The following is a 281,250-nucleotide window of genomic DNA, read 5'->3' on the forward strand; positions in this document are numbered from 1 at the left end:
GCCTTGGCCTCCCAAAAAAGTGATAGGACTACAGGCGTGAGCTACTGCACCTGGCCTATTTTTTCTATTTTTAAGTTTTTTGTAGAGTTGGGGGTCTTGCTATGTTGCCCAGGCTGGTCCCAAACTCTTGGCTTCATGTGATCCTCCTGCCTTGGCCTCCCAAAATGTCGGGATTACAGGCATGGGTCTGGCCTATTTCCCTATTTTGTCTCAAAGTGACAAAATTATAACAGTAAAAACAACTAGAAATAAACAAAACCGATTCTTGGTAAGCATACAACCAGTAGAGCAGAGGTATGCAGGTGTCCAAGAATATTCTAGCTGTGAACATTCAGTGCACCATGGACATCAATCAGTAAGGTATGGGAGGGGGATAAATAGCATGAGATGGACAAGTATTTGTAATATTCATCATCTTCATCTTTTCTGGACTTTTACCATCCTGTTATTGTTCCAAAATAGAAGCATGATGTATGAGTTTCCTAGGGGATTAGAACAAAGTACCGTAAACTGGGTGACTTAAAACAACAGAAATTTCCTCTCTCACAATCCTGGAGTCTGGAAAGTCCAAAATCCAGGTGTCGGCAGGGTTGGTTCCTTCTGGAGGTTCTGAGGGAGAATCTGTTCCATGCCTCCCTCCTAGCTTCTAATGGTTGCTGGCACTCCTTGGCTGGTAGACACATCACGTCACCTTCTGCCCCCATATTCCAATGGAGTTCTCTCCTCTCCTCGGACTATTTTTAAGATCGAAATCATGGCCTTTTTAATCAGATGGAGGTAAGGTTTGAATCCAGGCTCTGGTTCTTTATAATTTTGGGCAAATCTACCTTATCTTTCTGAGTTTCAGTTTCAAGGAAAATGACAGCAATAATATTTTTCTTACGACAGTCGTGATTAAAGGCATAAATATAAACGGTGGGCACTGGCATTAAGTGTAGGGTCAATGCAACAGCCTCCTTTTCTTGCAAGTTTGTATATTTTAGTAAAGTGCAAGTCCTATACCATAGAAATTTAGGGACAAAAGGAGTATGATCATATTCATACTGTTACCAGCGGCAAATCTGTACAGGTCTGCGGCAACCTCAATTCTTGCCTCCTCAGAAGAAAGAATTTGATCGAGGAACATAAGGCAGAAGGAGAGACAGAAGCGACTTTTAGAGCAGGAGTGAAAGTTTATTAAAAAGCTTCATAGCAGGAACAAAAGGAAGGAAATACACTGGGAAGAGGGCCAAGTGGGCGACTTGAAAGTCAAGTACCCCATTTGACCTTTGACTTAGGGTTTTATACGTTGGCATACTTCTGGGGTCTATGTCCCTTCTCCCCTGATTTTTCCCTTGGGGTGGGCTGTCTGCATGCACAGTGGCTTGCCAGGACTTGGGAGGGGAGCATGCATAGTGTGTTTATTGGAGTCGTATACATGCTTACTTGAGGCATTCTTCCATTAGCAGTTGCACGTCCCTAGAAGATCAAATACCAGTTAAATTCTGCCATTTTGCTTCTTAAGGTGCACGCTTGCGCACACTCACCCAGCTCCTGAGATCTTACTGGAAAGTTGCTGATCACTAGTTTCAGGTTTTTTGTATCTATTGGGAGAATGCTATTCCCTGGTGCTGGCTGCAACCAATTATTGTTTTAGAAAGACAGTTAATAACCACCTGACCGTCACCTGATGGTCGCCTGAAATTCCTGGGGTATGCGTGTGTGTGTGTGGAGGGGGCTGTGTGTATAAGGGGAGCCCTCTCCTGCCCTGCTCATTCATGACTAGCTACCTACTCTAACAATATTTCTTAATTTCTGAGCAAGATATTAAAGACGTAGGTCCCCAGTCTACCTTGCTATGCGTTCTATCTTTTGTTGTACTCTCCCCCTAAGACTAAAGTGGATAGATGACCAGAGCTAGAGGAGCCAGAAAAATACTTATTGTTTTCCCTGGCATCAAGTACAGTAAGTTTCATTCTATAGTAAAAGTTAAAAATTCATTCATAATGCTATTAATGCTATCAACAAGCAAAAATATCTGTCTTGTGCAGTGTAAAGAGTAAAGCATGTACTATCTTGCACATAGGGGTTACTAAGATTACATAATTTTTCACTTGGCAGTGATCTTAGAGGTGCAATCATTCACTCACGATAAAAATATTTTCTTTGCTGGGTGCAGTGGCTCACTCCTGTACTCTCAACATTTTGGGAGGCTGAGATAGGGGAATCACTTGAGCTCAGGAGTTTAAGACCAGCCTGGGCAACGTAGCAAGAGCCTGTCTCTACAAAAAATACAAAAATTAGCCAGGCATGGTGATGTGTGCCTGTAGTCCCAGCTACTGGGGAGGCTGAGGTGGGAGGATCACTTGAGCCCAGGAGGCAGAGGTTGCAGAAAGCCGAGATAGTGCCACTGCACTCCAGCCTGGGCGACAGAGTGAGACCTGTCTCAAACAAACAAAAAAAATATTTTCTTCAAACTTTATGACCATGTAATCTAACACATCATAGAAGCTAGGCTGGCTTCATAGACATACAATGTGCCTGCGCTTGGCCTAATGCTTTGCTGTTGCTGTCTTAAAATTCTTAATACTTTTTTTAACAAGGAGTCCTGCATCTTCAGTTTGCACTGGAACCTACAAATTATGTAGCTGGTCCTGTGTAGAACAATTTTAAATATTAAGCTGTCTTACAATTGGTTTTTATTATATTTAAACCTGAATTAATTCAATAAAAGCTACTTTTTAATTTTTTATCTTTATGGATACATAGTAAGTATATATATTTATGGGGTATATGATATATATTGATACAGACATAAAATGTATCATAATCACATCAGGGTAAATGGGGTATCCATCACCTCAAGCGTTTATCCTTTGTATTAAAAAGCTACTTTTAATCAAAACTAACTTCTTCTTTTTTTTTCTCTCTTTTTTGAGAAGGAGTCTTGCTCTGTCACCCAGGCTGGAGTGCAGTTGCACAATCTCAGCTCACTGCAACCTCCACCTCCGGGGTCCAAGTCGTTCTCCTGCCTCAGCCTCCCAAGTAGCTGAGATTACAGGCATGTGCCACCATGCCCAACTAATTTTTGTGTTTTTGGTAGAGACAGGGTTTCACCATGTTGGCCAGGCTGGTCTTGAACTCCTGACCTCAAGTGATCCGCCCGCCTCGGCCTCCCAAAGTGCTAGGATTATAGGCGGGAACCACCACACCCGGCCTTCAAAACTAACTTGTTTTATAGTAGGTGAACAAAGTATGTCTATTCACAAGTATGGTAGACAATATGCAAATATAAGGAATAGGTACAGAGACCTTGCAACCTAAATGTTCATCAAAACAGTATGGGTTAAATCTATTATGGTGTATTCATACAATGCAGAGTACTACTAATAGAGGCAGGTGGCAGAGAAATCCTAGGCAGACAGGGGTGGGTCTCCGGTGAAACCCGACCTTCAAGCCAAAAACAGTCTGAAGCCCATGGACCAGAGTGAGAACTTCTATTCCTGTTTGCCCACTCTCTCCCTATTGGTTCTTTCTGAATAATGTATTTTAACCAATCAAATGTTGCCTTTTCCAGTATTACCTACAGTCCACCCCACCGCCATCCTGTGCCTGTAAAGACCCCAGACTCAGTTGGTAGAGGTGGGAGATGGCCTGACTTCAGGGAAGAGACCTCCTGACCTCAGGGGAAGATGAACAGCCCTTCCCATCCCATCTCCAGCTCCCCTCTCGGCTGAGAGCTTTTTCATCGCTCAATAAAATTCTCTGCCCTCACTATCGTTCAATTATCAAGGGTGACCTAATTTTTCTTGGATGCTGGACAAGAGCTTGAGATCCAAGTGTGGGTACCCAGAAAGACTGTCACACTGACCCTTTGCCCTGGTCAGCAGAGGACAGCCACCCCATGTGAGGGGGCCAGGGGCCAACCGAGCTGCTAACATGCTGCCGTCCATCGGGCTGTGGATGGCAGAACTAAAAAAGCTCATCAGCACACTACCACCCCCTCTGGGGCTTTGGGGTCTCAGGCATCCTTGCCTGGGTGCCACTGCATTCCCCTCAAGGCGACACCACTGGTCTGGCTGCGGGCTCTGCACAAAGCTTTCTCCTGCGGTGGCGAAGTGGCAGGCTGGACCCTGGACTCACTCACTCATGTGCTGCCTCCCACAAGGGGCTGAGTGTGGTGGGCCTAGTAGACAGAGCGCCCCTGCTGGGAGTCCAGCAAAGGAGCCGAGAAAAATCCTGCATCACTACTTAAGATACCTGGGCCCCAATCCTGGTTAAACATTAGAATAACCTCAGAAGATTTTTTAAAAAAATTATCTGGACTCCCTCTGAGATGCTGATTAATTGGTCTAGATGTGTTTGGAGCACTAGAGTTTTGTTTTGTTTTTTGTTTAAGTTCTTCAAGTGAATCTAATATTGAGGCAAGATGGAAAACCACTGGTGTCAGCCTTAACAAGGATGAAGTGGATATAAATCTATTAGCATAGAAAATTGTCCACAATATATTGTTAAGTTTTTTTAAAATGCAGGTTATAAGGCATTTATGGATTATGTAATCTCATTTGTGTATTATATTTTTATTTTTATTTTTTTGCAATGCAAATTCTGGAAGGGTCAACAGCAAATTTGAGGCAGTGGATATGAGGATAGAGGAGACACCTGAAGACTTCACTTTCTCCATTTCTGTACTTGAATTTTTACACCAAGCATACAGCTTGAAAAAATTAAATGAGTATGCAGTATTTTAAAAATCAACAAAAGCTTCACATTTTAATTTTCACTTGAAAAAAAAAACATGGTGAGTCTGATTTATGGCTTTCAGCTGTTTATAACATGAATACTTACAATTTATACTAGGTTCTCTGAAATTTTGGTAAGCTTACACTTCAGTATATAAAATATTTTCACAAGCTTTGTCTTCTTTGAATTACGGTCATGTGCCACATAAAGACGTTTCAGTCAACCACTGTGCATATATGATGGTGGTCCCATAAGACCATAATGGAGCTGAAACACTCCTATTCCCTAGTGACATTGTGGCTATTGTGACATCATAGCACAATTACTTCATTGTTTTATAAATGTATCACAGCCTAAGTGAACAGTGTTTGTGAAGTCTACAGTAGCATACAGTAATGTCCTAGGCCTTCACATTCACTCACCACTCACTGATTCACCCAGAGCAACTTCCAGTCCTGCAAGCCCCATTTGTTGTAAGTGCCCCATATAAGTGTACTATGTTTTACCTTTTATACCTTATTTTTACTGTACCTTTTTTTTGTGTTTAGATATGTTTAAATACACAAATATTTACCATTGTGTTCCAGTTGCCTACAGTATTGGTAAAGTAACATGCTGTACAGGCTTGTAGCCTAGGAGCTATGCCACATGGCCTAGGTGTGTAGTTGGCTGTACTGTCTAGGTCTGTGTAAGTATACTTTCTTATGTTCACAAAACAATGAAATTGCCTAACAATGCATTTCTCAGAACATATCCCCATTAAGCAATGCATGATTGTAGTTGAAGTCATTCCCATTTTACAAATAAGGAAGCAAAAAGTTAAGCCACTTGACTCTGCTCTTATGAGCATTGAAATTCAAATCCACATCTGATTCCAAGTTGCATGTTCTTTACATCACCTCCTTCTTGAGAGTGTACTCCACACAGCATTCCTGCAGACAGGGGTCGCTATACACCAAGGAAACATTAATTGACTGAGTACTGTAACCTCCCAGAAGCATTGAACATGGGAACCGTTATTACTTAACACTTTAAAAGATGCCACCTGGGCTTATTCATGCCCAGTTTACTGAAGGCAAAGGGCTAAAATGCTTTTTTAATTTAAAAAATTGTATTTGCTTAGAAGTATTCAGAATGTCAACAAAACAGCTGCAACTTCTTTTTTTTCAATTACAGAGTGGTACTCAGCAGAACAACAACTATATCGTATAAGCTGCATCAGAGACAAATGAAGATGAAAAAACTATCCTCCTATATAACTAATCTGTGCTGTGCCCCAAGGCCTGCTTTAAATTTCCATGCCAATTACAACCCCCATTCTGTATCAGGCAAGGTTAGTGTCTATTAAAAATATCACCAGGACAGGGCTATCTTAAGAGACATTTTGTAATCTGTTAATTGTACAAAAAGACACTGTAATGTTTTTTGTTTGTTTCTGTTTTTGTTCTGTTTTGTTGTTGTTGTTGTTGTTGTTGTTTTGAGACGGAGTCTCGCTCTGTCGCCCAGGCTGGAGTGCGGTGGCGCAATCTTGGCTCACTGCAAGCTCTGCCTCCCGGGTTCATGCCATTCTCCTGCCTCAGCCTCCCAAGTAGCTGGGACTACAGGCACCCGCCACCATGCCTGGCTAATTTTTTTGTATTTTTAGTAGAGATGGGGTTTCACCGTGTTAGCCAGGATGGTCTCGATCTCTTGACCTCATGATCCGCCCACCTTGGCCTCCCAAAGTGCTGGGATTACAGGTGTGAGCCACCGCGCCCAGCTGACACTCTAATGCTTAAAAACAAATCTTACACAGCCTTACATTTCCATTTTTTTTTCTTTAAAAGGAGTGAGTTGTATACAGGGGTTGTTAAATTCTTTATAGACAAGAGAAAGACTGCTACAACCAACTCGTTTATCATCATCATCTTCTTCTTCTCCTTCCTCCTCATCCTCCTCTTCTTTTTCTTTTCTTTTTTTTTTTTCAGCCTTGGCAATTCCCTTTGTTGCTGCATGAGGCTTTCCTTTAGCTCAGTCTGCTACAATATCCTTTTCATATTTTTCCTTCAGCTTCGCAGGCTTCTTTTCATACGGCTGCTTGTCATCTGCAACAGTGTCATTCCACCTCTCTCCCAGTTTCTTTGCAAAATCATCAATGTATAGGCCGGGATATTTTCCTTTGATTCAGGGGCAATACTCAGAACACAAGAAAAAAGCCAAAGGAGGCCTCTTGGGCTTTTTGTTTTGCCTCTCTTTCTGGAGGGATATAGGTTTTCATTTCTCTTTCCTAATGGGTCTTTTGCCCGAGTTTGCCAAGTCTTCAAATTTTCCTTTATAGCAGACCCGGTCCTTTACCTCTCTGGCACTTTTTGGAACACTCTGAGAAGAGGACAGAAGCATCTGGGTGCTGTTTCTTGTGCTCCTTCTGACAAGTATGCATAAAGAGTGCGTATAATGACATTTTTGCCTCTTGGGATCTCCTTTGCCCATGTTGAGTTACTTTTTCCTCAGTGAGGCACCCAGTCATGCAGTGCCCACCTGGCAATCACATACCCTGGCACTGTTTCTCTAAAATGCTTTTCTCCATCTTCTGATTTCTTTGGATAAAGGAAAGTCAAAGACAAATTTATTTCTGTCCTTGCATATATTCTTATTCAAGACATTTGGAAATACAGCATCTAATTGTTACATGTTTCAAACCTCACATCCAATCATCAGCAAATGCTGTACACTTTACTTTCAACTACATTCTAAATCTGACCTCTTCATACCTCCTCTTGTACGAGTGTGGTCCAGGCCACCTTTTTCTCTCATCTGGGTGACTACAGCTTCCTAGCTGCTTACCTGGGTTCTGCTTCTCTTCTTTTTCTTCTACCATCAAGTCTCCCCCCAGTAATCAAGTGAGGGTTTGTTTGTTTATTTGAGACAGAGTCTTGCTCTGTCACCCAGGCTGGAGTGCAGAGGCACGATCTCGGCTCACTGCAACCTCCGCCTCCTGGGTTTAAGCGATTCTCCTGCCTCAGTCTCCTGAGTAGCTGAAATTACAAGCATGTGCCACCATGCCAGGCTAATTTTTATGTTTTTAGTAGAGACGGGGTTTCACCATGTTGGCCAGGCTGGTCTTGAATTCCTGGCCTCAAGTGATTCACCCACCTTGGCCTCCCAAAGTGCTGGGATTACAGGTGTGAGCCACCATGCCTGGCTTCAAGTGAGGCTTTTAACGTACAGGTCAGTCAAGACATTTCTCTCCCCCATCACTCAGAATAGTTGAGTCCTTACTTCAGCTTACAAGTTTGACCAGCTTGATCAGTTTGCTGGCTACTTCTGCAAACTCATCTCCCACCTCTCGCCTCCAGCTCACTCTGCTCCGTCCACGTCAGCCTCCTTTGCTATCCACATTCACATCTACTCCCATTCCAGGTCCTTTGCATTTGCAGTTCTTTGTGCCTAGAACACCCTTTCCCAAATGTCTGCACTGCTGCTCAGTGTCTTCCTTCAGATTTCTAGCTAATTGCCCCCTCCTCACTGAGGCCTTCCTTCACCACCCAATATAAAATAGCACCTCCTAACATTCTTTATTCCCTGATCATGCTTTTTCTTTACATTACTCATGATGTAATTTAAAATTGATTATTATTTGAGACAGGGTCTCACTGTTGCCCAGGCTGGAGTGCAGTGGCTGGTTCTGGGCTCACTGTAACCTCCTCCTCCTGGGCTCAAGCGATCTTCCCACCTCAGCCTCCCAAGTAGCTGGGACTACAGGCACACACCACCACACCAGGCTAATTTTTGTATTTTTAGTAGAGACAGGGTTTCATCATGTTGCCCAGGCTGGTTCCAAATTCCTGAACTCAAGTGATCCGCCGGCCTCAGCCTCCCAAAGTGCTGGGATTACTACAGGCGTGAGATGTTTTGAAAATATGCATTTAAACATCTGCACGTGTTTGTCTGTCTTCCACCATTAAGATAGAAACTCCCTGAGACTAGGAACTTTGTTCTTTGTACTGCTAGATTGGCAGGGCACAGAACAAGCCCAACATGTAATAGGCACTCAGCAATTATGTTTGAATGAATCTATCTTCCATTTACACTTTTAAGCCTTTTTTTTTTTGGCAACATATTAACCCAAATTGCAAAAGCTGAGCTTGACTCTATGCTATTGGAGACTTCACTACCAAAAAGAAGAAACAGACGTCTCTGCCAATACTCACCTTCTTTTAAAAAAGTCCTTTTTAATTGACAAGTAATTGTGTTTATCAATACTCCATTTTATTAAACACTCTTTCATGCCAGTTTCTAATGAAGGACAACTACAAGGCCACAGATATGTTCTTCCTATTCCAGGTTCCTCAAGGAGAGGGCTATGGGGGTGAATAAACATTGATAAGAGGGAAAACAAAGCCATTTCTTGAGGCTGAAGAGAATATACATCACTTTCTTCTTTCCTGAAGCTGCAGGCATCATGGGGATTATGAATGCTCCCTTCCTCACTTTCCCCCAGGACTTCTTTGGGAGATAAAGTTGAAGAGAAGGGATTTGGGGGTTAGTGTTCCCCAATGTTGCAAGGTGTATTTTAGTTTGAAGGACACCAGGCTCAATGGAAAGAAAACAGGGCATGCACTTAAGCCTAAATCTAGATTGAAGTTAGTGACACGCCTTTAGATTCACTGTGGATCCTGTTTACTGGGCTGGATAAAGAATCAAAGAGTGGATTTGGATTATTGTACCAAGTACTTTTAATTTTTTTTTTTTTTTTTTTTTTGAGACGGAGTCTCTCTTTGTCACCCAGGCTGGAGTGCTGTGGCGCCATCTTAGCTCACTCCAACCTCCACTTCCCAGGTTCAAGTGATTCTCCTGCCTCAGCCTCCTGAGTAGCTGGGATTACAGGCATGTGCCACGGCTAATTTTTGTATTTTTAGTAGAGATGGGGTTTCACCATGTTGGTCAGGTTGGTCTTGAACTCCTGACCTCGTGATCTGCCTGCCTCAGCCTCCCAAAGTGCCGGGATTACAGGTGTGAGCCACCGTGCTTGGCTGACTATTCTTAATTCTATAACGAATAGCAGTTCTATGAGGTGGGTATTGTCATCTCCGGTTTTTAGATAGGAAAATCAGGAGGCATTAGGGCTGCAGAAGAAATCAAATGGCACCCTCAAGTCTACCTAAGGAAAAAGTACATCTACAGGGTGGGGGCAGGGTGCAAGGAACTAACAAAGAATGATGAAGCACCCTGGAAGGGACAATGGCCTGAGAGGGGAAGGGGAGGGAGCTGGAGTCTCAGAGAAGGGCCAGCTGGACAGGAGCTGTCTGGAACCAAGCGTCATAGTGAGGCAGGGAAAGTTGGGCTAATACATTCCAGACCTGTCCCCTTTCTGATCTCGTGCTCTCCACTGGATGGAAGCCAGAGTGATGCAGTTAGAGCCCAGAAGAAAGCAGACAAGGTGGGGAGTAGATGTGGAGGTTGAAGTGAGAATAACCAGCACAGAGGTTTGGTTGGATAAGTGTAAATAAAAGAGCTGGGATTTTAAGCAGGTTTGTCCTCAACTAAACTCGAAAGCTCTCACTCCTACCATGATAAAGTTTTTACGACTCTGCATTGTGGCCTATTGCTGGTCATGATATCAATTTGGTGGCTTGCAGTCAGCATTTTACAAACCGATGTAGGACAAACTATCAGAGTGCACTGCAACATGCTTCAGTTATACAGATCACAGCAACAAATGTATTTCTTACTATGGAATACCTGCATGACGCCACATTGCACTCATATGTCTTAATTCAGCCTCACAGGAACATGCCCTAAATTCCAAAACACAGAAAAGGCCAAGGCCATAAGAAGACTGTCAGAAACAGAAATGATTTTAAGAGGTTGGATGCAGTTGAAAGGATTCAGCCCATGTTTCTAATGGCTGCGTATCAGTGAACAGGTGGTTCAACAACAGGAAAAGTAGCCACAGATTAAGGCCAGGAAATGGAGGAAAAATGAGCAACAGTAACCAGCTAGCATTTTTGCAGGTGAACACCTTTGTTGTCTCAGCAATTCCAGTAGTTTAAAATCAGAGAATTTTCTTTTTATGTATTTATTGAGATGGGGTCTTGCTCTGTTGCCTAGGCTGGAGTGCAGTGGCACGATCACGACTCACTGCAACCTTGACCTCCTGGACCCAAGCAATCCCCCTACCTCAGCCTCCCAAGTAGCTGGGACTACAGGCACACATCACCATGACTTTTTGTATTTTTTGTAGAGATGGGGTTTCACCACGTTGCCCAGGCTGGTCTTGAATTCCTGGGCTCAAGCAATCCTCCTGCCTCAGACTCCCAAAGTGTTGGGATCACAGCTACTCTTCCTGGCCAAAGAATTTTCTTTTCTTCTTCTTTTTTTTAAATTGATTTTTACTTAACCTAATTTATAGGCTTACAGGGAATTTTCTTTACACAACTGTAGAATATGGGCTTTGTAACTGGGCAGACTTTACTTTTTTGTTACAAGCCACTTAATAGATTTATGAGTTATCTAGCCTCTTTGATTTGGCAAATAGAAACCTCTTAGAGTCATGGAAGACACATGCAAATCACGCTAATATATGTAAAGCATCTGACTTGACTTACAAGTGCAATAAATAATGGTGATTCCTCTTTGTACTGTTATAATTCCACACTGGCTTTTAAGTAAAAATGGTTATTATATGTGAATACACCTTCCTTACTGCAAAGGCTAAACAAGTATTATTAAAAGGAATAGTTTTATAGGTCACTGTTTTTAAATCATAGGCAGAGCTAACACTAAAGTGAATCTCAAAGTAAATCCCATCAAAGTCCTCTCAGTGCAGAGACAGCAGCTAGGGAGAAGACAAAATAAGGTAAGTGTTAGAGGAAAAGAACGCTGTGAGTTTTGTGCAGGAGTCCTGAACCCAAACTATTTTTTTTTTTTTTTAAAGATGAGGATTCACTCTGTTGCCCAGGCTAGAGCACAGTGGTGCAATCACAGCTCACTGTAGCCTTAAACTCCTGGGCTCAAGCGATCCTCCCACCTCAGCCTCCTGAGTAGCTGAGACCATAGGCGTAAGCCACTGTGCCTGGCTTGCAACTGGCATTACAAATGTAATTAAACCTGCTCTGTAGCCTTACCCAGTACTTTATCCTACCCATCTCCCACCAACAGATGCAAAAACACATTTTATACTTTTGAGTGCTAGACTTATTATTTCAAACAGACACTTTTTTTCCAAATCAAACTTTAAATGTAACTTTATTATCTCTCTTCCATTTTTATTATTGAATAAGTGAATGAAATATTAAACTAAATTATAACTTTTCCTGTTTTTAAATCATAGGCAGAGCCAGGGTTTTCTTTTTCTCTCTCTCTCTCTCTGTAATTGCAACATGAATGTACTTTGATCCCAGTAATCATTTTCAATCAATGGGAAAACAAATGAAAAAAAATCCCATGCTGGAATGATGCAAATAGGTGAGCTTGCTTATTAGAATCTTTTTTTCTTTTCCTCTTACAGGCCAGTCACATAATACATATCCAAGTCAGAGAATGCTGATATAAACCTTGCCCACCTCTCTCAGCCCGTCTTTCTTACTCAGACAATTTCTGAGCAGCTCTTTGATGAACACACAATCTTCAGTTTCCAGGACAAACTGAGCCACAGCCTTCCCTCCTGGCAGATGGCTCCTCACCATCTGACTTTTGACACTGTCCAGGACAACTCCCCTGATGTCTTTAGGCTTTCCTGGCATACCAAAGATGATAAACAGACCCAGGCAATCCTCTCCTATTAAGTTACAGAATTCTTCCAGCTTATCAAATCTACTTTTCTTCCAGGAAGATTCCTCTACCCTTGATTCTGGATTGGAAAGGTCACAAGGCTTAGATTCCACAGGAGGAGGTGAAGACATCTGCAGAGTCTGTACTGCGAGCTGAAGCTTTATTTGCTTGTCGGATCCCCAAAAGGTCCAAATCCAGTCTGCACCAAACAGGAAGGCTTGGTGCTTGGTCATCTTGGTGGTGGTCAGCCACTCATCAACTCCCTTTTCTTGGCAGAAAGTGATGAAATGGATTAAGAAGATCTCATTCAGAGTATTTGCAGCTGGGCAGAGTTTACTTGGAGGATATTCAAATCCAAGGTACTCCTTCAGTTTCTGAGCTGCATGGACTATAGCTTCACCGACCACCTCACAGACGACGGGCACCTCTTTGCTGTCCTTCAGAGCCAACTGTTGCGATGCTTTCTGCCCCATTTTCTCTGCATCCAAATATCAAACATGTGAATCTGGTTCAGACGTACTTCTTTTTCAAAGTAAAAGTTCTGCAAGGAGGCCACATCTGTTAATGGTTGCTATTTTTCTAACTCTACAGCTTCCTCGGGTGTAGTTAAGCATATATACATACAGCTAAATAAACATGTTAGTTCTCTCTGTTTATCAGTTGGGTGTGTTGTGTTCATACAGTTCCTGCTGGTTTATTAAGTTAAAGATACTAAATTTCACACAAAACATCTGTTCTATCTAGGTTATATTCACTCTACTTTTAATCTTTGGTAATCTCTTCCAGCATGTTTCCTCTTTCCAAGTTTTAGTTGAAGTAAAAATAGCACGTTAGTTCTTTTTGTTTTTGTTTTCTGAGACAGGGTCTCACTCTGCTACCCAGGCTGGAGTGCAGTGGCGCAATCATGGCTCACTGCAGCTTCAACCTCCCTGGGCTCAGGTGATCTTCTCACCTCAGCCTCTTGAGTAGCTGGGGCTACAAGTGTATACCACCACACCTGGCTAATTTTTGTGTATTTTTTGTAGAGGTGGGGTTTCACCATGTTGTCCAGGCTGGTCTCAATCTCCTAGGCTCAAGCAATCCTCCTGCCTCGGCCTCCCAAAGTGCTGGGATTATAGGCATGAGCCACTGCACCCAGCCCTATGTTAGTTTTTTAAATATCCATGCACCTCTTTCTACAACTAACTTCTTCCAGTCTGTAGGTGAGTCATTTCCATTTGCTTTTCCTATTTTCTTTTTTTGTTTGTTTTTGTTTCTTTTACCTTCTGCCATGATTCTTCATTCCCCAGCTCAGTTGCTTCTTTTCCTACAGAAGCTTCTCAAACAAAGGCCTCAAATTCCTATCTGTTGATACACGTTATAAACTCCATTCGAACAAATTTATGGCAGTTTATAAAGAGATTGTGTTATTTTCTATATCAGAAACAAAGCCTGTTACTATGAACAACGGAAAATGAAATAAGGGCAATAAAAATGAGGCAATTATCAATTGACTTTATTTCCTTTCACATGGTAACACCAGCAGTGTATGATATTTGTAAATAAAATACGTCATAAAAAAATTTAACCTTATTACATATTATCAGTTAGGTTATACCATCCTGAATAAAAAATATTTGGGCCGGGCATGGTGGCTCACGCCTGTAATCCCAGCAGTTTGGGAGACCGAGGCGGGCGATTCACGAGGTCAGGAGATTGAGACCTTCCTGGCTAACACGGTGAAACCCCGTTTCTACTAAAAATACAAAAACAAAATTAGCCAGGCGTGGTGGCAGGTACCTGTAGTCCCAGCTCCTTGGGAAGCTGAGGTGGGAGAATGGCGTGAACCCAGGAGGTGGAGCTTGCAGTGAGCTGAGATTGTGCCACTGCACTCCAGCCTGGGCAACAAAGCAAGACTCCGTCCCAAAAAAAAAAAAAAAATTTGGCATCTGTAACAGTTTCCTGGTATTTTCAACCAGGTTCTAAGAACAAATTGATTTTCTGAAGTGGTGACATCTAGTCACATTAAAATAAAATCCAAATAAAGTAAGTTCAATACAGTTACCACATAATGAATGGTAGAGTTTAAAGAAAATTATTATTAGCATCAAATCAATTGTTATGAATAAATAGTAATTTGATATTACAAGTTCTTTAATGAATACCTTGGTAACTTGCTGACAACTTAAAAGATAATACCACTGATATTCAAATATGGTTTATAATCAAGTCCAGTGGCAGATACTGAACCGCCCACCTCCACCTCAATTTGTGAAAACTTGTCTTTTGTAGGGTTGGCTACCATGGGTAATTACGTAGCACTGAATAAAAAATAGAATATTTTTCTAACACTTCTACAAATATAATAAACACAGTAACAGTTTTTGCTGCAGCGATTTTCTTTACAAAGAATATTTGGGCCCAGTGCTACAGAAAAACATGAACTACATCTTATCGTCACAAAATAGCCATTATAAAGCGAATTTTGCAGCCTCTGTTTTTTTGAACTTTGAAATAAAATGTTCAGACAAATATTCAACTTTTGAAAAACCTCCATTCATTGATAGCCTGAGAAATGTACAATGAACATGTTTAGGCAGACTGCTAGTATTTTGCTGTAATGACATAGTTAACGAAGAGAAAAGAAACAATACTGTAAAGGTTTCTGCTTTGCTTTTGGCTTCCTCAAAAACTATTTCTACAAATTTTGGGGAGAGGAGGTGATTCTGAATGTATTCAAGTTAGTGGTAGGCCAGGCAGAGTGGCTCACACCTGTAATCCCAGCACTTTGAAAGGCTGAGGCGGGAGGATCACTTGAGGACAGGAGTTTGAGACCAGGCTGGACAACATGGTGAGACCCTGTTTCTACAAAAAAACTTTTTGAAAAATCAGCCAGGTGTGAAGGGTGGGGTGGGGTGGGAGGCCACACACCTGTAATCCTAGCTATTAGGGAAGCTGAGGTGAGAGGATCACTGGAGCCTAGGAATTCAAGGCTGCAGTGAGCTATGATCACGCCACTGCACTCCAGCATGGGCAACAGAATGAGACTCTGTCACTAAAAAATAATAATAAAAAAAAAAATAACAGGCTGGGCATGGTGGCTCATGCCTGTAATCCCAGTACTTTGGGAGGCTGAGGCGGGCAGATCACAAGGTCAGGAGTTCGAGTCCCAGCCTGGCCAATATGGTGAAACCCCATCTCTACTAAAAATGCAAAAATTAGCCAGGCATGGTGGTGCATGCCTGGAGTCCCACATACTTGGGTCTGAAGCAGAAGAATGGCTTGAACCCAGGAGGTGGAGGTTGCAGTGAGCCAAGATCATGCCATGGCACTCCAACCTGGGCGACAGAGCGAGACTCCATCTTAAAAAAAAGTATACTAATGTCCCTCAAGTTCTTCCATATGAGGTAAAGGGATCCAAGATTAAGGTTGAAATTCTTAAACTGTTCAACAATTTTGTGGTGTCATCAAAAAGGAATATTTCATATATATTAATTTAGCCTCAATGATCAACATTGTTAAAAGTCAGTATGGAGAAAGATCATTCTGACCTCTTCAGAAACCAGCTGGTATATGAACATTCTGATCACCAGATTGTTTTGAAAACGTGATCTTTTCACCATCGTCCTTAGGTCACAAAATAAAAGTTCTATTTTCTATGTACTGTATATATACATATATTTAGAAAAATATATAAAAATAAGACAATAAGAGGCAAGTGGAGGTGTGGCTGGCATTTAGTGGGCACACTGAATGCTTAAAGGAGTTCCACATATTGATTCTGAAATCATATAATGTCCTACTTAGGTAGCTACAGTGAACACCGATGTAACAAAATCATTCACATCCTGGTTACTGTTCCTCAAATCCTCCATACCGCGGATATGAATGGAAACACTCTGGTAAAATACTCATCTTAAATGCAACACTTTAAATATAATATATCACAGATTTTTACATTAAATAGAAGAAAAACAATTATACTCTCATTCACCAGTGTCTTATTTTTTGTGGCAACTTCAGAATCGGCACATTACTCCTGCTTTCTGTTTAAACTTCTCGACAGCAGAAGTTGGAACAACAAACAATAGACAATCCGCTGCCTGTTGTATATACTGTGAGTGTTTGGAAAAGCAAGTAGAAAAAAGACTAAGCACTCCTAATGTTCATCCAGGTGCTACGGTCAAACGTTTGAGTCTTCATCTGTAATGCTGGCACTGGGGGAACGGGCAGCAAAATCTTTAAACATGTCATCTTCTTTTAACATGTGCTGGAAAACAAGGAGACAGGGAGTCACACTGAGAGCCAAGAGCTCAGAACTACACATTCTCCAAGAGACATGTGGTCCTTTGGGGTTGTTGTAAAAGACATTTATAGAATAACATTTTCAATTCATTTCACAAACTCACCGTCAGATTGTTGATGCCTTCAGAGAATGCACCTATCTGTCTCACTGTCCCTTCTGAATCTTCCATCTGCAAAGAACAAACCATAACATGACATAAGTGTTTTCACAATTTCAGGGAAAGTGCAGCAGGAGGAACAAAAGTCTAAGAAGAAATAATGCAAATAGCACTGAATGGGGTAGGAGCAACAGAACACTTCTGGTGATAATCTCCTTTCACCACTGCAACCGGAAGTGAAAAATTAGAAGAGACACTTTACTGACACAGCTAGTCTAATGCCTTTGCTAATAGTAGCAAAGCATTGTTGATTAGAGGGGAAATATGCGGTCCTACGACTTTAATCTGAAAAGGCTAGGTAGAATAACCTGTCCATTCCTAACATGTTTTAATACAGAGATGGCAAAATACTGGTAAATATCACAGGCTTTGGAGCCAAAGAGACAGGTTGGGGACCTTGGGCAAGTTACTTAGCTCTCTGTGACTCCGTTTCCTTATCTCCAAAATGAGAATAACAATGCTCTCCATGTCTTAAGGTTACCATAAACATAGTATGCATTAAGTGCTTAGGATGGTACCTGGAAGATATAAGTGATCTCTAAGTGTTCACTATTATAATCTGTATTTTTAGTTATTTGAAGAAAATGTCCTCGATCAGACACAGTATACAAAGTTCCCATTTAGTGTCTGAATGATGGAAGAACTTGCAAAAAGTTATATAGTGTTGGATTTACCTGCTCTAACCGGTCCAAATCATCTTCCTCATACAGGCGCATATCCAAACCAGGTTTAAATCCTTTCTTAGATGCACTTCCTGATGCCTGTCCCAATTCCATTGGACAAACATATTCTTCACCATCTTCCTGTTTCTTCTTTCTCAAATTCCCAAAATTGCTAAAGGCAAGTTTCTTTGGCTTTAAAAGAAAAGCAAACAAAAACATCCAAAGGATTTGATAAAATTCATATAATCAAGGCCTGATAACATGTAATTTTTTTTTGCGTTGCCCCCTCCCTCCTATATGTATAATTTAATTATTTACCCCATGGTAGAGAGAAAAGTAGCTGGATGTTTAAATTTGGATAAAAATGAAAGGGCATCCTAGGCATATAAATGATGCAATGATAAATGACCCTTGTTATGAATCTCAGGAAATTAATCTTATTCTTCTTATTCATGCCAAATAGCTGAATAGTCACCGTGATAAACAAAATATGGCAAGAATAATTTGATTACATCATTACTATTATTTTTAGGGACAGAATCTTGCTATGTTGCCCAGGCTGGCCTCAGACTCCTGGGCTCAAGGGATCCTCCTGCCTCAGCCTCCGGAGTAGCTGAAACTACAGGCACAAGCCGCTGCACCTGGCTTCATAGTTTTGATTAGACAGGACTTAATGCAATGAGATTTCTCACAGCTGAATCCAATTTTGTAAGGTTTTTCAATCTAAGAGTAGCAAAATAGAATAGACTTCACTATATTTTTTCTTTGGGTGAGGCTATAATTATCTTGTATGCCTATTCTGCTTCCATAACAGGACTGGTGACTGCTAAAAGAATTTTTTGGAGAGGAAACATCAGTGATATTTAGAAGAGAAACTCCATGATGGTCACTGGGTTGGTCACTGGATACTCAGGCAGATAGAGTGGGTAAAAAAAAATTAAAAAGAACTTTGGCACAAATTTCTGGAGGACCCAGTAACCCATCAAGTTGGTTGAGATAACATATTTAGAAGAGTTAATCTAGGATTAATTTTAAAGAAGAAAAAGTAATCTGAATTTGGTATGATCCATAAATCCAGGTAAATTAGGAAATACCCATTCTCTTCTGGCCCACCTTCAGTCATTTTTAAAGTGTATTTTCCTATTTACGAGGCTGGTCAATCATAAGCCAGAGAAGCTAAATCTGTACAAGAGAAATCTCTCTTCTGTACTTGATTTACAAAAACAGAACAACTGCAATCAATATTTGGACCCAAGTTATGGGCTGTCTGCATTGCCAATATATGGATTATGGAAGCCAATATTATGCTGTTCATTATTATTTTTTTAGAGGCAGAATCTTGCTCTGTTGTCCAGGCTGGAGTGCAGTGGCATGCTCATAGCTCAACCAGAGCTCATTGCAGCCTTGAACTACTGGACTCAGGTGATCCTCCTGCCTTGGCCTCCCAATGCACTGGGACTACAGGCATGAGCCACCATGCCCACCTAAGAGGGAACACCCAAAAAGGGACATGAACCTTGGACCCTCAGATTAAAAGTCTGATGCTCTACTGACTGAGCTATCTGGGTGCATTCTCTTAATTATTATACTTTTAAAAGATATATACTCAGTTGTCCCTCAGTATACACAGAGCATTAGTTCCAAGACCCCCATGTATACCAAAATCCGTACATACTCAAGTCCAGCAGTACCCGTGTACCTAAAAAGTTGGGCCTCCCTATATGTGGGGTTTGCATCCCTCCACATTTGCTTGAAAAAAAAAAAATCCGAGTAGGAGTGGACCTGTGTAATTCAAACTCATGTTCTTCAGGGGTCAACTGTTCCTTCAACTTGTTAGAGTGGGCAGATAGCTAGACATGAGGGGAAGCCCCTGCGAAAAGAGAGGTCTGGAAAATCTCGCACCCCAGAAACCACCCAAAACATGCATGCTCCATTTGAGCAGAGAGGGGAAATACCTATGCAGAAAGGAACGCCCCTTAAGACGCCCAGTAATCACTCACTCTGCAGATCACCTGCCAGAATGTAGCTAGCTGCATGCTGATAAAGAGGGGAAGAGGGTAAAGGAGAATTCCTAAGAGAAACGCAGGTACAGTACGTATAGATTTGACTGGTATACAACCCTCCTGGGGCGGCGGGAATGAGCAATGCAGCCTTTAGGTAGAAGTGCAGCCAACACCCGGCCCACGCATGCGCACCAACTATAGTTAAGGGAGGGTCCCACAAGCCTGGGTTGGGAACTAGGCAGGGAGAAGGCAAGGACTTAAGGCAGGAGCGGGAAAACGAGATAAAAAAGGCAGAGACTTAACACAGTGGTGAGAGCTTCAAGAAAAAACTGGACATCATAAAAACCCAACGCAGAACTCTTGGGCTCATTCTCTTTCAGCAGCCCGCTGTGCCTCGGTTTTTGGAGTGTACTGTCCCTTTAAATAAACATTGTTACTGCGACCCTGCTGTTTTCCCTGCAGGATCAGCCCCTGTACTTCTTCTTCTTCTTTTTTTTTATTCTTACAATAAGCTCTTTGCTCCCTATTTCCCTTCAATAAAGCTCTCTATCTGTCAACTGTCTATTGGCCAACATCTTTCTCCCAAGACAACTAAGCGCTGAGGATTCCTGCATCTGCTGCTAAGGAACCCACCCACAAAATTTAGTAAACCCCAGAAAACAGAATAACCAGGTAACCGACAAAACGTTGCCTTTGCGCCAAGCAATTATTAAACCGTATGAGCCTGAACCAACCTTCACTTTGGCAGTAGCTGTTAGAAGTACATAATCTGGCAGCTCCATGGCATCTCGCTTCTGGTGCTGTGCCTCAGCCCCAATCAGAAGGTTGAAATGAGTGGCCAAATGTCTTCGCAGCAAAGTCTTATTGGGTGGGATGTTCAATAACTGAGCCATTGTTTCTACATTAAAACGAGGCTCTAGAACCTGTTTAAAGAAAAAAAAAAAGCTTGTCAAAAGTCACCACAAATCATACATGTTTGTATTGTGCTTTATAATTTGCAAAGCTTTCTCTTAGGTTATCTCCAATGATCCTCTCAACAGCCCGGTGAGGTAGACACAATATGGACTTTGATCTTTAATTTACATATCTTTTCTCCATTTCTCCCAAGTTAGTGAGTGATAGAGCTGGTCCTGAAATCCAGGCTTCAGGCATCCCAATATCAGTGCTCTGCCTCTCTAGGGTGCTGTCTGTGGGAGCCACCTCCTTAAGCAACATCAACATGCAGAAATACAATCTGCATCCTTGCAGGGATTTTCAAACATGATGATATGAGAGAAAGCAGCTACATGTTATTCAACATGAAAGAGGACAATAAAAGAGAACTGGCTTTAAATTCAATCTAGAGTTATAAGATATCAATACAAATACTCTGAAAGTAAAGGTTTACTAGAAATAGGGCAGGAGGGTTGAGTCAGATGACTTTAGCATTATGATAAGCAAAAATTGATAATATCCTACTGACTAGACTAAAGGAAGCAAAGTAAGTCAATTTTAAATTAAATCAGAGCTTTACCATGAGCCCACCATGGACACCACTGCCTCTGAGATTGGGCGCATATTCTGCCAAGTCCACGGAGCGCAGCCACTCCATCACTCGATGGTTAGTCCACTTCTGAACTTCTGATGGGGCAATGGTATTCTATGGGAACACACAACCAGGATCCTAAATATTAAATTGCATTTTCTGTCTAAAAAGTCTGCTCCATGGAGTACAGTTACTCAACATCCCACTAAATGCAAAAAGAAAGGGAAAAATTCTCTTTTAAAGAATTTCTGTCATAGTTTGAGTTTCAAGCTTTCTTATATACTAATAAAGCATTGCTTTAGGAAAGGAAGTCTTTTTTTTTTTTTTAAGACAGGGTCTAATTCTCTTACCCAGGCTGGCGTTGCAGTGGTATAATCAGGGCTCACTGCAGCCTCCATCTCCCAGGCTCAGACGGATTCTCCTACCTCAGCCTCCTGAGTAGCTGGGACCACCAGCGTGCACCCACCATGCCTGGCTAATTTATTATTATTTTTGTAGAGACAGGGTCTTCCTATGTTGCCCAGGCTGGTCTTGATCTCCTGGGCTCAAGTGATTCTTCTGCCTTGGCCTCCCAAAGTGCTGGGATTATAGGCATTGGCCACTATACTTGGCCAGAAAAGGAAGTCTTCATAGTGATATTTATCTCTGTTGATTAGAGAGTCAGGAAAAAAAAATACACCCAAGAAAAGGAAGAAGCATAACTGAAAAAGAACCCTTGGCTTTAGTTACACAAGGGGAACCATCATGGAGAGAAAAGGAAGGAATACAGAAAAAGCCTAAGAAGTAAATGAGGCTGGATTTTAAGGCTTTTCCTGCAGGCTCCAAGAAAAATGGCTCTTAGTTTCGACACATGGACAGTCCCATGCCTGGGAAGTGCATGCTTATAAACCTCAATCTTAAAACACTACCTCATCAGATGGCCGCCTCCGTAGACAGTTTGGTTCAAAGTTATTGATCCTCAGGACCTGGATGGCCCTTTTGATACTGAGATGGTGTAGCACACTTACAACCTTCAGAGACAGTAAGTCATCCTGCAAAAAAGAACAAAAGGAGGAGCTCACTGTGCTGGCCTGTAGCAGGAGGACTTTCTTAGGGAATCTCAGAAAACTGGAGTAAAAGGAGAAGAGCCCCTCAAACCAATATGCCCCAAGGTCTTGTCAGAACACACTTTCCCATTTGGAACAAAATCTTCCCCCAAACCCCAGATTAGTATTTTTTGCCAATGAAGCTGACTTCCACCTGTTTCTCTCTCTTCCAGATGCTCTGAGATCTGTAGAACCCCAGGGCTCTGAAAAACACAGTTAGAAAAGCACTTGCTGGGTCACTACAAAAGGTGATCTGCTTTGACTTGATCTGCACATACTACAAACAGGGAATTTATTTGTTTCCTCTTTAGTTTTGAGAACTTTATCGGTGGATAAAGTACTTAGGCTTTGGATAAACTGCCCTCTCTGTTTCCTTTCAGCAGATAGTGAAGAGCAAATGATGCTCATTGGTGAACATGATCAAGAGTTGGCTTTCTTTTTTCATCTTTTTTTTTTGGAGAGATAGGGTCTCACTATACTGCCCAGGCTATCTCAAACTCCTAGGCTCAAGCAGTCCCCCGGCCTCAGCCTCCCAAAAGGCTGGGATTACAGGCGTGAGGCACCGCTCCTAGCAAGGCTGGGTTTTCTGAACTAAGGCACATCATAGTTTTGGGGAAAATCAGAACAGTGCTCTTATTATACTATTCCCTGACCTTAATAATTCTCTAGTTCTAAATTATTTTTTAGTAAGGACCTGTCTGCTATTGAATAGCTCTAGATTATTATGGTTTATCTAGCAGACATTGTGAACAATTTTGGCAAAACTATATCAATCAGTGCAAAGGTTTTGGTCAGAGTCAAGGAGAGAAGAAAAATGAAGTTATAAGTATCACATATATATATTACCAATCAACCCCTTCAAGGAAGAATTTTCACCAGTCTGTGGCTCTTGGGAATATTTTCAAATATACCAAACACACCAAAACAAATTATTTCAGAAGGTGATATTGGGGGCAGTATGAAGATAAGCACCAGTCTACTTCCAAACACACCCAGAAAATAAACAAGGAAAGCATCCATTTTAGACACACCTTTCTGATAAAACACTTCTCATGAAAGAAATTTAAAAATGTAATCTACTACAGAAATATTTAATAAAAATACTAATCAGTTTAAATCCTTGAGGCTACTAACCAGGCAAAAATTATTTCCTGAAGTTTTTCTGGAGTAATTCCTTAAAAGTAGTGTCTTAAGACATGTTAGAAAGAGTTCTTATTTTAATCTAGGATTGAGACACCCATTCCAAACATTTCAGTCTGGACTCTTTTCATCTAACTAGTCTGTCAGCTTAAAAAAATATCTGAATGCACAATGTTTACAGTGTGATTAAAATGTTAATTATTTTTGAAATTCTTTATACTTCGAAGGATTTTAAAAAGAAAGTTTTATTTTATATCAAAACAGACTTTCTGAGTGATTTTCTTCCCAATTTTTAAAAAACTTTTTATTTTAAAATAATTTTAAATTTGTGGAGGAGTTGCCAAAGATAGAATAGAATTTTGTATACCTTTCACTCAGCTTCCTCTAATGTTAACATCTGACATAATCGTGATTACATTCGTCAAAACTAAGAAATTAATGTACAATTGACTAAATTGCAGACTTTATTCACATTTCACCAGTTTGTCCAGTAAGGTCCTTCTTCTGTTCCAGGATCTAATCCACATTAAAACACATATTTTGTGACTTAGGATTTCTGGGGTCAAATTTTCCAGGGTCATTTACTCTTTTATAGCCATTTCACAGATGCTTCTTGTGATTTTAAGCTTGAATTTGTTCACATTCTCAGGGGGAACATACTCACACTTAGAGAGGGAGGCAAATATTTACTGAATGTGTTCTAGTCATAATCGTGAGCTATTAAAAGCAGGGATCTTGAAACAGCCTGAGTTCAAACTCTCTATGACTTTCTATTGCTAACTGTGGAAACTTGGTTACCAAGTTACCCAACCTCTCGATTCCTTCCTTTATACATGTAAAAAAGTAGGGATAATAATAGTATTATAATACTATAGATACACAGAGTGTGTGTGTGTGTGTATATATGGATACACACACACATATATACAAACATGCATATATGTGTATGTGTGTATATATATATATACATACTCTATGTATCTACAGTATTACATATGTGTGTATAATACTATGTATATACAGTATTACATAATTATATAGTATATATGTGAATAAATTCAAGCTTAAAATCACAAGCAGCGTATGTGAAATGGCTATAAAAGAGTAAATGACCCTGGAAAATTTGACCCCAGAAGTCGTAAGTCACAAAATGTGTGTTTTAATGTAGTGTCCTAGATTAGATCCTGGAACAGAAGGAGGACCTTACTGGAAAAACTGGTGAAATGTGAATAGTCTTCAGTTTAGTTGATTGTATTAACATCTACGTTAATTTCTTAATTTTGATGAATGTAATCATGATTACGTAAGATGTAAACGTTAGAGGAAGCTGAGTGAAAGGTATACAGAATTCTAGCTTTGGCAACTCCTCTGTAAATCTAAAATTATTTTAAAATAAAAAGTTTTAAAAACTTTTTAATATATATTATACACACTATAATAACATTAGTAATATTAACTAAAAGGGTTATTGAGAATTCAGTATTAATATGAGCAAAATGCTTAAAAGGATGTTTGACACATAGCAAATGTGCAACATACTACACATATTAGTATTATTTCACGCAGGTTTACGTGATGTGCTCATCAAGGTAAGGGGCTTGGGTTCAATGATAGAGAAGAAAAATCCATGAACTGAACTCCAAATTTTTTTGATATTGAGAAATGCCTACTTAAGTTGGCTGTTTAAAACTTGCTACTTACTTGAAAAAGATTACACTTAGGGTAGTTAGGTCTATAGCCTACTTCACAAAAAGCTGTTTAAATAAAAGAATTTTAGGCCGGGCACAGTGAGTGGCTCACGCCTGTAATCCCAGCACTTTGGGAGGCCAAGGCAGGTGGATCTCCTGAGGTCAGAAGTTCCAGACCAGCCTGGCCAACATGGCGAAACTCCATCTCCGCCAAAAATACAAAAATTAGCCAGGAGCAGTGGTGTGCACCTGTAATCCCAGCTACTCGGGTGGCTGAGGCAGGAGAATCACTTGAACCTGGGAGGTGGAGGTTGCCGTGAGCCGAGATTGTGCCACTGCGCTCCAGCCTGGGCAGCAGAGTGAGACTCTGTCTCCAAAATAAATAAATAAATAAAAGAATTTTAAGTAGAACACGGCCGGGCTCGGTGGCTCACGCCTGTAATCCCAGCACTTTGGGAGGCCGAGGTGGGTGGATAACGAGGTCAGGAGATCGAGACCATCCTGGCTAACATGGTGAAACCCCGTCTCTATTAAAAATACAAAAAATTAGCCAGGCATGGTGGCAGGTGCCTGTAGTCCCAGCTACTCGGGAGGCTGAGGCGGGAGAATGGCGTGAACCCAGGAGAGGGAGGTTGCAGTGAGCCGAGATCGCACCACTGCACTCCAGCCTGGGCGACAGAGCGAGACTCCGTCTCAAAATAAAATAAAATAAAATAAAAATAAAAATAAAAATAAATAAATAAAGAGAATTTTAAGTAGAACATTAACAGTGGTATCGAACCTAAAACATAGCTCTCCTGGAATCCATCTTTCCCACTGCTGTAAAGCAGGGAATAGTCCTACACATTGGCTGGAGGGCTAGAAATGTACGATAATGAAGGAACCAGAGTGGAAGTCTAGCCTTCCTCCCTCCTCCTTTAACCCCAGTAACTCCTGCTGTAGCAGAACTAGGCTGAAGTGAGACAGGTGATAGGGTTTCAGGTAACAGTTGTCCAGAGTGGAAAGGAGAAGACAAGTCCTTGAAGATGTCAGGTCAAAAGGGTGGCCTCTTCCAAATGGTCATTGCACATAGAAACCCATAACTTAGAGATAGCTTGGGCTTAAAAATTCTACATTCTATTTAAAAAATATCTTTAGGCTGGGCATGTTGACTCATGCCTATAATTCCAGCACTTTGGGAGGCCGAGGCAGGCAGGTCGCTTGAGGTCAGGAGTTTGAGACCAGCTGGCCAACATGGCGAAACTCCGTCTCTACTAAAAATACAAAAAAATTAGCTGGGTATGGTGGCGTGAGCCTGTAATCCCAGCTACTCGGGAGGCTGAGGCAGGAGAATGGCTTGAACCTGGGAGGTAGAGGTTACAGTGAGCTGAGATCGCGTCATTGCACTCCAGCCTGGGTGACAGAGCGAGACTCCATCTCAAAAGAAATAATACAAAAAAAATCTTTATGAGATATAATTTGCATACCATAAAATGTACCCATTCCAAAGTGTACACTTCAGTGTTTACATTGTTGAATGTATTACATATAAAATCAACCTTCTGGAGAGCTTAGTTTAAATTAGGCTTCACTTAGCTTACATTGGGGTTTCAAATTATCCCAAGCCTGTTCAATCACAATCACCAAATGCTACAACTTCAGCCTCATGGGAAATATGCCTGCCACTCTCCTCAAGTTCAAGCAACAGCTTCAAACTCTGGTGGAATCACTGAAAACACTGTGTTTGGCTTACTCAATTCCTGTGTTTTTCAGAGAAAAAAAGTTTTCCTCCCCCAAACCCCAGGAGTGAGTCACTTACAACAGTCATGTAATGTAGCATTCGACCATCAACCCGTCCTTCATCAAACTGGGTCTTATATTGAGGGAGGCCAATGTCATCCAACCATCCTAAAAGAGAGAGGCCAGTGTTGCTACCATGCCACAAAACATCTGTTCTTGTGATTAAAAAGAAAAAGCAACTATGTATATAATTATTTCATTTTGTTAGAATAAAAACTTCTTACTAGTGACCCAGTTGAAATCCAGCTTCCCATGATTGGTTTCTTCTTCAGATCCCAGGGCTTGGAGTGCTAGCTGGAGTTTCTTTCGATGAAGTGAATGCTTGATTCCAAGTTCCTGAAACAATAAACATTGACTTTATAATTCTATCTGTATAGGCTGGGTGCCACTGGCAAAGGATGCAAATTTCTCCAAAATGAAGGTAGCATTAAAGACCCAATTCAATACTGAATTACAATCCCAACTTGGGCTAGTAAAGTGTTGTTGAACAAAAGGTCCCTGAAAAGCCAAGACCACCACAATTATCTTAGGGGTGTGTTAGGCATTCCCTAGTGACTCATTTTCTTTGTAAGCTAGGAACTGTAGCATGCATAAAAAGAATTTGACTATTATTTTGTACAAAATATTAAATAATTTGGAAGAAATGTTAAATAATTAGACATAAATTGTAGGGTGCTTTTTTTTTTCCTTTTGCAAAGTGAAGTTAATTGCATATCTTACACTGAGAAAACAGGCCAATGATAAAGCCAAACAATGATTTCGAGAAATATGAACCGAATTATGCTTATGTAATTCTTTTTCATTAAAATGCCCAATGGCTTTAAGTGTTCCATAAGGAATCATCAAGACCAGGTCCTCCCAAGACCACCAGGAAAAATAAGCATGAAGCAATTGAAAACCCAAACTTTTGTTTACAGAGTTTTTACTGGCTTCACTCATGGCCCTTTCTGGACTATAAAACAATCCTACATTCATATTGTTTTCTTCTCAGTATCCATTGTGTGAACAAAATAGAGAAGCAGTCACCTTCTCTAGATCTTGTTGAGACGCCTGCAAAAGCGTTTGGCCAGATGCAATCCAGTGCTTGCCAGAATTCAGGTACGAGCCCAAGCCCTGTTCCATCAGCCAATTGCAAACCTGCTCCTTGGTCCACTTGGCAAATGGCATATCCAAGTCACTACAGGAAAATGAGTAATTGCATGAAAAATAATCCAAAGCCAATCCTGTGGCTTATCATTAGTTTTAAACAACTATACATTCAATAGACATGGAAATTCCCTGGTGATACACATTTGACCATGAAAAGCTTAATTTTTAGTATACATTGGAGGAACAACTGGTTGAAAGTTATCTTCTAAGACAACTGTCTTCATTTCAAATGAAACCACAAAAGATTTAATGTGATAGAGCAAGAACAAGTGCTACAGAAAAAGACTAAATTGGACAAACACAAGTCACTGTATCAGTTTCAACCAATGTTGTTTGAAGATTGGATTCCCAAACAGGAAACTCAGTTGGACTGAAAGAAACTTAAGTCTAATTTGAACTAACTTTAGCAGAATTATGGTTTCTTTCCATATGGTAACCAATGAGAAGAGGGCAATATGTTGTCACTGAGTGTAGGAAACAATCAAAGCAAAATTCCTGTTTTCTTTTACTTAGATACACAAATAGTGTTCTTGTTCCGGGGTGGGGGCAGGGTGTGGAGGAGAAGATGAATGGTTTTTTTTAAATAGTACAAGGAGCTCTACTGTGTTCAAAGACAACATATGGCAAATGAAACTGTTTGGTATTTGAAGAAGGCCAAAGAGAGTTTCCTCCTTGATGTAACCTATGTCCAGTGTTCCACCTGTATGGGAGGGGCTATATGTAAAGGGTTTCTAGTCAGTCTATTATACTGTTAAAAGATTTGGTATCAATGCCTTGTACTTTATGTTTGCCAACCCCACCCTCTTATGCACAGTGAGTCAATGTAGTAGTTCTAAGCCAGCCCTAAACTTTGGTTAAGAGTGTCAGAGCAGTTCTTAGAATCTTAATGGATAAAATATTATATAGTCCTGATAAATACAAGGATTCTGATAGCATTTTTGTCTTTAAGTGCTTTCATAGATTCTGTTACATACTAATGTTTCTTGAGTAGTTATTATCTGCCAAATATTTAACACATATTAACTTATTTAACCTTCATGGTCAGCTTTTGGGGTAGGTACTAATTATGATGATGAGAAGACTGAGGCACAGGGTGTGGAAGTTGTTGCTCAAGGTCACCCAGCTGGTAGAAAGTGGTAAGGCCAGAAAGCAAATCCAAGTGGTCTGATTCTAGAACATACTCTTAACCACTATGCTATCCCATCTTTCCAAAGTTATGCTTTAGAGTACTTGTAATTACCATCTACGTAAAATTTAAGTCTGAGAGCCATTCTAACACAGATGCTGCTGACACTTTAGCTCTGGCCTCTCCCCTAGTTCGCACAGCCCTCACCTTCTGTATGTTCATCAACCATTGACAAATTGCACGGCTCTAAAGATGATGGCCCCTTTCATTAGGCACAGCATTAAGCAATGACTTTGTTTAACCCAATGACAGTACTAATACTGCAGGACTCATGAGGCTATGATGCTTGGTAGAGATGCAAAAGTCTATCAGTTGGCTCTTCTTACCTGTTAGACTGTCCCAAGTCTCGAGACCAACCTAATCGGGGCCCCGCAGTTGCCCTTGTCCCTCCTCTTTTGAATTCAGGCTCAGACATGTCATCTGGGTTGAATGTAGTTGATTGACTTCTCCTAAGTCTGAAGAAGACAACACACATGGCCAGTATTAGACCTGAGGAGGCCTTAGACTTGTTAATCAGAACATTTTTAACTAGTGCACCTACTGGAACTAATCCTCTTTGTGTTGTTAACATAGACATTTAAATTTAAACTTTAACTAAGACCCAATGAGTTAATAAATCCCACATCACAATCCAAACTTCCTTCCATAAGAGGAATACAAAGGCCTTACAAAGTCCATACCCATGTCCAGCCACTTTTAAGCAACATGTAAGACAGGGCCCATTCCACTTGTTTACTGCTTTACTTACTTTCCAAAGAGTTTCATGATACCTCTGGATTTCTTTTTGGAATCTGGAGATGGAGGCGGTATCTGGAAGGGACTGTTCCTCTGTGAATCTTTTGGCCGAGAAGCACCAGCCAGATCTAGGTGCTCTGCTGTCTCTTTTTCTGTTTCAGCTACTCCAAGAGCAGAATGCAGACAATGAATTTTAAAATATGGAATAAACATGATGTTAATCTTCTTGGTTCTAGAACTGTTAAGAATTCTTCTGTTGGTCTATAATCAGTGATTTACAAAGAGCACCTTGTAAATATTAGAAATGGAACACACATATACATTCTGCTCCATAGTTTACTGTGTGTAAACTTAATAAAATTACAAGCCCTTTGGAGATTAAAAGAGTGTGATAGGATTGCCACATTCTTTCCTTGAGTGATTTCAATTCATAATGGCATTATTCCCAATCTTTCCATAGCACGTGGTACTGTTGATTACCTGCTACATCCTTCAAAATCATCTCCTTTCGCTTCTTGACATGACCACTCTCCTACATCTGTCATCTGATAGTGTCTTTGCTGTAGCACCCCTGCTTTTTTTTCTTCCCCCATGCCACTTTAAGATTATATTCTAAATGCCCTCTAGAGGATCAGAATCTCTGGGCCTAATCTCTCTCTCTAGGCTCTGTATCTAAACGCCTGTGATATTCCCAATTCAGTGTGTCGGGACATCTGGGACTTCACAAACTCATCCAATTTCCCCGAGAGTCTTTTTCTCTCTTAAATGTTTTTTTTTTTTTTTTTTTTTTTTTGAGACAGAGTCTCACTCTGTTTCCCAGGCTGGAGTGCAGTGGCATGATCTCGGCTTACTGCAACCTCCGCCTACTGGGTTCAAGCAATTCTCTGCCTCAGTGTCCCAGGTAGCTGGGATTACAGGCACCCGCCACCACACCTGGCTAATTTTTGTATTTTTAGTAGAGACAGGGTTTCACCATCTTGGCCAGGCTGGTCTTGAACTCCTGAACTCGTGATCCACCCACCTCGGCCTCCCAAAGTGCTGAGATTACAGGCGTGAGCCACCGCGCCTGGCCTCGTCTCTTAAATGTTCTTATTTGATATTTGGTTAATATTAATTAATACTGTCCCTGTTACTCTAGCTCAGACTCTATGTCATTTTCCTTTTACTCCTTCTCCTTTGGCATTTACATCAAATCAGTTACCCAGTTCAAGCAATTCTTTATTTTTGAAATGTATTCCAATCTATTAAATCCTAGGCACTGAGAGAAGAATGAACTGGATATGCCTAATTTTTCTTTTGACATAAAGTAAGTGCCTGTTGATTTTACCTTAAAAGAATCACATCCACAGTTGCCACTCTCAGATCTCCAAGCATTAACTATTTCAGTTCTTTTAGCTGTCCCTTAGTGGACAATCCCATACTAGCAAACACAAGGGCTACTGTTGTCTTCAGTGTGAGATTTTATACTTTATAAAAGAAAGTAAAAGTTGTACTAAAATCACAAGAACAGTGTTTCAGCAAGATCTATGAGTTGCAGAAAGTTGATTTTTCTACAAAGCAGAGCTGTGATTATAGGTTATAATAAGCAGCATTTACCTCTTAGCATTAACAAAACAGTTCTTCTAAGAAAGATGCAAAAAAAAACTAATTGAAAATAGTTGTCTGAACAGATCAGTTTATTTTATGCATCCAGTGTTCATTCTAGACATTTATATCGATAGAGAGAGAAGTCCCGTTTGCTGGTCCATGTGAATAGATAGGTGGATATCTATACAAGGTAACAACACCTTTTGGAAAAACCCAAAGGAACTTTCCCAATTCAAATCCTTCAACCATGATGGGTACAGGTGCCCCTGAAAATGCTGCCTAGCTTATCCTCGTCTTAAAACTACCATATTTCTCTTTTTTATTTTGAGAACTCTTTTCCCCATTTGTCCCCTGCCTTACAAAGAGGAAAACTGAGCTGCCCCTCTTCTAAAATCACTTTGGGGGGTAACGCCTCAGATATCAAGTAAAGTTGCTTCTGTCATCACTAAATATTATCTCCATCTTCAAAGTAATAAAACGTCAGAAGAATGTTCCCCTAAGAGAAGTAAGCCTAAAACTATAATATTCAATGTCTTCTATAAACCTCCCTATATGGCCAAAAAAATTTCTTTTTGGAGGCTGGGGGAAATGTAAGCATGGAGAACGGACTGCAAGGACCTGGGAGTTAGTGTGTGGTAATATGCACTTCAAGGCTGAAAGAGCTGCAATGTACAATGCCAGGACATTCCTGCCCTGCACTCTGAGGGATGCTGCACACATCTAGGTCCTCTCAAAGCTATTCACACAGTGAGTGTTACTAGTATTGGTTAAAATAGCATTTAGGCTCGGAAGCGAAGCCTCTACAGAGTCCTTTTTAGCAGAAGGTGGAAAGAACACTCCGGAATAGAGAGCTACATTTTCTGATTGCTGTCAGATCGCTTTCTAGAGATCACAGATGCCAAGAGCAGGGATTAGATTGGTTTGGAGCACAGTGCTGGTGAAGGCTGGCATGCAGGGGTACAATACCTAGGGTGGGTGCACTGGCACTTCGTTTACGATCTTCAGATATCCCAACAACGCACACAATCACACGCAGCCCAATGGAGAGAACACAGAGATGACAAAATGAAACACAGATCAGACTCCTCCTCGCCAAATACACACCGTGGAGGAGAGGCATGCAGCACACAGTGCTTCTGATGGTACACACAGGCTCAACGTCAATGTTAATTTATCCACTATCACAACAGATGGGAAACTCCATGATGAAGTCAAAGGGAATCATGATTTTAGGTCTTTCCGCTAAGTTTACACCACAGGAGAGAGCAGGGTGAGAGTCTATATATCTTCACAACACTAAATTAAATCCACGGAGGCATTTTTTGCTAAATTCCCCTAAGTCATTCACCTTCGTTTCTGAGAAAGAGAAATGAATCAATGAATGAAAGAGTAAGGGAAGGGAAGACACTGCTCTTTTCCTCCTTGTGGAAGAATTAGGGCAAAGGCATTTTGGCCATACGTACCCAAGTTTGGTGCACTTGCTGTTCTCTTGTTACTTTTGATTTTAAAAAAGCCCCGGCCAAAGGAAGATCTGACTTTTCGAGTGCCGAAGGGGTTGTCATCCATGGAGGTGTCCTGCCCTGGGGGTCTGGGAGGAAGGGTCCCAAATGGCCTGCTTTCTGCCGGAGCTCTGTCCTGAGAGGCAAATAAGAATAGTGAAACAGCTTTCAGGTGCAGCATCCTTAGCACATGCCAGGCTAACAGCAAATACTCACTCACGCCACATCCATGAGTTTATTCAAAAGAATAACTGAACTAATACATTGATCACCAATGTCAAATGCCTTATCAGAAGTTGAAAAAAAATCAATTCTGAAAGCTGCTTAAGAAACAACAACAAAAGCAACAAGGAAAACATGTTAATCACTAATCTAGAATCGATATGTCTAGGGCTTTAAATATTTAGGATACAAAAATTCTTAAATTTTGTTTGCCTCATTCCTCAAAAGACATGGAGACATTACATAACCAGAATAATAGCAGCAGATTTCTGACTTTTCTAACAATTATGTCACGGATTTAGCTATAATACAGTTCATATTCTTATATTATAACTTTGTCAATAGAAGCCTAATATAATATTAATTATTCTACAAAGCAGGCATTAGTTCAAACTTCTATACCAGCAGTATAAGGAGATTCTATTCCAGTTATTTTAAATATTCTCCTCAAAGAATAAGAAAATGAAGGCACAGTGAGCAACTTTATTTTGAGCTTTTTGGTTCTTTGAATGGGCAATTAGAGCTGGCTGTAACACAGTATATTATTTTAGTATTTATACAAAGATGCTTTGCCTAGATCAATGTCATGAAGTGTTTCCCCTATGTTTTCATCTAGCAGTTTTATAGTTTCTGGTCTTATATGTAAGTTCTTAATCCATCTTGAGTTGATTTTTGTTGATTTGGTGACAGGTGGAGTCCAATTTCGTTCTTCTACATATGGATATCTAATTTTCCCAGCACCATTTATTGAAGTGGGTGTCCTTTCCCCACCGTATATTCTTGGCACTTTATACAAAGATACTTTTGTCTTCTTGTTTTCATTTCTCTATTCTTTCCCTCTGCTTCTTTTTTTTGCAGAAGTAGAAATAATTCTTGCCCTCTGCTTCTTTTTTTTACAGAAGCAGAGAAAAGGGTGAGGGGATATAGGTATTTTAGGTGGTTATTTTACTCTATATATCTACAGCTCATAGAAACCAAAAGTTTACAGATGGCACAATTTAGTGATATTATCATCCATGGCTCAACAATGACGTCAAAATCATTTAACCATTTATTGAACTGAAAAGACAACAAGGATTTTAATTATAGCTGTCACCACTGGCTGCTTTGTCAATTCTATCCACATACGACTCAGGCACTAAGAGCCAACAGTCAAGAGACTGGATCTGGAAGTAGCCTATCAGGCTGTAATCTTCACAAGGTTAATGACAGAAAACCAGAGGACAGAACAGGCACAGTGGCTCATGCCTGTAATCCCAGTACTTTGAAAGGCAGAGGTGGGAGGATTACTTGAGCTCAGGAGTTCAAGATCAGCCTGGGCAACATGACAAGATCTCATCTGTACTTAAAAAAAAATTTAAAAAAAAAAAAAAAAAACGAAAAAAAAAACAGCCGAGTATGGTGGTGCACGCCTGTAATCCTAGCTACTTGAAAGGCTGAGGCGGGAAAATCACCTGAGCCCAGGAAATCGAGGCTACAGTGAGTTATAATTGCACCACTGCACTCCAGCCTGGACGACAAAGTGATACCATTTCAAAAAAAAAAAAAAAAAAAATCAGGGGAAAGAAGAATTGAGCACATGTTGACGACATCTTTGAACATAGCAAAATGTTTGCTTTAGATGGGCACCGGGTGTATAATCTAATGGTAATCTAAGAAGGGCTTTTGGGGAGGTCTAAGGAAGCTCAGTTATGGTCATTAGGAACATTACGTAGCATGATTGAGAGACTATGGTTTTGTTTTTTAATAACTTATTGAAGTGAAATTCATAACAAAATTAACAATTTTAAAGTGCACAATTCAGTGGCATTTAGTATGTTACGATGTTGTGCAACCACCACCTCTACCTGCTTCCAAAACATCTCCATCATTTGAAAGCAAAACCCCTTACCCTTAAACAGCTTCTCCCCATTTTTCCCACCTCTTACCACTGGTAACCACTGATCTGCATTCTATTTCTATAGATTTATCTGTTCTGGATGTTTCACATAAATGGAATCATATAATATGTGAACTTTGTGTCTGGCTTCATTTAGCATAATGTTTTAGAGGTTCTGAAAGTTTTTATCTACTGGAGACATTTAAGCAATTTACGTGTAATGGAAGTAGAAATATTTTTGCATTGTAATTTGGACAAAAAGTTACCTCTGAAGTCTTCTGAATAGTTTCCTTTTCCTGTTCAAAGCAATAACAATATTTAAGGTTGTTAGGGAAATCCTTTGTATAATTCTGAATTTGTCACATACAACTCCATAAGTTAAAATAATTTTATATCTACTTCTAAGCTACAAAATCTTAGTATTGTTTATTTTCCAAAATGTTTTATTAAAGTCTCCATTTTTGGTTTTACATACTATTTTCAATCCTTCATATTCATACTTCTTAATATTTACTGTTAAACCTAACATCTAATAATTTTCCACTAAAACCCACAAGCTCTTCATAAGAGTTTTATTTGCAAAAAGGGAAAAGATGAAGATCCCTAAATAGTTTTTTCTCAGGATAACAGACAAAAAAAACCAAAAAACACGGAACCCACCCCATCAGATGTCTCTTTCTTCAGATTGCCCAGGCTGCTGGACTTTTGCAGACTTGAAGTTCTAAAAATAACAGTAATAACAATTAATAATAAGTGGCTCCGGTGCCACTGTTTCTAAGTAAAACATCTTGGAAAGAAACTAAAATTGCGTGTGGGTTGAATCCTGGTAATAAAAGAAAATCTGGAATCAGGCAGTCACTTATGTGCTTCACTAAATGAAAACATTTAGTTCTTTTAGAAGCAGGGGTGATTAACTGTCCTGCCAATAATTCTAACCGTCCTGCACATGTTAGAAGAGCTGGGAAAGCACTTAGGACTAGCCTTGTGATGTCAATATTCGAAAATAAAGCAGTGCTTTCCATGGACTAGTGCTGCATCCTCTGCATGTACTAGGAACTTTAAAAATACTCATGTACTATTTATATCTAATCCTTCTAATTAAAATAAAGAATGGAAGTTTGACTTTTCAATTCATAAGGGAATCACGTTTCTGAGTCTGGCAAAGCAATTCATTTTATAGTTCTAATTAAAGCATAGTAGAGGAATCCCTAATGCTGCCCATAATAATTCATTTGCTATCCTAGTGAAGGCAAAGAGACACTATAAACACCCAGAGACTTTCTCTTTCACATAATTAATATTCAATTATATAGAGCTGGTGTTACTAAAAACTTGAAGGTAGAGATATGTGACCAGTTTAGAGAGAGTGACAGAGAAGTAATGTATTTGCCTCTACGAAACAGAATAATATAAATATGCACATTTACAAACTTTCAAAAGGCATTTCTTCTGTATTTAGGTGTATTGCCAGAAGCATCAACTACCAAATAAAGTAAAAGATAATGGTGAGAAAAGAAAAGATCTCATTTTTGAGTACTGCTCTGAAAATAGACTTTCCTAATTTAATCCAGACTTTAACTTGGATAAACACAGATATTAGGTCAGTTCATAAAACTGAAAGTGCAAAAAAACCCATCTCAGCTTTCCAAGCATCACATCATTCCCTGTGATGCCTTCCCACTGGACTCAAAATATGTCAGTGCAAAAATGAATTAAAAGCATTGAACTTCAAATGAAAACTGATGAAGCAAGGCTAGAGACCTGCAAAACCCCAGCATGAGATCTGCAAAACCCTGGCATGAGATAATAGCAAATGAGAAATTATTTCTTTGTAAACTTACAGCTCCCCACCTTCACCCCCACCCAATTATTATAGCTACATTAATTTATTCAGTAATTTAACAGCCTCGGTCATTTGCTGTTAATATTAGTAATTGTTAGTATAACAGAACTCTCTTTCTCTAGCCTCAATCACATTTTTCACATTCAATAAAATGTAACTTACAAAAGTTTATCACACAGTTGGGTATCAACAGTGGCACCAAGGATTATGTTTCCATCACTAAAATGTAAAGAACAAAAGGTATTTATTAACTTCACGAATAAAAGACCATACATGTTCTAAGTGAACAGATAAGTCAAAAACAAAAAATTGTGCAAAGGAAGCTATTTCTATTTTTTTTAATGTCCTATTTTATTTGGCCTAAAATAAGACTAGACAATTTGGGAATACGTTGGCAAAACATTCTATTTGCTTAGAGACAAACTACTGTATCCTTTTCCTGTCCCCTTCAGAACCATCCTTCAAACGCACTCACAGCACGTGACTGTGACTATTTAGTTTACAATCCTTTGACAGTTACCTATGACCTCGGATATAAAAATCCAAGTTCCCTAAACTTTTTTTTTTCTTTTTGAGACAGAGTCTCGCTCTGTCACCCAGGCTGGAGTAGAGTGATGTGATCTCGGCTCACTTCAGACTCCGCTTCCTGGGCTTATGTGATTCCTGTGCCTCAGCCTCCGAGTAGCTGGGATTACAGGCGTGTGCCACCACACTCAGCTAATTTTTGTATTTTCAGTAGAGACGGGATTTCGCCATGTTGGCCAGGCTGGTCTCAAACTCCTGGCCTCAAGTGATCTGCCCACCTTGGCCTCCCAAAGTGCTGAGATTACAGGCGTGAGCCACCACACCTGGCCAAGTTCCTTAAAATCTCTTTCTAACCGGACAACCCTACCTCACCAGCCTGATCTCTTATTATTTCCTGCTTCACACCTTTTATTTCCATAATACAGAACTGATTACAGATCCCCCAGTGGACGTCTTGCAGTTTCTTGCTTCTCTAGGTAAAAATTGTGTCTGTAAATAAATACAATACATCCTTGTCTTTGGCTGATCTACTTTTTTGAACATTTATATTGCACTGTTAAGAAATGACATACTTTTCTTCAAATGAAGTCTCTGGCTTAGGAGTCAACTTTGATTTTTCAGAAGTTTCCATGCTTATAGTTGCTGGCAATAATGAAGGGATGGAAACTTGCAAGATGGTGGTATGGAACTGTAATGTAATTACAAAAAATCAGTCAATCAATCAAAACAAAACACAAGCCACAGAGTAATTTAAATAAACGTAAGAAAATTAAACGGTCTATTGACAAAATCTCATAATCAGTGTTCAGAACTGTATAAAATGATTTCAGAATATAAACATCTATATAGAAGAAGTACTAACCAAGGAAATCATTCTGGAGGAAGGAAACTTTTTAACTTGGTTCTGAATAAGACACTGAATATTGTGAATAGGACGGTATACCATTAAGTAAGTTAATAGTAATTTTTTTTTCTTTTTTTTGAGACGGCGTCTTGCTATGTTGCCCAGAATGGTCTTGAACTCCTCGGCTCAAGCAGTCTCCTGCCGTAGCCTCCTGAGTAGCTAAGGTTATAGATGTGTGCCACTGTACCCAGCTAGTAATAATAAATCCTAACAACCTTAAGCCCTGGCTGAAATGTTGGTTCTGACACACATGCCTAAGTGATCAGTGATCTTAGCAAATCACTTCGCTAGGCATCCATCAGTTTCACCCTCTGTAAAATAAGAATGACAATGCCTACCCTGCAGGTTGCAATGATTTAATGTAAGATTTGGGTAACACGTTTTGCTTTCAACACTCTATTATTATTATTATTATTTTTTGAGACAGGGTCTCACTTTGTCATCCACACTAAAGTACAGTGCTGCGATCACGGCTCACTGCAGCCTTGAACTTCTGGGCTAAACTGATCCTCCCAACTTAGCCCTATCGAGTAGTTGGGACTACAGGCGTGCGCCACCACAGCTGGCTAATGTTTAAAATTTTTTTGTAGAAACAGGGTTTCCCTATGTTGCCCAGGCTAATCTGGAACTCTGTGCTCGAGCAGTCCTCCTGCCTCAGCCTCCCAAAGTGGGATTACAGGCATGAGCCACTGTGCCCAGCGAAAAGCTCCATTTTTACTTTAATTTCTACTACTAATCTTATATGGAACATTGGTCAAGCCAGTTAATTATTATTCTATGTGTGTACTAGTTGACTAATTTCAATTAACATAATTGATTAAAAGTGTAATTAAAACCAATTACAATGGACTTTGTGGCTACCACTTAAAACACTTTGCTTAATGATAATAATAATATTACAGCAACAAATAAAATGCATAACACATTTTCTCAAACAAATGCTTTGTGCATCCTAAGGAAGGAGTCTGTGAAATAATTTTAATACTTCGGTTTTCAATAATTTTTTACAACTGTAGAGCAGTTAGATTGCGGGCCACATCATAAATGAATAAATGAAAAATATTTCAGTTAAAAAAAAAAATGAACAAAGTTTGCCACAATGAACTCCTGCCAGTCAACCAGTGACAGTTCTTCACCGCTGAAAGCTGCCTGATAAGGACTCACACCAGTGAACACCCTTCTACACGCCAACCAGTCAGCAACAGTCTCACCTTAGTAACCACACATCTACAGTGGATGTCGACTCTCACTTGCCTCAGAAAGTCCACCAATCCTTGAGCTCCAACCGTCCCAAAAACCCTACATATGATCAGCTAGAAGAGAATGTACTGGACCGGGAACACTCACTTACTTAAGTAAGCAACACATTCAGCTTTGTGATTTTTGTTTATGTTATTCAGTGGTGGTCTCATCCTTTAACACAATAAAAGGTTATAAAATGTGAAGTCGAATTATTATAAAGTAGGAGATTATTTAACCATCAATCTTTTCAGTTTGAATCTTTATGATGAATCCTGGGCAACTTATTTAGCCATCATCGCTGTTTCCTGAAGTTCATTTGTCTCTTGAGATTCCTAATCATGGGGAAAATATAACTATACTAACAGATCAATTTTCTTGATCTTTTTCAAACTTTAAGACTTTAACTCCAAACTCAGATCTCCCTCCTGGCTTTTCTTTAAAAATGTCGCCGAACTCCCTCAATCCTCATCAAACCATTCTTGTTACAAACTTAAAACCTGTAATTAAACTACAATTCACATAGCAAAGACTTTTTCTAAAAGGATATGGGATTATTTGGGTATACCCTACATGTAACACTAGTTCTGTAACTGCAGCATACTCGTTGACTGTCAAATATTATTTTTGCTTTTGATATAAATATATATCTAACAATTAAGGGATATTTTCCACCAAAGTATTTCTTATTCCTTAACTAATTCCTTGATTAATGAAATATTTCAGCCCTCTCCTACATTTAACTGAGAAATTTTCAATGTTTTCTCCTTGAATTCATTTTCATTCCATTCAAATTTCATCTTCTTATTGTGTAATTATCAGCAACAGATATAAAAGTAAAAATGCCACTTGGTTTCTTCTCACTACCTATAGTAAAATGTGAGAAGAGAAATGACCAAAAAACGAACTGCTAAAATAAGGAAGCCAAGATTGTTTCAACAATGAAACTATTTCCCATTCCCGGTCTTTCTAGACAAAAAAAAAATTACACTAAAATTAAGAAATGGTTTCACGGCAAAGATCAAGCACAAGGGCTATCAGGAAAACATGGTCTTCAGGTGAGCCAAGGATGTGGCTGTAAAACCCTTTGCTAAGACCTCAGGATGGACTAGACTAGAATCAAATAAAAATAGAAAAAAAATACCTTAGGAAGATTACAGTAGTGTGGTCTCATTGAACCTCTGAAAAATCATCAAAGGCTCTAAAAATAATGGGATGTCCCACTGCAGCCTTACAGGGAACCTTAGCTAGAGATAGGCTTATGGTGAAGATAGCTATGGATGTGTTCTTCTGTAATGCAGTGAATTATAACATGATTCGTATGAAATTCTAAATGTTTAAAGTATTACACTAAATTAGACTCAAAGGAACAGAGATAATGGAAAATGAAGAGATGAATTTGGATATCTTTGGGCACTTCTGCAGGCACAAAACTGAGAAAACTACTCATCTGCAAATATAGGCAAAGGAAGCATGACTTAGAGGGAAGAGCCAATAGCCCAGAGGATTGGCAACACGTGCCTGGCTGGATTTTGGAATTGCTATGGACTGGTGACACCTGTGAGCCTTCCAGCTCCCCCTTTTTAATGGGAGTGGCTACTGCAGTTACATTATGCCTATCCAACCATCGTATGGGTGTGTGGAGGGCAGATAACTGTCCTTGAAATCCACAGCTCTTTAATTCAATGAAAGAGTCCTCAAGAAGCTATGCGCAAGGAACTGTACCTGAGGAGCTTCACCCACATCTCGACCTGGTCTGGGTGACAAGATCCTGGGATGCTGACGCCTCACTGGAATGGGACTTAGGGGTCTTCGGAAAGGGGGCGAGTGTATTTTGCATGGGAGAGGGATGTAAAGCGGTGTAGCCAGAGGGTAGATTATATTTTCCAAATATGGTTGCACCAATAGTTCCCATCCCACGTGTCCTAACAATGTAATGTTGTCAGTTGCTCATCAAGAGGTAGGGTCTATGTTTCCTCTCCTTGTATCTGGGTAGGCTGTAGGCCTGTGGCTACAGCAGAAGAGATGCCATGTGATTTCTGAGATAAATCATAACAGGCAATGCAAAGTTGCCCGGGCCTCTTGGAATGCTCACCCTTAGGATTGTGAGGAAGCCAAGCGGTCACATGTAGTTGTTCTAAATGGGGCCTCAGCTGAGGTCCCTGCCAACGGCCAGCCTCAACCACCAGACATATGAGTGAGTTAGCCTTCAGATGACTCAGGCCCAGGCCTTCACGCCACTCCAGCTGATGCCAAGTAGAGAAGAGACGAGATGCTCATGCTGAACCCTGCTAAAGTGCAGAGTCATCAGCAAAAGAAATGCTGTCATTGAAGCCACAAAGTTTCGGTGTGGTGTACAATAGAGAGCAAACAGATTTTCCTGCCAGTTTGATGCAAAGTAAGGAGTGTATAACTGTTTACTCCTCTCCAGTTGCTTCTTCCAAGTCTAAAGAAGTCAGAAGAAAATTTTATTCAATTATCTTTCAGAGTCACCATCAGAAGTGGCCAAAGTCAATTTATTTATATAACCTCACTTGAGTTGGTGATGGAACTGAGAAAGGAACCCATGTTTTTCATGTTATGAGCAGTGTTTTAACTTTTCAATAACACAGTCTCTTCAACATAAAGGAAATACTGAAAGTCTATTAATACCTCTTCGGGAACACTTGTGTTAAATGGGTCACAACTGGGAGATCCCATTACTGGAGTGGGTGATGGACTTTTCTCCAGATCACTGAAACCCTGTGCATCCAGCAAAGAGGAGATGGAACTGGAATTGAGCAGCTCTTCATATTCTCCATCTTTGCCTAGGAAAAGACAAAACAAAGAGAAGACAACAGCAGCTTTTGATTTATATTTCACTTTTACAAGAAGATAAGAATCCCAATTATAATGAATATAAAATTTTTTCTGATCCTCAAAAATCAGAGTCAGCTTCTCCTGGCAGCCCTTGAAAAACAACAACATAGGACCTAGGAAACAGCATTTGAAACTAAGGCCAAGGGCTCTTGGGCCACAATGGGTACCTGTGATATTAACAGACAAAGTCATACTTGATACATTGACTCATCAGATTGAAAGAAAATTAAAAGTTAACTTTTTCCAACAACTCTCTTGTAACTTTGTTTTAAAATCAGGGGCTTACAAATTTTAGTGTAGAAATATTCAAACTGAAGAATACCTGGTACAAAAAACGAATTGTGAATAGCAACAAAGTCCCATTTAAACAACTTAGTTTTCATCACTGCTGTGCTCTTGAAAAAACATAGGAGAACAGAAAAAACAAAAAGACAGATGATCTTTGATCTCTCAAGAGGATCCTTTTATGCCATTTTAAAGCAAAAAACGTCTGATGGAAAAAACCAACCACATATTCACCAAAGCTGCAAACTTGAGAATTTTTTTTTACATCTCTAGAAATCAAAAGGATTAAATGGTGAACAGCGCAGTGCCAGATACTCTTTTTTAAAAACAGGAAAAAATGATACTTAACACTCTAATCTACAAATAATATGACATGGTAAATCATACACTTGTTTAAAGATCTTAATCAGACCACAGCTTCTTAATTTAGGTTTCACTAGAATGTTATTCTAATTTTATTAGAATTTAGTGTTATTAGAATTGTATAAGGATTAACTAAATATAACTCCTAGTGAGAAATCACTGTTTATACAACTCTTTATTGGAACAGAACATAGTTTTCAAGGGTTTAAGAAAATCTGTGCTGCTGTACATTGTTAAAAACTACCTCTTTTATTTACATGTTTGTATGCACAGGAAAAAAAGCTAGAAATAAACAATACACAAAAATGCCAATAGTGATCATGCCAGTGCAATTACGAGTGATTTTTATCTCTTTTCTTTATTTTCCAAATGTTTTACAATATAGTCTAATTAAAGGAATTAATTTTTTCTGCCTTGGTTTTAAACGTAAGAATTGGACAGTTGAAATTCTATAAAATCAAACAACATTTTAAATGCCAGGCATATGTAAAAATTAATCACTTACAAATTTGCAATATTCCATAGGATAGAGACTCTTCTTCTGAAGGCATGGAAAATGCTGAGTGATGAGAATTGCTAGTCAACACTGATTATTAGAGGTTCATTTGCTCACTCAGATATTTATAAAATCGATTATGCCAGACCTTGTGTACAAAATTTTTTTTTTCAAAAATCCTGATCCAAAGCAGGATTTTCCTTCTCTGTGAACTCATCAAAATTAAAATTTCAAAATCTGAGTGTTTCATGAGGACCTTCCAAAAGAATTGTTTATATCCAGTGCTTACGTTGCAAGCAAATAAATCTATTTATGCATTGCTAAAAAACAAGAGCACTTTCAAATTTCCTCCACATTTGAGGATGGCCAATTGGCCCATCTGCAGATAAAATAATAATAAACACAACAAAATGCACAACTCTCTTTATGTACCTGTCTTACAGGGTTTTTCTGAACTCACCATGTTCAAAGCTGAACTCAATCCCCCTTACCCAGCCCAATGTTCCTTCTCTAGGCTTCCCCATATCAGTCAATGGAACCATCATCTACCCAGTTGCTTTAGTTGGAAATGTCTTTCTTGATTTCCTCCCCCTTCTTCACTCTCCTCCTCTATCTCATTACACCACTGTGTCAATCCAACCATAACATATTCCCAATCAGCAACTACTAGATTTTTTCACTTGGAATACTGCAAATCTCTGAATTGGTTTCTGCGGCTCTCAATACTGCTCACTTCCCTCCATGGCCCACGTGTTACAAAGGTCATGCTGCTGACTTTTTTTTTGAGACTGAGTCTCACTCTGCCGCCTAGGCTGGAGTGCAACGGCGCAATCTCGGCTCCCTGCAACCTCCGCTTCCCGGGTTCAGGCGATTCTCCTGCCTCAGCCTCCTGAGTAGCTGGGACTACAGGTGCCTGCCCCCATGCCCAGCTAATTTTTTTGTATTTAGTAGAGACGTGGTATCACCATGTTGGTCAGGCTGGTCTCTAACTCCTGACCTTGGGTGATCCACCCACCTTGGCCTCCCAAAGTGCTGGGATTACAGCCGTAGGCCACCACGCCTGACCACTGCTGACTTTTAAAACCCTTCAGTGAGTCCCTCTGCAGTTGAGCAAGAGCTTAACTCCACCCCTTGCACTACCAGTGGTTGCTCATCATTATGGTCTCATCTCATCCCCTCTCCCCACTGCCCACCACCTTGCAGTTGCACTGGTGTTCTTCTTCTTCAGCATGCCATATTCTTTTCCCCCTAGGCTCTCTGCATATACTGTCGTTTTTCTCTCTCTGGAATGCTATCTCATCAACTCCTTAGAGAGGCACTCCCCGACCAATGACTCTACAGTACACTCACTCCTCAGGCTGGACACTTTCTGGCAGAGTACAGTTGCCTAATTGTTCAATTAATGAATTAGCTACCTAATTTGGGACAATGGGTATGAGCCAGGAAAGAAACTGAGGCCAAATGTGTAAGTTTATAGCCACTTAGAGTCAACCAAAGTAGAAAAACTTTTAGAGCTACACTCTACCTTTTTTACCTTGGGCCAGTACCACCGTATCTTGCATTTTCTTGTACCTGTTCAGGCACTGTCGAAGATCTTCTATTTTCCGATCCTAGGAATAAAATAAATTGTAATCTTTAATCCTATGTTCTTAAAAGAGTAATAGTAATTCCATAAAGAATTGCATAAAGAATAGTAATTACATAAAGAATACGCATGATTCTGCCAAGAGAGCATTTAAAAAAAAGAATAAGCAGATGGGAATTATTTACCTTATTTAAAGAATACTTCTAAGCTTTAGGAGAACTGGTAATAACTAGACTATGTTTCCTACATACATTAAACATATGGGCAAAGTACCTCTAAATTTAGAGATCCTATCCTTTAGCTGCCATCTTTAAACAAACAAAAACAAAACAAGGTAATAAGACACAAAACAAAAAAAGAAAAAAGTCAGCTTCAATTACTCTCCTCTCTAAGTCAAACCTTACAAGAAAGACCCCCATCTTCTGTCTTTATTAGCCATCATTAATCACCATCTGGCTTCTCCCCTCTTAAAACACTCTACCAAGGTGACCTCCTATCTATTAAAAACAATGAACACTTTTCATCCTTTTTCTCTTTTTTTTTTTGAGACAGGGTCTTGCTCTGTCACCCAGGCTGCAGTGTAGTGGTACAATCTTGGCTCACTGCAGCCTCAACCTCCTGGGCTCAAGTCATCCTCCCACTTCAGCCTCCTGAGTTGCTGGGAGTACACGCATGCACCACTATGCCCAGCTCATTTTTGTATTTTTGTAGAGATGGGGTTTCACCATGTCACCCAGGCTGGTCTTGAAATCCTGGGCTCAAGTAATCTGTCCACCTTGGCCTCCTGAAGTGCTGGGATTACAGGCATGAGCCACCATGCCCAGCCCCAACCTTTTTCTAATTTGACCTCCATATGGCACTTGACTGACCCCACTCTTTCCTTCTCCTTTCACTTATCCATCCACTCTTTCTTTTCTTCGATTTTTATTTCTCAATCCTTTGACCAGATAGCTGTTGAACTTCCATAACCCCCATTATCTTCTTGGACTATAAAATGCAAGAGCTTCCAGGTTCTGTCCATGACCCTCTTTGCTTTTCCCATGTGCTCAACTGTGTTATGAAAATGGCCTCCCTAGCGCCTCCCATTCTCATTCTGGGCCTGGCCATGTGGCTGGCTTTGGCCAAAGAGATATCAGCAAATGTAATTCAAGCAAAGGCTTGAAAAACATTTGCCCTTTGTGGCTGCCCTGTGGTGTGGCTCTAAGGAACCCTGAGGAACTACGTGAAGAAGTCCAGCCTAGTCTACTGGAGGATGGGAGACCATCTGGAGAAGAGGCTAGTCCTCCCAGCTGGGGCCAACCTAAACTAGGCTGTCAATCACTGGACATGTGAGTGACACTATCCTAAATTATGCATGCAGTCTCATCTAAGCCACCAGCTGACTGTAGACATCAGCTAAGCCAGCCGAGATCAGAAGAATCACCTAGCCAACTCACAGAAGTATAAGAAATAATAAATGTGGCCTGTCACAAAGCAAAAGCTAACTGACACATCAACTGTGGCTTAGTCCCCACCAATCTACAACTCTGCATTTCTCCTAAAATTGATGGGTCTCACTCCCCACTAATCTATAGTTCTACATTAATCTTAAAATTTAGATTTGTGTTCCAACTTTCTGTAAGAAATCTCCTTTAGAATGTCCCAAAAGCATATTGAATAGACTATATCTACAATTAAGCTCATTCTTTCCCTTCAGTACTTGAGTCTGTGCTTGGATTTCCTTAACTCCTTAAGAGAACCATCCATTCATCCATTCACCCAGTTGCCCAAACCAGAAATTTTCTCTCGTTTTTCAAATCCAGAGATCTTAAGTCTTGTCAACCCGTAAATTTCTCTAAAAGCTCTTCCCACCTTATCACTTCACTGCTATTGCCTTACTTCAAGCCCTCTTCATTTCTCACCTATTTTAACTGACTCTTAACTGTTTGTCTGTCTTCACTCTCCCATTCTGCTACCAGAGTTAGCTTTCTAAAATGGCAATGTAATCATGTCACTGCCTAAGGTTTACAAGCTAAGACCCTAAATCAAGAGCACGGTGTACGAAGTGGCCTGCCCACTGACTTAGCTCTGTGGTCAGCCCCACGCCCCTACTCCACCTGCACTTCATGTTCCAGCACAATCCCAGCATGCACTGCGCTGTTTCAAACCTGGTCTCAAGACAAGTTTTGATTCATGGACCCTTTGCCTAAGAAGCCTTTATTTTCCTGATGAACAACTCTTGCTCTTCCCCAGAATTTGCTCAAATTATGTCCTCTTTGAAGTCTTCTGAATCCCCGACCCCACGAGGAAGTTATGTTATGCTGGGTGCCCCTCTAACAGTTTGAGCATCTCATAAGCCCTCATTCAACACTGGGAATTTTGTTTGCTGTGGCTTTTTGAGGGACAGAAATGAAAACAAAATGAATTTCAGTGATTTAAAAAAAAATAAAAGTTACAGTGGGCAGCTTGCTAATTACTTTTTTTTTATTCAATAGTGGGAAACATTAGCAAAAAGGAACCTATATGAGTAGATATGACAATCAGTTTACTTCCAGGCAATAAAGAGCAAATAAAGAGAATGCAAGGCAAAAATAAACAAGGAGATAAGAAAAACGGAAGAGTCAAGAATGAGAGAAAGAAACTTACGATGGGAGAAAAAGATCAAGCTAAAGTTCTTTCACTTTTTGTTGTTTTTTACTTCCTTGAAATGACTCTTCTTTTTGGGAAAATGTCCCCTGGTTCTATTCATTCAGGCAGATAAGGGGAGAGAAGTTCTGATGACATCAGCTGAACACAGCTGCGGCTGCCTGCTAGATACGTGGTCAGGTAAGCCACGAAGAAACCCATTGCTTTCATGCAGTAACTGCATCCCTGCCTTTAGCAGGACGAAACATCACATGTGGATAACAAGAACCAACTGGGGGGGAGGAAACCTGTGGAAACCTTGGAATGCAGCCAGTGTAGCTAACGTAAAGCCCGTGCCGCTGTTTTCTGGTATTTAATCTCTCAGGAGAGCAGAGACAATCACAGATGTGAAACAGGCCAGGAGTGTAAAGGAAATAATGAGTAAATGGAGGACAAAACCAACATGACCATGAAGCTGAGGCTGTCAAGCTAGCTCCTTCAGGGCCCACAAGTTAGCCCAGAATTTTCAGTGCCCACATACAGGAGGTACTGTGGAATGTATCCTCTCTCTTACATGTCACGTGAATATGCGGAACTGATCAGAGAGTTTGAACATTTTCTGAATTCATGGGGGCAGGAGTTCTCAGTGGAGCCAGTGCAGCTCCTCCCTATTCCTGTGCATACAGCCCACCTGGGAGTGTGCACACCTGCCCCTCACTCCTAGCAGTGTTCTGGGCATATTCTTTTAAAATGGCATAGCTCATGAAATTGCATGGAATGGTCAAAATGGTGTTAAAAAACATCCACACGTATATTTAAATTTCATCTGGATACCTTTTCTTCATTTGCTGCCATCAAGGACTCCACAGCTTTTTTCATTTTTTGTACTTCGATGTCTGAAAATAACATCAAATCAGAAGTCAGTTTAGTTCACATGTGTGACAGTGATAAGAAGTTATTTACTCTCCAGACTGAAATATTTTAAGGTAAAGATGTTAATGATTTCTTTCATTTATTCTTTTAAAAGGGCACATTTAACACCCATATTCTCTTTTGGAAAAATCTGAAAAGATGGACATCTTCTACCTCACCTGAACAGTTGCCACTCTAGAAAGAAAACAAGGGTGTGTGAGAACTAGCTATCCTCTCTTAAAGCAACAAGAGAATCTTCATGAGAACACTGAAGACGAAATTTCAGTGCTATAGTAATAAAAACATAACGTTTCTAAAACAGGAATCTATAAAGCAGTGCGTGAAAGCCATGAATGGTATATATAATGACAAAAGCAGAGAAAATGATAGTTATAACCAAGATAGAGGCATGAATGAACGGTAAGCGCCTGATGGCTTGTAGTATTTACATGAGTAGTCATGCTAAGAAGCTGGTTGTAGTTCCATACGTAAGGATAATAAGTACTTTGCTTCATCTATAAACTTCATTTCCAATACTACCTTAAGATAGATTTCAAGACATAAAGGCCAAAGTAAGCTGAATGTGATTCTCCTTAAAATTTGATATTCAAATACAAAAGCATGTTACTTGAATAATAAAAAACTTATATATATTATAGATGAAGAGTCACTCCAGGGCCTGGTGTGGTGGCTCATGCCCGTAATCCCAGCACTTTGGGAGGCCAAGGTGGGAGGACTGCTTGAGCTCAGGAGTTTGAGACCAGCCTGGGCAACATAGCAAGACCCTGTCTCAAATAAATAAATAAATGAAAAGTCACTCCAAAATGAAATCACAAACTAAAAAATTCAAACAGGAAAAAAAAATCAGCTAAAGTTGCCTGCTTCTGAGAAAAAAAAATTACTGAAGATAATACTTTTTTTTTGAGACAGCATCTTCCTCTGTCATTCAGATGGAGTGCATGGCACAATCACAGCTTACTGTAGCTCTGAACTCCTGGGCTCCAGTGATCCTCCCACCTCAACCTCTTGAGGAGTTGGGATTACAGGAGTGAGCCACCACATCCAGTCTTCTTAAGATAAGTTTTAAAACAGTGGTGCATCATTCAGCATTGGTGTAACATTTTCAATTAAGATATATTCTATAGGAATTGAGAATTTAACGTCTGGGGGAAAGAGCCCCTAAGGAATTAATTTTTTTTTTTTAAGAGATGGGGTGTCACTGTTGCCCAGGCCGTGGTACAATGGCAAGATCATAGCTCACTGCAGCCTCAAACTCCTAGATGCCTGGGGCTCAAGTGATCCTTCCACCTCAGCCTCCTGAGTAGCTGGGACTACAGGCATGCACCACCATGCTCAGCTAATTAAAAATTTTTTTTTGTAGAGACAGGATCTCACTATGTTGCCCAGGCTGGTCTTGAACCCCTGGCCTCAAAAGTGATCCTCCCACCATGCCTGGCAGGATTTATCTTAATGTTGCATTAAATATTCAGGCTCCATGAATCAGCTGGATTCAATCTCTGTTGTAACAACAGAATATGTTCAAAGGAGCTTCTAATAGATCCCAGACAAATAGTGGACTTCAAAACATTGAAAAGCAAAAGCAAATTTCAAAATTATCTTTCAACTCTGGTAAACCTTTAAAATCGTGAGTTTTCGTACTATAAACGTTACTTTCTCCTCTGACCCTGTATCACCTAGACTGCAGGGAAAATGTCTTCTTACATCCACAGTGCTGTGTGCCCTGTTGTACACTGTAGAGCGGAAAGGTTGAATCAGACAAAATCTTCAAAATAATCTTTTACCTTATTGTTTTATTATCCACCCTCTATTGTGTACACTCTGAAGAAATGGAGGGCTTATCGATGAAGCAACTTTACATCTTTGGTGAGAGAAATGTTTTAAAACACATGCAAAGAACAGTCCAAGGTAGTATTTTTGGTGAATGTAAAGGCTGATGGAAATGCACCAAACCTTACTTTTTTCTTTGAGCTTCTTTTTAAAATTTTCATCTGTGCAGGAAAACCCATTGGATTGGAAGTTAGCATACATTACAACAATAAATAATATTTTAAAATCACTACTATTTAGTCTCCTTTTACCTAAAATAAAGGAAATCTAGCCTCATAAAAACTTTTTCAGCACTATTTTGTGACTGCAGGATTGGTAGTATAATAATGCTCTATGTGAGGTTAGAAAGAGAACAGAAGATCTAAATTTGAGTTACTACCTCTGTCACTTCATTTTTCTGGACCTTGATTTTCTCACATTAAAATTAGGTTTATGGACTACAAGCACTTCTTATACCATAAATGATGAAAACCTAGTTAATGTCACTTTGTTTTTATATTTCCATCACAGTTTGATACCTGGTCCTCCTAAATGTGACTAGAACACTGCTTGTGTCACATGCAACTCACCACTCAAGTTCAACAACACTGAAAGGGTCTATCTCCTGTCCAGTAAGATGAGTCCAGTGAGGATGCAGTTAGATGCTATCCCAGTATCACCCTGACATGAGCTTTCTAAAGACTTGCTCTCAATCCCCGTAGTTAGCTGGTGGGCACTGGTAACACGCAGTTCCCAGGTTGGTTCGAGTCCTCAGATCAGACTTTGGGTAGCATACTCTAATATCTTCTAGCCCACAAGTCCTGTGATGCCATTTTATTCTTTTTTTTTTTTTTTTTTCAGAGACAGGATCTTGCTCCATTGCCCAGGTTGAAGTGCAGTGACACAGTCATAGCTCACTACAGCCTCGAACTCCTGGGCCTTAAGCGATCCTCCCTCCTCAGCCTCCCAAGTAGGTGGGATTACAGGAGTGAGCCACCATGCCTGGTGAAATTTGAAATTTAAAAATTTCAAATCTCAAAAAGAAATTTTTTGTAGAGACAGGGTCTCATTGTGTTGCCCAGGCTGGTCTTGAACTCCTGGCCTCAAGCGATCCTCCTTCCTCGGCCTCCCAAAGTACTGGAATTACAGGTGTGAGCCATTGTACCCAGCCCATTTTATTCTTAAAACCCTGAAAGCATGATCAGTATGACCTGTTTCTGAATGTCCCTTATCAATACACAATTATATATATGCCAAACAGTAGGTGATGGGGTGGGGCGGTGAAGCGGTTGGCGGCGAGAATCCATTTTCCTCAGGTTTGGTGAATTTTCTGACGGACAGGGAATTGTGATACCTGCAGGTATATAAGGCCATGGTATTCTAGAGCCAAGAAGGACTTTAGAGATAATCTAACTCAAGTCCCTCATTGGACAGACAATGTTACTAATTTTCATAAAATGGATAAAAATGTAACAAAGCTACGCTAACTGGAATTTGTACTGTTTTGAATGACTCAGAAATTGCTTTGGTATCTCGTAGGGCCACAGTCATCATTTGTAATAACAAAGAAAGGTTAAATTTAACCTAGTGTTGTCAGATATTATGCACATTATATTTCCAAATATAATTTAAAAAATGTATTTCATTCGGGCTATTTTCTATCATGCACAATCTGCTTTGTTATAAATTATGGTCCATATAATACTCAGAACAAACCTCTTCTGTTATGAAAAAAGTTTGGACAAATTCATGCATTTTTCCAAAAACAGAATTAGCCTATTTTTCTAAAAGGTGGAGGGCTCAATCCCTGGTATAAATTTTTTACTAATTTTTCCAAAGATACAGAACCATTTTTCTCTTCTCTCAAAAGGGCAGAACAGTTTCTAAGTCCCTTACTTTATCTAATTTCAGTTCTGAGGGCAACGATCCCGGGACACAGGGATGGTTCTTTTTAACTCCTTTGGCATAAATTCCCTTGCATCGCAATTGAGACAAGTCCATCCTTGTGATGAGAATTTACAGTCTAGTAATCTTAAACACCAAATAAAGTACAGAATTCCCCTTTTCCAGCTGCTGAAGAGGAAATTAATGGATTCCCAGTCACAGTAAAGAGTCTTGGAGAATCCCCTGTGGTTCTGGGCCTGGCTGGATTCTGCTGCTCTTTCTTTGATGCTAAAACTACACATTGACTATCATTGGTTTCTTTTACAGATTTTGGAGGACTTTAACAAAATGAGATGACAAATGTGAAATATATCTTCTTACCTCTATCAACAATTTCAATCCCTTCTCCTTTCATCTTGCAAACCAATTTTTCTTGTAGCCTTTTTACTTCAGATTCCTTTTCTTCTAGCTGTTCTTTTAAAGATGCCAGTTCATCCTACAAGTTACAAATTCATTTAAAAATAGCAGATCATGACTAAAAGAGAACATCAAAGAGCGTATTAGCTCTTTAAATCAATTTGTTTTATGAATGAAACAAATCTACTAGAATTTAGATGCAAGCATCAGAAATCAGACAAGGGCAATGAAAAGCAAAAAGCAAGACTATTAGTAGAAGTCCTGTTTATAATAGTTATGGTATAATTATTTCAAGTTTCTTTGTAATCAAATTAAAAAGAGATCTTTTAAAGAGTAATTAGGGATGGGATAGCCCTAAGGTTTAAATCTTTACATTAAATTAAAAATATAACCAAGTTAATCAAGGAAGATAATCAAATTAGATACTTAGTGTCATAAAAGCAAAATAAAATGCAAATTGGAAAAGACTAGCTTGACATTTATTCGGCATTTCAAGTTGGCACTCATGCTTCCTTGACAAGCACAGAGTTTCATTCATGGGTAAGGTAGCAAGTCATGAACAATTTTAGTCAAATCAGGGAACTAAATAATTCACCCTCATCACTACGATAAAAGGACAGAATCTCCTACAACAATGGGAAAAAATAAATTTGGAAAACAGATAGTGGAGCCCTCTTTTAATTTTTAACTATACAACTGTGTATAAGATTTCAAGTCCATCCTTCTATGTACTCATGTTTAAATTTTCAGTTTCCTTTCAGTAAAGAATTAGCTTTAGCAAACAAATTTTGCTGGCTGTACTTAACACAGAAAATACAGCTATGCAATGCTAAGAAGTACAGCTTTATATTCAACATCACATTTTACTTTCAGAATCTCTAAAGATATATTTATTACATTTAGTACTATGAGAAGATGTAGTTCTCCAATGAAGTGAGGCACTTGGCCCTATAGTTTTGACTTCTAGTAGGAGCAGAGTGGACAAGTACAAAAAGTCTTCAGTAGCACTGGCAGGAAGTGTGAACCTGTTCTCACCGTGCTGCTTCTCAGCAGTCATTTCTATTCATAGTCATGATAATATCAACTGCTGTACATTTACCATCAAGAAAGTCCCTAAAGAGGAAAATGACCTCTACTGTGGATACGAAACAGAATTCTTTCACAAGCGAATGTTTACAATTATTTTACTAGGCTTGGGTCTCAGATAGTCTAAGAGATTAATTTATAAATTCTTTCTTTTTACCTGTTTATTATTTTTCACCAATTATTTCATGTATCTCTGAAAACAACATCAGGGATCCCATTGTCCCTTCAATCAGCTTGAGGTGATTTGTAATCAACAGGTGACACACACACAGAATGAATGCACATGCCACTAAAAACATCATCACAGCAAAACAACACAAGCCAGAAAGCAACAGGCCATGGACCCCATCACCCAATGTCTACTACACCTTCAGTGACTCCCATTTTTGTTCCATCCGCTGCTTTTCATACTGCATCTGACCCACCTTGATTTTCATGCTAGAAAGTTTGGCCATTAAAGACTGGTAGAGAGACAGAGGAGTGAAAGAAAACTACAGATAGAAAAAGACAAGCTAAATAACCGAGAAAACAGTATCAGTTTATAAAGGAGGTTAGATACAACTCAGAGAAAGGGCAGGTTATGTTCTGTCGGATGAGTTAAGCCTTGTTTTTAAATTCAGATCAGTAGTGTTTAAATTCAAGGTTTCCAGCTTGGGGGGAAAACTTCATTTACTTTTAAAATACCTTCTTTATCATACATTAAGTAGAAAACATCTTATTTATATTATTGGGCATAGATGAATAGTGATGCCATTTGTTTGAAAATGTTAACCTGTGAGAAAAACTTACTTTGGTTGATTTAAGCTTTTTTTCATACTGAAGTCTCTCACTGTCCATTTCACTAACTTTTAACCTCAAATCATTGATCTCCTGAATCAGCCCCTGTTCAAGAAGAAACAAGAAAGTACATTAGGAAAGTGGTAACACAGTTACCTATACCTATAAAATAGCAGCTTGGAAATCTTAAGAAGTCACCAGCTCCTAGAGTTAAAGTTGTATGAATCAGATGAGACAAATGGAAATAAATGTACCTCCTTAAGAACGAAAGCATCTTTCCATTTAAAACATTCCTTTAAATCCCCAATGCGTCTGCCTTAAAGTGATGGGCTTATGAAAATAAAAGGTGAGTATAATTTTGATTAAGAAAGGTAGTGTAATATCTATTATTTGTCAGATATTTCTATCCTAAAAATGACTCTATGCTATTTCACAGAGTGCTATTTCTATTCTATTTCGTAGAATGCTATTTCATATTTTAAATATACCACATTCCTTAGTAAAGCCATTTACCTTTTGAACCTTCTCAATGATACATGGCTATTTAAAAAAATTTGTAATTTCTTCCTTTGTCCACAAAAATATGGATTGCTCGTCAACCCAATATGGGAGAATGGAATGAAAATTAAATCCTTTAAGCCATGAATCCTTAAGATTCCTGAAACAGCCAGGGAAATGTTTTATTTTTATTAAGTGAATAACAGGAACATGAGAATAGTCAAATCAGTTTTAATTTTGAGGACTATTTTAATTATCGTCATATATAACATCACAAAGTTTCTCAACTATTCTCTATTCTCTGGGTATGTGCATACATTTTAGCAATAGTGTTGAATTTTTATTAGGAGATTATCAGGGATTGAGTTTACTGTAAGTTTAATGACAATTTTCAACTGGAAAGTGGATGAGGGCCCTGCAGTTCACCTAATTTTATCATTAGAAAATGAAAGAGAAACCAATCCTAGTGTTTATGTGACACAACACAATTTTGCACCTTTTCTACTGCCACTTTATTTTAGTGCTACTTTTTAAAGGACCAATTTGCTCACAAAACTTGTCCAAGAGCCCAGAGAGTAGGAAAGGAAATTAGAGTGTTAAGCAATATTAACTCCTCCAAAAGAGACACTCAAATACCCTGCATGGGAGATGACTTATTTTACTACAAGCCACAAAGATCCCTACAATGGTTACTGTATGTTTGCTTCTCTCTCCCTCTCCTTTTTTTTTTTTTTTTTAAGATGGAGTCTCGCTCTGTCACCCAGGCTGGCGTGCAGTGCCGCCATCTCAGCTCACCGCGACCTTCGCCTCCAGGGTTCAAGTGATTCTCTTGCATCAGCCTCCCCAGTAGATGGGATTACAGGCACCCACCACCATGTCCAGATAATTTTTGTATTTTTAGTAGAGACGGGGGTTTTACCATGTTGACCTGGCTGGTCTTGAACTCCTGACCTCAAGTGACCCGCCCTCCTCAGACTCCCTAAGTGCTGGGATTACAGGTGTGAGCCACTGTGCCCGGCCAGCTTCTCTCTTTTTACAAAGACATGCATGTATTCCTGCATCACAAATTCATAGACTACAGGACAAAATTATCCACGAATGCCAAAAATTACAAGTAGAACAATGCTATATGAAATAAAACTTTGTAAATAGGAATTATTTTAAGCTTCCAAGTGTAATGATTCAAGTTCACAAAGGCTAAGAGAAGGGATGCTACAATAAAATACACTTCCCAGTAAACCCACAGGCTTTTAAATTGTTGTCTCTTATAAAATGGGGCAAAATATTACCTATCATAGTTACACAATTACACCTTAATAATGGCACAATATTTCACTTAGATGATATCTATTTTCTTCTTATGAATTAGGTCACGAACTGTTTGACATTATTCAGTAACATATTTGTGATTCCTCAACTAACAGGTCAGAATTCAAGTCTAAAGAAAAAAATCAGCTTTTCCCAGTTATCTAAGCTAATCATCCTTGCATAATATGAGTCCTTAGTGATATTCATCAATATGATCTTTCTAAATATATATTTTCCTACTTTCTCATTGCTAAGAAATACCATTGAATTCTTATCTGCTATTGTATTTTACAGCTTCCTTTCTTCTTTGCTCGTGCAAAGAAGAAACCACTGAAAAAAATGGAATTGTAAACTGGGATAATGTATCTGTTTTAACAAAAAACGACTCAACTATATTTCATGGCAATGCTTTAAATATGGTCTACATTTCCAACCTGAAATAAATCACATCTTCCCCTGACAACACAAGCTGGAAAATCTGGAAATGGCTCCCTAATGTAAAACTTTAAGAAACAGAATACAAACTATTTCAATCAATTTCTTATCAGAAGTTCAGTCCTTTTAAAAAAGAAAATTCCTGTTCCCTTTCAGAGAACTCAGGGCTCCCGCAGGAACTCAGTCTCTGACATGTATGCTCTTACCACAAGGGGGCACTGTTGAATGATGCTAATCATCTCCCATTAGCAATTCCAGGGACAAGTCCTGAATCTTCCAAAGTTTAAAGACTTGTACCCTCAGTCCTTTGGAAATGCCTATACTTCTTCCCCATGCCAATATTTTCTTGGAAATTAATATCCAAATAATTTAAAATTCTAAGAGAAAGTTAAATATTATGGATTCATGAAACACCCAGGAAAATATTTTTATTAAGGGAACGATAACAAGAACATGAGAATATTCAAGTTAGTTTAATATTGAAGATTATTTTAGTTATTTTCATATGTAACATCACAAAGTTTACCACATATGCTCTAATCTCCGGGTATGTGCATACGTTTTAGAAATAACACTGAATTTTTATTAGAAGATTATCAGGGATTGAGTGTACTGGAAGTTTGATGACAAGATCACTTTGTATGTGATTGAGAGTGCATGAGTGAAACAATGAAAAAGTGGGGGAAAAGAAACTTGATTAAAAAAAGGAGCCAAACTCAAGGGATATAAATATTACCCTAGGCGCTTACAACAATAAGTAACACATCTACTGCAATTTAGTCCCAACATTTGGTTAACATCTCATATACAAATTAAGTTAACAACAGGTGAATATTTCCCCTTGACTTTGTGGACGCAATGTAGAAGACCACCTCTATCCATATCTACCATCAATTCTTCCCTGCAGCAGAGCTAGCTCCACTGCCATGTTGCCCATCTGTTGACTGAGTTTTACTATTACTTTACCCTGCGACTATGGGGTTAGGACCTGACAAAAAGAGGGGAAAGAGGAAAATATCAAAGAGATTTTTAGAGAAAATACAAAACCAAGAATTTTAAATTGGGTAACTTTCTAAGTCCTGTTTTAAGAGCCCCAGCTTCTATCAAATGAGAAACATGCTCACACAGGCAACTGACAAAGAGTTTTAAAATTAAAACATGGCTGGGCATGGTGACTCATGCCTGTAACCTCAGTGCTTTTGGGAGGCCAAAATGGGAGAATTGCTTGAGGCCAGGAGTTCCATACTAGCCTGGGCAACACAGTAAGATCCTATCTCTTAAAAAAAAAAAAAAGATTAAAACATGAACCAAATGAAAGATTCCCTTTTGCTATGGAGGAAGCAAGACATATACCAAGACTTTCCACTGTGATTGAATCTTTGACAGAAAATTTAATTTTGAAAATAGCAGTGGAGTAAAACTTGTTATTTCCAATATAAAGAACTTTCCTATGGTGGATAATGTATGTAATGCCTGATATCATGCTGGCTTATAGTCAGCGTGAAATACATGATTGAAATAAAAACAGAAGGGAAAAATAAGTAAACCATTTTCTCTCCTCTCTCCTTGGTACCCATTTTCTAATCCAGCATGACACCCTTCCATACTCCAACCAAGGAAACAAAATAGGAAGAAAAAAGGAGGGGAGATGGCTCTCAGAGAAAAGAAATTTCTGCAACTCTTTATACTTAATTTCAAATGTATGTTTCAAATGGATATGCTCTCTGTCTCCATCAAAAATCAACAGAGAGGTTAAGAACTTGCCAAATGTCACAAAGCAAACAAACTAGGAGGCCTGAATTAACAAAATAGAACAAACAATAAAGCTTGTTAAGCCACTAAAATGGATACTTCAAGTTACAGAATGTACCCTGATTTTTGTAGAAGTACAGTGAGTCTTATTTAATTGGAATGATTTACATGTGGAACAGACCAAAAGTAGAATGCCAAATTAAAAGACCTCAAAAAAGCTCTGTCTGTGATTTTGTGAGTATAGAATGTTAGCATGTTTTCTATACAGATTTTCAAAATCCAATTACATAGTAAATAATCAGTGTGCCTAAATAATAACTACTAGTGAAACCATGTATTTAAGCCCATTATTTACAAAATTAAGAAAAACAGTATGGATGGACGGATGCTCCAAACATCCTAAAGTCAAAAGTATTTCTAAAGGTTAATAAAAAGATTAATACTTCATATCAAAAGTCTAAAAATAAAAATTGCCATTAGCATTTAGTGATAAAAAGTCAATGTAATGAAAGATTATTCTTAAAATGAAGCAGGATGATGGTATGTAGTAATTAACTGCCTTCCTTGCACACCTCCAGGGAATTTCAACTTTGCCCTAGGAATGTATGTGTGTCAGAGACAAAGACAGAGTGACAGAGAGAGAGAGGGAGGGAGGAGAGACTGTATCACTCACCTCTGTGTCTCTGAACTTATCTTCATAATCCAATCTGTCCTTCTCTACAGCTGTCAGTTTCAACTTCAAGTTAGATATTTCAGCCATCAGATCCAACTTCTGAGTTTCTAAGGACGTCCGACTTAGAAGCTCCTATTATAATTTAACAGATACATTCAAGAAGTCTTTTATTATAAACAGGCACGTGAATTTACCTCATTTATGATCGCACAAAGCAGCACCTATCAAGTAGAGGATATAGTGAAGTGAAGTATAATTACTGAATCTACACACTTTTAAAAAATTATTCACTTGAGGCTGGGCACAGTGGCTCACGCCTGTAATCCCAGCACTTTGGGAGGCTGAGGCAGGCAGATCGCTTGAGGTCAGGAGTTTGAGAACCAGCCTGGACAGTATGGTGAAACCCTGTCTCTACTAAAAATACAAAAATTTGCCGGGCATAGTGGCGGGTGCCTATAACCCCAGCTACTTGAGAGGCTGAGGCAGGAGAATTACTTGAACCCAGGAGGCGGAGGTTACAGGGAGCGGAGATCGCACCATTGCACTCCAGCCTGGGCAACAGACAGAGATTCCGTCTCAAAAATAAAATAAAATAAAATAAAAAAGAACTATTCACTTTAGTTACCCTCCTTTGAACAGAAATAAGCACACGTCAGTTTACTGAGGGAGACATATGTTGTGTAGATACACATGCATAAACCATATATATACTTCAGTCTGATGATAACATTGATGATGGTGATACTATGTTTGCTATGTGCCAGGCACCGGTTGTAACAAATACTGTTTCAATCCTCACAAAAAACTTATCAGGTAGAAATTCTTATTATCCTTAATCAAAAGATGAGGAAACATAGTAACAGAGAGGTTAGGAACTGGCCTAATGTCATACAGGGAAAAAGAAAAAATAAAAACACAGCAGGAATGGAAACCTACGAGGTTTTGCTCAAGTGCATACTCCATCCATGACCTTACAGAGCCTCTCCTATATGTTAGATATTTTCTTTTCTAATTGTGTGGGTACATAGTAGGAATATACATTTATGGGGTATATGTTTTGATACAGGCATGCAATGTATAATAATCACATCATGGAAAACGGGGTCTGCATCTTCTCAAGCATTTATCCTTTGTGTTACAAACAATCCAGTTATATTCTTATTTTCAAATGTACAATTAAATTATTATTGGCTATAGTCACCCTGACGTGCTACTAAATACTAGGCCTTATTCATGGAAACTATTATTTTGTACCCCTTCGCCATCCTCCACCTCTCCCTTCATCCCCCACTACCCTATCCAGCCTATGGTAACCACCCCTCTACTCTCTATCTCCATGGGTTCAATCGTTTCATTTTTAGATCCCACAAATAGGTGAGAACGTGAGATGTTTGTTTTTCTGGGCTTGGCTTATTTCACACATAATGACCTTCAGTTCCATTCATGTTGTTGCAAATGACTGAATCTCATGCTTTTTTATAGTTGAATAGTACTCCATTGTGTATAAGTACCACATTTTCTTTATCCAGTCATTTGTTGATGGACATTTAAGTTGCTTCCAAATCTTGGTGGCTGTGAACAGAGCTGCAGCAAACTCAGGAGCACAGATATTTCTTCGATATACTGATTTCCTTTCCTTTGGGTATGTAACCAGCAGTGGCATTGCTGGATCACACGGTAGCTCTATTTTCAGTTTTTTGAGGAACCTCCAAACTGTTCTCCATAGCAGTTGTATGAATTTACATTCCCACCAACAGTGTACAAGGGTTCCCTTTTCTTCACATCTTTGCCAGCATTTCTTATTGCCTGTCTTTTGGATAAAAGCCATTTTAGCTGGGGTGAGATAGTATCTCATTATAGTTTTGATTTGCATTTCTCTGATGAGCAATGATGTTGAGCACCTTTTCATATGTCTGTTTGCCATTTGTATGTCTTCTTTTGAGAAATGTCTATTCAAATATTTTACCCATTTTTAAACTGGATTATTAGATTTTTTACTATTATATTTTTTCTTAATTATAAAACATATGCTATGGGTGACAGGAAACCATCTGAATGCAAAAAAAGAAAATTAAAATAAGCCACAATCCTATTGACATTTTGTTCCAGATTCTAATTACATAAACACTTTATACTGTGTGCATGTGTTCTGAGACTCTGCTACTCTCAATTTTTTTTTTTTAATGTGCTGGTCTAAATGAATCAAGAAACTTACTGCTGCATCAGAGCAAACACAACATAGAAATGCAGCATCTCAAATAGTTCAGCAGGGAAATCCCATCTTGGTTCTGGCCTCTGCACATACCTGCTGCAGCATTTCTTCTGTGGCATTCAACTTCTCTCTGTGCTCTTCAAGACAAAACTCCAAATCTCGAATCTTCTCTCCCTGAGCCTCCACCTGGTCTGTTAACACACTTACCTGTATTTAGAGCAAAATAATGCAATCAGTGAAAAAGAATTTGGGTCCCACTGCATACGTTATTTCTCTGAATGGAACAAAAAAAGGAATGATCCTACCATTCATATGGTTATAAAGAAAAAAAATCTGAGAAGTACCAAGAAGACAGTGGTCCCTCACATTCCTATTTATATGTTGCTATTTGATTTAAGGAGGCCTATGCAATTTGGAGAAAATTCGTGTAGATTAGGAATGTACAATACTTTTTGGTTAAAGCTACTTCAACCATTTATGAAAGACAGCATGTACAGAAGTTATCTTTTTAGGGGGCAGGGTGGAGATAGTATAAGAGAGGAAACAAAGTTAATGTTTGAAATAGAAATTATCAAAAATTTGATACTTCAAGAAGAATAAGAAAAAGAACCTGGCCAGGGGTAGGGGGGAGAGGTAGCATGCATGGTGGCTCACGCCTGTAATCCCAGCACTTTGGGAGGCTGAGGCAGGCAGATCACTTGAAGTCAGGAGTTCCAGACCAGCCTGGCCAACACGGTGAAACCCCATCTCTACTAAAAATACAAAATTAGCTGGCTGTGGGGGCATGTGCCTGTAATCCCAGTTACTCGGGAGGCTGAGGCAGGAGAATCGCTTGAATCTGGGAGGTGGAGGTTGCAGTGAGCCAAGATTGTGCCACTGCACTCCCGTCTCGGCAACAGAGCGAGACTCCGTCCAAAACAAAAACAAAAACAAAACCCAGGGAATTCAAATTCCATGAGCTCTTTGAAGATGACACAGATCATAGATGTGTTCAAAGTCAGGGGGGGCAACTCAATATACCCAAAGGTGCCTGAGGAGCTGTTGGGCTAGTCCTTCAACTCTAGTGCTTACAGCAGATCTTTGAGTTTTTCCTCAATAATCATCACTCAGTAAATATACTTCAATTCATTTTGCTCAATATACCAAAGAAAAATGTTTGTGAAGCATTTAAAACATTATGAAGAAGCAAACTCAAATTTAGCCCACAAGGAGGGTTCTAGTCACTGTTTTGTTTTGTCTCACACAGGGTAACATTTTTAAAATTGAAAAATTAAATATATATATTCTGATTTCAGATTCAGAAATATAAACTTACATATATTCAGATGTTATGCTATATTCATATATCTGAATTTCTGCTATATATTAAAATATACTTAAAAATCAGATCCAGTGAAGCATGGTGCTGCACACCTGTAATCCCAGCTACTTGGGAGGCTGAGGTAGGAGGGTTGCTTGAGCCTAGGAGTTCAAGACTAGCCTGGGCAATGTAACAAGACCCTGCCTCCAAAAAAAAAAAAAAAAAAGAACAGATCAGACAACATTGTGCCCGTATTCAGACTGGTCCTGCAAGAGCTGAGGATGATTAATGGTAGCTCCTTTTAAACTGGGTGTAAACACCATCATTCTGCCCCAATCCTCACCACTCCCTATTGTGTACAGATGGCTTATCAGGCTTATTTCTATTAGCAGTCTGATTGCTGCAAGCAATCTGAATTTGCCACCCCAATTTAAAAGGCTTTGTAAGTATGCTGCAAGGAAAGAACAGTATTTAAAAATCACTTGCCTGAAGAACGAGGGATTCTTTATCATTTTCTAAACGTGCCAGCCTTTCTTGATACACATCTCCGTTCCCAGGTAGGTGTCCATTTGTCTGAAAAAGGAAGTAATATGGGTAAGGCTGATCTTCTCTAAGAATGATATATTGTAGATAAATGAAAATCACAAGTGTCCTTAGTCCAAGGGGCCTGAATTGAATCTGCACAGCTGTCACTGTCAAACAGAAAATACAAGAATGCAATTTGGTTCATTTACCACAAAAGAAGTAAGACAGGCATGTTAAGCATATAGGCATGTTTTGCCAAAGTAAACAATTTCTTATCAAGCAGAAAATAATGACCCACAAGGAACAGTGGATACTGGTATTCTTCACTGAGAGCAGACACACACCCAGGGGCAGGCAAAGCTTTGTGAGTGTGTAGGGGGCACCCCGAGTTGTTGAGGTCTGTCTCTCTTCCTCCAAAAGCTTAAACACTCAGGCCACAGTGACTTCCCCTGGTAGCACAGACTAGCCTCATTTATCTCCATTTTAACACTTTTTGTCCTGATCTTATTAACTTGTGAGTTTGCTTCTTTGTATAACGTTACCTTCTATTCCAGGGCAGAGCCTATAATTCGTTTGGTAACCTCCCCAGCATCTGGCTCAGTGCTCTGTGTATATTGATGCTTACTTACTATTTCTTCCCCTCCCTCCTGCACCCCCCCCCACTTTTTTAAAAAAATCATGTTTCAGTATATTTATGCGTGGTATAAATGCCAAAGGAAGTATAGATTGAGAAACGACGTATAGATTGTTTCTTCCTCAGCTGCCTCACATGCAAGTCATGAAAAAGACACACAAAGAGGCTCGCAAAGAACAGAAAACCTAAAAACACCATTTTGAAACGTATGTAGTAGCATAAGTGGTGTCTCTCATAATCTCAACATAACCATAAGATAATGTAATCCCAATAGAATTTCCTGATTCTTCATTCAAATACAATAGAAATAAAAGCCAGCTGAAATCTGAAAGTGTTAGATGGGGCCACCCAGGGTTCAACTGAAAAAGAAAATAATACCTTCAGATTTAGAACCAGAAAAAATACAAACTGTATAACTTTACTGCCCAGGGCACATCTGATGTGACGTCTACTGTTTTTCCAGAATTAACTGATACCATTGTTCTATCTTTCCAATAAATGCAGTTTCCAGTATCAATTCTTGGAATAATAAAAGTCATGTGCTGGGAAGGGGGGAAAAAAAAAACAGGGCTTGAATGAAAAGGAAAATTTCAGAATGTTTTTTCTAAAAACTTTAGCATACTGAATACATTTTCCAAAAGGCCACTAAGAATCAGAGGCTAATTTAGTAAGGGTGCAATGCATATTTAGAGTGGATTAAAATTTTAAAATCAGCTGCTTTGCCACATACCTCTACAATTACCACGGCATAATTCTGCTCATATTGTTAACTGAAGTGCCCAGCATTAAATTACAAGTATTATGAAGAGTGTGATGGAGTGGCCTGGACAACTTCCATTCCTGGGGACTAACATAAAAATAAATTGTGCACAACTTCTCGAGGGCAGTTTTTTGGAAAAGAGCCAGGATGAATAACGCATGTTCTCAATCTTAAGAAAGTGCCAAGACAGGCCCTGTAGAGCTTTAAATTCCTTATTTTGATTATGGACATTAACAGGCATCTGTTTTTAAAATCCCATACAAGTAACAATAGTTTGGAAACAGATACATTTCAGTAAGTAGAAAAAAACTGCTGTTTAGTGAGGACAAAAAGTAAAACTGGCCAAGGGTGGTGGTGCATACCTGTAATTCCAGCACTTCGGGAGGCTGAGAATTGTGTGAGCCCAGAAGTTTGAGGCCAGCATAGGCAACATGGCAAGACCCTATCTCTTAAAAACAAACAAACAAACAAACAAACAAACAAACAAAAAACTTAACCAAGCTTGGTGGTGTGCGCCTGTGGTCCTAGTTACTCTGGAGACTGAGGGAGGGGGATCACTTGAGCCCAGGAGGTGGAGGCTACAGTCAGCCATGTTTGCGCCACTGCACTCCAGGCTGGGCAACAAAGCAAGACTCTGTCTTAAGAAAAAAAACAAACAAACTGATCTTTCTTCTGGTTGGAGGAAATTATAGCAAGATGAGAGCAATGTTTCCTCCCAAGCTACTTTGATATGGAAGTGAGGTGTTCCAAAACCAGTTCTCCTAAATTAGCCCCAAATAGAAACAGATACTGAAAATTGACTCAGAATGAGCATATTTATTTTTCTCAATACTGTATTGATATTTACAAGCACTCATAATGCTCAAGGGTAGTTTAGTATATTAAAAGTCACTATAGGAACATAAAGCAGAATTTAAGAGTGATCAATGTTATATCCTTGTGTTAACTTAAGTAGGTAAAGACTGTTCTGTCCACCTGTGTTTATATTTCTGCCAATTTTGTTTCCTTTGCATTAAGAATGTTGGCAGTAAGATCCATTAGGTAAATACCCTATTGTCTCTATTCTTCCTTCAACTCCCACGTTCTACCTACCAGGTCACTCAAAACCTCCCCATATATGGCATGCTCTTTCACACACTATTTTTATTCCTTCTGCACGGACCGTCTTTTCCCACCCTTTCTTCTTCTTTCCCCATTCCTTAAGGTCCACCTCTATCGGGGCTTGGTCTGTGAGGTCTTCCTTGAATTCACTGTTTACTATATGCCAGTGACAGTATCTACATGAACCTTCATTACAGCAGGCATTACTCTGAAAGCACTAAGGTTAGACTTGACTGCATACATGTCTCTCTCTTCTAATAGACTCTGCATTCTTTGCAAGTAGATTTGCCTTGGCATGTGACATACAGTGGGTGATAACTAAATGTCTGTTGAATGGAAGAATGACGATAGGTGTTCAATAAACACTGGCTGAATACAAGATGACTGCAGGTTTGGTTTTGATCTGCGCTTCTTGCTTCTCAGTGGGTCTTTATTTATGTGTCCTCTATAATCTGGTATGCACGCCATGGTTGACCTCTATCTAGACTGGCTCCTTTTTCCTCCTGTACTCTCTCTTCCCACTATGTTTAGGAGGTGATCTCAGAGCCTTTGTAATGGACAATAGTTAAGGCCATCTTGTGTGAGCTCCCTTAGACACCTTCTTCCTCAGTGCGTAATAGTATAATATATATTACCTCTTATTTCTTTCCTTTCTTTCGTCCTGCAGGCTTGGGAGAACTGATTCTTAACTCCTTCCTGAAAGCTCATCATTCCACTTTTACTTTGGAACCTTGATTTCCTGTTTTGCTGGGACCTGTTATCACCACTTCTACTTATCATTTTCCATTTCTTCCTTTTAATGAGCTTTCTTCCATTTTCCTTTGCAACAACTATCCCAAGGTTTTGTACCCAACACTCCGCTCACCTCCCACTCCTCCCTCTCAGATCAATCCGTCTTTCATAACCCATGTCTACCTCCTCTTTACATGGGGCAATTCTCCTTTCCCCATCTACGGGCTGACCTTCTGGGTCTTGTCTTAAACTGTGCTCTTCAGTGTTTCATCATATTCTGCCTCAGGTAGATGACTAATAATTTTATGTGAGTTGGTCACTCAGCCTAAGTTTCTCAGTGCAAAACCGTCTTATGTTTCTTTTGATTCTTCCATGGTGCTTGTAAAATCCTGAGCACATAACTTAAAATGTATTTAAGTATAAACTCTTGTTGAGTCGATCTGACTTCCACAGCATATTAGAGACGCCTAAATCACTTTACCTTTCTACTTTAGCTCATGGTGCAACCCCTTATTGACCGCATTCAATCCAGCTAAGTCGAAATTGGAGTCAACTTGGGGACTTCAACAGTACAGTATCCAACCAATAGTGTGTATGCAGAGTCAGTGGGGGAGATATAACTCAACTGTAACATTGGTACTTTGATTTAATTAAGGAACTTATGGCCTCTGCCAGGTTTTCCTGGCACAATGGGGAGAAACACATCTAAAACGCTTTATCCCTCATAGAATTACAGAATCTTAGAGCTAGCCAGGAACCTCACCCGGAAAACGAATTCCCTGACTCTACATGGCAGGTGCTACACATAACATTGAACACCATCTACTTTTCCCTTCACCATCTAAGTGGAAAGCCTTCTATTTATTTATTTATTTATTTATTTATTTATTTATTTATTTTTGCAGTTGCAAGATTTAATATAGTGAAAACAGAGCTCCCATACAACGGGAGGGGACCCAAAGGGGGTTGCCACTGCCGGTTCGAATGCCTGGTTTATATCCCGATCATTGTCCCTCCCACTGTGTTCTCAGGTGATAGATGATTTGATTATTTCTTTACCTCCTGCTTTTAGCCTAATTGGTATTTTAGTGAGCTCTCTTTACTACCTGATTGGTCGGGTGTGAGCTCAGTTACAAGCCCCGTATTTAGAGGTGGGTGTGGTCACCTTCCCCACCTAGAAAGCCTTCTTTTTATATCAACTTCCTTTTAATTATGAAGTATTACAATCAAGCATAAAGACATAATAAATGTTAACATCTTTCCTTTGTGTCTGTTTAAAAAATGTTTTTTATGACAGAAAATTTCCAATAGATTTAAAGTAGAGAAATGCACGTGATGAAACCCCATGCACTTGCCATTCCATTTCAATAGTTATTATTTCACAGAAGGTAGGAGTCTCACCCGCTGTTTTTACTTATAACATCATGCTGTGTTTTCCTTTGATTTTCTGGGTTCTATTGGTTTGCATTGGTCTACAGTTGTCTTTCCTGTTTCCCCTTTGTTTTGCTTTGTTCTTTCCTGAGCTCTGCTGTCCTGTCTAAATCCAAAATCAACATACAAGCAGTGATTTGCCACAATAATGCTTATTTATTTTATAAAACAGAAACTAATTTTGAGTGTAAGATTCCTAAATCAGAATGGTAAGTATCTAAATTAAAATGGGGAAAAGAAAACAGCCCCCTTTTTAAGGTCAACAAATGTTAAAGCATAGCTGGATTAGTAACACTGCATATACACAAATACACGCACACACCACATTCCAGCCAGTCATTATACTTATTTTTAAAACTAGTTATTAAGATTGTCACGCAGTCTTGATTTCATAACTCTGTTTTTAAACATTCAGGATCAAGAAAGGAAGAGTAAGGCTCAGTCCATGAAATCTCCTTTAAGTAAACATTATCTCTAGTTACCAAAAGAAATAATTACTATGACAGCATTTTGTACTCAGAATTATACCTCTGCCACGCATGCAAACATTTCCTGCATGCCTGCTCTCCACTAGACTCTGAACTATGAGGAGAGATTGAGATAAGACTTGAATCCTTCAGCCATGAAGAGCACAGTCATATTGCATTTGAGTTCAATACCATAATAAGGCATCTTACACCACTACTGTCCAAAGAGTCAAAGAACATGATATCAGTGATGCTGGAAACCAAGCAACCAGGCAGTGGCAGTACTCCGCTCCCCTGTCCTCTCACTGGTTGTGGTGGAATGAGGGCATGAGCTTCGCAGTGGGCAACCCGGGGGTGGGGGGCGGGTACATGTTTAGACTATAATATTACCCTAGTCATAGGTACACACCTAAGTCCCCTGAATTTGGGGAGGACAGAGAAAAAAGAAGTTCCCAGTGTTCCTAAAAGCGAAGCCCCAGCTCCTATCCCAGTACAGCAGCAACTTCATTCACTCAATATCTTCATTCACTCATTTATTCAACATTTGTTGAAAGCCAGCAATGTGTGACAGGATACAAAGATCTAGAGAAGGAATCTCTCTTCCACTTTGGGAAGGATAACATGAGACCAAGAAAGAGTCCCTATTGTTCTTGTCACTTTTTCTTTCTTAACTCACTTTCCTAAAGGAACAGGGAAACCTCTTTCCATTCAGTCCTAACAAATACCAGTGGCCTAGGATTCCATGAAAAGCACATCTTTTACCTCTGTAAACTAAGAATTCTGCCGATTTGGTCAATTTGTTTTTCTGTGTCTGTGAACACTTTCCATGGGAGTTTACTTGAAGACTAAGGGGAAAACTGCCTTAATTTTAGCTAGGATGTCTCAGTGAGGCACCGCATAACTCAGATAATTGTGATCACATATGGGATACAATCTTAAGATGTACCTTGTTTGCCAAGGCCTGAGAAAACATTTCCTGGAGGCACAGATGAAAAGCAAAGCTGGTCAGAAAGCAGCAGGGATCGGAGGGTGGTAGGACGGGGACTGCTTCGTGGGGCTGGGAGTCGGGGACGCAGGGAGAACAGCCAGCACCCCTGCAGAGAGCACGTCCCATGGCTGAACTCTTTTAAGTTATGAGTATTTTTATTTTTATAGCAACTTTTAAAAATATACATTTGGGATTAATATTATCTCACTTTTAATGTAAAAATAAGAGAGAAGTGTATTATGATGATTTAACAGGTCAGAAGCCAGTCCAGAACACCTCACTTCACCTGTTTACCTATCTCATGGGTGATGATGCCTGCTTTGGCGTTACTACCATTAGTATTCACCATTAGTATTTCACTCACTTTGTTGAAAATTGTATTTTTGTAATTTCTGCTGACTTTGAGATGGCCTCATAATTAAAACTGCCAAATAGTCAGACACCTTTGGGATTTCACCACCTGATCCTCTGTTGACATGGATCAAGGTCATGATCCTCAGTTAAAAAAACATTATAAGAATGTTCTAGGGCAACTCATCAAGTTAGACCTAAAGTAAATAACTACTTGCTTAACTCAAACAATTAGACGTATTTTTCCATTTTCCTTCTTAAATCTGGAGCTTCATAAAGCAAGTAATTCTCCATTATTAATATCTGTTATAACACATTATATTTCATAATTAAAACAGAAAATTCACCCTCAGTAATTAAACAAATATGTCATAGTCTACAGTTTTTTTTAACCACAGGAGACGCACTTCTGAATTTTAAAAGAAATTTGTTCATTTCCAGAAGCCTAGAGCTACACTAATAAATTCATTCTTATAGATTTAATGTCCCCTCACTGTAACAGGCTACTAGTGTTGGTATTTTATCACATTCAGTGTCTGATCATATGAAACAAACAGGCAGGAGCAATTAGCAGCAAAGAAATAACCTGCATCCTACAAGAAACCAGGGGATCTCCCTGGCCCAGGTAAAATGATAATTCCAACTGCAAATGCCCAGTTGCACTAATGAAAAGGTTAGTATCCATCTTAAAGTACAGGTCAAGTTGGTCATCATTAAACATGAATGGAACCTTAATTATATGTCTGTTATTGTTAACAGATACATAATTATTTCCAAAAATTTTTGAATTTAAGTTTTTCTAAAATATCCCAGAAGCTTCTCTTCAGTCAGAGGAATGTTTGTACTCTTTCATTGCAAGAAGTGAACTATGTATGGGTGGTTTGTAACCTAACTCCCATTGCAACTGGACCCAACTCCTTCCCTCATTGCAAAGGGATGCTGTTAAACATTTTCCCTCTACTCTCTATGCTCTGCTCTTCAGTATTACCTTTCTGACAAGCCTTTGACCAGGCATATCAATAAGTGCTCAGCATATGTTAGTTCACAGGGTCCTTACAATCCTAAGTGGCAGTAACCATCATCCCCATTTTACAGACCAGAAAACAAAGACACAGAGCTTCAGACATTTTCACAAGGTCATATAAGCTTCAAAGAGTTAGGGCCAACATTAAAATTCAGGTCTGCAGTCACTGCAGCCTGCATTTGAAACTGCCTAGATACAATCCTGCCTTATCATTCACTGCTTCCTTTTTTAAAACATCATAATCTCTTTTATTTGGGCAGTTTTCCCATGTTCAATATGAAGGGGGAATTTGCTAGGATTCTGTGTTCCTTAAATTCTAGGATGTTATCAATTTTAATTTTTTATTGTGGTAAAATATATATGTAAAATTTAGCATTTTAACCATTTTAAAGTGTACAGTTCAGTGGTAGTAAGTACATTTACATTGTTTTGCAGCTATCACCATCATCCATCTAAATAACTCTTTTCATCTTGCAAAACTGAAATTCTATGTGCAATAAGTATTATCTTCCCATTCCCCACTCCCCTCAGCTCCTGGCAGTCACCCTTCTACTTTCTGTCTCTAAAATTTGACTATTCTAAGTACCTTATTAATAAAAAAAGGAAAGAAGGGAGAGAGGAAGCGAGGAAGGATCCGAGCTAAAATGTATACATATACCCATTTTAAGATCATAAAACACATCCCAACTTCTGAAATATTAAATTGGAAAAATTTAATATTATCAGCAAATTACTAAATTATAAGTATATAATCTTCTACTTGTTGGATTCCCAATGCTGGCCCAAGTTGCTTTTTGGTTCTAAAATAAAGTCTATCGTGGTAGGTGTGTGGTGACAACTTAATTTCACACCTATGCTTTTGTGGTTCCAAACAGCCAGCCCTCCTCTCTTCTTCTTGCTTTGTTTTTTGCCTTTTGCTGTCTTTCTTCTTTCATCCTGTCATTCTCTGTGTGCTTGAGAAAACACACTTAATTTGGAAAGTTGGGGGCAAGGTGACAAATTCATATAAATAAGTTAGATGGATAAAAATAAATTTAGCAACAACAACAAAAATTCCTTATCTCTCTGGATCTACATCTAGTTTATTTTGTTATTGTTACTTTTAGGATAAAAACGGAATCTTCATTAGTTCTGTAAAATATTTGTCATTTTGTGGATTCTCAAGGTTAAAATGTCAAATAATAAGACACAAAGCAACTGAAAACACAGATCAACAAGCCATTACCCATCCAAAGAATAAATTTAAAACAACTTCCATTCATTCAAACATGCAATCCACTTTATCATTCATGGAGCATCATTCATTACAAATATAACTACTGAGCCAGGCAGTCTTCTAAGCACCAGGAATACAGTAATTTTTTAAAAATAAGGGCAAAAATCTGATTCCTGATGCTTACATTCCAATTGGAAAGACAGAAAATAAATGATATAAACATCACAAACACATTGCACATAAGAAAATGGTGAATGCTAAGAAGAAAATAAGCAGGGAGATGTAAGACAAGGAATAAATGGGTATAATTTTAGTTAGGGTGGTGATACAAGGCCTCACTGAGAGCATGACTTTTGAGTAAACAGCAGGAGAATGTGAGGGAGCTAGCCATGCAAATATCTGGCGAAAGAGCTTTCCAGGCAGAGTGAAAAGCCAGTGCCTGGAAAAGCCAGTGCAAAGGCCCTGAGGCCAGTGTACCTGGCATGTTTAAGAATCAGTGAAAAAGCCAATGTGCTTGGCGTGGAGCAAATAAGGAGATGTGTGACAAGAGATGAAGTCAGAAAGTCATGGAGAGCAAATCCTACGAGGCCTTGCAGCCCACAGTAAGCACTGTGGTTTTTACTCTGAGTAAGATGTGATGCCATTGGTAGTTTCTGAAAAAAGGAGTGAGTGTCATGATCTAACTTATATTCAGATGTAACCATCATTACTTTTTATCATTTCTGGAAATACTTTCACAGAACAGATTAAGCACATGTTAATGGACATGTTTTAGACACATGTCAAAAACTGAACTACAGGTACGCTTAGCCTACTATTGCCATTGGTGGCCTCTGGGTGTGGGATAGAAATACGTTCTTCTAACAATAGTAAATTCCTTTTTCACTGCATGCTAAATGGTCAGAAGAACATGCAGTAAAGAAGGGGTGAGATAGGACACTGAAATAGACTAAGGAATATGCCAGGAAACACCAACTGCTGAGCATGAAGCAATCCCCAAAGAAATCAGCAAACCTGGACCTTTCAATCTCTGGAGAAGATATTTGCAGATCAAGTATGAAGTATAATAGTAAGGCATTATGTGTTTTAACAAGTAAAATGTCTCCAATTATCAAGTTTGTGTAGCTGCACCACCACTAAAGGATGGGTTGTATTATTTGCACTCAGAAACGCAGAGGTAAACCAGGTGGGAACACAGAGTATTCAGCACAGGACTGGCTGGGAGCTCTAATATTTGTGTCACATCATATGAAAATGTTTTAACTGTAGGATGTACTCTTAAGGTTCCCAAAGCAAGCAGTCTTCATGTCTACCACAGATCCAAAAGTAGATCACGATTCTTTCATACAATTCTTATTAGCTTTTATATCAACACAGTTAACTCATAAGCATATGAGTGCATCTTACTGAAAATTGAATATCCTTTAAGCACAAAATATCTCCTTTCCTCTGTCCTCCACTGAATCTGTTTTTGTGACATTCTTTAGATTTTATGTATTCATCACAGATTAAAACCACGGTATTTCCAACCGTGCCCAAAGGGTAGCTCTGCCACATCTTCAATTTTTGAGAAGGATGCCTAGAAAGCGGCCTCATTGTTCAGTGAGTAACACCATTAACCCATTTATGCTGGAGGTTGTGATTTTTTTTTTAAATGAGACCTTGGCGATGACTTTGAGCAGGATATAAATAACTCCCACAAGCTTAGCGTTCCAATAATGGAACACTGCGCATAAATGGGTTAAAGGCCCAACTCCACAATTTAATTCGGGAACTGGAACTGAAATGATTGCCATAAACCACTAGATGGCACTTCCGGTCAAATACTGCTGTAAATCCTGTTGGTTTTTGAATGTCTTTCATTATGCTTTCCATTTAGAATTGCTATTGGATCCTTTATGGTGAATAACCCAATATGACTGAGAAATCATCTATCATGTGCAAGATTCTTTCCCTTACAGGACTATTTGATTTAAGCCACAGTAGGTCATTCAGGCACAATCTAAAAGCCAGTCTGTTTTTATGGGCAGAATCAGGTGACCTGTTGTTGGTATTTATAAAATGTACACTAATAGCACTTTTTAAAAAGTTATCCTTAGAGTCAAAAGAAAATTAAGATATCTTAAGGAATAAAATCGGAGCATATCTGTTGCCCTAAACTTTTCTTGTTCTAATCAGCTATTCTATGTTCTAAATTTTGGAATAAGCAACAAAGGATTTATAACAGAATTTATAACAGGCAGACCCTACCATTTGACTCTGAAGCCATTCAACAAGCGTTTCTGCTGTTGAATCTGGGATCTGGCATCTCAAGCCTTCTTTCTCATCTGTTTCCATCATCTCTAACAATCCACGCAGGTCTTCCACAAGGTGCAGAGCTCGCAAACTTCCCATGAATGGAGAGGTGGGAGATTGGCAATCAAAAATCCCATTGGAATATTCCAGAGCCTTAGAACCTAAGTTAAACAAAATCACAGAGAGAGCAATGGGATTTATGTTAGATAAAAATACCAAAGCCGAAGGTGGTAAACCAGTCTAGTCACAGTAAGGAACAATCAAAAGAAACAGAAAAAAGAGAATTCAATCACATAAATCTCTCCAAGTCAGAGTTACATGGTGCAAAAATTAAAACCATGTAGTTAATGGTAAATATCCATGGTCCAATTCGTAACTAGGAGGCCAATCATGGGGTATAGAAAGAAAAAGAGCCTGGTGGGCTTTGGTGTGAGGTGTGCTGGCCTCATGGAGATGATGGATAAGAAAATGGCAGATCAGAAAATACAAGTATTAGACCTGGTCCATTCCGGACCAATATTGGACCAAATGATTTCTGGCTTTGAAAAACTGTGGATGAAGGGTTATGAAATGAACCCAGATGAAGACTATCAGACTAAATTCTGAGGAAAGATAATGAGCTCAATGCATTACATGATTATACTGGTGTGCCTATAGGACATTTCTGGACAGATATCTGGTTGGAAATTAGAGATAGGAACTGGAAGCTTAGCAAAGAATTGGGAAGGTAAATACATGCGAACGAGCTAAGTGCAGTGGCGTGTGCCTGTAATCGCAGGTACTTGAGGTGTGAAGATTGCTTGAGCACAGCATTTCAAGGCTGCACTATGCATGTTATTCACAGGTAATCATGCCTGTAAATAGCCACTGCACTCCAACTTGAGAAACAGAGCAAGACCTCCTCTCTTAAAAAAAAAAAAAAAAAAAAAAAAAAAAAGATATGGCCGGGTACGGTGGCTCACGCCTGTAATCCCAGCACTTTGGGAGGCCGACATGGGTGGATCACGAGGTCAGGAGTTTAAGACCAGCCTGGCCAAGATGGTGAAACCCTGTCTCTACTAAAAATACAAAAATTAGCCAGGCGTGGTGGTGGGTGCCTGTAATCCCAACTACTTGGGAGGCTGAGGCAGAGAACTGCTTGAACCCAGGAGGCAGAGGTTGCAGTGAGCTGAGGTTGTACCACTGCACTCCAGCCTGGGCAACAGAGAGAGATTCCATCTCAAAAAAAAAAAAAAAAAAAAAAAAAAGATACGGGAGTCATTGCTGGAAAGTGAATTTTGAATTCAAGAAAACAGATCAGAACATTCATGTTCACTGGGTAGAGAAGTGTCCCTCAAAGTATGGTCCACAGACCACCTACACCAGAATCACCTGAGATACAGATTCTTTATCCTTGATTAGAAACCTAGGATGGAACTGAAATTTTTGATACTTTAAAATAATGTTTGAGAATAATGCTGGCAGAAAATGGAGAAGAGGAACAAAGATGAAATTACAGGGAAGCAAAAGGCATAGGGCTAAAAAATGAAAATAAAGTGAAAAGATAATATGAAAGTTGTAGTGAAAAAGCCAAGTGAGGAGAGTAAATGTTGTGATTCTGTCTTTCACAGGATGCAGATCACCTGCTATGATACCATCCATCTGCTCCAACGCTGCAGCCAACATGTCACTTGCATCACTCATCATTTTATTATTTGTCAGGGGCAAATTCCAACCCAGATCTGAAAAAAAATAAGGTTATCATTACATCCATTAAATGACATAGGCTTGCTAATGGGTTTCTAATTCACCTTCAAATGATAACTCTGCTGTGTAGTCAAATGTGGAGCAAAAACTTCAGTAGTGGAGTAGCAAGCTGTGGCCAATCACCTATTGTAGCACAAGACCACATGCGATACCTATATCAGTTAATAAAGAAGATTCCATTCTTGCACTTGAGGTGTTTAAAATCCACTAGCATGGTTTCCATGCTGTTCTCAAGAACTCTAGGCCTCTGTAAAGGGCAACAGGGATGGCCATGGAAGCTTGCTGAGGGCCATGACAAGCACTGGCCAGACAAGACTCCTTTCTCCCTTTACCAGCCCCACCCAATCTCTGCTCTCTTAATTTCGTTTATTTTTGTTTGTTTTTGTTTTTTCTTTCTGTACAAGGGCTTAAGATTTGTCTAAGAAAAGGATTCACTAACACATATACTAAACGTATGTGCACACACACACAAACACACACATACACCCCTACTGATACTAAACATTTTGTAGTGGAGCCATAGCTATCACATATTGAGTGCCTATAGTGTTTCCTACACATTTACATAAATTATCCATAATCCTTAGTCAACAGCTCTATAAAATGTGTAAATTCATCTCCATTTTATAAACGAGGATAAAAGATGGTTTGATTTTTGCATGGAAACACAGCAAAGTAAATACAGCGAAGTTCAGTTTCTAACCTAGGTCTGTCTAACTTCCACTATAATACATAGTTTCTGTTTACCTGATCCTATCTGAAGATGGGTTTATCCTGAAATTACATCACAATCTACTCATTGGTTTATCTGTTAAAAAATATATTGAGATAATGCTTGCAAAAACTTTGGTCATTGGCAGGAAAAAGTCAAGATAATGTGATTTTCAGCATTCATTAATGCATCAGGTACCAGACTAAGCACCCAGTAGATTCTCCCAATAGACCCGAATAAAGCTCTTACTATGTTATAGATACTGTGGTATAGCAAATACCTGGGAAATAAAGGGCATGCTGTTTCCCAGAAACCTTTGCCCTCTGTTTCCAAGCAGCCAAATCTCACCACTTTATTTTCACAAATATATTTATAGTTCCGGTATCAACTTCTTGGATCAGTTCCCAATTATGCATTCATTCTAACATAATGCCATATAATTGTTGTAAAATATTATTTTGATTTAAAGTCATTTCACCTAAGGATTTTCCAGAACTTTACTCACTTCCAAAGGTGAAAAATATCACTACCATTTATCTGGAAATACTACAGCATGAAAATACTCAAGGTATGTGTCTATGGTTACCCAGGAAACAAGGAATCAACAAGTTAGGTTATGAACCTAGGTCATTCCAAAAAATTTATTCACACACTCAGCCAGTGCACCATCCAAAGAAGCAGGACACATATTTAATAACAACTTATATATGTGTCTATATAAAACAAAGAGACACATACCAGGCTCAGCTATAAACATGGGAATATCAATAACACAAATTAATGCCCATGTTAGAAAAACATATCATCTCACTAAATTAGAAAAAAATATTCATCTTTGTTAGCAACTATATTTTGTGTAGAGCATAAACAGTTCAAGTCCGATAGGTATAATAGTTACCGAGTTCTTCTCTGTTCTGTTTAATGAGCCTTTCAAATGCTATTATATGAAGGTATGAGACAATCTAGACCATGCTTTTCAAAGTAGTGAAGAACTAGTTCTTTAAAAATTTCCAATTCATTGGAGACAAATCCCTTCATTTAATAAAAATATTAAATGTTAAATAAATGTTAAATTGCTATGAAAGTTCAAAACGTTAACTTTTAATCTCTATATCATGTAGCAGCCTACATGTACTAGTCAGGGAAAAACAGTACATACAAGTAATAAACACATATGTAACATGGCGAAGGTGGTAGGTGCTAAGGGGAAAAATGGAGTAGGATAAGGGGGCCCAATTTGGAAGGCTTTCCAAATTAAACAGGTAGCCAGGGACTGGCATTAGAATCAAAGGCCAAAGATTTCTCTAATCAGTTAAAAGTAGTCAAATAAAAATGGTCCAGTTCAGTGGTATTCCAAGTGTAGAATTCCTAGAAATCAATGAAAAAATGGGAGGCATGAGGATATGAACAATCATTTGGCAGAAATGTTTTCAACCGATAAAAATATGAAAAGCTGCTTAGTATCAGTAATAAATGAGGAGTATAAAGGAATGTGATAATGCTTTATACCCAATTAGTGAAAAAAATTGACATAGCCAAGTGTTGTGGAGAATATGAATTCATAGAACCTTTACTTTTTGTTTGTTTTTTGAGACAAGGTCTCACTATGTTGCCGGTTGACTGGTCTTGAATTCCTGGGCTCCTACAACCCTGCAGACTCAGCCACGATTTTATTAAATCCAAAGGCAGTAATGAAGGAACAATGGACACATAGGAGAAAGAAAAATCAATAGCCAAGGTGGTAGACTTAAACTGAAGCATGTAAATAATCGTATTAAGTGTTGTGTAAGTTGGAGTAAGCCATGGGTATGCAAAGGCATACAAAGTGGTATATAACAGCGGAGACTCAGAAGCAGGAAGAGTGAGAGGGAGGTAAGGATGAAAATAGGTACAATGTACACTATTCAGGTGACAGGAGCACTAAAATCCCAGACTTCCGCTATACAATTCATCATGTAACTGAAAACCACTTGTAGCCCTAAAGCTACTGAAATAAAACAATTTTTAAAATAACATTTTTAAAATTACATTAAGTACAAATGCAATAAAAACTGATAAGAGCCAGAGATCATCGGATTAGTTTAAGTCCTAATTATGTGCTGTTAATAGAGACTTTAAATATAAAGAAATTAGTAAAAGGATGAAAAATGAGATAACATATATATGTAAGCACAGGAAAGCAGGAGCGGGTTTATTAAAAAACTACACATCAGGAAGTATGACTAGAAAGAAAGCTATTTTACAATGATGTTAATTCATCAGGAAGTCATAACAAGCACAAATGTTTTTGCAACTAATAACAAAGCTTCCAAATACATGAAGCAAAAACTGATGGTGTTAAGGGAGAATTAGACAAATTTAATCCATTTATATTTAACATAATATAAATATGGTTGACCTGGTTGGATTTAAATCTACTGATAAGGTTGGATTTAAGTCTATTGTCCTGCTACTTCTTTTCTGTTTGTCCCATCTATCATTTGTTCTTTTACAACCTTCTTTAGAATTGACAGGTAAGGTAGGAAAAAAAACTCAGTAACACACAAGATTTGAAAATATTATCAACCATCTTGACCAAATTCAATTTATAGAACAAAACACACAAATGCAGAATATACATTCAAGTCTACACGTTATATTCACCAGGATAAGGCATATATGCAAGGCCACAGAATCAGTTTCGATAAATTTCAAATGGGTTTTAAAGAACTACACAGAAGAGTAAGAAACACACAACCTGAAGTGGTGAAGTGCTAAGAACAGACCGTCCATATTTATTAAAATTCTGCCTTGCCCATGGCTTGAGCTATTTTAGAGGCAGCCTAATTTGTCAGGCATCTGTGTTGATAAAGCTATGTTAATTTTCAGGGCTAGGTCAACGTATTTTTAAAAATGAAAAGGCTAAATAAAAAAGCTTTAGAAAATCCCCTGGTCTCTAAAAAGACTTTCTTAAGTCCTCATAAATATTTCTGAGAGGAAGATTCCCTGGGCTTCCTCACATAATTAATATAATGAAATATTATTCTAATACGATGGAATATTATTCTACAGTAGAGAGATGGAACAAATAATACATGCAACATTATGTTGAGCAAAAGAAGCCAGACAGAAAGGACCATGTACTGTATGATATTTTTATATGAAATTCAAGAACAGGCAATCTATGATAGAAGGTAGAGCAATAATTACTTACAGAAAATGGTGAGTGACTGAAAGGAGACACCAGTGGAATTTCTGGTCAATATCTTGATTGAGATATAGGTTACACAAGTTTATACATTTGCCAAAACTCATCAAACTATGCAATGGTCTTTAAAGCTTGTCAGGCATAAAGAATCCCAATGTCAATCCCATTTAAGTTCTTTATTTTAACTAGGAAGGAACCACTCATTATTGGCTAAATGTTGAAAGCATAAAATTCATTTGGAACTAATTTAATTGGGAATGCCTTTGAAACAGATGAATTAATAATACTGTTTAGCTTCTAACTGAGGCAGATGTAATTGGTGCCCTCTGTAATTCCATGCATGCCAGCCCAACTTTTAACTGTCCAAGATTTCAGGGAGCCCTCTGCCATTGGATGTGGTGGTCTGAAAATGCTAGAGAATTAATGTCCCTTTAATATTTAAAGTTATCAGCTTTAAATATTCCAGCACACTTTCCCCCTAGAAAGAGCAAATTCTGATTCATGTAATCTACATTGGTTCCCAGAATTATCCAGACAATTAAGATCTACTCAGAGTGGTAACTTGTTTGATAATGCATAATTTATCAGTTCTCTTCTTTATTTCTCTAAGTCTTTCCTAGGATTACTTTCCAAATAAAACTTTGGTATTTGAAAAATTAGGAAAGAGAAGTTGGTTGTTAGAAATTAGAAATAAAAATTCCACTTTAAAAAAGAACTAAATAATAAATGAGGTCGGACATGCATGGACCTCTGCACCTTAGACTATAATGACAATATGTCATGAATCAAGGATCATGAATAATCCAATTATATGAACCTATAGTCCAAAATAAAAGGCTCAGAATATCCAGCTCCATTTCTTCCCATTCTTTGCTTACCCAGAAATCTGCTAGTTATAGTTGAGTTCTTTGGGTGGACAAAACCCCTTAGAAAATTACAACCTCACCATCCAAGGCCAAGCACAGTGACTCACACCTATAATCCCACTACTTTGGGAGGCCAAGGCAGGAGGGTCGCTAGAGCCCAGGAGTTTGAGACCAGCCTGGGCCACATAGTGAGACCTTGTCTCTACAAAAAATAATACAAAATATGCTGGGTGTGGTGGCATGTGCCTGTAGTTCCAGCTGCTCAGGAGGCTGAGGTGGATCACTTGAGCCCAGGAGCCCAAGGCTGCAGTGAGCTGTGATTGTGCCACTGCACTCTAGCCTGGGCGATAAAGAACCTGTCTCAAAAGTAAAGAAAAAAAATCCTAAAGAACAAAAAATTTCACCATCCAATAATTCTCACAAAATAGCAAATTTATTTCTGGATTCTAAGTGGCTAATATATGCTTCTTTGAATGACTTGCTAAAGAAAAAGGTACCAGGAAATACATTAATCACTACCACAACAAAGGAGTGAAGCTGGGGTTCAAAGTCATAGTTCGAACTGGAGAAGCCTCTTATTTGTTGGGTGATGTAAACGGTGAAATGAGCTCCGTTTGCAGGAGTTCTTGGGCTACGGTTTCCTATTCCAATGGCTTAATAAAAATAAATGTAGGAAAGTTTTAGATAAGCAAGCTCTTGGGGATAAGATTCAAATATTATAGTAAGAGACTAAACCGGGGCGGGGGGTGGGTAACCAACAGAAATATGTTCAGGGTATATTTCAAGTTTGGTCAGGACCCATTTAGAGCAGATTTGAATGGGGTAAAGTATCAAGGAAAGTTCCGGGCATGGGTGTGGTGGCTAAAGCACTGGCAGGACACCATAATTTTTTGCAGGGTTGCTGACTAACTGATGTTTTAGGTCAGGCTCACTGCCCAGTCTTCCTGTGAAGAAAAGAAAGGCCATAAGAAAATTAGCAAGCTTCTTTTAAATTTTTGTGAGAATAACATTTGTCCTAGCTTTCTCAGCTTTCTTTAGGTAAAATGCTTGGGCTTGAAAGAGAACCCTGAACTTCTTACCCAAGATAGATACAATTCACTGAGACTAAGACACTTAAAAGAAGGAATCTTCAGAGAAAGGGAGAATGTTCACATACATTCGACTATGCTGGTAGAACGCCACAGTATTCTGTGGTCATTATGAAAATAGAATATGTTTTCACACAAATTACTCATACCTTTCTCAACAGTTTAGTTTTTTTATTTTTTTTCCTGCCAAGAAGCTGTCTCGGAAGGTTAATCAATTACGCAATGATTGCCAATGTGTGCAGCAATACAATCTCAGCAAAGAGAAACTATCTTAAAAACAGAGACATCATATTTGCTAGCACAACAGGGTGACAACTGTCAACAATAATTTACTGTACATTTATAAATAACTAAAAGAATTGGAATGTCTGTAACACAAAGAAATGACAGATGCTTGAGGTGATAGATACCCCATTTACCCTGATGTGATTATTATGTGATGTATGCCTGTATCAAAATATCTCATGTACCCCATAAAGGCACATACCTACTATGTACTCATAAAAATTAATTTAAAACAAAAACCAAACCAGATCTAAAGGGAGAAACAGGTACTAGTTCAGTGGTTTGGAACAGCAGCATCACCTGTGAGCTAGTAAGAAATGCAAATCCTGCCAGACATGGTGGCTCACGCCTGTAATCCCAGCACTTTGGGAAGCTGAGGTGGGCAGACCACTTGAGGTCAGGCGTCCGAGACCAGCCTGGCCAACATGGTGAAATCCCACCTCTACTAAAAATACAAAAATTAGCTGGGTGTGGTGGTGTGAGCCTATAGTCCCAGCTACTGGAGATGCTGAGGCAGGAGAATTGCTTGAACCCAGGAGGCAGAGGTTGCAGTGAGCCAAGATCGCACCACTGCACTCCAGCCTGGGCGATAGAGTGAGACTCCATCTCAAAAAAAAAGAAATGCAAATCCCTAGACCCCACCCTAGGTCTACTGAATCAGAAACACCAGAGGCAGGCCCAGCAATCTGTGTTTTTCCGAGCCCTCCCACTGGCTCTGAGGCGCACTCAATCACTAGACTCACACACACTGAGGCCTGTCTTTCCTCCTTGGGACAACAAGCCCTGCCCAGATGAGGTGGGAATTGGCTGACAAGGTAAATAAGGGCAGAATTCCTCTCCCCACGCCTCAGCTTCTTACTTTACATCCAAAAATAACAGCTCTGAAGAAGCCATTCAGGTTTTAATTCAAAAAATCTCTCCCTTTAAACCTCAACCACTATAGGTACTTATGTGTGCAACATTTTAGAGATTCTTAAATACAACCCTCCTTGTTTTCTGTTTCTCTGCTCTGTATCTGTCATCACATGTTTTTTTCCTCCCCAATCTATTAGCCCTTCTCACCACCAATCTGCTCTAACATCCCTAGAAAATTAATTCAGAATCACTTGGAAAGGGCAAAACAAGGGCAGGGGAGGTGGTGAAACCAGAAAAGGTAGGGGATGTTGGCAGCAGGGGTGATATCTAATGTTACGACATTTTTTTTTTTAAATGGGGTCTGGCTGTATTGCCCAGGCTAGCTTCAAACTCCTGGGCTCAAGTGATCCTTCCACCTTAGCCTCCTGAGGAGGCTTCAAACTGTAAAATAAGGCCAGGCGCAGTGGCTCACCCCTGTAATCCCAGCACTTTGGGAGGCCAAGGCGGGCAGATCACTTGAGGTCAGGAGTTCGAGACCAGCCTGGCCAACACGGGGAAACTATCTCTACTAAAAATACAAAAATTAGCTGGGCATGGTGGTATGTGCCTGTAGTCCCAGCTACTCGGGAGGCTAAGGCAGGAGAATCACTTGAACCTGGGAGGCTGAGATTGCAGTGGGCTGAGATGGGAGTGCCACTGCACTCCAACCTGGGCGACAGAGCAAGACTCTGTCTCCAAAAAAAAAAAAAAAACTGTAAAAAACTGTAAAATACGTATAGAATGGATGATATAACTGGAAATTTGAACAGTGTGTATTTGATATTAAGGACTTACTGTCATTCTAAGGTTATTAATAATGCTATTATACTTATCTTTTTTGAGTCCTTATTTTTTAGAGACAAGTCACAAAATACTCATGGATAAAATGATACAACATTTGGAATTTGCTTTAAAATAAAATAGAATAAAATAAAGGTAAAGATATTACTAAAACAAGATTAGCCATAAGTTGATAATTGTTGAAAATGGGTGGTGGTATGTAGGGGTACACTATACAAATATTTTTTGAAACAGTCTCATTTTATCGCCCAGGCTGCAGTGCAGTGGCGCAAACATGGCTCACTGCAGCCTCAACCTCTCTGGGCTCAAGCAATCCCCCCATCTCAGCCTCCCAAGTAGCTGGGACTACCACACCTGGCTTATTTTTGTAGAGACAGGGTTTCGCCATGTTGCCCAGGCTGGTCTTGAACTCCTGGGCTCAAGCGATTTGCTCACCTCAGCCTCCAAAAGTACTGGGAGTAGAGGTGTGAGCCACTGCACCCAGTTGGGTATCCTATCTATATTTTTATATATTTGAAGCGTTCCATAATAAAACATTTCAGTTTTTTCATCCATGTATTTAAACCACAAAATTTTCAAACACCTTCAACCATGACATATTGTCTTAGATATTTTATTTCTCTATCATAACCTCAAGCATACTAAGGGCTCACCAAATATTTATAAACCAAATAATAAAATACTTGTTACTTTAACCACCCTCACAAATACAAACACACACATGCACACGCTATTCAGGAAATGGAACAGCCACTCACAGAGGATTGTAAGGCAGAGTACAAAAGAGGGCGTATTAATGACAATACATTAGTAAAAGTTACTTCTCTTGTTCACTACAATGAAATGCCACAAAATACAAAGAGGCAAAGCTAGTAAGTAATCAAATAAATGAAGCAGCAAGGGAAAATAGGATGAGGTAAAAGGAAATGAGCCTTCTGGCTCTCTGCTATTAATGCTTAGGAATAACCAGAAGAGAGTTGATGAAAAGGTTTATACAATAAGCCAAGATCTTTTACTTCTCGAATAAAGGATGCTGCTGCTATTGAAAAACTGATGTGTATTAAATGTCAGTAGATTTAAAGATCTTGTGATAAGTTGTGACAAGTTGAAAGAAAGCTCCATTTCTCCATATCTACTCGTACTAGCTATTGTTATGACTACATGGAGAAGTTAAGAATTTGTTCAAGGTCACTGAAGAAGTGAGATTTGAGTCCAAAAGCCATATTGTTCCCACATATGCCTCTCACTCATTCGGTAGTTTCTAATTCAAACCATAAACTATGTACAGGACTGCTGGTCTCCCACCATACTGCAAAGACATGCCCTCCTTAGAAGACACTTCTGCCCTCTCCCCTCTGTGCCATGACAAGCACTGATCCCCCTACTGCTTCGACCCTCTTCTTTGTCCTGGGACACATGTTTTTCAAGGTGGGTCACGCATTCTTTCCTCCAAGGCCAGCCTGACCTCCACCTCCATGACAGCCCTGATTTTACAGTGATTGTCTCCTGGATGAAGCTGTGCGCTCCTTGAAAACAGACTGTATTTCTGCTATCTGCTCCGCATCTTCTAGTGTGGTGGACACCAAATGCTTGCTGTGTGCAGCTATGACTCAGTGGCTCCGCAAACACACACACACTCTGATGTCTTAAGTATGCTGGCTCCCATATGCCCTGTTTTGGCTGATAGTATCACCTTCCTCTTAGCTGCATAAGCCAGAAAACTACATCTTGACCTTTACTTGTTTTTTTGTTTGTTTTGTTTTTTTTGAGACAAGGTCTTGGCTCTGTCACACAGGATGGAGTGCAGTGGCATGATCGCGGCTCACTGCAGCCTTGACCTTCTGGGCTCAAGTGATCCTCCCACCTCAGCCTCCCCAGTAGCTGGGACCACAGGTGGGTGCGACCATACTCAGCTGATTTTTAAAATTTTTATTTTTAGTAGAGGCCAGGTCTCCCTATATAGCTCAGGCTGGTCTCACACTCCTGAGCTCAAGCAATCCTTTCCCCTTGGCTTCCCAAAGTGCTGGGGTTACAGGTGGGAGACACTGCACCCAGCCATGACCTTAACTTTTAAGATACATTTAGATAAACGTGATCATTATTATTAGCCTTGTTATCCACAATCTTAAAAACTGAAATTTCATGCTCTTTGAGATGTAGGCGAATCAAATTCATTGTACTATTTTAGAATGACATTATTCCTAAGAGTTTGCAAACTTAGTCCCCAGTATTATGGAGGAGTATCAGCAGGTCTGTTTCAACTTATTATTGCTCTACCCACTCTAACTCTAACCTCATTCTTCCCTTCTTTTTAGCTCTTAAAAACCTGGAGACTCATCTATCTCTATTTTCCTTCACAGGCCTACCAACCTAATGTATGCAGGCTACATGGACTGCTTCCTAGATGTAAACAGTTCTGGGATATGTATACCTATAGGAAGACAGGAGTGAGCAACAGCTACTCAAAGTTGTGAAGAAGAAAAGAATAATAAATTCCTATGCACGAGCACCTTCTAAAGGAATGTTTTATAAATCATGGGTCACGACTCCTAAAATTAGAATGTACTGAAATAGAATTATTAGACTAAAATCAGTATTTCTTTTTATTAAATAGACAACAAAAGGCTATTTCATCAGGAGTAAAGGTTAAGCATTACCGTGCGAAAATTTTGATTTGATTATTCAGACACACACATACACACACACGTACCTGCAACAAATATTGATTGAGGGCCTCCTATGCGCCAGGTATTAGAGGCAGAACAGTGAAAAAGACCAAGAAAAGCAAAGCTCTGCCCTTAGGGGGCTGACATTCCAGTGGTTTCAGAGTATGTGCGTGTGTGTGTCTGCACAGGTGTCTACACATTCATGTGTTTTACAGCCTACGAATGCATACTTTATACTGGGTTAAAAACGTTTGAAAACCACTGGAGTGAAAACCACTAAAGTGGCATTGCTTAGAATATGGTCTGTGGACTGGAGCTGGTGCACAAACTGTTACCGGTCTACTGTAAGTACAGAAATTGAGAATAAATGTTTTAAAAATTACATCGCAACTTGGCCTTGCTGTGATATCCAATTATGTGATAATTCTGCTGGCAACTCAATTTTCTTTTTAAATTGAATTTTAGAAAATGAATCAATTCATGATGGAAAAACAAAATGGTCTTTCCCAAGAGATGGTTTGAGCAGCATTGCTCTGGGGGGGCAAACTGGCCAGGTTTGGTCTTGGGAGTAGGTTACATCACACTCTGATTGGAAACTGCAGCCCTGGACCACAGCTGTAAAAAGGCGCAACACAGGGAGCAAGAAAACCCCAACAAATGGGGAGTATGGTCCAGGTCTGTTCTCTTCCCACACATATAAAATGATGAAGAAAATTAAACAGCAAGTGGAAAACTGTTAGCACCGACAATAAGGATGGGCTGCTAAATTCAGAAGAGGTGACACAAAAACCATTTCTGGTTGCGTCAAATTCACATCAGTTGCAGTCATGTAGTTGGACTGCTTATATGTCTAATTACAATGGATCATATCAGCAAAATGAGTCTAATTTCGGGTCTGCTTTAATTACAACAATAAAAGCTATACATTTTGTGTTAAAGTTTCAGTTTGTCACATGGTCAAAAACTCACTGCATTAAAAAGCTGGAAGAAACTTGTGAGCACATAAAATCGATTGGGAAGAGTGGTAAAAACTGTGGGCAAGGAAACAGTTTTGTGGAGGAATAAGTTTTTATAAATAATATTATAAACTCAACAGTTTGTCTTGTAGGTAATTTCTGTTGGTTTCTATTCCAACTGGGTGTCAGTTACACTCTTGGCCATACAGTAAGAGGAATGCCAACACTGCTTGTTCCTTTATAGCATATGTGCTCCTGGCCAGAATCACCAGTTTTCGGCTGTTGGAGAAGAGAAATGAAAACCAGAGCCCTGAAACTGCACAGCTGGAAAGTTCAAAATATATTCTTAACATTGTTATTTCCTATTACAATATTAAGGGACATATGGAAAATTTGTACAATTAACGAATACTGAGCCAAATACTAAGGGGTAATGTAATGCTTTTCAAATTATTCATATTTCAGTTCTGAGTGAATAGCACTAATTGCTGGCTGAAGGGAGGAGTAATGAGGGGGAAAGTAAGGCCAAAAATTATTCCCCAACCCAGGAGTTGGCAAACTATGACCTATGGTCAAATCTAGCCCACTGCCTGTTTTTATAAAGTTTCTTTGGAACACAGTCACATTCATTCGTTTACGTATCATCTATGGTGGCTTTCATGCCACAACAGCAAAGTTGAGTAGTTGTAACTCACGAAGCCTAAAATATTTACTATCTGGCTCTTTGCAGAAAATGTTTCCAGCCCCTTCCCTAACCTACCTTATCCTACAGCCTCCTGAAAGTGCACAGACTCTTCTCTCATTCACCCACTGATTACACAATATTTATTAAGTACCTACTGCATATCGGGCACTATTCTAAGTGATGAAGGTACAGCAGTGAAGAAAAAGAAAGAAAATAGCAGAGGAAAAAAAGTAAAAAGTTGTTGCTCTGATGGCGCATACATTGTAACGGCAAGAAACCACAAAAAATAAACAGTTTAAATATATAGCAGGTGAGAAGGTGATTGATAAGTGTTATGGGAAAAATAATGAAGCAAGCAAGAGGAATAACATTAACATTAGCTTACTCTGTACCGGGCACTGTTTTTAGTGCTTTTCATGTATCAATTCAATTAATCCTTACAATAACCCTAAGGACACAATACTTATCCCCACTTTATTGGTGATCAAACTGAGGCACAGAAAGTGATCAAACTGAGGCACCAAGTCACACAGCTAGAAAATGATGTGAAGTCAGACAGTCTGGCAGCAGAGCACATCCTCTTAATTATATACCGTGCCAGCTCTTTGTGCAGAAAGGGAATGGCAGGGACTTAGAATTTTGATCAGATAATCATGGAAGGCCCCACTGATAAAGTGACATTGATTAAAACCTTGAAGAAAGTGAAGGGAGAAAGTCACAGAAATATCTGGGAAGAGCTTCCAGGGAGAAACAATAGTAAATGCAAAGGCCCCTAGGAGGGAGAGCTTCATGTAGTTGATGTTTGAGGTCAGTGGGCCGGAAGGTGGTGAGCCAGAGGGTTAGTAGGGAATGTGGTCCCAGAGGCACAGAAGGCGTGGTGGGAGTGGTGGGGTAGTGGGATCTGGGGCCTCCATGGCAGCCAGGCTTTGACTTCAATTGAGCATGGAGATGGAAGGCCACTGGAGGGTTCTGAGCCAAGGAATGACATGATCTGATTTCTGTTTTAAGAAGTATCCTTCCTAAGAACACACTGCAGGGGTGACAGAGGTAGAAGCAAGAACAGTCAGAAAACAACTGCAACAATTCAGATGAGAGGTGTTCTATTGGTGGCTCGGGTCAGGGTGGGAGCAGTAGAGATGGTGATTGGACACTAGCTATGTATGTATGCGTGTGTGTGTATATATACGTAAATATATATATAAAATGTATGTATGTGTGAATACACATATAGTAAATATATATGTATATATATAAATGCATATTGCTATATATTCTGAATACAAAATGTATATTACTATACATATTAGGATGCATTACACATATGAATTAAGTTATAATTTAGAGAGTGAAATGCACAGATCTTTACTGCACAGTTTGATGTGTTCTGACAAATGCATACACCTATGTAACATACCCCTAACAAGACAGCAACGTTTCTATTGCCCTGTGTATATTTTTGATGTAAATGCCAACAGAACTGGATATAGCATTTGGGAGAAAGGACAAACTCAAGACTATTGCCTCAGCCATAGGAGGATGGAGTGGCCATTTACTGAGGCAACTAACTGCCCACTCTCAACTTCTGAGTATGACAGCATTTCCCTCATCCATCAAAGGAAGGAAACAGGAGGAACTATAAAAATATCATCTGGGTGAGTCATTACCCTGTCATCCTTTACATTGAAATTTGATGAAATACAGCCAGCCCTCCATATCTGTGGGTGCATCATCAGTGGATTCAAAGAACTATGAATAGAAAATGTTTGAAAAAAAAATGTGTCTGTGACTAAACATTTACAGACTTTTTCTTGTCATTATTCCCTAAACAACACAGCAAAGATTTACCTAGCATTGATATTGTATTGGGTGTTATAAGTAATCTAGTGATGATTTAAAGTATACAGGAGGATATTCTTACGTTATAGGCAAATTCGATGCCATTTTATATCAGGGACTTGAGCATCTCTGGATTTTGATATCTGTGGGAGGTCGTGGGACCAGCTCCCCGTGGATACCCAGTGACGGCTGCGCCTGGATCTTGTATATAAAAACTGAATGTCATGGCAGAATACTCAAGGAAGATTACCGCATCATCAAGTACTCCTATAGCACTTGTTGTCTCTCCCCACACCCATTCTCTCTCAGCCTCTGTTACCAAGTACCATATGGAACCACTGGTTATCTCTAATAGATGTTATACTTGCTAAGGAAAAAGTGTATCTCTGGCAAGCAGCCTCGCTTAACCAGGTCCTTGGAATGTTGTCTCTACTAGATTGAGCTTTTTAAGGACTAAAGACCCACTCTTAAAATTTCTCTATCAAGTCTATGGCAATGAAAAGAGGCAGACTCTGTAAAATATTTTGAAGAGATTTATTCTGAGCCAAATATGAGTGACCAACAGCCTGTGACACAGCCCTCAGGAGATCCTGAGAACATGTGCCCAAGGTGGTCAGGCTACAACTTGCTTTTATACATTTTAGGGAGACGTGAGGCATCAATTGATACATGTAAGATCTACATTGGTTCAGTCCAGAAAGGGAGCACAATTTGGGGGAGGGAGGTTGGTTAGTTCCAGATTATAGGTAGATTCAATGAATTTCTGATTGGCAATTGGTTGAAAAAGTTGTTATTATCTAAAGACTTACTATCAATAGAAAGGAATGTCTGGGTTAAGATGAGGGGTTGTGGAGACCAAGGTTTTATCATACAGATGAAGCCTCCAGGTAGGAAGCTTCAGAGAATAGATTGCCAATGTTTCTTATCAGACTTTAAAAGACTGTTCTATCACTAATTCCAAAAAGAAGGAGGGAATAATGAGTCATGTTGGGCTCCCCCTTCCCATCATGGCCTAAACTAGTTTTTTGGGTTAACTTTGGAATGCCCTTGGCCGAGAGGAGGGGTCCATTCAGGTGGTTGGAATTTTATTTTTGGTTTACACTTACCATGGTGATCATGAACTAAATAATAAATAACTGCTTATATCCATCAAAACGAAACTATTCCTTAGTCACCACCAAACATGCTTTGGAGTACTGCATAGGAAAGAACGAAATATTAATAGACTTGTTAGACTCTGACTCTTTCATGTCTTAGAGTATCAACTTAGATTTTGTTTTCATTTCAATAAAAGTTCTGACAACCCATAACTTTCAGGAGAGAGGGAATGAGGGAGGCAGAGAAGCAGAAGAGAGTAAATGTGTTGAGTTGTCTTGACAGGAACTTGAAAACTTGCTTTTACCACAGCTACATGTTGAATGACGTGGGCAGGGCTACTAAATGATCAATACAGTCAGGATTTTCCATATTTTACTATGTCTCATAGGACTAGTGCTCCAAAGTGACATGAATAAATTTATACATTTACTCATATACATATACATATATATAGTCAGCCCTCTGTATCCATGAATTTCATATCTATGAATTTAACCAACCACAGATTTTAAATATTCAAATAAAAAAATAGAAATTTTAAAATACAGTAGAGCAACTATTTATATAGCATTTGCATTGTAGTAGGTATTCTAAGTAATCTAGAGATGATTTAACATATACAGGAGGATGTGTGAAGGTTATAGGCAAATACTACATCATTTTATATAAGGAATTGAGCCGCTATGGATTTTTGGGATCCTCAGGAGATCCTAGAACCAATCCTCCATGGATACCAAGGGACAATTGTACTTTATTCACAGAGTATTTCTCATTTACCTACCATGTACCAGAAACTGATCTAGGAACTGAGGAGCTTCCGTTTGATTGACCGTCTCCAATTCTGTATGTGCTTCCAATTAAGTCCATCTTGTGGACCTGGTGAAGGGATCCCACCTGCCAGAGACATACCTTTTCCCTAGCTAAGTACAGCATCTGCCTTATTTTTAAGTGGCACCTCGAAACTTGAGTATTCTAAGTGATCGGGGTATACATTCTACTTAATGGGGTGTTTATTTGAGCCTAAAAACAAGGCTGTGGAACAACATACTTTTCAAATTTTTGGTATTTATGCCATCTCTATTGGATGTCTTTGAATTATCTTCATATAAGGATGCTTCAATTCTTGCCCTCCGTTAAAGAATAATAGAGTGTTAAAAATTTATTTTTCCACATGAAACGTCTTGCTGCCTCTTGATTTAGCTGTACCAAGCACAGCCAGAGGAAGTTGAGTTGGCTCCACTTCAAATGCCTGCTGTCTAATCTTGACTGGGCACTTAATGTTACTCAAGAATCCTTTTATCCATCATTAGTTCCCTCCCTGTCACATTTCTCATAATGGCTGTCTCTAAAAATTCCTATAAACTCTCCCCTAACCTGTTCCTATTCCTCCAACACTTAATCTCAGCAGATGACTCCAGATCCCCCCACACTGAGAATCTCAAAGCCAATCCTGGGGAACCCTCTATCTAAAGCTCCTGTGTAGACTTGCTTGTCTGTTCTTGGCTCCTGGCCTTCCATCACAGGAAGAGTCTCTGCCCTTTTATTCTTGATCTCATGCCAAGCTTTCAGACAATTATTCCTTCACTCTTTTACGTCTTCAATCTCTTCCATTCCTCTGTTTCGTTCTGCTAAACTAAGAAATATGTTGAAAACCTTCTGGATCTAAAAATCCCAGCCCCAAACAAACAAAAAACACTCCCAGACACTTCCCTCACCCTTCCTGTGTTACGATCCAGTGCTTACTCTCCACAATGACGCCCTTGGAATGAGTAGTCCCACAGTCTGCTCCACGGTCCCCTCCAATCTGGCTGCCACCTGAACATCACCCCCCAAAATGCCATCAAAGATCATCATCTCTTGAAGAGATTACAGGGCTACAAAGTAGAAGAGGAGGGATTCAAACAGAACCAAAAAAAAAAAAAAAAACCTGCCAACAACCTAAATGTCCACCAGTGGGGTTCTCAAAATGTACTGATAAAACTGAGTTCTGGAAATTTTGGGAAGAAAGCACAAAAACAGCCAGATTTTTAAAGAAAAATATCTCTCATGCCCTATGTATTATGCTTGAAAACAATGCAGATGGGGTATAAAAAGGAAAGGAGGGAAAAGAGGAGGGAGGAAGGCAGAGAGGGAAAAGAAGTGAGAATGGAAAAAGAAAACAATAACAACTAATATTTATTAAGTGCTTAGTAAGTACCCAAGCGATTTAGAACAAACATACTATTATTCCCTTTTTATAGAAGAGGAAAATGAGGCAGGGAAACATTTAAATGTCCCCCCCCAAATTGCCACTTTCATGCAAACTTTGCCTTTTTCCACCAGATGACTAGTGATACCTGAGTTATCCTGGGACAACTCTTTTGGGGGAGGGCTTGGGTCTCAGCTGAGGCCACCAGGATGGCTGAGGGCAGTCACCAGCAGGGATTGGAGTGTGGCTGGTCCCTGACCCTGCCCTGTGGACACCATTTTCTTCCCTCTACTCCGCCTCTTTTGTGGAAAATGATACCACTGGGAGTTATGAGATGTTACAGAGCATATTGCTCAAACAAACTTTCCAGGCTTCATTTTCCTTGTTTGTAAAATGAGATTAAACCAGATAAATGTAATCCTTTTTCCACATCTATAACCCAAGATTATTACTGTGAAGTTGGAACTAGATGAATCATTACCTTATTATAGACTATGCCTATAAGCAAGTACAGGAATATTTGACTCAACTTTTAAGCGATTGCTTTGTGCTAGTAAATACCATAAATTCCTCCTTGAGGAAACACAGGCACATCCACTTAGTCTCTTTTTATCTTGGAATCCAACACAAATTGGTCTTGAATTCCACCCACCCCTCTGTTGGGTGTGGACATGCATTTTGCATGCATGATTATGGTCTTTTTGATGTTACCCTTTGTTTGTTCTCTTCTCCTATTATACAACAAAACACAAAGTTGGAGTGCCATTTTTTAACGTCTTAACATCCTACTGAAAACATGCGACACGGGAATTTTCCAAATAACTTGTATAATTTCCTGGATTTTGTAAAGGGAGTTAAAGCTGGATAATAGGATCTTAAGAGATATACACTCTGCTGAGGCTTTCGGGGTCTGAAGAGTGGCAATAAATATGGTGAGCAGCCCAAGCTCAGAACCCCCATGGTGTCAAACCTTCCTAGGATCTGTCTGCAGGAACTATAGTTTTCTGTGGCTGGATCTCCTATTCATGATTCATTCATTGGGTTAATGAACCAAATCAAGAAGTGTTTCTCAGATAGCGAACTTACAACTAGAAGGCATTAATACCAGCAAATACCACCAGTTGCTTCTTTTAGTTAGCATGGAATTTTTCTGTTTCATTAATTAATTAATAGCAATTGTCATTTTGAAGTTGTGGAAAATAAATCACCCTAACATTTATTTCAATATAAATGCAAGAATCTTTGATTCCGGTTATATAACAATTCTTTGTTGACGTAAAACCTGTCATAGCTTATTTTTTTTATGAAAAAATTCCTCCCAAAGGAAAGCTCTATTGCATTGCAGGCTGTCCTTTCTTTTTCTGCCTGTTTGAAATTAGCACCCAATAGACAATGAGTAGAAAAATCTGCAGACCGGCTCTCTCTGCATATACCCATCCCTGACAACTGGCCCATTAGTAGCTTAGGAGTCTGGCAGTAAAAGGAGGTCTGCTCTAAAAGCTAAGCAGAACCATGAACATACTCCAGGACTCCTTTGTACATGCTGAGGCTAGCGTCACTATTCAGGAGCTCACCAAGTTTTTCTTAATTTGCTGAAGGCCTCAATGTGTAAGCAAAAAGTTAAAGAAGTCGTGGGCTGGGAGGTCTTTTATTCTCTTTTTTTTAAACACAGAGTCTTGCTCTGTCACTCAGGCTGGAGTGCGGTGGCCCAATCACGCACGGCTCACTGCAGCCTCAACCTCCTGGGCTTAAGTGATCTTCCTGCCTCAGCTTCCCAAGTAGCTGGAATCACAGGTATGTACCACTACACTTGGCTAATTTATTTTATTTTTGGTAGAGACAAGGTCTCCCTGTGTTGCCCAGGCTGGTCTTGAACTTGTGGGCTCCAGTGATTCTCCTGTCTCAGCCTCCCAAAGTGCTGGGATTACAGGCATGAGCCACCATGCTTGGCCAAGGATGTCTTAATATAGTGATGAGAGGGGAAACTAACAGCTGCCAGGGACAAATGTCTGCTAAAATCATTTTACCAGGAGATAGGAAGAGAGATTAGTCCTAGAGTAGCCACCCTGACTATTCTGGACCTGGGGTGTGGAGTCCAAGGAGTAGCGCTGAATGGATGTGTGTGGGGAAGGCAAGGTCATTGTCTTCCCAAACGATGGAAATGGGAGCTATTTGATTATGATCTACCCCAAGAAGAGAGGAGGTGAAACTAAACACAAGAAAGTCCCTAGTGCTGGAGAGCTAGCTCACAGGACTGACGTCAAGGGCCAAAGAACTACTGAACTATTGCTGGGCCTGACACTTCAAGTCTCTGAGTGAGTATTTTTTTTTTCTTTTTTTTCTTTTTTTGAGATGGAGTCTTGCTCTGTTGCCCAGGCTGGAGTGCAGTGGTGAGATCTGGGCTCGCTGCAACCTCTGCCTCCCAGGTTCAAGCGATTCTCCTGCCTCAGCCTCCCAAGCAGCTGGGATTACAGGTGCATGCCACCATGCCCTGCTAATTTTTGTATTTTTAGTAGAGATGGGGTTTTGCCATGTTGGCCAGGCTGGTCTCGAATTCCTGACCTCAGGTGATCCACTGCCTCGGTCTCCCAAAGTGCTGGGATTATAGGCATGAGCCACTGCGCCTGATCTCTGAATGAAATTTTTAAAACATCCTTACATCTAAGCTCTGATAGCATATCTACCCTGGAGAGAGTACTTTTGTCAATTCAGATATTGGAATTTATGTGTAATACCCAGGGTTTCTTACCTTCAGAGAGGTCAAATGCCAGAACCATCAGGTCACCAGATGGAAGATGGAAGGTCTGGGCTCCTCTCTTGGCTACCCAGCTCCTTGGGAGTTTCCTCTAGGATTTTCTCCAACAGAAGCCAGGCATGGCAATCAGGGAGAGTCTAATAGCAGCTTATGAAGGGGTTTTGGTCTTTGGCACTTAAATTATTCAGATCTAAGAGATGCTCTCAAACCACCTAATTTCTTCTGGAGAGATGGGGTTCCAGGCGTTCCTCTGCTCAGATACAATCAATAGCTTATGCTATTCCACCCTGCTACAGGCTTAGAGAGGTATGGATGATGATGATGATGATGATGAAGATTATGTGTATTATCTAACCCACCCTAAATTCTGTTTTCTGAAGGGATAAGCCGTTTTATTAACAGATTACTTATATTTTGGAATATACTTGAGGAGAGACAAAATTTGACCCATTTAATACAAAAGGGAGAAAATCTTCCATTCCACCTGATCTGTTAGGATAGGGGGAACAAAATAGGATTGTATTTCAGGGCCCAGAAGCCTAAGAGGGTACGTAGCAGTCACATTAGCACATGACATGCTGCGGGAACAGGGAGTGGGGTGAGTTTTGAAGTACAGGTGGAGCCGGGAGCTGTGGCTCACACCTGTAATTCCAGCACTTTCGGAGGCTGAGACGGGAGGATCGCTTAAGCCCAGGAGTTTCAAGATCAGCCAGGCAACATAGTGAGACCTTGTCTCTATTAAAACAAACAAACAGTTAGCTGGGTGTGGTGGCACACATCTGTAGTCCCGGCTATTCAGGAGGATCAAGTGATCCCAGCTACTTGGAGGATCACTTGAGTCTGGGAGGTTGAGGCTTCAGTGAGCTGTGATTGCACCATTGCACTTCAGCCTGGGTGACAGAGTGAGACCCTGTCTCAAAAAAAAAAAAAAAAACACCAATAAAGTACAGATGGAGCATACAAGTATGACTGATGCCAGTGTGCTGCAGAGAGAGAGGCGTGGCAGATACCTTGACCTCCCAGAAACTGGGAAAGGCCCAGAGTAGAAAAGGAAGATAGCATAAAAGGTGCTTCAAGAACCTGTACCTCTGACGGCATCCCTGGACAACATCAGAATGACCTGATAGAAAGTCAGCTGCAAGTTCTTGCAATAAACATTCAGTCCAAAGCACTGGAGAGCTATGAATGTCAAAACTGCACAACTAAACAAAGCTAATGTGGAAAATGAAGGATATGCAAGAATGGTGTAACTAAAGCAAGGTGTCCAGTGAAAGCACACTACAGATCAACGAATTACATTTAAAATCCTCAGAACTAGAATGTTAGACATGTTACACGTCATGGACTTGAGGGGGAAAGAAGTGGTCCCCTTGTTCAAGGTACTGCTGTCATATTTGCTTTCATTTACCTAACATTTTTTGGCCTAATGACTCATGAAACAAATGAGAGACAGAGTGCACGAAAGAATGAGAGAGAGAGAGAGAGAGAGAGAGAGAGAGAGAGAGAGAGTGAGCGCAGTGTTGACTGCAGAACCAATACCATGGCCCTCTGGTGGGTCGGATCTGGGAAAAAGAAATAAAATTCAACTACTTTATGGAAATTGGTTCAGTTTATAGACAATTCCAAAATAAGTATAGCTAAAAAGCAAATAAAAACAAAACACAAAATAAATACAGCTTGATTTCTGAGGCTAATTTGTGTTGCGGTTCAACTACGGATGATGTGATGGGTTTAATTATGTCCTTTCAAAATTTATATGTTGAAATCCTAAGCCCCAGGACCTCAGCATGTGACCTTATTTGGATATAGGGTCTTTATAATCAATTTAAACAAGATTATTCGGATGGGCCCTAATTCCAGTATGACTGGAATCCTTACAAAAAGGGGAAATTTGGACACAGAAATATGTGTCCAAACTTCAAGATGATGTGAATGCAAAAGAAGACAGCCATGTACAAGCCAAGGGGAGAAGCCTGGAACAGATCCTTCCCTCCTGGCCCTCAGAAGGACCCAACCTTTCCAATACTTTCAGCATCCAGAACTTTTCAAAGTGCAGCTGGCCTGAAAAACCCAGCTACAGCACTATATAGGCAACAATCTGCTGGCCACAATATATTCTTTTCAGTGACAACATTCAACCAACTGCCTTTCATGCCCCAGTAATGAAATTCAATTAGATACAGCATATTTGGCAATTCCAGTATCATAACAAACATTTACAGAGTGATTACTTGCTCCCAGATTCAAATTCTGTTCCTGCTGAGAGATCTGGCAATGACCTCCAGAGAGTGTCCATTAAAGTTTGAAATTACAAAGGAATTGTGCATGTGTGGTTGATTTTCATACCTTTCCTATTTTCCCCACCTCATCCCTAGTAAAATTTAGGCACTTCCATAGATACAAAAAGAAAAAAGAAAAATAACTGAACTCATATTCAACATGGAGTTAAAAACGAGAAACTAAACTGTCTCTAAGTCAAAGACAAAAGTATAAGTAATAAGCAAAATCATGGCAATATTTATTCAGTGTTTGTTCAGGGAGAGGTTCATGCTAGGATCCTGGCAGCAACACACAGATATATGATATACACATCAAAGCAATCTAATGATTGATGGATAGTTTTATACCAGCAATGAAACTGCTTTTAAAAGTGATCAGTTTTAATTTGTATAGGATGATTCATGCTCAGCAAGACTTAAGTCTCCTCCCATGTTTTCTGCTGCCAGGACTCAATTCAAGCCATTTGCACAAGAGCAAACATGTCAGATGAAAAAATGTTGTGCCTCTCCAATGAGGCCTTCCTCCACACAGTAAAACACCATAGTCTGGGCGCTTTAAGTGCTCAGTGCCAAACTTAGATGCCAGCAGCTAGAGACATTCTGGGTTGTAAATCACACTTGGTCTTCAACTCTGAAAAACAGCTACAGAGCTAGCAGTGTAGACACAACCATGCTGGCTTGGAAAGGTAAACATACAATGTCATCCTAGTCATGCAAAGAACAACTTTTACAGCCTCATGGTAAAAGCTTTTCATATTAATTATTATTATAAAATCACTACTGGGCTACCAGGGAGTTCCAGAAGTTGTCCATAATCGTTCAGCTTCTAAATAAGACAAACCTATTTAGACCTGTTTTAATTTGGAAGCGAACCAACTGATATCTCCAGAGAAAGTCACCATTCTGGCTGTGCAGGTCATGTCCTTCACAGAGTACCTCACCCTGGGTGCATAGACACCGAAATCCAATCCACGCAGCTCGGGGGCTGCATTCACCTGGAGGGGCACCATTTTCTAAATTGCACAGGCTCGCTAAGGACAAGTAGTGGTTCTTTCCCCCAAGACCTTGTTTACAAAAAGTAATAGACTAGGGCCATTTGTCAGTTTTAATCTCAATAAAAATGTCATCTGCAAGTGTCACATTCACCCTCTTCTCTATGGATACCCCTGGGATATTCGTCTAGGATTATCTCAGTGAAGAGCAGTGGCTTTAAACACCTTTAGTTCAGGAAGTGAAACAGTCAGTGGGACTGGAGTGTAGAGAACAAAAGGGAAAATGGCAGCAAATGAGGCTGAAAATGTGGGTGAGGCCATGTTATGCAGGGCCCATGGGACCATTTTGAGAACTGAAGGATTATCCTAAAAACAGTGGGATGCCATTGAAGGGTCTTAAGTACAGGGTTGACTTGATGTGATCTGTGTTTCTAAAAAAAATCTCTCTGCCTCCTATACAATAATAACCAGAAGGGATCCCGAGAAGATGTGGGAAGAGCCAGTTGGGAGTTGGTAGACTGGACAAGGTGGAGGTAGTGAAGGCAACAGAAGTAGACAGATGTAACATATGTTAGGAGATGGGACTGATGGGACTTTCTGAGTGACTGTATGCAGGAATGAAAGTGTGTGAGAGAAGGAATGACGTCCAGGATGAGGCCAGCCTGTGGTACTGAAAAGATGAGCAGATGAGGATGCCATTTCTAAAGAACACTGGAGGAGGAGCAAGTTTGGGGATTAACGTCATGAGTACAGTTTTAGATTTGAGATTTCTATAAAGTAGTGGATACCTATGGTTTTCTAAAATAAAATCTGAGACATGCAGTTCTGATCAGAGTTTTAGAAGTACTTGGCTACATGCTGAATATAAGATTTGTAGTTCTCGGATGCAGCAGCTGTGGCCAGGCAGCCCAGTTTCGGGAAGGCTCTCGGTGCACCACAGGCTGCAGACACCCAGCCCACACCCTCCACGCCGCCAAGATGTCCAGGAGGAAGGTCAGCTCAGCTGAAGTGTCGGTGAAGGGAGACCCCCAAGAAGAGATCTGCAAGGTGGTCCACTAAACCTGCTCCTACAAAGCGAAACAAAGCCCAAAAAGGCAGCAGGAAAGGATAAATCTTCAGACAAAACAAAACAAAACAAAAAAACAAATGAAAGCGGAAAAAGGAGGAAAAGAAAAACAGGCTGAAGTGGCTGATCAAGAAACTAAAGATTTATCTGCAGAAAATGGAGACACTGAAAACAAGGAGAGTCCAGCCTCGGATGAAGCCACAGAGAAAGACACTAAGTCTGACTGATATCATACACTATGTTTTATCGGTGTCCCTGTCTCCCTTCTTGTACCATCCAGAGGAATATTTTTATCTACTATTTTGTAAATGCAAGTTTTTTAGTAGTTCTAGAAATATTTTTAAGAAGGAGGGAATCCTAACTCACCCATTTTTTAAGGGTAAATGCTTTTACTTAAGAGGTGAAATCATTCGCTGGTTGTTTATTTTATTTTCTGGTACAATCAGAAGATAGTGTGGGATATTGAATTATGGCAGGCTTTGACTGTCTTGGGAGTCCGCTTAACATTCTAAAGATGGGGGATTAGTTTCCATATCCTATAACAGAAAGCACACAGTAAATGGCAATATGGAGTCACAGTCCTGCATTTAATGTCTCGAATATTTGTGATTATTTCTATTTTCATGTTGGCTTTTAGTAGAATTGTTTCCTAAAAAATACTACTCTTTGGTCATGGCTCCCCCTGTCAGAACAGTGTGCTGTCTGTAGCATCTTTGTTTGTGGTAGTCCTGTTTTCCTAAATGCATTATGCTGTGAAAGACTGAAATTTGAGTATGCAGTGTATATGTTATTAAATTGTGAATTGGTATGACATATGTAACAGCTTATCAACATTTGAAGATACTAGTACTTGATATCCTCTTAAGGAAAATTTGCTTCCAAATTTTAAGCTGGAGAGTCATTGGAATAACTTTTAAAAAGAACTGCAATGGATTTAAAAAGAATTAAAATAGCTTTTTAGAGTTTCAGTACATAATTTTGTACAAATTGGAATGTCTGTGTACTGATCCTCAACACAACCAATAAAACCTCAATTAGGAAAGAAAAAAACTGATTTATAGTTCTCAAATTATTCTCCATAGCCACATTCCTGTCCCCACCCCCAGAGTATTTTTGGTTAGACCAGTTGCTCTGAGAGTAAAAAAGTCATAGAAGGAAAAAAAAGCGGGGAGGAACATAGCCTATGAGTGGGAGTTCAAGGTCACGCCCTGATAATCATCGCTTCCCCATTCTTGCCCCAACAATTTGCACCCGTCATCATCATCTATGGATTTTTGGTAAATCAAGACACCAAATTCATTAAGAGCAGTGGGTCTCAAAGTGTGGCCCCCAGACCAGCATAACTTGAGAACTTGTCAGAAAAATGCAAATTCTCAGGCTCCACCCCACACCTACTGAATCAGGAACTTTGAGTATGGGACCCAGAAATCTGTATTTTAACAAGTCCTCCAGGTGATTCTAATGTGCACTCAAGTTTAAGAACCTCTGACAATGATCAAATGCATTTCTTTCACATCTGCTTCTTAATTGTCATAGTCAATTTTCTTGTTAAAATTTCCTAAGTGCTTCAACAACATTGCAGTCCATATCTAAGTGCAGCTGCTTCCCCTAGTAATGCCATTCTCCCTTTTGGAGCTCATGCTATTTCCCATGAGGTGGACATGCACTTTTGTACACCTGAATCAATTGTTGGTGGCATTGGCCCCTGGCTCTGAGCTCCTTCCCATTTGCACTGGCTGTACCACTCCCAGCATACCACCTTGTAAGTTACGTTAGCAGGTTCATGACAAAGAAATTGCCTTTTGTTTGAATTTATCACAGTGCCTAATCTGTACAGAAAACCTGGTAAAAGTTTAACAGGTTGTTGAAGATTAGAGTTTTTCAGGGTGGAGTCTGCTGGCATAAGAATCACATGGAATGCATGCTGAGAGTGCAGATTCTAGGCCCCATTCTTTGCTTATTAAACCAGAAATTCCTACAAATGGGGCACAGGGATTTACATTTTCAATGCACATTGAAATCTGATTTTCATTGCTATATATAAAATTCATCCTGATAGCAAGTACGGATGGAGTAACTGCTTCTCGAACTAACAGAGCACCGAACTAAACTCTAAGCTAAGGTGAAATAACCTGATAAGGGTTTACCTTGTGCCTAATCTGTGGCCCACTTGTTAAATGTACGCTGCGGGTTATGAAGTTCTCAAACAACTATATCACATTTTGTGCTCTAAGATTTAGTCTACGAATATTGTGGGATAATTTTCTTACCAGTTGGGTCTTCCCCAGCCCAAACTTATGGAATTGATTTTTCAACTCTAACAAATTTTATGTTTTTATTTTCAGCCCAGACATCTGGGCTTCAAAACCATTTCGAAGATATCCTTTGGCCTATTTCTCCTAGATGTATTCATTTGTAAATTGTCAAAGTTTATGTAAGCATCAGCAAAACTTAAACATGGACTTTCTGGTGGAAAAAAAGAAAACATCAAAATAGCTATCAAATGGCAAACAATATTATTTGTAACTACTAATACACAGTCGTAGAGCTAAAAAAATTTCCTAGCTTTAGTGATGAAAGTTAAACTTACTCCCCGACAACCTTCTCTTACCAAGTGGGTACATGAGACTCATCCTCCCCCATACCCCAAAAATGCCTGCAGACAGATCCACTGTCAAAACAGTTACTGCAAAACACATTATACAATAGAAACAGAAGGAAGTCAAGAGACAGTGATTTTTAATACTGCTGCAAGAGAAGTAGCCATAAAACAAAAGAGAAAATGACAAGCTTTCTTAAAATAGCACTGTCTTTGTCAAAGCAATTTGGGTTCATCTTTATCTTGCCAAACATATGCAAATCCTTTTCTTATTAATTAATTATTAATCCTTTCTTATTAAATTGCAATGTCTAATTAAATTTTCACTAGACCTTTCTAAACTAAGCTGTGTAATGGAAACACACACACACCCACACCCCCATGAAGTCTATGAAAATCACTAGCCTTAGGTGATTCTAATGTATGATCTTAACTTTATTTTGGAATTTGACAATGGAATTGTCAAATTGCATTTCTGAAATTCATTTCAAGATAATAATTTTAATATAAGGATGGAACATACATTGGCTTATAATGGCTATCAGGAATTTTTAAAAAATTGATATACTGTACACATAATAAAAGTGACTCTTTAAGACATATAGTTGATAGGCTTTGACAAATGTATACAGCCATGAAACCACCACCAAAACTGCGTTGAATTGTGTGGCCCACAGACCTGCCACACACGGCTCCTTGAAATGTGGCCAGCACAAAATCAAATGTGTCGTAAGTGTAAAGTGCAAAAATATGTAATAATTTTATATTTATTTTAGAGTGAAATTATAATATTTTATATATTAAGTTAAATAAAACATCAAAAAATTAATTTTACCTATTCCCATGTCTCTTTCTTTTTAAAAATTTACCTATAGAAAAATAAAAGTTAATGGTTCCCACTTGTGGCTCAAATTACATTTTTATTGGACAGTGCTGATGTGGATTATTTCTGTCCCTCACAGTGCTCCCCTTACCCTTCTGCAGCCTATACCATTTCCCTACCCCCAGGGGCTCCTGGCAACCACTGATCTAATTTCTACCTCTAAAGTTTTGCTCTTGGTAGGTTTTAAAAAATATTGCCCCCTTTTGTCTTATAGCTTCTAATTTTCCCATACTGTATTGTTTTTATAATTTTTTAAAGTTGTTTTCACATTACAAGATTTTTCAAAGCCTTGACTATAGTTTTCATTAACCAATGTCATTTTCGTTAACCACTTCCCAAGCTGGTAGGCCACCATAAATGCTTTGGGTATTGATATGGTTTGACTCTGTGTCCCCACCCAAATCTCATCTTGTAGCTCCCACAATTCCCATGTGTTGTGGGAGGGACCTGGTGGGAGATGACTGAATCATGGAGGCGGGTCTTTCCCATGCTGTTCTTGTGATAGTGAATGGGTCTCATGAGATCTGATGGTTTTAAAAATGGGAGTTTCCCTGCACAAGCTCTCTCTTTGCTTCCCGCCATCCATGTAAGATGTGACTTGTTGCTCCTTGCCTTCTGTCAAGATTGTGAGGCCTCCCCAGCCACATGGAACTGTTAAGTCCCATTAAGCCTCTTCCTTTTGTAAATTTCCCAGTCTTGGGTGTGTCTTTATCAGCATGTGAAAACAGACTAATATAGGTAAAGAGCTCTCTTCCTAGAGGAGATGTACACAAGTGGTTCCTAATTGAATGGAGACCATTGTGTGCACACACAACAGCTTCTATTCACAGATGCTCTGGGAGATCCATGTGAGAGGCAGGGAGCCTCCCATAGCTTAATTTTATTTAGCTTCAGGGAAGTGCAGAGAAAGCTTTATTTATGCTAAGAATAGGATGGACAGAAATATAAAGCACTAAATCAGCAAAATCATTTACAGGCAGGAGGAGCAGGGCAGGAGGTTTTGGCCCGCAGGCAGGTCTACTAATGGGAACTCTGTGATGACTGATGAGAATAGCCAGAGAGATGCCAAGAGACATCCAACCCTCATCTCACCCCACCCCTCAATCCAGACTCACCTGCTGCGGTTCTGCTCATCCTCAATTCTCTAATTAAATTAAAGTTAATTACTAATTATAACAGGCATTCACATTTACTGCTGCTATTTACATTCATTCTTCACTCACTCAGATACTATATATCATCCTTCTGATTTTCCATAATATAATAAAAACACTGTAGGCTACCTCCTATCTCCATTTTCTCCAACTGGGTTAGTCTGGAGCTGGACGCCAGTCAGTCTGCCTCTGAACCCTTGGGGTCCCACTTAGAGAATCAACCTTGAGCATTTCCACCTCTTACTTCCACCCCATCCCCACTTTTCTTTATAGTCCCCTAGAGAACTAGAACAAAGGTCTTCACATTTTGATCACTTGCCTTCTAGTCCTTTAAGGATAAGTAGTAAAATGCCAACTCTGCTCTTTGATCTGTACTTTCTTGTTTCCTCTGATGTAAGTAACAGTACCCAGGGAGTCTATGTCTCTCCTCCTTCCCCACAAACATATTTTGTGCAAAATTCTTCCCACCAAGGGGGTTGTCTGCCCAATTTAGAATGGTGCCAAAAGGAGAACAACTGTTGACTCTGAACATCCAGATTAGATGACACTCATTTCACCAAACCTCTGCTTAGCCCAAAAGGATCCCTTCTGGGCATTTCCACCCCAACTAGAGATGCACTAGAAATGGTCTCCAGTGTGGCTCTCATGCAATTGAAACATTGCGAAAGGATGCTAACTCTGGTGGTTCCCTAACCATGATGGCCGGAATCCAGGAGGGGTTTGTTGGTCAGGCACCATGTTGGCAGATGCTGACACTTCCTAGAATGACTTGGATCCACCTTGCCTTGGTGGAGGCTCCAATCCAGTGGGGGAGATAGTCAGATAATCACATAAATCCAAGTATAATTATTGTGTGCACACATGATTTTGATATGGAATCAAGTTTGGAAAGTAGTCTATGTCTGACATTTTAGAATAAAATACAAACATTTTTCCCAGAAGGGTATTGCCAAGGAAAGTGAGAGGAAGGAGTTTGTCTCCTCAATTATGCAATAAAAATAAACCATTTACAGAACATCTCACATATATAATCATTTCAAAAACTCTGCAAAGACAACATTATCATCTCTATTTTATAGATGCAGCAAAGCCAGGTTAAAAATGAACCTGCTGCTGCTAGAAGTGGCAGGATGCAGGGCCTGGAACCTGATAGGCACTCAACTGGTATGCACACAGTTGCTGAATTAATAACGATTTGAAAAATACAGAAAATATTCCAACAGAGAGCGAGGAGAGGACTGTAGGTTGCCTGTATTTGGTGTTGCATGAAGCACCATCAGGCTTGGCCCCAAGTATGTAGGAGCCTTGACATTATAAAATACAATAAGAAAGGCTGTATGTTTGGCAGCTATACGAACAATTTGAATTTCTTTAGCAACTGGTTCCATCATGCAATAGCCTGGCCACAGGATATTGGAGAATTCAATAGAGACAAAAATGAGATTAATACCTGCAATTTCTACTGGAAAGGGTTGTTGCAAAAACTAAATGAGGCCATCTATACACAGGCAGTCATATTGTCTGCAATTTTTCAAAACATTACAACATGGGTATTTTTGTGATACAAGGGTAGTAATTATTTTTAACCTATACCCTGGGGTAGTTAGCATTTGAATGACTAATCAAAAGCTCATGTAAACAGAAAACCAAGTCAACCATGTTTATCTCTGATGAATACCAGAGGGTTGTTACTTAGAATAATGAATGCTGCAAATGATTTTTCAGTGTTCATAATGGGCTCTAAGTATTGTAGACTTTCTCACTCTTGCATAACCTGAAAATAAGAGTCTATCTAGCTCAGTTGTCTACGTCTTTCAAAGGGTGCCCTCAGACCTTGAAGTTCTGGGGATCTGATGTACAGCATGGTGACTATAGTTAATATTCTTTTATATACTTGAAATCTGCTACAATATAGATTTCACACACACACACAGTGAGGTGATAGATGTGTTAATATGTGTTAATAAACTTGATTGTGGTAATCATTTCACAGTGTATGCATACATGAAATCATCACACTGTACACCTTAAATATATACAATTTTTATGTGTCAATTATGCCTCAATAAAGCTGGGTGGGGAGGGGGAAATGGTGTCCTCAGCTGAAGACCCTCTTCAGTCCTGTTTCTAGATGCTTTGGAGGAAATCTAGTCACCTGATGCTGTCAAGAAAGTTAGCGCAATCCTGATGCTAGAATATTGTCCCATCTGCTTCTAATGAAACTTTTTGTTCAGTGTTCTCCAGACCCAACCAAAGGACAGAGCACAGGGACTGTCTAGAGCAGCTCTCTCCAACAGGACTTTCTGAGATGACATAAATATTTTGTTCGCCTGACTAATAAGGTAGCCACTAGTTCAGGTGGTCACTAACCACTTGAAATGTGGCTAATGTGACTGAAGAATCAATTTTTGTTTAATTCCATTTAAATTTTAGTAGCCGCATGTGGCTAGTGGCCATCCTGTTGCACGGCAGTTTGGGAGCTTACAGAACAAGGTTGTGTGATGTTTTTGTGCCTGCTGGCCATTAAATGTTTATATGTGTGGCAGAATTCAGTCTGTAAGTTGTGTTCATGGCTGTGCTAGATGGTAAAGTTGCGGGAGAGGGAACCTGTAGTTCCCTTCTATTAGCACTGTGGACTATGTCAACTCATGATGCATAAACAACTCAGCTGAGGTCAGTTCTCAAAAGAGGCAGCATGGCTGCAGGGAGTCCTGGACTCTGGAGGCGAATCTAGGTCCTCTGAATTGCACAACTTAATATTAGAATGAAAATACATAACTCAGAGACTGTCATAAAATTAAATTATCAACCACGGGAAAGCATCAAGCAGAGTGTGTAGCCTTTGGCAGCGGTATGATGCAGTTTAACCTTGTGTACACCAAAACACTCTATTTTCACCACCTGCCCCCCACTTTAATTAAGTGCATGAGCCTTGATAAGGTTGTATCTGTTTGGGAATGAACATGCAAACAGAGCATAGGAAATCATACCCATCCTCTCCCTGCCCCTGAAAATAAACGTTATAAATATTTCAGCTAAGAATTTGGTTTGGAAGAAGGAAGTCCTTGTCACAATAATTCTTATAAAGCAAAATAAGCAATTGAAATAAGGCAACTTCCTTCTTTCTGAGGAGCATCACTTGAAGCCCATTTACATTGGTTCTTTTTTTCCCCTTAATTGTTTTTACTGGTAAAATACATATAAAATTTACCATTTTGGGGAGTAAAGAGGGAAAGGGAAGATGTTTGTCAACAGGTACAAAGTTTTAATTAGACAAGAGGAATAAGTCTGGTGCTCTACTGCATAGCAAGGTGATGACAGTTAATAATAATGTACTGTATACTTAAAAATAGCTGAAAGAAATGATTTTAAAAGTTCTCACCACAAAAAAAGATAAATATTTCAAGCAATGGCTATGCTAATTAGCTTGCTATGACCATTCCACAATATATATGTATCCAAATATGACATTGTACCCCATAAACAAACATGTCAATTAAAAATAACTTTAATAAAAGAAAAAGAATACAATTTTAATCATTTTTAACTGTACAGTTCAGTAGTATTAAGTACTAAGTATATACTACTCTGTAATACTAAGTATTAACTCAAATTTCCATAAGCTTTTGTCCTCAAAGGTAAAACGATATACTAATATGTAAAAGAGCATTTAAACATGCACACGATTAACATCAAATTCAGAATAATGCTCATGAGGGAAGCAGGGAAAGAAGGTGTTCAGGAAAGAAATAAAAGGGGGCTTAAGTTTTATCTATTTTTTTTTTCAAAGATACAATGAAATATGGCAAAATGCTAAGACTTGATCAAACTGAGACTTAAGTACACAGGCGTTTGTCATATCATTTTCTGTATGTTAATGTATTCTTCTAACATTTTTTTTTTTTTTTGAGATGGAGTTTCGCTCTTGTTGCCCAGGCTGGAGTGCAGTGGTCCGATCTCAGCTCACTGCAACTTCTGCCTCCCGGGTTCAAGTGATTCCCCTGCCTTAGCCTCCCAAGTAGCTGGGACTACAGGCGTGCGCCACCATACCCGGCTAATTTCTTGTATTTTAGTAGAGATGGGGTTTCACCATTGGCCAGGCTGGTCTCAAACTCCTGACCTCAGGTGATCCACCTGCCTCGACCTCCCAAAATGCTAGGATTATAGGCATGAGCCACCGCGCCCAGCCCTTCTTTTAACTCTTTATTTTGACCTAATTTTAGACTTACAGAGTAGTTGCAAACATAGTACAGGGTATGCATATACCTCTCAGCTTACACCACTAACGTTAACCTCTTACACAGCCATAGCACAATGATCACACCAGGATATTAACTTGGATACAGCATGATTAACTAAAACAAAGATGGTACTGGAATTTCCCGTTTTTTTCACTAACGTCCTTTTTTTATTCTACAATCCTATCTAGAATCACATATTCCATTTAGTGGTTCCTTCTCCTTAGTCTCTTGTAGTCTGTGACAGCACCTCAGTCTTTCCTTGCCTTTCTTGACCTGACACTTGTCAGAAACTCTGTCAAATGTCCCACAAATGGAGTTTGTCAGATATTTTCTCATGATTGAGATTATACATTGTTGGCAAGAATACCACAGAAACGATGCTGTGCCCTCAGTGCATCCCGTCACACGTTCAGGATGTCTCTTTTTTGTACGCTTAATTCAATTAATGAAATTTCAATTAATGAAAAATAAATAGCTGTATTAGTCTAGGTTCTGTAGAGATACAGAACCAATAGGAAATGAATGGATGAAAGGAAGGAAGGAGAAAGATGAAAGAAAAAGGAAGGAAGGGAGGCAGGAGGGAAGGAGAGAAAGAGAAAGGAGAGAGATTTTAAGGAATTGGCTCATGCATTTATGTAGGCTGAGAAGTCCCAAGATCTGCTAACTGCAAGCTGGAGACCCAGAAAACCCAAGGGTATAGCTCCAGTCTGAGTCTGAAGGCTTGAGAAGCAGGAGGGCTGATAGTGTAAGTGCCAGTCTGATTCCAGGAGCAGGGAAGGACTGTGCAAAATCTCCTTTACTCAGTGTTTTGTTTTACTCAGGCCTCAATGGATAGGATGATATCCACCCACACTGGGAAGGGCAATCTGCTTTCCTGGGTCTACTGATTCAAATACTAGTCCATACAGAAATACCCTCATGGACACCTCCAGAATAATGTTGAACAAATATCTGAGCACCACATGGCCTAGCCAAGATGAAACATAAAATTAAGCATCATAACAGCTTAACTTCCAAATTAGAAACTTCCTACTCTGTATATTTAGGTTCCAAATCCCATCAAGTCAAATGGATCTTAGGAAGTGTTCCAATTCTTAGTTATTATTGGCTTCAGGCCTAAAACATTATAAATCCACAACATACTATCATTTCTAAAACTTCAAGAAGCTTTATTACAGTTGATCTTGCTTCAAGAGAAAAGGCAGCTTATACTACTTAGACGATGTAAAATTGTAATCCAAGGGAAGCTAGATCTGCAAGTCTAATTAAGGCCCTAAGAAAAAAATTAACATGAGCCGTATTGTTAATGAGGACCCCCAAATCCCCTGACCTTCTTTTGGAGGTGAAAGTGGAGTTACCATTTAGAAGTGACTACATTCCTCAGTATGGCATCCTAAGGATGATGCGTGTCATTGCTATTTCTATGATGCTTCAGAAAGAAAAACCTAAATGATCATATATTTTTCTAGAGCAAGAAATTGTGTTTCAGGTACTTTCACTACCTGAGTTGTATATTTTCAAAGTTGTGTACACACACACACACACACACACACACACACAGAGATTATAGAGAATATATCAGATACGGTTTGGCTATGTCCTCACCCAAATCTCAAATTATAGCTCCCATAATTCTCTGGTGTTGTGGGAGGGACCCAGTCGGAGGTAATTGAATCATGGGGGGTGGGTCTTTCCCATGCTGTTCTCATGACAGTGAATAAGTCTCATGAGATCTGATGGTTTTATAAAGGGGAGTTCCCCTGCACATGCTCTCTCTCTTGCCTGCCACCATGTAAGATGTGCCTTTGCTGCTCCTTTGCCTTTTGCCACGATTTTGAGGCCTTCCCAGCCACATGTAACTGCGAGTCCATTAAACTTTTTTTTCTTTATTAATTACCCAGTCTTGGGTATGTCTTTATTAGCAGCATGAGAATGGACTAATACAGTATCTCTACAAATATATCGTAGAGAAATGGTACAAATAAGTAAAACTTCTAGCTGGGCATAGTGGCTCATGCCTGTAATCCTAGCACTTTGGGAGGCTGAGGTGGGTGGATCGCCTGAGGTCACAAGTTTGACACCAGCCTGGCTGACATGGTGAAACCCCGTCTCTACTAAAAATACGAAAATTAGCCAGGTGTGGTGGCACATGCCTGTAATCCCAGCGACCTGGGAGGCTGAGGCATGAGAATCCCTTGAACCCGGGTGACAGAGGTTGCAGTGAGCTGGAGATCGTGCCACTGCACTCCAGCCAGGGCAGCAAGAGCAAAACTCCATCTCAAAAATAAATAAATAAATAAATAAAATTTAAAATTTTCTCTGAGGCTGCCTCCCTTTGAAGCTCTTCTATCCTCGGGATCACTCTAAACTTTGGTGGTTTACGCTGGGAAATCATTTTTTCCTTAAATGTTTATATTCAGTTCAAAGTGCTCCATTTCCATGAGTAATGACAAAACATAGTTTCTCCTCCGCCTCTACTCCAGCGGCATGGAGAAGAAGCTACTTATGAATTGTTTTTTAGGTCCCCAGAGTTCTGGAAGGCAGTCACCAACTTTTTATGAAAAGCTAGAGAGAGGACTCCAGATCCCATTAGGCCAAAGAGAAAGCTGAATACTTATTTTAAATCTCATTTTGGCGGCCGGTCGCGGTGGCTCACGCCTGTAATCCCAGCACTTTGGGGAGCCAAGGTGGGTGGATCACGAGGTCGGGGTTCGGGACCAGCCTGACCAACATGGTGAAACCCCGTCTCTACTAAAAATACAAAAATTAGCTGGGCACCTGTAATCCCAGCTACTCAGGAGGCTGAGGCAGGAGAATTGCTTGAACCCAGGAGGTGGAGGTTGCAGTGAGCCAAGATCGTGCCACTGCACTCCAGCCTGGGCGACAGAGTGAGACTCTGTCTCAAAAATAAATAAATAAATAAATAAATAAATAAATAAATAATAAATAAATCAATCTCATTTTGGCCTGCCCCAAATATGGACACCATTGTTAGCCAGTCCTGTATACCATATGTACCTCTTGCAAGTACTTTTAGAACATGCTGTTCCCCTCAATGGATTTTCTTCCAAGAAACCAGAACAAGGGTTTATTTTGGCCTGGATCAATTCCCCCAGGAATCTTCCAGGGAGGAGGTGGGTGGTCAGCCTCCTGAGAGAAGAGTGTGTAGAGGTTAGGACATGGGCTCTGAAGCCAGACTACCTATGTTTGAATCTGGCTATGTTTGAATCTAGGTTCTGGGTTTAGGATCAGGGAATGTGAGAGAGTTATACAACCATTCATGCCTTGGTTCCTCCTTCTATTGAATGGGGCATATGATGATACTTAACTGATTGAGTTGCTGTGAGGATTAAAAAATGACACATGTAAAGTGTTTAGTATAAGATCTGGCATATAATAAGTGTTAAATAAGTGCTAGGGAAAACTAGCCAGGCATGGTGATATACACCTGTAGTCTTAGCTACCTGGGAGGCTGAGGAAGTTTGCTTGAGGCCAGGAGTTTGAGGCTGCAGTGAGTTATGATGGCATCATTGTACTCCAGCCTGGGCAACAGAGTGAGACCCTGTCTCTAAAAATAAAATGTAATAATAAAACAAAATAAAATAAATGCTGGGGAACATGTTACTTCTGACTTAAACAGCCTCCAGGATTAATCCAGGTCCACAATCACTCAGGGAAGTTGTGGGCAGTCTGTGGGTACCTGCCAGGCTGCATCTATTGGGTAGTAGAATCTGCTTCTTTCTAACTCTAACTCTGCCTATTTCTTCTATCATGTCATCAGAATTCCTTAAACATCTTATTTAACAGAACAAACGAATTTAAGCCAGTTCTACAGTGAAAAAAGTGAGACTGAGTCATGGCAAACTTTAACTGTAATCTTGTTAAGCAGAAATGGAGACAAATATTTGGAAAAGATCTTTAGAAATTGATAGATTCCAATGCGTTGAGGTTCTTTTAGGTCAGATAAGTGTTTCTTGGCTTTTTGCCATTTGTAAGCGTGTGTGTGTGTGTGTGTGTGTGTGTGTGTATTTATACCCATGCCCCTTATTTAGAGCTCTAAATCTCCTAAGGACGGGAAACACCTTAGCCACCTGACAAGAGATAAGTAACCTCCATGCATTCGTCCTTCTACCCTCAAAAGGAATCCTCTTCAATCCTCTTCAATTTTTGTTGTTGTTGTTGTTGTTGATCAGAGTGTCGCTGTTGTTGCCCAAGCTGGAGTGCAATGGCGCGATCTCCGCTCACCACAACCTCTGCCTCCTGGGTTCAAGTGATTCTCCTGCCTCAGCCTCCTGAGTAGCTGGGATTACAGGCATGGGCCACTACACCCGGCTAATTTTGTATTTTTAGTAGAGATGGGGTTTCTCCATGTTGGTCAGGCTGGTCTCAAACTCCGGACCTCAGGTGATCCGCCCACCTCAGCCTCCCAAAGTGCTGGGATTATAAGCGTGAGCCACTGCGCCCGGCCTAGGGCATAGAATATTTTGGAAGCAAAAGGGATAATTCTGTGGCTTTCTATCCCCGTTTTTCCTTTTCTCTCTCCACATTCCTGGCTCTAATTCAGGTCTTTCTGTTGCCATGGTAACCAACAGTCTCAGAACACAGACTTCTGATAGCTGGACTTTTAGCCACTGAGACTCGGGATGTGAAGGATTTCTCATATCTCCCCTTTTTGCCTCAGGAGTTAGCAGCACTTCTTCCATGTGGGCAGCCACCAGAGCAGGGTGTGACAGTCTTGCGTGCATGTGTGTGAGCACACGCATGTGTGTATGCGCGTGTGTGTGTTTGTGCACGCGTGCGTGTGCACGCATTCTTCCAGCCCTACTTGCTTTCCGGGGCTTCACGGAAAAAGCTGGACTAAAAAGTGTCATCAGATGATGGGAGGATGGGCATCTAAACAGCAAAACCTTTCTGGAAAGTAATTTGGTATCAACTAGCAGAAGACTGTAATATATTTGTGATGTTTGGTCCATTAATCCTACACATAGAAAAATAAGGGTCATAGTCAAAGATTTATGGAAAAGCAGGTTTACTACAGATTTATTTAGTAAAATAATAACTACCACCTAATGGTCATTAATAAGAATTAAAAATTGCAGAGTAACCATATATATGTTTGTTGTAGGCTATGCCATAAAATAATCTGTTTCAACTGATGTGATAGCCACATTCACATATATGGATATGTGGATATATTGTATAAATGTACAGATATATATGTGTGTGTTTATATAAATAGAAAAGGAAGTCCATCAAAATGTTTTGACAGTTATTACCTTTAGAAGGTAGGACCATGGCATGTTTGTTTTTGTCTTCATACTTTTCTATATTTTTCCAATTTTATATAATGATCTTTTTCTTTTATGATACAAGATCTTAAAACTGTAATAGGACAAATGATGAGAGGTGGAGATGCTTAGTAGAGAGGATTATAACACAATGAAGTAAGTTTTGAAAGGCAGAGGGCTGCCTCTTCTGCCCTTCACTGGGAGATTATAAAAATAGGATAAGACTTCAATCTAAATGGGGTAGTTCTGAATAGAAAAGGGAATGGGGCTGGGCGTGGTGGCTCATTCCTGTAATCCCAGCACTTTGGGAGGCCAAGGTGGGTGGATCACCTGAGGTGAGGAGTTCAAAACCAGCCTGGGCAACATGGTGAAACCCCATCTCCACTAAAAATACAAAAATTAGCTGGGCATTGTGGCGGGTGCCTATAATCCCAACTATTTGGGAGGCTGAGGCAGAAGAATCACTTGAACCCAGGAGGTGGAGGTTGCAGTGAGCAGAGATCACACCACTGCACTCCAGCCTGGATGACAGAGTGAGACTCCATCCCAAAAAAAAAAAAAAAAAAAAATAGAAAAGGGGATGGATAATGTTTTTGCTTAAGTACCATGATTCTCTTCTCCCCAGTCCCACCTACTTTTTCTTTTTTCTTCTTTTCTTTTTTTGAAGCTTCTCAAGTTGAGAGAGATTTGTGCCTTTGAACTCCATGGCATATTCATCCTCTAACAGCGACATAGAGGATGACAGCTCCAAATCCAATTCCAACCTGAGCCCCTCTGTGGGCTATTTCCCCTGTGAGGACACCCCCTGTGAGGACACAACCTCCTGGGAAGACGCACCTTCCAAGGGTCCTTCCATCCACTTTCTCCCTCCCATCCAAGGGGCATGGGGGACTGAAAGGATAAGGAAACACATGAAGAGACAATACCAAATTCAGGACGAACCAGACAGTTTTGCAAACTGAGCATCTTCCTGGCCTGGGACATGGACGTTGGCTCTGACAACACAGACTCAATAGCTAACAGGCTTCTAAATGGAGCCAACCTGTGGATAAACAAGTTCCCAAAAGAGAGGACAAAACTATCTGTCAGCAAACTGAATAATCTTGTGCAAGAGTTTCAGACATTTCTAGAAAATCTGAAAGACAATGAAGATGATGACGCTGTGTTTCCTGAAACTACTCAGATTTCCAGCTGTCCGGCAGCTCCCCTCCAGAAATGGTTCAGGTCAGACATCAAGAACATGATGCTTGTCAAGACCTGCCCAAGTGCAAACCACCAGAAAATAAAGATGTTATGTAGTCTCCACAGACTCCTCTAAGGCTTAAGGAACATGAGCTGGCTGAGGTGAGCACAGAGATGCCTCACAGGACAGGAATGGATAGGCCTGGGTTGAACCACAGAATCTTACGACCACTAGGAAGCAGGTCCCAAGGGGCCTGAGGTGATACCAGTGGGAGACAGACAACGAAGAAAGGAGTCAGGGTGGAGTTTTAGGGAAAAGACTGAGGAATGCTGAGGGAAACAAGAGGGTAGCAAGCAAGGAGAAGGACTAAAAACTGTATCTACATTGAAGCTTTGCATTGACACTTGGGCTTTTTTTTTTTTTTTGAGACAGATTCTTTCTCCGTTGCCCAGGCTGGAGTGCAGTGGTGTGATCTCGGCTCACTGCAACCTCTACTTCCCATGTTCAAGTGATTCTCCTGCCTCAACCTCCTGAGTAGCTGGGATTATAGGCGTCCGCTACCCTAACTTTTGTATTTTTAGTAGAGACAGGGTTTCACCATGTTGGCCAGGCTTGTCTCGACCTCCTGACCTCAAGTGATCCACATGCCTCGGCCTCCCAAAGTGCTGATACTACAGGTGTGAGCCATCGCACCCGGCCTACTTGGGCCTACTTTTGCTAAAAGGATGTGAGTTCCATAAATGAGTAAATGTTGACTTGGCTGCTGTCATGGTTACGCCTACCTAACATATTCTTTATTTTCTTGGCAGATGATAAGCCAGGCAACTGCCAGCCAAAGAACAAGTGCTCCAGAGATCTCAATCCTGTCAGAGCAGCCGGAGAAGGATGACACTCCTTCCCACACACAGGCCCAGTGCTGCCTGAACTTTGGGTGGGCCTTCAGCTGGCTGAGGCAGCATATCCTCTCCCCTCTGCTGAGGAGGGATCACCCTGTGAATGCCACCAAGAGTCCCCATCAGCCAGCACCAAGGAAACGATTCTTTCACAGAGGCAAGAGAATTCAACCTCAAGAAACCCTTGAATTAGGACATCCTATACAGACAGATTTTTAAACTTTTTGGAAAGTTGAAAATAATCCATAAGATAGGATTCCACTGATAATCCCCAATAGTTTATTTTTTCCTCAATAAACAAAATAAACGTTCTTGTTACCCATGTCTTCCTCTTCCAGCACACCATCTTGACTCACATTGAAAGCATATGTGCTGTTCTTTTTTGAAGCTTCTCAAGTTGAGAGAGATTTGTGCCTTTGAACTCCATTGCATATTCATCCTCTAACAGTGACATAAAGGACGACAGCTCCAAATCCAATTCCAACCTGAGCCTCTCTGTGGGCTATTTCCCGTGTGAGGACACCCCCTGTGAGGACACAACCTCCTGGGAAGATGCACTTCCAAGGGAAGAAATTCTTTCTCAGGAAATTTTGAGTAGTATTATGCTTCCTAAACTGAAGTATTCTTTTTCTCTCCTCTCACCCATTCTTACTGTATTTTACTCTAGTTTATCTATTTTATGTGTTTTAACCTATTTTATCATTAACCCAAATCCCCATTTTCAGTAGGCAGCCGCGTGACCCATCAGATTCCTGCGGTGGCAGGATGATTTGGCTTGAACTCGCAGGGCTTGAGTGAGTGGCAGTGGGTATTGAGTCACTGAGGAAATTAATTTCAATTTCAGAGATCAGACAGCAGTTCTGATATTCCCCAGGTACCTGACAGGTTCTAGCATGTGTTGCCTTGGCTGTAGTAGTGGCCCACTTAGGAGCAATGTGACGACTGTGAACACTTCTTAACCACTCTAAGTCTAGCTGTCTTCATTCAAAAGATGTGGAAGATAATAATACATACCTCACAGGGTTAGTGTGAGAGTTTATGAGGTAACACAAGCACTTGATAAATATTATTACTGTTGTTGCAAGTAGACATTCTCCTGAGGAACTCTCCAGACAACTTGTTCAAGGGATATCCAAGAGTGAGAGTTAATTAAGAGTCAATTCTCATTGAAACATTTCCCACACAGAGCAGTATTTACCAAAAGTTCAGGGTTTTCAGCAAATCTTAACCAAGTCCTCTCCCAATCCATTCCATTCTGCCCTCTGAAACTCCTTTGCAATTGTCATTGAACGTTCCACTAAATGTCAACTTCTTTGAGGAAGGCTGCCCTCAGCCTTCTTGTCCTGACTCTCTCCTCCCCAGCATCTCTACCATCCTCCTCATTCAATCACAGTTTCACTCAACGTCCTCCTTCTTCTGCTGGCACTACCATCCTGTGTGACCTTCAGAGTTTATGTGGCAAAGCATATGACTCTTCAGTTTCAAATTCCTTCCTTTCCTCAATTTCAATTCCCTTATCCCTCTCCTTCCTCTCTTCTTCCTTCCTTCTACAAATATTTAGCAAATAGGAGTGTCAGATACCTTTCTAGCTTGTCCAAAAAAAAAAAAAAAGTCTCGATCTTTAGGCTCAATTGCCTTATTTAAGAGATAAAATCAGGCAAACATATGACTATAAAGACTATGAGTGATAATATTCTGTAGTAGGTAAACATTGAGTTCTAATGAAGTAATAATCCATTCAGCAAGGGGAGGTTGGTTGTAAAAGGCTTCCTGTTCCCCAACTTCTAACCGCTTCCCTCTAGATCCAACCCATATACCTCCTACCCAAACTTGGCATGTCTACCACATCTAGTAACATCTGCCATGCCTTGCCTTTCTCTTCTCCCAGATATTTTTTAAAATCTATACTCATCAAGTTCCCGAAGGGGACACACTTGCTTCTCACTGGGGCCAACACACAAAACCGCAGGGATTTCCCTCTCCATTTCCTGACTGCCTGGGAAACTCATCCTTAAAGAACTTGCTCTAGGGTTACTATTGGGCAATATTGATCCCTCAGGCAAAGCATCATGACCCTCCTTTAGCTGTCCCCTAGTCCCTGCTCTGCCACCTTCTTGCCATGACTTGTACTTTTCAGCCCTCTTTATAGATCTATTTTACCTGTAGACTGTGAAATCTAAAGGCAACCACCAGGTCTTAGTTCCTTTATATTGCAAATCCTAACAGAGTGGGCTGCACGTGGTGGCTCACGCCTGTAATCTCAGCACTTTGGGAGGCCGAGGTGGGTAGATCACTTGAGGTCAGGAGTTTGAGACCAGCCTGGGCAACATGGTAAAACCCTGTCTGTACTAAAAATACAAAAATTAGCCAGGTATGGTGGCAGGGGCCTGTAATCCCAGCTACTCAGGAGGCTGAGGCCGGAGGATCATTTGGACCCAGGAGGCAGAGGGTGCAGTGAGCAGAGATGGCACCACTGCACTCCAGCCCGGGCAATGGGGCGAGACTCCATCTCAAAAAAACAAAAAAAACAAAATCCTAACACAGCATTTAGTACAAAGTAATCTATCTCTCTGACTCTATGTAATTCTTTAAATGTTTTTAATGTACCCTGTCCATGTAATTTTTAAAAAGTGAAATACAACAGCTTAAAGAGTTGCTATTCTTTAAGTCAAAAGAGACTGGTCAGTAGGGTCAAGAATAGGAGTGAAAAGGGAGGCAGACAAGAAGAGAACATGGCCATCAAGTAGACGTCAAGTGAGATGGCAACCTATCGATTGAGAAATCTATTAGGACCAAGGAATTCAGAAACTAAATCGAAAATTTAATTCAACAAATATGCAAGGAGCCTTACTGTTGCTTTAGACTAGACACTATGATAGGCCTGAAAGAAAGATGACATATCTTACTCTCAAAAGACTTGCAACCAGTTTTATTATTTTAATTCTTACTCTAGTAATTAAGCTCTAGGACGAACTCAACCAAAATACTTTAGAAGACTGTCTACACTGAATAAGATGCACTGTTCTTTAGTAAGATTTCTGACATACTTGTGTTTATTCATCAGTGTTTCATAAACCTGCTTGGCAGGTATGAACCTGTCCCTAAAATATAAGCAATGTACTTTGCAAGCCTTTACAGTAAAGTAAGCTTTCCATACCCTCTGAGGTTGGGTGTCATGCTATATATTAGAAAGCAGGGCGAAGTATTTTAAAATAGGAAATATCTCAGTATCTCTTAATTATAGTGTCAAATACATTATCAGCCAGGTGCGGTGGCTCATGCCTATAACCTCAGCACTTTGGAAGGCCGAGGCGCAAAGATCGCTTGAGCCTGGGACTTTGAGACCAGAAAATTCACGGCTCAAGAGGATGCACGGATCCAAGTCTAATGGGCCACAAGAATAGAGTCTAAAATCCTCTTACAAAACAAAAGAAAAATGACGCAAGTTATAGACGATTTCCTAGAGAGTGCTAAAGTCCTTACACCAACAATAAAGAACAATTTTGAAGGAACAGTTAATTGCTTCAAAAATATGTCTCCTCATTATATATTGCAAGTGGGAGAACTTATATAGCATGCAGGACAACCTCCAATTTCAAGATGGACGGGTGGGTTTTATATTGCATTACCTGGAGTCGATCTTTTCCTGCTACCTACTAATACCTCAAACAAATAGAACAACGCTGTGCTTTCAGAAGTGAAATAAGACCTTCATCAGATAACACTCACTGAGGGAGCCAGTCATTAGCACAATTGGTAAAAAGCCTCAGGATAAATTCCCCCAAAGGATTATTAGTCTAGATCAAGAAGTACCAAGACAAAACAATTTCCGCTTTATTCCACCTTTCAAAGGAATTCCATGGCTTTAATGCCCATTTGATTTCAATATAATATGCTTTATAAGGAACTACTTCTAAGACATTTTCAAATGGTATGGTAAACATCATAGCTTTTCAGATTGTGGCACTGAAAGAAAATTCATCTCATTGCTACTGAATTCTCTCAGTCCAGAAGAAAATAAATAGCAATTTATTTAGTTTTTCCTCACCTGCACCAATAAAGATTATTTTAAGTACAAATCTTTAAAATAAAGAGCTCTCACCCTAGGGTACAGGTTTCCTGCATACCCACTCAGAAAGGAAAAGAAAACCCTTCAAACATCTTCATAGTTAATGTGTGTTTGGATAGTTGTTTTCAAGTTTCACTTTCATCGATCCTTCTGTCATGCGTCTTTTGGGCCAAGATTTTCCCCAAGCAGGACATGGGATGGAAAGGAGAATTTTTCTTCAGTAAAATGACTTTGGAAATCAAGTTAGTACCATATTGCAACCAGCAACTTAATAATTGATTCATAATAGATGAATCATAAAATAGATGCTAAAACCATTGGGTGAATCACTGTCAGGGAAAAAAACATGCACATGCGCTCTAAGATTACCCCACAGGTGCCTTCTTAGTTATCAAGAGGATTAGGCACCTTTACAATGGAAAGGTCTGGTCAACACCAACTTAGCCAAGTGATTAAACTCAGCCTAGCTAATATCATGCACCTTCTGAAGAGAAGCCATGTACACTTGCTAGCAATGTTTAATTTGAATCTAATTATGAGGACACCAACAGTTAGATGAATCTAGACTATACGATATTTTACCAGACAACTGTCTTTGACTTTTAAAACATGTTAACATCATGAAACACAAAAAAATAAGGAAACACAAAAAAGACAGGAGACAAGAGAGTTCATAAAAGAGATGAAAGAAACATGACAACCAATTGCTATTTGTGATTTTTGATGGAATCTTTGATCAAAACCAAAAGCAAAACAAAAACTATAGTAAAGGATATTTTGGTTTTGAATGTGGACTAGGTTCTTAGGAAATTTAGGCTGAAATATTTAAGGGTAGAAGTGTCATGATATCTGCAACTTACTTTCAAATAGTCCAGGAAAAAAAAGACAGAGAGAAAACAAAGATGGGGAAAATATAAAGAAAAGCTCTAGTAAATAAGTAGTATAGATCTCTATTAAAGTATTACATCTGTTACACTTGTATGACAGTATTATCTTTTTTTTTTTTTGAGACGGAGTCTCGCTTTGTCCCCGAGGCTGGAGTGCAGTGGTGCGATCTTGGCTCACTGCAAGCTCTGCCTCCCGGGTTCAAGCCATTCTCCTGCCTCAGCCTCCCGAGTAGCTGGGACTACAGGCGCCCGCCACCATGCCCAGATAATTTTTTTTGTATTTTTAGTAGAGACAGGGTTTCACCATGTTAGCCAGGATGGTCTCTATCTCCTGACCTCGTGATCTGCCCACCTCGGCCTCCCAAAGTGATGGGATTACAGGCGTGAGCCACTGCGCCTGGCCAACAGTAATATCTTATGAGATTATATATATTTAAAACATTAAAACATTTACTCTAAATAAAACTTAGATATTAATTTGACTTCTCAAGTGATGTAAACTGGACAATTCTTTAATCTGGATTCCTTCATTCATTCTGGCACCTGCCTTTGGGTTCACAGCTGGCTGCAAAGAATTTTCAGTCTCATAGATTGGTAAATATTCATCCTTCAAGTCCTAACTGTAAAAAGGCAAATTGGTTCAGTTGAAAGCAGACTAGCATCTAGGTATTTTTCCAGAACTTGTAAGATTTCAGGAGTTTATCTAGCTTTTGCTGAGATGAAAAAGAATAATTTTTGCCGAATGGGGAGATAGGTCCTCTGCCGTTTGAAATTTTTGCAAGTTTCAAAGCCTGAATATCTGATGTCTACCTTCAAAATACCATCTTTTAAATTTTTTGTTTCTCACAAATCAAGAACAGCCTGACACTTACAATACTAATAATTTCTTCAAATTGTTTGGACATTTTCTTTTATTTTGAGCCGTGACAGATTGTTCTGCTTCTTCCTACCTAACAAGAAGAACAGGCATAGTCACTATATAATGTATTGTGCATTCTGGGGGACTTCTGAGAGTGAAAGAGGGTGCTCTTATAGGCTTTTTTTTTTCTTGAGACAGAGTCTCACTGTGTCGCCCAGGCTGGGGTGCAGTGGCATGATCTCCGCTCACTGCAACCTCTGCCTCCTGGGTTCAAGTGATTCTCATGCCTCAGTGTCCCAAGTAGCTGGGACTATAGGCGTACACAACCACACAGGCTAACTCTAATATTTTTAGCAGAGACAGGGTTTCACCATGTTGGCCAGACTGGTCGTGAATTCCTGGCCTCAAGTGATCTGCCCACCTTGGCCTCCCAAAGTGCTGGGATTACAGGCCTGAGCTGCCATGCCTGCCCTATATAGTCTTTATTAACATTTTTAAGCATGTATCTCTTACATGATTAAAGCCATAGATCCTCTCTTAAACTAATGCACATATTCATATATACTGACCACTTGGCAAATAATTTAAAAAGTTCAAAGACTCTCCAAATCCTATTCTTCCATCCCAGGTTAAAAACCCAGGTTCTTAAGTTTGACTTCCTGGCTTCAATTCCCAGTCCACCACTTATTTGCTGTGGATCCTGGGGAAGTTACTTAACTTCTCTGTGCTGTTTCCTCATCTACAAACTGCAATACTAACAGTATTAGCCTCAAAAGGCTGTGGTAAGAATTAGTACCTGGCACATAACAAGTGCTTACAAATTTTAGCTGCTGCTAGTTGCTGTCACACGATTCCTCTATTTTAAAATCTGCTATTGTTCCTAATGACTACAGAATAAAGTCCAAGCAAACTACCATTGAATCTCTCTATAATCGGATCCTGAGGCAATTTTCTAGTCTTATTTCACAATACTCCCCCACTGCCCCTCACACTCCAGAACCTTTATGTTACTTGTTCCTTGTACCTTCGTGCTCCAATGCTTTTGCCACCTCTTCTTGGAACTGCCCTAATGTGCTACTTCTCCAGTCTACCCTGCTGCCCACCCACTCCCAAATGGGCATTCAAGACCCAGGTTATATTGAAGCTCCTCCGTAGAACAGAGCAGGTTGGAATTAACCTCACTCTGCCTTGTGCCACCACAGCACTTCACTTTTACCTGTAGTTAGTGTACATTTTATCCAGACTTACAAAAATGTGCACTTATGTCTTTCCCTCCCACTAGACAAAAGACCCTATGTTCTGCTTATCTTTGCATGCTCCAAAGCCCCTGGCCCAGTTTCTTGTACACAGTAGCTCCATGATAAATAATTCGTAAAATGAACAGTTAATCTGCAGGAAATAATTTAAACGGATAACATCTGAAATTGAATGTCATTTCCTTTCAGAAAACCTAACTAGCTTCTACTTTAATTAACTCTCATCCCTGGATATTTATATGAGGGGGGTGCAGGGAGACACAGCGCAGCGTAGATGTTTCCTGAGTGGAAAAGCTCAGTTTTATACAATAGACAAAGCTGGTTAACAAAAGAATATCCACATCTTTCTACTTCTCTGAGTACAGACTTATAGTACAAAGTGACTTACAAAGTCACCTCTGTTTTAAATTTAAAAAGATTTTTTAAAGCCATTGCATTTCTAAATATTCTAGATGTTTAAATTCATTCATTCATTCAAATTCATTTAATGAACATTAACGTGCCAGGGGCTGTGCACGAAAATGAGCATGATACATAACCTCTGTGTCACATGATTACCTTTCACAGTCAGACACTACTGTTTCTGCTCATTGATACACATTTATGCAAGTTAATTTAAGGAACACAGTGGGCAGGAAATGATATATCTAGGCTAAAATGATGCATGAGGTTCCTAAGATGCCCTACGGTGGGCCATCAGGCATCACTAAGAATTCCCCCTGCTCTTTCATTCATTTATTTAGGATTCATTCACTTGCTGAGGTGCCCCTAGGTGCTGGCCATTACTACCTTTCATGCCAAGGACATGGGGACACGTGATGTTGTTCCCATTCTCTAAATGTTCAAAGCCTGGCAGCAGGGCTAATTATCGTTTGTTCAACAACAAATGACAATTTCTTGGGCACATTTTCCTTGCCTGTCTTCATCTCACAAGAGCCTATTTAAAAACATTGGTCTGGCTATACCAGCTTACAGTTCATTTTTACCTTAAATTATTGGTTTTCTACATGAACCACACAGTGGGACTGGGAAAGTTTCCGGCCACAATAATTGGGATTATTTTGCTTCTATTATACAGTTGACACATGTGAATTGGCCCACTTGCTAAAATTTGTTTGCAACCCCCACATTAGTACCTTCACACTCATTCACAGACACATGCAAAGGAGCAAGAATTCTCGGTCACCATGGCGGAGTTCCCAGCTCAGGTTGAACAAGACGATGCTCCACTTTCCTGCATCAGTTCAGCCCTCCTGCCATAAAGTGTCCTTTTCATGGTCTCTTCTGTGCCACATTTTTCACACGTTTGTACTTGTCGATCAACCCTTGTGCTGTTTAAAATGGCTCCAAGCACAGTGTGGAAGCACTGCCTGGTGTTCCTGAGGTAATGAGGCCGTGCCTCAAGGACAAAACCAGTGTGTGAGGTCAGCTTCCTTCAGGCCTGAGTTACAAAGCTGTTGGGTGTGTGTCAGTGTTAATGATTCAACAACATTTGTGAAAATGGTATCTAAACAGAAACACACATAAAATAAGGTTGTGTATTGATCAGTTGGCAAAAACACTGTGGTCAAAGGCTCGCAGGACCCTCCCTCTGCATTTCCCCTAGGAAAAGTATTTGGTCATTCAGTGTTCACAATCACTTCAGAGCACAACTACCACAAAAAACAAGAATCAACTGATTTTATCAAGTAAAGAGTGCAAAAAACCAGCCATATACCCTGAGTTCTTTCAGCTTTACCTTCTGTGAATTCAGTGGGGCCACAAAGTGAGGAAACAAAAGTCACCCTCTGGATAGAGGTACTTGGTGTTTTCTGTCCTTTTCTGTCCCCCTTGAATTACTCACAGTCTTGCAAAGAAGAGATTGCTGTTCTGCTGGCTAACAAGAGGAGAAAAGAGGTCCACAGGCCAGAAGGACTGTGGGTAAATGTAAATGGATTTTTCTTGGGTGTTGCTGTTTTCCCTTATGAGAAGTCTAATACTTTAAGGTCTGCTACTCTTATTTCCTGCTTGATACTTGGCTTTCAACTATCCCAACCACACAGCAGGCCCAATCTTGTTCAAAGGCCTCTGTGCGACCTCAGGAAGGACCAATATAGACCATGAAGAACCAAAAATCCCACTCTTCTAAGCAAATAATGCATTCTTTAATTTCTAAAAATTTATCAAAAATAAGACAATTTAAATCTCACCAAATCATCCAAAACTTTTGAAAATGCCTTAGAATTCACATTTCTCTTGGTAGAAATGTGACCTCCTCGAGCAGGAAAACAACTTCCGGACTTCAATGTATTGGAAGCTAGCTTCCCTGTTCCAGGAATTCCATGCTTAGAACCAGAAGCATCTAACAGTGTTCCATCCTGTGTCTCCTTAACTCTTCCCCAAGGTTGAGATAATGTTTATTTGTTGAACAAAGCCGTCATCCAAGTGCAGATTTGTTGAAAAGCTTCCAAGCAAGTTGAGAGGCCAAAGCAAGGAGGAAGAACAGCTAATCAGAAATCAAGAGCAAGAAAAGTTACATCCAAAATAGAGTACAAAATGCCCAGAATAGCCCAGAAAGACAGCTGATGACCTTTTCCTCTAAAATATCTTAATATCACAGTACCAAATAGCCTAACTATGTCAAGCCAAGCATATAACAACTACTACAACAGGAAAGGAATTACGTAAAAAACAAACAACAAGCAAGAAAAGCTGATGGGAAAATAACAATTTGTGTTCTGAACCACAAATAAGAACACAGAAGACAATTAACTGTTGTATTGTAGTTAGGATTACACCACTGGTAAGGGATTACACCTCAGCTCAAGGTAATAGTCACAAGAAACTCTCAGGGCTATTTCAATCGGAAAGCTGCTATAATTTCTACAGTGATAGCACATGTTATCTTCTGCCTAGGGACTAAGTGGATCCTGCTACAATGGCTGTAAATTGCACATCCCTAATTTAAGTCTCCTCTTGGCTGAAGCAGCTCTGGGCTGTGATTTGACCAGGAGACTAGAACAGCGCTACAGTACAGAAGGAATGCAGACCACACCCAGGGAACCCAATCTCATTTCTTTGATTACCATGCATACAGCCTTGAGCTACTGCTAAATAATAGATTTAAGAACTATTGAAATGCCTTCCCCCATTTCTCTACTCCTGAAGCAATGGGAAACCATGGCTCACTGAAACGATGGAGTTAGAACCCAGGTTTCCCCAAAATACCATAACATTAAACCACACATCCACTAAATAGGTGTAAAAAATGTCTTGGACCCTCTCCCCTCTTCTTAAAAAACTGTTGAGGCTATATATTTAAAAGTCATCAGAGATACTTGAGCCTCCTAATTAAATGTATAAATGCATGGAGACTTCAGAGAAAAAAACAACACTTGCTCAGTTATAGAGACAGCATGTATGCACACACACATACACACGCCACTTATTTGATCATTTGCTAAATGTGCAAACTCTTCCTCTGTCTACAGTTACACACTAGCATATCTGTCTCATAAAGGAAAAAAAAAATCAAAGTCACTGGCTGCCAATTTCCTAAGAGGTGAGGAGAAAGCAAAGCAACTGAGAATGAAAAGACTGCTATGGCTTTGACAAGATGAGCAAATAGCTTCTAACAGCCCACAAACTCCATACACACACACACACACACACATACGCACACACACACACGCAAAGCATCTGCTTGAAGAGAGAGTTCTAAAAGCCCAACTAAATCTCTATCTGATGGTAAAAGTGAGCCTAGATATTTGGTAGGAAAAGGAGAAAGCACTAAAGAAAAAAAAATGGAAAAGAAAACATTTTGTGAGTTACATGATGAAACCAAGATCATTTATATATTGTCCAGTTATCATGAACCAATTAAGCACAAAACAAACAACATGTGACACAATCCCAAATAAGACTGCCATCCCCAAGCAGTATTTTTATAATTTTTAGTACAAATTGCATAAAATAAGATTTAGTTCACAAAAGATAGTCAGGAGATAGAAAACCCCAATCCCCACATAATAATGAAAGTGATTTCAAAGACTGCAAAAAGGGTACAGAGAAAAGGGCGCAAAGGACAAATCCACAGTAGATGCTTTTCTTTGGGGATGACATTATCTCAGTGGCTACAAATTGCCTACTTACAAACCACTACACTACAGGGTGGAGTGATGATACAGGCAAGCCTGAGTGAATAGCTAACCATACAGTCCCACAGCCTTCCTTGGCCTAATGAAGAGAAGACGGAGATGAAGCTGGACAAGTGGCTCCCACCTCATTCTTGTACCTGGGTCCATTCAGCCTCAAAAGTGGTACAACCAGACAGCATTCACCACTATCATCCATGAACTCAAGGACCACTGGCACAGAGGAGAGACTAGGGTGTTGCTTGCACTCTTAGGCAAACGAAATTTCATATACGTGCCACCTGCCAGAACACCTAAGACTGAAAGTACAGCTGGGAGCAGTGGCTCACGCTTATAATCTCAGCACTGTGGGAAGCCAAGGTGGGAAGATCACTTGAAGCCAGAAGTTCAAGACCAGCCTTGGCAATAAAACAAGACTCTGTCTCCACAAAAAATTTAAAAACTAGCCGGGCATGATGGCACACGCCTGTAGTCCCAGTTACTCAGGAGACTGACGTGGGAGGATCACTTGAGCCCAGTGAGCAAGGATCACATCACTGTACTCCAGCCTGGGCAACAAACCGAGACCCTGTCTCTTAAAAGAAAAAAAAAAGAGTATAATGTATAAAAGTACAAATTTCCTTTGTGCAAAATGACCCTAGTTTCCCACAAATCTCAGCTCCACTGGTCTCTTTTTGAACAAGTAAACCAGTTCAGACAACCAAGAGTGTCTTCACTGACTCACCCTGGGGAGGGACATGTCAAGGACACATGGACAAATGTTTCCTTGCATCCTTCCTCTGAGTTTCAGTCTAAGGTGAGGCAAGTAGAAAAATCTTTTTTGTTAGTATTCACTACACTTAAATTAAAAACCGAAGTCTCATATTTTTAAAAAGTGAACTGAAAACGCTCATAAAGTATCAGATACAAATGGGTAATCTTAGTAACAAGAATGAGAAATAAAATGACTATCATTTTTAGTGCTAGGTCTATGTGCCCTGAAGCATAATACTAACACTATTGTAGTCAATTGTTACAGCAGATTTTGGGGGCATCTTAGAGGCGGAGATTTTACCATCCCCATTTTACAGATGTGGAAGCTGATCCAGAAAGGTCACGAGACAAAGTGGTGGAATTGTGATCTGAATGCAGAAAGGTCTTAAGGCAAAGCCCATATGCTCACATCCCATATTTGTTTGGGAAAATACATTTTTTCCTAGTTCTATACTTTTAAGTTCATTCTGGGCTCAAGATTCATACTTTTAGGGACTGGTTTTTCAAAGCTTCCTTAAAACAAGTTAGGCTTAATGAATTTGTTCAGAAAATTCTTTGAGAGCTCCTTCTGAGCTCAGGCCTGCCTCAATTTTTCTTTCTCTATTCGTCTCCCTAGACACATCGGGTCTCACAAGCTGAGTCTTCCCTGGGGCTCTTACTTTTCCAGCCAGGTTCTTGATCTGATTGGTAAGATATCCTGACAGTTTCTATGGGAATCCAGACACATCTCTTTTCTGGATCTATTTCCTCTTCCCCTACATAGTCCCTTCCTGTACCATGCAATCAAAACCCTTCTCTGCCAGGACAATAAGCCCCACCACATCACTCACATATCAGAGAGGGCTTCCACCTGGCCACACCCCACAAGAGTAATCTACAAAAACATCTTCATCTGTTCCTGTTGAGTAAGCAGCTTGGAACATCACATTGAAGCAGACAGATCACTTGGCTACCTAAAGTTCAACATCATTCCAAAGTGCCACGAATTAAAATGACTTTAGTACCTGAACAAACAAAATAGAATCATCACCAAAAGATATGCACAACACATTCATAGGAGCGCTATTAGTAATACACCCAAACAAGAGACCATCTAAATGTCCAGCAACTGTAAAATAGGTATACAATTGAATAGCATTAGAGCAAAGAGAATGCAAAAAATATTGTACATAATATTGTAGATTTCACAAACATAATAAGCAAAACAAGCTAGACACAAAAGAATATTCACTGTATGATTCTATTCATAAAGACAAACTAAACACAGGCATCACAAGGCAGGATACCGGTTGCTTCTGGAGCATGAGGGGAGGAAGGCTCTGAGGTGCTGGTAATTTTCTACTCATCAAGGTGCTGATTGAAGAGGTGTGTTCACTTTGTGACATTTATTCCCTCAAGCTATCCACTTAATGATGTGTGCACTTTCCTCTACACATAAGGTCCTTCAGCAAAGAGCTCACTGAGACAGACCCTTGAGAGCATCTGGTCCGTGCCCTTTGGTTTGCATAAGATCAACTGTTTCCCATGGACCTTAGATAGCTCATGGACACAGAGGAAATTCCTGAAAGGACTGGAACTGGACATCAGATCTCTTAGCTCCCCACACAGGTACCAAAGCTGTGTGACAGGATGTTTCTCTAACTTCCTTCCTGTGACTCCAGCCAAGGTTTTAAAGGGTGAGAATCACAGTCCTATTATGAATACGATCCAGAAGGTTCCAATCTCTTATTGACATCCATGCCAGGAAAAGCATCTAAGCACGCTTTAGGATATGGCAAATCAGAGAAAGTCAGACAGTTCACACTCACTGGCTAGGTGACTGTCAGCACGCTCCTTACCTCTCTCGTATCCTCATCCAGATCACTGAAGTGTTAACTGTTACCCTGCAAGGGTGCCCTGAAGATAAGGTAATAAGTAGTGTCAGGGCCATGCCTAGTACACGGCAAGCATTCAGAAACACTATTTGTAGAATGAATATGGAATTGAATTAATCAAATGCTTGTCACTTGGTAGAAGCTCAATTAATAGTAGTTATTATTACTGAGCAAGAGAAATAGGGAGGAAGTGGGTAAATATGCTTGTGGGCAGCTAACACCTCATATTCTAAGCCTACTGGGCCATCAGTGGGTCAACTAGCAATTCTCGCTGGTGTAGATAAGGTAGTGAAATGGTCTGTGAGGTGAAGAGTGATGAAGGACTTGAGAAGAGGGCTGTGCTTTTTATTTTATGTTCTACCAATTCTGTGTTTTCCTTCTCAGTGCCAAATGAAGATTTGCTCACTGCCTGCCACGCCGGGTCTAAATCCTACAGCCACCTATGTTATTCATACTACTCTTAGAATTTACAGGTTTTAAAAGGGCGAGCAGATACAAACACTCTTAGACTTACTGAGTAGACTCACTAGAGTCAAGTAACTTTACTCCTGGAAAAAAATTCACATACACTGAGAGGTAATTGCAGGCTTTAGAGAGTCTGAAATGAACCATGGCCAGAAGTGAGTTCACTTACATTTTTAAAAAGCAGGTTTAAAGCTGATTTATTTCAGTTCTTCAAATCTTGGATGTACTTAGCAAAGTGATCCACACGTTCTTTTATACTGAAAAGAAACAAATACAAAAACGACAAGTTAAAATTATAGCACATCAGAAAAAATAAAAGTGGCAAATGGCTGAGTATATAAAGAATATTAAACTAGATAACATGAGTGTAATTAAAAACAACAAAACGTGTTAAGGACTTCCTTCCATCCATCCTTTCTCTCCTATCCTCCTTCTTCCTTCTTCCCCGTCCAGCACTCCACCCTTCTCTCCCTTCCTTCCTCAGTTACTGGACAACCTCAAATATTCCCTGATGACTAATTTTTCTGCTGAAGCCACCATCATTAATTTTTATAGCACAAAGTAGTAGTAGCACACGGTAGGTACTCTATGAATGTTTGTTGAGTAAATGAATGAACCACGGTTTTGCAATATTTTGTCGTTAAGGTAAAAAAAAATGGGAAATGTCCACAATTTATTATTTTGTTGTCCAACAGGAACAAGTTGTATAAAATATGTAGAAATACATACACTATTTTTCAGACTTGCGTTTCTGATTCTCTTATCTCTTGAATAACTCATACTTAGGGGAAAATCCCCACTAGTATATACAGGAACATATATCCTCACCATGATACAGTAATAAAATATATTTTGGTACTAAAAGAATATTTAAGAACAGTGAACGTTCCTTTTGAGATGCCCTCTCTTCAAATACTTCAGAACTAACTGCATCCAAAGGAGAAAGCAAGGTGTCTCCAAGTTAAATACCAGAGATATTCCCATACATGTTTTACAAATGCATAAAGAGTCAGGGCCAGTTCTAGACAAAATTATGACGTATGGATGTGGCTGTTTCCTTCCTTCTATCTGTCCTTGTGAGGATTCATTAACCCCAGATGTTTAATCAAGTAGGGAAGCAAAAGGATCAGCTCCAAGGTTGCAACAACTTAATGGATATCCTTCATGAGGACATTTTTTATTAAAAAAAAAAAAAAGCTTCAGAAAAGGCAGGTGCTTAACAGTGAAATAAAATGCATTACTGGCTATGGCATTTCAGGAATGAATGGGGGTGTGGATTTTCATCGTGGAATTTCTCAACACCCCATCAAATCACATCAGGTAAGTATCTGTCCATTCTGCTTTCTCCTACCACTGGCTTCATATATGGCCCATATATACACACCAATCCCAGCAAATTTTAAGCAACTTATTATATGTAAACAGGCAAGCTCAATTTTAAGGCTAGGGTGCGCTCTGAAAGTAAACAGTCATGTTAATAAGCAGTTTTCAAAGTGAGCTCCTAGGACTCCCACCCTAAGATGCTTCAGAGAGCAGAGGCAGAAGTGAGTGGATGTGCAGCCATGGGCACAGCGATTTCACTTTCATCTGTTTCAGACTTAGACACTTAGACCCAAGATTTAGTTGGAGAAGTGGTGCCTTGAGTTGCTTATGAAGAGCTGAAACAATCAATGTTACCAAAGAATAATTAGATTAAAATCTAGTGCAGAAAATCCCAGTCAGTCCACAACACAGCTGATCGAACACCAAAATCCAACCGCCACCTGTCATAGGGCCTTTATGGTAAAATACAAGTCCCAGCCTGAGTCCCAGGGCAGAGGTCAGCCCGGGTCTGAGCAGACAGGAGCTGGGCCTTCTCTTCTTCCCTACTTAGCCCCCTCATCTCCTGCTCTGGAACGTAATGAGCAGAAGGAAGGGCACCTACACTTCCATGAGGACTGAGTCAACAGTAAGAGGGCAAGATTAGGCTGCAGGGGGAGGCTGCAGATGTTCACAAGATGGATAAGCAAAGGTCTCCAGCAGAGAACAAGACATGGCGGGTTTCTGCAAGTCAGTCACTTCCCAGGCCCTGTCCCGATCCCCACCAGCCTCTTTGCTGGGAATTCCATGTGCAAGGTTTACACGCTTCACCTGGATCAGGGCTCTTGGCTAGGAATAAGAAAGGAGAAAATTGGTAGAATAGTTTAAAAAGAAGAAGAAGACAAAAACCTATGTTCTATAAAATCCAATTCAAAACAATATGTTAAATGAAAAAAAAAGCGGCGGGGGATGGGGCAGAGATGGGAGGAGGATTATGAGAAAATAAGCATTGCCTGAATGTGCTCCAGAGAAATTCACATTAACTAACAGGCACTGCGTATATTCAATCCCTCCCTCAGCACAGAGCTCTGATTATTTGGCCTAACCAGGACTGAATACACAAAAACATTTATAAACATGAACCATTATATTTTTTGAGTTTTCATCATAGGACTTGTTTAAGTAAGTCAAAGATGTTCTTTGTTCTACAGTTTTGATCAAATGAAAAGAGACTTTAGTCATTTCCTCAGAAACAGACTTAAGCTATAAATACTAACTAACCAACATAGCCACTCGCAAAAAATCTCAATGACAAGTTTAATTTGAAAACAAGAACACATTATCGAACTGAAAAGTAAGCCATAAAAAAATCCAAACCCATGCAAACAGCATTTCTAGAAGAAAAACCCTTAGTGAAATGACAAGCATAAATACAAATAGCTTTTTATTTGACTCACAAACCTATCCCATACATAGAGAAGCAAAAAAGAAACCAGTCTATATTTGGGTCCATTTAATCAAACAAACTCTTAACATCCTGCCCACAACCTCAGGTCTCAAATTCCAAGATAATTCTCCAACTGTTAAATAAGTGATTTCTATGGATCTCTTTGAGATAAAAAACACATTTGTTACTATTGCTTATTTTCTAAATCCCTTTGCTATCCTAAAGTATGACCATCATGAGACTAACATGTTAAACAATCATTAAAAATCAAAGTTTCTGTTTATTACAATACATAATGCCATATTTCAGCCTTCAAAACGAAATGGAATCTATAGTCTCCTTTCTGATATGACTTAAGTGTCTAAAGCAAGGGTCTGTAAGAAGGCCAAATGTGGGTCTGCCACCTGTTTTTGTAAGTAAAATTTCATTGGAACACAGCCACACCCATACATTTACATTTTGTCTGTGGTTGATTTTTCCAAGACACAATGACAGAGTTGAGTAGTAGCAACAGAGACCATAAGATCCACAAGTATAAAATGTTTATATCTGGCCTTTTAAGAAAAGATTTGCTGACCTCTGATCTAAAACTCCTGCTACTTCAGTGGACTGTCTTAAAATAAGGAATGCTAATCCTGGTGTAGTCATGTTGCTGGATAATTACCTAAGTCACTTAACCTTTAACTGCTTTAATTTTTTCATTTATGATACACTAATTGTGATATTCGTTGGGAACTTATATACCAGGGAATATTTTAAGAGCTTTGCTCTTAGTAAATAAACAACAAATCTGTTCATTTAATTCTGACAAATATCCTAGGAAAGAAGTAAATTATTTCCACCTTCTAAATGAGATAATCAAGGCAGAGGGGTTAAATAACTTGTCCAAGGTTAAGTAGTGGAGAAATCAGGACCAGAACCCAGGCAGTCCAGCTCCAGAGCTCATTTCTTAATCTTTATGCTACGTTGATAATACTTTCCATTTTATAAATTATACAAAATAAAATCTCAAAAGGTCTGTTAGTTATGTTAGGTCAATCCAGTAAAATATACCTCTGCATAATTTAGGTTAAGATACCTAAAATAAGACTATACATGGACTTCCATGGACTTTTAAGACCCATCTAAGATTAGAGCTAATCTTGGGGTACTGGGAATATAAAAGCTTATCATTCTTTATTTTTTAGCATAAGTAATCAAAGAATCAAGCTAACTGACCAATATCTATCTTTTCCTTGGTAAGTAAGGCCTCTCCAGGAAGTTCAGGCCCTTCAGAAAGGCTTCAGGAGGAAGACTTAGCAGAGAGACTCTAAATCTTCCAAGTTTGTTCCCATCTAGTCTTACCCCCCACCAAGTTTCCATCTGAGAAAACGTTGAGTAAGCATCAACAGACTTTACGGAAAGATTGTTCTCATAGCCTGGCAAAAAGAGCTCTATCCAGCCACAACCATCACATGGTCAGGAAGATGTCCCCTTGCTGAATCACCCCCACCACTTCCTGAAGTTCTCTGGGATTTTGGGAGGAAATATGTCACCTAAATGTGACTCAGTGCCCTTCTGTACTGAAAGATAGGTTTATATGATTCCAAATAAATAGAGAGAAAATATAGCACTAAATTACTCATCACCAAGTCATGTGCAGAGATGGTCTTAACCTTTTTGTTGTTTTGGGCTTTTTTTTTTTTTTTTTAAGAGACAGGGTCTCACTTTGTCATCCAAGCTGGAGTGCAGTGGTACAATCACAACTCACTACAGCCTCGAAAGCCTGGGCTCCAGCAATCCTCTTGCTTCAGTCTCCTGAGTAGCTAGGAATACAGGTGTGCAAGCTTGACTAGTTTATTATTTTATTTTTTTGTACTGATGAGGTCTCACTTTGTAACCCAGGCTGGTTTCTAACTTCTGGTTTCAAGTAGTCCTTCCACCTCAGCCTCCCAAAATGCTGGGATTACAGGCATGGGCCACTGCACCCGCCAGCCTTTAACCTTCTTTTTAATCACGCTAGTCTCCAACTGGTTTTCAATGTCTGCAGAGTAAAGTCTAGATCCTTGAGTTTGACTTTAAAGACCTTCCACATCTTGTCTTTCTAACTTTTCCAACCTCATCTCCTTCCATGTTTGGTCTTCATGCCTCCAGGATGGCCGGCTTTTTCTTCAGTATATCATATCTACTCCTGTTTCTGAGGCCATACTCATTCTGTACGCTTTGTTAAAGACCCTATTTTCTCCTCTACTACCAACATCAAAACCTATACTAGCAACACACTCAAAACCATATTTGTGGCTCAAATATGGTTTTGGCTTCTTAGATCTTGCCCAAATCATGAAGCCTTTTCATATTATGTCCCTATGTAGTCTTCCTTTTCTCTCATTGCCAACACCCGTCACTATTTCCACCACCCATTCATTCGGGTATTTAATCATGTATTAATGTTCACTGTTTAAATATTCCAAAAGTCTGTTTTGCTTTCTCAATAAGACATTGTTTCTCAAATAACAGATTCTTTCAAATAGATGCTTGGCATTTTCAAATTGTAGATGAAGAGTCCTTGACAAGTAGAGCTAACTTAGCTGAGAAGCAAATTCAAATCACAAGCTTGGGCTGTGTTAGTTACATGGAGCCCAGCCAACCAATAAACATCTGCATTCCAAGAAAGCTTTGTTTTCTGACTATCTAGTAACTCTTATGAGCAAACTTCAAACTTATTTCTTTGTGGGATTGTTAGAAAAAAGCCAGCGGTCAGTCCTAGCAATGAAAGTGAAGATCAAGTGGTACAAGGAAGTGATAGCCCTTAGCCAATAAAATAAATAGACATTAAAGAGATGAAGAAATTACATGTTATGGTATATCCGCAAATCTGAGGATGGATGAGGGCTTGGGATTCATGCCTTATGCTTTAAAGGGTTTAGTGTGCAGTTTTTTCTGTGTTCCCACAGTACTAAGCACTGTGCTGTAAATACTAGCTCAATGAATAATCTGATAATCCCATGTCCCAAAGTCCTCAGTGAACCCATTTTCCATGCCAAAATAAAAGTCAATGTAGTCAATTTCCCTCGAGGTTGCAAAATTTTAGTATTTGCAATATCTATTGACATATTACATCAAACAGGCCCACATGTTTTTAAATTAACATGTTGCTTTGCAATCATATTTGAAGTGTTTAGTAATGGCTTGCTTTCTTTGCCAATACTGCCAAATTATTTTTATTTTCCACAGTAAAATCCTAATTCAAAGATTCTGAGCAATTGTGGAATTCAAAAGTTGTCATTCTTTGAAAATTTTGACTGAATTGACTGAAATGATTAAAGTCTGCCATCAAGTTTTATATAAAAGTAAACATATGTAGAGTAATATGCTGTGTGAGACTGTACTGGCAGCCTAGTGAAGGAAAGAACATGGTTCAGCTTCCTGGTATACCAATTATATACCAATTTTTCTTTGTGGCAAATACTTTAAAACTTTATTTTATATGAGAATAATATGGACTGAAGTGCAAAATTTTACATAACAATGTATTAAAACTATATAAAAATATGAATTATAGCGTAAAAATTACATAACAATATATTTAAACAGTGGGTTTCAATTCAGTTGGGGGCAAGAACTTTAGAGTAGATGTTCTCATTATTTGTACATTTCTTGAAGCATCAGGGTAGAAATCAGAGATTGCGGATTACAGTCAGTCATCATGTCCTCAGAGGAAAAAAGCATTCTATAAATGTCCTGAAATATGTTCTATCTTTTTGAAAATGTGAGAGAAATGACTGCGCCACTCTCAAAATTCAGGCACCCATACCTAAGAAATCCTGTAAAATCAAGTATTTCCACTAAATCACTAACCAATGTGTTACCGCAAATATCACTCAAAAAATATGAAGTCAAACCACTGAGATCCCACAAGCATTGTGAAAGGCCATTCTGAACTAATGTGAAATTTGTATAGTGATTGAATAAAAACAATGACTTCAGCCCACTGGTATATAACACTTTATCATGTCAGTAGAACTGCAGGAACTAACATACCCCAGTGAGGTCATCATAGGTCTGAAAAGTGGGTTGGCTCATTATGAATTCTATCATTACTGACCCAGCAAGAACAGTAGAGACTCTTTCCCATAAAATGCCCCACATGGAATAGGCACATTTTCATTGTCAGATTACAACCATGATCTCTGCATCATGTGTGTTTGAGGGAAAAAAAAACGGATTGGTGGGTTCATCTCCTCCCCCATTTTCCCCCTCATTTTACCATGGACCAGATTGATACATGCTTTTTCGGTGGGTAAATTGGCAATTGACAATGCTCATCAAAAGCCCTAAAAATATAATAGCCTTTGGCCCTTCATTCTACATTTATTAGACTTACAAGAAAAACCTGGAAAAATGAGCAACGATGAATATATACTCCTTTCACAAGAATGTTATAATATTTATAATTAAAAAATGGAAACAATCCAATGTTTGTACACTGAGGTACATCCATCAGAATATTAAGCAGAACCAGGTTACAGGAGTGGTTACCAATAATTCATGACACAGAAGGACACTCATAATATACTAAAGGATCTGCTTTTTCATAAATATACACACACATAAAAGTCAGGAAGAATATGGTTTTCAACACTTTCTTCTTCCCCTTCATCACAGATCCCAGAGCAGTCTACTACCAGTAACATCTTTAATTAGAGAGAGATGTGGGAGGGGAGATGAAAGGAGAGGTAGATGCACATTTTTTATTTTTATTTTTTTATTTTTATTTTTTTCTTTGAGACAGAGTCTCACTGTCGCCCAGGCTGGAGTGCAGTGGTGCCATCTCGGCTAACTGCAAGCTCTGCCTCCCAGGTTCACGCCATTCTCCTGCCTCAGCCTCCAGAGTAGCTGGGACTACAGGCGCCTGCCACCACAACCGGCTAATTTTTTTTTGTATTTTTAGTAGAGACAGGGTTTCACTGTGTTAGCCAGGATGGTCTCGATCTCCTGACCTCATGATCTGCCCACTTTGGCCTTATGTACATTTTTTCAAAACCCTTCCCACCTCCAGTCAGTGGGTCTTGTGTCTCCCTCTGAGGTATGCTATCCTATAACAACATGTTGACAGTGGTTGTTACTGTGTGGCAGGATTTCAGATTAATGTGATTTAATTTTTCATTTTATCTGTATTTTATAATTTTATTGTAAACATTAGGTATTGTTTTTGTCAAAGGAAGCAAGCAAGATGACTTAGAGGGTAGAATTTGAAATCAATCAGCCTGACTTTTAATACCCCATGTCCACAACTTTCAGCTATATGATCTGTCAAGTTACTTAGCCTAGCTAAGCCTCAAGTTTTCTCATCCAACAAATAGGCAGAATAGTATCCAGCTATTTTATTATTAGGGAAGCTAACAGAACTGCATATTCGATAAAGGAATGATTACCATATAGTATGTAAAATACAACTTTATTTAAGTGTATATATTTTAAGAAAAAAATTGAAATCCTAGTCTTATTGGGAAAGAAAATAAATATATGGTGAAAATTTCATCTGCAATGGCAACCAAAAATGCATATTAAACAGCCATGAGTTACCATTTTACATATACCAAAACACACAAAAAATCCTAACTCTAACCAGTGGCGATGTTGTAGAACTCTAAATAACAATAAGTAATTGGAAATATCTGAATATCCATTATTAGAGGGATGGTAAATGGTTTAATTAATTTGGGGAAGTCAAAGCAATAAAATTAAGAAATTATCAAGGCTATAATGCTAAAGACCATGGAGAACAGGATCTAAAATATCTAAACTTGGAAACTGTATAAAATGTAGGCTGGACGCGGTGGCTCACACCTGTAATCCCAGCACTTTGGGAGGCCGAGGCAGGTGGATCATGAGGTCAGGAGTTTGAGACCAGCCTGTCCAATATGGTGAAACCCTGTCTCTACTAAAAAATACAAAAAAGTAGCTGGGCATGGTAGCCAGTGCCTGTAATCCCAGTTACTCGGGAGGCTGAGGCAGGAGAATTGCTCGAACCCCCTGGGAGGCAGAGGTTGCAGTTAGCCGAGATTGTATCATTGCACTCCAGCCTGGGCAACAGGGCAAGACTCCGTCTCAAAAACAAACAAACAAAAAATTGTAGATATATGCACAGGAATGACTGAGGTGAGTAGGAACATGTGGGAATGAGGAGGGGAGACTTTTTGACAGAGAGCCAGTGGGCAGGAAAGCAGAGGGGTGAATTAAAGAGTGCCTCAGCAGTCAGACCAGAAGGCATAGTCAGCCATCCAACTATTTATGTATAGCCATACAACTATTTATGTTGTATGAAAGATAATACGAGACTTCTACTTTGTAGGTGTGTTTACAGTATTTAATGTATCAGTGCAATAATGTGTGTATTATTTATAATAAATATACATACTGAAGGAGATGCTCACAAGTTTGATGACAGCAGTACCCTGATGAAAAAGGTTCAGAGCCCACTGCAGAAGGCTTTAAAGCGGAAGAAAAATCAACATCAAATTAGAATTTCAAAAAGATCATTCTGGAGACCACACCAGAGGATGAATTTGGAGGCAGGGGATGCAATTATGGTTTCAGGGCCATGAACGAGCAGTGAGAATGCAGGGAAGAGTAAAACTGAGAAAAGCATTTAGGGGATTCAGTTGGGGCATGAAGAAGCAGACATCACTGATGACTCTATGACTCTGGTTTCTGATCTTTTTCTCTGTGGTAACAGAGAATTCAGAAGACATAAAATAAAGTGGCAGGGGGTGCATAGTTAAATTTTTATCACATTTGAGTTCAAAAAGCCTATGGAACCTCTTGGTGAATACATATACAATGTAGTTGGAAAAACAGGTCCAGAAAGTTTAGTAAAAATCCCTGGGTTCATTCATGGTTGAACTTCATCCGTTTAAAAGTGGTCAGCAACAAGATGGGTTATTGATAAATTCACTGGGAAAGAACACAGGTCATGGAAGCAAAGCCATTAAATAATTTTAGGAAGGAAGTTTCTAGAAGGCGGGAGAAGTCTGGGAGAGGCTGGAAGGAGAAGGCTGGCTAGGGAAGCCGGCTCTGTTAAGTGACCCACTATACCCACAAGCACTCCGTGATTGAGAACATCCTGGCATCATATCTGCTTCCAAAGCAAAACAAGGCCCCTCCACTTCCATCCCTCATCCTTACACAGTTGGAAGCTGAATGAGATGGGCTTGGTGAAGAAAGATGTAACACTGGCATTCTTAACTTCTACAGAAATCAGTAATTAAACACACTATCCTAAGCTTAATATATCAAGACATTCTAGAAAAAGAACACTCTCCCCTGCAAACTTTGATTTTTAAATAGTCAACCAATACAAAAAAGAATACAGCAGTACTTTTTGAGATTAAAAGCAAAATCTCCCTAATGAACCAGAAAACATGAAAAAATAACTTCTAAGATTACTGTGGCTACATTTGCCTAACTGCCTGACCAGCATTAATGACAACTTCTCTTTCTTATGAGATCCCATGACCCTTCTTCTTCACAGCACCATCAAGGGCTGTAGCTTTTTGAGGCCACTATGGGTCCATGCCATGTAGTCTCTTAAGAGGAAAGATGAGTTAGATTAAAGGCAAATTTTATTCTTTTCCCGTTGCCCTTAAAAATTAAAAAGTCTGGCTGGGCACCGTGGTGAGAGCCTGCAATCCCATCTACTTGGGAGGCTGAGGCAGGAGGATTGCTTGAGCCCAGGAGTTTGAGGCCAGCTGGGGCAACATAGCAATACCCCATCTCTTAAACTTTTTTAAGTCCAGAATGTCTCCTTAATGATATGGGATATAAACTTATCTTTGGTTTCAATCAGTGTCCCGACAATATCTACTTGATCTGAATGCTGAGCCAGGATTAAACTTCACTGAGACTAAACAACCTTTCCAGACTTTAAAATACCTTAAGTATTTTAAGTTTTAAAACAATTTATTGCTTAAGTTGGATTTGCCAGTTTATTTTTTTTCCTGAAACTTTCATTATGGAAAATGTCAAAGATGTACCAACATAAGTAGATTAAGACAACGAAGTGCCAAGTACCCATGACCAGCTTCAATAATCAGCACCCATGCCAATCTGGTTCCATCTATCCTCCCGCCACCCACACTCCCATATTATCTTGCAGCAAATCCAAGAAATCCTATCATTTGTTCTATGAATATTTTAGTATATAAGTCTAAAAGGTAATTGTAAGACTATTATCATATTCCCCCAAATTAGCAATAATTCCTATTGTTAGGGAGAGGAATTTCTATGCCAGCATCACCCCAGTTCTAGTCAGTGATCACATTCCCAATTATTTTATAAAAGTTGTATCTAAAAACCATTTGTTTAAATTAGGGTTTCATTAGGACCCACCACTGTGGTTGGTTGATAGATCTTTAAACAATGTTTCAATCTACAGGTTCCTTCTTCATCTTTTTTCTTTTTCCTTCCAAGTTATTCATTGAAGAAACTGAGTTATTGGGCCTGTAGAGTACCCCATGGTCTGAATTGTATTTGCAGGTACAATTTAATACATTCCAGTTCACCTTTAAAATTCACGTAGGTTAATTTTTCCTTATTGATATTCTGCCCTTTATTGATATAGATTAGAAAGACAGACAGAACAAAACCAGTGTGCTTTCCTCTTCTGCTAACACTGAGTAATATGGAAGATAAACTGAGGCACAATGTGCAAAGGTGCCACAAAATTGCCTTTGGGGCAGGAACAGACTTATTATAAAGTAGTATTTAGATCCTAGGAACAAGGGTAGGAAACAGATGTTCCAGACTGATCCTTTCTTTCCCTCCTCAACTCCCTTTTCTGGTACAGAGCGGTTAGTAGGATGGGCTCTGGGATTTGGCTGAATCCCAGCTCCAGTACTTGCTGACCGTGTGGCCTTAAACAAGCTGACTTAACTTCTCTGTGCTTCAGGGTCCTTATCTATAAAATGGAGATTCCATAATTCCCACTTACTGTGTGAGAATTAAGTGATGTAATTCACATAGAGAGCTTAGCAAACAATAAGCCCTCACCCACTGCCCCAAAAGTCCTCATTATTATCCATTTTTAGTAGTTGTTATCCGTAATTAAAAGTTAAAATCTCCTCCTCAAACTAAAGCTTAACTTTGAGGAACTACCTCTTTTCTTCACCCCTGCCCCCCATCACTATTCTAAATGGGGTTTTATCCTAAAGGCTTTTGATTCACTTGAGTTTTTACCAGTTTCTATCTAGAACAGTACTTCTGAAGAAAACCCATCCTTGCTATACAAATAATATACCTTCCATATTTTGCAAACAGCAGGTGGAGTCAGCTGTCCTGGAACACAACCACAGAGCTAATCTTCTGTGGAAGAAGCATTCAAGTGAGAGACAAAGTTTTTTCTTTGACTATCATGGGCCAAACCTAGCATGTGGCAAAAAAACCTTCATAAGTTCTAATCTGCTGGGCTTGGTGGTGGCGGTATCAGAGGTATCCTATGGTCTTAGGTTTTAATTATTAATAATGTGAAAGTTATCATTTAAAAAATGTATTCGATACCTACCACTGGGCTACATGGTATAGGGAACCAAAAAAACTTAATAATAAGGTAAAGTCTCTTTCTGGGAAAAAAAAAATTTCTTGATCCATTAGGAGAAGCATATTAATGACCTATAATGTAATCTAACATAATATGGTATGGCTGTCACGTGAGACGGGCAGATGAAATACTAGGAAAAAATAACTTATAATTAAGGGTAGTTATGGGGGCTATTTAAGAAGGAAAAGTGAGTAAGATGGAAAAATAACATGGTTAGGATGTAGCAAGATGAACTGGTGAAAACAGACGGCAAAGTAGTGTTCAGAGAGGAAAATTCGGGTTAGTACAATCATAGGGTCCAGGGAATGAGACAGCTTCAGAGAAGTCGTGAAGACAAATGATTGTAGGTGTTAAAAGGAGTGAAGAAGTAAGAGCAATGAACGTAGGCCCCTTCACTGTTTATAAACTCAGTATGAAAGAATGAAGAAAAGACAGGACACCGGCAGTAGCACAGAAGGAGGAGTCATTAGCTATGTGCTTAGGAAGGGGGACATCCTGAATGTTTTTATGCAGATAAAAGGTAGAGAGAAAACAACTGGACACGTGAGACAGGAAGGAAAAGAAGTGACCCTGGAGACAAAGAAATGCTGGCAAATGAATATGGAGAAATATGATGAGGTGAAAAAAGAAAGAAGCCCTAGAATCAAGATGACTAGCTCCCAGATGTGTTTTGCTCTAGCCCACACAGTATTTCCAAAAATGTGACTTCAACATGTAGAGATTTCACTAGAAAACCAGATATTTGATTTTTCTAGAGAAAACAGAAGATGGGGCAATACTGAGCCCAGCTTTCCCCGGACTCCAGTGAGTGCTGCCCCTCCTTGGGCAAGGCCAGCATCCTGCAAGTCTACAACAGCCCCTGCCTAACAACCCTTTCATTTCAATAATTTTGATGGCCCCTGTTGACATTTGAATTGTGTCCCCTGACCCAGATCTTCTCAATAAAATAAGGTAGTGATGTCATCCTTAGAGATTGAGTGGAGACTGCAGACTGGGACTTAAAAACTGTGTAAAAAGCATTCTAAGAGCTATTGAAGGAAATGGGTTGGGAAGTCAACAGGAGATGAAGAATCAAAGGACTGCTGTCTATTAATTAGTCTGCTGAAGAGACAGCAGTGATTCATCATTTTTTCTAGCAGTGCCCTACAGCCTGGAAGCAGCGGTCACAGGGCAGTCATGGCATAAGACAGGAAGACAAAGGGTTCTGGGGGCTACCAGGGTCCTCGCTGAGGTGACTGGCCAGCACCTGGCCTTGACGGGGAGTCAAAGGGGCTGGTGGCCTGGGAAAATAGGAGAGGACATCATGAGAACAAAGAGCAGATTAGGAAGAGGGAGGGAGAGAGGCAGGAGAGACCTGGAAAGCAAGATGAGAAAGTTTTCCCTGGAATTCTTCTGGCAGGAACTTGAAAATATTATCTGTATAAACATATTAGCTGACAGACACACATCGAAGGCCAGAGGGAAGATGAACTTGGAGACTGTTGGAGAAAAATGAAGGCACGTATAATTAGCAAAAGAGGGACAAGTTAGTCATGCAAAAATTTACCTTTAAGGTACCTTCATCTCCCTGCCATTCAACTTCCAGAAATCAACTAGAAAAGAATTTTCTTTAAACAACAACAACAACAGTGAAAACAAGACCAGACTTGGTAAATCATAACGAAAAGGGCTCAGAGAATTTTATTTTTGTGAAAGGAGCTATGTGAATGTTTAAGAAGACTATTTCTAAACTACACACTTGACTCCCTTTCAAATATCCTTACATACAATTTTGGAGATAAAAAGTACACTCATTCTGTCTTCTTACATGCAGAGGACTGTATATATTATCTCAAGTTTTGAAGAAGAAAGAACAAAAGTTCAAAGTTAAGTAATTTCTCACTGTCTCACAGGTTGAATTCATGTAAAAAGGTAAGCATTGGCCAGGCACGGTGGCTCACGCCTGTAATCCCAGCACTTTGGGAGGCCGAGGCAGGCGGATCACAAGGTCAGGAGTTCGAGACCAGCCTGGCCAATATGGTGAAACTCTGTCTCTACTAAAAATACAAAAATTAGCCAGTCGTGGTGGCACACGCCTGTAGTCCCAGCTACTCAGGAGGCTGAGGCAGGAGAATCGCTTGAACCCAGGAGGCGGGGGTTGCAGTGAGCCGAGATCGCACCATTGCACTCCAGCCTGGGTGACAGAGAGAGACTCCGTCTCAAAAAAGAAAAAAAAAAAGGGAAGTGTTTATGGCTGGCTTGCCCAGTGCTGAGTCTTTGGGGTCTGCATATTCCTTAAGTCCCTTTATGTTAAAAACAAAAAAAAACCCACATATGCACAATGACATATTAAATGCAGGGAATAACTCTGACTGACAGCCTGGGGAAAGACACTAAGGAGGGAGTAGTGCCACCAGGATCCATGATGGGGGAACTTGAGGCTTTATCATTATTTCCTTGCTGGCTGTGGGGGTTGTTCTCAACTTCAAGGGATCACCTGCATTCCTTGGCTTATGGTCCCTTCAAAGTCGGCAATGGCAGGTGGAGTCTCCTCTTACCCTACAAGTCTTTTCTCTTTGTGCCCGGTCTCTCCACTGGTTCCCTCTTCTGCCTCATCTCTGAGTTGTCTGCTTTTTTTTCCTTTTTCTTTGAGATGGAGTCTCACTCTGTTGCCCAGACTGGAGTGCAGTGGCACTATCTCAGCTCACTGCAAACTCCGCCTCCCAGGTTCAAGCAATTCTCCTGCCTCAGCCTCCTGAGTAGCTGGAACCACAGGCGCAGGCCACCACACCCAGCTAATTTTTTTTTTTTTTTCAGTAGAGATGGGGTTTCACCGTGTTAGCCAGGATGGTCTTGATCTCTTGACCTCGTGATCCGCCTACCTCAGCCTCCCAAAGTGCTGGGATTAAAGGTGCGAGCCACCACACCTGGCCTGAATTGTCTGCTTTTAAAAGCTTAGGTAATTATTTACATACGGCCCACCTAGATCATTCAAAAAACTATCCCCAACCTAAGGTCAGCTGATTAGTAACCTTAATTCCATCTGCAAAGTTCCTTCACAGCAGTGCCTAGATTAGCGTTTGAACAACCAGAAGACAGGCCGCGTGGGGAGACATCTTTAGAATTATGCACACAATATCCATTTATATTCTGAGGTTAAAAAACACAGATTCAAGTATTCCAATCTGCCTGGCAGTTATTTTTCAGGGTACAACCATGAACTGGCACTGCTTTTATATGAATTATTTCAAATCTGCAAATGACTCTGTTAAATATTATCATAACCATCTTAACAACCAACAATATTGTGGTTCAGAAGTCAAATAACTTGCCCAGGAACACAAGAGCTGGCAATGGGAGAATCAGAATTAAACCCAGTTTTAGCAGTCTAAAAAGCTCATTTTCTTTAATATTTCTAAAAGTATGGCACAATAATGACTTTTAAAAAGAGTGACTTAGTAGTAATGGGAGTAGGGAATATTGATGTTTAAAGTTGCTAACAGGATTATCAACTAACTGGCTTTGTAAATTAAAGATAAAGGAAAAAATAAAATCATGGCCAACTAACATTTACAGGACAAGCCCAGGTTAACAAATTATGTAGCGCCAATTAAATCTCAATAATTTTTACCAAGATAATTTATACTGTCAAAAGTCTTAATAATTGTAAAAATTACAAAAATAGCCATACAATGTAATACTAGTCCTGATATAATGCAAAGCAGGCTACATAATACCATGTATGATATTGTGCATGTTTGTGTGTGCACAGGCATGTCTGTGTAGATTTCACACATTTTCATTTCTTTCTTTTATTCAACAAATATTTATGGAGCATCTTCTATGTGCCAGACACTCATCTAGTTGCTGAGGATATAGCAATAAACAAAACACAGTCACTGCCTAGGAACAGCAAATAAATAAATAAACAAGTGAAAATACAAGAGACAGTGATACTATGGAGAGAACAATGCAGAGTTGGGAAAAAGAGAGCTCAGAGAGGAGGGTCGCTAGTTCATTTTGTTGATTAACTATTTGATTAAGACAGGGTACCACTCTGTTGCCCAGACTGGAGTGCTGTGGCAATCACGGCTCACTGCATCCTCCAACTCCTGGGCTCAAGTGAACCTCCCACTTCAATCTCCCAAGTAGCTGAGACAACAGGCACACACCACATGCCCAGCTAATTTTTAATTTTAATTTTTTTTTGTACAGATGGGCTATCACAATGTTGCCCAGCCTGGTGTTGTTGCTTTACATAAGCTAGCCAGGGAAGGCTGTGATGGAAATGAGTGAGCTCTGCAGCTCTCTGGGGGAAAGCATCCCAAGCAGAGAGAAGAGCAAGTGCAAATGTGCAGAGGCAGAGGAGTGCTCGGAGAACTACAGAAACGAAAGCAGGCAGCTGTGGCTGGAGCAAACTGAACAAGGTTGAGATGATCAGGAGAGGTCGGAGAAGCTGGAGAGGAGAGACCATGCATAACTTCTGTGCCATTTTAAAGACTGATTTCCTTTTGAGGGAAAAGAGACGCCATCAGAGGGTTCTGAGGGCAAGGAAAATGACACATTTTATCCAACGATACAAAATAGAAGATCAAAACACCTACAGAGAGACCCACTCAGAACTCCATAGTTGTTATAAAGATTATTTTACGCTAAAGATATCTGAGATTCAACCGACACAAAAAGCAGCTTTCTTGGAGCTTCCTTTACTGGACTAGAAGCAGAAATTTAAAGAAAATGAGGCTGCCATAATTTTCCTCTTAAGGTGGCTTTTACCCCCAGAAAGGAGGCCAAGAGTAAACCTACCATAAATCCCCTCTCCAGGGATTTTTGTGACCATGAAGAAGACAGAAAGACCAAAAGACCACTCACAATTGCAAGAACAAACTTGCTTATCTCTAGAAACCCCTTCCCCTTCCATAAAGAAACCCAGTGGTCCCTCCCGGAGGCCTTTTCTCTCTCCTCACTATTCCCTCCCTATACCCCACTATGTTAGGTATACATGTCTCTGGCTTTAATCAGTTGGCAAGCTTCTTACACACAGACTTTTTTCTGTTATTCTGTCTTTTGTTGTTTTAATTCTTAGGCCCACAGGATCTTAAGAGGTTAGAGGAAAAATATTCCTCCACAATACACAAAATCTAGCAAAAATCATCTCTTCAGGTGAGGTGATTATTTCTGAACTTTTGTTTTCCAGTTTTATGTGTTATTAAAAGAAAAGGTTTAGTACATAGGATATTAAGTTAGTTTTCAACAACAGAGAAATAAAGCTAACAGCAGCTCCTGTGGGGTAGAATGGTCAGGATCACAAGGATAAACCTCTGGACCAGGAGGGCTGGATTTAGATCCTGACTTTGTGCCCTTTCAAATTACCCAAGCCCTCTCAACCTCTATCTACCCATCTTAAAATAGAAGTAATAATAATACTCAACTCACATGGCTGTGTTGATGTAAGTAACTCACTCACCCAGTACTGAGCTCACAGGAAGAACCAAAATGTGGTCCTCTATTAGTTTTACCTCTAAGCACAGATGCAGCCAGGCCTGCTTTGAGGAACAGCCAAAATATGCCAATAATTTACAACATGTACTGGATGCAAATCATGTGTTCACCTGAGCTTTTCCTCTTCAGTCTGTCCTCAACAAGTCTCTCTCAAAGACAATACTAGTCCCATCTAATTTAATTTCCAAAATCCAAACTGATAGAATCCATGAGGTTTTGCTACAAAGAACCCCAAATCCAAACCACCGAAAGAAACAGACTCATTTTGCATTTAATTCATTCCTGAGGTTTTGTGAACTCATCTTTCCTCAGGCAAATCCATGATCCTTTATTCCTCCCAAATTTTTAGTCAGGATCTAAGTCAGCCAATAATTTGAATTTAAAGTGCAGGATTACTGACTGCTATCCGAGAACACAGGGGAAAACCTCGGCATTTCAAAGACAAAAAAGCAGTAATATATTTTACACAAAGACAAAACTTCTGGGTGTACATTTTAAAAACATTTGAGTAAAGTTGTCCATGTGTAATACTTACCTGTCAACACAAATTCTCTCCACAGAAGAACATTACGTAGATTGTATTTTATCGTTAAAGAAAGCCTCAGTCCCTGGCATGGTACATTCTAATTCGAATCACAATTACAGTGTTTTGTTTCTGAGGGGAGAAAGAAACAGCTTCAGCATCTCCTAGCCTATATGTCCTCTCTAGAAAATGTCAACTTAGCCCAATTACATTTATTTTTCATGTAGAGAAATAGCAGGGTTTATTCCACATTGGTGCTATGTATGTACATAAAAATTTCACCATTTAATTTTTGTGTCTGGAAGGAGAGGAGCTTATAATTACGCCAAGAGGTATAACTATAATTAGGTTTTCAAATACCACAGGTATCCTTATGATCCAATTGTAAAATCACAGAGAGTTTTGGTACTGTGTTATTGGGTTGGCGTTTTTTCCCCTTGAACCATTACATTCCTGAAACCTTAGGAAACAAGAGAAAATCTTCTAGTTAAAAAGTTGTTTTGTAAATAAAGAATTAAGCGAATACAGCTGATATCAGTATTTAGCACTGATGAGAATATCATACATACTCATTGATGTTGAAAAATCACTATTATGGGTCGGGCGCGGTGGCTCACGCCTGTAATCCCAGCACTTTGGGAGGCCGAGGTGGACGGATCACGAGGTCAGGAGTTCGAGACCAGCCTGACCAACATGGTGCAACCCCGTCTCTACTAAAAATACAAAAATTAGCCAGGCGTGGTGGTGGGCACCTGTAGTCCCAGCTACTCAGCAGGCTGAGGCAGGAGAATGGCATGAACCTGGGAGGCGGGGCTTGCAGTGAGCTGAGACTGCACTACACTCCAGCCTGGGCAACAGAGCGAGACTCTGTCTAAAAAAAAAAATCACTATTAAGGGCCTGATGTTGTGGCTAATGGCTATAAACCCAGCACTTTGGGAGGCTAAGGCAGGAGGATCGCTTGAGGCCAGGAGTTTGAGACCAGCCTGGGCAATAGAGTGAGGCCCCGTTTCTACAAAAATAAAAAATAAAAAACTTAGCCAGGTGTGGTGGCACATGTCTGTAGTCCCACCTATTAGAGTTGGGAGGCTGAGACAGGATGATCATCTGAGCCCAAAACTTCAAGTGAGGGTGGTCACGCCACTGCACTCCAGCCTGGGTAATAGAGCAAGACCCTTCCTCTATAAAAATAAATAAAAAGAAAAATAATCACTGTTATGGCTATGGTTTATATCCAGAAAAATAGGTTAATGGCAAGTTTAGGTTAAGTAAGTTTAACCTAATTAGGCTTTGCATGCTAATAAAGCTTTGCAATAACACAACTTCCGAATTGGGGCCCTACAGTGCATTTAAACACCATTCTTTATGCTTCCACTTTGCTGAAGATCAAACATACGCATAATTTATAATTAACTCTAGGCAGCGTGTGTGTATGTTTGTATGTGTGTGTGTGTGTGTTGGTGGAGAGGTGGGGGCAGGAAGGAAGAGTATATATACCTAAACTATTTTCCCCAATGCCCACAAAGAAGTAAGACATTTCTTGATCTATATAGAATATCGTGTGTGTGTGTGTGTGTGTGTGTGTGTGTAACATACTGTGTAATTACATATAGTCTTGATTTTCTGTACTGCATCCATTGTGGGAAGGGCAGGAGATAAAATGAAAATAAGCACTTTCAAATCTTCATTATATGATCTAATTACTGGAAGTAGCCCTGTTCATTCAAAATCATAGTTACAGGTCTCAAGCACCAAATAATCTTAAAAAAAAAACAACCATAAGGTCTTTAGGGAAAAGAAAAAGGTATAAGAAAGACAATATGTGAGCATACTAATAAAGCATTTGTAAACCATAAAATGTCTAATAATTGTATTCCAAACTATTTCTCATCCACTTCCACCCAAATATATCCACTGGATTACAAAAGTCCTAAGAACCACATATGTAGAAAGAACACTTTCTACATATACCCAAAGTCTTGTGGAGTACGATAAGGCTATGTTGAAGAAAAGAACTGACTCTTGGAAATAAAGGAATAGAGCTTCAAATAAAACAGAATCCCTTAAACAACCAAGTGATCTGCTCCCAGGATTATCAGGAAACAAAACTAGAGAATTTATTTAGATCTAAGAGACAGAGAATTTTCCTGAGTGCTTGAAAATAAATATAAGAAGGAAGTTCACATTCCAGTAATTCCAGGTTTGTCCCCAATACATCTGCATCACTCATTTTTCAAATAAAACCCCTATAGGGAGGCATTTAGCACTTAAATAGACAAAATGTACTATGCCAACAGTGTTGGAGACTTTTCATGATCTGACTTAAAGGTAAAAATACCATGAGTATAAAAGCTGATGTTCAAAAGACAGAGTTCTTTTATATTGTAAATGTACTCATGCCAACATCTATATTAAATATCATTCTGTAGACTTTTAGGGTTCCTGGGAAACACCACAGTTTTAATTTTTCAGATTAAAAGTTAAATATTGTTACCATGATGTAGCCGGGCGTGGTGGCTCATGCCTGTAATCCCAGCAGGCGTGTGCCAAGGCGGGTGGATCACGAGGTCAGGAGATTGAGACTATCCTGGCTAACATTGTGAAACCCCATCTCTACTAAAAATACACAAAATTAGCCAGGCATGGTGGCGGGCACCTGTAGTCCCAGCTACTCGGGAGGCTGAGACAGGAGAATCGCTTGAATCCAGGAGGTGGAGCTCTCAGAGAGCCGAGATCTCGCTGCTGCACTCCACCCTGGGCAACACAGCAAGACTCCGTCACAAAAAAAAAAAAAAAAATTGTTACCATGGTATTACTCCTAAAAACTTTAGCTTGATACAAAAAAGGTCAGCAGAAGGAGAGAAAATCTTGTTCTTCATTAATTTCAAAATAAATCAAGCCATGAAGAGATTTCTAAAGCTGACACCCCCTTCTTTTTCCTAAAACACATATGGAAACCAGTCATGAAGGATTTTCAAATAAAAAGACTCAAAGCAATTTCAGATTTTGAAATTAAACAAAATCCAAGCCACTTAGACATATCAGTAAGACCTATTTCAAGATTTTGAGGTTTTTTTTTTGAGGGGTGGGGTCTTTATTGAGATTTTAGGAAGCTTAATCCCCCTCTCTCCTTCCCTTCAAACATATATGTTTGAGCAAATGTAAAATAATCACTCCCCTTAAAAGTACAGGCCTACATATGTTAATTTATTAGCCCCCAACAATTCCAAGGATTAACCTGTTTGAAGCTTAAAGCAGACAGGTGAGATGACTTGTTAGTAATTCTGAGAGACAGTCTTCTAACTTGCTCTCTCCTGCTGAACGCTTGAATATTAGGGGTGTGTTGGCTTAAAAGTAGCTTACAGCAGGAAAACTTCTAAAACAACACAAATCCAGACTGCCAGCAGCAAAGCACAATGGAAATTTCCTGTTCCCTCAGTAACTGACAACTTTCCCAATGCGGACCAAGAAGCAATAAACATGAGACTCCATCATGAATTCCTAATTCCTATAAACCCAACTTCATATCAAATCTCTGCAAAAAATCTGTATAACTAACAACGCAAGCTAAGTCCACAACAGTTAGCCTTTTGTCACATTTTCTGGGTATTACCATGATAGCTCCTGTTTGGTGTGACGCCTGAAACTGGTTTTTCACTCTATGATAACAAACGTTATCACTGGCAAAGAATAGAAACCTTGCTAAAGATTCAAGTCATACAATATTTATTTTCAATATTTATGTGTTTCATTAACATGCAGTAATGAATGTTAATGCTCTTTGTTACTCCCAGGTGACTATGGAAAATATTATTAGCCATCTATATGGCAGGGATCTTACAGTTAATCATGTGGGAAGTCAGAAAACCACACCGAGCTTTGATTTCTCCAGCAGATTTTGAAACTAGCATATCAACCACAACAAGGTTACTCAAAACTGGCCTGTTGTGATGCCAAGAAAATACTTGACTTCAAAAGCAACAGATGTATTCAGGAAGCAGCTTTATTCAGTAGGCTAATTGTTAATTCCAAAATATTCTGCATTCATTACTCATAATTCAACTTAAACTTCACAGTTTAAGTTCTAAACACTGCATCTAAGTTTAACATGGACAAATAAGTAATTGCTTTTTTTATGCAAAGTCTCTTTCAATCATAAGGCTCTGATTTAAGCTATAATTTTATGTAAAATGGTGCCCAACTTGCTTAAAAGAATAATAAACATATTTGTCAAAGGATCAGAAAAATTAACACAAAATGGGGGCTTTTTCCCCCAAAATAATATTTCTTGAAAGGATTTGAGTCAATGAAAAGATGAGCTTGTTAACAGATAAAAGAATTTAATTCTGATCATCTGTCTCGTACGTGCTATATCATCGCCAAGTGACTGTTTCTCCATAGAGAAAAGGGGAAGAGTTGGGTCAAAACAGCTTTTGCTTTCAATCATGATTTATGATTTCCTCCAAAGAAAAGCACAATTTCTGCCAAGAAGAGGAAAACAAGGCTTAGCTTTCATATCGGGGGAAAAATAACTGTAGCAACCTTTTTTGCATATAATAATCACTGTTATTTAGCCCACTCGAGTGAAACACCAAATCAAATAAAGGAATAAGGAATCTATAGTCCTGACAGGATCTGCAGAAAATAAAGAACAAGAAAAGCCACATTTAGAGAAATCTCCAGAGCATTTTCAGCTCTCATGAGAAACAAGCAGTTATTGTGCTTTCTATGATCTATGCCACAGCAGAGAGTGCCTTTCTTCCACCATTCTATCTCTCTGAAGAAAATAATTTTTGAAAAGAACCAGGGGTGCTAGCTATTTTAGAAAACCATAGAACCTTATTGTTGAAGGGGACCTGAGCCAACATCTAGGCTGAAAGCCCGAATATTTTCTGAGGCATCTCCATAAATCTTGCCACCTCCTGTCAACAGCTTGGCTCGTTTGCTTACTGGAAGAGCCTGCCTTCCATGAAGGAACCAGAATGCACGCCCCACCCCAGCCTCTGTTGCCATTTGAGGTCCGTCCTCAGGGATCAAAAAATACAAGCCTATTCCTTCTTCTGCTTGGCAAGCAGGCGAATGTTTTATAATAGCAGCCCTGTCTCCCTTAACTTCCTAGGACATCACAGCCCCGGTTCTTCAAACCACTCCGAAGGGGACACAATTTCCAGACCTCTGGTGTCGGCACGATCTCCACACCCCAACACTGGGAACATTCCAGTTTGGCAACATCCCTCTTAAAGTGTATGGAGTCAAGCACAAGACTCCAGATGTAGGATCTCTGAAAGGTGCACAAAGGGACCATTATCTCCAGAAACTGGACACTAACTTGCATTAAATTTGCTAAACATGGTTAGATGAACTTTCCATTCACAGCAATATCACAAATTTGGCTTCTGCTGAACTACAAACCTCCAGGGAGTTTTTACCAAACCAAGTCATGTCAGTTTTCAGTTGATTTTTTTTCAAGTATATTCGCAGTGTGACATACAGCTTTGTTATTTAAAGCATTATCAGCTTCAGTTTACCATTGTCATCGTTTGTACGGATTATTTTCTGGGTTCTGACTGTCATCGGCTGTCTCTCCCAGCCTGGTTTCAACTGCAACTCCCAGTCACTGATAAAAATACTGAATAAGAACCCTGTAGTGAGCACTTCTAAATTCCAAATCATTTCCTCCTAGTGTATATTTTTTACCAAAGAAACACAAATTTTCAGAAAGCAATTGTTTTAAATGGAGGGAACAGCTTCACTAGGCTGAGAAATCTGGCGGATGGCAACATTTAAGTTAGGAATAATTGGGATGTTGGGATGAGTGTAACTGCTACAGTTTTCTTGATTACACCAGGCTGTGCATTATCCCCAGGGCTTAACAGGAATCTTAACGGGATTGTGAGCTAATGTCTAGAAGTTGCCAGTTTTAAGCCATTTACCGTAATATACATCTAAGCACTCAGTGTTAACCAGATGGGTGCTGTCAAGCAGCCCTTGGTATCAAATTAAACTTAGATGAAACACTGGCATTCCAAAAGATGCCTTTTTCTGCCCTGCTCAATTCCGTGAGACAGCAGGTTTACCCAAGGCACTTAGCAAGAGTTGCTTATAAACTGCTTCTTTAATCAGTTTTTTAAATAACATGTATAATTCAGAAAGCATCTATTTACTCAATTGGAAGATAAAGAGGAGGGAAGAAAAGTAGGAATACTTGAGGAACCATTTGATCGTTGGCTGCAGCCAGCTTAACTCCATCTGCCTGTTCTAATAGAGGATCACCCAAAAATGTTCTAAGAAGTATGAAGAATTACAAGAGCATTGAATTAGGGCCACATGAATGGTATGAATGGTGCCCCCTGCAGTTGTGAATGCTGAGTCCCCGAATATCGATGAGCTTCCTTGGGGGTCTTTTCCTTATCACTAGAGATAAACTTTGTAGACAAGAATTGCTTCCTATTTAATTCATAGGTCATCACTCATAAGAAACCAATTACTCCTACCAATTACTCCACATAACTTCAAAGCTATTGAAGGAGAACTCATCCAGCACCAGGGACTTTCCCAACACATGTCATGGTGTGTATCAGTCCCATCCACAGAGAAAGCTTCACTGGGCACTCTTGGCTCCTGCGGGGCAGGGGCAACCTATCGGTAAGCCAGAAAGGGCTGCAGAAGAACCAACACAGCAGAGCACAAAACAGCATTCATCCAGAGTGCGGGTGAGCACCATCCCCGGCCCAGCTGGACTGAGTGGTGACAGTGGTGGCATTGTTGAGGGCCTGGGGAGAGATCAGACTTGTAGTTTCACTCTCTTCATGTCATCGTAAGCTTGAGTTCGTCTTTATTTTCAGTCACCCTCTATCCCCAGCCTGGGCAGTATATGGGGTCATCTGGCAATGAGTTAAGTTCAGTTATCAAATGAGTTATGTAGCAAAGATTCTTTTTCTGGCCAAACTTTAGTCAGGCTCATAAATCTTCTCCTAGGCCCCTGCGTGCACTTCCTTGTAAAATCCAAGTTTAGCAAAGAACCCTGCTAAGTCAGTTTAGCAAGAACCTCCCACTCTTGGTATCTGATCAGTCTCCTCATCCTCCACCATCCCCCAGGTGTCCGATCACCCTGGCCTATCTTCAGCAAGAATCCTATTAGGTTAATTTAGCCAGAATCCCCCTTACCCCAACATTCCTCTTAGTATTTTTCCATCCACTGACTCCCACCCTGATCCTTGGCTATAAATGCCCACTTGTCCATGCAATATTCAGAACCAAACGCAATCTCTCTCCCCCACTGCAAAGCCCTGTAGCAATGATCCTTTGTTCCATGCTTTAACAAGTATCATTGAATAATGTTTTCTTTAACTTAAGTTCAGAGTTATCAAACGAGTTATGTTCCGTGTTGTCAGATGGTCTTGAACCAGAGAAAAAGAGAAGAGCTTTTTCTCCCTGAGAAACATCAATTTGGAATCACAACTAGAATTCCACCTCTGGTACATAACAGTGGGTACAATTTTTCTCTCCCATCCTCAGCCCTGCCTTTTCCTTAGTCCCACCCTCAAAGTTCCATTGTAGCAGAACCTCTCTCAAACTAACCAAAACAGTTGCCTTTTGATCCAGTGTCAGCGTTTCTGACTGCAGTTCAAGACAACTTGGCTGGCCGGTGGCTCTGGAGTCGACTGTCCGGGATTACTGCAGCCAAAAGGTTTCTTGACCCCTAACCTGATAGCGGTTCAATTCTCTTCATTAACAATAAATTTCTCTATTCCAAAGACATGCAGGAGGAATGCCCGCAATACATTCTCTTTGACATGCAATCAGTGGACAATCAGAATTTAAAATATAACACCCATTTCAATTCATTGACAACAGAACTCGGAGACCAACAAATTCAACATTTACTGTTAGGCAGGCACCCTGATGAATTAGTCAGAACAAACGCTGTGTTAGAATTCATTAGAAATGTTTGAGTCGAACAAATTTTAGAGCTCAAGAAATCTGGGAATATCTAACCCATCCCCCTTGTTTTAAAGATGAGGAAACTAGGGGTCAGATGTTCTTGAAGGGGCAGAAACGGACCTGGAACACAGTCTGCTACTCAGCAATTATGATTCGATGTTCTGAAGGCTCTTTCAGTGTCTTCTAATATGGGTCTCCTTATGAACCACAGTCTGTCAAAATTTATTTTTAATGACAGGATATCTATCCATTTGTAAACATACTGTTTTATTTCAAGATGCCAGCTTGACACACAATCTTCACATCCTTTAGCAATATGTTAACTCAAAATAAAAATCATTAATTCTGTAAAAAGAATTAAGAGGAACATGAAAAGCCAAGTGATTGAGTTGTTACAGAGACTTTGGCTGGCCAGTGTGTGAGCTCTCTTGGCACCGGAGACAACACGCCGTAGCCTACAAGTTGTAGGAAGAATAAATACCTAGCTGTTCATCTCCAGAGACTTACATTACACAATGGAACATCAAATAATTTTTTTTCTATTTTTTTGGATTTCCAAGACCTTTTATGTAGCCATCATCCTGGTTCTCAGCAACTGTCTAATTTACAATGTTCCTTTTAAACCTCTTCTGTAGCTCTTGGGAAGTGGAAAGGATGTAAACTATAAATAAAGCCAGTTCCTACTAGCTAATGCCAGGTTTAGACCTTCGTAGTACTAGTGGAGGTCAGTAACATAGGGCAACCATGATTATTTTTAGCAGCACGGTGGCCTGCGATAGAGAGATGGACACTGCCTTCTCAGTTTAGGTGCCGTCCACTTTGGGAGTGCCTGCAGACCCCCACAAGGCTGGGTTAGGTGCTCCTGGAGCACTGAGCACCTGTCTTATCAGATCACACTCTTCTGGAACCCAAACCAGGTCTGTCGTGGTTATAAATAAACTTGAACTCTTAACTACCATGGTGCAGATTGACTTTTAATACAAGCTATGTGATCTTGGAGAAGATCTCCCAAGGTCACATAACTAATCTTTGTTTCAGTTTTCTCTTTAGAAGATGGGAATAAGAGTACCTATCTCAGTTTTCACGTTTGTTAAAAAAAAAAAAAATATATATATATATATATATATAAAATTAGTGCCCACCCCCAAACAAAGCACATGAAAGCACTGCCATAGAGTAAGTGAGCAATAAACACCAACCATTATTGTTATTATTAATGCCACCCTTTCAAGTCTTACAAATGTTAATTGTCCCCTTATTTGTGTTTGTTTTATGTTCACCAGTTAGACAGGATTGCAAGCCCTTATATGTGATGAGGGAAAAAACCACAAACTTTGAAATCAGCCAAGTATGGGGTAGAATCGAGGCTCTGTGACTTACCACATTTCGTTAATTTTAAAGGTTAATTTAACATCTCCAATATTGGAATGTGTCTTACAATTCGCGGTGGCACAGAGTCCATGTAGTAAGGTATAATCTCTGTTTGATCTTGGAAAAGTTATTTAATCTCTGTAAAACTGGTAATATTACCTACCTCTCTCTGAGTTGTCATAAAGCACGAATAACACATCCATACAAACCCCTAACACCATTGCATTTTGCACTCCTGTGAGTCCAGTGTCTTGTGTACAGGAGATGGTTAGGAGCTAAATAAAAATTTACATATGACTTAACAAAGCAACCCATTATCCATGTAAATGTTAAAATAGTTCCTGAATCCATTCTAGGTTAACATGTGTGAGTGTGCAGACATCCCAGCTGGAGCAGCTTAAAAAAAAAATCAGGGGCTTTAAGTACAGAAACTCCATAGGGACAATGTATGGGCACCCAGAGCCCTTCACGAGGATCTGCAGCTGCTTCAAACACCCCACCCGGAGCCTTGGATTACTGCCCAGCTCCCCCATGGGGCCACTGATAGAGTCCAGCTCCCTGTTGAAGCCGAGCTCGGGTTCAAAGTTTGCCTGAGAGTATAAGAAGGTGCTTTTTACAAATTTAGTTATAACTCTTGGCATATATTAACAACAGTTTTGAGCACTTACTTCATTATGCTCCATTAAACCCTTCACAATAAGCCATTTTTCTGAGGTCCAGCATTTAAGTCACACCCTATCTGCCTGGCTTCAAAGCCTGTGTCCTTAACCACTATGTCCTGACTCTCCGGGAGGTTACGCAACATCAGCTTACGAAAGAGGCGAAGCTCTCCCACGCTTCAAGGTCTCGCCTTCAAAACAGCCAAATAGCACCCTCCCTGGTGAGGGTGTCAGACCCTCCTACACCAGGTGAATGGGGGCCAAAGAAGGGGAGAGGGCGGGGCAGTTGTGTGTGCATAAGTGAGTGGTTCAGTAGCTTTCCAAGCCCCGCTGGAACTGCCACTTTCCTAGGACCCCAGCTGGTCCTAACCGGCAATGTTTTTTATTTTATCTTTTCCCATTTCTCTGTTCTTGATTTATTTCCCATATCTCCAGGCAACACCCTGCAGATCACTTCTGGTTCTTCCTTTTCTTGATAGACTTCCTTCATTCTTCTTCTTTTTTTTTTTTTTTTTAATTCTGGTTCTTCAAAAGTTTCTTTCCCAACAACAATTATTTCTCTCTGCATAGTACACACTTCCTGGCCAACAAATCCTTCTTTATTCATTCTTTGCAGACGTGAGTCACATTGAAAAGTCATAGTTGGAGATTCCTCATCCGGACTGTAGAAAAGGTCATGTCCCTAACTCCAGAATGCCAATGATAAAGGCACACGTACAGGCATGTTAGAAAGATGGAGAAGTCAGAGGAAGATGTGCACAAAGTTAAATCGCTCTGCCCTTTCAACTATCAGATCATCACCAAACACTCGTGGGATCACACTGAGAAGGATCATCCAAGTCAAGAGCTGCAGAAGAAATGGTGCACATATTCAAGAGTCTCACCTTTAGCCTTTCCTCTACAGCAGAATCACTATGCTACATTAATTTCCTTCTCATCTGATGACTTCTTGAGAGCGTTTTAGTTTCTGCATCTCCTATTTCTAGCCAATGCAATAAACCAGCTGGTAGATTATCCCCTTCACATCCAATGACCAAATCATCACATCTCTCCAAGAGGTTCAGAGGTGGGTGTTTTTATACAGAACCTGTCACCATGGCAGCTTGACTCTGTTCAGTTTCTGAATTAGGAACAGTGACCTACTTATGCTTCCACTACACCCATAATGGAAACAGGTTAGTAACATCTTCCAGGACTTGACATTACAGAGCTTCCAGGTGGCAATGCAGATAAAGGCAAAGAATTCAGAGTCCAGGGGGCTCACTGGGAAGCGAAGTCCATGGTCTGAACACACACCCCCGATCACCTTTGCTCTATGCCATGACGAAGTCATCAGGCTTCCCCACCTCCAGTCCCCACAATACACTCAAACTACTCAGATGATGGAGGAGCACAACCCATTGCCTCCTTCACTTACTAGAAGGCAGAAAATGCAGAAGAAAAACCATGTTGCCTTTTACAGATATGACTTAATCTGCAGTTGGGAAAGAGATTAGGTATAACTTTGGCTTTGTCTACTCATCCCACTTATACAACAAACCATGCCAGTTTTAGACATTTGTTCAGTGCAACTGGCTTTTGGAAATGCCAGAAAATTGATTCTTCCCTCCCCCCCGCCAAAGCATATTGACTCCTAAATCATTATCTCCTAAATCATTATCCTCGACTATGACTGAAATATCACATAAGGTGATTCAGGAACCAAAGCTATAACCTCCTATATTTGCCCTCCATCCCCAGGGCCCCCTGGAAGGTTCTAAGTCTGAGTTTGTGTGCCTCACTCACTTGCTTGCCTTTTGTTACGGCGACCCATTCAACTGCATTTATATACACATAGGATGAATATTCTGAACATGCAGTAATTCATGCTTGGGGAAAATTATTCAATTATGGGTCAGTCATTTCACAAATATAGAGGCTAAGCCCTGTTACACCGTAATCAGGTGTACATATTTTCCAAGGATCTCATAAACTTCCAAGAGGCTGGAGATCTGTTTATTTAATAGTTCACAAAGCAGTTATAATCTCTTCCTTCGGTTTTGCTAAGGGATCCAAACTTTCTAACTTTCCATATAAAGGGACTTGCCATATGCCGGGCATTTGGCGCTACCCACTTGTTTATTTCTCAAAGGGTTAGATTCTTTGGGACAGTATAGTAGACACTATATTGCTCCACCCAGACTTCCTTTTTAGGGCCAATGCACCCATCCCCAGCTGCTGATGGTTCACAAGGAAGGTCCTCAGCCAGCTGCAGGACATAGCCTCACCCAAAGTGATATCCCAGAAGGGGTGGCCAGTTGCCAGGAATTAGCTGATGTAGGCAAACAAAAGTCCAGCCCCTTGCTCAAATGGGGACAGCTCTGAAGAACCATCCAGCGCTCTCCATAGAAGTGGCTGGGGTCTCAGATGCAACCACATTTGCCAGTCAGCTTCTCCTCTGCCCAATCTTGCCTTGTTCCTTCCTTACAGGTGTCTCCTGAGAGCTCACCCCCAAAATCCTTCAGCACCCCACTCCTGGTCTCAGAGTCTGCTTCTAGGGAACCTAATTTAAGACCAGCAGCAGTTTTCTAAGATAACTAATGCAGAGCATTATTTTTCTAATTGTACGAGGAAGTCACAGGCTCCTTCAGAGGCCGTACAAAGGCTGATAACAGTCTTCGAAAAATACTCATCATACAGCCACTCAGTTTAAAAACTACACATTTCTGATATTCAGCTCAGATCACTGTCTGAACACCAACCCAGTCAACAGGGACAGGAGTTAATGCACAGGAATACAGCAAGTTCACAAGTAAAGGCGGCGAGACCTAGCAAAGGTAGTGATTTGCTTGTCCCAACATCATGTGGCATTGAAAACTGCCACCAGAGCCAAGGAGGCCACAGCTGGGGTTCCCAACCTTAACCATCAGAGTATGGCTGCCCACAAAAGACATATTTACTTTATAACCTCAAATCCTAGCAAATCTTCATTCTAAAGCTACCCAGCAAGAACAGTTCCACCTAAGTATGAAACTGAGTCCTAAACACTTTATTCATAACATTCCAAACTGGTTATTTGTTTTTGTTTTTTGAGGCAGGGTCTCACTCTGTCTCCCAGGCTGGAGTACAGTGGTGCAATCGTGGCTCACTGTAGCCTCAACCTCCTGAGCTCAAGTGATCTTCCCACCTCATCCTCCCTGGTAGCTGGGACCACCATGCCTGGCCAGTTTTTTGCATTTTTTGTAGAGATGGGGTTTCACCATGTTGCCCAGGCTGGTCTCGAACTCCTGGGCTCAAGTGATCCACCCACCTCAGCCTCCCCAAAATGCTGGGATTACAGGCATGAACCACTGCAGCCAGCCAATGTTCCAAACTTTTAATAACAGGGAACAATTCCTGTGGAACTGATAGATGAATGATGACTTTGTAGAATTTACTGCATTCCCAAGAAAGGGGATTGCAGACAGGCCAAAGCAGGAATCAGGAGCTCCTGCTATTGTCTTGCCCAGGAGACAGCACTATCTTCCAAAAAACTTCAAGGGAACTACTTGGCATCCAAACAGGCTCCAATCTAGTTTAGGGTACAGGGATGGAATTAGAGTCACAGGCCTGGAAGTCAGTGGAAAAGCAAGTGCTTTTACCAGAGGTTTGGGTGAGGATGTCTAAAATGTAGCTAATGTACTCCATATAAAAACTCAAAAATCACACTATTATTTAATTTTTTACAGCATTTTACATGTGATCTCATTTGATCCTTAAAGCCCTCCCAGTGAGGGCTGGGCTGGTATCGTTCTAACAATTTTATAACTGCTTAAGTGACTTGCCCAATATCACACAGCTAATCAATGTAGGGATCAGAGTGCCAGATTCTTAGTTGAGGCTTCTTTCCCACAACAATCTGCCAACTCGCAACTTATCTACATGTTTCTCCAGGCATGTGTACCAAGCCCCCAAAACTTGGCTCCCTCCTCCCTTTGTGACTCCCACCTTCATACCACAGATTAATATTTCACAGGAACAAGAACTATCAATGGCACAAGGTCCTGGACAGGGCTGCAGATCACCGTCAAAGGTTGCTCTCTCTTCTGTCTCAATGACTCTACAATCCAGACCCTCCATTAATGGAGACTATAGCTTCTGAAGTACAGCTGACAAGAGGCTGAGGGGATCAAGTTATATGACTACCGTGTCCAACATCTCTGACTAATCTGGTTCACCTCAGTCGCATACACTGAGAGGCGGCCGGTTGGGGGAGAAGAGAAAGCTTTAAACAGCACACCAATTTCTTAGACACACTAACCGTTCCTAGGAAAGCCTTCTGTCCCTAGTCCACAGGTTTTGCCTACTGTTATTTGAGGCACTTGGAGGATTTTACTCTTGCCAAGTTGGCATTTGTTTCTGCAGTGCAAAAATGTCTGGACTGAAGAGATCACATGGAGATTTCTATGCTTCAGGAACACAGGCAAGCATCTCTCTGCCTCAGGTAGATGCATTATAGCTCGTGGGAGTGCTAATGAGCGCTAATTACTCTATTTACTCCCTGAGCCAACCAGCCAGCAACAAGAAATGCCTGGTGAAACTTGCTGGGTTCTCATATGTACTATCCTGGCTCTGTTTCAAAGGGCTGGTGACAAAATGATTTGAAGGGATCAGCATGAGGCTACCCAACTGGATTGTTATCTCAGGATCACTAGGCTTTTTTTTTTTTATTATACTTAAGTTCTGGGATACATGTGCAGAACGTGCAGGATTGTTACATAGGCATACATGTGCCATGGTGATTTGCTGCACCCATCAACCCGTCATCTACATTAGGTATTTCTCCTAATGCTATCCCTCCCTTTGCCCCCCACCCCTCCAAGAGGCCCCAATGTGTGATGTTCCCCTCCCTGTGCCCATATGTTCTCATTGTTCAACTTCCACTTATGAGTGAGAACATGTGGTGTTTGGTTTTCTGTTCCTGTGTTAGTTTGCTGAGAATGATGGTTTCCAGCTTCATCCATGTCCCTGAAAGGACATGAACTCATTCTTTTTTATGGCTGCATAGTATTCCATGTTGTGTATGTGCCACATTTTCTTTATCTAGTCTATCATTGATGGGCATTTGGGTTGGTTCCAAGTCTTTGCTATTGTGAACAGTGCTGCAATAACCATATGTGTGCATGTATCTTTATAGCAAAATGACTTATAATCCTTTGGGTATATACCCAGTAATGGGATTGCTGGGTCAAATGGTATTTCTAGTTCTAGATCCTTGAGGAATCACCACACTGTCTTCCACAATGATTGAACTAATTTACACTCCCACCAACAGCGTTCCTATTTCTCCACATCCTCTCCAGCATCTGTTGTTTCCAGACTATTTAATGATCGCCATTCTCACTGGCGTGAGATGGTATCTCATTGTAGTTTTCATTTGCATTTCTCTAATGATCAGTGATGATGAGCTTTTTTTCATGTTTGTTGACCACATAAATGTCTTCTTTTCAGAAGTGTCTGTTCACATCCTTTGCGCACTTTTTGATGGGGTTGTTTTTTTCTTGTAAATTTGAAGTTCTTTGTAGATTCTGGATATTAGCCCTTTGTCAGATGGATAGATTGCAAAACTTTTCTCCCATTCTGTAGGTTGCCTGTTCACTCTGACAACAGTTTATTTTGCTGTACAGAAGATCTTTAGTTTAATTAGATCCCATTTGTCAATTTTGGCTTTTGTTGCCATTGCTTTTGGTGTTTTAGTCATGAAGTCTTTGCCCATCACTAGGCATATTTTTTAGTCCTTTGTATCCTGTCAGTTAATAGTCAAGTCAGTACCAAGTTTGTTTGTCCGTTCTCTCCTAACCATTATCACCACAAACACCTCTGCCTCCAAATGTCCACTTTGGCTGCAAATTTAAAATCAGGGGGCACATGATGGCTCATGCCTATAATTTCAGCACTTTGGGAGGCTGAGACAGAAGGACCACTTGAGCCCAGGAGTTTGAGACCAGCCTGGATAATACAGCCAGACCTTATGTCTAATTAAAAAATCAAAAAATTAGTTGGGCATGGTGGTGTGCATCTGTAATCCCAGCTACTTGAGAGGCTTAGGTGGGAGGATAGCTTGAGCCTAGGAGGTTGAGGCTGCAGTGAGCTATGATCACGACACTGCACTCCAGCCTGGACAACAGAGTGAGACCTTGTCTTAAAAAAAAAAAAAAAAAAAAAGCGGGGGCGGGGTGGGGGGCTGGGAAAAAAAGACAAGCAACAGGCTTGAAATTTTAGGAAAAGAATTTCCTACTGACTATTACAATTGGGTGAGGCATTTCACAACGTCCTGCACTCAGCTTGCAAACGTTATAAGATTTAGCCAACGGTATGCTCAATTTGATCCTTGAACTCTAAACATGACAGGAAACTTAGAAATCATGTAAATTTCACATAATCACTGACCTTAACTGTATCTATGTTTTAGGTGAAGCATATACACGGCATGAATTATATTAAAACTCTAATTTATAAACTTGTATAAATCATATAAAAAAGACTTTCTCCTCATTGTCTCTCCCTTCCTACCAAAAGGTGGAAAAAATGAAAAAACCATAGGGCAACAGATCTAAAGTTCCCAGAACAGATGTAAGAATGTTAACCCTTAACCCAATAAAGCCCCACTTACATTAGCATAACTTCGTATTCTAACACTAAGTTGATTTCTTATTGAAAATGCAACCATGGTAGCAGGGATAAAAAAATAAGAAGGTCCAGGACACATTTAAAGAGGATTCCCAAAGGGTATTTTTAACTCCGTAGAAAAAAGACTGCATTGGATTATAATTCTAAATTAAAGTATTTATAGTAGTTACTTGGCTCAATTTATTAAAATGAAAAAGCCTAAATAAACACACATTATACATTAAATGGTAAGACAACCTCATGTTGAAATTCTTCAGGCAAAAATGATTTAATTTCAGGGAGTTTTTTTTATGTGGTTGAACAAGGTCTGGCGTAAAGACCAATCAAATCTAACCTAACTTTTAGATGGGATGAAAAATAAAAATTTACTTAGCAACTTGCCTCCCCTGGGTTATGTAACAGATTTGTCTTTTCTCATGAGTTTCTACAATCTTCTTTTTTAATGTTGCTCTGGTACCTGAATGTTTATGAAGCCTGGGCAAGTAACAACTCCATGAATGATGCCAAAAATCTCAACTATGTGTAAGAGAAGGGTTATTGCCCTTCAAGAGAGCCGTCTGTGCTTTTTACATGAACACGTAGACAAAACATGTTTTGCCTACGAGCACAATCCTAAGCTGAGGAGTCATCACACAATTCTCTAAGCAGAAGGATTTGAGAGATGCAGATGACTTATCCACAACAGAAAAGAAAGTCTACTCAACAGAAAAATAAATAGATCAGATAAAGAAGTGTTTCTAGAATCTAAATATAGTGATATTCACTAGAATTTCCCAAGTCTGTGCAGATCTATCAGCAATTCTAAAACTTTTAAACAAACAAAAAAAGAACAGCAGCATTTTCAGCTTTGAGATTCAGAAACAATCATTACTGAGCTTCTACAATCAATGAGCACAGTGGTGCTGCACCAGGCATCTTGCATATATTAGGTGGGCGCAAAAGTAATTGCTGTTTTGGCATCGCAAGTAACGGCAAAAACCGCAATTACTTTTGCACCAATCTCAACTTAATCTTTTTAATACAGTTGTCCCTCAGTATCCATGGGGAATTGGTTTCCAGGATACCCACACACATACCCAAATCCGCAGATGCTAAAGTTCCTTACATATTCACATATAACCTACACACATCCTCCCATTCTCTCATATACTTTAAATCATCTCTGGATTACTTAAGACCTAATACAACGTAAATGCTATGTAAATAGTTGTTTTTTATTTGTATTTTTTATTTGTATTTTTATTGTTGTATGGTTATTTTGTTTTTTCAAATATTTTCCATCTGCTATTGGTTGAATCCTCAGATGTGGAACCCTCAGATCCAGAGGGTCTACCATATTCCTACAAGGTACACATTGTTATTTCCATTTTACAGATGAGAAAACCAGGGTTCAGGATGGGTAAGTAACAAAGTCACAGTGCCAAGATAGGGCTATGTAGGGATTCCAGTCAAGATATGTCTGACTCCAAAACCTAAAACAGTTGGTGCCACCCTCTGCCTAATAGTACCACCAAGAAACTACGACCAGAAAATACAATGACGGAATTCTTTCTGAAGCAGAGCAGGTCAGCCCTGGAGTCGGAAGCTCTGGATTTTAATGATGCATCTATTGAGTGGTGGTTTCCTCCAAATTAATGGAGATGGAAACAGTATTTAAGCTCATAAGGTTGAGGTGAGAAGCATCCATAAAAGCCCTAGTGAAAGGGTTTTGCAAAACAGCCAAGTGCCAGGTAAGCGCTAGTTGTTACCTTCGTCTTCAAGCTACAGTTAGTGCAGCTGGTGAGCTGCAATAGGGCTGTGGGCTCCTATGAGTCCTCCCACAGGACTCAACCTGGGTGAGGCTGAGCAACAGCCTGCAGCCTCAAAGAGCAAAACTTAAGGGGTGAGAACTGGATGGGATGTGGCCTGAGTCTCTGCTCCGCCTGCCTTCTCACAGACTCAACACATGCCTAACACACCCCTTGCCAGATGTAGTCACAGCTCGCTCAGCAAGTCGCTGGTTTCAGTCACTCAGATGTTTCAGGAATCTGTGGAAGCCCCGCTGCCTTCAGTAAGCTCACTTCTATCAAGGGAAAAGAAATGAAAAAGCCAAACAAACAACCCTCGGCCCAAAAACAGCCTCCCCTTTTCTCACCAACTTTCTCTATTTTTTTTTTCTCTGTCTCTCACACACACACACACGTGCAAGTTTTCCCATGATACATAGTGGGTGCCCATAAGCATTTCAGGCCCATTTATCCTCATCAGGAAACCCTGTGATACCCTACTTTGGGATATAATTTTAAACACTGATTATTCAGAGTAGAGACTTCCAGAGCAGTGAGGGTTCATTTTAGTATAGACAGAGGAAAGTTGGAGAACCGCAAGTGCAAAAGACAATCAATAGATTAGCCGGCATAAATATTTTAAACCTCTATATCACTAACAAAAATAAAAGACAAACTGAATTAAAAAATTAGAAACAGCAGGTGAAAATATTTGCAGCAACTATGATAGAGGATTCATAAGTGAAATACATGAACTAGAGTTTATGACAAATGAGAAAAATACTAATTCCCAATAAATGGGCAGAGAACATGAACAGTTTGTTAAGAAACAGCCAATAGTCATATGAACATGATTTAGCTCAATAATATCAAATACATTAAAAAGAAAAACAAAATTTATTTTCTCCTAGAAAATTATCAAATGCTACTAATATGAGAACATCACTGTGCTAACAGGAGCAAAAATTAGTAGAAGCTTTGGGGCAGCTGACGACAATACTAATCAAAATATCCACACATATCCAATCCTTTTGTTCCACATGTGATCATCTATTGTATAGACAGCAATGATCTGAAATACAGAAAATACTGAACGCACAAATGCTCGTCAAAATTGAAAATAGGCTGGGTGCAATAGCCCATGCCTGTAATCCCAACACTTTGTGAGGCTGAAGATCACTTTTTTTTTTTTTTGTAGAGACAGGGTCACCGGCAAGAATCACTGATGCTGATGAAATTAAGACTTTTGGTGTTTGCCTTTCAAAGGATGATTTTGCAGTCTTTGGGATGGCTTTCTCGGGGTACCAGCTAACTACGCCAAACTCTTTGCATTCATTATTTTGTTTCATCTTTACAACCCTTCAAGGCAGCGTTTCTCAACCTCAGTACTACTGATATTTTGAGACAGAGTCTCTACAAAAAAAAAAAAAAATTAGCCAGACATGGTGGCACATGCCTATAATCCTACTACATGGGAGGCTGAGGCAGGAGGATCACTTGGGCCTAGCATTTTGAGGCTGCAGTAAGCTATAATCACGTCACTCCAGCCTGGGTGACAGAGGAAGACCCTGTCTCTAAAAAAAAAAAAAAAAAAAAAAATTGAAAATAGGCTATATTTTATATTTTTACAATGGGATTAAATAATGAAACACCCACAGATGGAATGTTTTACAGTCCTTAGAAATATTTACAGACATTTTAGTAGTGTAAGGAAATGAAAATAAAACAATGTGAAGTTTTAAAAATAGTGGGACAGAAAATTACGTACGCAGAATATTTCATCTATGGAAAAAATATAGGAATAGAAAAAGAAGAAAACACACCAACACACCAAAGCTAATTATACCTTCATGTGAAAGTATTACTGATGCCTTTTTTTTAACTGTGTCTTCTCTATTTTTTCTATGTTACTCAAATTTTCTATAAGATACATATATTACCTTTATAATTACAAAAAAAGTTTAACAATTTCAAATATAAATCCACAATAAACAATAGATGGAAATCCAACAGCTAGCTCTCCACCCTTCTACTCCCACAGATAGGCAGGTAAGGCAGTAAACAGCGGGGAAAGCTGCTTTGTTTAAAATCCAAGGCTAGAAAAACACAGGGCTTCTTGATGTGAAAACCAAAACGTTTCATGTCTCACGTATCAAAACAGGTTTTGGGAATTTGATAGTCAAAACATTTTCCTTCAGAAGATTTAAACCCGCACACCAAAATTATCTCCACAGAACAAACTAGTAAAGCAAGCAGGAAGTTTACCAGGAATATCCTAAAAACTAATAATGGCTTTTACAGCTCTGATAAACCCACGCCAGCTCATGGTAGTACACAGTGTAACATAAACAATCTCCAGTGAGTCTGTCACCACTCCTAAACAGGACAGCATGAAATCCTTAGCATAAGGCTTCTCACTGGCAAGAATCACTGATGCTGATGAAATTAAGCCTTTTGGTGTTTGCCTTTCAAAGTATGATTTTGCAATCTTTGGGATGGCTTTCTTGGAGTAACAGCTAACTACACCAAACTCTTTGCAGTCATTATCTTGTTTCATCTTCACAACTCTTTAAAGCAGCATTTCTCAACCTCAGCACTACTGATACTTAGAGGCAGGATAATTCTTCATGGGTGGGGGGCTGTCCTGTGCATTGTAGGATGGTTAGCCACATCCCTGGAACGTACCCACCAAATGCCAGCAGCACCCCCACCCCCAGGTTGTGACACAAAAAATGTCTCTTGACATTGCCAAATGACTGCTACAGGTAAAAATCACTGCAATTGAAAACTACTGCTACAAAAGTATACAGTATTACTGCCCCTATTTGACAAATGAGGTCCATCTAACTCCAGAGCCCAAGATCCCCATTCCATACTACCTTCGTGCCCAGGTAGGAGGCCAAGCTTAGAGTATAACTAATACTGCATTTTCTAGCTGGGGCATCTTTGCATCTCCATGGAGCCTGGTATAGGCCTAATGCATATTGGTTGAATGAACCAATCATCTCATCACATATTTACTGAGTTCCTACCGGGTAGCAGGCATTGTCAACAAAGGCAGTCATGGTCTTCAACTAGTCCATAATCTATTTGAAGAAATAAGACAAATCCAGAAAAGAGCCATTTTGAGAGTCAGTGTTGGAAAAAATTCTCAGTTTCCTCATCTGTAAAATGGAGGTAATGCTAGTGCTGCGTCATAATTAACTGAGATACTGCAAGTAAAGTTCCTATCACAAAGTACAATTTCAAATAACAAGTAGATGCCAGATCTCAAAATCACTGGGCTGGAAGGAACCTTCAAAGACAACCTTAACTCACCACCCAATTGGTACTTGAGCAGTTAAAACCCCAAAATTTGATTACCTGCTTCCTGCAAAGTTCCTGCACGAGTGAGTTCTGACTGAGACTCTCAGCTAAGTTTTCCTGATGAACTGCTTTTAAGTGGGTCTGGAGGAAAGAGGAGAGGTTAAGCAAAGAGAAGAGCAATAGGAAAAACAGAAAGGTTTGCTGGACTTAAAGCCATCCAGGGATTGGAGCCGGAGTCCTCTGCACAGAAGAGCAGGGAAAGGCAAGCTTGGAGAAAGGTCAAGATCAGATGAGGTCACAAGATGACACAGTGGTAATAATAGCCAGGCGAGACTTAAGAAATATTTCTCCTAAAAAAAGCAACCAAAGGCTGCTACAAAGCATACACCCAATTTCCGTTATGAACGGGGAATTTAATTTCTCAGACTAAAAGATCAATATTCAGGTTGCTTCACACCATTCTTAAGAATAGCCAGATACCTGCTTTCCATTTACATAGCTAAAAGTGAAGATTTTGCCACAGCAAAGAATCACTCTGCCTTAAGAGTAAACCCAAGAACAAGATGGACTGGGCATCCTTCTCCCCATGCCCAGTCCATCTTGTTCTTTAAGGCACCAGCGCAGCACAAGGAAACAAGAGCCCACAGTGGCCAGACCTCTTTTTAAAATCTGAATTTCAATAGGTGAATTTCAGTAAGTAAACCCTCCCAAAGCAAGTGTTCGCTGAAACTTCTTTATTAATAACACGCAGGCCAAACCAACCCTGTCTCCATGCAGTCTCCACCCCAGGAACACAGGATGAGAACTCTGCTGTAAGTCATGGCTCACAGGAGGTCAAAGAAAGCTTTGGAGTAGGCAGGGTGGCCTGGAACCAAACTTACTTGGAAAATTTGTCTGGCAGTAAGGTGCAGAATAAGGAAACGGGGGGCCGGGCGCGGTGGCTCACGTCTGTAATCCCAGCACTTTGGGAGGCCGAGGCCGGCGGATCACGAGGTCAGGAGTTTGAGACCAGCCTGGCCAACATAGTGAAACCCCATCTCTACTAAAAACACAAAAAATTAGCTGGACGTGATGGCAGGCATCTGTAATCCCAGCTACTCAGGAGGCTGAGGCAGGAGAATCACTTGAACCAGGGAGGCAGAGGTTGTAGTGAGCTGAGATCACACCATTGCACTCCAGCCTGGGTGACCGTGAGAGACTCCGTCTCAAAAAAAAAAGAGAGAGAGAGAGAGAGAAGGGACTACCTGCAGGGCTCCAGTAGGAGACAACGGCAAGGTCTGTATCAGAGAGGAGGAGGATGCGAACCCAGATATACTGGTAGGGGGAATGAAGAGTGATTAAAAAATTATTGAAAGGCAAAAATGACCTTGCTGATGGCCAGAAGAGGGTCTCCTAGGCTACCACCCACAAACCTGATACATTGCAAACTTTAATAATGAAGCTGAGACGTTAGGACCAAGGGAAACTTAGCCTCAAAAGTGAGCTCTTTGACTTCTGAGACATCTTCATGGACCTGTGACCTGGGCAGTAACACAGGACCCCACGCTCAGAAAAGACCCATGGTTGGTTTAATACTCTACTGTCACCATCTTGAGAATGATAATAATTTTGAATTTGTATTTTGTAAGTCAGGTCCAATGGGACAATGGAGCCCACAAGTGAGCAGAGGAGAACGATGTGATATGATTTGGATGTTTGGCCCCTCCAAATCTCATGTTGAAATGAGATTCCCACTGTTGGGTGTGGGGCCTGGTGGGAGGTGACTGGATCATGGGGGCGGATCCCTCATGAATGGTTTAGCACCATCCCCTTGGTGAATCTTGCTCAATTAGTTCATGGGAGATCTGGTTGTTTAAGAGTCTGGGGCCTCTCCCTTCTGTCTCTTTTGCTCCCTATCTCACCGTGTGACAAGCTGGTTCCCCTTGCCTTCTGCCATGATCAGAAGCTTCCTGGGGGCCTCGCCAGAAGCAGATGCTGGCAATATGCTTCACGTACAGCCTGCAGAACCGTGAGCCAAATAAACCTTTTTTCTTCATAAATTACCCAGTCCTAGTTTTCCTTTATAGCAATGCAAAACAGCCTAACATACCACGTAATATGTACAGCCACCATTCCTGGCCTCTCTATTCACACAGTTTTCCCAATGCACCATGAGCTCAGAATTCCCGTGAACTCCTGGTGCGTGGGAGTTCAGCAAGACTTAAAGCGAGTGCAAGGTAAGTGTGTTACCAATACAACTGAGTAAGCAGGCAGGTGGGTGCTGACTGCCCAAAGAGGCAATGACTTCCATTTGAACCAGAACTTGATTGCATACAGAAATGTCTTTCTAAGAAACACAAATGACCAAGGAGCCTTAGTGTTTTATCTCTTTCTCATGTTACTTAACCATATTAGCCAACCACTTACGCTGAAAATGACGGCACAAAAGTAAAAGGAAAGATAAGGCAACTCATAGTTGCTTCTCCTTTCAGTCCTTCATTACACATCATAAGCCAAAGGTAGGTAGGTGTCAGTAGAATGTGCACATGTCAAGAAGTGAAATAAAAGTAGTTTAGTTTTGTGCAGTGTTTCTACTGTTCTCATAACAATATACATATGCGTCGACAACTTCAGTAATTCTGCATATGAGTTCAATGCTCTATATTTTCATTTAAAGCCAGCATTGCACTGGGCGCAGTGGCTCACGCCTGCAATACCAGCATCTTGGGAAGCCAAGGCAAGAGGATTGCTTGAGTCCAGGATTTCAAGACCAGCCTGAGCAACACGGTGAGATCCTGTCTCTACAAAAAAAATTGCCAGGCACGCATCTGTAGTTCCAGCTACTTGGGAGGCTGAGGGGGAGGATCACCTGAGCCCAGAAAGTAGAAGCTGCAATGAGCCGTGACCATAGCACCTCGCTGTAGCTTGGGTGACAGAGTGAGATCCTGTCTCAAAAAACAAAACAAAACAAAACAAACAACAACAACAACAAAAACAACATTGTATAATACAAAGATGAAGAGTAAATTCATGCTAAAAACTTCAATGCTTAGTTTTTTAATTTTTAAATTGAATTCATGCTGTAATTTTAATTTTTAATTTTTCTTCACATAGAATGACAAGTAGCCAATACTATGACAAGTCAAGAGAAAAAAACTGTATGAGAAAGGAAAGAAGCTTCATATTTTAGTACCTTTAACAGCACTTTTTTCTTGCCTTTTGAATAAGGGGTCACACATTTTCATTTTGCAACAGGCTCCACGGATTCTATAGTTGGCCCAGCTGAAAACCATTGAACTCAAGAATATTATGCCTATCAATTTATACTGCACACACTTGAACAAGCCTTTACTGACATCTTTCAAAGCAACCACCATAAGACCCACCAATGGACTGATGGGGTAGTGGTTTTCAGTACCACATTCTTAATTATTGCATTCTTCAATCCTTTTCTCACATACCCCTAATGTCATTACCACAATAAATCTGCTGAAATGCCACAAGCCTATGTCTTTTCAACTAAAGATCTTTCTAGAAATAAGTAAACTGAAGATCAGAGACCACCTTATCAGGAGGAGAATTTAATCCAGTGCTGTCTCTGTTGGACAACTCCTTTCTACAGAGTATTTCCTGGTGCTTTGATGTATCTGTTTTAACCAAACCCTAGCTATGGGCTCCAAAACCAGTTGTTTCTCACCACTCAGAGCTCAGGTTTCCCCCAAGAAGTTGGCCTGTGAACCATCAAGTCTGGTTGTCTAAAAATTCCTCCTTCAAAGACAGTCAAGTTTCCCTTTGTCTAATTTCATTCTCTTTTTTTTTTTTTTTTTTAATAACCACTACTTTCCACTTCAATAAACCAACTTCCTGCCTCGAGACACATTCTGGCAAATGTGTCAGTTTGTATTGTTCAGATGAGAGACTTCTTTCATTCTTTCAAATTTTTCCTCCATAACAATAATCCCCAGAGCCATCCTCTCAGGAGCCCGAGTTACTTGTCTGTGAATTTCCTTTCACTGCTTCCTACTCTACTGATAAATCAATGCAGACCGCCTGCAGTGAACTTAATTCGTATCCCTTCTGATCACATCTTTTTTTTTTTTTCCATTTCCCCTATCCTCTCTCCCATCGCATCAGAAGAAGGGTTCTTATGGATTTCGAGGCTAACCCACTGCCCTCCACTTGATTTTGGGTCTAGCCCCATCTCTCTACCCTGGACCATGCACTCATTCCTTCCTCCCTTTTCCTTCTTTTAATATCCTCCTCTCTACCTGAGCCTTCCTCAAACCCAAGCTATCTACCATGTCTCTCTTGGATCAGTTCCTTGAAAGGATGAACTAACCAGGCCACCTGCAGTTCATCAGCTCCTGTGTAGTCCTCAATTTTTTGCATTCTGGATTCCAGGTTCATGAACTGACCTGACAGCAGGACCAGGGACAGTCTGTTGGATGCAGCTTTGTAACGAGTCTGTTGCACTGGATGGCATGATTAGTTCACTTACGTTGTGCTTCTTCCCTTGGCCACCATCATCCTTCACTTCTCTGCAGATCCTGCTCTATCTCCTCTCCTAACTTCTTTTTTGCCTGACCATTTCTAAATATCAGGAGTCCCCTGAAGACTGTATGCTTGCGTCTCTTTTTACTCTACATACTCTTGTTCAGGGAGCTCAACCATTCTCACTCTTTACATAACAGCCCTATAGAGATGATCCATTAGTCCAGGCTTTGGCCTAAACTCCAAGCCTAAATTTCTAAATTCTTGCTTAACATCTTCATATGAATAATGTCAACTAACAGTTCATACTGGCTTTTAACACCCCAAGTACAGAACCATGCCAGAGGTAGGACTATGAAGAGGCTGAAGATACTGGCCCTGGAGCTGCACTTGCCTGAGTTCAAATTCTGAGTCTGACACACATAATCTGTGTGACCCTGGGAAAGTTACTTAGCCTCCTTGTGCCTCAGATTCCTCATCTGTAATATGGGATTAATCTAGGTTGAAATATTTAAGGTGCTTAGAGTAGTGCTTAGTACATAAAAAGTATAACCTACCAGGTAAGTGTTACCTATTATTATTGTTATTCTCCTAAAAACCTGATAAGATAGGTATTATTATTTTATCCATTTATACAATGAGAAAATTAAGGATAATGTGGGTCATGATGGAATTTCAAACTCCAGATGTTCAAAGCTCAACCCATATTTCCCACTAAAATTCAACTTTCACTTAGCCAGGCATGGAGGCATGTGCCTGTAGTTCCAGCTACTCGGGAGGCTGAGTCAGGAGGACTGCTTGAGCCCATGAGTGCACAATGATCACAACTGTGAATAGCCACTGCTCTCCAGCCTGGGCAACATAGCAAGACATCATCTTTAAAAGAAAATTAACTTTTGTATACGGGCCATTCTTGATTTAGGGTGTTCTATCCTTCTCCCTCCCCTTGCCCATATACCCACTAGAAATACCCAATCTGCTATTTCCAGAGTCATTTTTATAAAACAATAGTTCCCTTACTTCTTCTTTTCTTAAAAACATCCTGTTTTAAGGTACAATCTTGTCACTCTCTTTAAAACCCTGTAAGATTTGCCCCAATATAGCTTACGTCTTTTCAAACAATATTGTTCTCTCTTTTCTCTAAATCGAATCTCACTCTATTCTACATTTTGCTCCAAACCCAAGTATGCTCATCTGTCCCCACTGCCTCCTCAAAATCTCCTCCCCACCCTTTAAGACCCAGTCAAATCCCACCTCTTCTAATGAAACCTCAAGAAACCCAGTCTCTTCCTTTGCTCTGGTGACTAGTCTAGTTCACAGAATGCTCTTCCCCAACCAACCTCCAAAAGGACCAATAAATAGATGTTTAAAATTTAACATATTTTGTATTTCTCGAGTAATGTAACATAGATGTAATATACTGTAAAAAAAAAAAATACAAAGTTCCCTTCATCCCAACTCCCATAAGCCATCCCACTTAGCAGTTTTTCATGCACTGACAAATGTAAACCATACACGTGTGCTTGGTTTTTTACTTCTTAAAATATATATAATAGACATCTGTACAAGTCAGTATATTCAATCTTTTTAACAGCTAAACAGTATTCTAAATCTGCGTTTTACCACAGTTATGAATAAGGTGTGCCATCTCTTTCTGCCCCCATCTCCTGTATGTGAATATTCTTAAGGTAAAGATCATGTTTTGTTTGTCTTTCCGTCTCCAAGAGGATCTTGTACCAAGGCTGGGAATTGCTTAACACATGCTTAATGAAATAGTAACAACAATATCTGTCATCAAAGCAGTGCATGTCGTGTGCCAAGAAACCAGCTGTTAGTGCTTCACATACATTATCAGATGTAATCTTCACAATCACCCAATTATTCCCATTTCACAGAAGACTTAACCAAAATCACACAGCTAGTAACAACAGGGGATTCTAATCCACATCTGTCTGACTCTGGAGTCCCCACCCTTCATCCCTATGCTATAGTTAATAAAATTTTTATAAGGACATCCTTATAAACCAAAGCTGGAAAACAGAAGAGTTCCAAGTAGTCTGGTGTGGACAGGTGGGAATGAGGATAAGAGACAGGAGGCAGAATAAATGCCAAGTAGATGGAGTCAAGGGATTGTAGCTATAAACCTACCGAGAACCTTCTAGGAGAAAGAGCTGAATTCTTTGCCTCCCCCTTTCAGACTCCCCACTACACTTCCCTTTGGTAACAGTGCCACCATTTGTTGAAGATCTTCCATGTGCTGAATATGCCATTATTATTCCTATTAATAATTTCTGGCCGGACGTGGTGGCTCATGCCTGTAATCCCAGCACTTTGGGAGGCTGAGGCCAGCAGATCATCTGAGATCAGGAGTTTGAGACCAGCCTGGCCACGATGGTGAAACCCTGTCTCTACTAAAAATACAAAAAAAAAAAAAATTAGCTGCTCATGCTGGTGGGGACCTGCAATCCCAGCTCCCTGGGAGGCTGAGGCTGGAGAATCACTTGAACCCAGGAGGTGGAGGTTGCAGTGAGCCGAGATTGCAACACTGCACTCCAGCCTGGGTGACAGCACGAGACTGTCTCAAAAAAAAATAATAATAATTTCTAATTATTTCTAATCCTTGAAAAAATGCTATGGCACATATATCAGAGCTACCATTTTATAGATGAGAAAGCTGAGACCCAGAGAGGTTAAATTACTTGCCAATATTAGACTGTAATAAATAGCAAAGCCAGGATTCAAGTTGAGGATCTGCATGGCTCCAAAGTCCTGTTTTTCTCGTACAAAATAACACGTTTTTATTTTTAAAGAAAAGATGAACTACGATTTTTAGACATCTAGACTCAGTTAAGATCACATTTGGCTGCAAGTAACTGACCCAAGTTCTGTGGTTTAACCAAGTAGAGATTTTATTTTTCTCACAGAGTCAAGAAATGGGTCCAGTAGAGCAGCTGCAGAATGCTATCAGCTTCTCAGCCTCCTTCTAACCTTCCACCTACTCATCCTTAACCCTCAAGCATCTTGTCTTTGGTCACGCGATGGCCTGCTTACTTTCTCCAGGGAAGAAGTACAAAGAGCAAAAGGCTTAACAGGCAAGCTCACAGAGGCTTCCCCTTTTAAGAGCTTTGGGGAACGGGGCATCCAGCTATTTACATCTCATCAGCCAGGACTACTGTCACTGAACCACCTCCCAGCTGCAAGGGATTCTGGGAAATCTAGCACTTAACTGGACATAGTGGTGAATTAAACAAAATGGGTTCAGTTACAGAAAAGGAGGGGGAATGGATATCAGTTGGGCATCCAGCTGTGTCTTTCCCACACGAAGTGCAAGTCATCCTAGAGAATCAAATTCCCTTAGTAGAGAAAAACAATAAAAGAAACTTAATTCTGTGTTTAGTAGCTTTCTCAGTTATGCAAAGTCACACATTGATGGGGGTGGAGGATGGAAGGATCTGAAAGTTTGACAAAACCATCCAGGCAGCTGATCCAGAGGAAAAACACCGAGATTCAGGTGACTTCACACAAATGGCCCTGGCAAGATCACAGGTTCAACCAGTGTGTCTCCTGTGAGTCGTCACTGTTTCCCTTCCACCCTCTCACTTCCCAGAGTTAATTTCGAGAACCCACAGGTTCATTCGACTCTTCCATCATTCACAAGAAAAAGTAGATGTATTCAAATTCCAATGCAAACAAAAGAAAATTCTACACTGTGTTGTTATAAGAGGCAGCATCTTTAGAAAAAGATAACGGTTGCAAAGGCATTCTTTATGCAATAGCAGCCGCCCTGTCAAGTCACTAGATGAAAAAAGTAGACCACAGAGTTTCAACCTTGTTTTCATTTTTTTCTAAATAAAGTAAATACAATAAACTTTCCTCCTGAAAAACTTTTGCAATTCTGTGGTAGTAAGATAATATTTGTGTAGAGTACTATGGATGAAGAGAAGGATAACAAAGTGCCAGCAAAAGGACATCAGTGAGCTTGATCCTAGGCACGGAAATACAAGAAAACACAGGTACATTTAGTGATATGGTACAGTATTACTGCATACCATAAAAGAGTCCACACTCTTCCCAATGGGCCTACCTAGTTCTTCCCCAAAACTACCTTGCTGGCCTGAAGAATCTGGCCACTTCTTAAGAGTTCAGCTATTATTGCTAAAAGGAAAAATTAAAATTTGGCAACTTACTATTATTATTATTTTAGACAGAGTCTTGCTCTGTTGCCCAGGCTGGAGTGCAGTGGCGCGATCTCAGCTCACTGTAACCTCCGCCTCCCGGCTTCAAGCAATTCTCCTGCCTCAGCCTCCTGAGTAGCTGGGACCACAGGCATGCGCCACCACACCCGGCCAATTTTTGTATTTTTAGTAGAGATGGGGTTTTGCCATGTTGGCCAGGCTGGTCTCGAACTCCTGACCCCAAGTGATCCATCCACCTCAGCCTCCCAAAGTGCTGGGATTACAGGCATGAGCCATCGCGTCCAGCCTGGCCACTTCTTTAGGAATAGACTTGCCACTGAAAAAAACCTTAGTCCCTCTTTCACCAGGTGAAATGGAGTTTCACCTCTTAACAAAGACACACTAAGAATGAGCACACCTACTCTTCTGAACTTGTCTTTTCATGTCAAATGAATAATTTCCCTAAATTAAAGGAGAGGTGAAAATATCCAGGCCTATTGTGGAGTCCAGAGGGTGTCCATAAAATCTAGGGCCAGCCCCAAACGTGATGGTGGTACTTGATCTTCCTCCTATATGATCCATATTTAAGACATGACCCTTGGCCAGAATGACGGATACTCAGTGCAATTTGAGTTTATACAATTCCTTCAGGCATGGACATTGTTAGGTGCACCCCTGTACATAAAACCACTACATGATCTTTCTATTCTGAACTCATTACACTTGCCAACAAAAACAAGGATGTGTGTGTGGGCCAGTCAAAATGTGAGTCCCATCAAGTTCCAGGGAGAAGCATAACCAAAGAGCACTCACAAACTGTGACAACACGTCCACTTGGACCACTCAGAGTCCAAACCCACCTTTCAGAAATAGACACTCTTCAGTGGGTTTAGACTGGTACGTATTTACCTCAGGTTCTCTCTCCTCCTCCCCCAAACTGCCTAAAAAGTGCGTAAACTTAAAACTCCTAGAAGAACCCATATTTCTTTTATCTAAAATCCAGTTGTCTGTTATGTTAGGTTTTTTTTGAAGTGGAAAAAAAATGCTCACCATTTGGCTTCTGGAAACATTATCACTGAACACCAAATGAGCATCAGTAATTATTATATCTAAAATGAAGGGTGTAAAAGAAAGATTCTATGTATTTTGTAGGGTGGAATAATTCAGTTTAGTTTTAAATTTATGAGCTCCATTTAACGCAGCATCAATTTTTGTGGCAGTGACATATATGACAAAAGCTGTAGGGTTTTGTTTTGTTTTTTACTAGGAAGAAGGTTCTGACGTGCACTGCAATGAATTTGAAAAATAACTGACATAACACACTACTGATGCACTGAATTACAAGAGCCCAGAGCAGTTTTTGGACAGTTTGATAACTGATTTAATTGTGAAGTTATCCACCTTTAGTTGAACAGAAAATGCTGGCCAGAAGACATTTTGTTCCCTTTATTCACAAAGAATACCCTGTATAACCAGGCGCAGTGGCTCACGCCTGTAATCCCAGCACTTTGGGAGGCTGAGGCAGACAGATCACCTGAGGTCAGGAGTTCGAGACCAGCCTGGCTAACATGGTGAAACCCCGTCTCTACTAAAAATACAAAAATTAGCCAGGCGTTGTGGTATACACCTGTAATCCTAGCTAACCCTGAGGCATGAGAATCATTTGAACCCGGGAGGTGGAGGTTGCAGCGAGGCAAGATCACACCACTGCACTCCAGCCCGGGCAACAGAGAGAGACTCCGTCTCAAAAACAAACAAACAAACAAAAAAACAAAGAATACCCTGCATCAAAATGAGACAGTAACCCTAACAGCTTTGACTCGCATATTTAAATCCATCTGTTTGGCCACAGTTAAAAATAACAAAATAATCATGATAGTTATGATTATGGCTCCCTGAAAGATTTCACAACTGGCTGCTCAACTGTGATTCTTTTTTCTTAATTTTGGAGCTAATATGACTTTCTAAGGAAATCTCTGAAAATAAAAACGTCATTATGCAACATTTCTTGCCCATGTTTTCACCTTGAAGCGACGTTTCTTTAATAAAGAATCAAGACACAGACCCAAACATGAATGAATATGCATTCATTAATTCACTCCTTCATTGTTTTGAAAAGGTAATTCAAACTAGGCCAGAGACATGTAATAATATCTTTGAAAAGACAGGCTGGGCACCCATGGCTCACTCCTGTAATCCTAGCACTTTGGGAGGTCAAGGTGGGTCGACTGCTTGAGCCCAGGAGTTCAAGACAAGCCTGAGCAACATGGCGAAAACCCGCCTCTACTAAAAATACAAAAATTAACCGGGCATGTTGGTGCATGACTGTAGTCCCAGGGAAGGCTGAGGTGGGAGGATCATTTGAACCTGGGAGGCAGAGGCTACAGTGAGCCGAGACTGCACCACTGCACTCCATCCAGGGTGGCAGAGCGAGACCCTGTCTCAAAAAAAAAAAGAAAAAAGAAAAGACAGAGTGCTGAATGAGGTCTTCTTTCAGTTAACAGTTTGAAAATTATGCTGGTTTGGGATATAAACGAAAAGTTAATTTTAATGTAACAAATTATCAACATAATCTAAATTTACTTATACAAATATTTTATGAATAGGAAAGGTTTTAAAAGAAGTCAGCTAGTCAGTAACTGAGGGGAAAAATGACCTTGTTCTGATTTATCTCACGGTGGAACAGGGAGCAACAAAAAGACTACATAAACAGTTAATTAACTGTCCCTCGGTGAACTTGTTCCCAAAAAAATGTCAGTGATGCCCTTGAAATTAGGCACTATTGATCTGGAACTTCACTGTGTCCTGGATTTCAAATCAACATTTATCCATTAAGGCCAGATGACCTTAATTTTTATTTTATTTATTTATTTTTGAGATGGAGTTTTGCTCTAGTCGCCCAGGCTGGAGTGCAATAACGAGATCCCAGCTCACTGCAACCTCCGCCTCCTGGGTTCAAGCGATTCTCCTGCCTCAGCCTCCCAAGTAGCTGGGATTACAGGCGCCCACCACCACACCCGGCAATTTTTTTGTATTTTTAGTAGAAATGGGGTTTCACCATGTTAGCCAGGCTGGTCTCGAACTCCTGACCTCAAGTGATCTGCGTGCCTCAGCCTCCTAAAGTGCTTGGATTACAGGCGTGAGCCACCAAGCCTGGCCGACCTTAATTTTTAAAGTTGCTCTTGGAAATATGACAGTTGTTGGTCACAGGAATTTAACCAAAAACTGATCCTACCTTTCTCAATAACTCAAACATCTTTTAAGTATTCCGTGTTTTCCTACACCATATCTGCCTCATAAACATGGACTGAGAAAGAGAAATATTGGTTTAAATTAAGTATGTAAAATTACTGCTATTATTCAAACTGTGAATCAAATTTAGAGTTTTGGTATATTCAAGTCCCTAAACTAGGACTAGTTTCTTGGAAAGAAAGTGTAAGTCTGAATTTGGCACATAAGGATAACATCCTAAAGATACTCTTCTTTACTTAACCGTCTGGCTTTTGCAGCCCCATCTTTTGGTATTACAAATGCAGTTGGAACACTATCAGCCAAGGAACACTACAGTGAGTTCACATTAGCCCACAGGAACTCCACCCCACAGCTCTATCCTACTGAAAAAGTACACTGGAAAATACAGTATGTTTTATGTACTCCCCATAGAACATAAATAGAAAAGACTTGTTCACCATTATTGCAGAGCCATTTGCAATTTCTGTGTCTTAAGCCAAAATACAAACCAAAATTAAAATGTTGTCTTTCCAATAAAGCGAATTTTCCTTTCTCAAAAAGCCTGCTATTTTATCCACTCTATTTAATTTTTTCAGGAACTAACAACAATACAGACCCAGGTATGTCATAAACAACAGCACAACCAAACACTTCTTTCTAGTTCTGAAACCTAATGATCATTTGGCTAGAAAGATAGAGAACCCCATCTATAGTCCTCTATCCCATTTCCTGACTTGGGTTTACTAGACCTACTGTTGTGGCTTCTTTCTTTCTCCATCTCCTGGAAATGCCTTTTCCCTTCAGGGGCCTGGGATATGGATTTTGACTCACAATGAAGTCCACTCCCATTTCCTCCAGACCTGGCAACAGTAGGATCCTCACTGCTGAGGAGGAACTTCGGTGAAGGAAAGGGGAAACTTGACTCAGGAGTCTCAGCGCTTACTTTTTTTTTTTTTTTTTTTTTCCTTCCTGCTCCAGAAGAGAGCCTTAAAGCACTGATGAGAGGGTCCTGAATCAGTGTATGGAGTCAACTTCCCCGTCCCCTCGAGAAAGTCAATCACACCCAGTTAGTGACCTGGGCACACAAAATCTCCACATAGGAAAAAGACAGGGTTTGAAATAGGAAATAAACAAAAATCAGAATTCTATTCTTTCACTTCTTAAAAGTATCTTTTTCCTCCCGCAATTGCTTTCTCAAAATACCAAACTTGGACTTTGAAATCAAGTTCTTTTTCTATTGCTCTCCGCAGTTCTTACTGAAAGCAAGGATTTGTTTTGGTCCCACATGTTGAAAACTTCACGTCCCTATAATTAAGAGTTTATATGCCACGCCTTCCACCGCGTTTCCCTGTTAAAACTCCCTTCTCTAATAAAGATCCCTGAAAACACAACTACCAGCCCGCCCCTCAAGCAGCCACAGGAAACAGGTCTGAAGATTCTCAGCAGCCATCCTAACCCCTCCAGATATAAAGCTGGCAGCTGAAGGGATTTCTCGGTTAAAATGAGTGAATACTAGTTGCAGTTTTAGAAGTGTGCCCCCAAGAGACGAGTTTTCCCACAAGCTCATAATTAATAAACACCCCAAGTGAATTTCTCACATCCTGACTGGATTACACAAAAGGATATTTTACATTGATATATAAGACTAACATTGATATTCTTTTAATATATCATAGGCCACAAGGAGACAAAAAAATACAAAACTTTTTTTTCTTTTCAACGAGCATAATTTTTGAGTCGATGATCCATAATTTTTTGTGGCATTTTTAAATGCCCCAATACACACAGACAGAGAGACACACACGCCCCTCTGGTTGGGGTTCTCAGGTATTACCGGGAGCCTAGGGTGTGGGGGTCTAAGGATACAGACAAGACCCAAACGTCCAATCCTGGAGTATTCTTCACGTACAAGCTCGGTCGGAGCCCCAGGAGTTAAGCCCTACCCCTCCACCCCCACCACCCCCAAAAAGTGCCCGTTCCCATTGGGAAACAGGAGTGAGTTGCACAAGGAAATCGACCCGGGGAAGAGGAGGAGCAGCTGCAACAGCCAGCTGCAGCCACACAACGGTGCCACTTCCCTCCCGTCTCGGAGTAGAGCAAAACGCCCTTACCTGGGGGGTGGAGAGCCGCCGGCACTAGTTCCAAAAGTTCTGGTCCACCTCCTCTCGGAGTTCAAAGCCCCAGCACTCCGGCCCGGCCGCCAGCTCGCAGCACACGAGCCCTTCCCCGTCCTTTCCCCACCCTGCCGGCACTACACCATGTCAGGAATCCGGGCAGGCACCGAGCTGGGAGCTGACATCACTCCCAGTTCCAGGTACCTCCCCCTCCCACTGCCGCCCTTCTCTCCTCCCTCCCTGCAGGAATCAGCCAAAGAGAGTCAGCAGTGGGGCGGGGCCGGGGGCGCCTGCGCGCCCGCTGATTGGAACCGGGGAACGTCACTCAGAGGAGTCCACTAATTTTATACATTCCTCGCTGAGCCAGACTAGGGCTGGAAGTGGGTGGATGGAAGAAAATGCTGCCCTTCCTGCTATCTGTAAGGAACGGAGATAATACGATGGGGAAGAACCTGGCGGGTCGAGTTTTAAACTTTTCTTGTTGTAGTTACTGAGATTCCAGATCAGAAACGAAACTAACCCACGCGAACCCCCTTTTTAAGGAGAAACAATTGCCTCGGTGTCACAGGCACACGGGCATGTACAAGCCCGGCGGCGCGTGGTGTAGAAAATGGCTAGCTTTAAGCCATGCAAATAAAGGAAAACGTCAGCTCACCCTTCTGCCCTTTTATCCTGGGACTGCTGGGTGTTCCCTTAGACGGGGAATGTAGAACTTCAAAAGCACTTCAGAAAGATTTGGAAGAGACTCCTGAAAACGGTGACCGAGCTTTGAATTGTTAAGTGGTGGTGTTGTCAGCCATGTGGCTGCTGTTGCTTTTAGCGATGAAAATCACACCACACAAGCTTCTCGGGCAAGTAAAATTGAATCTCTGAAGCAAGAAAAATGTATTTACCCGTTTAAAGACCTTAAGGCTGCTGTTTCAATGCACACACTGAAAAGGGTGGAGGAAGGAGGGACCTCACAATTGAGTTCCACAAACCACATGAGAATAATTACTGTAGAATGGAACCAATTGTAGTGGCTGAGCTATCAATTAAGAATTAACTAACGTTTATACTTGACAGATATCATGCGGTATAATCCCCTTGGCTGACAGAAGAAAAAGATTCTCAGAAAATGGTTCTTTCAAGGCAGATGCTGCTTAGAGGCAGACCTGAATGGTGAAAAGCAGCTTTCTTTGTATGAGATATACGTAGCATATAACCCACCATCTTCTAAAAATATAGTGAATTAATAACTTTCTTTTTTTCTTCTTCTTTTTTTAAACGGGTCACTCTGCCACCCAGGCTGGAGTGCAGTGGCATGATCTGGCTCACTGCAACCTCCTTCTCCTGGGTTCAAGTGATTCTACTGCCTCAGCCTCCGTGTAGCTGAGACTACAGGCGCGCACCACCACACCCGGCTAATTTTTGTATTTTCAGTAGAGACGGGGTTTCCGCCATGTTGGCCAGACTGGTCTCGAAATCCTGACCTCAGGTGATCCACCCTCTTCGGCCTCCCAAACTGCTGGGATTACAGGCGTGAGCCACCACACCAGGCCTCATTGTTTTTTGATTGATGACATGCCATACATTTACCGATCTGCCAAAAATTGTAGAGGGATGCACAGAATCCAGCATTGTGTCTTGTTTAATCTTCTCAATCATCCTGTAAATTGAGTGTTACTAGCCCTATTTTAACATAAGGAATCAAAGGCTCAGCAAAGTTATGTAAGTAAATTTCTCCAGATCACCTAGAACTTGGATTGAAACCGAGGTCTATTTGACTCCAAAGCCATTGTTTTTCTTTCTATATCTCAAGTATTGAGTGTCCATAATTTATACTTTTTCAAACAATAGAATGCTACAAGAAATCCACAGGCTTGGGCCACTGCTCTCACAGACCTACTTTATATAATTACCATCTTGTTGCTTGTCAGAACTGCAGTATTCCAAACTCCTGACTTGAATTTCTGACTCCAGTTTCCCCCAGTTCTAATCATTTCTCTGTACCACTACCAGATGAGTTTTCTAAAATGTTAGGTTTTGTCATCAACATCTTCCCCTCTAAATCAGGTCCCCCTTTCCCTGCAATTCTTATCTAGCCATTTAAAACTCTCTCTTATCCTGCTTCTTACCTTTCCCAGCTTATCTCCCACTTCACTCCCAGGAAACCCTCTCTGTAGTCAAACAGGTCTACTCACAGATCCCTGCTTCGTTCTCACCTTTCAGCCTAACCGAAATCCCCACTCCTCTGTGTGTTAAGTCCCACCCTTCTCTCAAAGCCTAATTAAATTAAAGTCCTCGTCCTCTGTCAAGACTTAGCTGTGTGTTACAGTGGACAGAAAAAAGGACTCAAGGTTCTTGGCCTGGCTCTGCCACTTAGCTATTGGGTAACTTTGGGCAAGTCACTAAAACATCCATCCCGAATCTCAGTTACCTCCTCTTTAAAATAGGGCTGACAATACCTATGTTAAAGGTTGTTATAAGGATTGAGATTGTACAGATGTGTAAACATGTGGTTATACATGTCCAGTTAAATGCCTTTCCTGCCTTCCCAAACTCTGAAGAGCAAGCATCTTGCTTATAGGACCTCTTTATATTCCTTATACCCAATTCAAGGAAAAGGCTCAATAAAAATATAGGGCATGAGAAAATAGATCATTGTATCATTTCTATTCTCTTCCATTCTTTAAATGCAGTCTATACCCAAATAATCTCTCAGACAAAAACTTTAACTGTTTCTTCTTGTTCTTTTTTTCTCTCTCTTTCTCTCTTTTTATGCTTCGGCCAGAGCCCTTCCGTTCTCCCACACCCCTACCCACCGTTCGTTCAACACCCTTAACTTCCTCAGATCACTTCTGGACCAACTACTTCACCTGTCTCTTAACTACTGACCCTTCCCTGTCCCACAGTCAGGGACACAACTTGTCATCAGTGTCTGTTGCCTGCCTTGCTCCCAGATGCCTTCAAACAGAGGCTGGGTGGCTACCGGCCATTCCTCCAGCCCTAGTCAGGACGGCTGCATCCAGGCTCACATTTTTCCAAAACTACAGCCAGCCACAGGAGATGGGGGAGGGAATGTCCCACCCCCACAGAGATGGCAGGATAGAAAAACAGGAAGTCGCCTCCCATCCTTTCTGCAGCTGGAGTGATAACAGCTGCCATCCAGAATCCAGAAAACAAAAGACTCAAAGGGAAGGCTGAAAACGGGCCAGGTCTGGAGCAGTAACATTCAAGCTAGAGGTTACAGAGTGGGTGAGGAAGGAACCAATGGTTGAGATTTTAGCCTCCTTCTACCTCCCTTTAACCAGAGTTACAGCTCTTTTATCTGCTCTACATTTAGGCTTCACCATGATACTTCATTTTTTGAAGACAGTGTAACCCTTAAATAAACATGCTGAAATCACTGGCCTCTGGGTATCTTGGGGAAACTCCAAAAAAATCAGGATAGTGCAGCAGAAGCAAGACAGGATGCCTGATGAGCAGGTAGCCAGAACTTACTCCTCACAATCCCGGCTCCTGGCTGGCTTAGTGCAAATGATCATTTATGATTCCTATGATTTCAACGCTAATTTATTCTGTAGGTCTAGATATTTTCTGCCTAGTTATTCCTATGACTAACCTTACCTTTGGTAACTTTTTGCCAAAGAGTATCACTATTGCGGGGTAGGGAGCAAGAGACACTGCAGAGCAGGAGAACACTTGCTCAATTAGAACTTGAAATGGATCCTAAAAGTCATTTGATGCAACCACTATTAAAATGCAAGAAACCCTTCTTCAGCATTCCTTACAGGTAGCTTCCAGCCCCTGCTTGAACTTATCTGGCAACCAGTAACACACAAAATAAGCAAGCAGCCCACCATTAAAGATCTTTCTCGGTTGGGCGTGGTGGCTCACGCTTGTAATCCCAGCACTTTGGGAGGCCGAGGTGGGCGGATCACCTGAGGTCAGGAGTTCGAGACCAGCCTGACCAACATGAAGAAACCCCATCTCTATTAAAAATACAAAAAAAATTAGCCAGGCGTGATGGCGCATGCCTGTAATCCCAGCTACTCGGGAGGCTGAGGCAGGAGAATTGCTTGAACCTGGGAGGCTGAGGTTGCGGTGAGCCGAGATCGCACCATTGCACTCCAGCCTGGGCAACAAGAGCAAAACTCCATCTCAAAAAAAAAAAAAAAAAAAAAAAAGATCTTTCTCATATCCATCTGGGTCCTGCTTTACTGACTTTCTCCCCAAAGACATCTGTCTTGTGTCTCATTTAATCCTCACAAACATCCTGTAAGGTAAGTGTTATTATCATCATTTTGACATGAGGAATCAAAGACTCTCCAGGGTTATACAAGTAAATTGCTCCAGATCCCCAAGAACTGGGATTGAAACCAAGGTCTATTTGACTCCAAACCTATTTTGTCTTTCTGTGTCTGAAGCATTGATTGTCCACAATTTACACTCTCACTTCTGCCCTTTGCAGTAACAGAACAAGCTGACTCTTTTGTTACACCATCCCCAAATCTGAGCAGGCTTGAGGACACCTCCCTTTCTTTGGATGCAGGTACCAGAAGAGGCTCACCCTACTCATCAAATCCACAGCATTTGCCTGTCTGGTCTTTACAGGCTTCCAGCTGCAGCTCTCTAAAGCACAACCCTGATCACTCCTGACTCTAAACACTTAAATGAGTCTCCCTTTACCAAGGAACAAAACTCATCAAACTTTCTTGACTGGTATCCAAAAGCCTTCACATCCTTGCCCCCAACTTGCCTTTCTGAACTTATTTTCGACTCTTGTTCATATGCCCACACCACATGCACTGCATGACTTTGCACCCATATTTCCTAATAATACATCCTCACTGTGATTTTTGCCTGTTTCTACAAAAATCTACCTCACAGTGTTGTTGCAAGGATCTGACAAGATGTCATATGCAAGATGACAGAGAACCTTGCCTGACACATCATAGGTGATAAGCAAACATATTTTCCTTTTTCCTACAACATAAAACAATTGTACTATAATTTTTATAGGTGCCTTATGTTCCTTTCTGGCTCCAAGTTTCTTACAGTCCTCAAGAACAGAATGCTAATTTATTTCATCTTTCCATCCTTTGTAGGATCTAGAACCATGTCTTGTCCCATAGACATTGATTAAATATTCACTGAATGAATAAGTGAATGAATGCTGTCTTTTGCTTGAAACTCATAACCTGCTATGGTCTAGGTCTTCAGAAGTTCAGGAATAACTTGACCAGACTGATCACAAAGGATCTGGGTGCCTCCAGTTGTTGTTATCCCAGTCACACTGCCAAACACAGAGTGGGTTAAACACATGGTATAAATCATGAACCCAAATCCAAATCAAACAAGCTTAGCTTTAGAATTCCTTCTAAAGGAAATTACTGCTTATTCTGTCTGATCCTAAGCGTGGCATTGGTGATAATCCAGACATTATTTTAATATCCTTTCATTGAATACTAAGCCACTACCTAGCTATCACCATTGACATCATTTCTGAATCCAACCCTCCTCCCCATTCCCTTCTTGCCCATAGAGACAGGTTAGAAATAGGCACAATATCTTGCTCCAAGTGGGGAGTCTTATTTTAATCACTTTTTCCTTACAACCCAATTGTGCTGGTTATTCTCTGGTTACCCACCAGATACATCTAAAAATCTAGTTACATTCAACTTACTCATTTTATTAGTCTATTTATAAGTTGAAAAATTTTAATTAAAAATAAGGATAATTGGTTTTCATGGTCTTTGATTAATGTTCAACGAATGACTAAACTAAACAAATTACATTCTCTTAAACAATTAACCTCATTACAAACTTCCTTAATTGAATCTCCTAAAAAGTATGTCTGGTTTCTGTATTCTGAGACAGGTCAACAAGATAGGGAGCCAGCCTTTTCAATACACAGGAGCAATTCCTGTTTTTCATTGCATGTAGGTGATCTGCATAATGTTTGCCCCAAGCAGCCCAAGCCTTTCTACAGCTGTCAAGCCTTTCGGTGGGAGAGCCCCGCCATCCTTCCTATCAACATGCACTGTGCATTGGCCTCTTCAAAGTCTTAGGAACACGCCCAGTAACAACAGAGCATTACTCAAAACCAGTAAGTCCCCCCTTGATTTCCACCTGCCACAATATTAAATAGGGCTCAGTTTTAACATAATACGTCGTGGCTCACTACTGATCAAAATTTACCCAACTTGACATTCCCTGGACCAGTGCCATATATACAATTCCGAGGCCTCAGACTGATCCATTAATTTCTACTTCACTCACCTGTCACCTAGACAATCATTAATTTATTGTCTCTTTAGTCTTTCCTAATATTTAACTAGAATTCTTTTACTTAACTAGAACTTACATTTTAAAATGGCAGGTTAACTTTAACCCAGACACTTCTGTCAAAGAAGACTAAGAGAAATAAATTTTAGCTAAAACAGATGTAAGATGATGATGGAAAAATTGGCTTAAACAAATGCTTTCATTGAAGAAATTTTCCTGGCACGTTGAAACAAGTTGCTGATAAATCTTCAGGATATAGCATCTATCTCCCAAGTCCCATAAAAATTAGATTCTCTGCTACTTTCCCTTGCTCTTCCAGAGTCTATCTTCAGAAATTCCTTTCCACTGAAGGATGCTGACTGTGCAACATCTGAATTGCCAGATAATCAGTACTGTGGTTTGTTAAACTAGCCAGGGTATTAAGGAAGCAATGGGAAAGTATCCCAACTATCACTTTAGTATGTCTGTCTTTTTTTTTTTTTTCTTTGAGACAGTGTCTCGCACTGTCACCTGGGCTAGACTGCAGTGACGTGATCTCGGCTCACTGCAACCTCCGCCTCCCAGATTCAAGCAATTCTCCTGCCTCAGCCTTCTGAGTAGCTGGGGTTACAGGCACCCACCACCACACCCAGCTAATTTTTTGTATTTTTAGTAGAGATGGGTGTCACCATGTTGGTCAGGCTGGTCTTGAACTCCAGACCTCATGATTTGCCCACCTCGGCCTCCCAAAGTGCTGGGATTACAGGCATGAGCCACCGTGCCCAGCCAGTATGTCCGTCTTTTAAAGGCTTTAAACCTCTTAATCTTATTTCACTTTAATTTCCATTTGATCCTAAATGGCTTGAATTCTGAATTATACATAATGTAATAGCCATATTAGTGCCTTTTACATTCATTTCTGAAAAAAGGTCATCACCCATTTCTGAATAAAAGAAAGTGTAAGAAATAGCACCTCTTCTTTGGTAAAATTAGTTGTGTGTGCTCTGAGTTATAAGACCCAGCATCATTTGACAGTTTTGAGCTTCAGTTTCTTCATCTGTGATTGGGATGTCATTAATGCAAACAAACTAAAAAAGGGTGTTCCATGAAACTCTGATGCTGCTAACTCCACAACTTCCTTCTGAGAGTCCGAAATGGCTCTGTATACCCAGGATTCCTCGGCAACCTTCCTACGACCCTTCAATAGCACTGATTGAAGCATGGATTCCCACCTGAATGAAGACAGCCAGGTATAAATTTGTCAATGGCCTGGGGCAAACAGGCACAGGAACTGTTCAGCAGAGATCTGTACTGAACACCCACTAACTGGGCCATGTATATCTTCCCTCAAGACATTTAATATGATACATTGAATATGTCTAAAAAACCAGACCATAGAGTAGAGCAGAAGCAAGGAGGCACATGGAATAAAGGTCATAAACAGAATGAATGCAGGTCATGCACAGAATAGTAAGTAGAAGCATGAGGTCTAGAAGATGAAATCAGAAGAAAGTAGACAGGAGCTGAAGTAAAACATAAAGCAGAAAAGGGTGGCATGTGCTGAGAGTCACACCTAGAAAAAGCAGTAGTCAGGAACCATGAGGCCAGTGGATGCCACAGGGGTGGTGGACACTAGCTACTGAAGGAATCAAAAATAGGACAGCAATAATTAAAATGGTAATGATGATAGCGAACACATGCCGATTTTTGTGTATCAGGTACTACAGGTTGAGTATTTCTAATCTGAAAATCTGAAATTCAAAATGCTCCAAAATCTGAAATTTTGAGTGCCAACATGACGCTCAAAGGAAATGTCCATTGGAGCAATTTGGATTTCAGATTTTTAGATTAGGGATGCTGGCAAGTTACTTATAAGAACCTGTAAGTAAAATCCAAATATTCCAAAATCTGAAAGAAAAAAAAAAATTGAAATCCTAAACACTTCTGGTCCCAAGCAGTTCAGATAAGGGAGACTTGAACTGTATTTTAAATGCCTTTAAATATATTACCTTCAACCCTGTTTCCACTTTGCAGATGAGAAAACCAAGCCACAGAGAGCTTAAGTAACTTGTCCATGGTCACATAACTAGGAAGTAGCATAATACAACCGAGTTTGGCAGTACAGTCTGTGCTGAGAGAGAAGCTCAGCTGTAAGAATAATAGACTAGTAGATTCACTCTTGAATCCTGGACTGTGCTCCAGTTCTCATGAGGCTTGACGGTTCAGTGGTTTTCCTGCATTTCCTCCCTTCCTCAGGTAGTCTCACACTAAATTTCTACCACCTGAGGTAATCTGAATACTTTTAATGCCTTACTACTTGAAAGCGCTTAAGGAATGCCGTGACTTTAAACGAGATAATAAATGTGAGAGCATTTTACCTTCCCTGAAAAAAATAGAGCAGACAAAGTGAAGTGTTTTATTCTGAAGCGAGGTGAAAGTTCTTAATGTATAATCTGGTGATCAAGATTAAGTTTGTTTCTAAATCATATTACATTGTGACATTACTTTAGGTCAACCTCAGTCTGTCTTGGTGGTATATTTTTGTCACACATTGTGGGAATTTTAGAATGTATTAGTTTACAACATATAATCATCATTGCATATTAATTAAATATCATTATATTAATTACATGGCCCTGTTCTACTTCATTCTTTCCCTAAGCAACTAGCATGAAGAAGCTATGATTACAAGGGCAATGAACAAAGGGCCAAAAGAAAAGAAGCTTGAATATTGTTTTATCTTTCTACAGACTCTCATATCAGCAGCCAGATCACTTAGGGTCTTGAAGGAGTTTAGATTTATTTATTTTAACTATAATGAGAACAGAGTCAGGACATAGCATATCTCATGTTACTAAAATCAAAACAAAAACAAAAAAAACAGGCCGGGCACGGTGGCTCACGCCTGTAATCCCAACACTTTGGGAGGCCAAGGCGTGCGGATCACGAGGTCAGTAGTTTGAGACCGGCCTGACCAGCCTGACCAACATGGTGAAACCCCGTCTCTACTAAAAATACAAAAATTAGCCAGGCGCGGTGGCGCGCGCCTGTACTCAGGAGGCTGAGGCAGGAGAATCACTTGAACCCAGGAGGCAGAGGTTGCAGTGAACTGAGATCATGCCATTGCACTCCAGCCTGGGCAACAGAGTGAGACTCCGTCTGAAAACAAACAAACAAAAAACTTCCCTCAATCAACCCTATTTCACTTTTATTGAGTTACATTTATGAGAGTAACCAGTAGTATAAGGAAAGATGCTGCTTCTTATAGGACTGGTTTGTAAAGTTCTGAGCTTTCCTATCAAAAGGGCAATCAATGGATATCGTGACTTAGTGATTCCATCTGTTACCCACACAACAGGTGGATTTGGTCACTGGGCAGGTGTTAACCCAATGACCACAACCAAGGAGGATTTAACAAGGGGATTTTAAAAATTAATGTAACACATAAGGAGAACAGGACTAGTTCCCAAAGCATTGTCTCTCTTAGCTGGGGGCTGAGCCAGGTTTTATAACCATAGGGTAATGAGGTGTGATCTGATTGGATCTTGCAATGAGGTAATGTCGGGAGGCATGATCTGACTGCTTCCTGCCATGGGGACACCAGAACTCGATTTGATTGGATCCTGCATCCGGCCATGAGGTGTCTACTTCTTAATTCAGTCTCCAATCCTCCTTCTGAGCATTTAAGTTCACTCTGTTGTTGCACATTTAGTTCATCTGGGCATGCTCTGGTTACATGACCTGACATCTGTTGAGACAGAAAAACAGCTCACAGCTTTGTTACATAAAAGTTGAACCCAATTGTTCTGGGGTGGCTATACATCATCAAGTTAAGAAGGAAAAGATTTGGACCCTAGATTCAGCCCCCTTTGGGAGAGGTTGAATTGCAAAGAAGAACTGCTAAGATTTCTTCTGTTCACTATGCTATGAAATCTACCAAAATACCAGCAGAAGATTCAGTTAGAACTCTGTCTTATACTAAAGATTATTGCCATATAATATTATTGTTTGGAAAAGCTTTCATGTTGGTTGTTTTATTCTCATCCATTCAAACTCCTGGTGTCTAAATTATTTTAGAAGATAATAAATATGTCAAATAAAATAATTGCCTCCTTTCAAAATGTCACTCAGAATCCTCTGGCTTTCTTTACCTTCTAACGTGGATTAATCTTATAAGGATCAGCTTTATTTATTCTATCCTATTTTAGACATCAGGGTTGTGTTCGGTTGACTTCTAAAGCTTTATTTATTTATAGAATAAAAGAGTCATATGTGTGGAAATAATAACACTTTTGTCAGAAAGTCAGGCAACAACACAGATGCTCTGGAGTCCAAATGCCACTTGCAGTGGAGCATACTTCCTGGGTAGCAGGCAAGAGAGAAGGAGGAGAAGAAAGAAGTCACTTGCCCTGGAGCAGAGACCCTCAGACTATAAACAAGCAAATCATCAAACAATCTGCATTGTTCGCCCCAGCAGAATCTCTCAGCTTTAAAATATCCGTGCTCTCTCCTCCCCATCTCCACTCTCTCTTCCCACTGACTAATGGCTCATTGACCGTAAATGGCGAAAAAGAAAACAAACTATTCTTTCTTGTGATCCTGGAACTCAACCCAGGCACGACAATTAATGTCAAACTTTGAACACCTTTCTGGGTTGCCCTTTCATGTTCTCTGAAAGCTTAGTCCTAGAATCTGATTTAATCTTCCCAACAGCCCTAAAAGTAAGTGCAATTATTACCCCCACTTTCCAGATGACAAAACTGAGGCCTAGAACCAGATTTGGCTCCATGGGTGGGTAACACGTGCAGTTGCACAGGGCTGCTTAGAGTGGTCCCCATACTTGGTTTAATGCTTGACTGTTGCTGTCTTGAAATTCTTAGAAACTTTTAAACAAGGGAACCCACATTTTCATTTATGCTGGACCCTGAAAATTATGTCACTTATCCTGCCTAGAAGGGTTAAGTAACTTTCCTGGGGTCCCTGGATTAGTTTGCTTGGGTTATCATAACAAAGTCCCATAGGTCAGGTGCCATAAACAACAGAAATATATATTCTCATGGCTCTGAAGGCCAGCAGGCCAAGATCAGTGTCAACGCAGGTGGCACCTTCTTCTGAAGCCTCTCTTCTTGTCTAGTGGATAGCTACCTTCTCTCTGTCACTTCACATGGTCTTTGGGATGAAGGCCCACCCTCTTGGCTTCATTTTAAATTAATTACCTCTTTAGTTGTCATTTCATAATTGTTTGTAATAAAAATGGAAAACTAACAAAAATAAAGAATAAAAAAAAACTTACTCAAGTCAATGTAGCTAGTATGTCATAGGGCTGGTTTGTCTACCTTGAAAGTTAATATAATTTCACTACATCAGAAATTTCTTTAGAAAAATATGAGAAAGGTACATTTTCAAACTTAATAACTTTAACAAAACTGTATAAGAATGTCTCCAACAGTAGCAGAAAAAAATCAGAATATTTTATCTTTTAGTGGACAATTATCTAGGCAAGTTAACACACTGTTTAAGTCTAAAGACTGAAATACATATGACACATACGTATCTTAAATTATATATGTCTTTATTTTCATTCATTATTTCCCCTAAATCATTGTATGGTTTTTTGGAGACATTATGAATTAGATTATTCAGGTGCTCAGCCAACTTTCTCACAGTGTTTCCATTTATGTAGCATTTGGATGGATATATTATCACCATACTTTCTTCCTAATGTCTTATGATAACTTAGTCAAGGTTGTGGGTTTTACGCTGGCATGAAATTCAGATATTATAAATCTGAGCTATTCACTCAGTAACCTTAATGTGGAGGCAAAGATGCTGACTGATCACTTGTGTAATGATCTACTGCATTCATTCTCCGTGATCCATTTGTTTCACTCCTAAAACCAAAATCTTTTTTTAAAAAAAGGAATCATTTGACACTAGCCAATGTTGAATTTCAGCTTTGCAGTTTTCTGTAACGTGAGAGTGTATAAAATATACAATGAAGGGTTATTAAAAATAAACATCTTAAAAATAAAAATAAAAAATAAAAAAATTAAATTTAATTACCTCTTTAAAGACCCTATCTCCAAATACATTCACATACCAGGGGTTAGGACTTCCACATATGAATCTGACAGTGACAAAATTCTGCTCATAACCCACAGCCACTAAGTGGAAGAACCAGTACGCTTTTTTCCCTTCACTATGTTCTATTTGTCTTCACGAAATACCAGTGTGCATATGTAAGAGCAGCTCTTCTTATCACTGGTTGGAGAAGCAGAGGCACAGAAAGGTCACTACTTGCTATTGTGAACAAAATGGCAATACAGGGAATATGTTAGTGACAGTCCTGGGACTAAATCTCAGCTCGCTTGATGCTAAATCTACTGCTAGGCCAGTATTGCTTTTCACAACCTACACACACAGACACGGATGCCAGAAAAAACTGTGTCTCTCTGCAATTATAGGTTCTTGGGCTGTCTGCCTTTGGTAGATTTCAAAATAGCACAGTTGATTCTGTTTCCAGCCAGGAAAAAAAAAACATCATTACTCTTCTACTCACAAGCATACAAAGACACCTCTGTGGAATGAATCCAGCATACTGTATCCTAGCCTCTTTATCTCATTTTTGGCTGGCTCCAAGTATGACCAGTGAGCAGTGAGAAGAAAGTTTGCTGAGATAACCAAGGCTTAAGGTAACTCATTTAAATGATAAAACAGGAAACTCACTTCCAGTTTGGACCTGGATTGCATTTTAATGTGAACAGATCTGGAGTCTGGAACTGAAGACTTGGAATCGTACAATTATTTTACAATTAAGTGACAAGGAAGGGAAGGAAGGAATTTCTTTTGAAGAGTTCTTGGGTGACAGCTGAGAAGGGAGAAGCATTTGTTATGCTGTGGCTTTTGAGTACTGTGGAGGGCGAAGGGTGGGAGATCAGGGAGAGAGTATTCTGGTCCTAGTCCTGGCTCTGGCACAAACGTTGGGCAACTGACTTTACCTCTCCAAACCTTAGTTTCTTTTCTGCAACATGATGCTTTCAAGTCCTATTTTATCTCTCAAGTTTGGTGCGACCAGTGGGGTGTAGTAAGTGTTCTTTGTACAAACAGGAGAGCATGACATACAATTTTTCATTTAAATTCAGTTCCCAGTTATTGTAATGTGATATTTTATAATACATTACTTTAAAATAATTTTCCCTTATGATTAAAACATTGTACATCAGTGGGGAAACCAGACAATACCTTGACCAGGTGATCAAAATTAAATCACCAATGAGGGGCAGATGGACTTTGTATACTTCCGGAGATGATATCCTGAAAAGAACACAACACCACTTAGGTAACATTCCGGCCAAAAATGCATAATTTGAATCTAATCCTGAATCAGCATCAAACAAACCCAAACTGATAGACATTCTGGAAAATAATTGGCCTACTGTTAGAACATGTCAAGGGCATGAAAGACAAAGAAAGGTTGAGAAAGTCATCCAGATAAAAGGACATTACAAAGACTTGACAAGATTCCTAATACAAGATCCTAAACTAGATCCTACATGGAAAAGAATTTCTATAAAGGCAGCATTGGGAAAATTGACAAAATTAGAATGTAGGTGGTAGACTAAAGTAATGTATCAATGTTAAATTTCCTAAATTTTACAACCATATCATTGATCTGTAAGAGAGTATTTTTTGTTCTTAGGATATACACTTCCAAGTATTATAAAGAAAAGAGAATGACAACATAGCAAGACCCTGTATAGAAAAATAGAAAATAGAAAAAATAGAAAAGAAAAAAACAGAAAAATAGAAAAGAAAAGAAAATTAGCTCAGTGTGGTGACCTGTAGTCCTAGCTACTCAGGAGGCTGAGGCAAGAGGATTGCTTGAGCCCAGGAGGTAGAAGCTGCAGTAAGCCATGATTGCACCACTGCACTCCAGCCTGGGTGACAGAGTGAGACCCTGTCTTTAAAAAAAGAGAAAGAGAGAGAGAGAGAGAGAGAGAGAATGATATATGCAGACTTTCAAATGACTCAGGAAAAATTATAGAGACAGGGAAATTAATTTAGCAAATGTGGTAAATGTCAAATATTGGTGAATCTACATAAAGTGTATATGGGAATTTCTCATTCTAGTCTTGCAAATTTTCTGTTAATTGTAAGAATACTTTTTAATAAAAAGGCTTTTAAAAAGTTAAGCCTGACATGATGGCTCATGTTTGTAATTCTAGCACTTTGGGAGGCCAGCGCAGGTGGACCACTAAAGCCCAGTAGTTTGAGACCAGTCTGGGCAACATAGTGAGACCTAATCTCTAAAACAAATGTTAACAATGTGCCAAGCATGGTGATATGTGCCTGAGGTCCCAGCTACACAGGAGGCTGAGGTGGGAGGGATCACTTGAGCCTGGGAGGCTGAGTTGGGAGGGATCACTTGAGCCTGGGAAGTCAAGGTTGCGATGAGACATGATCATGCCACTGCACTCCAGCCTGGGCAACAGAGTGAGACCCTGTCTCAAAACAAATAAATAAAGTTAAAACATGTTCACTGCATAAATTTTTCTGAAGAAGAAAAGTCACTTACAATCCTACCATCCAGAGAAGACTGTTCACTTTTTGTGTGTACTCGATTTCTCTAGAAGAACGAGTTCTTTGATGGCAACTGAGCAGCATAAGCATTTGTTGTGCTTCAGCTCACAGGTGCAGTGGAAGGGGAAAAGAGGCAGATCAGTCCTGGTTATTCATTTGTTGGGGCCTGTAATCTAGTCTGATCAGGTGGTTCCCAGGAGGAAGTCAACCGGGAGCTTCTGGGAAAAGATTTTCTCCCACTCTTTCCTCCTGTTGCATAAAAATGTTTGGAGCCACAGCAGCCACCTTGGGACCACGACGGGAGAGCCAAGAGAATGGAAGAAATGGTGATTCAGAGCAATGACACCATTGAGCTGCTCAACTAACCAACCCTGGAACCACCCTCGCTGTGGATATTTTGCCACATGAGATAATAAGTGTCCTTATTCTTTAATCCAATATAATTTAGGTATCCTGTTACAGATAAAAGCACCTCAACTGTTAAACCTCTACTTTTATAGAAGTTACTGGAACCACTTGCTTTGCTTGTTTATCAACACATGCAGCAAAAGCCCTTCCAAAGGGAAAAAGTCATGAGACAAAATCTGATTTTTGAGCATATGGCAGTCTCACCAGCCAGAAGCTATTGGGACAGGCAGTGTGAGCTCCTACCCAGAAGGTGGGAAAGGAAGCCAACATAACGCTCTGGAATGGAGAGGCCTTCAGTACTAGAAAAAGTAACTGGACTTTAGGCTTGAAGAGAAGATTCAATTTGGGGATGAAGTGGAGAAAGCAGAAAACGTTGTAACCCCTGAAGTAGCTCATGTCCAAGCTGGGTGGACAGTGAGGCCATTGGCCGTTCCTTGCCTATGTCAATGACCTTTGCATCTATATTGCTTCTGGGAACAGTGGTCAGTGGCAGAGATGATGCCAAAGATGGCCAGGGTTGCAGGTGGTTTCCAAAACCTGTAGCACTGGTGAAAGCTGCACTTGACATTGAATAAATGTTAGTTCATTGATTCATTAATAATTTTTGTTTGCTTGCTTGTTTTAGAGACAGGATCTCACTCTGTCACCGAGGCTGGAGTGCAGTGGCACAATCATAGCTCACTGCAGCCTTGAACTCCTAGGCTTAAACGAGCCTCTCACCTCAGCCTTCTGAGTAGCTAGGACTACATGCACCTGCCTTCATTCCCAGCTGGTCATTCATAAATATTTTGTGAACATTTACTATCTTCTGAGTAGTGTGCTATATGCTAAATATGCGGGGCTTAACATGGCATTGTTCCTGCTTTCATAGAACATACAATCCAATTTGGGGAGGCTGCATGTCACTTGAAAAGGACACGGATATTGCAGCCAGATAAATCTAGATTCAAATCCTGATGCTACCTTTTACAGTGGGACTCTAAACAAGTTATTATCGTCTGTGCCTCAATTCTCTCATGTATAAAAATGGGGATAATGATAATACCTGGCTTATAAAATAATTGTGAGGATTAAATCATAAAATGTGCATGAAGTACTTAACACAGTGCATGAAACATACTGATATTTTTAAAACAACATGACTGTTGTTAGTTATTACATATTATTGTTATGTGTATATCTAGCCCATTTCCTCCCTCCTGGTTACCTACCCCTTTTAAACCTTGACCCCCTCATCCTGGGTACAACTTATTCCTTTTCCTCTTTAGCCTTTTAGCATTCAGACATGTTTTCGGATATTTTGTATATAATGTGATGTCTATATAGTCCTAGTTTAGTCTATGCTTTTGTGGAGCTTACATTTTCATGGAAAGAGACAGATAAACAATAAACCTAATAAGTAAATTATATATTATGGTAGAAGTCATGACAAAAAATAGAACAGGGCAGGTTTGGGAGAGGTGGGATGGGGATGGGAGGAATGCAATTTTAAACATGATGGTTATACGAGCCTCATTAAGAAGACGGCATTTTAAAATTCACTATTTTAAAGTGTACAATTCTGTGGTTTTTAGTGTAGTCACAATGTTGTACAACCATCAACAGCATGAAATTTCAGAATATGTTCATCATTCCAAAAAGAAACTCCAAATCAATTTGTAGTCACTCCTCCCGACCTCTGACAGCCATTCTTCTGCCTTGTCTCTATGGATTTGCATATTCCAGACACTTTATATAAATGGAATCACTCAATCTGTAGAATTTTGTGTCTGGTTTCTTTCACTTTACATAATGTTTTCCAAGGTCACCCAGGTTGTAGCATGTATCAATACCTCATTCTGTTTTGTGGTTGAATAATAACTCTATTGTATCAGTACACCACATTTTGTTTATCTATTCATCAGTTGATGGATATTTGGTTTGTACTTTTTGACTATTATGAATGCTGCTGCTATGAACATTCACATACAAGTTTTTATGTGGATATATATTTTCAATTCTTTTGGATATATACCTAGGTATGGAATTGCTGAAGGTATATGGTAACTCTATGTTTAATTTTTTGAGTAAGTGTTTTCCACAGTGGCTGTATTATTTACATTCCCACCAGCAATATAATAGGATTCTAATTTCTGCACATCCTCACCAACACTTAGTATTATCTGTCTTTTTTATTACAGCCAAGAAGATAACCTTTGAGCCAAGATTTGAAGGCACTGTGGGCGTAAGCCATGGAGAAGAGACTTCCAGGCAGAGGGGCTGGCCCGGGCAAAGCCCTGGTGACCAGAGTGTGCCTGATGTGTTCCAGGAACACCAAGATGAACAGTGGAACTTGAGAAGCGTGATCGAGAGGACAAGTAGAATAGGATGAGGCTTGAGCCAACAGAAGGCAGTGGCCAAATACAAGTAGTTGAAAGGACTTTGGCATTTACTTTGAAAGAAATGGAAAACCACTGAAGGGGTTTGGAGCAGAAAGGTGACATGATTTGACCTGCATTATAAAAGAGTGTCACTCTGACTGCTGAATTGTATGTGGGCAAGGGTGGAATCAGGAGAACGAGAGCAAGTTGGTTGGTTTTTGCAACAATGGTGACATGCAAAGGTGGTTGCTATCAGGGAGGTGGTGAGTAGCAGTTGAATTCTGCATGTGTTTTAAGCAACAAGATTTCCTGACAGACTGAGAGTGGAATATGAAAAAGGAAGGAGTCAAGCAAGACTTCATGGCTTGTGGTTCACTTATTTTTACTTTAAGATATATCAGGAAGTGTGTTCAAATTCATTTCTTCACTATTAGGTCAAACCCAAAGTTCTTAATTAAGGCAATCTCACATGTTTAAAAATATTATTCATGGTAATAATAATAATACTCAAAACCTATTAAACATCAGGCTCTTTAATCCAGCAATCTCATGAGGCAGGTATTATTTTTCTCAATTTATATATGAGTAAACAAAATCGTGAGAAATAACTGGCAGCTCCCCTAATTTTTATCCCTGCTTCCAACATAGGATCAACTAGAGAAAGTCAAATATGCACCCCCTAATCAATCACCTGGGATGTCCCAATCAGGGCTTATCCAACCTTGCCTTTTTCCCACTCTAAAGCTTTCCCACTCCTCTGCCTGCCTTTGAGTCTCTGCCAAAATGCAACTGATGGACTCCTTTGTTATTGCAAGCTCTGAATAAATAGCCTCTGCTTGTTCTCATTTGACTGTTCTTTATTTCCACAAGTGTCTTAGGTAATGTTCTTTGGGAAAAGGACTCTGAGACAAAGACTTGCACACAGGTTTACTGGGGGACACTCACAGGGTGGACAAATGTGGAGGGGATGGTAGAAGCAGAATGGGGCAGATGGAGATGAAATGTGATACAATTGCACTAGAGGCCTCAGCTGACCCCACCAGGAGCTCTGCGGCTAGGATGGCCCTCTAAAAAGGTACCCTGGGTTAGGCATTGGATGCAGACCACCCTTAGGGAAGGAGAGGAAGCTTAGGTTAGACAACTGTCTTTGACTAAGGCCAAGTCCAAAGTAGGGTCTTGCTATGAACTCTCAGCAGATGGGGAATGGTTGTTTGGATCCCCCTCCAGGGAGAGAGATTAGCTGACCCCATCCAAACACAGTTGACAGTGGATCATGTCTTGAACCCAACTTTAAATCCAAGTTCAAAGCTCCTTTCACTACAGCATAGCTGTCTTCACCTAAAAACATGACAAATGGAGATTTTGTGAAACTCATGTTCTTTCCTCTTAGTCCAAAACCAAAAACATATTTATGCAGTGATTCAGACATTTTTAGCAAATGGTTTAGAGTACAGCAGTTGGCTCAATTGAATATGGCATTAAAATATCTGAAATAAAACCCGACCTGACCAACCAAAAGCAGTTAGCTGAGTTACCACACGTAGACATTCATACCCTCTTAATATTTCCGTATGTTACTAAATGTTTCCCTCTCTCAATAGAGTACTGTGACTTCCAGCTTTCCAGCTTGAGATGCTGATGAATTGAAAACAAATTGATGTGAAAATATTACCACTCCCACTTCAAAGATATTCAACTCCCAGGGAAAAGTATCCCATCTTAGTCAAAATCCTAACCGAATATGTCTTGGAAGTTAGTAAAATATTAATTTATTCTTTAAAACAATCTAGTCCTCTAACTTACTTTGTCTTTAGTGTTATGTGACTATCACAAGATTTTAAGCTTTATTGAACTCACTACTTCTTTTTGGGATTTACAGGTAAATCAACCAGTACTGTTTCTAGTTATGGGAACTTACCTGATGATTATAAAAAACATATACCAAGTTCTATCTATAAATTTGTCTGAATAGTCCTTGTATCTGTAAACAAGATAACTGTGACTTTTTAAGATCTGTCAGCATAGTCCCTATCACAAGACCTTTTGAATATGTTAGTCATTGCTCCCAGAGCTTTTGGCTCTTTGCCTTTCTGTGTGTCCTGGAAATTCCTTTACGCTCACCCTTTCACCCTGCTCCCAAAGAACCTTGATTAACCTTGTATGGGATCTCAGCTAATTTGTAATCCCAGGTACCTTTTGCCCATAGAGCATGGTGTTCTTAAACTTTGAGTCATAAGAATTGTTAGGGGAATCTATTAAAATAGAGGATATCAGAGATTCATACCACATTTAAAGAATCAGAACTTCTGGAGGTGATGCTCAGACAAATGTATAATTAAATGCCTCTTTTTGGAATTCTGTTAAATATCACAGCTTGAGAACCACTTGCAAACAAATTGCATATTTCTAGCAACCAATATGCCCAGTTTTCTGGCTACAGAGTATCAAGATAAAAGTGATGATTGGAGTCCATTCTTTTCAGCAGCTGTGTACATAATGACAATCCATGGAAGTAGAAACAACAGGCTGGATTAGGCCAACAGTGATCCATCTCTATGGTAAGACCTATTAAAAATGTTAACTAAATAAATGCAAATAATAGGGCTGATCTAAGAAAAATATCTGTAGAAGAAATTGGCATGGCCAAGTGATTGCTAGTACACAAAAATAAGATAGTAAAGGAGTTGAAAATTATTTCAAGGGTGTGGGAAGATGGGGTCATTGGAAAAATGGCTGTGATTGAAATTATTGAACAGATAAATATTGAATATAGGACTGAGGTGAGGTGATAGGGAGGCTGCAAAGATAAGAACCACATAGTTTAATTTACTTCAATGGGTATTTATCAAGTCCATACAAACTATGTGCACCGCATTTTCCTACAGTGTACCAAGGCATGGTTACCCAATTTGGATTTTTATTTTTAAAAATAAAGTTCCCGGGCCGGGCATGGTGGCTCACGCCTGTAATCCCAACACTTTGGGAGGCTGAGGAGGGCAGATCACCTGAGGTCAGGAGTTTGAGACCAGCCTGGCCAACATGGTGAAACCCCGTCTCTACTAAAAATACAAAATTAGCTGGGCATGGTGGTGCGTGCCTGTAATCCCAGCTACTTGGGAGGCTGAGGCAGGAAAATCGCTTGAACCTGGGAGGCGGAGGTTGCAATGAGCTGAGATCGCACCACTGCACTCCAGCCTGGGTGACAAGAGTGAAACTCTGTCTCAAATAAATAAATAAAGTTTCTGGATCCTGCATTAGCTCTACTGAATCCAAATATCTGGGAATGGGGGAAGTCTCTAATGTATAAAGCTCCCCAAGAGATTCCAGTGCATCTAATCAATGGGCCAGCATTTGGGAATCACTATTCCAGAGACCAGAAACATGAATGAGGCATAGTGTTTGTTTCTAAAGACTGTACAAACTGGTATGGTGAGCTCTATGCTGTACCAGCTTTCCTAACTTTGTCTTATATTTCTGGCTTCTAAATTTTACTCATGGTTTTTCTTTTCTCTGAAATGCCTTTTTGTCATTTCTGCCATGAAAATATTATTCATCCTTCAAGATCCAGTCAAATATGAGAACTGGGACCGTATTGCATATCTCTTGGCCACCAGCCTTCCAACTCCATGTCCATTACACAACCAAATACCGTTAAGATCCAACCTCATAATGTCTGCTTCATTCATGGTCTTTGCGTTTCCATCTCCACCTCTTTGGCTCACCTGTACCACTGAATGGCTTTTTAACCACTCTTGCACTCCATCTGCCCTCCTACTCTAATTTATTCTTTATGGTTCTATTTAATATTACTTTTGCACATTTTAATTATAACTTTTTATATTAAAAATAAATGTTAGCATTTTCCCATTAGCTACAAAGTTAGGGATAAAACACTCTAGTCTGACATTCAAAATTCTCTACTGTATCAGTTAGACTTCCTTTGATTGTAAGCAACAGAACCAGTCTGGCTAATTTAAGCAGAAAAAGATACGGAGTGGTTTACAAAATCAAAGTTCTAATCATTTCCTTTTGATTTTGTGAATCTTCTTAAAATTCTCAGTTATAGAGAATGTCTGATGCAACAGTTTTCCAGCTCTTATTAATAAGAAGACAAGGGACATTGACTGAAAGACCGCCTATAATTAGGCCCGCTGGGGATAGTTCTTTCAAAGCAAACTTCGGGTGCTATTATCAAAAGAAGAAATAAATGTTAAGGAGAAAAGCCAAGAAATGCCAACTATCTCCAAAATAGGGCTCCAATTCAATTGAAGTAAAATTGGATACAGTGGAGGGGAAAGAATTTTATGCTTTCTTTTTTGAGACAACAGAAGTCAAAATGGAGAAGATAACCACGGGAGATAATACTTTGTGGTCTCAATGTACCCCATGTTGGGGGAGAAGCAAGGTTAGTGGTTTGAAGAAAATGTTTTCAACAAAGTGTGGAATGATTCAAGAAGGGATTGTGATTCATAAAGGTAAAGATAAGCTGTTTTCATTTTTTTTCCATGATCAATCAACTTCTGTGTAATTACAACGTTCTTTACAAAAACCTTGTACGTTATTTTTTGAAAAATAAGTTAGCCACCACAATACAGGAACAGCCACAATGTTTACTGGTGAGAAAGTCAGTAGGGTGACAGTAACTTCTGTATCTTTAGGAGGGTAACAAGGCTTCCACTTCCAAATTCAAGAAAGGCTCTCTCATCTCCCGTAGGTCCCATGTGGTGCGGCACCCAAGCATTCTCAGAAGCACCCTTTCAAAGAGAAATGTAGCACCAAAAAATAGTATGTAACATAAAAGTCCAGTGACGGTGAGGACAATGAAACATGATGGAAATCCTCAGTGCACGTTTCCTACAAAGAGAGAAAACATCTGTGTTAACCAAATTCTGAAAATAATCACATTGATAGGCTCCTGGCACCTCCACCCAGGTAGCTCTAAAACTTCAACTAAGTAATTTTCTCTTGACTTCAGTTTACATTTGTAAAAGCAGCAGCTTGGAATGGAGGAGCACTTATTTATGTTCATGCTACGTCTGGCATTGGAATTTCAAGATCCTATAGCCATGAAACAATAAAATCCCTGGATAGTGTGGGGTTCTTTCCTTTGAAATGTCCTTTTCACATCCTAGCAGGTTATTGCAATCTTTACCTCACTCATGAGGTATATGATGTCTCTTTTTGAGCAAACAAAGGCACAGGCAGTTAGATTTTCCCCAGGACACAAAGTATAACGTGATAAAGGGAATTCAGAGCTCTTTGCCCCTAGTTTTTGTCCTGGCACCAGACTTTTATTTGTAAAATAATAGAAGTTTTTTAAATCCTTGAGGACCCATCCTTCTGGGTTGCACCTATGACATATTTTATTGATATGATTCTAAGTCCTTGCATTATTATTTTCTAGTTATAAATGTATTATATGATTAGGGCAGAAAATCCAGAAGAACACAAAGAAGAAATGTCATAGATCATCCAATTACCTGAGATAATTACCATCTATAATACATCAGAAGAGAAAATCTAGAGCGTAGTTAAAGCTAGCCATGGATCGATTTTGTGACCTAACTCAGTGGTTTTATAAACCAGAGCCAAGTTTCTCGCCATTATCCCCACTGGCTATCACTTGGCAGTTACACACATAATTGCTTTCACTTCACACATTTATTAAAGAGCCAATGTTCTTAAGATACTCTATTAGGAAGGGGCTTAGAGAGCTGATAACAGGAAGCAGATGTGTCCTGCCTTCAAGGAGCACCAAAGGCAGATTTGTTCTTTCTTAGGAAAAGAAAAACAACTCACTACAAAAACTATCTAGTAAATAAACACTGTTCCTCCTAAATTAAAAAACCAGTCATCTTTGGAAATACTAAACTATGACATTTTCAAAGAAACACATTTTAACATTAAGTTTTTGGAAAGTAAAACAAATTTTCTAAAGCAAAGATAATTTGGAAAACAGAGAAATGAAGAAACTATAATCTCATCACCCAAATATAACCAGATACATTTTTTATCTTTTTTCCTTTCTTCCATTTATTCATTCATTCTTTTTATTTTGTCTTAGTTTTTAGTTTAATTTTTTCCCTACATTTAGAGTATACTCATCTAGTTTTTTCTGTCCTACGGTAAATACTCTTGGTACAGTTAAATTCATATTTATTTCTTGACAGTAATGAATCATTTGATTTTTATTTACAAGTCAATACAAGTTTTAAAAATTTAAATTTTCTATTACTAAGCATGATATTCATTTTAAAAGGTCTAGACATTTTTCTTTGGAAAAAAAAACATAGTTAACTAAATTGAAATAAGGTTTCTCATATCACCTGTACAGAACCAAAAAAATGTGTCACTAATAATTTTATTCATTTTAGACATCTTTGGTAAAGAATAAAATATTCTTTTAACTTTTGAATACTATTTATTTAATTTTCAAACCTTGCCACGTGTAAAACCTTTGATCTTTTCCAATATCTCCACATTATTTATGGTCAGTACATAGGGGATGACCATAAAGGGAACGGAAGGACTAGGGGACATTATCAATAAAAGGCCACCTTGTGAAGCTAAAACCAGCAAAAATCGATTCATAATGATTGAATTAATCCATAAGGCAAACTTCCTCAAGATGTTAGTGTGTAAATATGCTGTAGTTAAACCAATATATCTCCAGTTCTTTAACAAGAGATGGGCAAAATTTCAGGCAATCTTAATTAGCATGTAATCATGTGAGAAAAAGATGAGCAACTCAGCCTGATTATAATCCCCCGATATAACACAATAAAGCGATATGTGAAAGGCATTCACCTATTTACTTATTTGTCTGGTTGGTTGGTTTGGAGTTATTAGTCACATACTATAAAATTCACTCTATACATTGTACAATCCAGAGGCTTTTGGTTTAGTCACAAGGCTGTACAACCATCACCACTATCTAATTCCAGGAAATTTTTGTCACCCCAAAAAGAAACCCCATTCCCTGGAGCAGTCACCATCTCCCTATTCCCCAACACTCTGTGCCTGGCAACCATGAATCTACTTTGAATCTATATGGATTTTCCTACTTTGAACATTCATATAGATGGAATCATTTGGATATCCCTCTGTGTCTGGCTGTCTTTCACTGAGCACAATGTTTTCTAAGATCATGTTGTGGTATGTATCAGTACATCATTCTTTTTTGCAGCTGAATAATACTTCATTGTGTGGCTACACTGCATTTTGTTCTTCCATTCATCAGTTAATGGACATTTGGATTGTTTCTACTTTTTGGCTATTATGAATAATGCTGCCATGAACATTTGTGTACAGGTTTTTGTGTGGACATTTTCAATTCTTTTGAGTATATACCCAAAAGTAGACTTGTGGAATCATGTGGTAATTCTATATTTAACCGTTTTAGAAACTGCCAAGTTGTTTTCAAAAGTGGTTGTACCATTTCGCAATCCCACCAGTGATATACGAGGGTTCCAATTTCTCCACATCCTCTCCAATGCTAGTTATTGTCTGTCTTTTTTACTGTAGTCATCTTAGTGGATGTTAAGTGGTATCCCACTGTGGTTCATTGTGGTTTTGATTTACGTTTTTTTAATGACCAATGATGCTGAACATCTTTTCATGTGCTTGTTGACCATTTGTGTGTCTTCTTTGAAGAAATGTGTATCCGAGTCATTTGCCTGTTTTTCAAACTGGGTTGTTTATCTTTTTGTTGTTGAGTTGTAAGAGTTATTTTTTTTTCACAGTTGACAAACGTTCTTGTGTTAATATAATGGTTATAAAAAAAAAAGCAAACAATGCTAGTGACCAGTGTGGTAAAAACATACAGTGTTCAAACCTAAGCAGGATTACATCCTTTGGACAGGTTTTATTCCCGGGATATTGAACCCCTCAGCCATGACAGCATCTACTGCTTCACACAGCAGCATACACCACTTGTTCACCTTCAATGTCTCTCCAGTCTTGTCGATCTTTCTCCACACAATAGCAGCTATCATAGAACTCTGTGAAAGTAGCTGCCAGCTCATATATAGAACCACAAGAACCAGAAGTAAGTCATCTAAAATCTTTTGTAGTATCTCAGGGAGCCATAAAATGCAATGGCCTAGTTTCCATTCTTTCTCATGGTGCAAAATAATCTTGGTCTGTCAAGCAGCTTTTTGGAGCATCTGATCATTGATACTGGCCAGATGTGCAATAGACCTGGTTCTAGTGAAACCACACAAAAATTAAGCAGCTGTATTTCCTCTGTCATCTAGCATTTTGTCAAACGAGAAGATGTTGTCACTCAACCGGTTATGGGAAAGTTCAGTTTATTTGATACAGCCATAAGCAACAGATGTCTAAGCAGCATTCAATTCCTCTGCAGTTAAGACCTTGCTTCTTTCTTTTTCCTTCAATTTGTCCATGGATCACTTTAGTCCTTATTCCAGGTCTACGAGATGAACTGTTTCATCTGAACATATATTAAACTTCTTGTCTTCCCCTAGCAACACACCAAATCCAGCATGGGAGACTCTAGTTACTTTAGGATCATACCAACCAATCTTTTGAGCAGCAGCAAATATTTTTTGGAAGTGCAGAGATTGTCCACTGTTCACCCAGAGATAACCATATCTTCTTTTTCCTCAAACAGTTTTTGCTTAAGAGCAGCCAGATCAGATGCATCATAGTTATAACCTCCATCTGATTTTTTTTTTTTTTTGAGACCAGGTCTCACTCTGTTGCCCAAGCTGGAGTGCAGTGACACGATCTCCAGGCTCACCACAACCTCGACTTCCCTGGGCTCAGGTGATAGTCCCACCTCAGCCTCCCCAGTAGGTAAAACTACAGGCATGTGTCACTGAATTTTTTTTTTGTAGACACAAGTTTTCACCTTGTTGCCCAGGCTGGTCTCAAACTCCTGGGGCTCAAGTGATCCACCTGCCTCAGGCTCCCGAAGTGCTTGGATTATAGGCATGAGCTACCACACCCAGCCTCCATCTGATTTTACCATGGTTAATGGTATGGAACATCCTGGGACCAACACAAACTTTCTGCCATCATCCACTTGCACAAATCATCTATCATCAAATTCCTTTACATCATTCATCCTATCTTGATAGAAGAATTATTCTTTATCTATTAAAGAGATGTCCAGAGCATCATAGATTTTACTAAACTATTGGCAGGAGATATCACAGATAAACTTTCAAGTTTTTATAATATCTGGATTTTTACTCTGGAACAGAATGTGACACTGATATGCTCATTTCTTAAATTCCTCCTCAGTATCAAACCTCTTAGATTCCTTACAAAAGGCCTGAAGATTTCCAATAGGAGGTGAAACTGTTAGACAAGCTGGAAATTTATCTTGCAGGTGAGCAATATGCATGTCAAACTGGGTCCCCCAATCTCCTACATGGTTTAACCTAAGCACCTCGTATCCTGCAAATTCAAAGAGGCAGCACATGCTCTCTCCTATGATGGTCAACATGAGGTGGCCTGCACACATCTGTTTGAGCATTATGAGCATCTTGTATACGTCAAGTCCCCAAATTACGAAGACAAGATTCATGCTTTTGTGTATCCCTTGGAGTATTAGGAGAAGACAGATGTGAAACAATTTAATTTCAATAACATGCCATGGGCTGTCCGACAGGATTATGTGCAAGGTGTGCACATAAACTTTTACAACTCAACAGCAAAAAATAAAAGAACAACCCAATTCTTTAAAATGGGCAAAGGACTTGATTGAAGACAGAGCTGAGATTCTACCTGGGTTGGTGGTTGGAGATAAAGAATCAAAAATGTTTTCTTAGAGGAAATTACTTCTCAGGGTGTAAATGATGGTGTGGCATCTCCTGAACAGGATCCAAAGAGCCAGAATTTGCTGGTAGTGTGTTTCCAATACCGTCCAAGGGTAAGGCATCCTGCACAGCAAACAAAACTTTTCAAATTTCTTATGAAAAGAACATAACTGATAAGAGTGAAGGTGGTTGCCTCATCATGTATAGATACCATCTTTTAAGATTTTAGATAGATATAGATAGATTTTATAGATACATCTATAGATATGTAGATAGAAATAAATCTATATCTCTCTATACATAGACAAATCTCTATATATCTATAGAAATGTATAGAGAAGCTTCTCTGTATTTGCAGCCATCATGGAAGAAAATTTAAAATTAAAGTGTTGACTTAATGTTGTTTGGAAGAGTTTTCAGGCAAAAAGGAACAGACTAACTAAAAATATAATTAACATTAACAGCCATCCACAAGAGGTCTTTGGTCATATATCTTTGATCATGAAGATATATCTATCTATATTTAGATATATTTATCTAAAGGTAAATCTTTAGATTTATCTAAAGCAGTAAGAAAGCAATCTATATATATCGAATGCAATAGATCTTTATCTAAATAAGAAAAATCCCATGACTCCAATGAACTCCAATGACTTTTAAAGAACATAGATAATTTACAAAAGAAAATAAAACAAAACATTTTAGTCAACACTTGAAAAAAATCAATCCCAGCATAATCCATACATTTTGGGGCAGTCATCCAGCCCTGAACGGCCCCTTGCTCTGACTTACCACGCTGTATTGCGGGGAGGAGACTTCTGCACTAAAAAGGATGCTGGGGCCTGAGGAAGCAGGGCCTCCATCTCTTCCGTATCTATTTCCTCAAAACTGTGAGAGTCAGTGTCCTCTGCCTCCATTTGATACATCCTTAGCTTTGCACTCAGCAGTTCCACATTCTTGCAAAGGTCCTGAAAAAAAAGAGTAATCAAGTACCTTAAAAAATTCTAAATGTCTCCAAGTCTTACTATAGATAATGCTGAGTGCTTTTCCTCTGGATCACCTTGGGGGCCCACATTAGAAATCACACATAGGTCCCATGAACAGATCATTGGCAGGTGCATCTTGAATAGAAGCAGACATACACATTCACAGTGTAAGGTAGCACTATGGTAGAAAACTAAATGAAACCCACATGCCAATCTTTAACCACTAGATTATTAATGTAGGAAGATGTCCTTGTACTGAATTCCTCTACTCAATTCGTTCATCTATGCAAAGCATATTTATTGGGTGATTACTGCTAACAGGTTCTAGGATACACTGTTAACAAAATAGACAAAGAATACAATCTATTACAGGGGCTGGGAGCAAGTGATAAACAGCTAAACACATACATACATTCTATATTACATGTTAAGATACACACTAAAGAGAAAACAAATAGGGTGTGGGAACAGAGAGTGTCTGAGGTTTGGTGATAGGGACATCTACTCAAGATAGCTGGGATAAGTTGGACTCAGAGCAGCTGACAGGTTGATACATTCATTCTTTCATTGTCTCATTTGCCCAATCACATTTACCTCAATGTCTAAGATCTTGTGGGAGGAGTTCAAAGATGGAGTTATTTTTTGAGGTAATGGAAATTAGGAGAGGTCTCAATGAAGAGATGACCTGTGAGCTGAGCCTTGAAGAATGGGTAATATGTAGACCCGAAGGGCAAGCACTAGAAGGCAGGATGAGAAGTAGAAGTAGCACAGGGGTGAGAGCTTGGGAGTACACTGGAATTGTGAATGTTCTGTTGGCCCAAGCAGAAGGCCAAAGGGAAGGAGGAAGGCCATAAGACTAGAAACCATCATTCTCAACAAACTAACACAGGAACAGAAAAGCAAACACTGCATATTCTCACTCATAAGTGGGAGTTGAACAATGAAAACACATGGACACAAGGAGGGGGACATCATACACCAGGGCCTGTTGAGGGGTGCAGGGCAAGGGGAGGGATAGTATTAGCAGAAATACCTAATGTAGATGACGGGTTGATGGATGCAGCAAACCACCATGGGACATGTATACCTATGTAACAAACCTGCATGTTCTGCATATGTAACCCAGAACTTAAAGTATAATAATAATAATAATAATAATAATAATAACAAATTAAATTAAATAAAAAAGAAAGAGACTACTATGTGGTGCACCGTCATATTCTTTTCAATATTTTAGAGGTATGCATTTACACAATAGCAGTTAATAATAAATCATGCTTCTCTCTTCATTACTCCTTCCTTGCTCCTTAAAAAACTTCTACCAGGACACAAGTTGAAGAAACATAGTTATGTTTCTGAGAAAATATTTCTTTTAAATATTTAACATTTTAGAATTTGTGAATGTAAGTCATTATGTCAGATTGAATATTCAGGCCGGATGGCTTTGCAAAAGAGCTGTCCACAAAAAGATCTGGTTCCTCTTCTTCTCTTCCCATGTCTCCTATAGGTTGCCAGGTAGAGACAACAGATGGTTTTGGCTGGTTTCTGTCAGTAAGCACAAGACATGGGCTGAAAGCAAATCATCACCTTCTAACACGTGAATGCCAATTGCATGTGTCACAAGTAAAGAATGCTTTTAAAGTTTTTAAATTAATCATCCACTAAGAGACGTTCAGGACACCCTGAAAAGCAGAGATATAGCAGGAAAAAGAGTATACTAGGATTCAAGAAAAATGAGTTCCAAAGATGACACTTATAGAAATTAATTTTTTTTTTTGAGACAAGGTCTCACTCTGACATCCAGGCTGGAGTGCAGTGGTGTGATCATGGCTCACTGCAGCCTCCATCTCCCCAGGCTCATGTGATCTTCCCACTTCAGTCTCCTGAGTAGTTGGGACTATAGGCATGTGCCACCATGCCCAGCTAGTTTTTTATTTTTTGTAGAGATGAGGTTTCTTTCTCTTTTTTTTTAACTTTTATTTTAGGTTTAGGAGTACATGTGAAGGTTTGTTACACAGGTAAACTTATGTCATGGGGGTTTGCTGTACAGATTATTTCATCACCCAGGAATTAAGCCCAGTAGCCAACAGTTACCCTTTCTCCTCTTCTCTTTCCTCCCACCCTCCACCCTCAAGTAGACCCCAGTGTCTGTTTCCTTCTTTGTGTTCATAAATTCTCATCATTTGGCTCCCACTTATAAATGAGAAAATGTGGTATTGATTTTCTGTTTCTGAGTTAGTTTGCTGAGGATGACAACCTCCGGCTCCATCCATGTTCCCACAAAAGACATGATCTCGTTCTTTTTTATGGATGCATAGTATTCCATGGTATATATGTATCACATTTTCTTTATCCCAACTGTCATTGATGGGCATTTAGGTTGATTCTATGTCTTTGCTATTGTGAATAGTGCTTCAGTGAACATTCACGTTCCTGTGTCTTTATGGTAGAGTGATTTATATTCCTCTGGGTATATACACAATAATGGGATTGCTGGGTCGACTGGTAGTTCTGCTTTTAGCTCTTTGAGGAATCGCCATACTGCTTTCTACAATGGTTGAACTAATTTACACTCCCACCCACTGTGTATAAGTGTTCCCTTTTCTCCACAACCTGGCCAACAGCTGTTATTTTTTGACTTTTTAATAATAGTCATTCTGACCAGTGTGGGAGATGATATCTCATTGTGGTTTTGATTTGCATTTCTCTAATAATCAGTGATATTGAGCTTTTTTTCATATGTTTCTTGGCCGCATGTATGTCTTCTTTTGAAAAGTAGAGACAGGGTTTCACCATGTTGCCCAGGCTGGTCTTGAACTCCTGGGCTCAAGCAATCAACCCGTCTTGGCCCCCCAAAGTGCTGGGATTACAGGCATGAGCCACCATGCCCAGCCTCAGAAATAGATGCTTAAAGAAGTACTTGCAAGAGCAATCAAGGCATGGATTTTTGAGGCATAGTTTGTAACGGCAAACATTGATTATAAAGTACCAAATATCCAACAAAATAAAATTCATAAATTCAAATATCAAGCCCTGCATTATATAGGAGTGAAAAAAAAGTAAAACGACATCTACTAGCATAGAAAATTGTTGAAGAAAATATGCTAAGTGCCATAGCAGTTGCAAAACAATATGTATAATACAATCCCATCAAAACAACAATGTGTAAATGTATGTATAAAAATTTGGAAGAATATAAATATACTAAAACGTTCATTGTGTTTGTCTTTAAGGGAGGAGGATATTTTTCATTTTTATATGAAATCATTTCATAATGTTTTAATTGTTAAAATAAGCATGCAACCAGCCACAGTGGCTCATGCCTGTCATCCCAGCACTTGGGAGGCCGAGGTGGGAAATCGCTTGAGGCCGGGAGATCAAGACCAGCCTGGCCAACATGGTGAAACCCCGTCTCTACAAAAAATACAAAAAAAGAAATTAGCCAGCTGCGGTGGTGTGCCCCTGTAGTCCCAGCTACTGGGGAGACTGAGGCATGAGAATCACTTGAACCCAGGAGGCGGAGGTTGCAGTGAGCCGAGATAGCGCCACTGTCTTCCAACATGGGCAACAGAATGAGACTATCTCAAAAAAAAAAAAGATCTATCTATATATAAAATGCATTATATATATGTATAATGACCACATCCTATGTAAGTGGCCATTGCGCTAGGCATCATGCTAGTTAGATACAAGTAACAAGAATATTTACCCTCAAGTAGCTTATAGGTGAATTAGAGAATATACAGTATAGCTATTTTTTAACACGTTTATTCATCATCAATCCCTGAATTGGGTGGTTTAATTATTTAGAGAGGAGCTGTGCTGTGACAATCACCTCTTATTTGGTATCCTAGTTTATTTACAGAGTAAACATCTTCATACAGCACTTATCAAAGATAACTGGGACAAGGTCAGTCTCTGAATGAAAGCCCAGAAATTCACATGGAAATTTTAGAAAGTGTAATAGCTTGGGGGCTTAATATTAGGCCAAATAACACCCAAAGGCCACCTCAAAGTCCTTTCTGTAGCTTGAAGTTCTTTCAAATACTTTCGTTTCTGTTTTGCTTTTTTAAAAAATAATTGCCCCAATTTTCCCTCCTTCCCTTTTCATGCCTTTCTTAGTTATTCCATTTCTTTATGAGGAATAAGTGAGCCAATATATGTGATATTATTTTAATTTTATTAACTAATTTCTCCTTTAATTTTCCCACATTTTATTTGCTATTCCTGTATCTATTTCTAACAATATTCACTTTTCCCTTCACCAGAATAAGCCTACAGCCATTGCTACTAACTTTGCTTCTGTAACAATTTTACCTATTTATTTATTTTGTTGTTTTTGTTGTTTGCTGGTTGGTTGGTTTGTTGAGGCAGTGTCTCACTCGGCTGCCCAGGCCGGAGTGCAGTGGCTCACTGATCATGGCTCACTGCAGCCTTGACCTCCTGAGTCCAGAAGGTGATCCTCCCACCTCAGCCTCCTAAGTAGCTGGGACTACAGGCATGCACCACCATGCCTGGCTAATTTTTTAAATTTTTTGTAGAGATAGGGGTCTCGCTATGTTGCCGTGGCTGGTCTCAAACTCCGGGCCTCAAGTGATCCTCCTCCCTTGGCCTCCCAAAGTGCTGGGGTTACAGGTGTGAGTCACCACATTCAGCCAACAATTACATTTAAAGCTTCACCTTTAGATATATTACCACATTTGTTTTTATGTAGCTTTTTCTATCAGACTGTAGGCTTCTTGAGACAGAACTCGTGCCATTTTTTTGAAGACACATTTATTGAGATATAACTTACATACAGTAAAACTCACTTTTTAAAGTATACAGTTCTATGGATTTTGACAAATGCATTCTGTTGTGTAATAACCACTACAAGAAGATATAGAATATTTCCATCAGCCCCTAAATTTCCTTATACCCCTTTGTCAATCCCTGTCCCCCTTCCTCCACTAAACCTGGGAAACTAACTGCTAATCTATTTTCTGTTCCTACAATTTTGCCTTTTTCAGAGTTACATAAACAGAAGCACAAAGTACGTAAATAGTCTTCTGAATCTGGCTTCTTTCACTTACTGTAATGCATGCGATTCATTCATGTTGTTGGGTCAATCAGAAGTTTGTTCCTTTTTATTGCTGAGTAGTATTCCATCACGTACATGTACTGCAGTTTATCCAAATGACAACTGGCAGATATTTGATTTGTTTCTAGTTTTTAAGCTTGTGCTTGGTTTTTTGTTGCTTTTAATGTGTACATAAAACTGTGTATCCCCAGCACAGAGAATTTCCGTATATGTGTGTGATGCCTTCCTCTTGCATATTATTCCAAACTCCTCCCTTTAAAAAAATCTCACTTTCATTTATGTATGTGTTTCTCTATCTTTCTCCTCAGTCTTTTGATACTCCTTCCTCCCTCCCCGCACCTGCTACTGAAATCTACATTTTTGTAATACTAACAGTTGGATTTTGGAGGAAATTCTCTAAAGCAGAATATTTCTTGGCCTTGTCCTCTTCCCTTTTTTATAGTTTGCAATTTCCAAAGCCCAAAGATAGTGAAAAAACTCTTTCAACTCACACAAAATAAGATTGTGACTCAAAATGTTGGACTATATCAGTTAAAAGTAATTTTTCCCCCAGGCAATAGATTTGCACTGATCTGTAAGTTACTTTTAATATGTAAGAGGTCCAAATAAATGACATCTTCCTTTAATAAAAGAGAATTTTCTCTTTTACTGCTTCCAAAATCTACTCACATTTAAACTCTTGGGCTTGAGTTAAAATTGAAGCTGGCAATTTCAGTTAAAAGAGGTTGTTAGACACAGACTTTTTTCTTTTTCAGGGACCTTTCTTCAAGCCAGAAAAACTATCAGCCAGGACTCCGAAATCTAACTTGTGTCACAAGTTGATCTCTACCTTTCAGCTCTAATATTCTATTACTAATAAGAAAATGGAACATTAGGCTGGGTGCAGTAGCTCATGCCTGTAATCCCAGCACTTTGGGAGGCTGAGGCGGGCAGATTCCTTGAGACCAGGAGTTCGAGATCCGCCTGGCCAACATGATGAAACCCCATCTCTACTAAAATTACAAAAATTAGCCAGACATGGTGGCACACACCCGTAATCCCAGCTACTCAGGAGGCTGAGGCATGAGAATTGCTTGAACCCGGGAGGCGGAGATTGCAATGAGCCAAGATCATGCCACGGCACTCCAGCCTGGGCAACAGAGTGAGACTCTGTCTCAAAAAAAAAAGGAAAGAAAGTGGAAAATTAAACCTTAATTTGAGAAGAGTCTATAAGAAGTGTGAGGAGACACAACATCAGGAAAACTCTGGAGATTGTGAAAACCAACACAAGAACTCTTCATGGGGCATCCAAGACAAACACAGGTAGATCCCTTGAACTCTAAGGATGCAGTTTTTGACCAATATTTATTTCCTGGATGTATTCTCTGTACCGTTAGGTGCTGACATACAAAGATTAAGAAAACCAATTCTCCCTTAAGGTACTCATCTTAAGGTGGCATCAAGATAGAGTTTCTTGGTGGCCGAATTTCTAGGTAAAGTAGAAAAGTCTAGGTTTTTTGTGTCATCAGATAAAAGCAGTGTTACTCAGGAAAAGGGTGCTCAGACGTGACCACCAGAGAGCACTCCTGCTTATGAGTCTTACTTCTTGTTATTGCCTATTAACAATAGAAGGGTAGTAGGGAAAGAAGTGACAGAAATCCCCAACCTCTCAGTCTTTCCCAAGTCTCTAGCTTACCTCAGTGTTTGTCCCTTGATCAAGGTCAAGGCCCTGGTCCTCCAGCTTTTCAATTTGACCCTTCAGGGTCAGCATGTCTTTTAATAAGCTGCAAACAGACCAAGATACTAAGGCCTGCAGATTAAGAAAAATCACCCAAGAGAGGAGGTAATTTTGATCTTTCAAAAATGAAATACCATTCCCATATAAAAGGATGCTTTGGTAGTGCTTGTATTGCAATGGGAAGTAAATGAAATTCAAAAAAGTAAAAAGTACTCTAAGTAATCTAGATAATATTAAAGAGATATGAGGCCTAACTGGACACAGGAGCTGAAAATTAAAAGGGTTAAAATATAAGTTTATAAAATTTCTAAGAAAAAAACACACAGAAAATTTGGGGGACATAAGATTAGGAGAAGAGTTCTTAGGCTTAACATCAATTATATAATCTGTAAGAGGGAAAATTGATAATTGAACCTCATCAAAATTAAAACCTTAATTTGGCCAAAGACCCTGTTAAATGGATGAAAAGACAAATTACACACGGGGAAAAATATTTGCTTAGCACATATATGGCAAAGGCCTTGTATCTAGACTATATAAAAATCTCAAAAAAAGCTCAACATTTAAAAAAACCTATCCAATTAGAAAATAAGCAAAAGGCATGCATAGACATTTCACCAAGAGGCTATGTAGAGAGCAAATAAACATACAAAAGGATGGTCAATACTTATTAGCCATTAGAGAAATGCAAATTAGTACCACAATGATATATCGCTACATACTTGTCACAATGGCAAAAAAAAAAAAAAAAAGAAAAGAAGAATAGTGATAACACCAAATGCTAGTGAGGATGTGGAGAAACTCGATCATTCATAAATTGGTGGTGGAAAAACAAAAGGTTTCAGCCACTCTGGAACACTGTTTGGCAGTTCCTGTCAAAACTTAAAACTGACTTACCATATGACCCAGCAATTTCATCCTGGGTAATTATACCAGAGAAATGAAGACTTATTTCCCATAGTACGCGTACGTTCAAAGCAGCTTTATTCATAATAGTCCCAAACTGGAAATTACACATTTGTCCTTTAGTGGATGAATGGTTAAACACACTGCGTAGATTCATATCATGGAAGACTACTCAGCAATGAAAAGGAAGGAAAGATCAATACATGCGAAAATTTGCATAAACCTCAAAAAAATTATCCTGAGTGAAAAAAAGCCAATCTCAGAAGGACAAACTGCATGATTTCACTTATGTAGCATTTATGAAATAGCATAATTATAGACATGTGGAACAGATTTGTGGTTGCCAGGGGTTAGGGATGGGTAGGAGGAAATATATGTATAAAGGGGTAACACAAGTGCATCTTATGCAATGATTCAGTTGAGGATCTGATTGTCATGGTCATGCAAGGCTAAACATCTCATAAAATTGCATGGAACTATACACATACAGATGAGTGCATGTATAAATGGTGAAGTCTGAATAAGCTCTCTGGATTGTACCAATGTCAGTTTCTTGGTTTTGATGGCATACCCAAGTTAGGCAAGATGTTACCATTCAGGAATGCTGAAAATAAGGGTTCCTTGCATATATATATTTGAAACCTCCTATGAATCTATAATTATTTCAAAATAAAAAGTTAAAAATAAAAATGGAAGCATAGGTAAAGAGGGTTGCAAAAGAAAAAAGGAGGAGAATTAATAAAGAAGAATAATGTGACTAGTTTCATATTCACCTTCTAGTTTTTGGTCTACAGGTCTCTGCAAACTGTAAAGCCCTCTGGCCCAAATACTTTATAACGTTAATTCAGAAGGTATTTGTTCAGCATTTACTATGTGCCAAGTATTATGCTGAATGCTGATGATTAAAATAGAGAATAGTATAAGCAAGGTCTTTCCCCTTTTGAAGATTATAATGTAATGTGGATTTGCAGGCAGACAAGGAAATCCATTAAAAATTAGAATGTAATGTTTTGGGTACTTCTGCTTTCAATCAACATGGAGTAACAGGAATTGGATTTAGCCTCCCATTTTAAACAATTTTAAACTTGAAAAGAATATATGAGACAATGGTTTTCAGACGTTGAACAACAGACAGTGCAGAACGTGGATCCCTCAGGTGGGAAACAAGTGAGATGGGCTCTATAGTTACTTCAAGTTACTCCTGGAAAGAGTTTCTGGACTTCAAGTCAGAGAAAGGGGATGCACGAGAAGGCTGGTGGTCTCCGTGAGTTGAGAAGATGAAGTTAGAAGCTCAGGGAGGCCACAGAGGGTAGATTTGCCCAGCAGAGTGCCAAAGAGGAGAGAGCTGCACAGAGAAAAAGCTCCAGAGATCTTCCCACTTGAGAAAGCCCCACTTGGGCCTTCAGCTGAGGTACTGATTAGCACACAGATGTGATAAAAGTACTTGAAATGGGAGGGAAATCATAGCAGATTGAAGTGGGCAGAACAATCTCTAAAGATCAAGCAGTGCTAAGAATAATTGCCAGAGTGGAAAACTCTTGTAATACTCAAGTCATCAGGTAGAATACTCAGAAGGTATTGTTTCAATAGTGGAGCCATATTAGTCCTAGACTAAAGGCTGCTTTGGTCCTGCCCTACAATAATTAAAAGCAATCCTCAAAAGGGTCAGACCACTTCTAAGTAATTTAACTGTGTTCCAGAACAAAGCTCAAAATTTAAATGTACACACAAATGTCTCCAGAATACTCAAAACCAAATGAGGTAAAATTGACAATGTCTGGCATTTAGTAAAGAATTACTAGGCATGCAAAGAAGCAGGAAGCAACAGTCTATATGCTTATAAAAGGCTGAGTGCCGTGGCTCACACCTGTAATCCCAGCACTTTGGGAGGCTGAGGTGGGCCGATTGCCTGAGGTCAGGAGTTCGAGACCAGCCCGGCCAACATGGTGAAACCCCATCTCTACTAAAAATACTAAAAAAATTAGCCAGGTATGGTGGCACGTGCCTATAATCCCAGCTACTCAGGAAGCCAAGAATTTCTTGAACCCAGGAAGTGGAGGTTGCAGTGAGCCAAGATCGCGCCACTGCACTCCAGCCTAGGTGACAGAGTGAGACTCTATCTCAAAAAAAAAAAAAAAAAAAAAAAAAACTTAAAAAAATAAATAGAGGCAGTATTAAAAATGATTAGATGATAGAATTAGTAGATAAGGTTATTTTAAAAGTTGTAACTATATTTTATTGTCCAAGAAGGTAGAGAAAAACATGAGTACATTTAGGAGAGATATGAAAGATAGAAAAAAGACCCAGATCAAACTTCTATAGACACAAACTACAGTGTCTGAGATGAAAAATACACTGGAGGGGATTAATGTTATATCAGATACCGCAGAACCAAAAGATTAGTGAATTTTAAGATATAGTGATAGAAAGTCTGAAATGAAACACAGAAACAAAAGAGTTAGAGAAAAAAAAAGCCCAGAACATCAGTGAGTTATGGGTTATGAGACAACCTAAAGTGGCCTAAGACACATGTAATTAAAATCCTTGATGGTGAGATGAGGGAACAGAAAAAAATGTTTAAAGAAATAATGGCTCAAATTTTCCAAATTTAAACTACAAACTTGCAGAGCCATAAGGCACAACGGAACTTAACAAAAGAAAAATTAAGAAAACTACATGAAGGTCGATCATATAAAAATGATTAAAAACTATATATATATATATATATATATTTTTTTTTTTTTTTTTTTTTTTTGAGACGGAGTCTTACTCTGTCGCCAGGCTGGAGTGCAATGGCGCGATCTTGGCTCACTGCAGCCTCCACCTCCTGGATTCAAGCAATTCTCCTGCCTCAGCCTCCTGAGTAGCTGGGACTACAGGCACATGCTACCACACCCAGCTAATTTTTGTATTTTTAGTAGAGATGGGGTTTTACCATGTTGGCCAGATTTTTTAAAAATTTTGAAAACAGCTGGGAATAGAGCAAGGAAAATTTTATTTGTAGAAAAATATGGAAGAGAATGACAGCCAACTTCTTGTCAGGCACAACGCAAACCAGATTTCAACAGCATCTTTAAAGTACTGAGAAAAAAATGTCAGTATATAATTATATACTCTGCAAAACTATCTTTACAAAATGAATGCTTTTTTTCAGACATAAAAAGCTAAAAGAACACATCCCCAGTAGAACTGTATCACAGAAGATAGTTTTGGGTTTTTGTTTTTTGTTTTTGAGAGTCTTGCACTGTTGCCCAGGCTGGAGTGCAGTGGAGTGATCTCGGCTCACTACAACCTCTGCCTCCTGGGTTCAAGCAATCTTCCTGCCTCAACCTCCCGAGCAGCGGGGATTACAGGCGCCCAGCTAATTTTTTTATTTTTAGTAGAGACGGGGTTTCACCATGTTGGCCAGGATGGTCTCCAACTCCTGACCTCAGGTGATCCACCCACCTTGACCTCCCAAAGTGCTGGGATTACAGGTGTGAGCCACCATGCCTGGCCACAGAAAATAGTTTTTAAAAGCCCTTCAACAAGAGGAAAATGATGCCAGATATAGATTGTATGCATACAAATGAATGAAGAGCACTGGTAATAGTAAATATGTGTGTAAATATAAACAATTTTTTTCTTACTTTAAAAAATCAGCTTAAACAATAGTTAATCATTTAAAGTAAAAAACAAAACAAAACAAAAACCCCTGACGTATCATGGGCTTATATTCAGTACAGAAGTAAGATGTACGCCAACAGTAGTGCAAAGGCCGGGAGAACAGACATAGAAGTACAGCATATGTAAGAGGTAAAATATTACTTGAAGGCAGATAGTGATAGTTTAAGAATCATTCTATTTAAGCCAAATTAACTATTTTTAAAAAACAATGAAAAAGGATGGGCATAGCGGCTCACGCCTATAATCTCAGCACTTTAGGAGGCTCATGCAGGGGGATTGCTTGAGGCCAGGAGTTGGAGACCAGCCTGGGCAACAAAGCGAGACCTTGTCTTTACCTACACACAAGTTTCAAAAATTAGCTGGGCATCATGGTGCACACCTGTGGTCCCAGCTACTCAGGAAGCTTTAGGTGGGAGGACCGCTTGAGCCCAGGAGTTCAAGGCTGCAGTGAACTATGATCACACCACTGCACGCCAGCCTGGGTGACAGAGCAAGACTGTCTCGAAAAAGAAAAAAAACAAAGAGAAGGATAAAGAAATCATTTATAATGATAAAGGGATCAATTCTTCAAAAAGACATAACAGTCCTAACATTCATGCAACTAAAACCAGAGCCTCATAGTACATGAAGCAAAAACTGATAGCTCTGCAAGGAGAAATAGACATATCTAAAGTTACAGTTGGAGATTTCAACACTCCTCTATTGATCATCTATAGAAGTAGAGAGAAAATCCATAAGTACCTGGAAGACTTGGATAACACTATCAACCAACCTGACCTGATTGATATTTGTAGACTACTCTACTCAAACAATAGTAGAATACACATTCTACTATTGTATTGCACACATATCATTTACCAAGATAGACCATATTCAGAGCCATAGAACAAGTCTCAATACATTTAAAAGGAGTTGGCTGGGCACGGTGGTTAACACCAGTAATCCCAGCGCTTTGGGAGGTCAAGAAGGGAGGATTGCTTGAGGCCAGAAGTCCAAGGCTAGCCTGGGCCACATGGCGAAACTTTGTCTCTACAAAAAATACAAAAATTAGCTGGGCCTGGTGGTGTGCACCTGCAGTCCCAACTACTAGGGAAGCAGAGGTGGAAGGATTGCTTGAGCCTGGGAGGTTGAGCAGTGAGCTGTGATTGTGCCACTGCACTCCAGCCTGGGCAACAGAGCGAGACCTTGTCTCAAAAAAGAAAAAAATTAAAAGGAGTCAAGTAACATAAAATTTGTTCTTTGGTCACAATGGACTTAACTGAGAAGTCAGTAAGAGAACGGTATCTGGAAGATCTCTACATACCTGGAAACTAAAACATACTTTAAATAATCCATGGGTTGGCCGGGTGTGGTGGCTCATGCCTGTAATCCAAGCACTTTGGTAGGCCAATGTGGGCAGATCACCTGAGGTCAGGAGTTCAAGACCAGCCTGGCCAACGTGCTGGAACCCTGCCTCTACCAAAAATATAAAAATCCGCCAGGCATGGTGGCGAATGCCTGTAATCCCAGCTGCTCGAGAGGCTGAGCAGGAGAAATGCTTGAACCCGGGAGGCAGAGGCTGCAGTGAGCCAAGATCATGCTATTGCACTCCAGCTTGGGCTGATGGAGATGAAGCGAGACTCCATCTCAAAATATAAAACATTAAAATATATTTACATATATAAAAATAATCCATGGGTCAAAGGAGAGATCAAAAGGGACATTAGAATGTATTCTGAGCTGATTGAAAATGAAAACACAATATATAAAAATCAGTTTGATGCAGTGGAAACAGTGCTTACAGGGAAGTGCAGAGCACTAACTGATCATTATAATAGAAAAAGACAAGAGATCTCAAATCAATGACCCAAAGTTCACCTCATGAAATTAGAAAGAGGATAGCAACATAAGCCTAAAGTCAGCAGAAGAAAGGACATAATAATAATAAAAAAAAGCACAATCAAATGAAAATTTTCAAAAAGCCAGAAAAACAATAGCAAAAAACCCAATGAAATCAAAAGCTGGGTCTTTTAGCAAACCAAAAAATGTATAGATCTCTATCCAGACTGATACAACAAAAAGAAAAGAAGACACAAATATTCAATTTCAGGAATAAGTGAGGGGACATCAATACAGATGCTAAAGACATCATATAATAAGGGAATGTTACGGATAACTTTATGTCAATATCTTTGACAACTTTGATAAAATGGGCACATGGTTTGAAAGGTACAATCAACTTAATATCTTTAGCAATATATCCTGAATAGCCCTATTACATCTATTAAAGAAATTAATAGATACAAAATAAAATTCATAAATTAAATTTTTAATTAAAAACCTTACCACAAAGAAATTTCCAGGCAATACAGCTTCCCTGGTGAATCCAATCCCACATTTAAGGAAGAAATTATACCACTTCTACACAAACTTAGCCAGAAAACCAAACAGGTCCGGGGAAAATCTTAATGGTTTTCTACATGGCAAGTGTTATTCTGATATTAAAACTAGACATTACAAGAAAAGAAAATTGTAGGGCAATACCCCTCCAGAAGGAACTCTCCATTAGAGGGAAAAGGTAAGAGATCCCTAGTGGTCCACATTCAACTTCTGCAATCCTAGACACAGGAGAGTTCCTCGGCCTTTGCAGGCCCTGAGACCAGTATAGGGAGCTGTCTGGAGTCCATGTGATAACTGTTTCAGACAAAGTTTGTCAGGGGTCTTACACACCCACTGAGACCAAAGCAACTGCAGCACGGCACCATTTTGAGAGCCCAGCAGCCACAGACTACCTCCTGCCCTGGGGCCCAATAGCCCCTGCATTTCCACATCCCTGAAGCCCTGCCAACATCCCTCTACGTGCACCCAGAGCTGCAGTATCACCATGCCAACTGAATCCAGCATGCAGTCAGGTCCCCAGCACTCTAGCTCAAGCAGTGTATTACACCCAGGGAACAGGGTAAGGAAGGCTGCCCCAAGGACAAAGGGAGCCAAAGTTTGGGCTTCCCAGAGCAAGGAGTCTCTGCCACTGACAGTGTGTTAGTCTGTTCTTGCATTGCTATAAAGAAATACCTGAGACCAGGTAATTTATAAAGAAAAGAGGTATATTTTGGCCTATGGTTCTGTAAGCTGTACAGGTATGGCACCAATATCTGCTTGGCTCCAGGTAAGGGCCTCAGGAAGCTTACAATCATGGTGGAAGATGAAGGGTAGCCAGCGTATCACATGGTGAGAGCAGGAGCAAGAGAGAGGTCGGGGGGAGAGGTGCCACATTCTTTTAAACAACCAGATCTCATGTCAACTCCGATCAAGAACTCACTCATTATCCTGAGGACAGCACCAAGCCATTCATGAGGGATCTGCCCCTGTGACTTAGACACCTCCCACTAGGCCCACCTCCAACATAGGAGATCACATTTCAAAATGAGATTGGGTGGGGACAGACATCCAAACCATATGAGTGCCAAGTTGACAAGGGGTTGACTTGTGATAGTTAATACTAGATGTCAACTTGACTGGATTAAGGGATGCTTAGATGGCTGGGAAGTCCACTCCACTAGCCACTACTGGCACCTGTGCATGCCACCCAGGGGCCTGAGGAGCCATTGTTCCTGGGTGTGTCTGTGAGGGTGTTGCCGGAGGAGATTGACATTTGAGTCAGTGGACTGGGAGAGGAAGACCCACCCTCAGTGTGGGTGGACACCATCCAATCGGCTGCCAGCACAGCTGGAACAAGGCAGGCAGAAAAGGGGAAGAAGCAGCTTGTTTTCTGAGTCTGCTCACTCTCTCTCTCTTCCTGTGCCATGCTGGACACTTGCTTCCTCTCCTTTTGCCCTTGGATATCAGCCTCCAGGTTCTTTGGCCTTTGGATTGTGGGACTTGCACCAGTTGCTTTCCAGGGGCTCTTGGGCCTGCAGCCACAGACTGAGGGCTATGCTGTTGGCTTCCCTGGTTTTGAGGCTTTTGGACTTGGACTGAGCCATGCTACTGGCTTCTCTCTTTCCCCAGCTTCCAGACAGCGTATCGTGGGACTTCACCATGTGTATTAGTCTGTTCTCATGCTGCTAGTAAAGACATATGTGAGACTGCATAATTTATGAAGGAAAGACTTTTTAATGGACTCACAGTCCCACATGGCTGGGGAAGCCTCACAATCATGGTGGAAGATGAAGGAAGAGCAAAGGGACGTCTTACATGGTGGCAGGCAAGAGAGGGCTTGTGTAGGGGAACTCCCTTTTATAAAATGATCAGATCTTGTGAACTTATTCACTATCACAAGAAAAGCACAGGAAATACCCGCTCCCATGATTCAATTACCTCCCACTGGGTCCCTCCCACAACACACGGGAATTATGGAAGCTGCAATTCAAGATGAGATTTGGGCGGGGACACAGCCAAACCATATCACCATGTCATCATATGAGCCAGTTCTCCCTAATAAACTAATGCAGCTATAGCTATGGATATATCCTATTGGTGCTGTCTCTTTAGAGAACCCTGACAAATACAGACAGCAACCCTGGAGCCTCCAGCAGCAGGGCTGCCTTGCAGCTGCACACACCTTCAGGAGGCCTGGGGACTGGCCCACCTGAGCACCATCCTGGGGCCAGATGACAGGTGCACCCACTAGCCACTACTGGCACCTGTGCATACCACCCAGGGGCCTGAGGAGCAGCCTACCCCACCCACTGCCATCACTGTTGGCACCAGAGCACACTATCCAGGGGCCCAGATATCAGCCAACCAGGCCTGCCTCTGCCAGCCCATGCACACCATCAGGGGACCTGATGACAGGCCCATCCCACTTATCAGCACCACTGCTGGTATTCTATTGCTGCACTGCCTAGGGGCCTGGGGACTGACTTGCTCCACCCATAGCCACTGACACCCACATACACTATCAAGGGGCCTGACAACAGTCCTGTTCAACCCACCCCTACTGCTGCCTGAGCATGCTATCCAGGAGCCTGGTAATCAACTCACTCTGCCTGCCATTATTGGCAGTCATTCATGCATCTGAGGGCCTGAGGACAGGTCCACCCTGCCACTGCCACCATCAATAGCACTGGGGACTTGTGTGCATCATTGAGGAGTTTGAGGACAGGCCCGCCCCCCATGTTGCCAGCACCAGTGCCTGCCACACATCATTTGGGAACCTCAGGATCAACCTGCCCTGCCTATCATGGCTGGTACCAACACTTGCCTTCTGTGGGCCTGAGGATGGGCCCTGCCCACTGCCACTGCCTATGTACATTGTTCAAGGGCCTGGTGATAGGCCCACCCTTCCTGCTGCCTGCACCTATGTGTGTTTCCTGGGGGCTTAGGGACCAGCCTGCCCAGCCTACAGCTGCCACCATCACTGGTATCTACCCATGCATGACTCTTAGGGACCTGAGGACTGGCCCCCCCAGCTCACTGCCATCACTGCTGGCAATGTGCACATGCTGCCTGGGAATCCAAGGATTGGCCTGCTGCTACTATTGCCACTGTCAGTGCCACACACAGTGCCCAGGGACATGAGGACCCACCTTCTCAGCCACTGCTGCCACTGTCAGCAATCAAGCAAGCTGCCTAGAAGCCAAAGATCTGGCCCACCCAGACTAACCACCACTGGTGCATGCATATGCTGCATGGGGACCTGAGGACAGGCACTCCCACCCTGCTGCCACCACCACTAGCACTTGAGGACCAATCTGCCTAGGGTAACTGTCCCCAGTAAAGTTTGCCACAGCCTCCACAAATAAGCACAGCCTAAGCCACTGACGAACTTACAGATACCACTGACGCTGATTACAACCAAAGAAATCATGTAGAGACTACACTAGTATGCCCACCCACCAATAATCAAAGCCAAAGCACCCTACCCAACTAACACTATAAATACAGCTTTAGGAAAACCTAATCTTTCCCTATGAAAGCCAATGCATAAAATTGGAAGAAGTGACTATTACACCAGATGTATAGATATCAATGTAAGAACCAAAGAAACATGAAAAAGGAAGGAAACATGACATCTCCAAAGGAGTGCAATAATTCTCCAGTAACATCCCAATGAAAAGGGAATCTATGAAATGCCTGAAAAAGAATTCAAAGTATTGATACTAAAGAAAATCAGTGAGATATAAGAGAACACAGGTAAGCAATACAAAGAAGTCAAGAAAACAATTCATAATCTGAGTCAAACAAATTCTGAGACTGAAGAATTCAATGAATGAAATAAAAATATAATAAAGAGCTTAAATAATAGACTAGATCAAGCAGAAGAAAACATTTCTAAACTTTGAAGACAAGTGTTTTGAAATAACCCAATCAGCCAAAAAAAAAAAAAAAAAAAAAAAAAGAATGAAAAAGAATGAAGAAAGCCCTACCTGACATTTGGGACACCATAAGGAAACAAAATATTTGGATATTAGGAGTTCCAGATAGAGAATAAGTGGGCAAAGGCATTAAAAATAATTTAATGAAATAATAGCTAAAAACTTCCAAAGTCTTGCAAGAGATAGACATTCAAATACAGAAAACACAAAGAACCCCAAATAGATTTGTATCAAAAAAGTATTCTCCAAGGCTCATGACAGGCAAACTGTCAAAATCAAAGACAAAGAGAGAATTCTAAAAACAGCAAAAGAAAAGTGTCAAGTCACATATAAGGGAATCCCCATCAGACTAACAGCAGGTTTCTCAGCAGAAATCTTATAGGCAAGGAGAGAATGGGATGATATATTCAAAGTGCTGAGAGGAAAAAAAAAACAAAACTGACAGCCAAGAATACTATACCCAGCAAAACTATCTTTCAAAAAATGAAAGAGAAATAAAGTTGTTCCCAGACCAGGAAAAAGTGAGATAATTCATCACCACAAGAAATGCTTAAAGAAATCCTACATCTGGAAGTGAAAGAACAAAATCTACAAACATGAAAACTCACAAAAGTACCAAATTCACTGATAGAATAGATATACAAATGAGAAAGAGACAAAAGTCAAACATTACCACTACAGAAAACCATCAAACTGCAATTATAAACAATAAGAGAGAAAGAAATAAGGATATACAAAACAACCAGAAAACAATTAACAAAATGACAGGAATAAGTCCTTACTTATCAATAATAACCTTGAATATAAATGGATTACATTACCCATTTAAAAGATATAGAGTGGTTGAATTGATTTTTTAAATGACCCAATTATATGCTGCCTAAAAGAAACTCACTTCGCTGTAAAGACACATGTAGACTGAAAGTGAAGAAATTGAAAAAATATTTCATGCAAATAGAAATCAAAAGCAAGCAGGAGTGGCTATACTTAGAACAGACTTTAAGTCAAAAACTATAAAAAAAGACAAAGGAGGGTATTATATAATGACAAAAGGATCAATTTAACAAGAGGATATAACAATTCTAAATATATATGCATCCAACACTGGAGCACCCAGATATATAAAGCAAATATTACTAGATCTAAAGGGAGAGACAGACTTCAGTACAATAACAGTTGGGGACTTTAATGTCAGACTCACAGCATTGGACATATCATCTAGCCAAAAAATTAACAAAGAAACATTGGATTTAAACTGCACTTTGGACTAAATGGATCTAACAGACATTTACAGAACATTTAATGCAACAGCTGCAGAATACACCTTCTTCTCATCAGCACAAGGAACATTCTCTGGGATAGACCATATGTTAGGCCACAATACGAGTCTTAACAAATTTTAAAACATTGCAATCATATCAAGTATCTTCTCAGATTACACTGGAATAAAACTAGAAATCAATACCAAGAGGAACTTTGGAAAATATAGAAATGTATGGAAATTAAACAACATGCTCCTGAATGACCATTGGGTCAAGGAAGAAATTAGGGAAGAAATTAAAATTGCTTGAGACAAATGAAAACAAACAACCTACCGCAATTTATCAGAGACATCAAAAGCCTGACAAAGAGGTAAGTTTACAGCAATAAACACCCACATCAAAAAAGTAGAAAGATTTCAAATAAACAATCCAACAATGTGCCACAAGGAACTAGAAAAGCAAGAACAAACCAACCCATAAATAACAACCCAGCAACCCAATTTTTTAAATGATCAAAAGATAAACAGATATTTCATCCAAGAAAGTATACCTATGGCCTAAAGACTTTATCATCTTAAGCCCAAAGTTTCTTAAATTTTTAAAGCTATGAAACTTTCTGCTATTTTATGACCAACCCCAACACCCTACAATTACCTCTTCACTGTGTTTTCTGTTACATTTTTTTTTTTAATAATATTGTCAATTTTCTCCATTCCGTCTATGTAATCAGCTCCAAGTTCTTTCACCTGGAGACCTATCTTTGTGTTCCAGTAGTTTAGCTTGAGGAACATGCCCTTCAGACATCTGCGGAAATATTATGGTGATCATTTTCAAAGCAGAAAATGGGAAACAATTCACATAGCCTGAAATGCTCTTCCTTTGAATAGCAAGTTGATCTGTTTAGTCTTCCTTGTCACCAAAATGGGCCAGGTGGGCACACAAGCCTCAAGAAAAGAAGTTTGGGTATTTATTTGATATCCACTTTAACAGATCTTTAAAGACTCTATAAAACAAAGCATATTTTATGTTTAATAAAAAAAGATATATTTTTAATTTCACTGTGTGGAATGAATATTAAATATTGATATTAAGATAGTGGTTACATCATTCTGGGGGAGGAGAGGTATACAATAGGGAAAAGATCCACAAGGGCTTAACAACATACTCTTAATGATAATTATGGTTTTCCTATCTAGAAAATTATCTGAGAAGGTTTAAATATATGTTAATTTCAGGCCTCAAAGAAGAGTTTGCTCTTTCTTTTTTCCCATGCTCTGTCTACATCCCTAAAATGTCCTTACACCACATTATTGCTAGATCATGTAGGTAGTTACCTATGCACAGGACTGCTTTATGGTTCAAGACATGTATGGATTTTAAATCTTCCAGACTTTCCCTAAGTTATCTGCTTAAATTCTATTTTCCCCTCCACACATTATTAAATGCTCTGTCTTGCATGTGTCAAGACTTACAGTTCAAGGAGGTTCTTCTTTGAAAACTGCAGAGATGTAGACGCTTGAGGGTCCTCATCAACATCTGTTTCTTGCTTATCCTGTTTACTCAGGTCCTGGTCATGCTCAGCCTCTAGCTCCAACATACCCTGGTAAAGATGATGATGGAAGCAAAGCAGAACAAAAGGTTACTACAAGATGTGGTGGTTCTTCCAGCCCTACCCAATCCGCCTTTGCTGGGGTCAAGCACATAGTCCTCTCTGAGACTGGAGCTTTCTGATGCATCTGTAAGCTAAGCAGACATGCCCTTCTGCTCTGCCTACAGAGGAAGGCTGAGGCAGGGGCATGGAGAGAATCAGTGTCCACATGGAGAGCTCTTTTCAGTCCTGATGAGTAATCGAATTCCATCTGACCATGGACTCCAAAACTCCACTCAAATTAGATGACTGTTCTGGTCTCTTAAAAAAAATCAATGTCATAAAAAAGAAAAGGTGGCAGGACTATTCTATATTAAGAGAGTCTAAAGAGATATGAAAACCAAACATATTGCATAGATCTTTTTGGGATGCTGGTTTAAAAAATATGGCTGTAAAAGACATTTGGGGGACAATTAAAGAAATTAGAATATTGAGAGAATTGAGATTATTATATTAATGCTAATTTTCCCAGATGTGATAACAGTATTTTGTAGGAGAAAGTTTTATTTTTAGAGACGCTTTCTGAAGTAAACAGGAATGAGATATCATGCTGTCTTTGACCTACTTTTAAGTGGTTCAGAAAGTTTCATCTATTTATATACACAAAGATAAAGCCAATGTGACAAATGTGAAAGATTTTTAAATACAGGTGTAGGAATATGGTTAATCATTGCATAATTCTAAGTTGACCTTTTAAATTGTTTCATATCAAAAAGAGTTTGGGGAAAAACGCCTACTCTATGAGTTTGATCAATACAATTTACTTTTTTGTTTCTGTATTCTTTGCCTTGTTCTAGAAAAGCATCCAAGACATGTTCTGCTATTTCAAGTCTCTGCATGCAAAAATCGACAATGATTTATCCTTGAACACTTCTTTAGTAACTATTTATGAAATATTTCTTCTGTCCTTTGAAGAAGTTTGATCTGAATTTCCTGTGTTTCACAGAACTATTTTTAAACTGGAAGGAGAAAAGTTTGGAGGAGGGAGAATAGATCAGTTTCTTTTTTAAATGTCTGTGTAAACTACTGGCCAAGTCAATAGAAATAACTAACATTCATGTAACTCTTTACAAATTAGTTTCATGTGCATTATTTATTTTCATTCTCACATGGCCATTTGTATTTAGTGACTTGCCCAAGGTTATAGAGTATAGAGAGTTAAGTGGTGGTCCCAAACAAGGAATGCCTATGTCCTAATACAGAACTAGGACTCCATGCATATTATCTTATTTGGAAAAAGAGTCTTTGCAGATGAAACTAAGAATCTTGATATAAGATCTTCTCAGATTACTTGAATGGGTTCCTAAATCCAATGACAAACATCCTAATGAGAGACAGAGGAGGAGAAGACAGACAAAGAGAAGACCATGTGAGGATGAAGACAAGAGACCAGGAGTTATGTAGCTACAAGCCACTGAAGGCCTGGAGTCCCAGAAGCCTGAAGAAGGATTCTCTCCTGGAGGCTGCATTAGGGGTGAATAGCTGAATTCTATTGGAAGATAATCTGTGAGGAGGGGGTATGGTCATATGGTGATTTGGTCATATGATGATTTGCTCGAAGGTGAGAAATGTCACAGTTATTTCATAAATTCCCGAGGACAAAAATAACATATAATTCACTTTTTTTTCTTTTTTGTTCGCATGGGAAGGCTAGTAAGTCCTTCATGTGGTAACAGCAGCATCCAGTGGGAACAATGCCATATCCCCTGCCTCCCTCCTGATTTCAAGCTTTGAAGTTCTGCACCAATTAGAAGAAAACCCTCAGATATTTTCTTACCAGTTTGAGATATGTGGCGTGAAGTTCTTCTCTTCAACCTACTGTGTCATTTAAGTGTCTCTCTTACCCATTTTTCAGTGTCTACCTTGTGAAGGAAGTCAGTTTGAGGGTTTTCAGAGGACATGTCATCCTCATCATCCGATCTGTCTAAGATGTGGTCCACTTTGATAATTTCCTTTAGCAAACTGCAAGCCACACAATCCAAACAGAGGCTGTTATTATGCCTTTGGGCCAGAGCTTGGGCCTGCCCTACTCCTTTCTAAAGGGAGAACACTGAGATCTTCCCCAGCCCCAGGGAGCATCTGCTATCCTTGTACTGAGTTCTTTCTGTGTGAATAACACCTCACACAGTATATCTCACAAGTAGAAATAGAGGGGCTGGATAAATAATAATTGGCTGAATCCATAAATTAACAGTGAGATTCCAAATTCCAGAGTAATTGCAGTTCTGTGCATATGTATGTATAAATGAGTGTGCACAATCAACAAATAAGTAAATTAATATCCTGTTTTAAAAAGTGGAGTTTAAAAACCTTATGTGGTTTAAATGGGCAGAGAGGAGTAGGTCTACAGTGCCCTCTTGATCTCCACCCCCCCAGCTGTCCTCCTCACAATGTTTACTAGCTTCTTTATTTTCAACAGAGATGCTATGCATAAATAAGCAGAGATGTTTATGTATGCATGTATGCGTGTATATATTATATATATTATACAGAATAGACCCTTTAAAATATATGGGAGGATATTTATACACTCCATTCTGTGTATACATCAAAGCACTTTGAATTTCTTATTTAATAACCTATTTTGGAGTCCATTTCATATTAGCACATACAGAGCTGCTTCGTTTTTAAAATGGCAATATGGTATTCCATTGTGGGGCTGTAAAATAATTTTCCAATCAGTTTTTTTATTAACAGATAGGTAGAATGTTTCCAATCATTTGCTATCACAAACAATGCTGGAATGAATATCCTTACACAGCTATATGTGGTTGTTGTGTATGTGTACAGCATATCTACTGGAAAACCCGAAAAGTAGAACTTCTAGGTCAATAGATATGTATATTCTAAATTTTGATAGATTTTTAGCAAAGTATGCTTTAAAGAGGTTGAATCAATTTTCACTCCGAGCAAAAATGTGCCTGTTTCCCACTCCTTGTCTAAATCCATGTCCTATTAAAGTTTTTGATCCTTGCCAACTTGGTATGTTTAAACTGGTATCTCATTTAGTGTTAGTCTCATTTTATGTGTGAGGTTGAGTATTTTGCCTATGTGTATAAAACTCATTTGTATTTCCTTTTCTAAAACAAGTGTGTTGATAGTCTTTGCCCATTCCCTACCACACTTTAATATTTTGCTTAATTAATTAGTACCACCCTTATTAATATTTTGCTGGAGAGAGCCTATATGTTCCCTCTCATATGCTTTTGAATGGGTCACAATAAATGTGTGATATGTGTCTATAAAAGTAGTTCCAAGTCTATGGGATTTGAACCTAGAGGGTGGAGGTGTTGTCAGGGTTGAGGGGGTATTGAGTCACTTCACATCTAATCTGCTTAGAAAGGGATCCTGGAATCTATACAGATTTAGATAGAATGAATAAATATTGCTTATATGAAAAACTGCCCAAAGTTTACAAATGCGTATGCTACTATCTTCAATAAATTATAAATGCATTTAAGAACATCTTTGATATCATAATAGCTTTCTTGCCATATGAGGGATTCTTGGAAAATCTTTTACCTTAAAAATGTTTTCCTAGTTAAAAAGGTGTTGATCATAGCTAAACTAGTATGCATTTTAAACACGTACTAGCAAATGTATATATGTGTTTATACCACTGTTTGTACTCCCTCTATGCCAGAAAGTATTTTAAATGGCTTAGATCTTTAGCAAGTGAAGATAATGAAGCCATAAAACAATCCACATATTTTCCCAAATTGAGATTACTTTTTTAAATGGGTATCTGTATCTGCTCAGTTTATGATGGTGGGCCCCTTTAGCTTCTCATAAGGCCTACTACAGTAAATATTCATGAGATTAAAATTAGATAAATTATAGCAAAGACTGTCAACCTAGACTCTGAACCTGGAAATCTCATCATTTGCATACCGCTGGCCCGAGAATGTCTGCATTTGGGACCCTAGAAATTGCTTCTGCAAGCTCAGTTCTGACTTACTCCTGCATTGCACCTTTAGTCACATTGAGCTTTTGGAAAAAGCCATTGTTTTTCTTAGTCAGCTGTTGTTCCTGGCAGTCCATCTTCATCTGCAGAGACATTTCGTTATTTAGGTTTGTGGGCGTGAGAGCCATTTCTTTGGCACTGTAAGGACAATAATGACAACAAGAGGGATTTTATGGCAGAAATGGCAACCACATCCTCTTCGCTGACACCAGACTAACTTATTCCTCAGGGCATTTGGCTTTAATTCCTCCCCTTTCAAACTGGCTGTTCATCGTAAAGGACCCCAAAACAAACTCTTAGATTTCTCTTCTCAAGTATATATGAGAAAGACCTGTGTGGCTGTCTCCAAGGACACACCTCTTGGCTGGTAAATGTGCGTTTTGAATGCTCGAAGGAGAATACTACAGAGGAATATATAATAACCAGCCCGGAAGAATGGGAACTTTCATTTTTTTAATCTCTTTCTGATTATATAATAATATGCATATTGTAAAAAGTAAAAAGGGCAAAAGAAAAAAGTAAAATCATTGGTACTTCAGAGATAACCAGCGTTAACCCCAGAGATATCCAGACTTAACCACTGTTAATATTTTAGTACATGTTATTTCTGCTTCTAGATTTGGTGTTTGTTTTATTCTTTTCCCATTGTTGACAACTAGGTTATTTCTAATTGCTTAGTAGTATAAATAATGCAATAATGATTATCTTTGTTTAGTAATTTTCAGTGCATGTCTAATTAGTTAAATACTTCCTTAGAGGTGGAATTACTGGTTCAAAGGAGTTTGACCAGATTTTTAAGGATTTAGACAAATATTTCCAAATTGCTTTCCTAAAGGTTTAACTAATATACACTGGCATCAGCTGTGTGTAAGAACAGGAACCTTCATTCCAGTCTGATAGGTGAGTGTTCGCTGGACAGCAGAGGAGTGAATTGTTGGAGTACTTAAGTAGTGTGAAAAATAACGGAAAGGAAACAGGAAAGAAGGTAGAGACGTGTGAGATAGGCTCATAGAAAAAGCTATAGGGAAAGGATAGATACAAAACATAACTCCTAGTTATAGGCAGAAATCAGGAGGGTGTGTCCAGGCTAAACAGGAAGAAACCTTCTCTTCTGTATATTCAAGTGAGTGATAGCAGTAGATTGGCCTAGAACTAGAGGGTAGCCTGGCTCCCAGCACCCTGAGGGACAAGAGGGGATGACAGACTCATGGGAAGAGAAGGCATTTTTCTGCAAGGGTGATTTATGGCAGGGACTAGCAACAGGGAGGAAGAATCAGGGAGAAGGGAGGCCCTGGGAATCACAGAGATGTTAAAACCATTTGCACAGACAAGGGCTTGGTCGATCATTCTGTGGCAGAATTGAGCTTTGTTCTTGACTTGTGTGGTATAAAAGGGGCCCCTGTGAAAGAGAATCATCAGGAAAGAACTAGAACCTTTGATGTGTGATGGCACCATCCTTTTTAACTTTGAATGTGGCAAAAAATAAACCTTTGATTTCCCTCAGGAAGGTCACTATTGCCTGCCAATTTCATCACAGCCCCTATCTGGACAGTTTTGTCCATTTCCTGAGGGTGTTAAGCATTACAAAGGCAATTCCAAGCTCTGAAAGGTGAACAGACGCTGAGATTTGCCTTGTTTACTGTTTTTATGGTCCAAAAAATAGAATACCATAAAAATAATAAAATTTCCTTATTCTGATAATTCTCTATCATCTCAATGTCTCCCCCAAGAGTGATTTCAAAGAAAACATCGTCTGTCAATTCAGGCACCTACCCAAATTCTTCCTCCACACATTCTGCCACATTTTACATAACAATTAGAATCCTAACAATGGCTTATGTCTGTGCAGCCGCTAACAGATTACAAAGTACCTTTCACATATTTTCTCATTCAGTTCTCACAACAACATGGTACAGAGGGTATTATCCCCATTTTATATGTGTATTAACGGAGCCTATGGGAGATGATGTGATTTACTTAGAGTCAGATATAAGAAGTAAAGCCAGGACTCAGAGCTTCCATGTCCTCACAGCTACTGATAAAAAGATTTTCCCCACCTCCCACCTCCAAAGATGATCTAGACCAGGGCTCTCCAATAGAACTTTCTGTGTTGATGAAAATGTTCTCTACACTGTTTGATACAGTAGCTACTAGCCACATATTTCTATTGAGTACTTGAAATGTGGCCAGTGCAACTGAGGAACTGAATTTACAGCCACACATGCCCAACGACTATCATGTTGGACAACTCAGAATTTTCTAGAGCAACGGTCATCAAACTATGGCCAGCAGGCCAAATCCAGCCTGTCACCTGTTTCTAGAAATGACATTTTATTGCAACACAGCCACACCCATTCCTTTACAAATCGTCTATGACTGCTTTTGCACTGCAATGAGAGAATTGAATGGTTGCAAGAGAAATCATTTGGCATAGAAAGGCTAAATATTTACTATCTTGCCCTTTACAGAAGAAGCATGCCAACCCCTGTTCTAGACTATCACCTTCTTCTATGATGTTGGGTGTTTGCTACGATCCATCAGTTGAATGCAGTAAATAAGAGCTTAAACTTTGGAGAGTCAAGCTGAGTTCATAATCCAGCATCAACACTTCACAGCTGGGCCTTATCTTACTGTCTGGGGGCCTCACTTTTTCCTCTGTAGAATGGGGCTAACAATAGTAATACTAATATTATTAGAGATGTGAGGAGTAAAATTGTGCTTAACATGGCATCAGGTAAATAGCAAACACTTGCCAATGTTATCAATCTATCTATTAAAATAAAAGCTGTGGAAATGGGAGCAATTAGTAACGTTTAACTTCAAATAACACAGTAATAAAAATAATGCTTACACATGTGCAGCACTTTCAGTTCATAAGGCACTTTCACTAAGTTGTTTCCTCTGACCCTCACGATTACCCTGTGGTTAGCCAACCATGGCACATCTTGTTACCTCTATTTTATCAGAGGAAGAAACTGAAACACAGAGATGACCTGGGACTTGTCCAAAGTTTTATTGCTAGAAAATGGTAGAATCAGCATGGAAACCTGCAAATTCTGACTATAAGTTTTGCAGTCATCCTACTATTACACATAAAATTAATGCCCAATGCGTCTTAATGGGTTGGCTAACAGCCATCTTACCTCAAAAACAATCCATCTTTTGAAGCCAACTTTTGACTAGTGACATAGTGCAAGTCCTTAGTGCTCAAAGTGTGGTCTGCAGGCCAGCAGCCTCAGTGCTTCCAGGGAGCTTGATGCAAGCTGTCCAACCTAGTGCAGATACTAGATCCCACCCAGACTCATTGAACCAATGTCTGCCTTTTAGCAAGGTTTCAGGTAATTCATACACATATGAAAGTTGGGAGTTACTCATACTCTAGACCTTTTAAAATAGACTCCTTCTTCTCCCTACACCCCATGTCTTCATTCTTGTATGCTTACCCCATTGGCTTTCTAGGATTGTTTGGTACAAATGGAATGAATCCCTCCTCCTTCCCCCATATCCTATAAAAACCTTTAAAATTACACATTTAGAGAAGCATCAGTTTCAGTTACAAGGAACAATCAACTATTTTATAAGACAGTTGATGAAATCGCTAACTTACATTGTGAGGGGATTTCTCCAGGCCTGACCACCCAGATTACCCTCTTGGTTCCTGCTACCTGGACAATTTGGGATCTCAGAAATTTGTCAAAGCCATGGTACTAATAATCAGGGATTCGACGTCACTATAGGCTCCTGACAAGGTCATAATGAGATGGTATGCTGTGAAATAGTATATACCTGGAGATAGCTTTGCTCTTCCCAATTTGGTAATCCCAAATATCTGTAAGTTCAATGGAATAGACTAGCAACAGTCAAGTTTTCCTGTTCCAGTGGTGCCAGAGCCTCCTTTCCTCAGCACCAAAGGCAGAGAGGAACCATTTGAGTGGTAAACACCAAGGCAGGTAAGTGTGCTGCTGGACTTTCCCTTTATGACATTTTACTTGGAATGCAGTGCCTGTAACCCCCTCTCACGAGATTCTAGGTGTGCAGTGCTCTCCTGACTGGCTTCTACCTTGCCCTTCTAGCCTGCCTCTCAGCCTCCTCACTTCTCTTGCTAACTCTGGAGACTAAGTCCTTCTTCCACCCCAGCCCTCTGTCCATCCATCTCCTGGCCTCTGATATGGTATTCTGGGATGCTCTTCCAATCTCAGCTTCTTCTACCACATCTGCTCCTTTCGTCTCTCACTTGAACAGAACATCTGGCTTTCCCACAGAGGTTCAAAGACTGACAATGAAGGACATGCCTTCTACCAGTAACAAGCAAGCATTTGATCTTCCTTTTTTTATTTTATTTTATTTTTTGAGTCAGACTCTTGCTCTGTCGCCCAGGCTGGGGTGCAGAGGTGCAATCTCAGCTCACTGCAACCTCCGCTTCCAGGGTTCAAGTGATTCTCCTGCCTCAGCCTCCTGAGTAGCTGAGATTACAGGCACACTTGGCTAATTTTTGTATTTTTAGTAGAGACAGGGTTTCACCATGTTGGCCGGGCTGGTCTTGAACTCTTGACCTCAAGGGATCCACCCATCTTGGCCTCCCAAAATGCTAGGATTACAGGCGTGAGCCACTGCACCGGGCCCAAGCATTTGATCTTCTTGCAAACCAGGGATGCTCTTACTTTATACCTCTGTGACCTCGTCTCCTTCGAAGTTCCTCTTATTATTACACTTTTACAACACACCTTCACCTTCTTCCAGGACTTCAGTGCCAGGCTCACATTTCCCTCTCCCATTATTCTTGGTGAACTCAGCACCCATGGAAAGGGCCTAACAGTCTGACCTTACAAGTCCTAAGCCCCTGCTCTTAAGACACTCCTCTTCACCTATCAAAAACATTCAGCACCATGGAGATAAAACACAGAACAGTTCTTAAAAACATAAACTTTAGAATCACATCAGTGTCTGAAACCTGGTTTTGTCATTTATTAGCTTTTTGATTTGGGTTAAAATTTAATCTTTGTCTGAAAAATTGGTTTACTAAGATCTACCTAATTGGCTTGTTGAGAAGTTAAAGGCACCAGGTGAGGAAGGAGTTTCAGGTAAAGTGGCTGACGCACAATAGGTGCTCAAAAAATGTTGTTAAAGGAATGGAATGAATGCATACATGGTAGGCATGATTTTTATGGCAACATTTTAGGTCTCGTTATCACCCTGAGCATTTCTTCAGCCAAAAGCTCAAGTTCAGATGTGTCACCTTTCTTACGGTCTGTACTGCATGCCCTACCTAGTTAGGAACCAGACTCCATCAACAGCCCTCCCACAATGCCTGCTGGGCTAGTATCCAGCCTTCAGTCCCCACCTTATATCATGACTATGCTCCTACCTTTGGTTGTCCTGGGTGACCTCATATTTCTTTAGGAAAAATCACAAAATTCTTACGACTAGTTCCATCACAAAATAACAATAATAGTAACAGCTACTACTTGCTGAGTGGTTACTAATGCGCTAGGCAGTCTCCCAAGTGTTTTACATATATTACCTAATTTAATTCTTACCACCTTTTGAAAAGGAAGGGATCTTGGATTTAAACCCAAATCCAGTTAGTCTGGCTCCAGGGACCATGCCCTAAAGCAGCACTGTGTAGACCACACTTCGCATACTGGGTTCCCACAGGTACTCAGCCAAACTCTTTTCTCTCTCTCTCTCTCTCTCTTTTTCTTTTCTTTTCTTTTCTTTTTTTTTTTTTTTTTTTTTTTGAGACAAGGTCTCCCTCTGTCACCCAGGCTGGAGTGCAGTGGTTCGATCTCGGCTCACTGCAAGCTTTGCCTCCCAGGTTCACGCCATTCTCCTGCCTCAGCCTCCTGAGTAGCTGGGACTACAGGCACCCGCCACCATGCCCGGCTAATTTTTTTTTTTTTTTTTTTTTTGTATTTTTAGTAGAGATGGGGTTTCACCGTGTTAGCCAGGATGGTCTCGATCTCCCGACCTCGTGATCCACCCGTCTCGGCCTCCCAAAGTGCCGGGATTACAGGCGTGAGCCACCGCGCCCAGACTTTTTTTTTTTTTTTTTTTTGAGACAGGGTCTTTTTCTGTTGCCCAGGCTGGAGTTCAGTGGCACAATCACTGCTCATTGCAGGTTCAACCTCCTGGGCTCAAGCCATCTTCCCACCTCAGCCTCCCGAGTAGCTGGGACTGCAGGCATGCACCACCGCAACCGGCTAACTTTTGTATCTTTTTGCTTTTTGTAGAGACAGGTTCTCACCATGTTGCCCAGGCTGGTCTCGAACTCCTAGGCTCAAGCAATCCTCCTGCCTCAGCCTCCGAAAGAGCCAGGATTATAGAGATGAGTCACTGCGCCCGGCCTCTTCTGAGTCTCTGGTTAACTCCAAAATATATGGGCCCCAACAGCTGGTTTCTGTCTTCCTCAGCTCCTTCCCACTCTGCCAGCCCCTGAATGCTGCCAGCTCCCTCTGTGGGCGGTGACCTCGCCTCTGCCTTACTGCACTGATCAAGCCCAGCTGATGAGAATCTTCTCTCCACTGCCAAACAACTCCTGTGTGTAGACTTTTTTCCATTCAAAATATTCCCGTGTTTACCCTCATCATCTCCCACTCCCCTTCTATCTCAGAGAAAGCATGTGTGCACTCTCTTTCCTAAGGTTCCCTTCGTTCAGACCCTTGTTGGTTTTTGGGGATTCTATTCCATTAATTATAAACGCTGTTTGCAATTTCAAAACCTCTGCTTGAGTGCCTCTGCTGGCATTCCATTGGGAGCTCCCAATTTCTTTGAGGAAACAGATGTATAAGTATACTTCTGACATCCTCAGGCTCTGCCTCCGCACCGTTGCTTTGCTTCTGTATTTAAACCTGCTTCTGTTTTCTCTCTTTTAGGAAAAAATGATTTCTTCACTCTGTATTTGGGCTGCCATCTTATCTCTCTCCTTTTTAATAAAGATTTCTCAGGATTTCTCATGACACATTGCTCATTACATAGTCATATTTTAACTGCTTGTGGTATGGCTTGTTGATTGCAAGGTTTTTTTTTGTTTGTTTGTTTTTTGCTTATTTTCATAGTTTGAGAGCTGTTAGTCATCCAATTTCCCTGGTGGGTTGCGAACAGCGCATTTGTTTCTCACACTAATTTGACCCCAGAGCCTTTTCTGTGCTCAAAGCATTGTGTTTCATGGATTGTGCTATGGGAAACCCTTTTTAAAGATTATAGAGAAGCCTGGCACGGTGGCTCACACTTTAATCCCAGCACTTCCGGAGGCTGAGGCGGGCAGATCACTTGAGGTCAGGAGTTCAAGACCAGCCTGGCTAACATGGTGAAACCCCGTCTCTACTAAAAACACACAAAAATTAGCCGGACGTGGTGGTGAGCACCTGTAATCCCACCTACTCTGGAAGCTGAAGCAGGAGAATTGCTTGAACCCTGGAGGCAGAGGTTGCAGTGAGCCGAGATCGTGCCACTGCACTCCAGCCTGGGCAACACAAGCGAGACTCTGTCTCAAAAAATAAAGAAAGAAATAAAGAAATAAAGATTGTAGAGAACCTAAGTGAAGTTCCCAGCCTACGGGAAGAATCACAAACAGCAGCACCCACAAACACAGGGCATCCTCATAGTTGCATCTTGGATCTCATGACCTTGACCTTGACAGCTTTCCTGAGCCATCTCTTCTCATCCAGTGTTGTAACCTCTTGGTGCTGCAGAAACAGACTTCCTCCCAGGCCAGAAGCTGGCTCTAACCCCAACATCTGCTCCACTCCAGCAGGAGGGATGGTGTAGTTCCAGCTTGTCCCACCTGCCAGCCACCAGGCCACCCCCTGCTCAATGAGTCCTGAGACGTGACACTTAAGAAGGGTATGGGATCCCAGAGAAAACCCTAAGCCCTAAATATGTTAGCAAAAGGCTTCGCCAAGGGCCCAGAGATTTCAGGAAGTAAACTTAGAGGGGAGTAAATATGTGTTGATTTATATTCCCACAGGAATCTAAACCTTTTAATGAGTACCTTTCCCTGGAGGGGTTTGTAATATTTTAATTTACTCTCAATTACTATTGTGAAACTAGTAGTTAAGTAGGCTACTCTGGTTTGAATGTGCCTCTTTTTAAACTGTGCCAGTACAGACAGATATCTGCACACTACTGAATACCTCCAAGCTTAACTTCTGTCATTAATAAAATGGGGAAACAATAGCTACCTTGCAGCTTACCGTAGGTATGCAGTGGCTTTATTGTACATAAAGCTCCTGGAACACAGTAGGCATTAAAAAGAGAAGTGACAGTCTGGAGGAGTCAAATACATAAAACCTCAGGCGGCGAAGATTTTGACCTCCGGGAGAAAGAGAATATTATTCATTCTACATCTGGGAAGTCCCTGGCTTCTAGCCCTTTAGTAAAATGATAAAATCACTGTTTTTAAGGAAATTGAGTTCAAAGAAAGAGAAAGAAAGGGAGTAAGGGGGAGGGAGAGAAACTGTGTCATTTCCTATGATAGTAAAGAAAGTTCTTGGAAGCTGAAACTCTCCCGTTAGACTCTAAGCAAGAGTGATGTCAGAGCTGGAACTATAGAAATTGTTAGCACATCGAATGAATGAAATTAGGGCAGGTAGTTCCTACAGGGCTTCACAGATATTTAGGAAAAAAACATCATTGTGAAATCCCCTTATGTGGTGGTAATAGCAACCTCATCTCTATTATCAAATGTTCATCAGTTACAAATCTAAGGCTCTGTGCTAAGTAAGGCAGAGAATAAAAGGATGTCCAAACAGTCTTTAACTTCAGTTTAGATAAAGATAAATAACAACAATAGTTAGTAGCACGTTGATTGCAAATAATGGCTTATGTAAGTGCTACAGGATTGTAGAGAAAGAATTATGGAAAGAATGCCTACAGAAGGGTAGCCTGGATTTTCTAATACTTTCCAAGAGTTTCACACAGTAAAAGAGACCTGAATCAAATATTGTTCTGATGAATGAAGAAGAGGGAAGAAAGATTTCCAGGGAAGGGGAGCTTTCTTAAATGCCAAGGTAAGGGATTTAAAGTTATCTAGAAGTTGATGAAAAGAAAGTTTGTCTGACAAATCGTATTGTATAAAAGTAATTGTAATTCAATGAATGTTTTAACCAATTAAACAGAAGCGAAGGCAATGGTGGAAGACACATTTATATAAGTAAATATTCATCGTCATATCTATACAGCCAACTCTCCTTATCCATGGGTTCTGTGGATCCAAAATATTTTAAACGTTACCCTAAGCGAACTAACACAGAAACAGAAAACCAAATACTGCATGCTCTTACCTGTAAGTGGGAGCTAAACATTGAGTACACATGAACACAAAGGAGGGAACAACAGACGCTGGGGCCTACTTGAAGGTGGAGGGTTGGAGGAGGATGAGGATTGAAAAACTAACTATTGAGTACTATGCTATTACCTTGATGATGAAATAATCTGTACACCAAACCCCCATGACATGCAATTTACCTGCGTAACAAACCTGCACGTGTACTCCTGAACCTAAAAGCTAAAAAATATCTTCAACAATATAAAATAACAATACAACAATAAAATAATAAAAGTTGAAGAACAATGCAATATAATATTTACATAGCATTTACATTGTCTTAGGTATTAGAAGTAATCTGGAACTGATTTAAAGTATACATAGGAGGATGTGCATAGGTTATATGCAAATACTACACCATTTTATATCAGGCACGTGAACATGCGGGGTGGTTCCTGGATTTCAGAAAGGAGGAAAGAAAAGGGAAAAAGACAGGAAGGCAGGCAAGCACACTGGCAGAAGGGAGCTAGCGAGGATTTCTGTGCCAGGACTGACTTGGTCATATCATGCCCTTGCACAGAAACCGTGTCTTCCTTTCTGAAACCTGGCTTGAAATTGACGTCAGGACATGGTTTCTGGGCTGTTGGAAAAGGAAGCAGTGGTTTCTGGGCACTGGTGTGGGTTTTCCAAGACAAGCCCTGTGAGTCTCATTTCCTTTCCTTTGCATAACAGAGCTAAGGCTTTTGTAGAACACTCGAATCTTGAAGAACACGGGTTTGAACTGCGAGAGTCCACTTATATGAGGGGTTTTGAAAATAAAAGTTACCCCGAGTGTGCCTGCCTCTCCTGCCTTCCCTTCCACGTCCTCCACCTCTTCTGCCTCTGCCACCCCTGAGACAGCGAGACCAACCCCCGGCTTCTCCTCCTCAGTCTACTCAACCTGACGATGACAAGGATGAAGACCTTTATGATTCACCTTTATGATTCACTTCCAACATAGTAAATATGTTTTCTCTTCCTTATGATTTTCTTTATGACATTTTCTTTTCACTAGCTTACTTTACTGTAAAAATATGGTATATAATACAAATAACGTACAAAATCTGTGTTAATTTACTGATTATGTAATTGATAAGGCTTCTGGTATACAGGTGGCTATTAGTAGTTAAGTTTTGGGGAGTCAAAAGTTATACATGGATTTTTGACTGTGTGTGGGGTTGGTGCCCCTAACCCCGCCATTGTGCAAGGGTCAACTCTATTTATTAAGTACCAATAACTGTCCTAAACACCTTGCATATATTAACTCATTTAATTCTCAAAATAGTCTCATGTGGTTGGTATCATTGTCTCCATTTTACAGATAAAGATGGTCTCACAGAAAAGTCACGCAACTGGGAAGTGGTAATACATGTTACATATGATTTAGATCTAATTTTAAAAATAGTTAAAATTAATTTTAGATTTGTGATATTTAATTTCAAGGCAGATGAGAACTTGTGATAGGTTTATGCTACTTATTTCCCAATATGTATTCTCCATTTTGCTGTCATAACAGAATCCTGAGGTTTTAGCCCAATGCGTGCCTGCACAGAAAAAAAACACATTTTCCTGCCTCTTTTTCATCTCCAGGTGACTAAATTCTGGACAATGTGAGTTAGGTGGAAGTGTATGGGCAACTTAAAATGAGAGGCATGCCCTGTGTTCCCCTTCTCCTGCTCACTGGTGGGGATGTGAGGATGTGAGTGTGATGGCTTGAGCAGCTATTTTGGGCAATGAGGAAGCCCACACCCTAAATGATACCCCATTGGGATAGGAGAGCAGACAGCTGAAAGAATCACGGTCCCTGTCCAAATCATGAATATTTATTTATTTATTTTAACTTTTATTTTTGGTTCCGGGGTACATGTGCAGATTTGTTATATAGGTAAATTGTGTGTCACAGAGGTTGTGTGTACAGGTTATTTTGTCACCCAGGTAATAAGCATAGTACCTGATAGGTAGTTTTTGATCTCCACCTTCTTCCCATCCTGCACCCTGAAGTAGTTCTCAGTCTGTTGTTCCCCTGTTTGTACCCATATGTACTTGATGTTTAGCTCCCACTTGTAAGTGAGAACATGTGGCATTTGGTTTTCTGTTTCTGTGTTAGTTTGCATAGGATAATGGCCTCCAGCTCCAACTCTTTCAGCTCCATCCAAGTTGCTGCAAATGAATGATCTCATTCTTTGTTATGGCTATGTAGTAGTCTGTGGTACATATACACCACATTTTCTTTATCCAGTCTACCATTCAAATCAGGATTTTTTTTTTTTTGAGATGGAGTCTTGCTCTGTTGCCCAGGCTGGAGTGCAGTGGCACGATCTTGGCTCACTTCAAGCTCCACTTCCCGGGTTCATGCCATTCTCCTGCCTCAGCCTCCCGAGTAGCTGGGACTACAGGCACCTGCCACCACACCCAGCTAATTTTTTGTATTTTTAGTAGAGACGGGGTTTCACCGTGTTAGCCAGGATGGTCTCGATCTCCTGACCTCGTGATCTGCCCGCCTCGGCCTCCCAAAGTGCTGGGATTACAGGCGTGAGCCACCGCGTCTGGTCTTTTTTTTTTTTTTTTCGAGATAGAGTTCTCACTCTGTCACCCAGGCTGGAGTGCAATGGCACAATGTCAGCTCACTGCAACCTCCGCCTCCTGGGTTCAAGCGATTCTCCTGCCTCAGCCTCCAGAGTAACTGGTACTACAGGCGCCTGCCACCATGCCCGGCTAATTTTTGTATTTTTAGTAGAGATGGGGGTTTCACCATGCTGGCCAGGCTGGTCTCGAACTCCTGACCTCAGGTGATCCGCCCACGTTGGCCTCCCAAAGTGCTGGGATTAGAGGCGTGAGCCACTGTGCCAGGCCGGGAATTTTTACATAGAAGAATAAAACTCTATCTTTAAGCCATGTTAATTAGGGGTTTCTATCACTCACAAAAATTTAATGTAGATAATATTAAATTTAATTGTTTGTAGACATTATTTAAACTTTTAAAAAACCTTTATTTACCCTATTTATAAGTTGACTTATTCAATTTATAAGAATTGCATAAGTGCTTAGAAAACTTTTACTTATGCTTATCAGTCCCTTCAGGCCTTTGAAATGTTTAAGAGGAAAATATATAAAATGTATAAATTTAATTTAAACTCTTTCAGGAAGTTTAATTAACTAGTTGGTAAATGAGGTTAATTGTTTGAGGAATTTAATCTGTTTAATTTATTCATTAATTGAACACTCATTAATCAAAGAATGTGTGAAAGCAATTTTTTTAATAAAAATTAATTTATAAATAGAACACTAATGCGCTTAAGTTAAATTTAGATTATAAACTAGGTTTTTAAATTTGTAATTTAAATAGCTGCATATTAATTTAAGCACAAGCGGATACAATTAGGCTTTTCTGCATACAAAACCTTTTCTCAGACGTTTAACAATACAGCTGACAGCAGATGAGAAAAATGGAGACATTGAGGAAGCTGCAAATATGTGAGGAATGAGAAGAAAATTTTAATTTTTCTGCTGGTGCAAAACAAAAAAGAATGAGATAGAATACAAATTTTCTCACATTCTTTTTCCAGCTAAAACATCAACCATCCTACCTCCCCTAAGATGAGATAACAAAAAGATATTACATTTTATTTTTAACCAGAAGTACTGGTTATGAAGTTTTAAATTATTATGTCTTATGTAGATTCTGACCTCACCTGTACTCTCAGTGACTTTGTACAGAAATCAGGAAGATGCTTTGAAAGAAACACTGTGCAATGAAAGTGCCACTGATGTGTCTAGCATTGACATGCTTTTGGCTGCAAAGACTTGAGCCCACACGTCGCCTGAAACCTTCAGTCATTTGAAGCTGTGATTTCAAGACCCAGATGCTGACAGCTGCTCAGAGTGCTTCTCAGGAAGAGGCTGGGACTTCCAAGACCCCATTCCTGGGTTGGGTGATGAGTGGTTCTGATACTGTGAAACTCACAAAAGACTATGTAATGATACCAACCACGTGAGACTATTTTGAGAATTAAATGAGTTAATATACACAAGAGACTTTGTGAGTGGGACAAAGAGAACTCAGAGAGTGTCTGATCTACCATGGCTGGCTACATAATTTGGGGGCCCCAATGAGAAATGAAAATGTAGGGTCTCTTGTTCAAAAATTATTAAGAATTTCAAGACAGTGACAGCAGAACGTTAAATCACATGTGAGGCTCCTGGGATTGCACAGATCGCAGGCCTTCAAAGCTGGTTAGTAATTTGTGCGGCCTGGGGAGTCAGGGTTCAGGGGAGGGTTGTTAGGCCTGCCACCAAGAGGACGAGAAACTGATCGGGGTAGCCAACCTCTGCCCTGTAGACCAGTGGTCCCCAACCTTTTTGGCACCAGGGACCAGTTTCGTGAAAGACAATTTTTCCACAGACAGTGGGAGGGATGGTTTTGGGATGAAACTGCTCCAACTCAGATCATCAGGCATTAATTAGATTTTCATAAGGAGTACAACCTAGATCCCTCACATGCACAATTCACAGTAGGGTTTGTGCTACTGTGAGAATCTAATGCCTCTGCGGCTCTGACAGGAGACTGAGCTCAGTAGCAATGCTCACCTGCCTGCTGCTCACCTTCTGCTGTGCGGCCCAGGTCCTAATAGGTTACCAGTCCTAACTGGTACCTAACAGGGTACAAAGTCCACAGCCTGGGGGTTGGGAACCCCTGCTCTAGACCAGCACTGATGGTAGGTTTTATACATCAGTGGAGTTTCACGTAAAAGTTTGGGGAAAAAAATGATTCTTCTACCAGGAAAAATTAAAAGGGAGAAAAAACAAAAAGGAAGAAACTGAGTTTAATCCTTTTATTTTATACTTTAAATAATTGTTAAAAACCACACAATAGTCGGGTGCAGTGGTGCACACCCGTAGTCCCAGCTACTCAGGAGACTGAGGTGGGAGGATCGCTTGAGCCCAGGAGTTTGATTCCAGCCTGGGCAACATAGCAAGACCCCATTTCTCACCCCCCCCGCCGACCAGGTTACACACTAAGAACAGTTTTTCATTGTAAGAATTCAAACAATATAAAAATATACAGACTTTAAAAATGAGGAAACGCTTTACTTGCCTTATAATTCCACTTCTCACCCCAGAGGTATCACTATCTTGATGTGCATTCTTCCCAAGGACATTTATCCATGTGTTGATGCATATCTATATACATATAATGTCTTTTATATACTCCAATACTTCTTTGTTATTTCGTTTTTTTTGAGATGGAGTCTCACTCTTGTTGCGCAGGCTGGAGTGCAAAGGTGCGATCTTGGCTCACCGCAACCTCTGCCTCCCGGGTTCAAGTGATTCTCCTGCCTCAGCCTCCCGAGTAGCTGGGATTAGAGGCATGGGCCACCATGCCTGGCTAATTTTGTATTTTTAGTAGAAATGGGGTTTCGCCATGTTGGCCAGGCTGGTCTCAAACTCCCAACCTCAGGATTTTGGGATCCACCCACCTCGGCCTCCCAAAGTGCTGGGATTGCAGGTGTGAGCCACTGAGGCTAGCCTCCAGTACTTCTTTGTATATAACATTGCTGTGATCATGCTACATGTTCTGTCCTAAAACTTTTTATTTCTTAATATGTCATGGAACATTCCATGTTAGTCTTATACATCTTCTTCATTCTTTTTAATTATTGCATAATATTTCACAACATAAATTATCCTAAAGTATATAAGCCATTGATTCCTCCTATTCCTGAATATGTCATTTCTTTTCAATTTTGGGGGGCTGTTATTCTTATCACATATAATGCTACAATGAATGTCCTTGTTTGTGCTTCTTTTTGCACATACAAGACTTTGTTCTTTTGTTTTTGGGGATAGATACCTATACGTAGATTTGGTGGGGCAAGAGAAACTGAGATGCAAAAAACCTACTCCACAGCATGCAGGTTTTAATGGTAACGTTGATCAAAAAGATAATAAGCTTGGTAAACTTATAAACTGTGTTCTTCTGAAAGCAATTTGTGATTTTATACTAAAAGCCCTACAAATTTATCTTATCTTTTGACCCAGAAAATGTGCCTCTAGGAATAATCAGAGATCTTTGTGAAGACACCTCTCTATAAAGATACTCATAGCTATTCTATTTGTAATAGTAATAAATATTTCGATATTCAGAAAGCTTGTACCAATATGCCCACCAGACTGTTAAAATATTAAAAATCATTTGTTATAAATGATACATAGATGCTACTTGGAGTGCTTCTCCCAAATGCCCCCACATGCATGCCTCCTGGATCCTCCCATGAAATTAGGCCCTGCCATTCAAACACCAAGGTTAATGCCTGGAACAGTCTGGGGCCTCCAGAACCCAGCTCTGGCCTGACAGCCTGGTCATCCTGAGTGGTGGGTCCATGCCTTCCTAGCTGTTAAATGCTTTCTATGTATTTTCAATTTAATTCCTAGAAATAATGTAAAAGTTCAACGATAGGAATTGATTAAAAGACTTATGATAATGGAAGGCCATGCAGCTATTAAAAATGGTGCTCTGCCATGGAATACTATGCAGCCATAAAAAAGGATGAGTTCATGTCCTTTGCAGGGACATAGATGAAGCTAGAAGCCATCATTCTCAGCAAACTAACACAGGAGCAGAAAACCAAACACCACATGTTCTCACTCATAAGTGGGAGTTGAATGATGAGAACACATGGGCACAGGAAGGGGAACATCACACATTGGGGCCCGTTGTGGGGTGGAGGGCCAGGGGAAGGACAGCATTAGGAGAAATACCTAATGTAGATGATGGGTTGATGGCTGCAGCAAACCACCATGGCACGTGTATGCCTATGTAACAAACCTGCATGTTCTGCACATGTATCCCAGAACTTAAAGTATAATAATAAAAAAAGAAATTTGCCAATCCAAAATATAGAAAATAGGAATTAAGCAATGTGTTTAATACCACAGAAAAGGCAGGTAAAGAGAATTGTAAAACGTTCACATGGAAACATTTTAAAACTCCAACCCTATCTCCCATTATCATCCTATAAATAATTGGATGCAGAGGTGTCCTTTTGAAACAAAAAGGTGCTCTGAAGATATGATTGGAATATATTGCCAAGTGAGGGGAAAAAGCAGTATACAAAACAATACTCATTATGTAATCCCATTGGAAACATTTATTCATATTGATTCACAGAGAGGGCCAGGCATGGTGGCTCACACCTGTAATCTCAGTACTGTGGGAGGATGAAATGGGAAAATCACTTGAGCCCAGGAGTTTGAGAGCAGCCTGGGCAATATAGTGCGGCCTGTCTCTACAAAAAATTTAAAAATAAGCTGGACATGGTGGTGCATGACTGTGGTCCCAGCTACTCGGGAAGCTGAGGTGGGAGGATCACTTGAGCCAGGGAGGTTGAGGCTGTAATGGGCCATGATTGCACCACTACACTCCAGCCTGGGCGACAGAGTGAGACCCTGTCTCCCTCCCCCACAAAAAAGAGATTCATAGAGAAAGTCTAAAAGAAACAAAAATGTCAACAATGGTTATATCTGGATGATGAGATTATACTTGATTTTTGACACTTGCTCTTGTTGCTTACCTGCAGTTTTCTTTTCATTCTTTGCAATAAGTTTGGCAAGTCTTATAATTAGGAAAACAATGTGTTGCTTTAAAAATAAACTAAAACTAATGCTAGTTAACAGGAAAAGGCAGGCTTTTTTCTTGATTTGTGCAACATTTGCTGTACTTACTTGAATTCAGCTCCCTGGGGCAGGGACTCAAGGGTAAGCCAAGAAGGCTGACAGAAGCTCAGCAAAAACATCTGGAGGGATGGAGGCTGGGGATAGAGGGAGGAGAGGCAACCATATCGGCCAACATTCTGTCTCCTTTCACTCTTTCTACTTCCTTTTGTTCAGACAGTTCATTTTAGTGAGGCCTCAGGCATTTTTGAAATTCTGCAGCGTGGGGAGCTGCCAGGGTCAGCCTTTCTGTTCTTTCATGTCTGAGCATATGTGACAGTTTTTCAGAGAATATATATAAGAGAATGTTCCATTCTCTAGTTGGGCTTTCATCCAAGGTATAGATTTTCAGAGCTGTGGACACAGCCACTGAAATAGCACTCACATGCCCCGGCACAGGATGGGGCAGCAGCTTTTATCTCAGTAGGCTCTGGTTAGAATGGTCTTTTCATAATGATAAACCTTTGAACAACACGGAGTGTACCCAAGCCACAAGGAAGACTCTTGACCACATTTGGAGGGCTGACACGGAACATGTCTTCCCACCTAGCCAATTCCTGGAGAAGGTACTATCATGGCCAGGGACCTTGTATGATATGATGGATGCTCGACTCCAGAATTTTACCTGCTTAAAAACTGGGGGCAAATCTACAGATGTCTCCCTTTGGCCATTGGGATAGCAACTTGAAATGCTCAGTGAGACCCCAGGAGGAGCAGGCCATGGGCTCTAATGCTCTGAGATTGTTGGCATCAAACAGAACTCCAGAACCATAGACTTCATGGGACATTTTTACAACCATGGGCCTAGGAAGAAAGCTACAATGCCCATAGTAGGTGGTCCCTTAGTGACGTGATATCAGAAATGAACCTTCTTCTGAAAAGAGAACCACCATACAATCCAGCAATCCCACTACTGGGCATCTCCCCAAAGGAAAGTAAATATGTCAAAAAGATACCTGGCTAGGCATAGTGGCTCTTATCTGTAATCCCAGCACTTTGGGAATCTGAGGTGGGAGGACTGCTTGAGCACAGCAGTTTAAGACCAGTCTGAGGAACGTAGTCAGATCCTATTCTACAAAAAATAAAACATTAGCTGAGTGTGGTGGTGCACACCTATAGTCTCAGTTACTTGGGAGACTGAGGTGGGAAGACTGCTTAAGCCCAAGAGGTCAAGGCTGCAGTAAGCCATGATTATGCCACTGCACTCCAGCCTGGGAAATGGAACAAGACTCTGTTTCAACAAGAACAAAAAGATACCTGGACTCATATGTTTATTGCAGCACTATTCACAACAGCAAAAATATAGAATAAACCTAAGTGTCCATCAGTGGATGATTGGATTTAAAATGTGGTAGAATGTGGAAAGATAGACCATGGAGACTCAGGAGGGTGAAGGAGTGGGAGGGGAGTGGACGATGAGAAATTACTTAATGGGTACAATGTATGTTATTCCGTTAATGGATACCCTAAAAGCCCCAACTTGACCATTACACAATCTATGCCTGTAACAAAGTTGCACTTGTACAATTTATACAAAATTTATACAAATTTAATTTATACAAAAAAGAAGTGAGCCTTCTTTACTCCCACTTTCCCTAGTATCCACCCTATGACTCTGCAATCCTTCTGATAAAGCTTCATTCCTCAGTATGATTAAAGAAAAGGTCCTTACAAAATTGTAAATATCCTTGGAACAGTGTCCTATCAGCTATGATCTCTTAAATATGATTGAATTTATTGCATCCCACTCCTGCCAGTTCACAGATATTCCCTGCAGAGAGGGATATATAAGGTGACTTGAACAGTGGTAATAAAAGGCTCCTATTATGGATTTCACTTCAGGAAGACAGGCCCAGGAGGATTCTAGAAGAGAAGGCAAGAATGAGGGTAGTTGGGACAGGAGTAGCCATGGAACCAGGAATATGCACAGTTCTCATTATTCCTCACTAATCCTCATTATTCACAGATTGCATATTTGCTAATCCACCTACTAAGTACAATTTATTTGCAACCCCCAAATAAATATGCTTCATGCTGTTGAGGCAGACATGTGCAGAGTGGCAAAAAGTTTGAGTCACACAATGCACATATTCATTTAAAGTGGACTCCAAGTGCAATGCTGAGGCACTGTCCAGTGTTCCTAAGCTCAGGAAGGCTGTGAGGTGCTTTGTGGAGAAAATACACATGTTAGATAAACCTTGTTGTTGGCTGTGAACTGGATGTTAATGCATCAACAGTAAATATTGAGCACAGTGTCTTTAAACAGAAACACATATAAAACAAGGCTACATATGGATCATTTGATAAAAATGTGACTAGAGAGGGGACCAGCAGGGGGAGGTTGGGGGAAAGAGAAGAGACAGAAATGGATGACCGTTATAACCCCAATGGGGAGTGCTATCCAGCCCAGGGCCTCCCTCTCCCCACAATGTCAGGCTAAGCCTCCAAAAGATAATGTTAGAAAAAAAAAATGTGACTAGAGGCTTGAAAGAGCCTAACCCTGTACTTCCCCTGGGAGCAACAGTTTTGCATTTGCTAATTCAGTGTTCACAGAGACTCTACAGAACAGAACTACCAGGTATAATGAGAATTAACTGTAATCTGAAATTTTGGACAGAGAACAAATAGTAAATAGTAAACAACTATCTGTAGTAGTAAAACAAATGACAGATATATTTGTATCTTTCTATTATTTACATGAGAAAAGATGAATGAGAGCCTCAGCTTGGCAATTTGTAAAGTTTATCAAAATCTAGAATTCTTTGGAATAAATCAGTGTCTCCTAAAGTTTCTAAAATTTCTCTTTCACTCTCCCCAAGAAATTATTCAGGGCAGCAACTCTTTTCCTGTGAGGATAGCCTCGTTCATGGACATACCTTTGCAGTACTCACTGTATGAAGCCAATCATACAAAAAGACCAAGAAAACACCACCTAAAAAGATTTAGCCCATTTTACCTTAATATAGAATTGTTATTTAATTTTATGAGACAGGCAAATATTCTTGAAAGTCAATTTCTAAATAGCTATAAGAATACTTAGAAAAACTCTAGGAACAGTCCTTCACCAATGAGCATTCTTTTCAACATCTATTCTCTGTTCCTGGTTTAGATAAAGATTGGCAGCACTGCTCCCTCTGTGAGGACTTTGGGTTGTGATCCTCCTCGTGCTGATTTACCAGTCCTGAAGTATGGCTTCCCAGGAGCCGCTGAGGGTAAAATCAATGTTAACTTACACTCATCTTCAGCACACTGTTTGCACTGAAGGAATGGTCCTAGCCTTACTAGTGTTGGATTTTAACAAACTAGGTGAGAAGAAGCCTCAACTAGTTGATAAAATTCATTTGTAATGAGGACACAGAGGTCCAGTGGAAACTGGGCATCAGAAGAAACAGGCGAGGTCACGTGGTGCTTGTCAGGCAGCCCAGCCTAGTTGGTAGGGGTGGGCAGGGAGGGAGGAGGGCCAGAGAAATAGGGTGCCTGCCTCCTTCCCAAGGTAGGGATTGCAAGGCCTGAATCAAGAAAGGAAGGTCAACAGCCTAGAGGAGAATATGTTTTGGTGACCAGGTGTGACCCTCAGAACAGGACAGGCAGCCAGAGGCTCCACAGACCTCTCCCCTTAGAGGAGCAGAGCTGAGCTGGGAAGAACGCTGTGTTCCTGAATATGGCCCACAGAATTCATTCCTCACAGCATTTGATAAGATTGACTTAAGAGGAGACAATTATGATTGGAGTAGGGGTCATGAGCTAAAACTGGCCGATGAATGGACGGAGGTGAGAACGAATGAAGGGAGGCAGCAAAGGCAGGGCTGCCTGCTCGAGTCTTTCAACAGTCCTACAGGAAGGGCTTGGCTAGAGATTCGGACCCACGTAGCCAGGCATTAAAGCCCAAGAAATGGGCTCAGCCCCTCCTTTTGGTTCTCCAATGGGGGAAAACTGGCCTTGTAAGAGCCTGTCATTGTATTATAGGACAAATGGAAATACCCAGCCAGAGAAATAGAAGTCCAATGTACCAAGAGGGGAGTGGGACATAATTTGTGTTATCAGTGCATCATTCAATGGATTTGTATTGGATATTTTAACTTTTCCCCCCTTCAAGGGACCAGATGAGAACTAAATCTGTATAAATCCTTGGGTGTGACCTTTAACTCAATCCAAGGCACAATAGGTTTTCAACCACATTTTCTCTGTGCAGAAAAAGTTTCCAAGAAGGAAATGGAGGAGAAGCCTCATTACTCCCTTCTGTCAGTCTCTTACTCTGATCTCTCCATAAGCAGTTTCCTGTGTTTCTCGCAATTAATTTTAATAATTTCATTTTTCCAGAGAATTCTGTATAATTGAGAAAGTATGTCAACTTGTTCCTATAATTTTTTCAGAAGTATGCAGCAGGTGACAGATTTTGTCCCTTACACAGATAAACATAACGAAAGTATGAAATGTTCATCCAAATGTTGTTTATGCAAAGATCAGAGCAAGTATTTCGCTTGGGTGTGGTAGTTCAAAGAAACACCTTGATGACCTTTGCGGCTCATCTAATAACGCTAGCATTGTTTTCTTTGTGATCATGGAAGCGGCTGCAGGGGTGGCATGATTTATAATTCAACAGTCTTTGGTTTAGCCAGTCTAGAACACTTAGGAGCATATAATCAGGTCAAGTTTTCAGACCCACACAAAGCCTGCAGGGTGGCTGAGACCTAGGCTGGCCTTAGTCCTCAACTTTTTGAGCCAACATACACTTGAGTCTGCAGTGGATGGACAGTTTCCCACCGCTTGCCTTCTCTTTCTCCTCTTTCAAAGTCCTTCTGTCTTTTACCCCTTTGATTCTGGTTTGACAATTCCATTCTTCTCTCATTATTTGGTCAACTGGTAGACTATGTGTGGGAGCGGAAGATTGAGGGGTTTAGAGAATCATGTGGTTGGAGAATGAGGGTAGAGGATGTTAGAGTGACCTCCGAGTGAATTACCAATAAGACCATAAGACCTTTCTCAATGCAAATGTTAACCTCCAGCTAGTACATATTAAGCTGATTATTCTGCTTAAAGTTCATTTGTTTACTGTCTCACCTTGAACCACATTATAAAAGGTTCCCTTGTTTACTTTTGTTTAGAACTGGAGAGAGGATTTTAAAAATTTAATCCCAAGGGTCCCAGAGCCTGGCTTAAGGAGCTTAAGGGTCTGCTGGCCCCAGTTTAAGTTTTGTTCTTCTGACACAATGCCGAGAAAAGCATTGATTCCAGTTCAATTCTCAGGTTTGTTTATTTGGTTTTGCTTTTATGCAGTTGGGGGAAAACAGAAAGAAAAATGGCATTAAGTTCAAGTGTGGCCACCCTTTCTATTTCAACAAGTAGTATTCTACTAAACTCAGTAAAGACTTGCCGCTTGGGAGAACTAAGGCGGAGGGCACTCTTCTTTATCGTGCAATTCTGACCTGGCAGACATAGCATTCTGGGTTTACATCTATTACGTCACTAATCCTGACAACACCTCTGTAGGGTACTTGATAATATTCTCAATTTAACAATGAGTAACAACTTCTGGGAGGAGGGTGACTTGTTCAAGGTCCTACAGCTAGTAAGTGGTAAATCAAGAACTTAAGTCCAAAATTTTCTAACCGGAAAGCTAATACTTTCTCTACTTGTTTCTAAAAACATGTATTTAATTGATAACTATTTTTGAGCATCTGCTATGTGTCAGGTACTGTGATGGAGTGGAGAATGCAAGCATGCGTAAAGATACAGTTCCTGTCCCTGCGGAGCTTGCAGGCCACTTGGCTCTGGTCAGGTGCAATGTGTTAAGTGCTAGGGAAGGTTGCGGTGGCAGCACATAGCAGAGGCACTCGGCTGAGTTTCTGGGGCTCAGACGCATAAGTCCAGAGAAAGTACATCTACAGAAGCCCGAAAACAGTTTCTCAAATTTTACTGTAAATGTGAATCATTCTAGGATCTTGTTAAAATGTAGGTTCTGATTCAGGAGGTCTGGAGTGAGGCCCAAAGTTCTGCTTTTTTTTTTTTTTTTTTTTTTTTTGAGACAGAGTCTTTCTCTGTCTCCCAGGCTGCAATCACCACTCACTGCAGCCTTGACCTCCTCCCACCATAGCCTCCTGAGTAGTTGGGACTACAGACGCGGATCACCATGCCCGGCTAAGTTTTTGTATTTTTTATAGAGACAAGGTTTTGCTGTGTTGCCAGGCTGGTCTCAAGCTCCTGGGCTCAAGCGATCCTCCCACATTGGCCTCCCAAGGTGCTGGGATTACAGGTGTGAGCCACCGCACCTGGCCGATTCTGCCTAACAAGCTCCCAGAAGAGGCTGTTGCAGCTGGTCCATGGATCACACTGTTAGTAGTGCGGCTCTAAAGAGCAGGAAAGGGTTAGCCAGGTAGAGAGGTGTGTTGGTGGTGACAGCTTCCCCAGTAAAAATGCAGAATGGGCAAAACCTTAGGGAGAAAAGGATCAAGATCATCTTCAGGGAACTGTGGTTTCCCCAGTAATCCTGGACTGTGGGGCATGAGGTGGTGAGGTAGCTCAAGCAGGGGCTGGAGGTGAAAGTGAAGTAAATGGAAACCCATCATACAGGGCCCCATAAGCCTTGTTAAGGGGCTGTGTCTATTACTGAGGGCAGTGAGATGCCATTCACTGTTTTAAGCTGATGAGTTCCTTTATCGGATCTGTGCTTTCCAAAAAGCACACTGACTACAGTGTGGAAAATGCATTAGAACAGTGTTTTCAACGCTGTCTCCATGTCAGAATCACGTGGGGAACTTTATGAAATGCCAATGCTCAGCCACCGCCCCTAACCCCGACCCCAGACAATTCAAGAGGATCTCTAAGGCAGAAGTTCTCAAAGCATGGTCCCTGGACCAGCATCAGCAAAAGCATCAGGGAACTTGTTAGAAATGCAAATTCCCAGGCCCCCTCCCAGACTTACTGAATCAGGAACTCCAGGAGTGGGCCCAGCAGCCTGAGGTTTAAGAAGCTCCCCAGGGGACTCAGGTACAGCTAATGTTTGAGAACCACTGGATTAGAGGGAGAAAAGTGGGGAGAGAGAGAGGATACTTGACCAATCAGAAGCAGAGAGATGATGATGTCACAGAACCCACACTGGCTCTTATTAAACTCGAGGATCAACATCATCTTGATAGAGTCCCATAGTGTCTCAAAGTGGGGAGGTTAGGATGCTGGTTAGTCATGGAGTATTTTCAGAGTGGAAGTTGATCAGTGACGTTTTGTCAGGGATTGATCCAATTTATAAACTAGGTAAGTTTCTGTGTTATTGACTGAATTGTTTTTCCCTCCAAATTCATATGTTGAAGACCTACGCCCCAATGTGATGGTATTTAGAGATCAGGCCTTTGGGAGATAATTAAGGTTAGATGAGGTTATGAGGGTGGGGCCCTCATAAATGAGATTAGTGCCCTTATAAGAAGAGGCACCAGAGAGCTTTCTCTCTCCCTCCTTCATCTCTCTCTCCCCTTCCCCTCCTGCTCCCTCTGTTCCCAATCCCTGCTTCCCAACTCCCACCATGTGAGGACACATTAAGAAGGCCACCATTGGCCAGGTGCAGTGGCTCATGCCTGTAATCCTAGCACTTTGGGAGGCTGAGGTGGGTGGATTACGAGGTCAGGAGTTCAAGACCAGCCTGGCCAACATGGTGAAACCCCATCTCTACTAAAAATATAAAAAGTAGCTGGGCATGTTGGTGGGTGCCTATAATCCCAGCTACTTGGGAGGCTGAGGCAGGAGAATCATTTGAACCTGTGAGGCAGAGGTTACAGTGAGCTGAGATCACGCCATTGCACTCCAGACTGGGCGACAGAGCAAGACTCTGTCTTAAAAAAAAAAAGAGAGAGAAAGAAAAAGAAAAAGAAAAAAGAAGGCCACCTTCTACAAGCCAGAAAGAGAGCCCTCACCAGAAACAGACCATGCTAGCACTTCATCTTGGACTTCTATTCTCCAGAACTGTGAGAAAATAAATTTCTGTTATTTAAGCCACCCACTCTGTGGTATTTTGTGATGGCAGCCTGAGCTAAGACACTTGTGGAAAGGTAAGTGGTCTTGCTGGGACACATGGGTCCCTGCGGAGTTAACTGTTAAAATGGTTTGTCTGTGGTCTTATCTTGGGACATGTGGGTCTGAGTGAATTGCAGCTGTAACAAATTGAGCTTATATAGTTTACGTTGCAAGTTTTCAGTTTTGGAATTGTGGCTTTTGTTTCATATTTTAGAATCCTAAACTAAGGCCGTGATATGAATTATTGGAATTCAAAACTCTTAATAGGGTTGTCAGATAAAATACAGAACACCCAGTTAAATTTGAATTTCAAGTAAACAGTAAAAACATGTTTAATATAATTATATGCCAAATAGTGCATGGAATGTACTTATTCTAAAAAAAATTCATGGTTTATCTGAAATTCAAATTAAACTGGGTTCCTGTATTTTTAAAAATTTTATTGAGGTACACTATACATGTATAATTTACCATATTTACCATTTTTAAATGCAGTTCAGTAGCAATAAATACATTGATATTCTTTGTTTTGCCTTTATTCCCCTCCCCTTCGCTGCCTCTGGTAACCACCAATCTACTGTCTATCTTCACGAGATTCACTTTTTTTAGCTCCCACATATGAGTGAGAACATACGATATTTGTCTCTCTGTGCTTGGCTTATTTCACATAGCATAATGGCCTCCATTTCTATCCATGTTGCTGCAAAGGGCAGGATCTCATTCTTTTTTTATAGCTTAATAATACTCCACTGTGTATATATATATCACATTTTCTTTATCCATTCATCCATTGATGGGCACTTAGATTCATTTCATATTTTGGCTATTGTGAATAGTGCTGCAATAAACACGGGCATGCAGCTATCTCTTTGATATATTGATTTCCTTTCTTTCACATATATACCCAGGAGTGGCATTGCTGGATCATATGGTAGTTCTATCTTTAGTGTGTTGAGCAGCCTCCATACTATTCTTCATAGTGGTGGTACTAATTTATACTCCCAGCAATAGTGGATGAGGGTTCCCCTTTCTCCACGTCCTTGTAGGCCTCTGTTACTGCCTTTTTGATACAAGCTATTTTAACTGAGGTGACAGATACGATCACATTGTGTTTTTTATTTGCATTTCTCTGATGATTTAGTGATATTTACAAATATTTTCTCTCATTTTGTGGGTTGTCTATTCACTTTGTTAGTTGTTTCCTTTGCTGTGCAGGAGCTCTTTAGCTGGATGTAATCCCAATTGTCTATTTTTGCTTTGATGGCCTATACTTTTGAGTTCTTACACAAGAAATCTTTGCCCAGATCAATGCCCTTGAGTATTTGCCCAATGTTTTCTTCTAGTAGTTTCACAGTTTCAGGTCTTAGATTCAAGTCGATAATCCATTTTGATTTGATTTTTGTATATGTTGAGAGATAAGGGTCTAGTTTCATTCTTCTGCATATAGTTATCCAGTTTCCCCAGCACCATTTATTGAAAAGACTGTCCTTTCCCTATTGTATGTTCTTGATGCCTTCGTCAAAGATGAGTTGGTTGTAAATGCGTGGATTTATATCTGGGTTCACTATTCTGTTCCATTGGTCTATGTGTGTCTGTTTTTATGCCAATATGCTGGCATACTGGCATAAAATCATGCTGCTTTGGTTACTATAGCTTTGTGGTAAATTTTGAAGTTAGGTAGCGTGATGCCTCCAGCTTTATTCTTTTTGTTCAGGATTGCTTTGGCTATTTGAAGTATTTCATGGTTCCATATAAATTTTAGGATTGTTTTCTCTCTTTCTGTGAAGAATGTCATTGGTATTTTGATAGGGATTGCATTGAATCTGTAAATTAATTTGGGTAGTATTGTAATTTTAACAATATTAATTATTTCAATCCATGAGCATGGAGTATCTTTCAATTTTATTGTGTCCTGTTCAATGTCTTTCATCAGAATTTTATTGTTTTCCTTGTATAGATCTTTCACTTCTTTGGTTAGATTGATTCCTAGGTGTTTTGATTTTTTACAAATTGTTCACTGGTGGCATAAATACTATTGATTTTTGTATGTTGATTTTGTGTCCTGCACCTTTATTGAATTTATCAGTTCTAACAGTTTTGTGGTGGAGTCTTTAGGTTTCTCTAGGTATAAGATTTGTCATGTGTAAACAAGGCTCATTTGACTTCTTCCTTTCCAATTTAGATGCTCTTTGTTTCTTTCTTTTGCCAAATTACTCTGGCCAGGACTTTCCAATATTACGTTGAATAACAGTGTTGAAAGTGGACATCCTTGTGTGGTTCCAGTCTTTAGAGGAAAGGCCTTCCATTTTTCCCTATTCACTATGATGTTAGCCATGGGTTTGTCATAGATGGGCTTTATTATTTTGAGGTATGTTCCTTCTATACCCATTTTTGAGGAGGCTTTTTATCATAAGGGATGTTGAATTTTATAAAAATGTTTTTTGGCATCTATTGAAATAATCATATGGTTTTTATTCTTAATTCCGTTAATGTGATATATCACAGGTATTGATTTGCATACGTTGAAACATCCTTGCATCCCTGGGATGAATCCCACTTGATCATGGTGAATGATCTTTTTAATGTATTGTTGAATTCAGTTTGCTAGTATTTTGTTGAGGATTTTTGCATCTATGTCCATCAGAAATATGACCTGTAGTTTTCTTCTTTTGTGGTATTTTCTTGTCTGGTGTTGCTATCAGAGTAATGCTGGCCTCATGGAATGAATTTGGAAGAATGTCCTCAATTTTCTAGAATAATTTGAGTAGGGTTGGTATTGGTATTAGTTCTTTAAGTGTTTGATAGAGGCCAGGCACTGTGGCTCATGCCTGTAATCCCAGCATTTTGGGAGGCCAGGGTGGGAGGATCACTTAAGCTCAAGAGTTCAAGATCATCCTGGGCAACATAGTGAGACCTTGTCTCTACAAAAAAATCCAAAAATTGGCTGGGTGTTGTGGCGCATGCCTGTAGTTGCAGCTACTCAGGTAGCCAAGGCAGAAAGATCACTTGAGCCCAGGAGGCTGAGGCTGCAGTGAACCATCCACTGTACTGACAAAGTGAGACCTGACAAAGTGACTGGCTGACAAAGTGAGACCCTATCTCAAAAAATAAATAAATCAATGGTTGGTAGAATTCAGCAGTGAAGTCATCAACTCCTAGGCTTTTCTTTGATAAGAGACATTTTATTATGGCTTGGATTATTGGTTTGTTGAGGTTTTCTATTTCTTCATGCTTCAATCTTGGTAGGCTGTGTGTGTTCTGGAGTTTGTCTGTTTCTTCTAGGTTTCCAATTTGTTGGCATACAGTTGTTCATAATAGTCTCTAATGATTCTTTGTATTTCTGAGGTCTCAGTTTCTATGTCCCATTTTTCATTTCTGATTTTATTTATTTGAGTCTCTTTCTTTCTCTTGCTCTTTTTTAAATTAGTCTAGCTAAAGCTTTGTTGATTTTATCTTTTCAAAAAGCCAACTTTTCATTTCATTAATTTTTTTGTCTCAATTTCATTTATTTCTGCTCTGATTTTTATTATATCTTTCCTTTTACTAATTTTGGATTTGGCTTGTTCATGCCTGTCTAATTCCTTGAGGTACATCATTAGGTTCTTTATTTAAAGTCTACTTTTCTGATCTAGGGATTTATTGCTATTAACTTCCTTGTTAGTACTGCTTTTGTTGTATCACATAGATTCTGGTATGTTGTATTTCCATTTTCCTCTGTTTCAATTCATTTTTAAGTTTCTTTCTTAATTTCTTCATTGACCCATTGGTTGTTCAGGAGCATGTTGTTTAATTTTCATGTTTGTATGTTTTCCAAGGCTGCTCTTGTTATTGATCTCTAGTTTTATTCCATTGCGGTCAGAGAAGATATTTGACATGATTTCTATTTTTTTGAATTTATGCAGACCTAAGATATGGTCTATTCTGAAAAATATTCCATGTGCTGATGAAAAGACTATGTATTCTGCAGCAGTGGGGTAAAATCTTCTGTAAATGCTAGTTAGGCCTATTAGATATAGTGTGTAATTTAACCCCACTGTTTCCTTGTTGATTTTTCTGTCTGGATGATCTGTCTATTACTGTGAATGAGGTGTTAAAGCCCGTACTATAATGGTACGGCAGTCTCCCTCTCCCTATTAATGTTTACTTTATATTTTGGGGAGCTCTGGTGTTAGGTGCATAGATGTTTATAATTTTTATATCCTCTTCCTGAATTGACCCCTTTATCATTATATAGTGACCATCCTTATCTTTTCTATAGTCTTTGATTTGTAGTCTATTTTATCTGATATAAGTATAGTTAGTCATGCTTGTTTTTGGTTTCCAATTGCATGGAATAGCTTTCTCAACCCTATCACTTTCGGTCTACGTGTATTTTTATAGGCGAAGTGGGCAACTTGAAGGCAGCATGTAGTTAGATATTATTTATTTATCAATTCAGCTCCTCTATGCCTTCTTTATTATTATTTTTTTGAGATGGAGTCTTACTCTGTTGCCCAGGCTGGAGTGCAGTGGCACGACCATGGCTCACTGCAGCCTTGACCTCCTGGGCTCAGGTGATTCTCCAATCTCAGCCTCCCAAGTAGCTGGGACTACGGGCATGTGCCACTGTGCCCAGCTAATTTTTATATTTTTTTGTGGAGACATGTTTTGCCATGTTGCCCAGGCTGGTCTCGAACTCCTGAGCTCAAGTGATCTGCCCACCTCAGCCTCCCAAAGTACTGGGATTATAGGCATGAGCCACCATCCCCAGCCACTCTATGCCTTTTAATTAGAGAATTAAGACAGTTTACATTCAGTGTTAGTATTGATAAGTAAGGACTTACTACTGTCATTTTGTTGCTTGTTTTCTGTGTTTTGAGACTCCTCTCTTGCTTTGTGGTTAAGTGGTTATCTCTAGTAGTATATTTTAAATTGTTGCTTTTTATTTTTAGTGAAGCTACTATAGGTTTTTATGCTGTGGTTACCTTGAGGCTTACAAAAAACATTTTATAGATATAAAAGTTATTTTAAAGAGATGACAACTTATCCTAGATCACAAATAAAAGACTAGAAACAAAGGCCAAAAAAAAAAAAAAAAACCCACAGAAAATTCCACACTTTAACTCCACCACCCCCAACACATATTTTGACTTTTAGTTGTCTCAATTTATTTTAATATTGTCTATCTCTTAACAGGTTGCTGTACCTATTGTTGTTTTTGTTAGATTTATCTTTTAGGCTTCATTCTAGAGTTATGAGTGGACTGCACACCACAAGTACACTCATAGAGTATTCTGGGTTTGTCTGCGTATTTAATTTGCCAGTGGATGTTATACCTTGAATAGTTTTCCTTTGCACGTTAGTGTTTTTTTTTCTTTCAGATTGAAGAACTACCGTTAGCCTTTCTTGCACAACAGAACTGGTGTTGGTGAATTCTCTCAGCTTTTGTTTTTCTCTAAAAGATTTTATCACTCCTTCAAATGTGAATGACAATTTTGAGAATACAATATTATTGAGTGACAGGTTTTTATTTTTCTTTTAGCACTTTGAAAATGTTTTTCTATTCCCTCCTGGCCTCTGTGGTTTCTGTTGGGAGGTCTGTGGCCAGATGAACTGGAGCTTTTTCATATATTATTTGCTTCTTATCTCTCACTGCTTTTAGGATCTTCACTTTGTCTTTAGCCTTTGGGAATTTGAATATTAAATGCCTTGGGGTAGTTTTATTTGGGTTGAATATGTTCGGTGTTCTAAGACTTTCCTCTACCTGCACATTTATATCTTTCTCAAGTTTAGGGAAGCTTTTTATCATTATTTCTTTGAACAAGCTTTCTACCTTTTGCTGTTCCTCAGTTTCCTCTTAAACACTAATAATTCTTAGATTTGGTCTTTTGAAGTTTTTTTCTATATCTTGTAGGTGGTCTTTGTTCCTTGTTCTTCTTTTTCTTTTTTCTTCTCTATGTATTTTCAAATGCCAGTCTTCAAGCTCACTGATGCTTTCCTCTGCTTGGTTCATTTTGCTGTTGAGAGCCTCTAGAGTTTTTCAACTCAGCAAATGTATTTCTCAGTTCCAAGATTTCTGTTTCAGTTTTAAAAAATCATTTCAATGTATTTGTTAGATTTCCCTGATAAATTTCTGAATTGTTTTTCTGTGTTATCTTGGAGATCGCTGAGTTTCCTTAAAACTGCTGTTTTGAATTCTTGGTTGGGGAGCTCACAAATTGCCGTCTTGTTAGGGTCAGTCACTGGATTTTTGCTTTGTCTTTTTGGCGAGGTCATGGTTTCCCATTTGCTTTTGTTTCTTGTGAGTATATGTCTACGTCTTTGCATTGAAGGATTAGTTATTCAAGTTACTGCCTCCTTTTCAATTCTAGGTGACCTTAAGCTAAGGTTCAGCTTGGCTATAATAAATGGTTGAAGCACTGCCTGTCCCAAATGGGGAAGGTCCCAAAGGGATTATCCCAGCAGTGTGGGAATGCTGGCTAGGGTTCGTGCCCAGGGGTCCTGGGGAACATACCTCCTAACAGCCACTTTTATCTGGTGTCTCCTTTGGCCAAGTTACAGAGCAGAGTTTCTGGGCTGAAGATGGTAGCCCTGCCTCCCTAATTGTCTCTGCCTATCCTTAGGGATATCTCTCCCATGAAACAGTCCTAATGCTACTTGTGGGTTAAGGCAAGGACAGTTCTCCTGCCAGAAAAACCAAAAAGGTGAGGAAACTTATTAACCACCTCAATTTCACTTTTCCAGTGCAGAAACCATAAGTTGGATGGGGATTTTCCATGTGGTTCATGTCTTGCAGAATGGGGTGGAAGGGGTATTGCAGGTGCAGAAGTCTGGTTCTCCTACCACTGTCTAAGAGTTCTTCCATTTCTCTGTGGCCCCAGGAACTGTCTCGTCCTCATACTTGAGCTCTCGTTTGTTGCTGGTGAAGATCTCAGTCCTATATATTTGTTTGTTTGTTTTTTTGTTGGGGAAATGGTGGGTGGGTGGGTGGGGGGAGAAACCAGCTTGCTTCTGTGTGGCCATTTTGGAACTGGAAACTCCAATCTCCTGTATTTGCTAAACTGGCAACTCTAACCTGTAAAGGATTGATACAGATAGATGAATGTTTGTTGAAGGAATGACTAATGTAGTTGATCAGATGTATAGAGTAAGACGGAGAGATGAGTGAATGATGTCTTCCAGGTTCCTGGTTTGGAAAATGGGCAAATATCGGTACCCTTCAGAAAAATAAGGACAATAGAGGAAAAGCAGGTTGGGGAAGAAAGGCAAAGTGATGAATTGCATTTTGGACAAGTTGAAGTTAAGTTCTCCCTGGAACATATTAATAGATATGACCAGTAGGCTGTTGGCTGCATTGCTCTGGAGCTAAGGAGAAGATCAGGGTGGAATCATAGGTTTGAGAGTTATCATCAATTAATGGTAGTAAAGCTATAGGAGTGGATGAAACCATAGAAAATAAAGCAAGTAGAAAGCAGGCCTAGGATGAAGCCTAAAGGAACTCTGACATTTGAATGGCCAGCGGGTTAAAGGAAAACCAGGAGTGAGATATCACAGAAGCTGAGGGAGGAAGATTCAAGAAAGGGAAGAAGTGGTCTGCAGTGACTAACATTCCAGAGAAATAAATGTTAAAGAACACCAAGAGGTCAGTGGTGACCTTGAAGAGAAGCATTTCAGTGGAGGAGGTGAGACAAGAAGTGAATTGGAGGAGAAGTGAAAGCAGGAAGCCTGGGAGTGTAGGCAAGTCTTATAAAAACCCAACTGTGAAGAGGAGGGTGGTCACTGGAGAAACACATGGGGCCTAAGGATGATTGTGTTTGTGATCAGAGTAAAAAGAGAAGGTTTAAATGCACAAGGGAAGGATTTAGAAAAGAGGGAGATGTTGAAGATACAAGAGAGGGAGACAGACTGAGGTGTTGAGGGGAAATCAGATACAGAGCCCAGGTGAAGGGGTCTTTGGACAAAAGGAGCTCTCTTCCATATTGACAGGAAGGAGGCTGGAGCTGCGCATGCAGGTGAACTGGTAGTTTAGGAAAAGGAAACTGATTTATGGCAGGAGAGCTCTGTGCATAGATTCTTTCCCCTAAAGAACCCCCTTCCCTTTGTGACCTGTTCATGCCAGTTGTACTTATAATATTTAACAATGTGAGCTGAAGGAATCAATTTAAAATAAAATCGAGTGAAATAAAATCAAACTAAATGAAATCTATGCTTTGGGAAAATCCTTTAAAAGGTGAGTTGCTACTTTTTTGGGTCAAAGTAGGTGTGGGCAAAATCAACCATAAAAGTTTGGATTAAAAAAAAAACCTCAAAATTGTGTAGGACTTTCACCTGTATTGCTTTACCTAAAAAGTCCAAATTGGACATCGTCAATGATAAATCATTGCCATTATTTTTGCAGAACTCCAATTTAGGGACCTTCTCCAAAAGGTGTTGGCTCTAACTCAGATGATTAACAAATGGATGCCCACTATGTTTTGTTTTTGTTTTTTGAGACAAGGTCTTTCTCTGTCACCCAGGCTGGAGTACGGTAGCACCATCATAGCTCACTGTAGCCTCGAACTCCTGGGCTCAAGTGATCCTCCCGCCTCAGCCTCCCAAAGTGCTGGAATTACAGGTGTGAGCCACTGCACCCAGCCCCACTTATGTTTTAAGTTAAAATAAAATGTCTACATCATATATATGTTTCTTTTTTGGTGATTTCCTGCTTTAATAAGCCTTTTCAGCTAATGTAACAATGGGTAGTCCCAACCACATCCCATAAGGGGGTTTCTGCTGTACTTTCATGGTGAACATGGCAAAGTGATATGCATAGTCATCTTTTGTAAGGGCAATGTGGTGACATGGAAAGTTTGAAGAGAGTGAAAAAGTCTGAAATTGCTGTTAATAGGGAATGGGCAAGACAACTGGCTTCATAAATATATGTAGCCTTACTGTCATGCCCTATGTACCTATATCTAGCCCATTACCAGGAGGGGCACCATCTTACCACCTTACTCTTAGCTAGCTCACCAGGAACATACCTGGGGGTCAGTGGACGGAGCTTTCCTTTACTTGATCCATCTGGGTCAAGTGGATGGAGTGGATGGAGCGTTCCTTTACTTGATCCATCTCATTACTTTTAAATTCATACAGAGTCAACCTTAGCTAGGCACCCGGAAGCTCATTCTTTCCCTGACCTCCCTCATTCTTTCCTTTCTTTTGTTTTCTTCTTTTCATTTCTTCCTCTTTTCTTTTCTACCCCTCTCCTCTTCTGCTAGACCCATCCTGTGAATGCCCCCACCATGGTCAGGGCTGGAGGAAGGATTGTTCCTGGCTGCATTCTGGCAGGACAAATGTGGATCCATCTGGTTGGTCACTCCTTAGTTTTCCATATGGTTCCCACCCATCCCCTACACTTTCCATTCTCCAAAGTGCAGTATTAATAAGGTAAAACCAAACCAAAAGAAAACAGACAAAGCAACCTTTGTGTTGTTAATACTGATGAGCTCCCCACCCAAGGTGAGTGCTGCAGACTGAATGTTTGTGTTTCCTGATTCATATGTTGAAATCCTAACCCCCACTGTGATGGTATTAGGAGGTGGGACATTTGGGAGGTGATTAGGTCATGAGGGTGGAGCCCTTGTGAATGGGATTAGTGCCTTCATAAAAGGGGTCTCAGAGAGCTACCTTTCTCCTTTTCTATCATGTGAGGACACAGCAGGAAGACAGTTGTCTATGAACCAGGAAGTGGAACCCTCATCAGATACTGAATCTGAGACTATCTTGATTTTAGACGTCTCAGCCTCCAGACTGTGTGAAATAAATGTTTGTTGTTTAAGCAATCCAGTCTATGGTATTTTTGTTATAGCAGCCCAAATGGACTAAGACAGTAGGAATGGAAAAGATCGAAGTGGGTGAAAAGAAACAAGAACCCCACGCTGCCTCATTGAGGCTCATTGGTGGGAGACCATGAATTTATACAGAACTGTGACTTTCTCCAGAGATGCCTGGTATCTCTAGTGTAGAAATGGGGTCACCAGAGAGCTGAACTGACCCAGAGCTGGGAATTTTTGGAGTCACTAGAGCCAAAGATAATGGGGCCAGGAGGTTGAGAACATTGTCAGAGTAAGTGAAGTGATAACCTTGGACCAGTCTGGGTAGGGAAAGAAGAAGAATGAGAGAGAGAAAGAGAGAGAGAGACAGAGACAGAGAGGAGAGAGATGGGGGATGGGGGGGAGAGAGAGAGAGAGAGAGAGGTAACAAAGCAAAATAGGAATCGGATGAGTGGTGGCATCAATGAAGATAAAGAACAAACAGGAGAATGTTTTTTTCCTGCCCCTTTTGACAGAAAGAAAGGAAAACTACCTCTTTAGAGTTTAGAGTAGGGGTTCTCCATTATGGGGGCGGGGATTTTGCACCCCACCCTCCCAGAGGACATTCGGCCCTGTCTGCAGACATTTTTGGTTGTCACAATTGGGGGGGTTGCTGCTGCCATCTAGTGGATAGAGACCAGGGATGCAGCTAAACAGCCAACAGTGCACCGGACAGGCTCCCACGGCAAAGAATTATACAGGATGTATAATTAAAGAATTATACAAATGTCAGTAGTGCCAAGGTAGAGAAACCCTGCTCTAGAAAACGTGTCACTGTCATCTGAAAACTGAAGCACCCTTCAAAATGGGAACATTACCCAGGAGTATAAAACGTGCCTGGCTAGGGAACCCCAGCTTCTCAGCACAGTTTACCTTGCTATGAAAGAGAATGTGAAGGTCTCCAAGAGGACAGGGAGATTTCAGGAGCCCCTTGGAAGGTGGTGGTTGTGAGTGGAACCTTCCATGGCCTGGTAGCAGGTGCCGCCTCGTGTAGCAGACAGCTTCCTACAGACACTCCCTCAGTCACTGTAGCTGCCCATGGTGTGGGACATCCCTTCCATCTCTAGAGCAAACATGCTCTCTTATTTGACTTAGAGTACCCCCTTCCCTTAAAATGTCCTCTATTTATATAAGTTTGGACTATTTCCATAGCTGGGGAATGGCTACCTTATTTTCTCCTTAAGCTGCCACAGATATTACTAGTAAACTTTGCAGTATTTTTTTTCTTGTTTTTTTAAATAAACTAATTGTGTAAATCCAGTGATAAAAAAGAATGGATCTTTTTCAGTTGGTTTGTTTTCCTGAAACATATCTTCTTTTTGTGTTCTAAAGATACATAGACAACTTCTGTACTCAATTTTGCTACAGAAGGAGGGTCATTGTTCGACAGCTCATTAGATGTTATATTTGGAAAGCTGTCTCTGTATTTTGCTCTTCAAATGTGAGGAAATTCTATTATTACTAAGATCACAAAGAATAAGAAGCCTCAACAAGTCTAGATAAAATGGACCAAGCTAATACCAGACACAAAGCAAGCAATAGTTCTCTAACAGTAGCGTGTCTCAGAATCACGTAGAGGGCTTATTAAATGTTTCTGGGCCCCATACTCAGAGTTTCTGATTCAGTGGGCTCAGGTGGGGCCCAGGAATTTGCATTCGTGACAAGCTCCCAGATGACACTAATGTTATCAGTCTCAGGACCACATATTAGGAACCACTGTAGATTCCGACATTTATTTTTGATGGATTCTGTTTTGGCGCTAGGTTATGTTTCAGAAATCAGCTCTTTATTTTTCAGAACCACATAGCATGTTACTCTCTAATGGTTGTTCTTGTGACCACACACCTGAGATTGGAAAACATTAAGCTTTAAGATGTTTTGCACAGGGAGGTGGGAGTTGCAGTGAGCTGAGATGGCACCACCGCACTCCAGCCTGGGTGACAGAGCCAGACCATGTCTCCAAAAGATGTTTTGCAATCTTGCATGTTCAGGGCAACTGTTGGTATGATTTTTAATAACTTTGCTTATTTTCTATGACCTCTTGAGAAGAAATATTTTAATAATAAATGCTCACCAAAACTGTATCTATGTAAACACATAATCTAGAGTTAAAGGAAGAACGGCCTCTAGGCAGTAGGCCTAAGCAGCCATGATTCCTCATTTGTGTAAAACACCAGCTAGATATCCAATTAATAATGACTTCATTCCTTTTGTGGCTTAGTTTTTCAATATTTTTAATCATTATAGTTTAAAATAATCACTTAAAGTTGGGTAGAGTTTTAGAATTTCCTTTCTCCTGACACTTTTGCAATGTTCATTCCTGATTGAGAATATGATATGTATGTGTGTGTGTGTGTGTGTGTGTGTGTGTGTGTATATATGTATATATATATATATATATGTATACCGCATATCTGCATCTGCCCATGGTGTGGGACATCCCATCTCTAGAGCAGATGCCCTCTTATTTGACTTAGAGGTAGCCCCCTCCCTTAAGATGTCCTCTTTCTATTTATATAAGTTTGGATTATTTCCATAGCTGAGGAATGACTACATTATTTTCTCCTTAAGCTGCCACAGATAATATTAGTCAACTTTGCAGCTGTACTCTTATGCTGTTAATTTTTCCTTCTTGTTTTGTTAGCGACCAATCCTCTAAATCTAGTGATAAAAGAGAATGGATCTTTTTTAGCTGCTTTGTATTCCTGAAAATGCTAGCATACACACACACACACGTATATATTTGTGTACGTGTATGTTTTTTTCTTGTTTTTTAACCTTTAAAAATTATACATTTTTGTGGAGACCAAATTCCACAAGATAGTTACAATGTAGAATAAAATTGACTAACATTTTCCAGAGAACTGACACCAGCTATAAATGGCCATTCTGTGGCAACTACTGGAGAACTGCTTCAATAATACTATTTCATACAAATCTAATTTCATAGTATTTTAATAGAAACAATATAACAAAAATGGTTCTGTGGACAAATCAATATAAAAAATGAGGATTAATCAGTGAAAGAATTTGTCTGGGAGGATTTCTCAGTGAGTTTAATATGCTTGTAATCATTGTGAATCTGCAGCTATGACTGTTTTTCAACGTGACATGTTTGGAGAATTCTGCTTTAATGAATATGCTTTTGGAAGTGTTTTTGAAGACATAATGACAAATAGATTTCATGTCATGTGTCACCTCAGTTGATCATGAATGGTTGCCTGGAGCTCTGTGTTGAAAAGGGTTCTGAAGCCCATTTGGGTTCAACAAGAAAAACGTGGTATTTCTTTAGCTGCACCTGCTGGAGATGTGGAGAGGATATGGTACAAATGCTATCCCTCTTTTAGATATGAACAGGGATGGTTCTTTTTTTCTGTCTCCCATTTCTTCTTATATAGTTGTATAAATTCGCCTCTCATATTTACAATGCTGAACTGAGTAATGATTTACAAATACAATTTTCATACTACATATTTCAAGACATTTCCTAAGGTTTTCAAAATGTATTTCATGGCATTTGTTAAAAGTTTCTAATGTATTTTTTTTCCAAAATAAGTAGGACACGTGCTTCAGCAACTGAGATAGAAATAGACACCAAAAGCACAAGCAACAAAAGCAAAAATAGACAAGTAGGACTGCATCAAACTTAAAAGCTTCTGCACATCAAAGGAAACAATAAGTGGAGTGAAAAAACAACCTATGGAATGTGAGAAAATATTTGCAAATCATGTATCTGATAGGGTGTTAACATCCAGAATATATTTTTTAAAACTCCTACAACTCAACAAAAAAACCAAATAACTTGATTTAAAAATGCACAGAGGACAGAAGATATACAAATGGCCAACAAACATCGAAAAGACACCCAACATCACTAATCATTAGAGAAATGCAAATCAAAACCACAATGAGATATCACTGCACACCCATTAGGATGGCTACTATCCAATAAACAGAATAATAGGAGTATAACAAGAGTTATAACAAGAGTTGGCAAGGATGTGGAGAAACTGGAGCCCTTATGCACTGGTGATTGCAATGTAAAATGGTGCGACCACTATGGAAAACAATTTGGAGATTTCTTACCTTAAAAAGAAAGAAAAAGAAAATGGAATTATCATATGATCCAGCAGTCCCACTTCTGGGTATATGTCCAAAGAATTGAAAGTAGGATCTTGAAGAGATATTTGCACACCCATGCTCCTGGCAGCATTATTCATAATAGCTAAGAGGTGGAAGTAACCTAAATGTACTTCAATGGATGGATGGATTTTTTAAAAACGTGATCTACAATGGAATATTATGCAGCCTCAAAAAAGAAGGAAATTCTGTCACATGGTACAACATGGAAGAACATTGAGGCTATGATGCTAAGAGAAATCCAGTCACAAAAAGACAAATACTTCATGTATTTGTATTTAAAGTATTCAATCTTTAGAAACAAAGCAGAACGGTGGTTGCCAGTGGCTGAGGAGAAGAGGAAATGGTATGGAGTTTCAGTTTTGCAAGATGAAAACATTCTAGAGATCTGTTGCAAAACAACGTGACTACAGTTAACCACTAAATGTGTGGTTCAGTAGTGTTAAGGTAGTAAATTGAGGCCAGGTGCAGTAGCTCATGCCTGTAATCCCAGCACTTTGGGAAGTCGGATCACTTGAGATCAAGAGTTCAAGACCAGCCTGGCCAACATGGCGAAAACCCATCTCTACTAAAAATTTAAAAAATTAGCTAGGCATGATGGTGCACACCTGTAATCCCAGCTACTAGGGAGGCTGAGGCAGGAGAATGGCTTGAACCCAGGAGGTGGAGGTTGCAGTAAGCTGAGATCGCACCACTGCACTCCAGTCTGGGGCAACAGAGCTGTCTTAAAAAAAAAAAAAAAGATAGTAAATTTCATGTGTTTTTTCATAACTAAATATCTTTGGTAAAAGAAATCGCTGTGCATTGAGTTCAGGGGGTTAGGGTCCCTGAGAGCACACAATAAATCAAAGGTTTATCAAAATCACAGTTGAGAGCATGCATCAAGCTGCTCGGGTCTGGATTCTAACTCCACTGCTTATGAGCGGTGGGGTAACCTTGTTAAGTTACTTAACTCCTAAGCCCCAGTTTGCTTGTGTGTAAAATGGGGGATAATACCAGCATTTATCTTCAGGATTGTTAGAAGGCTTAGATTAATACATGTAATAGGCTTAGAAACTGTGCCAGCCACGGTAAGTATTTAATAAAGGTTCGATTTTATTCTTATTCCCTCAAAATTTCAACAACGCAAGAGAATTCAGATTGTAGCATTGGGCAGATGGTTCCAAGAATAAACGTGTTGGAATTAGATTTCTATATATAACAAAAGTTTAAAGGAATGCTAACACAGCCAAACTGTTCCTGAAAGTTTGGTTCTAACACAGTGGAACCTCCTGGGTTGGAGCAATTCTCCGGCCTCATTGGTGGGTAGTCTGATGAATTAAAAACTTTAAAAGGAAATGTTAGAGTCAGAAAAAGCCACTATTCCCTCTGTTTGCTTATATTTTATAAACAAAATATATAGAACTATATTTTATAGTTTGAACACTTTTCAGAAAATAAGAGAAGAAAAAGTGATATACTATCACATAATGGAAAGATCAGTATCAAACTCTGCGGTGTTTATTAACTTAAACAGTTTGGTACTGGTGAAAGAACAGACAATCACATTAATTCAACTCCCTGCCCACCACCACCATTACTTCATTTCAAAACGAGTACCAGAATATACAAGAACTTAATCGATGGTAATGGCAACATTTCGAATCAGTGGGAAAAGAAAGGACTAGTCATTGAAGAGTTGTGGAGAAAGGGCATAATATTTTGGAAAGAAAAATAGACTCCTGTATCTTATTATAGGCCAAAATAAACTTCAGCTAGATCAAAGACTTTAGTATAAACTATGAAACCACAGGACACCTAGAAGGAAACTGAGGTGTGTGTTTATTTGATCTTGGGCTGGAGAAGTTTTCCCTCCTAAGCATAACAACAAAGAAATTAAGCAAGAAAAATCAACATATTTAACCACATAAAATTAACTCTGGAAAGAATGCTGAAAGCAAACTGTTTTTTATGGCAATTGGGCAATTTTGATTTGGCAATTGCACTCCAAGAAATTCATTCTAAACAACAGGAGAGAGGTGTACAGCATGTGTGTCTGTAGAAGGGATGTTAGCTGTCATATTACCCACAATAGCAAAACTTTCCGACATCCTAAATGCTTCATAATAAAGAAATATTTAAATGAATTGTTGACTTCCTATTCTACACTCATTCTGGGCCATTCATGAAGTGACAATAAAAGTATACTTAGAAACATAACTATAAATATGATAATCAGCTAAAAAAAGGTGTAAGTGGTTGCTCTGGAGAACAAGAATTAGGGCTAAGGTGGGGACTATTTTTTTTTTTGTAATTTTATGACTTTAAATGCTATCTGACTTTTAACCAATATACGCATTACTTTGTACAATTTTATTATTCTTTTTTGTATTAAACAGTAGGATTCTAATTTTAAAAAAGTCATTAGAATACAAAGGCCTTGAAAAAAGAGAAAGACTACTCAAGTGTTGACTATGGTTTTTCACTAGGTGGTAAAATTTTTTATTAGGTGATTTTTATTTTCTTCTTAGCACCTTTATATAATCCTGAATTCTCCAAAAATGAATGTAAAGTTCTTTTACAAACAGAAAAAAAATTTAAAAAGCAATCTGCTACTAATACGTTACTACAAAGAAATAGTGTCTTTTTACTCCGTAAGTTTTAATTATTTTACATATAATCTATGTGTCCATTTTCTCCCTCAAGAATAGATATTTCAGACACTACAACTGTGTTTTGCTTGACCTTTGCTAAATCAAACTGAACATTCATGGGCTGCCAAATAATTTAATCATCAGCTAATTACGTGCTATTTGTCTACATGTCCCTTCTGGTAGATGGGAAACCTTTTGGGTGATTGCTCGGTCAACAAAGTATTAAATAAAATTTTCAAGGGCTCTAGTAAGTTTTAAGTTGATGTAATATAGGCATCCCATTTTAGTGTAGTTTTGTAAAAAAAAAAAAAAGTACATTTATTTCATGTATTTACCCCCAAGGTAAAATGTAACAGGTTTCCTCCTGGACAGGAGTAAATGTGAGAGGCATTGCCTTAAAGTCAGCCAGGAGCCAGGAGTGTCTAAGAAACTGTCATTCCAAGGCCAGAGGTATACAGCTGGACAAGAATTTAAGACAACTCTTTACTGACTCCCTCAACACACAATGCCTTAAGCAATGGACAGAGTCCTCCACAGTGACTAGTGGCTGAGTATTTAAAAAACAAAAAAGGCCAAGATTAAGATTAAAAAGGTGTGACACAGCTTTCTCTGCCTTGCCTCCCCTCCTCAACAAAAAACAACCAAAACAGCCAAACAAAAAGATTGAGGCTCACATACTGAAAGTGCCTTTGCAAAAATTATGACAGTGAGAAAAATCTGACATAGGAAAATTATGACAGTGATAGAAATCTGACCTAACCAGCTCCATCTTGCTTCTAACTTCCAAGGTGTCCTTGTTCATTCCTGGGTGTAGGTTGAATTAACTTTGGGAGGGATTTAGTTTATAGTTTAACTTTGAAACAAAGATGCTAACAGCCCCTCCCTGAAACAAAACCACTCCTTCCCTGGGGACCAGACTGCCTTTGTAAAACTAACAAATTATTTACAAGATCAGAAATTATGGCTCAGGAGTATTCCCAACCTCCCCAATTGCTCCTGTGGATAACATCACTATTGTAAAACCTAACATTGGTGTTCAGAGATGTTTCTGATGAACCAACTGGTGTCACCCACAAGGGTAATCCGGTTCAACTAGTTCTGCAATCCCATCCAGGAACAGAAGACAGCAAGAAAAACCAGCTTCAACCCCGTATGATTTCATCCTTAACCCGACCAATCAGCATTCCCCATTCCCTAGCCTTCTGCCTGCCGAAGTATCTTTAACAAACTCTCACCTTCAAACTCTGGGGATGGCTGATTTGAGTAACAATAAAACTCCAGTCTCCCATTTACTTGGCTCTGCGTTTATGAAACTCTTTATTGCAATTTCCCCATCTTGATAAATCGGTTCTATCTGGACAGCAGGCAAGAAGAGCCCGCTGTGTGGCTGCAGTACCTACACCAATTCTAGGGAGTCAACCATCATGAATTACAAGAGGTTCTCTTGTCCCTTCTGCACATCCCTTCCCCTCTCTGGACCCAGGCTGTCTGGCTGTTGGCTATTTCTGATGTCTTTTCCCCTTCAAGGGTGCCTTTAAAGTTCATTTTAATGTATTTAATCAGAATTAAAATGTTATAAAGGGAAGGCAAAATAAGCAGTAGGGTAGGCAAAATAAGTAGGTAGGCCTCCCTGAGGCCCTCTGTTCCCTACTCTACTTTCCTCAGAAGAGCCCTAGAATAAGAGGTCTGTGGATACGTCCATTTGTTGTTTGT

The 281,250-nt window shown here is 40.0% G+C and overlaps 4 protein-coding genes and 3 pseudogenes across 27 annotated transcripts; 2 read left to right on the plus strand and 5 right to left on the minus strand.

The window, feature by feature from the left end:
• Positions 1-8,948: 8,948 nt before the first annotated feature.
• Positions 8,949-13,741, minus strand: REP15 (RAB15 effector protein). Its single transcript, XM_003828843.5, has one exon. It carries the CDS (start codon positions 12,945-12,947, stop codon positions 12,237-12,239), a length of 711 nt encoding a protein of 236 aa, XP_003828891.1. The 5' UTR covers positions 12,948-13,741; the 3' UTR covers positions 8,949-12,236.
• A 207-nt stretch (positions 13,742-13,948) lies between these two features.
• On the minus strand, positions 13,949-185,943 carry PPFIBP1 (PPFIA binding protein 1). 24 transcript variants are annotated; one of them, XM_008954278.4, is made up of 31 exons: positions 185,007-185,246; positions 131,170-131,257; positions 75,986-76,084; positions 74,319-74,524; positions 63,326-63,412; positions 61,633-61,746; positions 59,328-59,459; positions 54,674-54,766; positions 54,253-54,345; positions 52,763-52,877; positions 50,647-50,679; positions 48,593-48,654; positions 45,095-45,179; positions 42,219-42,373; positions 37,996-38,111; positions 37,061-37,117; positions 35,716-35,776; positions 35,322-35,351; positions 32,919-33,090; positions 32,422-32,454; positions 29,882-30,029; positions 29,460-29,588; positions 27,825-27,975; positions 27,023-27,134; positions 26,818-26,906; positions 22,015-22,137; positions 21,095-21,220; positions 20,316-20,504; positions 17,591-17,770; positions 16,863-16,928; positions 13,949-16,723 (listed from the first exon to the last, which is right to left on the minus strand). In XM_008954278.4, the coding sequence occupies exons 3-31, from the start codon at positions 76,047-76,049 to the stop codon at positions 16,637-16,639; spliced, it is 3,108 nt and encodes a 1,035-aa protein (XP_008952526.2). In that variant the 5' UTR covers positions 76,050-76,084; positions 131,170-131,257; positions 185,007-185,246; the 3' UTR covers positions 13,949-16,636. The 24 variants fall into 24 exon arrangements, with proteins under 24 accessions (XP_008952526.2, XP_008952527.2, XP_003828892.2 ...); XM_008954279.5 differs by having other exon boundaries at positions 45,104-45,179; positions 185,007-185,225; XM_003828844.5 differs by lacking the exon at positions 54,253-54,345 and having other exon boundaries at positions 185,007-185,943.
• On the plus strand, positions 100,282-101,593 carry LOC129393582 (uncharacterized; annotated as a pseudogene).
• LOC103783362 (uncharacterized protein C12orf71) lies at positions 104,091-119,067 on the plus strand. Its single transcript, XM_063593150.1, is given in 3 exon segments — positions 104,091-115,570; positions 115,573-115,803; positions 115,806-119,067. Coding segments are annotated over 3 exon segments (591 nt in total). The 5' UTR covers positions 104,091-115,332; the 3' UTR covers positions 115,928-119,067.
• Positions 185,944-203,123: 17,180 nt separating the features above from the next.
• On the minus strand, positions 203,124-238,044 carry SMCO2 (single-pass membrane protein with coiled-coil domains 2). The gene is given in 8 exon segments (XM_003828908.6): positions 203,124-207,425; positions 207,427-207,460; positions 213,184-213,359; positions 220,133-220,220; positions 232,959-233,108; positions 233,777-233,904; positions 235,815-235,914; positions 237,911-238,044. Coding segments are annotated over 8 exon segments (975 nt in total). The 3' UTR covers positions 203,124-207,260.
• On the minus strand, positions 208,565-212,121 carry LOC129393518 (arginine--tRNA ligase, cytoplasmic-like; annotated as a pseudogene).
• Positions 211,566-212,117, minus strand: LOC100983732 (arginine--tRNA ligase, cytoplasmic-like; annotated as a pseudogene).
• Positions 238,045-281,250: the final 43,206 nt, after the last annotated feature.

The sequence above is a fragment of the Pan paniscus genome, chromosome 10 (genome assembly GCF_029289425.2).
Source record: "Pan paniscus chromosome 10, NHGRI_mPanPan1-v2.0_pri, whole genome shotgun sequence".
NCBI lineage: Eukaryota > Metazoa > Chordata > Mammalia > Primates > Hominidae > Pan > Pan paniscus.

Excerpts from the sequence above, each read along its gene's own strand:
- PPFIBP1 (XM_008954278.4), bottom strand. The coding sequence starts at position 76,049 with ATGATGAGTGATGCAAGTGACATGTTGGCTGCAGCGTTGGAGCAGATG. Across the intron at positions 61,747-63,325 it reads AAGAATCCCTCGTTCTTCAG|GTAAGTGTGTTAACAGACCA; the intron begins GCAAGTGATTTT and ends CTCTAAATACAG. Across the intron at positions 52,878-54,252 it reads AAAAATGGGAGTCACTGAAG|GATGAACTGGCATCTTTAAA; the intron begins GTGTAGTAGACA and ends TGTAACTTGTAG.
- REP15 (XM_003828843.5), bottom strand. The coding sequence starts at position 12,947 with ATGGGGCAGAAAGCATCGCAACAGTTGGCTCTGAAGGACAGCAAAGAG.